This window comes from Mirounga angustirostris, unplaced genomic scaffold, assembly GCF_029215605.1.
Source record: "Mirounga angustirostris isolate CCGP_5_RB_7025 unplaced genomic scaffold, mMirAng1.0.hap1 SCAF_9, whole genome shotgun sequence".
Classification (NCBI taxonomy): Eukaryota; Metazoa; Chordata; class Mammalia; order Carnivora; family Phocidae; genus Mirounga; species Mirounga angustirostris.
This window is the reverse complement of record NW_026991717.1, coordinates 131,439,266-131,660,678: the sequence shown is the minus strand read 5'-3', so window position 1 is coordinate 131,660,678 and position 221,413 is coordinate 131,439,266. Positions and strand designations below refer to the sequence as shown.

The 221,413-nt window shown below is 40.3% G+C and overlaps 1 protein-coding gene across 3 annotated transcripts; it reads left to right on the top strand.

Moving 5' to 3' along the window:
- The first annotated feature begins 36,258 nt into the window (after positions 1 to 36,258).
- Positions 36,259 to 220,671, top strand: RPS6KA5 (ribosomal protein S6 kinase A5). Of its 3 annotated transcripts, XM_064571484.1 has the most exons (18): positions 36,265 to 36,623; positions 88,587 to 88,658; positions 110,925 to 111,143; positions 139,478 to 139,593; positions 142,567 to 142,674; positions 163,884 to 163,967; positions 166,104 to 166,207; positions 185,604 to 185,754; positions 188,778 to 188,939; positions 190,790 to 190,915; positions 191,301 to 191,434; positions 192,119 to 192,212; positions 195,956 to 196,126; positions 199,835 to 200,026; positions 209,035 to 209,194; positions 210,691 to 210,854; positions 212,100 to 215,292; positions 217,731 to 220,671. In XM_064571484.1, the coding sequence occupies exons 1-17, from the start codon at positions 36,524 to 36,526 to the stop codon at positions 212,337 to 212,339; spliced, it is 2,397 nt and encodes a 798-aa protein (XP_064427554.1). In that variant the 5' UTR covers positions 36,265 to 36,523; the 3' UTR covers positions 212,340 to 215,292; positions 217,731 to 220,671. The 3 variants fall into 3 exon arrangements, with proteins under 3 accessions (XP_064427555.1, XP_054369817.1, XP_064427554.1); XM_064571485.1 differs by lacking the exons at positions 212,100 to 215,292; positions 217,731 to 220,671 and having other exon boundaries at positions 36,259 to 36,623; positions 210,673 to 211,904; XM_054513842.2 differs by lacking the exons at positions 210,691 to 210,854; positions 212,100 to 215,292; positions 217,731 to 220,671 and adding an exon at positions 209,693 to 210,666 and having other exon boundaries at positions 36,263 to 36,623.
- Positions 220,672 to 221,413: the final 742 nt, after the last annotated feature.

The window sequence follows — 221,413 nt, the reverse complement described above, 5'->3', positions numbered from 1 at the left end:
GTGGAAAACCACGAGAGAGAAGCGTCACAGAATCCAAGAGAGAAGGGCTGGGTGTGTTGAGTGTGGAAAATAGTTGCTCAGACTTGGCATCATGGGAGCCCTTGGGAACCTTGACAAGAGCAGTCTCTGAAGCAGGGGTCTCAACAGCTGCTTTATTGACATTCATGGCCAAATAATTCTCTGCTGTGGGGGGCTGTCCTGTGCTCTGTAGATTGTTAAGCAGCATCCCTGGACTCCACCTGCTAGGGGCCAGTGGACCCCTCCCCTAAGTCGTGATGACCAAAAATGTTTCCAGACTTTGCCAAATGTCTCCTGAGGGACAAAAATGGGTCAGGTTGAGAACTACCGCTCTGTGGAGTGGTGGGAACAGAAGCTAGATTGGAGGGAGGGAGGAGAGAATGGGAGGTACAAGGGGAGAGCCAGGAATGAGGTGGGAGGCAGGGCCAAGGGGGATATCTGTTGTTGTCTTTAAGACTCATATATACGTATGAGTTATATACAGTTGTGTGTGTGTACATATATATATATATGCATATGTGTGTATGTATACATACACACATGCTTGTATACATGTGAGTTTTATTTTTACACATGTATATTATATGATTATTCTTGTTTTTGAAAGTTTAAAAACTCTCTATATACATATGAGACAGAGCGGAGAAGATCTATAGGTTGATGGCAACGATCCAGGGGAGAGTGAAAATTTGCTGAGGAGAGAGAGAGAGAGAGTAGATGTGATTATCTGGGATAGGCAAGAAGCAATAGGATCCAGACCACGGGTTGAGGGATTTGTCTCTGGAAGGAGTTGAAACACTTGCTCCAGTGTAAGAGAAGAAAGAGAAGTGTGTTGCCGAGGTAGATGTAGGAAGATGTGTACACTTGATGGTGGCAAAAGGAGGGAGTTTCCATCTGTTGGCTTCTATTTTCCCGACTAAACATGAGGCCTCGGTCAGCAGCAGAAGCTGGGATAGAGATCAGGGAGGAGGAGGGAGGAAAAGGCATAATACTTGTGCTGGAGCAAAGCAAAGCAAGCCAACAGGAGAAGACATAGTGTTGATAGCGCATTTGCAGTCTGAGACCAGGAATTTGACCTGAAGCCAGCCAATGTGGTGTGAGGATATTTTCTCCAGTAGCTTCATCTGGGCTGGTGTCAGCATAGAGCAGGTGGATGAAGCCTCTAGTGACTGGTGGCAGCTCCCCCTGGGCAGCCTTCAGGAGCCAAGCCCCAACTTTTGGTGGTTCTTCCTTTAGCAGGAGGGAAACGTACACCTTCAAGATCAAGAACCAGGGGCCACAGCACCCTCTCATCCCCAGGAGCAGATGCACAAATCTCCCAGCCCATCCCTCATCCTCTAAGTCCACACTCTGTGCATGCACCTGTGAGCATCCACCAAGCTGTAACCAAAGTCCACTGACCCTCCACGTTCTGCCAATGATGCCCCTGCTCCTCTGTAAGTCATGCCTGCCTCCCACCTCCAAGGACGCCTTCCTTTTTTTTTCTTTTAAGATTTTATTTATTTGACAGAGAGCATAAGCAGGGGGAGCAGCAGAGGCAGAGGGAGAAGCAGGCTCCCCACTGAGCAAGGAGCCTGACACGGGGCTCGATTCCAGGACCCTGGGATCATGACCTGAGCCAAAGGCAGAGACGCTTAACTGACTGAGCCACCCATGCACCCCATGGACACCTTCCTTTTGCCTACTGTTCCCAGTCCCAGAGAGAGGGACAGCAAGTCTGAGCAATGATTCCATGTAGAAATCAACATGCAAAATTCTATACCTTATGACCTGCTCATCTTCAAATGAGGCAAGTCCTCTCCTAGACATGAGGCAAAAGGAAATTCAAATGATAGAAATTTCAATTCACTCCAACACCTCCTTCTGGAATGCATCCATCTTCTCTCAGAGAGCACCCAGAATTCTGGAGTGCTGATCACTTTTTTTGGAGCCAGGAAGTCAAGTTAGAAAAACCATCTCTGGCAGCTTATTTTGACTTGACTCAAGCATGCTTCAATAAGCCAACTTTAGGATTTCTGTGGCATTTGGAACACCCCTAAAGTGTTAGGATGTTAACCCCTATCCAGGGAGTGGATGGTTTTCAAACGTCCCAGTCATATCATTGTAAGGGTATTAGAAATGTTGGCTTTCTGAGGATCTCCACGGTGTGATTGCTGACCAAGCTACTGGCAAGGGGCAGTCTAACATCATATGGGAGTTCTCAAATGCCATGAGCATCAGAATCCCCTGGAGGGCTTTCTGGGTCCCACCCCCAGACTTCTTGATTCAGTAGACCTAGGGAATTTGCATACCTAAGCTCCCAGAGGATGTTGCTTCTCCTGCTCTGGGGACCATGCTTTATAGTCACTGGCATAGTGGAAGAAGACAGGTGTTGGTTGGCATCAGATTCGAGTTTGAATCCTGGTCCCATCGAGCTATGGAAGCCTGGGCAAGTTACTTCACTGCTCACTTATAAAATGGGGATCATACTGCGCACTTTGAGAGCTTGTTTTGCAAATCAGAGAGAATCATGTCAAGTCCATGGCCCTTAGTAGGCAGTCAGTAAAGGAAAGTGGCAACTATTTTTAATCACTCTTCTAACACACCTGCACAACCCCTAGCTCTTTGGATTAGGCATTCAAGACAAACATCGACTTGGCCTCAGAAGTCGTGAGGAGGTTACTGAATTGGTAATCTCTCCACCCTCTCTTCCTCCTCTTCCGAGCATCCAGGCACCAAAATAGCCGCCCCCCCCCCCCACGCCCACCACTGCACTTCCAGGGATGACACTGCCAAGCGGAGGAGATAACTGATCACTTTCACATTTTGTAATATTTTAAGTACATTATCTTTAAAATCTAGGTCAGAATGAAAACTGAACTTGGGCTCATGAAATGTTAGAGCTGAGAAGAAACTTTAGAACCAACTAATTTTCTTGTTAAAGATGGGAGAGCTAGAGGCTAGGAAACTGAGACCCGGAGCCGGGCGGGTCGGGGTGGGGCGGGGCGGTGACCTGTGAAGGCTGCACAGCAAGTCAGGGAGCAGGTGCATCCCTGGGAGCCAGGTGTGCCGCCTGCCAGCCCTGGGCTGTCTATCACATCCTGATTCTGATTCTCAGCCTGGGGGGTGAGCATGGGGAGGGGTCATTGAAAAAAACAGCTCACTCGACCAAAAATGTTCTGCTTTCATAAATGCAATTGCAAATCCCCCAGGCTGGTGGGGAGACCCAGGAGTTCTGAGTGTGAGAGGTTGGCATCCAAAGGCAATGGTTATATTTCCTAGGGTGACAGATCACAACCTTTGAGGAAAAGGGGGGCATTTTTATGCTTATCAGTGAAGGGCATGTGTTAAAAAGAGTTTGGAAACACTGACCCTACGCCACGTCACCTCCCTGCTGAATTTTTCATTCTCTTTAGTAGGTCAGAAGGCAGCCCAGTTTCTTTGCCTTAATTCTTTTAAAACTATTTCCTGCACACAGATTACTTCTGCTCGTTTTCATCTTCCCTCATCTTCCTTTAACATTACCCCCCAAATGCAGAGAGACCTTGCTTGGTGCCTAGTGAAGAACAGACATCTTTCACTTTGACTTACCTTATAAAAATGAAAAGGTTAAAGAACTATTTGCATTAATTTTTCTCTTATTCCATTATTTTCCGCTGTTCAGAAGCCTCTTATCTGCCAAGCACTCTTTAACTGCTGTGGTGGTTCAAAGACAACCCTTTGCTGTCAGTCAGCAATTATGTGCTGAGCATGCCTCCCACCTGCTGGCCACCGAGCCCCACGCATGATTCGATGATCAACAAGATGGAAGCTGTCCCTGCTCTTGAGAGTGTCCAGGCTGCCTTCTAGGGAATGATGTCTTTCCAGCAAAAGGGCAGGCATGGCCAGCATGAGCCAGGTGGGATGTTGGAGCGGGCTCACATAAGCTTGTAGGAGGTGATCGTTAAATTTTCAGGGATTTCGTGAGCCACTGGTTAAACACAGCCATTATTTAAAATTAAGTTACATAAACGTACAACTAAGTAAATTGAAGATAAATGTGCAGACTCAAAACTCATCCCAAAGGTGATGGAAACACACTCCAAGGGGATACGCACTCAAAAGTCATCCCTTCCCAATCATTTTCCGAGGTTATTTACATCTATATGGTAGAAGGGTTACCTAATGGTACCCTGCTAGGCATTTCCCAACTCTGCTTCAGCCGTCAGGCGGGTAGCTTGACATTGGCCAAGGGATTGTCCCCCCCTACAGAGCTGGTTATTAGACATGTTAGTAGCACGCTGCTGCATACCAAAGACATAGAAGAACCAAATGAATAACTAAGAACATTTGGAGGGGGTGGCTCTAATGGGTCTTTGAATGCTAAGTAGAGAGAAATAGGGTGAGGGCAATGGTGGGTAAATCTGTCTACATACCTGTCTTGAGGGGATTGTCAATGTTGAATTGTCTTTGGAGGGAAAGATGAGGCTATTTGTTTCAACCATAGTTTTATTGAGATGTAATCCATATACTTATGGGAGTTGCCTATTCGAAGTGCACAACTCAATGACTTCTTAGTATATTCATAGTTGTGCAACCATCACCAAAATTAACTTTAGAACATTTTCGTCACCCTGAAGAGAAACCCTGGTACCTATTAGGAGACACACCCCATTTCACCCCCAACTCCCCTCCCTACCCACAGTCTTAGGCAACCACTAATCTGCTTTCTGCCTTTAGAGATTTAAGGTGGTTTTTTTTAATTTTTTTTTTAAAGATGTTATTTATTTATTTATTAGAGAGGAAGCGAGAGAGAAACAGCGTGAGAGGGGAGAGGGGAGAGGGTCAGAGGGAGAAGCAGGCTCCCCGCTAAGCCGGAAGCCCGATGTGGGGCTCTATCCCAGGACTCCGGGATCATGACCTGAGCCGAAGGCAGACGCTTAACCATCTGAGCCACCCAGGCGCCCAAGGTGGTTTTTTTTAAAAAAGCTGACACAGAAACCAGAAATTGTATGAGTTAATCTTGGAGAGTATGTCATGGGTTGCATGCCCTGTGCCAGTCAGTAATTTACCCAGTTTCCCCAGTGCGAACTTGACAAAATGGCCTCCTGACTGTTGCTGACCCACCCTCCTCCCAGTGGGCCAACTGGCTTCCCTGGGAAGAAGCAAGGAGGAAAAGTTGATAGAGGTGAGCTGGGTTGCCATTCGAGCTGGCCCCAGGCTGAAGGTGCAAGCTGCAATCGTGATAGTTGAGGAATTCGGAGAAGCAAGCCAGGGGGCTATGCACCGCAGCAGTGGCCCGATGTGACTGTAGACCCAGAGCCTTCCAAGGACAGACAAGCCTCTCTGGAGAACTGCGGTGTGGTCAGTCTCCAGGCATTTCTGAGAAAGCCCAAAGCGTTTGGGCTCCACAATTGACTTGGTGGCCCCAGGAGGAATGGAAAGAGTCTCACTCCCCAGTTTTCAACAGTGCATTGCTCCACTGGTTCAAGTGGCCACTTGGGCAGTATAACTTGAGGGCATGATGAAGACCTCACCTATCTCAAAATAAATGCCCACCTCCAGCCAACAATAGTGCCTGAAGTCCCTGACATTCCTCTGAGTTACACCATCATCCCCAGAGGCTACAGGTAAGATTCTTGTGATGTGGGCTTGGGTCAGGTGGTCCAGGCCAGCAAGATGTTATCTTGGGGAGCAGGGACTGGATCCTGCATGCAGTGGGACATTGAGATGTGAGGTTTGGATTGAGGTGGTGAGCAGTAGTGATTATTCTAGATTGTAAAGATAAGAGGGTGTATTTGGGGAAAAGGTAGACCCAGATGAGAAACTGTGGAGGGTAGGGTGGGCCATTAAAGAGTACCACTGAAGAGATATAGAAAGGAGAGGATCCCAACATTTGAGGAAAAATCTGGGGTGTTTGCTCCATCCCACCTGGTTCCTTCAGCCACCATCTTCTCTCTGCTCTTTGCACAGTCTTCTTCCTCTCCTCCCATCCCATACAACAGATAATTGCAAGTCTTTGTTCTTTGCCTCTGATCTCCAGCTGTTGCCACATATCTGAACTGAATAAAGCATCTCTTTTGAAGTGCACAAAAGGAATTGATTGTGTTTTTTTTTTTTTTTTTAAGAGGCTGTACTCCGTTAGGAGAAAAACACTCCGTTGGAAAAGAAAAGAACATGGAGTGCATCGAATGTTCACTTTCCTTCCCGTGCAAAGATGTAGCAGGGAGCACACTCTTACTGGCCACTTGCCTTGCTGGGGCGGGAGGTGAGATCAACAAGAGCAGGCTGGAAGGAGAGCTGCACCCTGTGAGGATCCTGAGAACAGCCCCGCTCCTTCCTGGGCTCTTGGAGGCTCTTTGGGCAGGGGTGGGTTAATTTCTTACCAATAGTGACTATTTTTGTGATCCCAAAGCGCTCCCACCTGTGTCTACTGGCTCCACAAGTGCTCTTTCTGAAGGGTCACCCTATCTCTGGGATCCTGTCTCCACGTGGGCTGTTGTGCTATTTTTGTGTGTTTTGTTGTCATTGCTGTAAATTGTGGTAAAATGCACATAACATAAAATTTGCCACTTTTAAAGTGTATGCTTCAGTGGCATTAAGTGTACGCACAGTGTTGTGAAACCACTAACTAGCTCTATCTACTTCCAGAATGTTCCATCACTCCAAAGGGAAGCCTCATACCCATTGAGCAGTTACTTCCCACTTCCCCGCCTCCTCACAGCTCCTGGCGACTGCTAATCTGCTTCCTCTCCCTATGGATTTACCTATTCTGGACATTTCATATGAAGAGAGTCATACAATATGTGGCCTTTTGTGTCTGGCTTCCTTCATTTAGCATAATACTTCGAAGTTTGTTCACGTTGTAGTATGAATTAGCCCTTCATTCCTTTTTTTATGGCTAAATAATATTCTCTTGCATGGATAGACCACATTTTACGTATCTGTTGTTGCTGTTCTGCATCTTATCTACCCAAACGCAAAGCTTGGCTCCTTCCTCCATTTCCACAATGACCCCCACTCACCGTTTCCTCCTGGGAATAGTGATGCTTCATAGCATCCTGGGAGGGTTAAATCATACATAACAAATAAAGTGACCCAAAGCACTCAGCAAACAGTGCTCAATAATACATCATTAGGAGTATATGAATTTCTCCTAACCCCTTTTTCTGTTGTATCTATCCATTTGTTTTACAAAATAGCTTAAATGCCATCAGGATTTGACAGCAGAGAGGGAAGATGCCTGGATTAAGTACCTCCAGTCATCGTGTTGAATGCATCCCCCAGTGGTCCCCAGTTTGGGGATCATGAAGCCTTGGGGGTCTCTACTACACAGTTACGGCAAGGAGTTCCTGAACCAAGTCTGCAGCAAACATTCTCCAGTGCCCGGTGGCTGTTCTTAGTGTCCTGCGCACACAGGCGTGACTCTTTCTCACGTGTGGGTAGTCGCTGTCGGGATAAATAAAAGCAAAGTCCTCCAAAGCCTTCATCATCATGTGCTTCCTCAGTCCAGCAAATACTCAGACTACCACTCGTCTCAGGTGGAGGTCTTCAACTTTGAAAAGATTAGAAGCCACCAGCACACAATGACACTGAAAGAAACGAAGTATTTCTGCTCAGTCTGGATATTAAACCACTCACAGGAGTTGACTGAACATCAACAACGAGTTTGGTACTCTCCTAAGCACCATGGTGGGGGAGTAGGAATATGAATAAGCAGAGGGTAGTTTCTGTCCTGCACACTCTGAAACTGAGAAGACCAGATCCACTGGTCAGTGCACTAGAAAATGTGTCTGCACCAGATTGCAGGGATGGAAAAAGGCATTTTCCTCTACCCTTTCAGGTTCTTGGCTGAGACACCCCCAGCAACGAGAGAGAGATTAACAGGAAAACAAACAAACAAATTTAATTTAATTTAATTTGTATGTACTGGAGCCCCAAAGATAAGAGACCCAAAAAAGTGACCAAAGCAGATAGCTTCTACACCTTTTAGACAAACAGTAAGTTTGTGAAGAGTTGACAAGAACAACAAGTTTGGGTTTGGTGTAGTAAGTTAACGAAGAAGTAACAGGTTTGTTTGTACAGCCTTCTCGGCCCTGAATTCCCTATCTCTGGCGATAAGGATGCTTTCTACCCTCCAGGTGCAGAGAGAATACACTTTGCCTGGGGAATTTATTTTCTGCTTTCAGGGGGACAGAGGAAAGTCAGAGGGTCCTTTCTACACTGGCTGTTTCCTAAGTAACTTTAATTCAAAATAATTAATATGCCAGAGTGGCACACCTTGGGGCAGCCTGCCCTGAACCCCATCAAAATCAGCTGTTAAATTAGCCACGTGGATAATAAACAAGATCAGTGGGGGCTGAAATGCTCAGGAAAGGCTTTAAGGAAGAGTCTGATTTAAAGGACAGGAAAAGTTTGAAAGGGACAGGGAGCTCTACGCCAGGGAGAGAGAGGAATGAGTAAGGAGTATGGGAGGCTAGGTATTGGCTTGCCTGGAGTCCAGGGTCTGATTTGGGAGACATGGTCAGTCCCTATGATGAGGAGGCCAGAGGTCAGAGCCCCAGAGTTGCAAAGGTGATGGATGGGCAGCCAAAAGGCTTGATGTTGTAGTGCAGTAGATGGTTGAATGAAAGGTGTGTCCCAGTCAACTCAGCCTGGCTGGAGCAGGAGAGCCTGGAGCCAGGGATAGGTTCAGGGGAGTCAGGGACCTTTATTCCAGGCTGCAATTATTACAGACACGCCACCAGGGATGAAACAGGGGTCTGTACTCACAGTGGTCTCCTATGGCAGCAACCGGGTGTGTTTGCCCTCTATACAAACCCTCTTCTGCTCTGATGTGCAAATTTGAATTGCCCAGACAGGCTATGGACTTTTGCCTAGTTGCCAGAATTTTTGCATTATTTCAAGGTTCAGGGAAAGGCCTATGCCCCCTGGGAATGGACAACTGGACTGGAAATTTGCCATGCTGGTTTTATAGATATCTTCCCCATCTCGACACTCCTAGAAGCTACAGCCCTTCACGTGGCAAAGTCCATGCAGGCCACACCTTTCTCCCATTCTTGTTGAGGGCAAAGGGTGGAAGACCAAGAGGGAGGGATGTTTCGAGAAGCCAGAGTACTGGTGGATTTACACCCGGGGAGGCAGCCTCTGGGGGCTAACTCTTGATAGTCCCTGATGGCTCATCCCAAGTGACCCTGGGGGATGGACTGTCACCACCCTCAGTGTGCACATTTCCTGGGATTTGGACCAGAACAGCATAGAGGAAACAGCCTGGCTCCATGGGAAGCTGTGGGCATCTCCCTCTTCCTACTGGTCCTGAGAGCTGATCTGTGTGATTCCTCAAATGGCATCAGAGGAGTTTGGGGGATCAGGGGCGGGGCTGGGTCATTGCACCCCATGGCCATCAGTGGACTCTCTTTCTTACCATCAACAAGCTCCTGCCGGTGGCTCCTAGTTTCCTAACTAGGACTGGCTTCCCCCAGAGCCTGGGCAGGAGACAATGCCCAACCCTCAGGAACTCCTTGTTGTCCTCAGCTCAGATGAGGAGGGCTGCTCATGGTCAAAGTAACCTGGGAGGCGAGGTCTGAAAAAAGTCCCAGGCAGGTGGTAGCTCAGAGGGCAGTGACGTCTGCAACAGGAGGGCAGAGCCCGTGGGGACAGCATTGCTGCCATTCAACAGGTTCCCTTCCCCTCTCCTTTTCTGAGTTGAGGACACCGGGGTGCATGGAGAGTGTGTGATCTTTACTGAGATCCACAGCTAGGACGGGGACCAGTCTAGTTCCTGATCTGTGGAGTTCTCCCCACAAGAACCCCATGCGGTCTTGGAACAAGGCTCGGACACGGTGCTTTCCTCTGTGTGCTCTCGTGACAGTGTGGCCAGGCAGAGGGGAGGGAGGAAAAGCTAGCTGAGCACATCTGGGCAGCTGCCGGCTCCATACCTACCCTGTCAGGTATCCCCTCCATGTTCACGGCCCCGCCCGGTACACCTTGATGCTGGCGGGACTGATCTCCCCCATCACTGTGTTAGGGAACCTGGACTGGATCGCCCGAGGGAAGAACCAAGTGGCATCCAGAGATCTTGGAGGATAGGAGGTTTATTTAACACCGGCAGGCCCAGAGGAGAGTGGTCTCCAAAGGTCTGAGCCCCGAGCACAAAGGGGGCAATTTATACACTTCTACTTCCGCATACTGGGCACTTTTGGCGCCTGCGTGAAGCGGGGCAGGGAGAAGAACCTGGAAGAGCCCCGGGGCAAGGACTGGGACTCAGTGGCTTGGTGGGTCATTTTAGGACACAGATTTTCCTTATCAACTGTCTTTGTGGGTTATAGGGAGGGTCTGTCCCAGGTTACATCTATTGTCCCAGAATAATTACTACTAGTGACCTCTTTCATTCTTAAAATGTCCTGGTTTGGACAACACATTACTTGGTCATCCTAGTTAGGAGGAACAGACTTACATAATGCACACAAAGCAGCTTAAGCAAAGGAAGGTTCTGTGGTCACATCCACAGGACAATCAGATACAGTGGGACCCGGCGACTTGCACCCCACATGACTCCTCGCTGTCCGTCCTTTCTGCTTTTCTCCACTCTGCGGCTTTGGTACGTTTTGTCTCTGCACCACCATCCTTATCTTTGTGACAGAGCTGCCCCAGCCTGTGAGTTGCACATTGGACAGCTTCTGTCATCCAAGAGACATTGCCTTTCTCCACTGCAAGTGCACAACTACCCCAAGGAAGGGGCTTATGGCCACACTGTAGGCAGGAGGGCCAGGGGGCTGCAGAATGTCATGGCTCTCCAGGGAACAGAGACAACGAAGGAAGAGGCAGTTTTTAGAAGGGGAGAGGGGTGTAGAATGGACAATCCCTTCCGCATCCAACACAGTCAACATCACGTAGTTATTGGGTGACCCCTGTGGCATTTATCTGACTACTTGGCTGTTATTGACATACCAGGGAGGAGTCCTATTCCTTCTCGATCCCCACAGAGAGTCCTGGAGCAAGAGAGGGAGGGGCTTCCTTGCTCAAGGGCAGGATTCCCAGGGAATAGATGCCGGTTCTCAGAATGCATGTGGGTTTAGGCTGGGAGTTCCCTGCCCCTGAGGTTGTGTGTGTGTGTGTGTGTGTGTGTGTCTGTCTGTCTGTCTGTCTTCACAGGACCTGAGGCACTGAGGGTTGAGGTCTGCTGTGGCCCATAGCATCGCCCGCTGAGGGTGACCCTACGGAAAGGAGGCCTCTTCCCTTCCCCTCTCCGTGACTAAGGGCCACATCTCTATCCTCGAAGCACTTTCTGTCCTGGATGAGTTCTGCCCCGGGCTCCCATGGGTCAGCAGAGGCACTGCTGGAAGCAGCAATAACAGTGTAGAACACAACCCCAGGGGCTCCTCAGCTTTTCTGACTTTCTCTCCAGGATCCAGAGTCACTAGGATGCCCTCATGGACTGAAGAGGGCCCTGGGATTGTGGGATTTATAGAGGCGCCCCCAAGAAGGGAGGAATGCATTCTCAAAACAATGGCATGGGGGCTCAGAAGCACATTCAAACTGCCATTTTATTGGAGCACCTGGCTGGCTCAGTCGGTAGAGCATGTGACTCTTGATCTCAGGGTTGTCAGTTCAAGCCCCACGTGGGCAGAGAGCTTACTTAAAAAAAAGAGAGAGAGAGTATAAACTGTCATTTTATTAAGCACCCCCTGGAGGGGCATTCGACTGGCTCAGTCAGTAGAGCATGTGACTCTTAATCTTGGAGTTGTGAGTTCAAGCCCCACATTGGGTGCGGGGCCTACTTAAAAAAAAAAAAGTACCCCCTGAAGAGGTGAAGCTGAGCATAATGCTCTGAACTGTTATTTATTTCACTTTTCATGTATCTTTTTTTTTTTTTAAGATTTTCTTTTAAAGATTTTACTTATTTGAGAGAGAGAGAAAGCACCAGCTGAGGGAGTGGGAGAAGCCGACTCCCCCCCCTAGCAGGGAGCCCGATGCAGAGCTCGATCCCAGGACCCTGGGATCATGACCCAAGCCAAAGGCAGACGCTTAACGATTGAGCCACCCAGGCGCCCCTTCATGTATCTTTTACCGTAAATTCCTTGAGGGCAGGGTCTCTGTTTTCTACTTCATTTTCACCCGGGAGCTGGGAACAGCACTACTTGGCACATACACTGAATTCTCAGTAATTTCAGTAATTACTTGCAGTTCCCAATGGGGCCCTGTTCTGCCTGGCTTCTGGCTTGCCTAGAACATCTTCTTCTGGCCCTTTGCCTGCCTAACCCCTCCTTGTCCTTAGAGACCCCATTCAGATGTCCCCTCTGTAAGACACCTCCTCCAGTTCCCAGGCTGGGCGAGTCGCTCCTCCCGTGGGCTGTCTCATGGCACAGTCACCATACTGCACGATTGGGGCTGGTTGTGGGTCTGTCACCCCCAGCGGACAGGGTGCTTCTGGAGTGCAACACAATTCCTGGCACACAGTAGGGGACCAACACATCTTTTTCGAATGGACAAAGATGATTTTGTAAGCAATGTTTGATGCTAGGCACAGGTCAGATGAATAACACATTGGCAGAGTCCCTTGAACTTCTTCGGGGATTGACTTTCTCACTCTGTGGTGAGGAAACCAGGGGACAAGATCAGTTTACATTAACATTGTGGCAAATTGCTAGACTCCATCTGTGTCTCTGACTTTCAAAGGTGGGTCCTGGGAACTGCCCCTGCTTTGGACCCTGGGATCAGTCCTGTCCTCAGTCAGGGGGAATTTAAGGAAGCATAGGTTCTTTCTTTATTTAAAAATGTTTACTGAGTGTTATGGACCGAATGTTTGCACAAATTCTCCTGCCTTCCTCCCCCCACCCCATACACTGAAGATGGAGCTCTGGGGAAGGAATTAGGTCTAGATGAGCTCATGTGAGTAGGACCCTGGTCTGATGGGATTAGTGTCCTTATGAGAGACACCAGAGAGCTTGCACTCTCTCTTTCTCTACCATGTAAGGACATAGCAAGAAGGTGGACACCACCAGCCAGGAAGAGAGTTCCTACCCAAACCTGACCATGCTGGCATGCTGACCTCAGACTTCTAGCCTCCAGAACTATGAGAATATAAAATTCTGTTGTTAAAGCCACTCAGTCCATGGTAATTTGTTATGGCGGCCTGAGCTGACTAAGTAAGATACTGACTGACTGCCTTGCCTTCAAGGACGACCCAATCTGATGGGGAAACTGAACAAATACAAAATAATTACCCATCAGAGCTGTGGACACAGTGTTACGGAGCTTAGGGAGTGGGCAGTTAGTTCTGCTGAGGAAGAAGAAAAATATGTGGGCAGGCATCACAGAAGTGCCCTTTGAACTGGTCCACCAAGAGAAGCACGAGCTTCCTAAGCACAGATCCAGAGGGAGCACCCATGTGGGTAAAGGCAGGGCAGAGGGCTGAGATTTCACAACGTCTTTAGGAGGCAGAGCAATCGACAGCTTCCGTAACTTGGAAAACCACACCCTAGTCTCCTTGATAAACACAGAATCTCAGGCCCTCCCCTAACAACATTTGATTAAAAAAAAAAAAAGTAAATATTGTTAGTATAGAACAAAGCAAAGCTAGGGCGAGAAAACACAGCTTTGCTTTCAGTCTGCACATCCCCATCCTTACTCCCACCTCCAATTCCAATGTAGCTGCCCGGGGATGCTCCTCCCTGCCACTGGACAGCACAGTGATTTGCACGGAGAGGCAGTGAAGGTAGGGCTTATAAATGGGGAAGCACAAGGAACACTTGGTGGCAAGGTGGGATGGAGACTGAGGCAGAGAGAGCAGTTAGGACCATTACCATTGTCTTAAAGGCTGAACATTAGTGCTGGTGTTAGGGAGGACGGAGAGGAAGAGAGGAGCTCAAGATGGGTGATGGAGGAGAGAACCGTTCCAACGTGGAATTGAGTAGATGTGGGGCTAGCAGGAGCTCAGGGCCTCGATCCAGAGAGTACGACTCACTCATCTGACAATATGCACCACGAGTCCTACTGTGCGCCAGAGAGGGTGCTGAGCACGGGGCATTCAGCAAAGACCAGCACAAGGAATCCTCCAATTTCCACGGAACTTGCATTCTAGAAGGGGGAAGATGGGCAGCAAACAAGCAAATAAATACATGAACAAGGCCATCTGGTTAGCAGTCGATGCTGGGAAGACAATATAGTGGGGTGAAGAGATGGGGGTGAGGCAATGCTTTAGCAGAGAGCTGTGGGAAGATCCGGAGGCAGCATATTGAGGGCTCCAGGGCAGGAACACATATTTCTTACATATTAAAAAAAAATTTTTTTTAAAAGAATGAACATTGCTGGTATCCTGTTCTTAAGCTGACATAGAAGCAAGGAGACATACCCATTCCCCGGGAAAGAACTTCATGGAGCATAATCCCCTTCACCTTCTCTTCTTGCTTGCCCATGACTGGACATCTGGAGACTCACTCTTTGTTGGGTCTTTCCCTCTTTGTTCTATAAGAGTGAGGTAGACCACAACCCCCAGTGTGGCAGAGGTGTAAATGTGCTCAGAGCAGGCCCACAAATGAGGCTCCCCTATGTTGTTCCCAACGTACAGATTTAGGGTTGAAAATAGGGGCAGGGCACACAGTGCCTGCTGATCTTTCTGAACAAAGTATGCATACCTGTATCTCCAACAAAGTTAACCAAAAGCCTGTGTTGGGGTTGATGGAGTCTATACCAAGCATGATCTTCACTGGAAGTCCTTAAGTCTGCCTTAAACTGGTTTCCAACAACTGAAGGGAAGACGGGTGATTAACTGGCACCATCAAACCTCTAAGATCGGGCCTCAATCTTATAGAATACCAGAGTTCCATGTTGAGGGCTGAGAAATGTTGAATTACAGGAATCACAACCTCAACAGGTCAACTGTAGGCCATATGCTCAAAAGAATTGCTGGTCTCCCTGACACTGAGACCTAAGAAACATTTCCCCTCCTAAAGGGTGTGATGAGGTGCACTTGGTTCTCAAGTGACCACAATAACGAGTTCTATGTGGCTGTTTTTTAGAAGGTCCCTAAAGTGCAAGGCCAAGAGCAACTGGTAGAAGCAAAGCAGTTTAGTCAGAATGGTGATTGGGAACATTGCATGGGCCACACCTGGGTCATGTACCTCTTTCATGCGAAGAGGGTTGCCTGTCTCACATTTCATCTTGGAATTCCTCTCAAATACGAAACGGTGTTTGCATGCTGGCAGTCAAACTGACGAGTACCCTTTACATGCTCTTTCTAGCACAATTTCCCTCTTCTCCGCTTCTCCAAATCCTACCCAGCTGTGGTACGCTGAATAATGAACCCCAAAGATGTCCACGATCTAATTGCTGTAACCTGTAACTACGTCATTCCCTCACCTAAAGGGAACTTTGAAGATGAGATTAAGTTAAGAATCTTGAGATGGGGAGATAATCCCCGATTTTCTGGGCGGGCCCAATGTAATCACAGGGTCCTTATAAGAAGGAGGCATGAGGGTCAGAGAGAAGAGGGGAGATGGGACAACAGGGATAAAGCTTCGATGGATAGTCTTTGAAGACTGGAGGAAGGGACCATGGGCCAAGGAATGCAGATGGCCTTTAGCATCTGGAAAGGACAAGGAAAAGATTCGCCCTTAGAGCCTCCAGAAGGAACAGAGCTTTGCCAACATCCTGACTGGAGCCCCTAAGCCCCATCTCAGACTTCTGACTTCTGGAACTGTAAGATAATAAATGTGTGTTGTTTTAAGTAACAAAACACGTGGCAATGTATTACAACAACAAAAGGAAACTGACACACCGGCTAAAATCTTCTAACTTTTGGAAAAGTTATGTAGGCCCAGACCTGAGGACTGTTCTAGTTTATGAATGCCTCTTACTTGCTATTTAGTCATTTGAAAGTTAATACTATATAGCTATGGGATATGCCTCCTGTTTTCTTTTTGAACATTTCCCTTGGCTTAGTTGACAAGGCATTTGCAGAACAGAGAGCAGGGCTTTACCCATCATGGTGTTTTCTAAGTAAATGCTTTTGAATAAGTGAATGAAAAATAAATGATATTTTCCCTAGACTTCTTTATATTTCTCAGAAGAATGAACACTGCACAAAGCACATAAAAGGTACTCCTATAGCTGTTGATCCTTTTCTGAAAATTTAAAGTATGCCTACATTTTCACCGGGACACCCCCCCACCTTTTGTACTGGTTTCACATTTATAGTTGAAGCCTTTTTATATGAGTTTGGGGCTGGTTGGATAAAATGGGGGAAACCATTTAAAATGGCAACACTTTCTCTAAACATTTCTTTTAACTTAAAACATATAAACATGTAAACATTCACCAAATTTTGATGGGTTGACCAAGGACTTGGAGTATGTGCTAATAGGAGTTCCTTCTAGTCACTTTTGTTTAAATAACATACAAACCTCATTTGTGATTTCCAGTTTTGGTCTCTATAAAATGGTATGATGTTCCTTAAAAAGTTAAACATAAAATCATCTATTTCCAAGTGTATGAAAGAATTGAAAGCAGGGTAAGCCATCTGTACACCTATGTGCATAACAGCATTGTTCACGATAGTCAAAAGGGGGAAACAACCTAAATGTTTATCAACAGATAAGTTGGATAAACAAAATGTGTGGTATATACACCCAATGGAACACCACTTGGCGATAAAAACAGAATGAAAATTTGTTGGATGGCCCTTGAAAACATCATGCTAAAGTGAAATAAGCCAGTAACAGAAGGGAGATTATCATATGATTCCACTTATATGAAGTCCCCAGAAGAGACAAATTCATAAAGATAGAAAGTAGAGGTTACCAGTGGTGGGGGAGGGGGACATGGGAGGTTATTGCAGAGTGGGTACGGAGTTTACGTTGGGGATGATGAAATGTTTTGGGTACAGATAGTGGTGATGTTATTCCAACATGGTGAATGGGGTTAAGCCACGGAACAGCACGCTTACAAATGGTTACAAGGTTACAATGATACATGTTATGTTTACCACAACTTTTAAAAGTCGTAAAAAAACCTTTGAACCTCTTCTCTGAAACTATTCTAGTGCAATAATATGAAATGCGGGCTTTTTTTTTTTTTTTTTTTTTTTTTTGCAGAAGCCTCTTCACCACAATGTTGTTTCTAGTTATAAAATATTCTACAGAACTTAAAAGTTTATTACCTGGTGATTTGTTAGGATACTAATATATATCCACATTATGGACAACCATTAGAAATCACGCTCACGGAGAGATTTTACTGAATGTTAGTTTTATGAACATTATATTATAATATAATGTTACAATTTAAAAAAAAGGCAGGGTATACTACTGTGCTTCGTATGCTTTCCAGGTATGTTAAAAATAAAAAACCTAGGGGCGTCTGGCGTGCTCAGTTGGTGGAGCGTGTGACTCTTGATCTCAGGGTTGTGAGTTTGAGCCCCACGCTGGGTGTAGAGATCACTTAAAAAAAATAAAATCTTTTAAAAAATTAAAAAAAAATTTAAAAACCTAGGATAAAAATATTAGGAGAAAGTATCCCAAAACAGTAGCAGAGGTTGCCCCTACCTGTGTGGGGAGAAGGTTACTTTCCCCCATTTCTTTATTACTTCCCTGTGTTCTCCAGTTTTCTTCAGAAAACATGTATTACTTTTAAAGACCAAAAACCAAAACCCAAAAATGTCCCAAACCCCAAATCTTCAGTGCGGCATATTTGTTGCTTCTTTGAGGCTTGCCACATCCTCCCGGGTATAAGACTATCTTCTTTTCTGACAACTGCTACTTTAATCCTTGTTGTTGAGGTCAATCTAGCATTTTCACAAAGAGGCACAGGCTTGTCCACAGAAACGCACGCAGACGAAAGAGTCAGTGAATGAATGAGTGAAAAGACAGAGAAAGAAAAGGACTCTAAGGAGGAGACCAGCTGGGGCGGGGAGGGGTGTTTCATTCTCCCCCAGTGTAACCTCACCATGAAAAATTAGGTTCTAAAACCACCAGTTTCCGTTTTCAGGATAAAAGCAGATGACCAAGGCCCTTGAAAGTAAATGTAAGGTCAAGGTGTTAAGTTCAGTTTCTGAGGGGAGTGCAATTTAATTGCTCCCTAGCATACCATCCAAAGTAGCTTTTATTGACGTTGAACGTGCCTTTAAAAATAATTAAAACAAAATAGCTTCTTCTTTTTTCTTTAAAAAAAGCCTGCCAGTGTGTATTGCACCAGAAAGACCCGGTAAGCAGGGTCTGTTGATCAGGATGTTATTAAAAAGAAATTTATGTTACTCGGCCAACAGTGATTTCTCAGCTCCTGCGGAGTTGCCGTGGCCGCATGGCTTGGCATGTGACCCCCTCCCCGCCTGCAGCCTCATGACTCTGCATTTGCAGTTCCCGGTACTTGCTGGGCTGTGTTGTGCCTTTTTGTTTTTGTTCTTACTGCTCTGTCTGCCTGGAATGCCTTCTCCATCCCTTGCCCGCACCCACGCATCTTCCAGTACTTAACCCTACCATGGCCATCCCTGTGAGGTTTCCCCTCCCCGCCCCTCCTAGTGGGCTTGAGCCTCTCACCCCTTTTCACCTCCACTAGGTTCCTATCAGAACCCCCAAGACACTATTGCACAAACTCGTCCCCGCGTCGGTCTCCTCTTGCTGTGAGCTTCCTGAGTGGAGGCCTGCTTGGGATTCAGGTTTATAACTCCTGTTAAGTAGCCTGCGCATACAGAAAGCTTCGCCTCGGGAAGGACTGTTGAATGAATGAGAAAACCACCCAATTGCTTCTTTGGTGGTGTCGAGAACTGACTTAAAAGGGGATATTACAAGATGCATTTGGTCAGGAGGAAGGGGCAGCCCTGACTCCATTTTTCTGTTCCCACGTTGGCTAGCTCCAAAGTCAGGCCATCCTGTCTCTGAGACTCAATGAATTGCCTCCTAATTCGTCCCCCTGTCACCTGCCTCTGTGCCCTGACAAGCCACCCTAATCGCCCGTGGTCCATTCCGTGCACACCCCAGGGGTGATGAGAGAGATCACGTGAGCATGCCCCGGAGAACAATTTAGGACTTTGATTATCATCCCCTCGTTTTAAACTCTTCTTTGTTGTGCACAAATGATAATACAATGTTTGTACCATTATTAATAACTTATTGTTTCAGGGATTGTTCTAAGCACTTTACATCTATTCACTAATTTAATTCTTACAACTACCCAATAAAATAGATACTATTTTTATCCCTATTTTTCAGAGGCAGAAACTGAAGCACAAGGGCTAGGAAATTTGTCTAATGTCATAAAGCTAGTAAGGGGCAGGTCTGGGATATGAACTCAGGCAATTTGACTTGCTAGCTCTAACTATATTCTTAGCCCTGACTATGCTGTTTATAGACATTAGTAATATAGTATGCAACAAATATTAAATAATATGTACATACAGGATATGCATGCTCCAACTTTTTATTGGTGAGAGCGTATGCAATAAAATAATTATACCCCGTGACTTTTTTTTTAAGATTTTATTTATTTATTTGACAGAGAGACATAGTCAGAGAGGGAACACAAGCAGGCGGAGTGGGAGAGGGAGAAGCAGGTTTCCCACAGAGCAGGGAGCCCGATGCGGGGCTCGATCTCAGGCCCCCGGGATCACGACCCGAGCCGAAGGCAGACGCTTAACAACTGAGCCACCCAGGCACCCCACTCCAGGACTTTTTTCAATCACTGATTATGCCAGAGGTTGGCAACATTTTTCTGTAAAGGGCCAGATAGTAAATATTTTAGGCTGTAGGCCAAGAGGCAAAATCAAGAACATTATATAGAGAATCAAATAACAAATTTTCACACATTTTTATTGAAGTCAAAATATAATAATAATTGAATATTTTATCGTATCAGTCTACCAATGAGAAGAATGGAATTATTTTCTATAGGGTAATACTTGACCTAAGTGGGGTTCAAAATTCATCAGGTCAATGGTGAATGCTCACCTGTAAAAACCGTTCTTAACTCGTGGCCCAAAAACAGTGAGCAGATTCTGCCTACAGGCCACATGTGGCCCATCCCTCTGCCACTGTTGCCCAAATTAGTGCAACCTCCTCCACAATATAGCCCCAAGGATCTTTCCAGCTTTGACTGTTGCTGTTCCCCTGATGATTTTTTTCCATCCAACTGGATTACTGGTGTTCCTCGGACGTTCTCTGGTTTCTACTGAAAGGCCTCGTGGTCCAGTAGAACAAGCAGAAGTGAAGAAGACCTGAGTTCAAATCTGGATTCTGTCACTTTACAGCTCTATGCCTTTGAGCAGGTGATTTAACCTCTCAGTGCCTCAGTTTTCTCATCTGTATGTAACCTGGTTTTAAAGCCTCAACATATTGTGGGTAAAGATGGAGTCACCAGTTTTCCTGGTATTCATCCCCACCTTCTCATTTAGGGTCCTTGGTCCCTGTTGAAGCCTCCCTCATGACTTCTAGGGGTCCCACCTCTACAAGCCCATGCCTGTTGGGCACCACCATTGTCCAGCCAAGGCACCATGGACTCTGCTGGTGCCCTGGGTCCAGACCCCAACAATGATACCAGAGCGATATGGTGGGTCATCTGGATGACTTGGGAGGGAGGTTGCCTTGTCCTGTCTATAGTTCACTGTTAGAGGGGCGCCAGAGCAATCTACTTATGGCCCAATATTTAAGAGTTTCTGGTAAAATAATCCTTCCATGTCAGCCTCCACTCTATAGAATTCTCCTGGAGCCTGAGCCAGGAGAAGCCTCAAAGGCCCAGTCCAGAGACTAACGTCAGAACCACCCTATTTCTCCAATGACCCTGACATTCTTATCAGAGAAATCTCTCTGTGCCTGGCTGGACTGCTTTTTCTCCTGGGATGTTCACTTTCGAAGGCTTTCTAGCTCCTCTGAAAATGGTCTTCTGTTGAGCTTATCCAACCCATTCACCTGGACTTGAGGTAACACCCCTCCCCTCCAAACATTACATGTCCCAGGGTGAAGAATAACAGCAATGACTTAATTGCAACTTACTTTTGCATTAAATAACAGCTTAGAATAAGCATAGAGAGCTCCATTTCCGCTAATACACACTGCTGAGTTCCTCTTAGATCTTTCATTCCATGTCCCGGTGACCTGGCTCCTCTCACTCCAGACGACATCGCTGATGGTCGCAGTGTCCCCACATGCAGCCTTCTCAGAAAATGTCTTCTAATGGCTTCCAGGGGGGCGGTTCCCAGATGCAAGTGCGCACAGGTTATGCAGGGTCTATAGCATCCATTTCCCCTCAAAGGCTCCAGATGTGTCTGCCTGGGGTGAACAGCATCCCCTCTGACAGGCGCAGCCCTCACCTGTCTGTAGGCTGCAGATACTTACCAGCACTGCACAGCTGTGCTGCATTATTTAAAGTCACGATTCCGTGTGGTCTCAGCTGGCTTGTACTGGATGGAAGTGGATGTTCCCAGCCTGCTTCGGACCGGTCCCGCAGAACTGCATCTGTATTGCTACCATTCCCCTGTAGGAACCACTGTGCAAATATACTTTGAATAGCTGCCTAATCCTTCATCATAAAAATATGTTTTATTTAACCATTGTCTTATTGTTAAGCAAATATGTTGTTTTCAAATGGTTTGCTCTTGTAAAAATTGCTTCAGTGAACATATTCGTGCCTGAATCTTTGTTTCATTCAATATGAAATATACACAATAAAGATGAAACTGAATGACAGAGCAGATACTGTTTGAGTCTTGGTCATAATCTCCCAACCAAAAGAAATTTAGAAGTCCCTGCTCTCCTGATGGCTGGGTTGACTTAGAACTCAGTGTGGCCACACCACAATTCTCTGTCCGTTTCCCAAAGACTGTAAATGTAAAAGGGATTCTTTGGGAGGAAGGAGACCAGCACATAAACAGAGTTCTTGAAAACTTAAGGAGGATCCACGTGTTCTAGAAATGCTCTTTGCACGTCGTCATTTGGATATGGAGAGTCAGCGTATTCCAAGGACTTCCGATGACAGGCTCACTTTCTTTTCCAAAGTATCTTGTTATTTCAAGTGTCTTGTTATTTAAAGAAGTTTAATTGAATAAAATAAACTGCAGTCCATTGCATCAGATGGGATGACATCAACCCTGAAATGACTGGAAATTTCATCACTGAGTAACCTTGGGATATTTCTGAGATTTGTTTCCTGCCCCCACCTGGTACAATCCAAATGCATGCTTTATTTCTCCAGCAGAGGTGAGAGTCTGTTTGCAATCACAATACCGCCACTTTGCACATTATCTCAGTTGATTCTCGGAACAATACTCTGAAGTACAAACAGCTATTTTTATTATCTCAGTTTAATAGTGGCAGAAGCTCAATGATGTTAAAATGTTTCTGGTCCATTTCCCAGTTTCCAGGCAGGCCTCTGGCTAAAAACCGCCCCTTGTCACCAGAGCGGAGCAGCTACTCAAGCACTAAATCACTCCTGGGGTTTCTTTTTTTTTTATTTTATTTTATTTTATTTTATTTTATTTTATTTTATTTTATTTTATTTTATTTGTTTGTTTAGAAAGAGAGTGCAAGCAGGGGGAGGGGCAGAGGGAGAGAGAATCTCAAGCAGACTCCTCGTCGAGTGTGGAGCCCAACATGGGGCTCAATCTCAAGACCCCGACATCATCACCTGAGCTGAAACCAAGAGTCTAACACTCAACTGACTGTGCCACCCAGGTGCCCCAGAGCTTCACTCTTAATTAAGAATGGACAACGAAGAATCTCCAGATACTTCAGGAAAAGACTCCATAATAAAAGAGAGAAACTAAAATAATCAGAAAAAAAACGGGTGTTAGCCGAAACTACTGTGGTCCTTATTTCACAGGACATGTAAATCAAACCATCACACTGTATGCCTTAAACTTATACAGTGATTATTTCTCAATAAAACCGGAACAAAAGTAAAAGTAAACAGGAAAAACACAACAACCTTGGAGGAAACAATTATTGGAGGAAGAGAACCCAAATCAAAGCAAACTGAACTAAAAATCTCTAATTAATATATTCAGAAAGACTCATGAAGCTATTCATCCATAAAAGAAGAACAGAATGCTATGACAAAGAACAAACAAGACAAGTTCCTATAAATTAAAAATATGCCTATTAAAGTTATAAAAGAATCAGTAGAGAGTGTGAACGTTAAATTATGGTACTCTCTCTGAAAGTAGAACCAAAAGACAGAGATTTTTTAAAAAGGTAAGAGGGGCACCTGGGTGGCTCAGTAGGGTAAGCGTCTGCCTTCGGCTCAGGTCATCATCCCGGGGTCCTGGGCTCGAGCCCCATGTCTGGCTCCCTGCTCAGCAGAGAACCTTCTCCCTCTCCCGTGGCCCCTCCTTCCTGCTCATGCTTTCTCTCTCTCATTCTCTCTAATAAATAAATAAATAAATAAAATCTTTAAAGAATTATAAATAGGCAAGAAAGAAGACATATAAAATAAATACAGGAGGTCCAATATCCAATTAATAGTAGATTCAGAAAGAGAGAGCAGAGAAAACCAAGGAAGAGGACAGTAGCAAAGAAACACGACAGAGTAATTTTTCAACACTGAAGCCCATACATCTTTAGACAGAAAAGGCCCACTGATTGGTAAACACAGAGTTTGAAAAAAAAAAGATCCACTTAGTCACATAATCTGATTTTAAACATCAAAGTTAAAGAGAACAATGGAAGCTTCCCCCAAAATAAAAAGTTCATCTACAAAGGAGTGAAAGTAAAACAGATATCTCATGGGCAACCCTGGATACTAGAAGGCAAAGTGTAGGGCGCCTGGGTGGCTCAGATGGTTAAGCGTCTGCCTTCGGCTCAGGTCATGATCTCAGGGTCCTGGGATCGAGTCCCGCATCGGGCTCCCTGCTCCTTGGGAGCCTGCTTCTCCCTCTGCCTCTCTCTCTCTCTGTCTCTCATGAATAAATAAATAAAATTAAAAAAAAAAAAAAAAAAAAAAAGAAGGCAAAGTGTAATGCCTTCAGTATTCTATAGGAAAATGATTTTCAACCTCTAATGTCATACTCAGCCAAACTATCATCCAAGTATGAATGCAGAATAAAGATCTTTTGGGACAAACAGGAATCAGAAAATTGACTTCTTGCACACCATTTCTTAGGAAGATACATGAAAATGTGCTGTAGCAAAACAAAGGCATAATCTAAGAAGTAGGAAGATGTGGATCTTGGAAAGTCTGGAATTGACCCAGGAAAACCATCAAGGGAAATTCCATCATGTCAGCTATACAGCAGGAGGATGGTGGGCCTCAGACGGGAGGGTTTAAAAACGCCACAGAATACCTGATTGGATGAAGAAGCTGGGGGAATACAGAGCAGTAATAAAGGAAAATGCCACAAGATAAAGACAAATGGAAAATCCAAAGGAACAAAAAGTTGTACCATGGAAAGAAGAGCAATCTTCATGAACATTTTGCCTCTTCAGAACACAATATTTAAAAAGCCACAACAATGTAAATGCTGTATAAATGATTTTCATTTTTTATGATCAGTTTATGGGAGAGTTAGCTATCAAGAAGATAATGTAAATATTCTTTATCCTTAAAATTGTATATGGCAGAGATTGAGAGGTAGACACAAACGAGAAGTGTAGTGTTACCTTCATCTTTTTTGTGAGCAGTCAGGAGATAACTGCCCTTAGTTGATGGAATAAGAAATCAAAGTATATTAATGTAACACAGGAAACCTATAAAAAACAAAATTATGTAACCTTATAAAGAGGAGAGAGGGCGTTGGTGAAAATGCATTAAATCCTCATTTATCATGTAAGGAGGAAACTAGATAAGGTATAAAACAAATCAAGCAATAGTGATAAAAGCAAATTACTTAAAGCTATAGAGGTGACACCAGAAGAAATACCTAAAAGAGATAAAAATGATTGTTTCTGAGGACTGGGAGAAAGAGGAGGTGGGGCAGAAATATGTTCACTATGCTTGTGTATTCAGTCCTGCACCATGTTGCTGTCCTATTCACCACTCACCCATTCCCACCCTGTCTCCTTCATCTCTAGCTTTCTGGCCCTATCTTGTCTCTTTGTTCATTTAGAACCTTTGTTTGTTTGATTGGTTGGTTGGTTGGTTGGTTGGTTTAAAAAGTCAACTAGTACAAAAGGCATAACCTGACTCCAAGTCTCCACGAACATCTGATCCCCAGCTAGAGTCTTCCAGCTGTCAACACAAAATGGTCCATTTTTTCACAGAGTATGTGGGAACATCTGGGGATGTTCTGAGCTCTGCAGATAGAGGAATAAGGACCTGCAAAGGGTGAGGATGGCACAGGCAAGATGAGGTAATGCTGATGATGATGATTCCGATTCTGTGTGTCTGGTGTGAAGAAAAAAATGTTTACTACCTTTTTTTAGTTTTCTATGCTGTGTAACAAATGACCGCAACCTTAAGCAGCTTAAAACAACATCCATTTAGTATTTCACAGTTCTGTAGGTCAGGACTTGCCAGATCAAATGGGGTCCCTGCTTAGGGTTTCCCAAAGTTGCAGCTGAGGTGTAGGCCAGGTGGGGCTCCTATCTGGGGGCGCTGGCAAAGAATCTACTTCCTAGTTTATTCAGGGCAGTGGCTGAATTTAGGTTCTTGTGGTAGGGCCGAGGGCCTTGTTTTCTTGTTGGTTTTTGACAAAGGGTTGCTCTTAGCTCCTAGAGGCTGCTCTCAGGTCCTTTCTATGGGGCCCCCTTCATTTTAAAGCCAGCACCAGAATATCTCTCTTGAATGGGAGACTTTTTACACTTCTAATCTCTGTGACTTTGGCTGCCAGGTAGAGAAAACTCTCAGCTTTTCAAGTGCTCACATGATTAGGTTGGGCCCCCCCAGATCATCCCAATCTTAAAGTCAACTAATTAGTAACTTTAATGACATCTATAATGACCTTTTGCTGTAGAACATGACATAATTACAGGAGCAATACCAGAGGACAAAGGTCACAGGGGCCATTTTATCATTCTACCACACTACTCCGAAAATGACTGTTATTTTTATATATGATGTACTTTATGATAAAAATAACATAGAAAAGTACAAAGAGGAAGTTTAAAAAAAAAAAACATGCCCCACATCTCACCAGAAATAGCCATCAACATTTGGAATGTATCATCTCAACAGGTCCTTGTGCATACAACCCCAACAAAAAGATCAATATACAGCAGTGGGATTTTTCTTTGCAAATGACTTTTATTTTTTATTTTATTTTATTTTTTTAAGATTTTATTTATTTATTTCACAGAGAGACACAGCAAGAGAGGGAACACAAGCAGGGGGAGTGGGACTCGATCCCAGGACCCTGGGATCGTGACCTGAGCTGAAGGCAGACGCTTAATGACTGAGCCACCCAGGGGCCCCTGACTTTTATTTTTTTTACAGATTTTATTTTTAAGTAATCTCTACAACCAACGTGTGTAATCTCGAACTCACAACCCTGAGATCAAGAGTCACACGCTCTACCAACTGAGTCAGCCAGGTGCCCCTGCAAATTACTTTTAAGTAAAATGATCAAAATTAATCTTACAGAAAAAGAAACAGAAGTAAAACAGAAGTTGCTGAACTTGAGCTAAATGTTTCTATACCACAAAAAATCTTACAAGATCCCCTTTGAAGATAAGAAAAGCTAATATAAAAATCATCAAGAAGTTGGAATCATGCTTGCTTAAAAAAGCTGTAGTGATTATTTCCCTGCTGTTAAAGATGAGTAAATGTACATCCTTCCAGGTCCTCCCACTGCAACTTTTCCCTCACTTCCCAATTTTTGTTAGGTATATAATTATTTTTAAAGTGTAAGCGTTTGCAGTATTTACATCTTGTTCTTTTTTTTTTTTTAAAGATTTTATTTATTTATTTGAGAGAGAGAATGAGATAGAGAGAGCATGAGGGGGGGAGGGTCAGAGGGAGAAGCAGACTCCCTGCTGAGCAGGGAGCCCGATGCGGGACTCGATCCTGGGACTCCAGGATCATGACCTGAGCCGAAGGCAGTCGCTTAACCAACTGAGCCACCCAGGTGCCCACATCTTGTTCTTTAACCATAAATTCCACAGCTGTTTCGTCTTAATTCTGTATTTAAAACAATTCAGAACTCATCTTCGGTACTTTTTAAAAAAAAATCCTTAATTCTCCTCTTGATTTCTTTTGGTTCATCCCTTGGTTGACTGGATTTCACTAAAAAGGACGTTTTTCAAGAATGTGGCAACCCTGAGTTCTTTCATGTTCGAGAATGACTGCCAATAGCCTTTATACTTAATAGACAACTTGGCAGTATATAAAATTCATGAATCACATCTTCATGCCCCTAACGTTTTTAGAGCTTGCTTTATTGTCATTTAATATTAGGTGCGGCTTTTGATTTTTTTTAATCTGGTATATTTTATTATTGATCACTCTGAACAAATTTTACCTTGACACAGTGCGTGCTTTCTGCCTGCTGACTCAATCTTTTTTTTTTTTTTTTTTTTTTTTTTAAAGATTTTATTTATTTATTTGACAGAGAGAGACATAGTGAGAGCAGGAACACAAGCAGGGGGAGTGGGAGAGGGAGAAGCAGGTTTCCCGCGGAGCAGGGAGCCCGATGTGGGACTCGATCCCAGGACCCTGGGATCATGACCTGAGCCGAAGGCAGACGCTTAACGACTGAGCCACCCAGGCGCCCCTGCTGACTCAATCTTCATTTCAGTTAAGTTCCTTCTGTTCCATGTGTTCCAGGTGCTACTTCAGGCATGACAGTTGCTCATTCATGTACTAGGTCTCCATTGTTTATTTTCCATAGCTATCGCATTTTTATAATTTTTAATATTTCTTTATTATTTTCCATATTGTTCCATTATGTTTTTTACTTGTGTTCATTCTATTTTTGGTTGATTTTTTTTAAGGATTTTATTTATGTATTTACTTATTTAGAGAGAGAGTGTGCACAAGCGGGGGAGAGGCAGAGGGAGAGAGAGAATCCCAAGCAGATTCCGAGCTGAGCGCAGAGCCCGACATGGGGCTTTGTTCCATGGCCCTGAGATCATGACCTGAGCCAGAATCAAGAGTCGGATGGTTCAGCCGACTGAACCATCCAGGAGCCCCCATATTTGGTTGATTCCAAAGTGGCTTTCCTCTCTTTACTTTCTTGAGCTCTGCCACTCAGTTTCATCATCTTTTGTTGCTATATAATTCTTTATTTGTACCCCTGAACCTCCTCTTTGAGATTTTTTTCTGTAATTTTGTAATTTCCCCACTGAGATGGGGCATTCTTCTTCTTCCTCTTCTTTTTTTAACATTTTTAAATTTACTTTAGTGGGGGAGAGGCAGAGGGAGAAGGAGACTCTCAAGCAGACTCCATGCTGAGTGCGGCGCCCGACGCAGGGCTCGATCTCATGACCCTGAGATCATGACCTGAGCTGAAACCAAGAGTCGGACGTTTAACTGACTGCCACCCAGGTGCCCCAGGGCATTCTCTGTTAAAGAATTACATGGAAGGGGTGGAAGAAGAATGTTGAGGTACTTGGCAGCTTTCTTTGGTGTGTTTCCAAATCTGTTAATTTCTTCTCCATGAGAGAAAGTCTCTTGGATTCTCAGGTTTGGGCCTGGAAGAGGTTACTGAGGCCCCCAGCACAGCCCTCTCTGTCTAAAGCTCTCTGGGTTATAACCTAGCAATTACCTCTCCATCCCTTACCCTATCACCTCCAGAAGACTCCTTTGGCGAAGAGGCCAGGTCACAGACAATAGAAAAAAAATGAGCATCTGCCTGGCTTCTCCTTGGCATTGACCTTCCCTGCTGTCATCCTAGTTCTTTGCTACAACACTACCTGTTTCTCCTGTGAGGTCCTTGGATCTTGTTACTCAGATCTAAATTTCAGTTATTTGGGTACTGTTTCGATAATTTTTGCTTCATCTGCATATCACCTCTATTATAATCAAGGTTCTTCTTTGAATCAATTCCTAATTTTTACTTATTTAAGAAGGGGGCATATCACTATCAGAAATGAAAAGCCAGGGGCGCCTGGGTGGCTCAGTTGTTAAGCATCTGCCTTCAGCTCAGGTCATGATCCCGAGGTCCTGGGATCGAGCCCTGCATCGGGCTCCCTGCTCAGCGGGGAGTCTGCTTCTTCCTTTTCCTCTGCCCCTCCCCCTGCTTGTGCTCTCTCTCAAATAAATAAATAAAATCTTAAAAAAAAAAAAAAGAAATGAAAAGTCAGTACCGTTTGTGACAAATAGGAGGTAACTATGAAATGCAACTAAAACAACACGATGCTGGTATGTTTTAGCCAGACACGGGTGTCTGCGGGAAGCCGAGTCTGAGGGCCACATATTCCTGGTTAGAAAGAGAAATTACTACAAACTAGAAATAAGTTAAAGGCTATCGGCACCAAACCGAGACTTTCTTTTCTAAATGAATCACTTTTTCATTATGTTATTTGATGTAATTAAATGACTGTCCGTGTGCCACCTAAACTTGTTTCCTGTTTCCCCCGTCATACAAGGCCCCCTGGCCTTTGAGAAACCCCACTCTAATTCAAGGATCAGTGACTCAGTCCCTTGGGCCTGTGACACCAGCTTCGAAGAAAAGGTGTTTCCTGCTCAAGGCTGGAGGCAGTGTAGGTTGGCTCTCCGCATTTCACCAATTTCAGTCCCGATTTTACAATATTTGGCAGGCAAACTTCATGGCTTGTGGTTTGAGGTTTTGAGTTTCCTTGTTTCATTAAAAAATGGGGCTTTTTCTTTGTTTTCACTTTGTTTTGTTTTTTGTGGCTTCCAGCAGGCTTTGAGGGTGGAGGGAGTGCTGGGGAGGTGGGGGGTAAAAATATCTTGACTACCACTGGATACGTCTGTGAGGTGCATTCCTCTGAAGTCGCTCCTGCTGTGCACCAGTTGGCACAGGTCCACAAACCAGAGCGCAGACCAGATCTTCCAGCTCAGCCCAGCACTCCACGTCTGCCACATTCCAGGATTTCTAAGCTCCCATCTGGGATGCCAGAAGGTAGAGTGCCCAACTGTCTTGATGCGGCTGCCCCCTCACCGAACTTTCTTGCCGTTTGCGGACTCCAGGTGTGTGTGCCTTCCCAACATCCTTGCTGACAACAGTGGCCATATGTCAACTTCAGCAGTGGATGGGTGTCTCCCGAGAGTATGAACCTTACACCCCCTAACTGTCGGTCTCTGTATCCCGCAGCGAGTCCCTTACAAGTTACTGGATCTCTAGCGCACAGAGAAGGTTCTGACCAGGTCAGAAACAGACTCAAGATGTTGATCATGTCACTTTTGACTTTTTTGAAAGAAGTTCTTTCTTCTCTGAGTGTATATCTGAGTGTTTTGATAGAGTCAGTTGGGGGTGGGGGGGTAAGACGTGGTAAGTCTCTGGTGTTCCCTAAATCTTATAAATCCAAAGGTGAGGAGCTTCTTGCTCACACTGCATGAATAATGAGGTCACTAAGCCCTAATGGCTCACACCAAGTAAGGTTCTTCCCAACTTTGCTTCCACCCTTCCCCCCTGCCACGCTAAGGACAAGGGAGCTTCCCAACTTTGCTTCCACCCTTCCCCCCCATGCTAAGGACAAGGGAGGCCAGGGCATGGTGCCACAGACACAGGCCGACAAGATAAAGGGGTAAGCAGGGGCCCCATTCTGGCACCAGGAACCAGCAAGCCTGGCGAAAGGCAGTTTCTAAGGGGAACAAACATATTTTCAAGCTTTTTCTCTATGACTCTTCTGGGCCTTAGCAGAAACGGATGTTCTCCTGGACACCTTCCCTTTCCCAGCCTCTTCACAAACAGGTCTGCCCCTACTACTTGTCCATCTCTCAGGGTTAGAGGGAACAGTGATGTTTTCCTTAATTCCAGCAGCTACATCCAGACCTTCATTAACCATCTCATGTGCCTTCAACAACTTTTCCTCCTTGGATTCCAAGCCATCCTGTCACTGTCAGCTAAGCCCCTCCCACCCATTTTATTTGGTGTGTTCAACCACTGATTTGTCATTTTTCTTCCTACACTATCTAGCACCATCGCTACCTATGAACAGTTGTTATTGTTTCAAAACTCCAGCGTGCTCTTATTTACCTCCCTCTACTCTAATGGTCGTGCATTAGAGTTGTACATTACAAAATTGGTTCTACCTAACAATCACTTGAGGAACTTTAAAAAACATCCCAAAGTTTAGGCCTATTCTAGAAGCTTGGATACTGAGATGAGATGACCAAGTTATCCCCAAGTCTACAAGGTAATCCCTGCCCACTTCCAGCCCCTCCTCCCTCTCACGTACTTTCCCAATACTTATTAATTACAATGGGAAAAATAACACCTTTAGAGTAATCTGGGAAATGCCACCTTAACCAAATGTTCAAGGATAACATCACAAGTAATGAGAATATAAACTTCTTGTACCCCTGATATGGTGAATTGACAACGAGCACATCACCTCTGTTACTCTTGCCAAAAATGTGTTACTTCAAATTTAATCATAACAAAACATCGGACAAACTCAAATCAAAGGGCATTCTTCAAAATACTTGACCAGTGCTTTTCAAAAGAGTTAAGGTCATGAAAGACAAGGAAAGACCAAGGAACTGCCAAGGACTGGAGGAAACTAAGGAGCCATGACAACTACATGTAATGGAGGATCCTGAATTGGATACGGGCACAGAGAAAGGACATAGTTGTGTTCCAATAAAACTTTATTTATGGACATTGAAATTTAAATTTCACATAATTTTCATGTGCCATGGAATATTCTTCTCTTAATTCTTTCCCAACCATTAAAAAAATTAAATCATTTTTTATGGAAAAAGTTGTGAAATCAGTAGAATCTACGATTTAGTAATGTTGTACCAATATTAATTTCTCAGCATTATTGATTGAACTGTGGTGTGTGACATTAACATTAGAGGAAGCTAAGTGAAGGGTATGTGGAAACTCTGTATTGTTTTTGCAACTCTTCTGAAATTTAAAAATTTTTTGAAAATAAAAAGGAAAAAAAACCACAACAAAAAACCTCTCTGGGCCCCTCCAGCTAAGGCCTTCCTTCTCTATTTTCCTTCAGGGGAAAATTCCTTGAAAAATATGTCCACACACACTATTTCTACCCCTCCACTTCCCCTTTGCTCTACCAAAACCACTCTGGACACTGTCACCAATGGCACCCAAGTTGGCAAATTCATGGGATCTTTCCAGACCTCATCTTATGTGACCTTGCAGGGCATGTGACTCAGCTGACCACTACCTACTTCTTGAAACACTTCAGCTTCCAAAACACAAAACTCTGTGGGTTTTCTTCCTATACCTGCAGCTTTACCTTCTCATTACAACATCTCAATGTTGAAATTCCTTAGCTTCAGTCCTTGGGTCTTCTTTTCTTCCTTCTATACATTTTTGCCCCAGGCAATCTTATTCATATCTCTGGCCTCAAATACCATCTATCTGCCAGCGATTCCTAAATTTATATCTCTATGTTAGACCTCTCTGCAGAGCTCCAGACTCATATATCCACATAGCTACTTAATATTGGCTTGGATGTCCCAAAATCTTCACTCTGATAATGTGCTCTTCCTTTGACTTACCCGTCTCATTAAATGATACCACCATCCTCTTCCATCTACCTAGTTGCTCATGCTAAAAAACTTCAGTGTCATTTCAGGTGCCCCCTTTTCCTCACCCAGCAAATCCAATCCTTTATGATGCCCAAAATACATATCCAGAAACATTCCACTCCTTACCATATCTACTGCAGCCATTGCCATCTTTTGCCCATACTACAGTGATAACCTCCCAACTGATCTCCCTGTATCCTCTCTTGCTTCCTCTAGCCTAAGCTCCAAACACTAACTGCAGTGGCCTTTTGAAAATAATATTCCAGGGGCGCCTGGGTGGCTCAGATGGTTAAGCGTCTGCCTTCGGCTCAGGTCATGATCCCAGGGTCCTGGGATCGAGTCCCGCATCGGGCTCCCTGCTCCTTGGGAGCCTGCTTCTCCCTCTGCCTCTCTCTCTCTCTGTCTCTCATGAATAAATAAATAAAATCTTTAAAAAAAAAAAGAAAATAATATTCCATTATATCATTCTCCTGTTTATATTCCTTCCATTGCTTCAGACTTCACACAGAAAAAACTCCAAAAATATTAATAAGGCCTTCCATACACTTCATGATTGTGTCTCTGCCTCCCTCCCTGACCTCACCTCTTGCTCACTGTGTTATGGCCCCATGGGCTTTCTCTCAACCCCTAACATACATAGACACTTTGCCTGCCTCAGGACTTGGCATCTGCATCTTCCTAAAATTTTCTCCCCCACCCTTCCTCCTCCAATAATTCCCTTGTGAAATAGGGTAGGCTAGATTTTTCTTTGGTAGCAAACAACCCCAACATCTTGGTAGCTTATACCTGAGGTTTATTTATTGTTCACATCACAGTCTGATGTAGGTCAGGGTGGCTCTTCTTCCGGTGGCACCCCCATATTCAAAACATGGCCTTTGTAGTCGCTGTGGGAAGAGAAGAAAGGGTAAGTGACTATGCAGGGGGTTCTCTGGCCAGGCCTGGAAATGGCTCATACCATGTCTGCCCACACGCCATTGGCCAGATCACAGTCACATGACCCTCACCTAACTGCAAAGGGGGAAAAAAAGTAGTTTTCCTGTGTGTCCAGGAAGAGGAAATGAGATTGGTGAGCAGCAGACCAGTTCCTGCCACATCCTGGTTAAAACCTACTCATCTTTAAAGAATCAGCTTAAATAATACTTCCTTATTAAGGCCTTCAGGTTCCTCCAACCTAAATCAGCCCCCCCAATTATATTTTATTGTAGCAGCCTTTTGTTTTCCTTTACAACATGATCACTACGGAAAATATACGTTTCTTTATGTGATTACTTAATATTTATTTCCATTTCTAGACTGTAGGCTCTATGAGAGCAAGGATTACATCTGTTTTGCTTCCACTGTGTTGCTAGTGTCTTTCACAATACTTGCTATATAGCTGGTGCAAAAGTTGTTGAGTGAACAAATGAACAATTGCATGCAGTCATTCCCTGGTTCCAAATAGCACAGTACTTATGCAGGAGAAAAGCAAGTGAGTCGACAGTCATGGTTTAGTGGGATAAATGTTCCAGACAGGTAAGCCTAGGTTGCTCAGGCAACCTGGAGGGGTTGTCAAGCCTTCTCTGCTTTCTCTTCGATGGCAGTCTAATCTAGGAGTCTGCAAACTATGGCCTGCAGGCAAAATCTGGTTACTGCTTGCTTTTTATAGCCCAAGAGCTAAGAATGGCTTTTATATTTTTAAATGGTTGAAAAGAATTACAAGGTGAAGAATATACTTTATTATATGAAAATTATGTGAAATTTAACTGCAATGTCCATAAATAAAGATTTATTGGAACATAGCCATACCCATTAGTTTACTTATTGTCTATGGCTGCTTTCACACTACAATAGCAGAATTGAGTAGCTGTGAAAGAGACCACTTGGCCTGCAAAGCCTAAAATATTTATTGCTTGATCCTTTACAGAGAGTGTTTGCTGATTTTGACCTAATCCATGCTTAGTTTAAAAGGTCACTTCTATGTGAAATACATCCAAATGCCCATCTTTAATCTTCCCCCTTTCCCATTCTCAGGTCCACTGCCAGAAATTAGGCCCCCATAAATTCTGTGAAAATCAAAAAAAGGAAACCTCACCAAAGTGGAGCCAGGAGGCGAGAAGGGGGAGCCTACTATTCCACAGCAATTAGGGGGAAAAATTGGCAATTACCGACTCCAATAGGTGAATAGACAAGAGGAAAGAATCCTCCCTTATAGCCTCCAACAGGGAAAGATGTACATTGCCTCTCCTACATGAAAGTGACTACCCATGCAACTCAGCCAATGAGAAACCACCATCCTCCTGAACTCTTGCTTTTCTCCAATGAACTTTCCTTCAAAACAACCCCTGCCAACTTCCTCCTTCTCCATTAAAAAACATTCCTCTCCTTTGATTATTGGAGTTGCCTATAGTTTTACCACAGCTTGTGCATCCCAAGTTGTAATTCTTTGCTATTCCTGAATAAACTCTTTTTGCTGGTAAAATAAATGGCTATTTTCGTTTCCAGGTTAACAGTTCTATCTTTGCAACAGTATTCTTGCCCTGTTATCTTTCTCCTCTCCTAAGTCCATCCTTCTCACTGTAACTGAAGCTAACTTCCAAAAGAACAGCTTTGATATTGTAACTACTCTTTGGGACTCCCCAACCTGTACTAAATAAAACCTGCACTGTTTAGTATGGTAGTCAATGTTCTCCATTGTCTGACAGCACCTTACCTTTTTAGCTCTCTCTTAGGTCATACTTCCATCCAGTCTTACCAATCATTTAACCCACCCTTGCCTTCTCTACCTCTAAGCTGATGCTCACAGTTACCATTTCTGCATGAAATGTCTGCTGCTGATATTTCTCTTACCCATCCTTTAAGTTGGTTATCTCAAATTCCCCCCTGCCCTAGAAGCCTTCCCCAGTTCCCCTACGGAGAATAATTATTGCCATCTATGTCATTCTCTGTTTGTATGACAGTTTTTTTTTTCTTCCAAATTCTGCTTTATATTTCCTGTGTATATACAAATTGTTTCTCACGTTTGTATTGAAAGCTGTTTAGGGGCAGGAATTATATTGTATTTTATTAATCTCTGTATCCACTTGGTGCCTTGTATGTATCTTGTACAAAATGGAAATACCTATCCTTTGCAAACGTCCTCATGGCGAGCTGGGATTGTGAATTTTTGCAATGTCTAAGAACTACCTGCACTTACGCACAAATTCCACTTAACTGGTATAGAGCACACTAGCTCAAGTAACACCTTCCGAAGACACGCCGTCTTCCAGCTGGGCACACCTCTGCGGATCGCCCGCTGGGACCCTCAGATATCCGCAAACACGTGTGTGAGATGAGCTTCCCTTCAGGCCCCTCCTCTGTTCCACGGTGATTGGCGGACCAAACATTCCAATCAGCCATCCCCGCCTCTTTCAGCAATAGCCAATCACTGACTCCGAGTCCTCCTGACTACTAGACACTGTTTACTAACAGATCGAAGCTGGGGAATAAGGGGTGTGACCGTTCTGGGGAGGTCAGGGAAGGGAACGTCCTGAATGCGCGTGCGCACCAGCGGAATGGGCGGGGCAGAATCTCAGTTCTCACCAATCGGAGTGATAGCGTTTCTCCCTCTCCTGCCTCCCCGCCAAGCAACAACAATTCGAGGAGCGGGGCGGGGCGGCTCCCGAAGCGTCAGAGAGGACTGCCCAATGAGAGCCGGCGTTGACAGATGCGCGCGCCCTGTGCCCAATAAGCGATAGCGGCTAGAATGGCTCCTCTACCTTGCTGGCTGTGGGCGGAGCGGCCCGAAGGAGGAGGCGGCGGAGCAGGGGGCGGTTTGGTTGCGCGGTACTAGCGGTGCCCGCCGAAGGGGGAGGAGGCGGAGGAGCGAACCGTGCGGCCAGAGCGGGAAAGAGACTCGTCGCTGCGTCCGAGTTCTGGAGCTGCCGCACCCCGGCTCCTGGGGCTGCGGCGGGACCTCTGAGGGGCCGGGCGTCCGCTGTCTCCCGGATCCCCGCGTAGGACCCCGCGGGATCGGAAAAGGGAGAAGATGGAGGAGGGCGGCAGCGGCGGCGGCGCCGCGGGGACCAGCGGGGACGGCGGCGCCGGGGGAGAGCAGCTCCTCACTGTCAAGCACGAGCTGCGGACGGGTGAGCGACCCCGCCCTCTGGCGGCCGGGCCCGGCGCGGGGGCGCGCCCCGAGGGCATGCGGGCGCCCGCGCGGGCCGGGGGCGCGGGGCCGGGCAGTGGGCGCGGGGGGCGGGGCCTCGCGGGCGGGGCTGAAGCCGGGGGGTCCCAGGCGGTGGGGGCGCACCCGGGGGGCGCGGACCGAAAGTTTTCCCCAGCCCGGGAATGCGCTGCGGGCGCGGGGCGTTGGGGCCCGCGAAGCGGCGGACAGCTGCCTGTTGGCACTAGTCTCTGAGGATGTCTTCGCGCCCCCGTCCCGCACAGGTGACTGATCTGTCACTGCATTCTGTCCGGGGCGAGAGGTGCGCCTTCCTCCGTGTGGGGTGAACGACGCTTTGTTTTGGAGCCTGACTCGCTTCTCCTCCACTCCTCTGCTTCCCTAGAGGTGGTCCCGGTGGGGGTTTGTGGAACCATCCCCTGAGGTGCCGGGGTCCTGTACGAGCTCAAGGGGTGGCTGTCCCCAGGGCTTTTCATGAGTCCGGACTGTAGTGAGGCAGAGAGGGATCGCGGGCTCAGGGTCTGAGCGCTTTTATTTGCAGTTATCATGAAATGCTAGACTTGGCCTTGAATTCTTTCAGAGGTCTCTTGAGAAGAAGGCTCTGTAAATGTAAAGCTCTAAGTCAAAGCGATTAAACCAGTCCGCTTAGGCGCTCACGTTCTAATGTTCTAACGTTTAGATCACTAGAGTTGCTCCAAGCTTTATACTTGTTAGATTACTTTATTCGTTGTGTGGGTCCGAGTTGTTCATTTTGGAAAATGTTTATTTGGACTAATCAGTACAGTTTGGGTTTAGATTTGTGGAGCCCAGTCTGGTATGAGAGATATTTTTTCATTTCTGGACAATACATTTTAATACATTTAAAGAGTTCGTTATTACTATTCAATGTTCGTGTGAGCATTTATTAAGGTTTATGATTCAGCTTCTTTGGCATATAGAGATACTCTTTTATTATGTAGACACAGAGCTTATGCAGCGGATTTCAGGTGTATGCCAAGTACACCTTGTTACCATTTTGAACAGATTGTAAAGTTAGATCTGTCACCTGTTCTTTTTGTTTTTATTACTAATGAGATGGCTGGTTAGCATTCCACAGAGTGCCAGTGTGGTGATTTAATTTAAGAGGGTTGTCAAATGCATGTTTACTCATTTCAACATTTTTTTTTTTTGTCGTTGTGAATTTCTTAGGTATCTTGAACTAGTTACCCCATAATCTTTTTTTTGAGTTCCTAACATAATCTGTGTGGGTTTGGTTGGTTTGATTTTTCTCTCTTCATTTAGTAGACAACTTACGTTTTCAAAAGGCCATTAAATCATTTTTTTTTCAGTAAACATTTATTCAGTATTAATATCTGATTTGTGCCAGGCTCAATGTCAGGTGGTCTTTGATGTGGAGATTTTGTCTTTTTTAAAAATCTTATGTAACAATTCACTGATTTATATAGGTAGAATTATGCTGTATCACAAAAGCTATTTGAAGTCATATGCTCCTCAGCCACTGACCATGGTGCAACAAGCAGCTTTTTGCTAAATGACCAGAGAGCAACCTACTTGTTATTAGTAGTCAACCAATTGCTCAGTTTCTGGGTTTTGCAAACAATGCTAGTTTTGTAGAAAGCAATGAGTACTGCTTTACTTCTCCTTCCTGGCTAACCATGTGAATCATCACCTTCAAGTTTGCGTTTTAGAAATTTTTCTGATAGATGGTGAGATTATACTGAATTCATTAGTACTGTTAACTGTCAAAGGAAATGAACAGTCATTTTGATTTATTACTGAACATTGGAGCAACTGACTGGATATAGTGGTCAAAAGTACTATTAAAATATAGCTTGAAAGATTTGCTCATCTTCAGCCAACTGCACTCTTGTCAGCACATGATGTTATAATAGGCACCAAAGTAATTTGATCTCTTGTGGTCCTTTGTTTCTCAAAATGTGGACAAACATTATAGCCATATCAAGTCAGCAGTTGGTGATTGCCCATATGTGCCCAACACTGTATTGTGTGCTCTAGGATGAATGAAAAGCCAATGAAAGCCACATGGAAAGTGTTCCAGTTGTGTAGATTGCATGGCATGGTATACTCGGACATAGAATTGGAAGACTTCATTCTAAATCCTAGCTCTGCCACTTACTTGCCGTGTAGACTTGGGCAAGTCACTTCACTCTTTCAGACTCATACCTCTCGACTACAAAATGTGAGAGTTGAATGCGAGCCTGTTCAAAGAGTGCGAAGCAGTTTGCTTGGCACACGTGAGGTGCTCAGGAGTTGTTGGTTGCATGTAAAGTCTGAAAATCACTCCATGGTGGTACCTTTTCTTAAAGTGTGCAGACTAGCCCCATGTAACTTAGAAAACAAATCACTCATTTGGTGCTTAGCCTATGTCACATTGCTGGCTGTCATCTTTTACTGTGTATGTCTTGCCTTCTGAAGTAGAACTCCCCATGATCCCTGCTACTGCTTAGCAGCCTATGTGTATATCTTCAGTAACATCTAACACACTGTAATAATCGGTGTACTTGTCTGTGCTAGACTGTAGGGTTCTTGAGGGCAGACACCATGTCCTTGATCCATTTTCAGCCCCTGGCGTATGGTAGGTACTCAGATATTTGTTGCATGAATTCATTGAATTGATGAAAATGCATGACCAAGCAACAAGCAGTGGTTTATCGTGTTTCCCAGTATCTTGTAAATGTTAGGTGGTTGATAAATTGGGGACATTAATTATAAAAACTGAAGAATGAAGAGTAAAGGATTGATCACATCAGTTAAACATATATTTCTTGACACTTTCTGTTTTCTAGACTAAATGGTGCTGATGATACCAAAAATGACTAAGCAAATATCTTGCCCCGTGATAGTAGGGCAGGAAGCCATGTGAGCCAGTAATTAGGATATATTGCCGTAAGTATAATAATAGAGAGATATAGAGTATAAAGGTAGCAAAAAAGAGGTTAGGACTTTTAGTTTTCAAATAATCAAATCTCTGTTGAACAACAGCAAAGAGAGAGAGAAAGAGGGGGGTATTATAGGAAGGATATTGGATTATCTTACCCATTCATTTATTTCATAAATATTTCATTATCTCTTAAGTACTGAGTGCTGTTGTACATGGTGGGGTCACAAGACAGATACATTCTTCCACTGGAAGGGCAGGGTTGCATCAGGAATCCTTGGAACCAGAGACATATGTTCTGTACTCCCTCCATCTTGAATCTTTTCTTATTTCCATGTGATGGGCTTCATCCTTCTCCACTGCCATCTACTTTTTCCCACATGGGAAAGAACATGGCTGCTGACAGACCCCAAGTTTTACATCGTACAGCTTTAGGTGTTGGAGAGATACTGCCTTTTCCACAGCTTCAGGTATAGAAATTTCTATCTGGCTTTGGTCAGATGCCTACTTTCAGATTATCAGTTAAGGCCAGGGAATGGGATCATGATTTACTAACATGACAGCTACTACAGTGAACATGTGGATGGGGGTGAAACCAAACTCTTAGGAGAGGAAGGGTTGCTGGGAAGACATTTCCTTAGATGTCCTTCATCAGGAGAGAGAGCCTAACACTGAAGAGAGGGTCAAGGAAGGAGTATTAATTATATATTGCTGTGTAACAAATTACCCCAAAACTTAGTGGCTTAAAGCAACATGATTTCTGTGGGTCAGGAATTCAGGAGATGCTTAGCTTGATGGTTCTGACTCAGGATCTCTCGTGAGACTGCAGTCGCCTGAAGATTTACTTGTCTGGGGCTGGAGATTCTCCCCTTCTAGGACAGCTCACTCTCGTGTTGTTGGCAGGATGCTTCATTTCCTCCCATGGGGACCTCTCTATACAGCTGCTTGAATGTCCTCATGACGTGACAGCTGGCTCCCCCAGAACAAGTGATTGGAGAGAATGAGCAAGGTAGATGCAGCAATGTTTGTTTTTTTATTTTAATTTTTAAAAAAGATTTTGTTTGTTTATTTGGGAGAGAGAGAGAGAGCATGAGAGGGGAGAGGGTTGGAGGGAGAAGCAGACTCCCCGCTTCTCCAGGATCATGACCTGAGCTGAAGGCAGTGACTTAACTGAGCCACCCAGGCGCCGTGCAGCAATGTTTATTAAGCAGAGTTTTTGAGATATAATTCACATAAAATCCACTTGTTTTAATTGTACAATTTAGTGAATTTTTAGTGTATTTATAGAGTTATACAACCATCACCACAATCTAATTTTAGAGTGTTTCCATCACCCTAAAAAGAAACGTCTTGCCCATTTATATCAGCCACTCCACATTTTCACCACTCATCCCCAGCATTAGGCAACTGCTAGTTCTTTCTGTCTCTGTACATTTGCCTAGGGACATTTCATATAATAGAATTTTACATATGTAACCTGAACATAGTGTTTTCAAGATTCATCCATGTTACAGCATGTATCTTCACTTCATTTTTTTTAAATTGACAATACTATTCCATTGTATGGATATGCCATATTTTGTTTATCTCTTCATTAGTTGACTGACATTTGGGTTGTTTTCACCTTTTGGCTATTGTGAATAATGCTGCTATGTACATTTGTGTACAAGTTTCTTGTGTGGATCTGTGTTTTTGTTTCTTTTGGGTACATTCCAAGAGTAAAATTACTGGATCACATGGTAAGTCTGTGTTTAACTTTGTAACTTTTCCAAAGTGGCTGTACCCCCCAGTCGCAATGTACAAGAGCTCCAGTTTCTCTACATGCTTGTTAACATTCGTTACTATCTTTTTGCTTGTAGCCATCCTAGTGAGTATGAGATGGTATCTCACTGTGGTTTTGATTTGTGTTCCCCTAATGACTAATGACGTTAAGCGTTTTTTTGTGTGCTTATTAGCCATTTGTGTATGTTTGGAGAAATGTCTGTTCAGATCCTTTGCCCATTTTTAATTGGTTAATTTGTCTTTTTATTATTGAAATGTGAATCTTTATGTATTCTACATATAAGTCTCTTACCAGATATGTGACTTGCAAATATTTTCTCCCATAAAGTGAGTTTTTTTGCTTTTTTGTTTTTGTTTTTGTTTTTTTGATGGTATCCTTACAGGCACAAAAGTCTTTAATTTTGATGAAGTCCAGTTTATCTCTTTTCTTTCGTTTCTTGTGCTTTTGGTGTTGTATCTAAGAAATCATTGACTAACCCAGCGTTAAGAAGGTTTATGCCTGTTTTCTTCTAAGAGTTTTATGGTCTGAGCTGTTACATTTAGGTTTTTGATCCATTTGTTCAAAGACTATTCTTTCCCCATTTTATTGTCTTGGCACCCTTGTCAAAAATCAAATGACCGTAGATATATGGATTTATTTCTAGACTGTCTAGCCTTATGCCAGCACCACACTGTGTTGACTACTGTAACCTTTTAGTAAGTTTTGAAGTTTGGAAGCGTGAGTCCTCCAATCTTATTTTTCTTTTTTCCAAATGGTTTTGGCTATTCTGGGTCTCTTGAATTACCATAGGAATTTTAGGATTAGCTTCTCAGTTTCTGCAAAGAAGCCAACTGGCATTCTGGTAGGGATCACATTGAACCTGTAGGTCAGTTTTGGGAGTATTGCCATTTTAGCATATTAAGTCTTCTGATCCAGGAACATGAAATGTTTTTTCATTTACTTAGATCATTTCTTTTAACAACATTTTATAGTTTTCTTTTCTTTTCTTTTTTTTAAAGATTTTATTTATTTATTTGAGAGAGAGACTGTACATAAGCAGGGGGAGAAGCAGACTATCCAGGACCTGGAAGGCAGATGCTTAAGAGACTGAGCCACTCAGGCGCCCAACATTTTGTAGTGTTCAAAGTATAAGTTTGTATTTCTTTTGTTAACTTTATTCCTAAATATTTTATTGTAAAAGGATTTTTTTTTACTTTAATTTCTGGATTGTTCATTGTAAATATATAGAGATATAATTTATTTCTGTATGTTATCTTGTATCCTGCAACCTTACTGAATTAGTTTATTCGTTCCAATAGTTTTTAGTGGATGTCTTAGGATTTTCTACTTAAAAGAAACTTACAAGTTTTCTACTTATAAGATCTGCAAATAGAATAAGATTTTCGGGCGCCTGGGTGGCTCAGTTGGTTAAGCGACTGCCTTCGGCTCAGGTCATGATCCTGGAGTCCCGGGATCGAGTCCCGCATCGGGCTCCCTGCTCGGCAGGGGGTCTGCTTCTCCCTCTGCCCTCTTCCTTCTCGTGCTCTCTGTCTCTCGTTCTCTCTCTCTCAAATAAATAGATAGAATCTTTAAAAAAAAAAAAAAGAATAAGATTTTCTTCCTTTTCAATGTGCATGTCTTCTATTTAATTTTTTTGCTTGATTGCCCTGGCTGGAACCTTTAGTACAATGTTCAGTAGAACTGGTGAGAGCACACATCCTTGCCTTGTTCCTGATCTTAGAGGGGAGGATTTAGTCTTTTACCATTAAATATGAGGTTAGCTGTGGGTTTTTCATAGATGCCCTGTATCAAGTTGAGGAATTTCTCTTTTTTTCCTAGTCTATTTGGGTGTTTTTATCATGAAAAGGCATTGGGTTTTGTCAAATGCTTATTTTGCATCGATGCAGATGATCATGTGGTGTTTGTTTTTTGTTTTATTGATGTGGTGTATTACATTAATTAATTTGGAGATGTTAAGCCAATCTTGCATTCCTGGGATAAATCTCAGTCCTCAGTCCTTAAGTCAAGAGGGATTCAAGTATGTTTTGTATTTGCAGTCTACTGGGGAGAAAACCTTCTCAGGTGGCAAGTCTCCTGTCCTATCAGACCCAACATTAATCTCTACTCCATAGCAAGAATCTTGAAACCTCAGCTTCCTGGAGACATAAGTGGTTTGGTGGGCAGGATTGAATTCTTCCTGTGAAAAAGAAGCTGATGCTTGGTGAAAACTCTAGGGAAAAAATCTAACATAATAACATCATGTGTTGACTGAAACTTCGCAATTAAATACACTGTTGAAGGAAGTCAGTCCCAGAATGCAGTGAGAGGGAGGGGTTGTCACAGTTATTTCCTTTGAGCTCCCATAATGATTTACAGATCTCTTTATGCACCTCAAAGGTGTGAGCACTCCTACATTCCTCTGGTTTGTCAGGGAAGATGAATAGAGTCTAAAATAGAATCTTTCCCTCATTATGTTTGTCCCTAGCGGTGTCCCTTTGGGTTCAGCTGTAGCTGTTTCTCCAAAAATCAAGTAACCTGCCTGGACTTTATACCTTCCTAAAGTACTGAATGAGCTGGCTATCTCACTTTTTTTTTTTTTTTTAATATTCAGTAGGCATTCTCCCCTGTGACTTCAAGAGAGAAGGGAAGTAAAGTTCCCAATTTTTAGTACAGTACTTGGTATTGCAGTTACTTTACTTCACACTCAAGTTTTTGTGTAGGTGTGCTTCTTTTTATAACCAATGTGTTCCTGACAAAAAAATTGTGTAAATAATATTTTTGTATATCACATTATTTGGAATACAGAAGGTGAACTTGCTACTTAAAAGGCTTCTGTGATTAACTCTTGAATTAAAACTTTTTTTATTAAGTTCCCTACTGGTAGCTTTACTGTTACCATATAGGTTTGGCCTTGCATTGCTGTTTTCTGTTTTCTGACACCATCCTTACAATTTAGGTAGCTGCAAATAGATAAATGATGGAGTCTTGTGTGGTAGGCTGAATAAAGATACCCACACCCCTCAAGATGTCCGTGTCCTAACCTGAAACCTGTGAATATGTTTCGTTGCGTGGCAAAGAGACCTTGCAGATGTGATTGAGTTAAGTCTCTTGAGATGAGATTATCCTAGATGATCCAAGTGGGCCCCATGTAATCACAGGGTCCTTATAAGAGGGAGACAGGAGGGTCAGACTCAGAGAGGGGGATGTGAGATGACAGCAGAGGGAGAGAAGGGGATGTGGCAGTGGAAACAGAGCCTGGATCGATGCCATTGCTGGAAGGGGGCCATGAGCCAAGGAGTGCGGGCAGCTTCTGGAAGCTGCCAATTAGATATTTCTCTAGTGTCCCCAAAGAGTGCAGCTCAGCTATCACCTTGATTTTAGCTCTGTAAGATCCAGTTTCAGAATTCTGATCTCCAGGCCTGCAAGAAGACAAATGTGGGTTGTTAATAAACCATGAAGTTTATGTTGATTTTTTTTTTTTACAGCAATAATAGGAAACTAATAAATCGTGCTTAAGATTGGATGAGGCAAGAGATCATTTTGCCCCAGGCCTGGGTAACTGGGTATGATAACAATGTGGAGCACTCAGTTATTTAAGCAACTATTTTAGTAGAGACTGGTAACAAGTGTTCTTAGTAGAAGTAGAATGGTGTCCTCTCTAAGGAATCCCCAGGAAGACATTCCTTTCTGATCTTAGTACCAACCAACCGTAGCTAAGCTGCTTTTGACCAGCTGTTCTGTTTTCCATAGGAATGCTGTGAAGTGGGTCCCTCTTTTATCAAATTGGGGCTAGAAAGCTTCACAGCTCAAGCCTGTATCACATAAAATTGTGGTCTGGCATGCATCTTAAGCCTCTTTCTAATATCATTTTATGTCTCTAATCTTTCTTCTTTTTCTTTCTTCGTTCTTATGCTTTAGTTAATCCAAATAATTTGTCTTGAACCTTTTCTGGACCATGGGAGGAATTAAATGCAGTTATATACAAAAAGTATAAACCCAATATGGACAATATGGGAAGATATTTGACTTTCTATTCAGTGTTTTGCTTCTTAAATAAAATCTTTGTCATATGGTGTTCTTGCTATTTTTATATTTCCCCTAAAAGAAAATAAGTGAGGTCTTTGATTAACTAATAGCACTTTTGATTTTTTTTTAAAATGATAAAATGAGAGAAATAATGAGAAATCAATAAGATAGAGGCATACTTTTATATTTTTATTTTTTATTTTTTTAAAAGATTTTATTTATTTATTTGACAGACACAGTGAGACAGGGAACACAAGCAGGGGGAGTGGGAGAGGGAGAAGCAGGCTTCCCGCGGAGCAGGGAGCCGGATGTAGGGCTCGATCCCAGGACCCTGGGATCATAACCTGAGCCGAAGGCAGACTCTTAACGACTGAGCCACCCAGGCGCCCCGAGGCATACTTTTAAAAACGAATTCTATTGGCAGAAGGGTGGAGAGCATACACAGGGCTGTCTTTGTACCAGGTGGTTATTTACATTGGTGGAATATCCCTTCGTTAGCTAGAAAATTCAGTCAACTGAAGCACTCTGTCCTCTAACTGCATCAATGCTGGGGTGAAATTATGTTTTTCCTAAAGGAAAAACTATTCAAAATATGCAGTAAGGATAATGTTGCACCTCATATCTAAATATGTTGTTTCCTTAAGAGGGCATGAATGCTGAATCCTAGCAGATTTGCCCTGACACTTTCCCATGAACTTGCCCCGTTTGTCCTTTATATTTACATCATTTGTTTGGTAAGGAAGCATCATAATTATGGCTAGATTAAGATAAATCTAATGGCCCACACATTTACAAATAACCTCATAATCTTGACCTAATTTTGCCATGTATAAGTTGGGCAAAATAGGCACAGTTTTATTCATCCATTAAAGATTGTTGAATTCCTGCTATGTTTCTGGCACCGTACCAGATGCTGGGTTTTCGCAAGGAACAAATTAGGTATGGCTCCCACCCTCACTGAGCTGTATCTAAGAGAAAGACCTTAAATACATAATCATACAACCAACTCTGTGTTTGCAATTGTGAAAAACTCTGTGAAGAAGTACAGGGCTCTGTGAGACAGTCTAATTGGGTGGCCTGGCATCATGTTAGGGGTGAGGAAAGGCTTCTTTGAAATGGTAGCATTCAAGCTGAGGCCCTGGCTATCACTGGGTGCTGAGTGGAGGAAGTGACACAGATGGTCCTAGTGTGGGAAATGGCTTGACACACTGGAAGACAGGCCTCTGTGGCTCCTGCATCATATCCAAGCAGGTGAGTCACAGGAAATGAGGCTGCAGAGGTAGCCAGGGCCACTTTGTGAGGCATTTGAAGGTTATGATAAGGTGTTCAGGTATTATCCTGAGTGCAGTGTGAGGTCATGAAGGATTTTTCCAAGACGAGTTTTGCACTCTAAGAAATGGCTCCCACTGCTGTGAGGGATTGAATGGTCAGGAGAATTGTGAGAAGGTAAACCAGTTAAGAGCTGTTGCAGAAGTTCAGATGGGACATACAATTTGGGGTAGGGAACAGATTAAGAATTGTGAATATGTTTGAGATGTATTTAGGAGATAGAATCAGCAGAACTTGGTGTGATATTGATGGGGGTTTTCCGGCTGGAACAAATATATGTTTGAAGGTGTTTTTTGTTCAACTGGTGTATTAATTTTCTATTGCTGCATAACAAATTACCACAGATTTAGGGGGTGTAATAGCACCCATTTATTAGCTCACAGTTTGGTGGGTTAAAAGTCCTCCCAGCATGGCTGAAGTCAAGGTGGTAGCCACACTGTTCTTATCTGGAGGCTCTGGATAAAAATCCACTTCCAGGCTCATTCTTGTAGTTGGCAGATTTTAGTTCCTCTAGTTGTTGGCCTGAGGTCCTGGTTTCGTTGCTGGCTGGCAGCCGGGGGCCCCTGTCAGCTTGTAGAAGCCATCTGCATTCTTTTTCCTTTGGCCCTTCCATCTTTAGGCAATGGAAATTCAAGCGCTTCCATGCTTGGACTCTCTGACTTCTAGATCCTCTTCTCTAGGCTGTGTCATTAGGTCAGGCCTACCTAGATAATCTTCTTATCATGACGTCAATGATTTGGGACCTTAGTTATATCTATAAAAATCCCTTGATTGCAAGAGTGATATCATATTCATTCACTCAAGGGGAGGAGATCATGAAAAGGGTCATGGGGGGCTCATCTTAGAATGCTGCCTTAGAACTCACAGATGGTGAACCAGGAATGAGGCATATGGGGTGGGCAGAAAAGATAGGACCCAGTTTTATGTGGATCAAAGCAAGTTTGAGATGCCTTTGCTATATTCTGATGAACATATATGGTGATAGTAATCAAGGATAATGGAAGCTTGCCTTGTGCCACCTAGTAGGTGCTATCGCCAACTCATTGAATCCAACAACAACCTTATGAAGTGAGTATTATTATTATTGCAGTTTTATAGATGGGGAAACTGAGTCTTCGAGAGGTTCCATGACTTGTTCAGGGTTACCCAGGAAGTAAGTACAAGAACTAATTTTGAAATACAGGCAATCTGGCCCAAGGCCCATCTAAACCACCGTGTGTTACTTCATTACTGGGGTATGGGTCTGAAGCTTGGAAAAGATGTCTGTGCTGCAGGGAATGATCCTAGCATCACTGGCATTTAGCTGACATGGAAAGCCCAGGTGGGAGTGAGATTATCTTAGGAGAGATTGTAGAATGCAGAAAGGAAAAGGACTCAGAACTGAGCTCCGAGAAACTCTAACATTTAGAGGATGGGTAGAAAAGGAGTTGCTGCAAAGGGGCACTGAGGGAACACCCAGAAGGAAAGCTAGGAGAGAAACCAGGAGTGCTGTGGCTTGTGGAAGCCCAGGAGACATGGTGCTTCCGGGCATGTGTCAGATCCGACTGGTCAGCTTCCCACCTTACCTGGAGCAACTGTGGTGGTGAGTTGGTGGGATAAGCCAGAAATGGAACAGGATGAGGAATGGGTGCAAGTGAAAACAACTTTGAGAAACTTGGTTCTGGAGGAGATTAAAGAGAGAGACTTAGCCGGAGAGAAATGGGGGGTTCGAGGTGGGTATTTTTTGTTGTTTTAAGATGAATGGTGCTAGAACATGCTAGATACCACTAATCTGAATCCACTACAGAGAGAGATTGAAACTACACCAGCGAGGGTGGATGGGTGACGGCAGCAAGGTCCCTGAGAGGAAGGGGGACATGAAATGAGGGCAGAGATTGGCCTCTGATAAGAGAAGGCCACTATTTCTAGTATAATAAAAGGGAAGAGGGAGAGGATACAGGTGCCTTTGTAGATTTGGTGGCAGGAAGATACGGGAGTTTTGAGCCCGTGTATTTTTTTTCTCCTCTGTGAATTGTGAAGCAAAGGCAATTCTTTATTCAAGAAGAGAAAAATCACTTCATTGTTTTAAAAAATTGTTATTCTGGTCTTTTAAAAATTCTTAGATATAGAAAAACATGCAGAAAGTTAACACAATGTACACGCTATAAGATGAGAGTTTACGGAATGTTGTAGAACAGCTTACAGAAAGGAGGTTTTCAGGCAGAGCCATTGAAATGCTTCTGTGCTTTCACAGAGGTCAGTTCTCTGAACATGTTCTCTGGATCATGCCAAAATTCTTAGTAAGCATAATGTTCTTTTTCTTCTTTTTGAAGTGTTTTATATTTAGTTCAGTTCTTCTAAGTTAAATTTATTTGGTACACGTATTGGAAAAAAAGGCTGTTTGTTACTGCTTTACAAGCATTTGTTTTCCTCTTGACTCAGTTTTCACATTGGCCCAATCATGTCATTCCAAAATCAGTTGGATAAGTAAACACTGCTGTTTTATACCCCAAAAGTACAGTGAGTCTTCAAGGTAAGTGACCCTGGCAATAAGAGAAAAGTGGGCAGCATTGTTTTAAAGTACACAGATATTAAATATAACTTTGTTCTGCCTTCAGCAGAATGCTGTCCAGAGACATGGTTTGAGGCCCAACCACAAATCTAAACAGCTTCAGAATAGCTTACCACCTGGCAGTTAAAAAGAACCTGATGTGCTAGCTGTTTAGCGTATTTTCCAGCCCCAGTACATTCCCTGCAGTTGGGCTCATTGGACCCTGCAGATGGGGGTTAAAGTTCTAGAATTCGAAGCTATGTGTGTGCTGTCGATATGGTGCTGGACACCCCCTAGGTTAGAGCTTATCTGATAAATGATTTTAGAAATCATTTATTCCCCCCAGACAAAAAGAAAAAAGAACTAAAATAGCAGAGGAAGATTTGTTTCTCACTGCATACAATTGTCACCTTTTGACTGAAACTAAAATTAATCCAAGAAGCTTATGTTTTTGTAATGTTGAGTAAGAAAAGACAAGATTTCATAAGAAAAGTTATTTTATAACTTTATTAGGTTGGTCTCAGCAAATTAGATGCTAAATACATATTTCCTAGTTGGTGTATTAAAAATAAATCCAAGCATATTAAATAAAGAGGATTGAGTCAGATTGTGCTCTCACACCTCTTTTTGCAATCTTCCACTTCCTCAGAGAGCTTACTCCATTCCCCCCACCTTTCCCTCATCTTCAAACTCTCCTTCCCACGAACACATTTGAATCGTCTTGTTAAAAAAAAAAATCTTTGGTGGCCCTCTAGTTTTTGCTGTCGTTCTCTTTTCCACCCGTTTTTGAGAGAGCAGTTTATACAGCTGTTTCTACTTCTTTATCTCCCATTCAGTCTTTGATGTGCTGTAACATCAGGCTTCCATCTCAGTCTGCCTGGCATAACGGTTCCCTCTAAAGTCCCTGAGGTCTCCCTATTTTCCTGATCCAGTGGAAACGTCTCTGGTTGACTTAACCTCTTTCAGAGCAGTTGGTACTCAAGTGTTGGTACTGTCTTCTGTTTACCCAGGGACACCGTGCCCTTCCTCCTGGTTCTTCTCTTTCGCTAGCTGTCCCATCTCCGTCCCCCATCTCCCTGGCCTCCATCTCTCTGCATGGCTCGTAAATGTTGATAATCCTCTGTCATCCCTCTTGTAAATGTACATGCTCTTCCTGGGAACTCCAACATCATCATGGCTTGAACTACTATCCAAGTCTGTTTTCAGCTTAGCTCTCTTCATTGAGTTTCTGATCAGTTACTTCCAACTGCCTGCTGAGCATAAAACATGTGGGTAGCCCACAGGTCCCTTACACTCTCAAGCTGAGTAATGCTTCTTCCTCCAGCTTTTCATATTATATTTAGTGGCACTGTCATTCTCCATCCTGCGAGGACCCTAGCTAGAAACATCCTGGACCTCCTCCTCTACCTCACATTCTCCCTGCCTACCCATTCGCTCTCCGCATTCTGTCCGTTTATAACTCTGAAATACGTCCTTTATCTGTTTCTTGCTCACCCATTACCATTATCACAGTCTTTATATCAGTGTCTAACCTAATGGTAATAATTATCATTTTTTGAGCTTTATGTGTTAGGAGATCTGCCAAGCATTTTGCGCGTCTCACTGACTTCTCCCAGCACACCTGTGGTTAGCGTTGTCTCTGACAATTGTTGGTGCACAGGCCCCTATCCTGTCTGCCTCACTCCAGAGTCCTGCTGGGGCCAACGATTCTGTGTGGGCTTCAGCTCACTAACTCACTTCAGTTTGACGGTGTCTGATTTCAGGTACACATCCCGCACATTTTTCACTTTCTGACCCAGGATTTGGACTCCTGCTCTAAGCTTTAGGATCCTAGGGGGAGCTGGCTCAACAAAGCACAAGTGCATATCCCGGAAGTGTACAGAGTGAATGGCCCACTGGGGCAGGCTTCCGCGTTGGGGGATGGAAGCTGATAATAAATGCTTCTCTGTAGTGACCTGAGGGTGGAAAATTTTGAGGGGCATTCCATACATTCCTCAAAAGGTCCAGATTAGATTGAGTCGATTAATGCATCCTTGTATGGGCTTTTCCATCAGTATTACATAGACGGTTTAACTCCCATACCTGTGTGAGGTCAAACGCTTATATAAGTTCCTTATTCTATATCGTTCATGGTAGGTCTTCTTCTGTGTACCCTCGACAAGTGTTTAGGGCCAAAGTCAGCACCCTCATATGGGAAGAATAGGACCCTGAGATCTGTGATGGGAACATCTGGGTGGATGAGCCTGACAGTTTTGGACCCCTGAATTTCCCTGATCCTCTGGACAGGCAGAACTAATGCCTTGTTAGAACAGCCTTCCCTTGTTTGGAGACCATGCAAAGATCTGGCTGAGGTTCATGCCTCCCCAAATGATGCTTATCCTCTTTGGAATCTGCTCTCCCCTCTACACCTCCTGCCTCTAGAACAACTAGATGCAATCCTAGCATAATGTAATCAGGGATATCCTTGTTCTGGGAGGAAATACTCAGACAAATAATCCCAGGACCTAGCTAATATGTACCAATAGGAACAGAGGAGTATGTTGGGGACTGGATCTTGAAGGTATGGGGCCAGGAGTGGTAGAATAATGAGGCTGGATGGGGGAGATTTTATTAACATGGGAGCACTATTCATAACTCAGGATTTAATATCCTACTAACCTGGTCCTAATATACTGCAGGGATATTTTCTTGAATCTTGGACATGAATATGACCTACAGTAAATTAGATAAATATGCAAGAATGGCTTTGGCAGAGTATCAAGGTCAGAAGTCTTCAAGAAGAAAGAATATTAGAAGGGATTTATTTTATGGGGCTAGAGAACATACTATCTGATCATGTTCCTTAGGCAGGTCCAAAGAAAACACTTAACAAGGTAATACAGAATGCCCTGGCAAGGGGAAACAGGCTGGGCTTGATAGGAGATGCTTCCATGGAACTAGGTTCCCTAGTGTCCATAGAAATGATAGGATTCTGGAATAACAGAGGCTGGATGGTGGCACTTAATCAGGAGCAAGGTGGATGTAATTATCGTAATGGGCCGGAGTGGCATTTGGTGGGTGCTCTGACCCACAGACATCTGTGGCAATGGCTATTAGATCATGGGACCACAAATGATGGACAATAAACCAGGATGTTAACTTGATTAAGATCTTCATCTCGGAGGGATCTGAGCCTTCATTTGCCTTGTCCTTGGACTGTGGTTGCTCCAAATGCATCTTCAGCATTATTTATCAGGCACAGAGCAACAACAAACACCCTCAGGAATTCCTTGAGTTCAAGATAAGCTCCTCCCTGTCACCATTACCTAGGAGCAATGCTAGCTCCTCCTTGAAAGACTCTGTGACCAATTAATTTTTTTCCAGCTTTATTTGAGATTTAATTGACATATAACGTTGTATAAGTTTAAGGTGCACAATGGGATGATTTGATGCACATGTATTCAGTGACCCAGATGGAAGGGAATTTGAGCTATACTCTATCCATTGGGTCTGAAGCACCACCTCACATCATTTTCCAACTCTTTCATGCAGGCTTTGACTCACTGTGCTCTGACAGTGGCTTATCTCAAGTATGCTTACTGCCCATCTTTTCCTTTCTGCTCCAGGGCTTCTCGAAGGCCACCTAGCAGGAGATAGAGGTAGGAGGGTTCAGAGGCTTGTTCAGCCTGGAAGTGCCTGCAAGTGAATGCTCCTCCTAGGGCAACCCTTAACTAGAGGGAGCAGACACCAATGGAGAAATGCTCTCCTTGTCTTTGCACAGACAATTCTAACAGCTTTCTAATCATTTTCAGAGAGTTTGGCAAGACTGAGTTCCAGTTGCTCACAGCAATGACGATCTCAGTAGGGTGCCCTCATATTGGCTCATGCTCCTTTCTGGCTTCACCCTCCGTGGTCCTTTACTTCTGCCAATTAAACTGTCTCTATACAAGTCCTTTTGTGATGCTCTGCTTTTGGGAGAAACCCAGGTTCAGACAAGTACAATTGTTATTTGTGTGTATATATGTGTGTGTGTGTGCATGTGTCTGTCTGTCTGCTTACCTATCCATCCATCATCCATCCATCCATCCAACCAACCAACCAACCACAAATTACAAATAGGAGGCTTAGAGTGGTAGAAATAATCGCTTGGTGCAGCCTTAGTAACTGGTAGAGATTGAGTGCATCTGAAGCCAAAAACGTGCTCTTCTTCCTTGATTATACTGCCTCCCCACCTTTGAAGATGAAATCAATAGACCTTAGCTTGTCCTTCGAAGTCCTTTGTGATCTGGCCCTACCTGCCTGTCCATAGGGGTTGTTCATAGTTCACCAGTCTGCAAGTTGTAATGTGAACATGCTCATTCCTTTGCCAATAAATTTCTTTCCTTTCCCTGTGTTTTATTGTGGGGAGATGCACCCCTCACAGTCTATTTGGAAGAAATGTACTTTTTCTGTTTCTTTTCTAAGTTCAACTCTTGTTGCATTTCTTTTTTCGGTTGTTGTTTGTTTGCTCATTTCTGTTCTTAGTTTTTGTATTTCTGTTTCAGGATTTTTTTTCATATCACAAATGCTTGTTTGAAGATTTTAAATTGAGTTTGGAATGTTGTGCTACCATTTTCTTCAGCTTTGTGGCTTTTCAAAAGGAGGGGGAGGGATTTATCAGCTGAAATGTTTTTATTAGCATTTTCTGATTGTCATAGTAGTCTTTCTGTGTCTGTGACCTGCTTTTTTTGTGTATCTATCTGTTCATTCCCTACTTGAAGAGTTCAGTAGCACCCTCCTCTGTGCACTTTCTTTTATGGGTGGTGTTGGGGGTGGGGTGGGGGCATGTCTTGTTTCTCTTTCATTTCTGTGGCATCCTTAATTCTTTTCTTACTCTCTTCTTTCTCTTCACTTCTATATTCCCAAGGGTACATCTCCTTCTACCTGGTTTGTCCTCTGAAGCTGTGCTTCTCCAAGTCTGCCATTTCTGTCCAATCCCTTCTTTCCTAGCTAGTGCTTTAAAGTACAAGTCCTGGCGTACGTGTATAGTCTTTTGGCTTTTATTTTGGATGCTTTTGGAGCATGATTTTTTTCTTGCTTTGTCTAAGTCCTTGGTGCTTCTCTATTCTTTTCAATGTCTCTTAGGTGTCCCTCCCTGTCTCCAAACCTCCAGACTTGGCTGTGGGGGTGGTAGGAGCTCGGTTGGAATTTGGTCTGTTTTTCTATTACAGGTCATTGGAAGGTTGTTGTATTCCCCTCCCTTTTTAAAAAGATTTTACTTATTTATTTGAGATAGAGGGAGAGAGAGAGAGAGAGAGAGGGAGAGAGTGCATGCGAGCACAGGAGCGGGGGCGGGGAGGGGCGGCGGGATAGAGGGAGAGGGAGAAGCAGGCTCCCCGCTGATCAGGGAGCCAATGGGGCTTGGTTCCAGGACTCATCAGGACCTGAGCTGAAGGCAGATGCTTAACTGACTGAGCCACCCAGGCACCCCAGGTTGTGGTATTCCTTAAGCCTGCTGAAGGCATGGGTCATATGTGGTTTTATTTCCTCTCTTTGTTGGTTTTATGGTAGTTTTTTTTGGAGGGTGAACAGGAAGATTTGAAATCAGGCAGCCTTTATCATTTCCCTTACCCAAAGTTTCTCTGTACTTTGAAATACTCAGCTCAGACTTTACATTCTTCTCTTCTTTGAAGTCTTCCCTATAGTTTTCCAGTTTCCATGCTCAGATATTTGCTGCTACTTTGTGTTCCTAACTACTTTTACTTCTAATAATTACATTTTTTGTATTGCATTGTAATTATATATTTGTTTCCACTTCCCCCATCAAATTGTGAATGTCTCTAAACCAGCAAACCACATTTCTTTGTTGTGTTACCATAGTACTTACCCACTAAATAGATTAATTTACTTAAAGCAGAATAGAAGCAATCAGTTGATGTGTGCCACCTCTATCAGCTGTGAATAATGTGAATATTTAAAAATCATATTGATCTTCAGTTTTAAAATTTGAATGTACCATTTAAAATTTTTGAACTGTACCATTTTAAGTAGAAAATCTGAATAATGATCAACTTTGTATTATAATACCACTAAAGTTTAAGATAACAAATGTACCGCTTTCTCCCATAGAGTTTCTAATGTTAATTGATGAATTCAAAAAAATTGCAGTGACTTTCATATATATCTTTTCTTACCTCTAAGATTGTTGACTAGTTAAAACTCTAGAATCTAAAAATGATTCATGGTTTGTTCTTTTTTTTTTAAACATTATTTGTGAAAACGTTCTGCAAAATTAATGTTTTTAATGGATTGTTTTAATGTATAAGTGTCTTTCTACCACTTTCTATGTAAGACATATTTTATGTGCTACATGGCTAAAATTCCATACTTAGAAAAAAGACAAACTTGGGTTCTTAAATACACAATGCTCAATTTGTCTGATTAACTTTGGGTGTAGGTATGCCAGAATCCCATCCTGTGGTCAGTTACTGCTACTTTTTAGCATCTTGCCGATATCTAGCCTGTGCTTTTTCTGTAACTGGTTTTAAAATGAAGAATTTCACAATAAAGAATTTAAGGAAACTGGATATGTGAAAATTCAGGCCCTTTACATAATAATTATTAAATATTCTGTTGATAGAATTTTGTCTTTTTTATACCCAACTTTTTATAAACATGTTTTTTAAAAGAGAGCAGTTTCTTCTCAGACCAAGTGGACCCATGTAATCCATTTGTTACTCACAATATTCCATTTGGTATTGTAGGCCAAGATTATTAGACACAAAAATTAGACAAAATTTTGGAAGATTAAGTAAGAGATATATAAAACTTTATTGTAGTTTATGGGATGAAAAAGACGGACTTCATTCAGAATTCCCTGCAGAAGGATATTGTTATAAATAGCAGGCATTAGTCAACATTGTACTGCATTGATTTACTGATGTACAGATCAGAAGGGAAATTTGTTTCTGTAAATGAATTTGTTCAGAAAATAGATTTGTTAGTTTTCCATATTCTGAAATTAATAAGGAAAAAGAGAAAAGGGAACAGAAGGGACAGTTGTCTGATATTTGTGTGCCGTAAGTAATAGGCATTCTTTTCAATATTTTTTTTATTGAAAGATCATTTTCTTAGTTTTACTATTTGTGGGAAAAATTTTGAACTCTACCATTCTGTATTTTGACTATTTTTGCTCTACTCCGAAGAAATACTAAGTAAGCCACATGAAGCTAGGATTGTGGAGTAATTTCTTTGGAAACACTTTAATTTTAGGTGGACATGACAAGAAGACATTTGACCCTACTATTTTTATCAGTGTCACTGGTGAGCCATTCAGAAGATTGGAATAAACCACTTTTTTGAGACAGTGCGTGAGATTTACTGTACCGTAATCGGTTGTGATTGCTGTTTTTAGTAGTATAATTCAGGCAGGTGCTTTACGTATGCATTCTCATTAATTCCTCAAGTGCCCTGTGTGGTAAGTGCTGTTACTGTCTTTGTGGTACAGAAGATGAGACTAAGGTTAAGGGCTTTCTTTGCTTGAGTTTACATAGGTTGCAAGTGGCAAAACTGGCTGTGAATACAGATAATTTTGGACTCTAGAAACAGCTCTACCTAGCATTTTTTTTTTTCCATGACTGATTTTTCACCCTGCCTCAGAAGCACATACCTTGATTTATTCATTTATTTATTTTCAAGTTGGAGGTGGTACAAGGTCTGTGGTGGTGAGGAGTGAGGGTGGCAAGCCAAGGAAGAAAAGCTGTTTTTGTATCTTTAGAAATTTGTCAATTCTCATTACTTTAGTGTTTTGTTTTGTTTTGTTTTGTTTAAGAAGTCACTTTTAAAAGCATGTATCTTTTCTGATAGCTGTAACGAATGAACACCCATAAACCTACCAACTAGCATTATATAATCTTAATATTTTGTGATGTTGAGCTAATATCTGTTTTTCAGGAAACAAAGCATTGCTAATTCAGTTGAAGCCTCTGTACCCCTCCTTGATCCCATTCTTCTCTTTGTCCTCCTTTTCAGAAGTAACCACTATCCTGAATTTAGTTTTTGTCATCCCAATTAATGCTTTTATACTTCTGTAGCGTAGGTATATGTCCATAAATTACAGTACATAATGATGTTTTACATGTCTTTCTCTTTACATAAATGACATTATGTTATATACATATCTTTATTACCCATAGGTGTGTCCTTATTACCTATATTATCCACATCCTTCCTTGCTAACATTGTAAGTGAGAGTTGTTTGTATGGACATTTTATAACTTTTTAAAATTTATTTTCACTGCTGTATGGTATTCACCTGTATGATTATATAATAATTTCTTTATCTGTTGTCCTGTTGATGGACATTTAGGTTTTTAATTTTTTGCTGTCATGAAATAATATTGACTGTTGCATATGTCTTCACATACATATGTGCAAGAGTTCATCTATGGCATATACCTTGGAATGGAATCACTGAGTTGTAGGTATGCACACCTTCAACTTTATTCGTATTGCTAAATTGCCTTTGAAATTGATGTTATCAGTTCATATCTCTACCAGTATGACAGGAATTAATTTTACTTTATTTGCCAGCTCTTGATATTACCAGGTTTTTAATTTTTATCAATTTGATGGAAGTAAGGTAATCTCTCTTTTTGAACTAGCAATTCCCTGAAATTGATAGGTTTAATAGGTTTATTGACCATTTGGTTTTCCTCTTTTGTGAAATTGTTGGTTCTTGTTACGTGCCCCCTTTTTTAAAAACTGGGTTTTCTGTTGGATTGTTTGTCTTTGTGTAAAAGTAGTTCTTTATGCTGCATGCCTTGAGGTTACATGCCTTGTATCCCTAACTTTCTTTTTTATTTCTTCCAAGTTTTTATTTAAATTCCAGTTAGGTTTTTTTTTTTTTTTAAGATTTTATTTATTTATTTGTCAGAGAGAGAGAGGGAGAGAGCACAAGCAGGAGGAGCAGCAGACCGAGGGAGAAGCAGGCTCCCCGCTGAGCAAGGAGCCCGACGTGGGGCTCCATCCCAGGACCCTGGGATCATGACCTGAGCCGAAGGCTGACGCTTAACTGACTGAGCCACCCAGGGTCCCCTAAATTCCAGTTAGTTAACATACAGTGTAGTATTAGTTCTGATGAGTATGTAAGTAATGAATCACTAAATCCTACAAATGAAACTGATACCCTTTCTTAACAGAGTTTTCTGGATATAATTTAACCTTTTCTTTTTTAAAATGACTATGAAAAACATTGATTATGCTGTGTTTTGATAGCAGTGCTGAAGATGTGTGAGACTGTTGGTGTTCCCATACTCAGGTGGTCCTAGACTGCGGTGCTTTTTAGAACTATTTTGTTTACTTTTTATAGTATTTCCTTTTTTCTTCCTTTGTTTCTTGTTTCCATTCTCCATGATGCTTGCCCTGGATTTCATTGCTGCTTCTCTGCTGTCTGATTTTAGATAAAATTATCTGGGTGAAGCTCTAAGGATTAATGTTGTCTTTTGTGAAGTGAATGTGCTTTCCACAAATCTTGGAGGCCTGTTTTTCTCAGTTGGGGGCTTGTATTTGAACTCTGGGTGTTGAATTTGCTGAACCTCCAAATTAGTGTGAACACTGCTACCTTATCAGTAGCGATGATAAGCTTTTGAGATTGGCATGTATTGTTGTAAACCAACATAAAAGTTATCTTTAAAATTCTAAGTTACAACTTTTTTGTAACTTTTTTTTGGGGGGGTTTCTGAGTGTTGCTAGATACAGTAAAGTCACTTTTTTTCTTTTGGGTTTCTGAGTGTTGCTAGATACAGTAAAAAAATCTTTCTGATTTTATGTGTTTGGCTGGGACCCTCCAACTCTGCTTAACAATGCTTGTTGAATTTTTATGTTCAACAGACTTTTCTGTATGTTTTGTTTTGGGCCACATGGTGTCATATGGCCATCCTTCTGCAAGGGAGGCTGTGAAATTGAGTATTTAGCTTCCTGACCTCTCTAGACAAGGAAGGAGGTGGTGGAGACCAGTGTTGTTAGGTGGACCAACGTGTAGTGTCTGCCATAAAGAGTGCTCAACAAAATAATCCATGTAGATACTTAGTCACATAGCTGGCCGGTTAGCTCAGTTGGTTAGAGCGTGGTGCTGATACTTAGTCACAGCACTACAAGGCTTACACTGAAGCAAAATCAGTCCCTGACCCTCCTGACCTTCCATTCTCAGTTTGTACTCTCTTCTAATATTGCCTACCAATTAAATTGCCTACCAATTTAAAAGCTCTTGAGTCCTCAAACGTAGACCTTTATTTCTTTGCCCATCTACAATAATGGAGTTACATTACAATTTTGGTTGAATCCATATTCAACCCTTAGTAAATAGCTAAATATTCATTGCTGAGCTAAATGTTTCATGTTTTTGTTTCCTTCATTACATAAAAATTTTTTTCCTAGAGTTAAATTACCCCAATCTTTTCATTTATTTAATTTTCTCTGAGACTCTGAGTGTTACCACATGTTTTTAACAGCTCTGTAAAATACTTTTCAATATGATTTTCTGTAGATGTGATGATCCATGAGCTCTACTTTTTTCTTGATGACATTCCTTCTGGAACCTTCTGTCTTTTTTTCATCAGGATTTGTTGCCCTCTCTACAACTTCATAATTGTCATCATGGGACTTTACTTCATTATCGTCTTGGGAATGATGCACTTACTCCTGTTTTTTGAATTATAGATTTGATAATTTCTTCCTCTTGGTTCTTTTATTCACACTTTCTAGAATTCTTTTAGATTATTTTGTAACATTCTTATTTTTCTCCCCTGTTGTTCATCTTCTTCCATTTTTTACTTTACTTTTGGCCTATTTCTTTTACTTTATCATCCAGATCTTCAAGGCATTTTTTTTCAGATATTAAACATTTCTAAACACTTACTTTTCACTTTATTCTCCTTTTTTTTTTTTTTTTTTTTAAGTAGGCTCCATGCCTAGCACGGAGACCAGTGTGGGGCTTGAACTCACAATCTTGAGATCAAGACCTGAGCTGAGATCAAGGGTCGGCTGCCTAACTGACTGAGCCACCCAAGGGCCCCTCCTTTTTTTTTTTTTTTTTAAGACTTTTATTTTTAAGTAATCTCTACACCCAGCGTGGGGCTCGAACTTAAAACCCCATGATCAAGAGTTGCATGCTCTACAGACTGGGCCAGCCAGGCACCCCATCAGTTTATTCCTTTTAAATTGTACCCCATTTGTGTTAAAATATATTTCTTTTTTTTTTTTTTTTTTTTAAAGATTTTATTTATTTGACAGAGAGAGACAGGGAGAGCAGGAACACAAGCAGGGGGAGTGGGAGAGGGAGAAGCAGGCTTCCCGCTGAGCAGGGAGCCCGATGTGGGACTCGATCCCAGGACCCTGGGATCATGACCTGAGCTGAAGGCAGATGCTTAACGACTGAGCCACCCAGGCGCCCCATAAAATATATTTCTTTAAGGATATGAATTATACTTTCTATAAAGCTTTATTTTTCTTGTACCTTGCATTACCACTCTTTCTTCTGATTTCCCTTTTTTCTTGTTTATTTTGATGTCTTATATGTTAGGTATTTTCCTCAATTACTTTGTGATCCTTGACTGGTAACCTGAGTGAGACACTAAAACACTGGTTAGAAACTTTGTGTGAGGGATACTTCCCTTGCTAGTTGGAGGCTTATACAGTAGAGCTTTTGTATTGGGAACTCCACATGTCAGTATCAGTATGGCTTTTACTCAAGATTGTCCATTTCTCCCAAGAAGGGTCGTTCAGACTATTATTTGGGGAGCACTAGGCTGGTCCTCTGCTTTTGGAGCGAGCAGGGGATATGTGGACTTCTATTTAATTTTTTGTTTTTGGTCTCCTGCCTCATCCTTGTCCCTTGCTATATCTGATAACCCCAGATCTGGTTCTTTTCATCCCCAAATTAATCCTGTGTCATGTGAGTGTGGGGACCTGTGGAGTAAAATTCCTTGAAGGGCTTTCAGCCATTTTCCCTGTTTTCATGTTTCATTTCCCTCCTCCCAGTCAGTCCATGGTTACCTATGCCTCCATATCCCAAGCTTTGTTGGGGTCCCCAGAGGTAGTTTAGCTTGCTCAGGCATTTTGACTTGACCTTTCTCCCTTCTCCTGAGTCATTGACCGTTCTTTTTTTTTTTTTTTTTTTTTAAGATTTTATTTATTTATTTGAGAGAGAGAAAGAGAACATGAGCCAGGGAGATTGGCAGAGGGAGAGAAGCAGACTCCCTGCTGAGCAGGGAGCCGGATGCGGGGCTTGATCCCAGGACCCTGAAATCAGGACCTGAGCTGAAGTCAGACACTTAACTGACTGAGCCACCCAGGCGCCCCACGATTCTTTCAAATGTTTTCTATCCTCAAGCCTTGTAGCTCAGGATTATAGAATTCTTTGGGTATTATTAATTGTGGAGTGTGTTTCTGTTTCTTGTTTACCTTGTTTGGGAGCAGTTTTTTGGAAAGACTAGGATATAGAAAGGTCTTTCCCGTCTTGAGATTAGAAGTCAGTAAATGATTTCATTTCAGTGACTTATAGCCACAGTTAACCTGTTGCGCGCTTACTATATATATGTGGCATGAGTGTGTGCCTGCATTAGCTTATTTAATCTGTACAGTATCTGGTTTGGCCAGAAACTGAGTTTACTAAGAATTTTGAATATTTTAGCTCTTTCCATCCCACAGCAAAATTTTACAAGGCTGGTACTATTAGTATTCTCATTTTACAATGGAGGATACAGAGATACAGAGAGAGGTTAAGCAACTTGTCTGAGAATGCATCGCTAGGAAATGGAGTGTGGGTTCTAACCTACACAGTGAGGCTCTAAGCCTCTACTGTTCTAGAATGCTATGTGTAATTAGAAGTGGTTAAATGTTTGTAGAACAAATGTTTCAAAGTATACCCGGGGTTTTAATTTTTTAATTAGGATGAAATTTTTATAGGTATGCTTTTGCTTAACTGTTGCCCAGTTACTACCCTTTTTGTTAATATGAAATCTTAATATCTTTTCTCCGTTTTTTTTGGCAGACAATTTCAGTATCATAAATAAGGGCAGCTGAGTAAAGTAGAAAGCCCTTTTTATTTTATATTTTAATTTTTTAAAAAGATTTATTTATTTTAGAGAGAGAGAGTGTGGGGAGGGGGGTGCGGTAGAGGGAGAGGGAGAGAGAGATTCCAAGCAGACTCCCTGCTGAGTGTGGAGCCCCACACGAAGCTCAGTCCCACGACCGCGAGATCCTGATCTGAGCCAAAATCAAGAGTTGGGTGCTTAACTGACTGAGCCATCCAGGTGCCTCTGGAAAGCCCTTTTTAAAAGCTAGTATGTTTCTCATCTTCGTTTTAGTAGCTGTTGAAATGGAAGGCAATAATAAAGCAAATAATAGGAAAGCAAAATGTAATTTTTTATGTTACTTCCCACAAGGAGTCTGTGGGTATTCAATTTTTAATTATTGTAATATTCCTTTAAAGTTCCCTTTTGCAGGTACATAGCAAAGAAAGAAAAAATCTTTTTCTCTGGTTAATCTTCCTTTACCATGGATGTCCTTGACTTATAAAAAATGTTTATGCTTATCAACTTACTATTGTCGAGATATTATAGATACTTTAGAACTTGCCTGTTTATCTTCCTGATATATAGCCCAAATTAAGAACTACTATAAATCCAAAATTAAATACTTTCCTCTGTGTTTACTACCCTTACAGCTATGCTGATATATTTAAGTTAAACAGGTAGTTAATAACATCTAAATCTATATGTAGGTAAACATCTCTGGGCATATAAATGTAAGCCTATGTGTGCATATATTAGTGATTCCCTTTATTAAAAATTATGTAATTCTCTCCAGAAGGGTATCATGGATACACTTATCTTCCATAATTTAATGTTGGCAATAGGCTTTAACTTTGGTAATAGCTAAATTTGTTTAATGGAAATTCTGATTAAAGCTTTTTAGTTGCCATCATTTGGCCAACTAAAATATTACATGTATTTGACAGGCTTATTTGGATTTACTGCATGTCATTTGAATTTCATTAGATCATGATTTCTTTGGTTTTAGTATTAAGAGTCAATCTAGTTTTCACATGCTAAGAAGTACATTTTCTTATTGCTGTTAACAGAATTATTTAGGCATATTTTAGGTTTAAGATGCAGTTTCTATTGCAGGGATTTCTGGTTCTACTGGCCCAAGACAGGTCTATTTGTAGCTGAGTGGAGTCATGTGACTAGTTCAGCCCAATGAAATTGATCAGAGGTCACATATAAGACGTCAGGCCTTGTGCCTTTAATTGCCAGTATGACGCCTGTCAGAATGGCTAAAATTTAACAGCACATGAAACAACAGATGTTGGCAAGGATGTGGAGAAAGGGGAACCCTCTTACACTGTTGGTGGGAATGCAAACTGGTGCAGCCACTCTGGAAAACAGGATGGAGGTTCCTCAAAAAGTTAAAAATAGAACTATCCATCACATCACATGCCCTTTCAGTTTTTCCTCCATTCCCCTATGATCCTCTGTGCTGTTTCTTACATTCCTCATATGAGTGAAACCATACAATAATTATCTTTCTCTGACTTACTTTGCTCAGCATAATACCCTCCAGTTCCACCCATGTCAATGTAAATAGTAAAATTTCATCCTTTTTGATGGTTTAGTAATATTCTGGTGTGTGTGTGTGTGTGTGTGTGTGTGTGTGTGTGTACACACCACATCTTCTTTATCCATTCATCTGTCTGTGGACATCTGGGCTCTTCCCATAGTTTGGCTATTGTGGACATTGCTGCTATAGACATTGGGGTGCAGGTGCCCCTTTCGATCACTACATTTGTATCTTTGGAGTAAATACACAGTAGTGCAATTGCTGGGTTGTAGGGAGGCTCTATTTTTAACTTCTTGAGGAAGCTCCATACTGTTTTCCAGAGTGGCTGCACCAGCTTACATTCTCACTAACAGTATAAGAGGGTTCCCCTTTCTCTACATCCTTGCCAACATTTGTTATTTCCTGACTTGTTAATTTTAGCCATTCTGACTGGTGTGAGGTGGTATCTCATTGTGGTTTTGATTTGTATTTCCCTGATGCCAAGTGATGTGGAACATTTTTTCATGTGTCTATTAGCCATTTGTATGTCTTCTTTGGAGAAATGTCTGTTCATGTCTTCTGCCCATTTATTGAGTGGGTTATTTGTTTCTTGGGTGTTGAGTTTGATAAGTTCTTTATAGATCTTGGATACTAGCCCTTTGTCTGATATGTCTTTTGCAAATATCATCTCCCATTCTGTAGGTCGCCTTTTAGTTTTGTTCACTGTTTCCTTTTCTGTGCTAAAGCTTTTTATCTTGATGAAGTCCCAATAGTTCATTTTTGCCTTTGCTTCCCTTGCCTTTGGAGACGTGTCTAGCAAGAAGTTGCTGCAGCCAAGGTCAAAGGGGTTGCTGCCTGTGTTCTCTAGGATTTTGATGGATTCCTGTCTCACATTTAGGTCTTTCATCCATTTTGAGCTTATCTTTGTGTTTGGTGTAAGAAAATGCTCCAGTTCCATTCTTCTACATGTGGTTGTCCATTTTTGCCAACACCATTTGTTGAAGAGACTGTCTTTTTTCCATTGGATATTCTTTTCCTGCTTTGTCAAAGATTAGTTGGCCAGAGTTGAGAGTCCATTTCTGGGTTCTCTGTTCTATTCCATTGATCTATATGTTTGTTTTTGTGTCAGTACCATACTGTCTTGATGATTACAGCTTTGTAATAGAGCTTGAAGTCCAAAATTGTGATGCCACCAGCTTTGGTTTTCTTTTTCAACCTTTCTTTGGCTATTTGGGGTCCTTTCTGGTTCCATACAAATTTTAGGATTATTTGTTCCAGTTCTGTGAAAAATGTTGATGGTATTTTGATGGGGAGTGCATTGAATGTGTAGATTGCTCTGGGTAGTACAGACATTTTAACAATATTTGTTCTTCCAATCAATCAATGAGCATGGTATATTTTTCCATTTCTTTGTGTCTTCCTCAATTTCTCGGGTAAGTGTTCTGTAGTTTTTTTAGAGTATAGATCCTTCACCTCTTTGGTTAGGTTTATTCCTTGGTATCTTATGGTTTTTGGTGCAATTGTAAATAGGATTGATTCCTTAATTTCTCTTTCTCCTGTCTCATTGTTAGTGTATAGAAATGGAACTGAATTCTGTGCATTGATTTTATATCCTGCCATGTTGCTGAATTTCTGTATGAGTTCTAGCAATTTTGGAGTGGAGTCTTTTGGGTTTTCCACATAAAGTATCACGTTACCTGCAAAGAGTGCGAGTTTGACTTCTTCTTTGCCAATTTGAATGCGTGTGATGTGATGAGCACTGGGTGTTATATGCAGCTGATGAATAACAGAACTCTACATCTTAAATTAATGATGTACTATATGTTGGCTAATTGAATTTAAATAAAAAAAAATAGAACCACCCTAGGACCCAGCAATTGCACTATGAGATATTTACCCAAAGGATACAAAAATACAGATTCAAAGGGGTATATGCATCCCGATGTTTATATAGCAGCATTATTAACAATAGCCAATGTGGGGAGAGAGCCCAGGTGTCCATTGACTGATGAATGGATAAAGAAGATGTACACACACACGCACACACACACAATGGAATACTACTCAGCCATCAAAAAGAATGAAATCTTGCCATTTACAACAATGTGGATGGAGCTAGAGGGAATTATGCTAAGTGAAATAAGTCATTCAGAGAAAGACAGATACCATATGATTTCACTTATATGTAGAATTTAAGAAACAAAACAGATGAACATAGAAAGGGGACAGAACAAAAGAGAGAGAGGGAAACAAACCATAAGAGACTCTTAACTATAGAGAACACACTGAGGGTTGCTGGAGGGGAGGTGGGTAGAGGATGGGTTAAATGGGTGATGGGGATTAAGGAGGGCTCTTGTTGGGGTGCGTCCTGGGTATTGTATGTAAGTGATAAATCACTAAATTCTACTCCTGAAACCAATATTACACTATATGTTAACTAACTAGAATTTAAATAAAAATTTGAAAAAAATTTGCCAGTATGACACCCTTCAAAGCTTTTTATTCCCACTGCTTTAGCAACTGACAGTACTCTAGATGGTGGCTTCTCTGTGATCCTAGTTACTGGAGTAAAGAAGACATGAAACAGAACCCCTAGGTAAACCACAGTGCACATGAAGAATGAATGAGAAGTAAACTTGTTTTGAGCCACTGAAATTTTGGGGTAATACATTACTGTAATGTAATTTAGATGATTCTCAGTGATAAAACCTCCTATAGGGAAAATCTTGTATGAAGGCATTTGGAATTTTTTAAGACTATAATGCTGCAAAGAATCCACCATTTTTTTTTTTTAACAGAAAAAGGATACTGATATTTAGCTTTCAATTGAGGGCCAGGTGGGGATGGGTTGGAAGGTTTTTAACTTTTGGAGCACTTCTAAGAGACTCCCAGACCAAGCTGGAAACTTCCTAGTTGCCTTGAAGATTTTTGGGGGGTGGGAGAAGAGAGGACTTCAGAAATGACACTTTAACCATGAGCAAGGATAGATCTTTTAGATTTAGAGGATAATGACAGTTGCCTGATTCCAAATCTCCACATACATTGCTGCCCCCCCCAAAACTCATAATATTAAATAGAAGAACCATGAGAGATGATGGACTCTGAAAAACAAACTGAGGGTTCTAGAGGGGAGGGTGGTGGGAGGATGGGTTAGCCTGGTGATGGGTATTAAAGAGGGCATGTTCTGCATGGAGCACTGGGTGTTATGTGCAAATAATGAATCATGGAACACTACATCTAAAACTAATGATGTAATGTATGGTGATTAACATAATATAATAAAAAAATGCCAAAAAAAAAAAAAGTCTGTTATAAGAAGAAAAAAAAAAAAGATAAAACTACCTATGACCCGTATCATCAGCTTTGCTGGAAGATAGGGAATACCATACTCTTCAGATTACATCTAAGTAGGGAAGGAAAAACCATACCAAATTCTGGCAGAACCCTTGCTACAGAAGTCCTGCGGGTCATAGAATGGGAGAGGGAAGTCTTAAGAGAGTCTTTGAAAAAGAAGAGAGAAGCACAGAAAACTGAGGCAAAACACAGGCAAAGATCACCCTCAGAAAGAGAGTGTCAACAGTATGTTGGAAAATACTGATTCCCAACCCTGGGACTTAGTAGCTCACAGCTTTGGCCAAGGAAAGGGCAAACAGGAGGAGGATCAGAAGTGGCAATGTTAAAGAAGAATTGCTTCTAGAGCAGAATAACTAAGGAAGGTGTGAGCATCTTGGGAATGTGGCCAGTGAAGGGAAAGAAAGAAAAGGAGAAAATTACAGACCTTGCAGAAACAAGATAACTTACCCACTAATGCTTTCCTGTCACCCATTAAACAAAGTGAACCCCACTAAACTGATAGGCTCCTTTTATACCACTAGGAACCCTGTAGACCAAAGACCTAAAAATAGAAGAAAAAAAAAGAAAATGCAAAGCTGTTATAAAAAGAAAATAGAAAATGCAAATCAAACATTCCAGCTAATACTGGATTTAGTCTCCCCTAAATGCAGCTGTTATGCAAAAGAAACATAGGAATACAATACTCCCAACTGAATAAATATCCTTAGAAAAGCACTAGGTGATGTTGAAGAACACCTTAAATCAGATATTCAAAAACTAAACAAGAAATGGACAAAACAAAACCCTCCAAAAATTCAGCAATGAGAGTTGATCAGATTAGGAAAAAAAGAAAAGAAAAGAAAAGAAAAAACAATTATATTGGAATGAAGACTAAATAACAAAGACCCAAAGGAAGAATAGATTCCAATGAAAATGAATAAGGGGCATTGGAGAAAAGCTGTGAGACATATCATACATACAGTAGTAATACTATCAGACTTTAAAGATTAAACAAATTCTCAGAGCTTTGGGCCAAAAGATCAAATAAATTACACAATGGTAGAATAATTAGCTGACACCAGACTTCTCAAAAACAACATACACAGCAGGGCAACCCTGGAGTGACTTAAAAAAAAAAATGCAACTTAAGGAAAGGAAATGCAAACCAAGGATTATACTCAGCCAGTTGCCTTCAGGATTGAGGCTATAGAAAAAGGTTTTTTTTGTTTTGTTTTGTTTTGTTTTTTTAAAGATTTTATTTATTTATTTGACAGAGACAGAGATAGCGAGAGCAGGAACACAAGCAGCGGGAGTGGGAGAGGGAGAGCAGGCTTCCCGCCGAGGAGGGAACCCGATGTGGGACTCGATCCCAGGACCCTGGGATCATGACCTGAGCCGAAGGCAGACGCTTAACGACTGAGCCACCCAGGCGCCCGAAAAAGTTTTGAGTATGCAAGAACTCAGAGAATATCCTACACAAGTGGTCTTCCTGAGGAATCTGCTAGACAGTGAGTTCCATCCAAAGAGACTGGGGAAAAGGACTGTTGATGAGCTGGTAATATTTATTTATAGAGCTGGGACTAAAACAAGATGGGGCCGCACATAAAAGAACAGCATATAAACCTTAAATTACATTGTGTATATAACTCTTCGTAATTTGTATTGCATAAAAACACTTAGGACATAAGTATGTGTACATGTTTGTTCCCAATTTTAGATTTGATTTCAGTTTTACTTGAGGTCACAGCAAAAATCTAGTTTTTCACGATGAAACATCCAGAAGCAGAACTAAGAAACCATGCAAATCATGTAAACATTCTCAAATTTAAGCATTTATTTCCAAGCTAAAAAGATGGTTGGAAAGGGATGTTAGGACCTGCCTCTTCAGATCGTTCAGCCTCTTTCTCTGCTTCAGCTTCCCCACCATGTATCCTCTAGTTGCTGACATTCGGATATTTCTTGGAAGTATAGAGGGAGGTGAGCACCAGTTACTTGATGGGAAGTGGCTTAGCGATGGCCTGGCAGACTATCTAGAAACATGGACATTATTGGTGTACTTCACATTCCATTGGTTCAATGTTATAATATTTGGGTTTCATCATTCAGAGTTAGATCATTACTCTTGTACTCATCATGATCTTATTTTTCTGGGTGAGTTGGCCATATGCTTTTTGGTTCATTTCATATGACTTAAACCAGTAAATAAGTTTAAGGTCAAATGATTTCATATACAGATCATTTTCTACATTAGAAAATTATAAGCAAATAGGTTACACCAACTGAATGAGGCATCTCTTACAGTATTTTGAAACATACATACTACATGTGTATACAGTATAAGTCCGTGTACAACATAAGCCCATACACAGCATAAGTATTTATGTACGGAAGACCTAAATATATATAAAATGGCATAAATATACATATCCTAGCTCTGTTCATGAAAAGGCCTAGAAGGCAAGATCTCCCAGTAGCAGTGAGCACACCTGGCACCCAGATCTTGGCTCCTAATACCATTTACCCTTAAAAGGAATCAAGGCTACTTGTAAGAGGAAGCAAAGAAATGCTAAAAAGGAAGGAAGGAAGAAAATAAATGAAGGGGTCATGTCAGGACACAAGCCAGCTTGAAGATGCTTCCACAGACCAAATCTGGGTCATTTTCTGCAGAAAAATATTAAGGACAGGAATGAATTTTAGGCCACTTAAAAAATGGTCATCCATGAATACTCTGATGATAGGAAGAAGGGAGGACTCTTTTCTTTTTTTTTTTTTAAGATTTTTTTATCTATTAGAGAGAGAGAATGAGAGAGAGAGCACATGAGAGAGGGGAGGGTCAGAGGGAGAAGCAGACTCCCTGCTGAGCAGGGAGCCCGATGCGGGACTCAATCCAGGACTCCAGGATCATGACCTGAGCCGAAGGCAGTCGCTCAACCATCTGAGCCACCCAGGCGCCTGGGAGGACTCTTCTTAAAGTACAGTGCTAACTGATAAACATAGAAGGGGTGGAAGAGGTGGAAAATTATTATTACAAAAATTATTATTAAAATATTATTAAAATTATCATTAGTTATTGTTGTTATTATTTGTTAAAGATTTTATTATTTTGTAACCATATAGTAAAGATTGGTTTAGGTGAGAATCATCAGTGGATGCTAAGTCTAGGTGTAAGAGTTTGATGAGGAACAGGATGTCTTAGTGGCCCTATAGTGTCTCTCCACAGATTGCTTATTGCAGGAGGAAGATCAGTACCTATATAATCGAGAAACTGGACCACCTTGACTGGGTGATCAAAACTAACATCACCAGGGTGCCTGGCTGGCTTAGCAGGTAGAGCATGTGACTCTTGATCTCGAGCCCCATGTTGGGTGTGTAGCCTACTTAAAATAAGAAATAAAATAAGTAAATAAAAAATAAATCAATAAAACTAACGTCACCAATATGGGACAGACAAACATTGTATGCTTCTGGTTGTAATACCCTGAGAAGCACATATCACTTAAGTAGTACTCGAGCTGGCATGCACAACCTGAGTCATGAGCAGACTTCAGTCAAACAGAATTCTGCTTAAACAGCAATAATGATCTCTATGCTTCAAAAACATCAGTTGTAAAATACCAAGCTTGAGGAAGTCTTCCAGATTAAACAAGACTAAAGGGACATGACAAAATAAATGCAATATGTGATTGCATACTGGATTTTATACTCAAGGAGAAAGTGCTATTAAAGGATGTGTTAGTTGAGGTTCTCCAGAAAAACAGAACCACAGAGAGAGAGAGAGAGAGAGAGAGAGAGAGTGTGTGTGTGTAAAAAAAGATTTATTATAAAGAATGGGCTCATGTGATTCTGGAGGCTAGCAAATCCAAAATCTGCAAAGGTGGGCCAGCAGGCTGGAGACAGGAGAGGTGATGATCCAATTCTCTTCTGAAGGCAGTGTGCTGGAGAATTCTCTTCCTCAGGACAGACTGGTCTCTTTGTTCTATTTAGCCTTTCAACTGATCATATGAGGCCCACCCACATTGTGGAAGACAATCTGCTTTACTTAAAGTCCATAGATTTAAGTGCTATTCAAAAACACCATCACAGAAACACCCAGAATAATGCTTGACTATTTGACCAAATATCCATATGCCATCTCCTTAAATCATACTTAACCTCCAAGTAAAGAGAAAAACAAGGTGAAACTTGCAGCTAACATGATACAGCTATCCTGTGTACAACAGAAAACACACTAACCATTTTTGCAGAAGAGGATTCACAGTTCTTGAGTGATGTTTACTTTTCTTCTTGATATCCATCCTGTAAATTAAATACTATGATGTAAAGTCAATACATGATATGTTACATGATAAGGGAATAAGGAGAGAGAACAAAGATATTTGTTTTATGCAAGTGCACGCGCGAACGCACACACTAATAACAAAATAAGGAAGAAATACCCGTGACAATTGCAGTCTTCATTTCTGTAACTCATCACATGGTGCCTTCACAGTCCTTGAGGAATATCCCAGAAAGGAGCTGTGGTGTTATAACCATCCGCTTCCACGTGTTGGCTGCATGTTGTGTAGAACCATCTGTACCCAGGCCTGGGTCTTGTCTTTTCTATCTACTGATCTTAGGGACCTCCCCATGAGGCCATAGGTGCAGGCTGGGAGAGCACAGGTAGAGTGGCAGGAGTGGAGACCACGGGCATTTGCGCCACTTGTTCACATTGTTTGCTTTCGGGGCCTGCTCAGCCCCAATCTCATGTGTACCACTTCCATTTGATGATGGAGGCTTGTGTACACACCTGACTTTATGGAAGACAATCTGCTTTACTCAAAGTCTACTAATGAAATATTAGTCTTATCCAAAGAAACACCCTCGTAGAAAAACCCAGAATAATGTTTGACCACATATCTGGGCACCATATAGTCCAGCCAAGCTGACACGTAAAATTAACAATCACAAAGAAGATCAGACAGTTGACAAATCAGGGTAGGGACCATAGATTAAAGTATTTTATCAATATTAAATCTTTGAATTTGCTAACTATACTGAGGTTACTTAAAAGCATTTTTAGAAGTGCCAAAATATTAAGGGACAAAGATGCATGATATGTGCAAACTACTCTGAATAGATCAGAAAAAATAAGTCATGTATGAAAGTGTGTGTGTACGTGTGAGTGTACGAATAAGAGAAGTGTGGCAGAACGTTAAAAATGGGTAATTCTGAATATGAGAGTTGTCCATTGGCAACTTTAGATTTTGAAATCATTTTAAAATAAGAAAAAAAATTTAAGTGACCAGGGAGCACTATCATAGTGTTTAAGAGGCACAAAAGCTCTGTGACTTGTTATATGGCAACACCATTGTGCTCATACCCTTGTCATAAAATCAGAGGTGTTAATTGCTGGACATGGTTTCAGGGGAATGGGTTACACACTTCCTGTCTGAAATAAGAAAAGGAGGGGATAACAGAGGAGCACAGTCCTGTAGAGCTCTAGTGCCCCAGAGTCCTTCCAGAGCACTCCTTGACCTTTTCTTCTGAATTGCGGATTTGGGGGTCAGAGGATGGTAGTCTGGAAACTAGAAAAAGGAAAGGGTGTTGATAAAGTTCTTTCTCACAATAGAATCAGGCTTAGAGGTGACAATAGAATTGCAGTGGAAAAACGAGGTTGTAGCTTCGGAGGGACAAAGTGCTGCTGTATTTTCTTACATCAAATTGAAATCTGACTCTTGGGAATATTACTTTGGACTGTTTGAAAACTGCTTTACATCTTGCATGGAAGGTACAATTTAAAATACGTCAACAAATACCAAAATAATTTCTGTGGCACTTGGGAATCTGGAGTGTTTACCTTGCTGTAATGGTTTCAGTTTTTATCATGTGTAAGTTATCTAATGCTTTGCTTGCCAAAATACTGCAGCATGACTCCCACTGCAAATGAAGGTAGACCTTCAGAATAAGGCAAGCCATGCGGAGTGTCAGTAGTGTGGCTCTGTTCTTTGTCTATCCAGATTCAGGTTCAGAGCATGGTTGTCTTTAAACTGTCAGCTAATGGGGCGCCTGGGTGGCTCAGTTGGTTAAGCGACTGCCTTCGGCTCAGGTCATGATCCTGGAGTCCCGGGATCGAGTCCCGCATCGGGCTCCCTGCTCGGTAGGGAGTCTGCTTCTCCCTCTGACCCTCCCCCCTCTCATGTGCTCTCTCTCATTCTCTCTCAAATAAATAAATAAAATCTTTTAAAAAAATAAAAAATAAATAAACTGTCAGCTAATGATGGATAAATTAACACTAAGTGATAAACTAATACTGAGGAAGCTTACCTGTGAAAATAAATCTCCTAAAAACTTTGACGCAATCCTTTTGATGTGCTATATTGTTCCCTAAATTGTCCTTTTCTTCACATTTTTGTGTGTATTAATCTCAGTCATAGGACCTGGCCAGGAAATGAAGTATTCAAGTTGATGGTTCTTGTAAAGCTGTATGTTTTATAATAATTGTGAGTTTTCAAATAATCTACTATCATAAAATTCTTTACTGTCCACTGGTCATCTTCTTTTGGAAATCCCACAGACATTTCACATACATTTAGTTCACAAAGTTTATGTTCACCAAGTCTGTATACACCCCCACACACATCTGCTTATTAAATAATATGTTATCAAATCACATGCAATTATAGCAAGGACAGAAAAACTTGTAACATTTAAGAATAATGCATTAATAAATGATCTATTTTTATAAAATTGAAGAACAAGTTGCTTGGATGATGTAGTGTAAGATGTACCAAAAATGTGTGCATTTTGAAAAATAAGTTAGAAGCTTTATATGGCTGTTAGAAAATATGTGGCTTTTCTAAAAAGTAAGCATTACCTTTGACAAACAGATATGGGTGCAAAACAATAACCAAGTAAACATCAAGAAAATTCTTGTTGAATCTGAAAATCTCTTCTTTATAACATTCATGTTTAAAAAATACTGTCATGGGAAAAAACCCAAAAAACAAAAAAAACCTTTCATGGTTCTTTATAGCTCTCATATTTTTGTTTCGAAGTATAATTCACATACAGTAGCATTCACTCTTCTTGGCATACAGTTCTGAGTTTTAACAAATGGATACAGTTCATGTACAACATTTTGAAAATTGATCTTTTCTTTTGCTGCAAGTACTTTATGATTTCATGGTCATTTAAGGATTATCATTTTTTAAAAGATTTTATTTATTTATTTGAAAGAGTGAGCGAGAGAGAGAACACGAGCAGGGATGGAGGAAGAAGGAGAAGCAGATGCCCGATGCGGGGCTCGATCCCAGGACCCTGGGATGATGACCTGAGCCGAAGGCAGCCGCTTAACCGACTGAGCCACCCAGGCGCCCCAAGGATTATCATTTTGAATTGAAGAGACTGTACTACAGCTATTCAGAATTTCATGATTTTAGTGATTTCCAATGTTTTCACCCTGTGCCTAGTAGTATTAATAAATATTAAGGAATTCAGTTTTTCTTTTCTTTTCCTAATTTCAGTGCCTTAGTGTAGCCTTTATCGTTTCTGGCCTCCACCATTGTTATCAACCTGTGCATTGGTTTTGCTGTCTTCGTGTGAATTCCTTTCTAACTCAGTTTCCATGCGCTGCTGCCCTCAGGTACAGAAATGGTTATCTTAATCCTCTGCATAAAATCTTCCCTTGGCTCCTCTTGCCTTTAGAATAAAATACATACCTTTCCCAGTCAGAGTCTTTGTGAATTGGGAGTGTTGCCGTGTCTTCTCTCTTCTCGCCCTCTCCTTCTCTTGCATTTGCCTGCCTGTGCTAATTGCACATTCCCAGATATGCCATGTTCTGGGTCATCTTGGTGCTTTTGTGTGTTTTCTTCTGACGAGCGGGCTTTTTTTTTTTTTTTCCATCCGTGCCTAACTTCCCCAAACCTTCAGATGTGGTAAGATGCCCTCCTGGTACTCTCGGCCTCATAGCTCTCTGGTAGTGCTGTACCATGGGTTTCTTCACTCGCCTGCGGGCCTCCTCTGGACCCCGCGCGGCTTGGTATCAGGGAGTATGTCTGTGATTGGCACAAAGTTGGATTCAAGTAGGCATGTAGCATATTTGTTCAGTTACTAGACTGTGTAGTTATATGTAGAGTATGATGGCTGCATAAAACCTACGATAGAGGTAGGGAGAAGAAAAATGTCTTATCCCAGCAGTGGGCCCCAGAATTCCTTGTATAGCGGGAGCCGCCCTGGGGGCATTGCCTTGATATCAAGCCCACTTAGGGATGTGAGTGTGGATGTTAGCGAGGGCTGAGAGGTCAGGAGTGGAGGAAGCCGCTTGACAGGACACAAGGGAACCGATTTGTTGGTTTTGCTCCTAAGAGGGAAGGAGAGACAGAGAAAAGGAGGAAAGTGAGGAATTGGTGAGATAAAGACCCCCTCCCTCAAGGCTGGAAGATGGTGAGAAATTTGGACCGTTCCTACTTCCAGTTCCCCTTTTCGTTGCCATGTGTGGCAGCCCTCTGCCTTTCTCCGGAAATCTTCACTGAAGTCTCTTCTACCCAAGAATGTTTTTTGCCCGTGTTCGGGTTTTATTACTGTCTTTTCTAGAACTCAGAGAAGGACCCACTGTTGTGTCTGGATTGGTGTGGTGTGGAACAGAGGTGGTGCCTGAGGAGCTCAGAGGGAGCTGAGGATATCAGCTCTCCTGGGAATTGTTAGAAGCCTGGGGGCAGGGCGAGGCTCTGGACTAGCACAGGCCATGGCTCTGCCAATTTGAGTCCCTTTCGTCTATAGCTGGCAAACCCCAGTGAGTAACTAGGATACATACACGAGAAAAGACTGGAGATGAATGTACAAAAGGAGAGTAGCTCGTATTAGGATGGTGGGTTTATAATCGCCCCTGCCTCTGAGACTTTCTCTGTTACAGGTCATGATAGAAGAAAAGTTTTAAAAAGAGGAAAATGGCTACAGTATTGTGCTGTGGTCTTATTCACACCAGTACTTGGAAATTAGAGGTTAATGTTGATTTCTTTAATGTTGAAGGTGCTAGAAAGGGGAAGGTGAAACTAATCACTGAAGAATAGGGAATTTGAGCCAGGACTGAAACTCCTTTCTTTACCAAAAACGGGAACTTTTTTATGAACTTGTTAGGCTTTGTTCCCCGCCCCTAATTTATTTTTTAATTGATGAGAATGTCTCAGAGAGGAAGGTAAACCTGGAAAGTGCCTGAAAGTTGGACAGCGTTTTTGTAGACAAGAATGTGGTGTTTAAGTTTTCTAAGCTGATGTTCTGTAGATCACAGATTTATAATAAATTGTGGTTTAATTATTTCATCGGTTTCAGCTGCAACAAGCTCTTCCCTACTTCCTACTACACTCACAGCTGAATCTCACAATGCTGCTTTCTCTAATCGTTCTCCTTTTCTTCCGAGATGAAAACAGTCACAAAACCATTGACAAGGTGACAGTACAGTGCTGCAGTATCTTAATGAGGTATTTCTTGGTAGTGACAAACAGGGTTCAGTGCTGGATCATTTTGTCAATTGCATTTCCTCTTCGTGCTCTGATTTCATGCATATAGTTATGATTACAATCTCAAAAGACTGATCTATCAACCCAAATGACATCTTACCACTTTAGAGTGGGACATATAAGCAACAACATGAAACACTTGCATTTGCTTGACTAGTGCATTTTTTCATTTGGGGGTGAGGGTCTCGAGTTAAAATTGGGTTGCTGGTGAGTATGGACTTAGAAAAAAGAGAGTTGGCCATGTGCTCTACGAGTGAAAGGCTTAGGAGCACAGGAAGGCCATCTCCAGGATAGGGGTGTTGCTTCCTAGGGGACCTGATGTTTGAAGCTGGTAATCAGATTGTCCCTTGGAAAGTGCTAGAAACACATTACCCAACTTGGCATTCTGTTTTTTAGTTTTCGTTTTTTCCAGTCTATCTTTTGTTGTCCATTCTTTAAATATTTTTGTTCTTTTGATTAGCATAGTTCAAGTTCTGTGCTGCTTATGCTGATTTTTATCTCCTGAGGTGACTTTTTGTAGATCTCATTTCTTTTTTTTTTTTTTAAGATTTTATTTATTCATTTGACAGAGAGAGACACAGTGAGAGAGGGAACACAAGCAGGGGGAGTGGGAGAGGGAGAAGCAGGCTCCCCGCTGAGCAGGGAGCCCGATGCGGGGCTCGATCCCAGGACCCTGGGATCATGACCTGAGCCGAAGGCAGTCGCCCAACGACTGAGCCACCCAGGCGCCCCTGTAGATCTCATTTCAACCCCCTGTACATTTTAGCCAAGCTGGTTTCTGAGGCATTTTACTCTTACTTCTGTGCACTGCTTCCCTTCGGAGACCATTTGTGTCCAGTAGAAAGGCTATATATAATCTTTTTTTCCATCCTTTACATATCCTTATTCTTCAGTCTTTTAATCCTTCTCTCTAACCCTTTCTGTCCTGGACCCCATTACTTATCACTTCTGACCTTCTCTCTCATCTGACTGTTAAGTTGGAAAAATATTTCCTATGATTTTTTTCCCCATTTTCATTCTATTCCTTCCTTTCCTATCGTTAAATAGAATTATCTGTATCCATTGTTTTTAAGGATGTTTTGTTTATCTGTCTCCATCCATAACCCTGACCTCCCAGCCTAGACTTGAGGATAAAACCTATGACTCAGGAACAGCCAAATGGAAGAGATTCTTAGAGCAAGGTATTGGTAGTGGGGGCGCAGGAGGGGAATGTGGAACTTCCATGCCCTCTCAGGGAGCACCACTATCCCAGCCCCTCTGTGTGTATACCAACCTGAGCCTCTCAGCCACCATCCCAGCCCCTCTGTGTGTGCACCAACCTGAGCCTCAGCCACCATCCCAGCCCCTCTGTGTGTGCACCAGCCTGAGCCTCTCAGAACCATTGTTCAGGGGTTTTTCTGGAGGTTTCTTGATCTAGGCATGACTGGTTAAATCATTGGCCATTGGTGATTAACTTAATCCCTAGCCCCTCTCCCTTCCTGGGAGGAGGCAGAGGGTAGGGTGGCTGAAAGTCCTAGGTCTTTCTAGCAGCCAGCCCCCCATCCTGAAGCTATCTGGGCCCCCTTAGCCCCCAGTCATCTCAGCATACAAAGGACACTCTTACCATTCTGGAGTGTCCTAAGCTTCAAGGAGCTGTGTGCTGGGAACCTGGACAAAGACCAGATGTGTATTTCCCATTGTACCATGTTTGACTTCATTGGTAATCCGGGTTTTTGGGGGGCATTCTTTCTTTGGATTTTATACACTGTTCATTTTTTCGCCTTTTCTCTGGCTCTTTTCTTCCTGCATCCTCACTCCTGGTCTTCATTAAGACTTGCCCTTCTTTCTCTGTGGTCTCCCGAGGGCTTTCTTCTTAAAGCATTTGCTCTTCTAATAACTTTTTTTTCTCCTCTACCCTTCTAATTCCCTGGGACCCCTGTAACAAAAGACAGATTAACAAGAGAAAAGCATACACATTTATGTAACAAGTTTTATGTGACATGGGAAACTTCATAAGGAAATGAAGACCCAGGAGACGTAAACTTAGCATTTTCATGTTAGGTTTGATGGCGTGGAAGGTCGTAGAACAGGGGTGTGAGAGGGCAAATGTATGAGGTAAGTGGAGTAACCTGGGAGAAACTTAGCAAGGCCTGTTTGTTCGGATTCCTGCCTGTGTCCCATCTCCAGAAATAGGGATGCTCCTTTCTCTGGGTCTAGCGAGGGTGCCTCTTGCAGGGAAGTTTTATGACTTGCTTCAGGGGGAGGTCAGAAACTCCTTCCCTGAACCTGCTGTTGATTTTCAGATTCCTTCAGTTTAAAATATTTAATATGCCAAGGTGCTGTGTTTGGCAGGTAGCATGTTCTAAAACCCCATCAGCATGCTGTCTCTGCCAAACTTCAGTTCCTTGTCTAGAACTGTCTACACAGCAGGCTTTTTGGGATCCTCTGCCATCACTCCCAAATCAGTGTTGAAACCCCAAAACTTCCCCTTTCAACCTTCCCTTTCAACTTCCCCTTTCAATAAAATTCATCAGTAACACTACCATTTACCAGACTTTCATTTCTTGTACTTTTTAAAAAAGATTTATTTATTTGAGTGAGAGAGAGAGAGAGAGAGAGAGCACGCACATGTGAGCGGGAGGAGAGGGAGAGGGTGAGAAGTAGACTCCACGCCGTGCGGGGAGCTTATCCCAGGACGCTGAGATCACGACCTGAGCTGAAATCAAGAATTGGACGCTTACTGAGCCACCCAAGGGACCTCATTTCTTATACTTTAGATATGGGGCCAATGGGGGCGAAAAAAGAAACACAGTTCAATTTATTTATCTTTGAAAGTGGGGGCCCTGTCCTGTTTGCTTTTGTGGTCTCAGCACCCAAGTTAGGTGTTCAGCAAGTGTTTTTTGAACTGGATATTGCAGTGATTCTTAGGCTCGTTCTTTCCTTTTTATGCTAGTTTCTACTCAGACCAGATTCTTGTTAGCACACATCTAGCTGATTGCATTAACCTCTCCCCCTTTTAGCTTCAGTCTTTCTTTGCTGCTATCCATATGGCACACCATTGCCAAAGTAATTTTCTAAAAACCTTACTTTCATCTTGTCAAGAGCCATTGCTGCTTATGGAGTCAACTCAAACTAATTAGTCTGGCTTTCTAGGTTTTGAATCAGCTAGTTTTGTGTCCTTATTTGATGTAGCACTTTTACTGTTTTTCCCACATAAGCCCATCATAGCTAATTAGGACCATCCTCTTATTCTGTGCTAGGAAAGTACTTATTCCAACTTATGCTTTTTTTTTTTTTTTTTAAAGATTTTATTTATTTGACAGAGACACACAGCGAGAGCAGGAACACAAGCAGGGGGAGTGGGAGAGGGAGACGCAGGCTTCCCGCTGAGCAGGGAGCCCGATGCGGGGGCTCGATCCCAGGACCCTGGGATCATGACCTGAGCCGAAGGCAGACGGTTAATGACTGAGCCACCCAGGCGCCCCTCCAACTTATGCTTTTGCTCCAGATACTCTTCTAGCCCAGAGGCCCTAGCTTTTCTCACATTTTCAAATCCTTTGTTTCTTTAAGACCTGACAGCTGGCTCAGGTGTCCCTAGGTACCCAGTGAGTATTTGTTAAATGAGTAAATGAGAACTTCTATTCTCAATGAGCATTTTTAAGTAGTTTCACGTGATAATGATATTCCCCTTATTGCCCATAGACTCCATAATCCTTTCTAATAAATTACATTTCTTGTAGCTTGTTGCAAGCTTAATAAATGATTAATCCATTGAATAAAATCTGGCATATGAGTACCTCCCTCATATGCTAACAACTTACTTGAAATGGCTTCAGAGGTATTATTCCTCTTCTTTATTCTACTTTAATTGTAAAAGTGCTTTAAATTTAGCCTTTTCTTAGCTTTAATACAAGTGAATTATTGGATCTAATCAAATGATTTCGGCACATGCTCTGAGCAATTACATTTGTGCAGCTTAGCAGAAACTATGGCAACAGAATGAAAAATGTGTTTTTCCTGATTGTTTTCCTCCATAAAATTGGGAAGTTCTGACTTAAACATATCAACTTAAAAGAAATGGTCATAGATAGTCTGCATTACAAATTACATTTGATAGTAGAATTGCCTAGAAAGTTGGGTTAAGAAGCCAGTTATCATTCATAGGTTTATGGCTCAAATCCTGGAAGAATATGCCAAGGAAATAATAATAGTAATCTTTGGTGGGGATAAGGGAGGTCTACTTTAAGCCTATTTATATTTATATCTATTTTTTTAAAGCCACAAACCAGGATTATTTTATAATAATAGTAGAACAAGCAACAAAGCTATTTAAATTTGGGAGAAAAGACAATTACTTGGTCTTTCTAAATTTCTTATTTAAAAAATTACATCGGCCATATTTTTCTACAGGGCACATAACCATATTATTATTTGAGGAGCCAAAGGAATCCAGTTGTAGTGTAAAAAAACCAAGTACTTTATATTCATTGTAAGACAAGATTTTTCCTTTAAGAGCTATTAATAATTCAGACTTTTCTAAAGAGAATCTGTTAAACATTGAAATTCATTTGAGTTTTGGCAAACATTTTTAGAAGATCCATTGACTTCTTCTAAAAGAATTTGTGAAATTCAGCTTTAAAAGTGATTTCCTAACCAGGAAGAACGCATTATAGGATAATAACACCAATGAAGAAGTAAAGGATTTTCAATGGGGTAGTTTCTAATATATTAATAAGAAAAAAATTGGTGACAACTGCTTTATGAAAGCATTGCAACTGTTCACACCTATCTTTTCTAAATGAATAAACTGAGCAATGCATTAATGTAAAAAACTATAAATGCTTTTGATGAGAGGAGACTGTCTAAGCTGATTAACTGTAGAGATAGGCCTAATGTAGACCTTGAAAAGTTTAGAAATATTTTCTTTGTTTTAATCCAGGCTTACTAATATTTAACAACTCAAGAGGTGTAGGCATCACAAGAGTTGCCAGATATCAACAACTGGCCTGGTAGTACTATTATGTACCGACTAAATAGCTCTAGTCTAAGTTTGTTGATATTCTTTGGTTATTTTACATATTTGTGAAGAGTTTTCATGAGGCACTGTTTCGGTGGAAAGGAGTTAATCCTTTTAGTTGGAAATTAGGAGCTGAGGGTAAGGTTTTGGTGCCAAGTCATTATAGCCAGAAATCTAGAAATGCCCAAACTCTGCCCAGCCAATATGCTCTTCCCCCTGGAGTCCTGAGTCTGCAAGATACAGTAGCCCGTGGGACTCAGAGTGCCACATTAATAAAGGCTGTGCAAACTTCTAGCACATTAGTGTAGAATTCTCCTTAAAAGTGCCTTGGTGCAAGTAGTTCAGGTTTAAGGCCTAAGTCAGGACTCCTGCTTCCCTCCCAGCCTCATCTAATCACCATTTTGAGACCAGCATATTGAGGTGTGTGAGTTAGAAGGTTGGAGGGGAGAACAAACTGGTAAGTGAACCTCTGAATCTGCTTTGTTGACTGCTGAATACAATTGTCCCCCCGCCTTAGCCACGGGAGAAACGTTCCAAGACTCTCAGCAGATGCCTGAACCCACACATAGTACCAAACCTCCTATATACTATGCATTTTCCTATACATACATACATACCTATAATAAAATTTAATTTATAAATTAAGCACAATAAGAGATCAACAACACTAATAATCAGGACAGTTAAACAATATAATTAAATAAACAAAATAATTAAAAGTTGTGTGAATATTGTCTCTCTCTCAGACTATCTTACTGTACTGAACTTCCCCTTCTCGTGATGATGTGTGAGATAATAAAATGCTTTCGTGATGAGCTGAAGTAAGGTGAATGATGCAGGCACTGTAACATAGTGTGACCTTCTGAGGATGCATCACAAGGAGGATCCTCTGCCCCCCTGGCCAGTGGTGAACTGCCCGTAACTGAAGCCCTGGGTAACTGAACCTGCAGGAGGTGAAGCTGCGGCTAAGGAGGGACTGCTGTATAGTAAAAGGAAAGTGAAAGAGAATGGCCATTGGGCCCCCATGGCTCAGGCCAGGCCAAGAGTTTGAGGCAGTAACACAGACCCTGGGTGGAGACTTATTTTAACACAGGGACCCCACCTACAGCTAACTGTGCCCAGTCAGGATTTTGGGCTCTTGAATAATTAGGTTAGTAACGTCTCTTACCTACAGGGAGAACTAGACAGGGGGTGGGCAGAGGCTCACCTGACACAGGAAAAGGAGCTCCTGCAACCACAATAAAGTGTCATTTATTTTTACATATGAGGGAAAACAATGGACAAGTCCTGTCTGTCAGTTGTAAAGGCTTATTTCTGGTACAGTCTGGCCCCAGGCATGGAATACCTTCTCACCATCTGATCAGCGTACATTTTGGACTTCACTAAGGCATGTAATGACTCAGAAATGCAGATTTCTGTAATTGGCTAATGTTTACTTCACCTCCAGGGTGAAATACAAAATGTAAATATTTTAAGTCTTGTTCTAATAAATGGTGGTGGTGTTGCTGGGAAGTTTGAGCTCTTGATCTGAGGTTAACAATTTAACTAAGAGAAATGTAGTTTATTTTTAGACTTTCATGTTCAAAGGCTTCTACTTATAATAACAAGTAATAGCATAGAAATGAGAACCATTTAGATACCTAGACTCACATGTTCGAATATGTGCTTGTCAGTGCTTAGGATTCTATATAGTATCCCATTTACCATTTGTTTTTATGTGTTTTGTTGTTAACACAATGAAAAAGATCTTTATAACTAATAAGTTCTCCCCATGCCTAAATATTGATAGAGCTTTCTATTGATCTGCTTCCATATGTCTGATTACTTACTTTGCCTAACAGATGTAATGTAAAAGAGTTATATGGATATTAAGTTCAAGACCCCTGAGATGGCTTATATCAAATCACCTTTTTAGTTTTATTTTACTCTTTGAAGTTAACTTGCTAGGGCAGTAAAGTAGAAACTTTATAATTGCAGGGGAAGAGAACCTTTCCCTTCTTTTCTTTTAGGTTCTTTGGCTGGCCTAATAATTAAATTGACATAACACAAATTAACAGAGAAAAAACATTTAATTTTGTATGTATAGGAGCCTATACAAATATGAGGCTCAAAGAAGTCACCAAAGCAGGTAGCTTTGTGAAAAATTGGTAAGACTGAAGGGTTTGGGTTTGAGATAGTAAATTAATGAGGAAGTAACAAAGTTTGTTTATATAGCTTTCTGGGCCCCAAATCCCCTATTTCTGGTAATAAGGATGCCTTCTACCCTCCTGGTACAGGGAGGGTACCTTTCAAATGAGAGACTTATTTCCTTGCTTTCGGCAGGGGGGGCAGAGGAGATCAGTGTCCTCCTTTCTCAGGCTGTTTCTTAAGTAACTTTATTTCAAAAGAATCAACATGCCAAAGTGGCATATTTGGGGGTGGCATATTCTGCTTCCCTTTATCCTGTTGACTGTATGAAGGAAGACTTTTGTTTCTCGTAATTTCAGAAAAGACCCCCTCCTGGAGAATTCCTCTGCAGAAAACAACTGTAAAACCTGGATTTAATATAAAAAGCAAGTGAACAGAAGCAGATAGGCTCTACTCGGGAGTACACAGAGGAGAGAAGGAAGGAAGCTATAAGAAGTAAATTTGCCTTTTCACTGATTTTAGCTTCAGGCTAAGTACAGTCTGTACTCTGGAGACTCTGGTGGAAAAACAATAGTCTCTCTGGCCAGGGTGACTAGAACTGAAACCAGAGAGCCCTGATCACTGAAGATAGTAGAGAAATCCCAGAAGAAGAGCCAGAGGAGGGGGAGTCCTTTGTGAGCACACATCTCTTGCCTCTGAGCCATGCATGAGTACAATGGACTTGGAACAGCTCAGCTGAAGACAAAAAATCTGAACTGGACTGGAGCTGCCTCCTAAGAAAAAGAGTTTACAGTTTAGGCCAACCCAAGATATTTGCCAGCTGAGCAAAACAACTCTCACTGGAGAAAAAAATAATTTCATAGTCTTCACAAATTAACATTTCTACAAGCCATACTTACCCCATATATGGAGAATCAAGAAAATGGAACATATCTGAAGAGGAAGAAAATCAGCTGAGTCCTACCCTGAGATGAATGAGATATTGGCAGTAGCAGACAAGATTTTTAAAGCAGCTGTTATAATATCCTCAGTGAAATAAAATGTCATGCTCTCAGTGAATAACAAAACAAATTCTATCAGATAAATAGAAACAATGGGAAAGAACCAAATGGAAGTTCTAGAATAAAAAGATACAATATTTGAAATAATTCAGTAGATGGATTTAACAGTTGAATAGAGGTGCAGAAGGAAAAGTACGTGAACTTGAAGACAGAGCAATAGAAATTAATTTGAAGAACAGAGAGAAAACATATTGGAGCAAAAAATGAACAGTCTCAGAGGCCTTTTAGGTTGAATTAAACAATCCAGCATGCACGGAAATGGAATCTCAGAGGATAGAGAGAATAGGATAGAAAAAATTTCTTGAAAAGTTAAAGCAGAAATTCCCCAAATTTGATGAAAAACAGAAACCCACAGATTCAAGATACTCAGTGAATACATACCAGGCTGACTGAACCCAAAGAAGTCCACATTGAGACACATCATGGCAAAACTTTGGAAAGCCAAATGTTGAAAGCAATAAGAGAAAAATGATAACATTTCTAATAGAGGAGTAATGATCCATTTAATGACTGACTTCACCTCGGAAACCACGGAAGCCAAAAGAGAGTGGAAGAACATGTTTAAAGTGCCGGAAGAAAAGAAAAAAGCCTGTCCTCCCGGTGTTCCTTATCAAAGGAAAATACCCTTCAGAAATGAAGAGGATTCCAGAATTAGTTAGTGGTGGCAGTGGCACAACCGTAAGTAGACTAAAAACCATGGACGTGTACCCTTTAAAAGGGTGAGTCTTAGGGAATGTACCTCAGTGAAAAAATTTAAATGAAGGCAAAGGCTTTTTCAGATAAAAGAAAACTCAAGGAATTCTGCACTACAAGAAATGTCAAAGGAAGTTCTTCAAGGCTGAGGGAAACTTATACCTGATGGAATTTTGGATCTTTGGAAAAGATAAAAAAAAGATCATCAAAAATGAGAAATATCTACAGAAAAGGGAAAGCCTCTGTCTTTCCTCTTATTTTCTTTATTAAATCATATTATATAAGTTGTGCATATATAGCATATATCGAAGATATTAACTCCATTTAATATGTATCTGTAGTCCATGAAGAATGATAGCAAAGTTTCTATATTTTTAGGGAAATGGTACAGTATTAATTATAAGAGGACTGTGAGTAATTAAAGATGTATACTGTAATCCTTAGGGCAACAACTACACTAATAACGCAAAGAAGTAGAGCTAAAATGCCAATGTGAAAATTGAAGTGAAATTCTAAAAAGCATTTAAGTGGTATCTTTTGTTGTTGTTGTTGTTGTTTTAAGTCAGGAAAGTAGAAACATGGGAACAAACAATAGAAAAGACAAGGGACACCTGGCTGGCTTGGTTGGAAGAGCATGCGACTCAGTCATAGGGTCATGTGTTCGAGCCCCTCATTGGGTGTAGAGATTTATTAAATAAATAAAACTTTAAAAAAGAAAAGAGAAAAAAACAAATTGGAAACAAATAATAAAATAAAATGGTTGACCCAAATCCAACCATCTCAACAATTACATTAAATTGTTAATAGATTAAGTTCAATGGGTATAGAGTTTGTTTGCAAAATGTAAAAAGTTCCAGAGATCTGTTGTAAACATAGTACATATAATTAGCACCACTGTATTATATACTTAAACATGGCTGGGGAGGGGGGGCGGGCGCCTGGGTGGCTCAGTCGTTAGGCATCTGCCTTCGGCTTGGGTCATGGTCCTGGTGTCCTGGGATTGAGCCCCACCTCGGGCTCTCTACTCAGCGGGAAGCCTGCTTCCCCCTCTCCCACTCCCCCTGCTTGTGTTCCCTTTCTCGCTATCTATCTCTCTATCAAATAAATAAACAAAATCTTTAAAAGAAAAAAAATGGCTAAGGTGGGAAATTTTATGTTATGTGGTTTTGACCACAATTTTAAAAAATTTTAACTATGAATTTAGTTAAACTTTGGAAGGACACTGAAATCACTTATTGCCCTGAAACTTTTAATTCCAGAAGTTCCTAGTTGGGTCTGATTTTCTTGAAGTTGTAGGCCCAGAGCGTTGTTTACGTACAAACGCTTATAATAATGTTTATGGCCTATAGCAAGCTCTGTATGAATTTAACTCACTGAATCCTCATCACAACCCTATGAGGTAGGTATTATTCTATTTTCTGCCATTTTATTATGGACATTTTCATATATACAGAGAATTTGGAAGAATGACATGTTGAACACTCTTACACTATCTAGATTCTGTAATAAACATTTTATCTGTTTTTCTTTATCACATATCTATCCATACCTATATTCATCCATTAATCCATCTTATTTTTTTTTAATGCATTTCAAAGCAAATTGCAGACATCAGTATGCTTTGAGGGTAGGTATTTTTATTATCCTCATTTTACACTAGAGGCGACCTGAGACAAAGAAAAGCTAAGTAATTTGTTTAAGGTCACATGGCTTTTAAGTGGTAAAACTAGGATTTGGGCCAAGCCTGACGTTAACCACATCTACAGAATGCTGGTTCACATAATATTAATAGGTATTACCATAAAAAATAATTTGGGGATCCAATAAATCTGACAAATACGTATCTCAGTTTTGAAGATTCACATACAGATTTTCATCTGTGAAGTTCAGCAGTAAAGAAACCCGATTAACTTTGTTTAAGCCAACCATTTCAAGTTTTTTTTTACTTGAAAGCATGTTTTCCTCCCAAATATAACATCTGTTAACATCTTGTAGGATAGGACCAGAATCAAAGGAATATACTTGGGGAAATACTCCTTCATATGATATCCTAATTTTGTTTATTTAGGATAGAATATGTTTTTAAAGAGTTTATACTTTGAAACAAATTTTAGAGCTGGCAGAGATCTTAGAGTTAATTGAGACCAGTGCTTTCATTTCAGAGATGAGGGAACAGAGACACAGGGTAGTTAAATGACTAATGCAGGCTAAATCATGTGCCTAGGTGCAGGTGCTTAGTGGCAGGTGCTTAGTGGCAGAAATGGGAGTAGAGGGGCGCCTGGGTGGCTCAGTCAGTTGAGCGTCTGACTCTTGATTTTGGCTCAGGTCATAATCTCAGGGTTGCGAGATTGAGCCCCACATTGGGCTCTGCGCTCAGCACGGGCTTGAGATCCTCTCCCTCTGCCCCTCCTTCTGCTCGTGCTCTCTCTCTAAGATAAACAAATAAAATAAATCTTTTTTTAAAAAAAAAGAGGGGCGCCTGGGTGGCTCAGTCGGTTAAGTGGCTGCCTTCAGCTCAGGTCACGATCCCAGGGTCCTGGGATCGAGTTCCGCATCGGGCTCCCTGCTCGGCAGGGAGCCTGCTTCTCCCTCTCCCTCTGCCTGCCTCTCTGCCTACTTGTGCTCTCTATCTCTCTGTCAAATAAATAAATAAAATTTTTAAAAAAACAAAAAGAAAGAAAGAAAGAAATGGGAGTAGAACCCAGCTTAGATGCTGGGGATGATATTTAGTGGACACTCAATACATATTTGTTAACTAATGATTATGTTGTCTAAATCTGTCCAGTTTTCTTTGTACTGCATATCTAGCTATATATTGGAATTTGTGTTTATTTTCAGATTATCTTGATCAGTAGTGAGTCTATTAACACTTTATTTTTATGTTAACTTCAGGTACAAATGATATAGCTACTAAATTCTAAAAAGTTTGCCTGTAATATATGACATACAGAAAATTGCACAAAACATAGTTCCTGTAGTTAACAAATAATTATAAAGTGAACCCTGGCTTAACCACCCAGGTCAAGTAATAAAACATTGCTGGTATTTCAGAAGCCCCCATGGGCCCCCTCCTGTTACTGATCCCCTTAATTATTTCTTTTTTCTCTTTCTTTTTTTAGCTAATTTAACAGGACATGCAGAGAAGGTGGGGATTGAAAATTTTGAGCTCCTCAAGGTCCTAGGAACTGGAGGTAAGTCTTAAAAAATTTTTTCTAAGCCAAAAAAAAAGTGTTTGTTATTCTTATGACAAAGGACTCATATTCTTAATATGGAAATCAGTTAAAAATTTAAAAGCATAAGAAATCCAATAGGAGAACTGTCAAAGAACACGAACAAATGATTCATAGAAGAAATACAAAAGGGAAAATTTGGAAGAATTGGCAAAGATTTAGGAAAACCAGTTTCTTTTACCCTGCTGTTGGGAATGTAAATTAGTTCAGTCTTTACATAGGACACAATACTAAAATCACTAACATTTATAGAGAGCTTGTGACTTGCCAAGTACTCTGTGAAATACTTTATACTGATTTAACTCATTCAGTCCTCATTCCACTTTATTCATATCCAGTGGTCATCATGTTTAATAATGAAAAACCCAAGACCCTTCAGAAACCTTGTCAATATGAGTTTGGTTAAATGGAACATGGATCTTTATGTTCTATAATCTATACAATTGGAATGAAATGGTCTGTATTTAACATTTTTGAAAGTTCTCCATACTGTAATAAGCTTTAAAAAAAAGGCTACAGCAGAGAATGTACACTATACCATGTCTGTGAAATAAAAAATGGTATGAATCAATGTTTCCATGTACACTTGACCCTTGAACAATACAGAGGGTCACGGGCACCAATACCCTGCACTCTTGGAAATCTGTGGGTAACTTTTGATTCCCCCAGAACTTAACTACTAATAGCGTCCTGTTGACTGGGAGCCTTCCCGATAACATAAACAGTCGATTAACACATATTTTGTATGTTGTATGTATTCTATACTGTATTCGTACAATAAAGAAAGCTAGAGAAAAGAAAATGTTATTAAGAAATAGTAAGAAGTAGAAAATATATTTGCAGTCCTGTACTGTATTTATCCAAAAAATTCCATGTACAAGTGGACTCGTGCAGTTCAAACCTATGTTGTTCCAGGGCCAACAGTCTATGTGTATATATGAAATTCTCTGGAATATGCACCAAAATGGTAACAGTCTCAGGTGTTAGGCTTTTCGATGATCTTGGCTTTCTTCTGTGCCTCCTGAGTTTTTGCTACTGCTGTAATGTATGTATGTATGTATGTATGTATTTATTTATTTTTTTTGCTACTGCTGTTCTTGCTGCTCAAGAGTCAGGGCCTCCTGGGCGTATGGCCCATGTAGTTGTAGCCACCCCCACACTCAGAAGAGCCCCATGTTAGGTGTAATGCTCTGCTGTCACTGTTCTGAGATGCTAAATGATTCGTGAACAAGGCACCCCACACTTTGATTTGGCAGCAGGCCCACCAGTTACGTAGCTGGTCTTGCCAGGAGTGCACCTCCTCTCCTCTGCTCTCCCTCTGGAATATGTTGTTGTTCTGCAGTTACACCGCAGGGAGAACTTGAGACTCTTCTTTTTCTTTTCTTTTCTTTTTTTTTTTTTTTTTTAAGATTTTATTTATTTGATAGAGAGAGACACAGCGAGAGAGGGAACACAAGCAGGGGGAGCGGGAGCGGGAGAAGCAGGCTTCCTGCCGAGCAGGGAGCCCGATGCGGGGCTCGATCCCAGGACTCTGGGATCATGACCTGAGCCGAAGGCAGACGCTTAAGGACTGAGCCACCCAGGTGCCCCGAGACTCTTATTTTTCATCCTCCAGGTAGAAGTGAAAAGGAGGATTTTAATTCCTTTTTTTTTTTGTCCCCCCCATCCTCAGCAGGTCTATTGTCTCTTTCCTGGAAGTCGGGAGACAGCCTCAAAGGATAGACCATTCTTCTTCCCCACTAGAGTTTAGCTTCACACTCTCAGGGGCCTGTATACCTTCCTGGATTCCCAGCCCCTGACAGGAGGGATTGCTGCTGTTCATATGAGCGTATCCGCCCATACTTTCCGAAGGGCCACGCCTTCTAGCAGGAGAAAATCCTTTCTCCTGGGCTTCCAAAATCAGTCCCAGGCACTGCCCTCCCATACTCATGCATATGTAATTTGTCTTTAGGTCATTTGGTGTTGAGCCTTCACGCCTAGGGCCTTGCCATGCAAGCTCTTCATAATTTTCCTGAGTAGTTTAGCATATTGTGTAAGAGCCACCTTCTACAGCTGCCAGCGAATAAACCCTATGATTTATTTTCATCAACTAAGTGTCTTATTGTCAGGAAGAGTATCGTATAATTGTCAGCTTGGGAGATTTTACTGTGCATTCTCTCCTTCAGATCATTTGTAAAGATGTATTTTTAAAGCAAACTAGCCTCACCCTACCATATCCCTAAGAAATCATGCTTTCAGAATACCAAAATCATGTCTTTTATCCTTACGTTTGCTTCCTCTTTCAAAGGCAGTATCAACTCAAAGGAGAAAAGGGGTCACAATTGTACGGTGACTGGATTTCCTTGGAAATAGTGCTTGTGCCGTTTTGTTGAAGGGTTTTCAGGTCAATTTATGTTATAGCCACAGAATTTGTTTTATCTGCATCGTTTTTATTCTGATAGCCCTATTGCAGTGTAATCACATGCCTTATTATTCATCCGTTTAAAGTGTACAAATCAGTGGTTTTAGTATATTTACAGAGTTGTGCAACCATTACCACAACCAATTTTAGAACATTTTCCTTACCTCAAAAAGAAACTGTGAACCCTTTATTACCTTCCAAGATCACCATCCTCCCAGCTCTAAACAACCGCTAACCTATTTTCTCTATCTTTTTATTGGCCTATTCTGGATATTTCATGTAATTGAATCATGTAATTGGTGGTCTTTTGTGTCTGGCTTCTCTCACTTAACATAACGTTTTCTAGATTCATCCATGTTGTAGCATGGATCACTGCTTCTTTCCTTTTTATGGCTTAATAATATCCCACTGTATGGATATACCACATTTTGTTTATCCATTTATCAGTTGCTGGGTTGTTTCTCCCTTTTAGCTATTGTGAACAATGCTGCTCTGAGTGTTCACATATGAGTTTTTGGGTGAACATAAGTTTTAATTTCTCTTGGGTATATATTAGTAGTGAATTGCCATTTCAGATGATAATTCTATGTTTAACTTCTTGAGGAACTACTAGACTTTTTCTCTCTCTTTTTTTTAAAGATTTTATTTATTTATTTGACAGAGAGATACACAGCGAGAGAGAGAACACAAGCAGGGGGAGTGGGAGAGGGAGAAGCAGGCTTCCCACGGAGCAGGGAGCCCAATGTGGGGGCTCGATCCCAGGACCCTGGGACCCTTCAAGCCGAAGGCAGACGTTTAACGACTGAGCCACCCAGGCGCCCCACTATAGACTTTTTCTAAGGTGGCCACACCACTTTACATTCCCACCAGCAGTGTGTGAGGGTTGCAGTATCTCTACATCCTTACCAACATTGTAGCTGTTCTTTTAGAAGATAAGTTATACAAACCAGACTAAGATCATGTTTTATTCCAGATATCATCAAAACCAAAAAACTTTTATTTAATATTATTAGATAACTTCTCTGAAGCAAAATAGACATGGAATCTACAAATCTTCTCAAGCCACTGTTAAAATGTGATATTAATTAATTTTCATCACTGAATTTTATAGCATGTAACAAAACCCATGAAACTAATTCTGTTCCTTGATCTGTCAATTTTATATTTGGCAGTATATTCCAAATACATAAGTAGAAACAGAAAGGCAGTGTATGTTCTCTTTCTGATAAGATGACAGCTTGCATATCCTGAAAAATCCCCCTCATTTTTAAACTCCTAAAGTGCTGGATAAAATGCCTCTAAAGAAAGTCTACTCGATGGTATAGGTCAGCTGGTAAGAATAAGGAAAATCCTTGGAATCCAATAAGAAAGTGGGAGCAGGAATCTAGAGAATGCATAAGCTCCCTGAAGGCAGAGGTTATTCTGGGGAAATCTACCAGTAAATTGTGAGCTAGTTCTTTGGATTTCCCATTTTTATGCTTGGTATGAGAGATATCATCTAAGGCTCCCAAGAGGTAGAGAAGACTACTGCTTAGAAAAAGACTAAGTAAGAAAATGCAGCCTGCAAAGGGAGCCGCAGAGGAAATTTTTCTGCCTCAGCATTGGCTCTGGGTGAAGAGAATTAAAAAAATAAACAAAAGCCTTCCCTGAGCATTCACAACAAAAGCCAGGCATTGTGCAGGTTTGCAGCTTGAATTTGTACACATTTGTATGATCCCAAAGAACAAAAAATAGGTAAGAATTTAGTTTACAGTAGTACCGAGTTGGTAGTATTCCCAGGTGCCTAGGAAAAGCAAATGTAAGTCCTCTTTGAAAGAATGAACTGTTACCTAGACCATAAAGAAGTACTGAAGGAAGTTTTATAGACATGATCTTAATTGTGAATGATCACAAGCATCCAAGAAGCAAGTCACCAGACTGTTGGAATTATTAGGTATGAAATATGATATATATGTTTATATGGTTTTTAAAATTAGAACATTGATGGTAATATTCAGGAAAAAAGACATACTACAAAATGACTAGGCAGATTTGAAAGAGAACCAATAGTACTTCTAGAAGTGAAAAATAATTCAAATTATAAATTCAGTAGATGGTTTACTAGCAGATGAGATGTAGCTAAAGAGAATTAGCAAATTGAGAGATGGATTTGAGGAAAATATGCAGAATATAAAATGGGAGAAAAATGAGATGGCATTTATAAGAGAGAGATGAAGACGTAGAGGACAGAGAGAAGGTACAAATTTGTCTAATCAGAATCCCAGAAGGAGCTAATAGAGGAGGGGTTGTAGCTGAGAATTTACTAAGATTGACTGAAAATATGAATTCACAGATTGAAGAAACAGAACAATTTACAAGTAGACAGACAAATGGAAAGTTTTACATGATACATCATAGAGAAGGGGATGAGCACCAGAGACAGAGAGATATCCTAAAAGCAGCCAGAGTGAAAAGACTTATTTATGAAGGAAGAACAGTGATCAGACAAACAGATGCCTTTTTAGCAGCAACCATGAAAGCCTTGGAAGAGAAGAAGAATACCTGCAGAATGCCCAGAGAAAATAACTGTCAATTTAGAATTCTATACCCAACAAAACTATTTTTGAGACACACAGAAGCTGAGTGTGTTTTCCACCAACACATCCTCACTAGAAGAATTTCTAACAGATCTCCATGTAGGGACAAGGAAAGTAATCTCAGGAGAGTTTCTGAGATGCAAAAAGGTTTGGTGGGTAAAGAAAATCTAAAAAACCATAGTTGTAATGTTGAAATCGTGGGGTTAAAAAAAGGAAACTGAATTATTGGACAAAAATATCATACAGTTTGGGAGGTGATAGGAATTAGTGTTCTGAGGTACTATTCCTCAAACTTTAATCTCCTCACAAATCTTGAAAGGTGTGAATTTCCAAACCAATTGAAAAAAGAATAGAAAACCTTAGTATCCTATAACCGTTACAGAAACTGGTAAGTAAAAATCTTCTTGTTAGGACAGCACTTGGTAGAGTTTTAAGAATGAGTTCTGCCAAACATTCAAGACATAGATAATTCTAATCTTCCACAAACTCTTTCAGAGACTAGAAAAAGTGGGATTCTTCTTTCCAGTTCATTGCATGAGGCTAGTATAACTTTGATTCCAAAAACCACTAAGAGAATATGAAGAAGAAAAATTAGAGGCCAGTTCCGAACATGTAAGATTTTTAATATCAAATTTATAAAATCAAACCTGGTGTATACTTTCTTTCAACACAATTAATACTTTGTCCTGTTATCTACCTCAGCTTTTTGAGTGGCAGTGTATGATCGCAGGTCCTTAAGACAGGTTTGCAAAGGTGAGGAAAGAGATTGTTAGTAATGTTTTACCTTGGCATTTTCATTTCATGCTTTTTCACTGTCATATTATTGGTCTATTGTTAGCTGTGGGTACTGCTTTTCCTTTTGTCAGCTGACAGTGTGCTTGCTCTTATGAGAACATGGAATAACTAAGATGTCATTGTAGGTATTTAAAATCACATTTTTGATGACTAAATGGAGTAGGTGGAAACTTTTCTTATGAATATAATAAATCTCAATTTTTATTCAAAAATTTCACCACTAATCTTTCAGTTTCATTACCTTTTTAAGATAATTTTTTCCAGCACTACTTAGAATAATAGAAAAGCCTCATCAGATGTCTTTATGTGTCATGCCAGGTTTTCTTTGGAAGTGAAACTGAAAATTCTTCTGATGAATTAATTTTTATGTATTTTGAACTATATAAAATGCTGTTCATCCAATATCTTGAAGACTTTGTGGAATATTATAATATCAAAGATTTGCTTTTTGATCTCATACTTAAATGCAAGTAATATTCATTTAAAAATCTCTCTTTTGGGGCACCTTGGTGGCTCAGTCGGTTGAGCATTAGACTCTTGATTTCAGCTCAAGTCATGGTCTCAGGGTCATGGAATCGAGCCCCACATCGGACTCCATGCTCAATGCAGAGTCTGCTTTATCCCTCTCCCTCTGCTCCTCCTCCCACTCGCGTGCATGCTCTCTCTCTCTCTCTCTCAAATAAATAAATAAATAAAATCTTTAAAAATAAATAAAGTAAAAATAAAAATCTCTCTTTTACTCAGACTTTGATTTATTTCTCTTTTCAGCTATCTTGTTTCTGTTGGTCTGTCACTGATCTGTTGATCAGTTTCCTAAGATAGAAACTTGGAAGGAATTTTTTATTTTTTTCTCTTTTTATTTCTTGTTTCTCACAAAATCCTGTAATTTTTCCTTCAAAATGACCCTTGGATTGACCTTTTCTGTTCCTAGTGCTGTCACTCGTATTACCTTGTACATGGATTGTTGTTAGGGTTTTCCTAACTGTTCTGCCTTTCTGCAAGTTCTCTCTTCCATTTTATGCATTTTACATATATTCTGTTATAAATGGTATGCGTCCTCATTAAAATTCAACATTATTATACTATTCTCCTATTTAGAACTTATAGTGCCTTTTTTTCCCCAGTTAATTAATTCAAATCCAAATCCTTGTCTTGCTCTCAGGCTTAGCTTTGTTTTCTCTTGTCTTTTTTTTTGTCCATTTACCCTGATATTCCATCTACTTTCTAGTCTGGTTAATTTTCTTTTTTTTTTTCTTTTTTTTTTTTTAAAGATTTTATTTATTTATTTGAGACAGAGAGAATGAGAGAGAGAGAGAGAGCACATGAGAGGGGGGAGGGTCAGAGGCAGAAGCAGGCTCTCTGCCGAGCAGGGAGCCTGATGCGGGACTCGATCCAGGGACTCCAGGATCATGACCTGAGCCGAAGGCAGTCGCTTAACCAACTGAGCCACCCAGGCGCCCTGGTTAATTTTCTTTTACTCCCCTACAATGATGCATCCTTTTTCCCATATTCTGATGCTCTGTCTTGTTCCCATTATCCTAGTGCTCTTCTTCTCTTCTGCCTGTCTAAATACTGCTCAGATTGATTCATTCTCTGAATTGGGGCACTGAAAGTCCTTTGCCGAGAACACAGCAATGAGTGGTTCTCTGAATTTTCCTTCATATATGCTATTTTTCTTTTAGATTGTAAGCTCTTGGGATCATCTCTCTATATTTGTCTATCTCTGTTGCCCTGCCCCGTCTCCATAGCTTATAACAGTATAAAGCATAATAATTAGTTTAATAGTATATATATTTCATACTCTTATCTCTAGCATTATTTTTGAGATTGATACTTCCAAGTCCAGGAAATAGCTTTGGTTCATCTTCTAGAATTACACTTGCCCCTTGAAAAATGTGGGGGATGGGTGCACATAGTTGAAAACCCAGGTATAACTTTTGAACCCCCAGAAACTTAACTACTAATACCCTCTTGTTGACTGGAAGCCTTACTGATAATGTAAATGATCAATTAACACATATTTTGTGTGTTATATGTATCATGTACTGTGTATTTAACAATAAAGTGAGCTAGAGGAAATGTTAAGAAAATCATATGAGAGAAAATACATTTACAGTATTGTACTGTATTTAAAAAAATTCATTTATAGGGGCGCCTGGGTGGCTCAGTTGGTTAAGCGACTGCCTTCGGCTCAAGTCATGATCCTGGAGTCCCTGGATCGAGTCCCGCATCAGGCTCCCTGCTCGGCGGGGAGTCTGCTTCTCCCTCTGACCCTCTTCCCTCTCATGCTCTCTGTCTCTCATTCTCTCTGTCTCAAATAAATAAATAAAATCTTTAAAAAAAAAAAAAATTCATTTATAAGTGGACCGTTGTAGTTCAAACCCATGTTCAAGAATCAACTGTTATCTTGTTTCGTGATGAAATTTTGGATTGTTTGTGAGAATACTGATTCTGTTTTTATTTCTCTCCTTTTCTGCTGCTTTACTTTTAACCATTTGCTTTCTCTAAGACATGTGTCCAATATAGGTGAAGAAAGTCTTTAAGTGTACCCATTGTGTGCCTTAGTATTTCTGATGCTTAGTGGAGCATGATGGTCTTAGCTAAAAGACTTCAATATTCTCTTTGGATTTTCTTTGTTCATTATACATGATCCTGTACTTTGGAGATCTTTTGTCATTATGCCAAAAAAAATAAATAAATAAAATTTGCCATATAACCAACCATAAAGGGTGCAGCTGAGTTGATTTCATCTTCCAGTTTTGGTGCATTCATAATTGTGAAGTACTTGGGTATCCAGGATGCCATTACAAGATTCAGGTTTGAATCTTGATGTTATCATCACCTACTTGAGTTCCTTGGGTAAATCCCTTGAGCTCTGAGAGCCTAAGTCCCTATTGACATAAATCAATAATACCTATCTCACAATGTTGTTATAGGATTAATAAAAGAATGGATATGAATTGCCAATTGCTAGATAACCATCAGTTGTGGTTATTTATTGAATAGGAAACTCTACTGTAAAGCTGTACCCTAAATTAGAAAAACAAAATTATTTAGGACTTCTTCATAGGGATAATTAGTTTTTTCATATAGTCACTCACTCTGTTAGCATATCTGGGAGTAATTTCGACTGAAGTTATTTTTTATTTTTTTAGAGAGAGAACGCATGTGTACATGAGTGGGTGGGATTGGGGGGAGGGGCAGAGGGAGAGGGAGAATCTTAAGCAGGCTCCATGCCTCGCATCAGGGTTTGATCTCACGACCCTGAGATCACAACCTAAGCCGAAATCAAGAGTTGGTCGCTTAACTGATTGAACCACCCAGCTGCCCCTCTGAACACCCTTTTTGTACTTTAGGTTGACAATCTTATGTTATAATATACAGAAAATGAGTAATAAAATATTTAGATTGCCTGACACATAGTAAATGCTGTAAAAACGTCAGCTATTTATGTAACTGAAAGGGAAAGAAGCCGAGCTTCTAAATGAGCTAATATAATGCATTACCAAGGCGTCAGATTAGCTTGATATGTAAGTGAATGTTATTTCTTAACAAATATTTTATTGTAAAGCCTAAAATATGTCCAGCAAGAGGGAAATACGACCACCACAAATCTCCCAGGTTTCAGCTGATTCTTCCTCTTCTGTTCTCCACACTGTAGCTGGAGTGGTCCATCTTAAGTACAAAATTAGACCTGTCACTTCTCTTTTTACAACTTTCAGTTCAGGGGCGCCGGGGTGGCTCAGTCGTTAAGCATCTGCCTTAGGCTCAGGTCATGATCCCAGGGTCCTGGGATTGAGCCCACCTTGGGCTCCCTGCTCAGCGGGAAGCCTGCTTCTCCCTCTCCCACTCCCCCTGCTTGTGTTCCCTTTCTCTCTGTCAAATAAATAAAATCTTAAAAAAAAAACAACTTTCAGTTCATTCCCATTGCATTCGGGATTCATTCATTCACATGTATTTATCAAGAGGCAAGTACTGTTTTGGGTGCTGGGGATAGAGTAGTGAGTATTAAAAAAAAAAAGATACATTACATACAGACTTGCAAGTTGAATAATAAGGATCTGGTCTTCATTTAATATAGAATTATTCCTGGGCTTATGAAACCTTGGAATGAGTACTGGCAGAGTATAGGAATTCACAGTGCCTTGCCACCACGAACGTCTGACGAGCAACAAACATTTGTGCCTACCTCAGTCCCTGGTGCCCTTATAAGAAGGTCACTTTTTCCTTGCCATGTGGATTTTTTTTTTTCCTGACATCTAATCAATAGCAGATCTTGCAAGCTGTTCCATGAAAACACTTATTTATCCAGTAGAGAGACTTACCTTTTGGTTGCTTACCTCAGTCTTAAAGTGCCATCTTTGAAATGGTGACTCTGGTAGTTCTTTACTCATTGTCCCAGACTCAGTGAAAATCATCCCTGATGGGACAGCCTTTTCTATTTTTATTTTTAATTTTTACTGCAGGGTTTTCAGAAACACATTTTATTTATTAAAGGAGTCATTTCTATTTCTCTTGGGTAATTTGCCACTAGAGGGTGCTAGAAATTGCACCAGGCAACTTTTTGGTGAAATGATAGAGGGGGAAAACTTTGGTTGAAATCATGCAGAAGACTGTTTTATGAAGTATGATGACATAGTCATCATTTGTCATTTTATTCTCTTAAGTGTTTGGAAAGTATCCCTGTTAAAATACAGTACTTTTCAAGGCATGTATTCATGAAATTGTCAAAATTGTTATTCAAAAAAGTTTTTATCTGTATCTGTATATACCCACTAGGCCTTATGCTTCAGTGTAAACCTATGGTGTTTATGAAAATTTGAGAGGTTAAATGTTTGTAGTGTTTTATGCCATAATCATAAAATGATTCCATATGAAGATGTTGGTTGACATTGTCTCCCTAGGGTAAATACAATTTGATTTATTACTGATGCTGTCCTAGGTCATGTTTGCTAGAAGCAGAGCCCAGGACAGGGATTTAGGTGCATGTGATTTATTGCCTGAGAGGAATGCTCAGAGCATTCCTCTCAGGAGAGAGTGAGGAAAGCAGAAGGAGCGGGGGAAGAACCTAAGCAGCATGTGGTCTAAGCTGGGGTCTAGATTCAGCCTGAGCCCATGGGAAGTTTTGGCGCCAAAGGGATGAGGCAAGCCTTTGTACCTATGGTAGTCATTGACTGTGGGCTGCTTGGGTGGGGGCGGGGTAGGGAATGGTGGAATGTGCCCTCCCAGGTGAGACTGTGACTTCTGTCTACCTTAGGTCTTTCTCCAGAGGCAGAAGGAGGCAACTGTGGGCCTGTGGCTGGGATTTGGGTACCCTGGCCTATAAAAGTGTGATCTGGCAGAGCACCATTCACGTCTGCTACAGATGGTCATTAACACCGGTCATTAAGACCTAACTGTGTAGCTAGGGAAATGGCTTGTTTATTGAGATATAAAGAGAATAATTTATGAATGTGCTTCTTAGTTGTTCTTACTTACTTGTTTTTGTGTATTTTTCTTTTAGTGAGATTCTCGGGTAATCACATCCATGGGTAGTCATTTCCAAGTCTAGACCTCACAGTTGGACATGGTTTCCTTTGTTACTTTTTCTTCTTTCCTGTTGGACCAGAATCTTTGGTTTTCAAGTCATTTGGCACCAGGGGTCAGAAATGGCCTGTGGTTTAAATGGGTCATCCATACGGAGGTAGTCAGGAGTTGGCCATAGCCACTTCCATGTATGCAGTTATGAGCTGGTTTAATGCACGGAGTGTCTCAGTGCTTTCTCTGAATACACAGTACTGATCTAGAAGATCATTATACAATTAGTCTTTAATTACTCAAACTAATGGAATATGCATAAATGATACCCCCAGATAGTTAATCCTGTGACTATTTTTACTTTCAACCTTTGTACATACTAAGTCTTTTTTCGACGCTATCACCATTCATGAGAAAATGTACTGATTTGTGTTCCTGATTCAGCTGTACTACTGTTTCTGACCATTGAAGGAGTTAAGCAAATGGGTGAAATGGCCCTGGTTAATTTAAAAACTATAATTGGGTTAAATCTAGAATGCTGACGCTTTTTTTATATCTCATCTAGATCCTCTTTATTATGTATCTTCTAGAAGATATAAATGTTTGTGCCCTGAACAAATGGCCTACCTGGTGTTTTTTATAAAAATTACTGCTTATGATTTCGTATGCTTTCACTATGTCTCTTTTGCTTTTTAACAAATATTTATTTAATCATGTTTTGGATTCATAGCTTTTCCTTACATGCTAGAAGAATAATCTATTTTAGTCAGTCTACCTTCATTAATTTTAGAAATTTTGGGTGTTTTTTATTTTACAAATGAAAACAGTGGCCAATTTAAAAAAATAGTTGTGTTAAATAGCTCAAATTCTCCTTTTTTTCTTTTAAAATTATATTGAAATACTTAGTTTTATAGGTATGTATTTTTTTAATATTTGGAATTGAGTGTACAATTAAGATATCTGTTATATAAGAGAATTTAGTAAACAATACTTATTTCATAAATATGAAAATCAAGTGCATCTTATTTTTAATGTGTTTTGAAATTTACCTACTTTCAAAAAGAGATTGAAGGGCATTTTCAAAGATAGATAAAAAAGAGAGAACCTAAAAAAAAGAAGAAGAAGACGACCGAGCAAAAGCCAGATAAAAGGGAAGTGAAGTAGAGGTCACAGACATCTGGGGTGAGACAGGCGTTGTAACTGAGTCTTACATTTACCTCTGAGGTAACTGAGAGGCAGGGATAAAGGGAAAACTCTGTGACTTGCATGATTTTCTTTTTCTTTCTTTTTTCTCTTTTTTCTTTTTTTAAGATTTTATTTATTTGAGAGAGAGAGAACAGGAACAGGGGGAGGGGCAGAGGAGAGGGAGAAGCAGACTCCCCACTGAGCCAGGAGCCTGACATGGGACTCAATCCTAGGACCCTGAGATCATGACCTGAGCCCAAGGCAGATGCTTAACCAGCTGAGCCACCCAGGCGCCCCATAATTTTCCTTTTAAAGGCAAGGCATATAAATTCATCTAGAACAGTGGCTTTCAAGCTCTTCTGATTATTACCCATAGGACGAAATAGGCACATTTTGTATTGCAACTCAGTATGTGTATTTATGTTATGCATATAGACGTATAAACACACACACACTTTTTTCCACTAACACTTACATAGTGTTTGTTATCTGCCAGGATGCTTATATTAATTTATTTAATCCCCACACCTTATAATGTAGGAACTATTACTATCCCTAGTGAGGAAATTGAGGCACTGTTATCTTTTTTTTATTATTATTATTTTAGAGAGAAAGAGAAAGAGCACAAGCGGGGGGAGGAGGAGAGAGAGAGGGAGAGAGAATCTCAAGCTGACTCCCCGCTGAGCACGGAGCCTGCCATGAGGCTCAATCTCACAAGCATGACCTGAGCGGAAACCAAGGGTCAGATGCCCAACTGGCTGAGTCACCCAAGCACCAGAGACACTGTTATCTTAACTGTTTTACCCAAGGTCATATAGTTACTAAATAACATATCTAGGGCTCAAACTCAGGCAGTCTGTGTATTAACCATTGCTCTGTACTACCCTCTTTTCCCCTCCTATGTGGTCAGATTTGTTTACATTCATATATACATACACGTGCACATGCATATATAAAGAGAAAACACAGGTTCCATGAAATACTTGTAGTATATTTGGTTCTCTCTTAGTTTTTTAGAATGCTGTTTGAACCCATTAAATTGATACCATCATCCACTAGTGGGTCACGGCCCACTGTTTGGAAAAAACCTGTTCAGACAGACTTGTGACAAGCACTTAAGTTATTGAATGGTTCTTATATCGTGAACATTAAATCATATCATGAGAATAGCATCTTTGACAAAAGAGGTGGCGGTATTATTGAAAACACATCATTGTATTTTAGGTAGTCTCTTTAGAAAGTGATACACATAAGATTAAACTGTACTGTACTGATGTGTTTCTGAGTAGAACTCAGCTGCTACTGTGGTCCAAGTGAGGTGCTTTCTATTGCTCTGTCCACATAGGGTACATTTTGGAGAATTACTGAGATGGACAGTGTTTCTTTTTATTTTTTTTATTTTTAGAGGGGGAAGGGGCAGAGGGAGAGAATCTTAAGCAGGCTCCACTCCCAGCACCTGAGCCTGACATAGGGCTCGATCTCACGACCCTGAGATCGTGACCTGAGCCAAAACCAAGATTTGGATGTTTAACCGAATGAGGTACCCAGGCACCCCAGTAATGTTTCTTTTTAATTCTAAGGTCTAATTAATCAGATGTTTCAGATGAATCTTTAGAAGTACCAAATTGTGGTTAGTCAGTTTCACTGTTGCACTGAGAGTGTGTGTTTTTTGTGGATGATTGTGCCGCACTAAACACTGAAATGAAGCTAATTCTCTGAGATTGATGATGGCAGTTTTAGGGGGGCTTCATATGTACCACTCTAGCATTACTCATCGTGTACATTCGACTCGCCTATTGACAAGGATACCAGTTTTCAAGAGCAGGACAAGTGAAATTCAGAATTCCACGAGTATATTTCTTGCTTGGTTCCATTTCTGACATTGCTGTCTTGGGGTGAATGAAGTTCCACAGGGGAAGAAGGAGGGAAGGCATGTGGCCTGCTGGTCAGTGCCCAGGACATATCACATGTGGAAAGACAGAAATCTTTCCCCAGGTTAAATTATATACGAGAAAGGGATATGGCTAGGCATTGTAATTCATTCTTAAGTGGTTGTGGCAGATTACAAAACAGTGGCCATATATGGATGTCATTATGTTAGGACATTTTTCTGCTCTAGAATGGTGGCATCTAAGTTTCCTGAGTTCACTTTCACCAGGGAATGTTGCCAGGAATCATATTTAATACCCAAATTAAAAGGGATTGCTTCAGGGCACCTGGGTGGCTCAGATGGTTAAGCGTCTGCCTTCGGCTCAGGTCATGATCCCTGGGTCCTGGGGTAGAGTCCCACATCAGGCTCCCTGCTCAGCGGGGAGCCTGCTTCTCCCTCTGCCTCTCTCTCTCTCTTTGTCTCTTATGAATAAATAAATAAAATCTTAAAAAAAAGGGGGGGATTGCTTCATGAAAGCTCATTGTTCCTTCCCCAGAGGGAAGGAGCTGGCTGGGTATGGCTCTGTGTTGCAGATCTGCATTACTGGTTTCTTTCATTAAAGACAGCTTCAACTTCAGATCAAAATTACTACCTGAGAAGAAGGTATTTGGCTATATACCATAGAGCTCGTTTTTTGGTCTAATCCTTTGCACTAACTTGTTTGTTCATTTGTTTTTCACGTGCTCAGTATTATTTGAGTTTCCATGATGTGGCAGCTCAGGTTACTTGCTAATGATACAGAATGAGTAAAATCAGACAGTGTATGATTTTGTTGAATTTACAGTCCAGTGGAACTTAGACAATGAAGCATTCATACAAATAAATGAAAAGTCATGTTTCTGATCATCCCTGTGACAAAGAATGTGTGGTGTCATGAGAACATAAAATCAGAGGAATTGTGCTAGTCTAGGAAGTCAGAAAAGGTTGGCTGTCTGAAGGAGTCCGGTAATGAGGTGGTAAGAAGGTGGAGAGAGGAAGGTAGAAGCTAGAGAATTTAATTATATTAAGGATTCTCCCAATCGTAAGGGCAGTTGGAAATCAACTGATTTGAGCCAGAAGGGTTATATTTTTATCAACAGTTCAGATGACATCACAAAAGCTGTGTTTACCAGGTTGAGGATGGAAGTAAGCTGGGAGGCATAGTGGTTGATAGCCAGGTCACCCTTGAACAAGATTCCATTAATCTGGAAGGAGGAGAGAGGGATGGGTTCCAGCAGTGATGAACATGATCCTCTCTCATATGACATGATTGGTACTTGTGGTTAATCAAAAGAAGTTGGTTAAAGTGGAGAATCACTTTAAAAGGATATATAAATACTCTGAACATACTATTTTCACTTAAAAAAGATAAATATCTATTCACTTACCATCTTTATTTGTAGGCACAGGACCTTTTCTTTGAGAATAATTTCTTAAACAATAATTTATTTTGTATAAACTACACTTGTAGTGCAACATCTAAAATTAAGTTTCGGATTCTTTAAAGTGGAGTGAGAACCAGACGCATTTGAAGTACTCTGAGTACAAAATCCTTCTAGATTTCCACAATTTTCCCCCAAGCCTTTTATAGTGTTCCACCCACACCTAGCTTTTCAGCAGCTCTTTTTTTTAAAGTGTCTTGCTTTTATGTAGTTCTTCCACAGTACTCAACCTCATTTTTCTCTTTTCTTTCACATTTACATTTTAGTGGTTTATGTAATATATGGTTAAATTACATAATAACAGTAGCATCTACAATAGGAGTCAATGGGTGAGGCCACGAGTATCCGTGAGTGGTAGGAAGCAGACGGCTGAGCTGCCGGGAGACAGAAGCGCACGGGTGAACCAGCCAGCCCCAGGCATTCAGTGTGCAGCAGTGTGTTGGACAGAGGAGGGGAGGGCTCAGTCGTCTAAATGGAAGTCATTAAGAATTTCTACCATATATTTTTTTAAAGGCTATGGTTCAAGTACAGTAGTTTCGGCTACAAGTTCGGTATGAACCCAAAGTGTAACGTGGCTGATAAGCAGTGTGTACAATGTAAACAGTTTTAGATAGCATTAGGAAAAGTTTGAGTGACAGGAAACAGTGCTCTCCCAGTGATTGAGCCATTTGGATCCCAGCGAGAGCAGGATGTCCCAGGTGAGCACTGTAATGCAAACTCAATAAACCAGAGACCGGCTAGAACAAGGGTCCTTAACCTCTTCCTCCAGAATAATGCATGTAAACATACGTAATTTTACATGACTTTGATCTTAGGGCATTGTAAAGTGATTGCTGTTTTAGACTATAAAAATACTTTTTTACCAAATTGTGAGCTCATTATCATTTTAATGCAAGGAGTAAATGCTACTTCCTAAAACTTTTTAATGAATTCACATGTTACAAATAAAGTGAAAAGATCAGTTTAATTATGGTCAAAATACATTTCAGCAAGAAGGCTGCTTTGTTTAGCTTGAAAAAGTAGTTGAAATTGTGCGGTGGCTTTTGATATGGCAGCATGAATGTCATCTTGTTTTAAAACTGTCAGTCAGTTTTAACTTTTCTTTATTATGACAACAAGTGCTAAAAACCTGGTTCATAATGGTAATTGTGGCAAGTGGAATAAGATTCCTACATTGGAAAAGCAAACTAAGACCTACTCCACGGAGCTAGACGTTTCGCCATGATTCTTGGTTTTAGTTCCTTTTACATTATTTGCTTTATCCTCAAGCTGTTGAGATTATTGTCAACAAGGTTTGCCAACATTGTGCTGTCTGTGTCAGCTAGGATAGAATTCTAAATCCACATTTCAGTTTGGACAGAAGTAACCTTCTTAAGATATCTGTAGTTTTCCTCTGAGCTGTAGAAATCTTTTTCCAGCTTTGGCGAAGTTTACTTACGTGTCTTGATCCAGTTCTCGGCTCCAAAAATGGCTGCTTGGCTAGACAAGCATGCAGGTCTTCAGCAGAACCCAAAATGATGTCTGTAGGGCCTAGAATTGAAGGATTTATTCCACTCATATGATCACAGGTGTCTATCAAGCTAAGTCAGGAATGAATCCTTCTTATCATGGATTCTTATAATTGACTTTCCCTCAGTCTCAAAGTAAGGAGAACTTCTACCCTCCGTCGAGTGCTGTGAGACTGGTCCTCTGGAAAACCAGTGAACTCCATGCCCTCTTTCGCTCGTATCACTTGGCCGGGTATCTTGAGAAGGCCGTTGTGCTGCTGAAATCAGTAAGATTCACAGCAGTACACAAGACTTCCGTGAGGATTGCTGATAAAGCATTTGAGGCCATTGCATGTCGGTGTGGACATAGAGAGTCACACTAAAGCAGGAAGCTCAGGCTCTTAAGTAGAAAAGCCAGATGTGTTGCCAAACATCCATTTTAGGGGCTCTGTCTGAGCAGGAAGTACTATTGTTTATTTTTTACGGCCAAAAGAGTTTTCGCCATTGGTAACCTTTCCAGTTTGCAAAAGATGCTTTCAAAATGGGAATTCTTTAGGGCGCCTGGGTGGCTCAGTTGGTTAAGCGACTGCCTTCGGCTCAGGTCATGATCCTGGAGTCCCGGGATCGAGTCCCGCATCGGGCTCCCTGCTCGGCGGGGAGTCTGCTTCTCCCTCTGACTCTCCTCCCTCTCATGCTCTCTCTATCTCATTCTCTCTCTCAAATAAATAAATAAAATCTTTAAAAAAAAAAAAAGGGAATTCTTTAATGATGTCAGCACACACCTAACGAACGAAAGCCAGGAGCTGGCCGCACTGGAAGGCAGGCAGCCATTCATCTGGCTACAAATGGGAAGGATCTAATACTGCCATCACTTCCAGTTTTAGTGGCCCCGCTTAAAGTACTGGAAAACATGAGGATGGTTCTGGAGTGGAGGGTGCTGTTCAGCGCAAGGACTATTTGACTTTCTCCCTCTGTGCTAAGCTGCAAACCAGCTTACCCAGGGAGGCTGGCTTGTGTAAAGTCTCGCCAACAATGACTGTGTTCTCTTCCCCCTTGCAGTGTGATAAGCAGCCTTGTGGGTCCTTCAAAACCAAGGCCGTTTGGAGGCAACTGTGTTTTCGTTAGGCAGCCTACTTATAAGACCCTGTTGGTCTGGAATATTTGTTATTTGGAATGTTACAAGGCCCTTCTCAAATGTTGTTGACAAAAGCATCTTTGGCACTTACTAAGTGATAAAAGTACTGACTGTAGCTTTAGTTAATCCTGGCAATTACAAAAGTAAAAACAAGATTTGTAAGCTTTATCACACTTTTTCCCCTGACATTTTTTGATAGATGAGAAAGTAATTGTATTGGCAGGATATATGTAGACTTTAGCTTATGTTATTGGCAAGCTTCTGGATATCATCACATGGCAAAGAAGATGACTGTTTATTTATTTGACAAATAGTTTATAATGTAGCACTAGGATGATTTTATATTATTTGACACATCCATTATCATCCTATGCTATCTCATATTTATGTGGAGAGCGTAATATGACATATTTTGAAAGTAACAGGAAAGAAATCAAAGAAAAAGTGTTTATAACTCACAGAGCACATCAGTGGAACCTCCTAGTGGTGAGAAGTCTCAAAATCATTTACTTTAAGATCGGTTTGAGGAATAAGGACATTCTGCGTAGGTGAGATGGCATGATAGTGTTTTTAAATATTAAAAAAAAAATTATAGAAGAAGGGTAATATTCTTTTTTGTAAGTCCAGAGGGTGTAGAAGGACCAACAGATAAATATTATTAAAAAAGGCTTGTTTCCACTCAATATAGGGAACATTTTCTAATATTTCCATCTCCCCTCTCCATCAATAAAATGGGCCACTTTGTAAGACTTTCTCCTCTTAGAAGTTAATAGCACTGTGTCCATTCCACCAATAAAACACCAGTTATCACTTCTGCTTAATGTCTGACTCCTTTATTTGCCTGTGAAGTCATTCACTGAAGGGAGGCAGATGGAGCATAGCTCAGAGTGTGGGCACAGGGCTAAGTGGGCAAGTATGTTCTTTTTTTTTTTTTTTTTAAGATTTTTATTTATTTATTTGACAGAGAGAGAGATAGCGAGAGCAGGAACACAAGCAGGGGGAGTGGGAGAGGGAGAAGCAGGCTTCCTGCCGAGCAGGGAGCCCGAAGTGGGACTCGATCCCAGGACCCTGGGATCATGACCTGAGCTGAAGGCAGACGCTTAACGACTGAGCCACCCAGGCGCCCGTGGGCAAGTATGTTCTATGCTTCAGTTTCTCCATCTGTGAAATGGAGGTAGTCCTCCTCATCTACTTACAGGGATTCTATAAGAATGGAATGAGCTAATGTACCTCCAAAGCACCTGACAAGTACTCAGATGTCCAGTGCTAACACCCTGCATGGGTCAACACTTACGCTGCAAGACTAGCTACGAATAAGCCGAACAGCCATCTTCCAGCGATGATGGAAGATTTTCTTTGTTGGAGAGCTTGTATGGGTAACATAATTTCTAAGGAACATTCTGGAGCTGGGAATCTCAGAGAACAGGAATTCAGGGCAGGTGCTGTGTGTGTGTAGGGAACACAAAAGCCCCGTACTTGTAGAGGACTTCATTTTCTCCCAAGTTTATGTCATGGCTGACTCTGTGGACGATACAGCACATTTCATTAGAATATTTTCTAGCTTCTTTTCAGTGCTTCTGAATAGATTAGCTTTTTTCATTTTTATACTTCAGGTTAATTTGTTAGGTTCTGAAAGTTGTCATTTTCTTCTTTTGGTTCACTTTTACCTCACTAAAATCTCAGTCTATACTTTATTTGCAATGAGATAAGACACAAACCTTTTGTGAACTTTCTCTGTATTCCAGAATGTGTTCAGTTTATTTATGGTAGTGATTTTACTAAAACCCAGAGCATCCGATTTCTAGTATTTGTGAAGAATCGTTTTTTAAAATTCATTTTCGGTAGAAAATGTGGTTCCCTGAAGCTTGAATCAGTTCTGCCACTTCTTACCCAAGTCTTTTGGCTGGTTCCTTACGTTCCTTGAACCCATTTCCTCATCTGTGAAATGGAATTACTGAAAGTACCACCTTCATTGGCTGTTCTGAGGATTAAGTGAACCAATATGTGGAATATGTTTAGCACAGAGCCTGGCATAGACAAGTTCCTTAGGAAGTGTTGGTTTTCCTCCTCCTCAGGAGTATCGCAGCCTTTCACTGATCCGTATGTCTGTGTATATCATCTGTTGGTACTAATTTACTTCCCGAAGGACTGACCTGAATAACACAGAGGGTACAAGCTTAAAGCTTAAAGCTCTCTCACACTAGTGAGTTTATCCGAACAGAATTATGTGCTCAGTACGGTGAAGGTGTGGGCAGAGGGCAGGGAAGCACTGGTCTGGGTCAGAACTCAGACTGGCTCCAGAATGGTCTGACTAAAGTCTTGAACTTCAAAAGTGGGACTGGGTTACCCATCCCAGGAGGTGTTTTAAAAGGGAAGAGAATTTACACACTGTAGAGATGAATTGGGGACCTACCCCTTCCCTGTCACAGTGGTGTTTCTGCCTTTCCTCCACCCTCCTCTTTGTACCCCTTCCCGCCCTCTCCCCCTTTCTCTAAGGAAATTGATGCAGATACCTGCTGTACCTGCTCTGCCCAAGGTGCACCGTGCTCCTTCCAGTGCCCCCACTTGGGGGAGTGGCGCTACACTAACAGGATGGGCCCAGCTGAGCCCTCAGGGAAGATTTGGCGAGGCTGACCCACTGAGCCATGACTTACTGCCTGGAGGTGTAAAGGGGCTTCTGTCAGGATTGCTGACAATTTAGGGCATTCTAATGTTTTTTTAAATCTGAAGATCTCTTTTGTTTTTAAATGTCAGCTTCTGTTCCTTTAGATTTTTCAGTAAGTATAGAGGGATACTTGAGGTGCTTGATTTAAATGTATGAGATTCTTATTAAGAACTGTTTTCAGGGCGCCTGGGTGGCTCAGTTGGTTAGACGACTGCCTTCGGCTCGGGTCATGATCTGGAGTCCCGGGATCGAGTCCCGCATCGGGCTCCCTGCTCAGCCGGGGGTCTGCTTCTCCCTCTGACCCTCTTCCCTCTCTTGCTATCTGTCTCTCATTCTCTCTCTCTCAAATAAATAAATAAAATCTTAAAAAAAAAAACCAAAAAACAACTTTTCATTTGTTTACATCAGCAGCAACACCTGGAGATCTTATCTGATGTCTGAAATGTCCCAGTTGTTCCAGAATTGGATTGTGGTTAATTGACCATAATAACAGCTAGTTTCCTACAGCTAAAAATATTGAGAAAATGCCAGTAAAATATAACTTTGTCAGCAGTGGTTGGATATGTAAATACCAAGGTTTAGACCTAGAAATATACTTGGCATACAATTGAAGAAATGTATGAAAGAACTAATTTTTAAAGATTTTATTTATTTGAGAGAGAGAGAGCACGAGCTGGGTGGGGGGACAAAGAGGGCGAAGCAGGAGCCCGGCATGGAGCCCCATCCCAGGACCCTGGGATCATGACCTGAGCCGAAGGCAGACGCTTAACCGACTGAGCCACCCAGGTGCCCTTTAAAGATTTTATTTATTTATTTGAGAGAGAGAGAATGAGAGAGAGCACATGAGAGGGGGGAGGGTCAGAGGGAGAAGCAGACTCCCCGCCAAGTAGGGAGCCCGATGCGGGACTCGATCCCGGGACTCCAGGATCATGACCTGAGCCGAAGGCAGACGCTTAACCGACTGAGCCACCCAGGCGCCCCCATGAAAGAACTGTTTGGAACAGCAATGAACAACAAAGAATGTTTGTTTGTTGTGTGTTGTAACTTGCAACTTCCAATGAATTGCCATTATGTGGGGTATTTTAATTGTTTTTATTTTTTCTTCTCATTTTCAGCTTATGGAAAAGTATTTCTGGTTCGTAAAATCAGCGGTCACGACGCTGGCAAGCTGTACGCCATGAAAGTCTTGAAAAAGGCCACAATAGTGCAAAAGGCCAAAACCACAGAGCACACAAGGACGGAGCGGCAAGTCCTGGAGCACATCAGGCAGTCACCGTTCTTGGTGACCTTGCACTATGCTTTCCAGACAGAAACCAAACTTCATCTCATTTTAGGTAAGTGTCCATCGTTGGTAGACTTCTAACAAGAACACTTTCTCTTGGGTCTTGAGTTGCAATGAACTCAAAGGGCAACATACTGCAGACTTAGAAGAAATGAAATGTTTTGACCTTCATTCTTCTCTTTGTGGTGGCAATTCCTGGCACACCCTGAACTGCTCTGGATTTGGGACCGCCCAACCTGAAGGAATTTATATTCTTCTATTCCACATTCCTTTATTAATCTTAAGAAATACTGGGGTCATTAGGAGTGTCTGCTTCCCTGGGCAGTGTGCTTCCACTTAAATGTGAGCAGCTGAATGGGGAAGTGGGCCACAGTTTCTGCTTTAGGAGTTCTCAGGAACATCCAGGTTTGGGTGGACAAAGGGATATTTATGGAAATCACTAACTGGCAAAAATAAAAAAGAAGGTCTTCTATTCTTGGAGATGCTTTGCTTTTCTGGTGATAAGCATGCACATAAAGGAGATGCCCACCAGTCAGTCAACAGATCACTCCCATTTCTACCCATAGGCACTTTCTGAATCCTTTCCTTTCCCAAATAGAGTTGGACCATCATATATGAACTTTGAAAACGTCCTCTGTTACGTGTTGTCTGATTGCTTTGCAGAAGAGTTGCACCATTTTCTGTTCCTACTAATAGTAAATGGTAGTACTGCTAATATTGCAGTCTGTCATCATTGACTGTTTCATTTGTTACAGTTTTAGTCCCATTCTTGTGATAATTTGCATTTACCTATTACCGTCTTCTGGTTATCGAACCGTTCTGAGGATTAGATGAGCTAGAATTTCACACAGCGCTCTGTAGGCATTAGCTATTTCTTGAGTGCCTATCGTACACCAGCACTATGCTGAGTATTATCCCTGGTGATCACTAACCCTTACAGCAGTGCTGGTCCAGTCCCCCATTAGTGATGTTGAAGGTTCTAGAAGCTGTATTTCCTGAAGTTACACGGCATGTGTAAACTTGAGAATGCAGGTTGGAACTTAGGTCTGACTCACTTCAAACCTGCCAAACAGTGCTGCCTATATTCTTTGATTACTGGTAGTACAAACAGGTTCTTAAATATATGGGGTAATTTGTTGAGTGCATTTTGGAAATTATACTTTTGTTAATGATGCCTAAAATTGCATTCACTTTTTGAGTCATGAAGTTACACTTCAGGCTCAGTTTGCAATGCTTAGCATCAACTAACAATCCTAAATCTCTTATATAGAGAGGCCACACCCTCCCCTGCTCTGTCACAGTCCCCATTAATGTCATCGTCTGCCTGATGTTCCTACAAGTCAGTATCATTTGGCTCTTCTTTCTGCCTCCTATGTGTATCTGCTCAGCTATGTTATTTACTCATTCTTTTTTTTTTTTAAAGATTTTATTTATTTATTTGAGAGAGAGAGAGCATGAGAGGGGGGAGGGTCAAGAGGGTCAGAGGGAGAAGCAGACTCCCTGCCGAGCAGGGAGCCCGTTGCGGGATTCGATCCAGGGACTCCAGGATCATGACCTGAGCCGAAGGCAGTCGCTTAACCAACTGAGCCACCCAGGCGCCCTATTTACTCATTCTTAAATATGTATTCCTGGAGTATTTTTACCTAGTTGTCAGGGGACAGAGCATTTTGATACAATGGTTTCAACTATTCCAGCAGCAGAACTCTTACCCCAAGTGAAAACAAACGTTCAAATGGAAAACAAACAGAAATGAATACCACTACCTGAATCTAAGCTCAAGGGCACCAAGCCCTACCAGTTTATTTCTGTCCCTGCCCTATAAGAATTTCCAGGGAAGCTTTAGCAAGTCCATAAAGACTGGTTGAGGAATAATTACCTTGTTTAAGCTTCTCCCTTTACAGTGAACCAGCTCATAAAAGTTAAATCATGTGCCTAAGATCATACAAGTGGGATATAAGCCAGAAGTAACAAGAACGCATCCTCCTAGACCACCCCATCACATGGCAGCTCTTCTCATGCCCTCTCCTCGCTCTTCTTCAAATTCTCTCATCATAACTGTACTCAATCTTTTTTTGTTTGTTTTTACTGCTTATTGTAAATAGTGTAGTTTTTGTAAACCATGTTTTTAATTTCAAAGTAGAGGAATGGAATATTTTGTATTGGATTAAAAAAACAATAATGTTTAGTAGGGTTGCTTTTTAGCTGTTGGTTCTCCATTAATTTTGCTCTTTGTTGGTGGCCCATAAATAAACAAATGCAGAACAAAACAGGAAAACTGGTTTCTCACACCAGCTCAAGAGTAGAATGTGGACTAGAATAGCACCTCGGCTCCCTCATGAGTGAAGCAGTGCATTTGGAAAGCATGCCCTCTGCTTTATCTCTGCATAGATATATTTAACATAATTTCTCTTTGTGCGTGTTTATAGTTGTTATTTGACTTTCAAGACAAAACTTTTCAGAATCTTAGAACAAGACTTTATTATGAACTCTCTTTATGGTTCTGTTTGCAGTGCTTAGGATGCGCAGTAGGTCAGTTTTCCAAACACCGTGCTGTACGCGTAGCCCTTATTTTGCCATAACAAAATACCACACACTGGGGGCTGAAACAACATTTATTTCCTCACGGTTCTGGTGGCTGGAAGGCCCCGATTGAGGGGCCGGCAGTGTTGGTGTCCTCTGAGGGCCATAAGGAAGTACATGCTCCAGGCCTCTCTCCCTGGCTGGCACATGGCCTCCCTCTTGCTGCCTCTTCACATGGCCCTCCCTCTGTGCATCACACCCCGGTGGGGCTTTTTGAGTTCAGTCATCCTCTAAGAAGGATACCAGTCAGACTGGATTAGGGCCCACCCTGATGACCTCATTTTATAAAAGTAACTTAATTACCTTTAAAGACCCAGTCTTCATATACAGTCACATTCTGAGGTACTGGGGGTTAGGGCTTCAATATATTAATTTGGGGCCGGGGTGGGGGCACAATTCAGCCCATAACTATCCCTAAAGTTTATTGATTAACTGACTTTATCCAGTTTTGTGTACTATTTGAGGTTAATAGCAAGAATTTTCATGTGGAGCTCTTCAGGGACCCAGCTGACCTTTTTGTCTGAAGAATAAGTAAACATTATAGATCTTTTTAAAAAAGATATTTTTTAAAACTATTTATTACTACAAAAGCACATATATGCAAAATATGGAAAAGCAAAAACAAAAACATTTTCACTACCCAGAGTTTACCTCATTATGTAGCAATTGGTTATTACTTAATATATATCCTTCTGGATCTTTTAGTTCATGTGTCTGCCTGCATGTAATGTTTTATCAAATGAGGTTGTCTTGTACCTACAGTTTGTAACCAGTGTTTTTTTTTTTCAGTTAATGATGTCTGCCTTTCCTGGTTAATAAACTTTCATTTCATTTAATACCCAATGGTACCAGTTATTTATTGCTCATAATAAACCACTCTACAGTTTAGTTGCTTAAAACAATGATTTATTTTCTCATAATTTTGTGGGTTGGCTGGGCGGATCTCTGCTGGTTTGGCCTGGGCTTGCTCATGCGGTACTCAGCGAGCTGGAGAGTTGGCTGGGCTTGAAGTGCCAAGGTGGTTTTGTTCTCATGTCTGAAAGTTGGTGTTGGCTGTTGTCTGGGGCACCTCTCATCCTCCAGTGCAGTAGGTCAGCTTCTTCATAGCATGGCAGCCTCAGGAAAGCTCATGAAAGGCTGCCAAGAGGGCAAAGGTAGAGGGTGCAAGGCCTCCCAAGGCTAGGCTCTGGAACTCCTAGAGTCTCGCCTCTAACACAAGACCAGCCCAGATTCAGTGGTAGAGAAATAGACTTCACTGGTTTGTTTTTTTTTTAATTAAGGTATAATAGACATATAGCATTATATTAGTCTTAGGTATATAATGTAATGATTTGATATTTGTATATATTGCAAAATGATTAAGTAAATCTAGTAAATCTGATTAATGTCCCTCATCACACATAGTTACAGAATTTTGTTGTTGTGATGAGAACTTTGAAGATTTAACCTCTTAGTTTCAAATATGCAATACAGTGTTATTAACTATAGTTGCCATGCTGAACATTACATCTTCATGACATACTTATTTTTTTTCTGACTTACTTACCTTATAACTGAAAGTTTGTACCTTTTGACTCGCTTCACCCATGTTGCCTACCTCCCCCCACCTCTGTCTCTGGCCAACCACCTAACTGTTGTTCTCTATACTTATTAGCTTGGTTTGTTTGTTTGTTTTTTGTTTCTTTTTAGAGATTCCACATATAGGTAAGATCATATGATATTCGTCTTTGTCTTATTAATTTCACTTAGTGTAGTGTCCTCAAGGATCCATCCATGTTGTCACAAATGACTTTTTTATGACTTAATAATACTCCATTGTGTATATACGTACCACATTTTCTTTATCCATTCATCGTTGATGGACACTTAGGTTGTTTCTATATCTTGGCTATTGTAAATAACGCTGCAGTGAACATGGGGGTGCATGTATCTTCTTGAGTCAGTGTTTCCGTTTTCTTCAGGTAAATACCCAGAAGTAGAGTTGTTGGATCATGTGGTACTTCTATTTTTGATTTTTTTTAAAGATTTTATTTTTAAGTTAGCTCTGCACCCAGCGTGGGGCCCAAACTCACAACCCCAAGATCAAGAGCTGCATGCTGTACTGAATGAGCCCACCACACGCCCCTCTATTTTCTTTTTTTTTTTTTTTTAAAGATTTTATTTATTTATTTGACAGCGAGAGACAGAGAGAGAGAGGGAACACAAGCAGGGGGAGTGGGAGAGGGAGAGCAGGCTTCCCGCCAAGCAGGGAGCCCGATGCGGGACTCGATCCCAGGACCCTGGGATCATGACCTGAGCCGAAGGCAGACACTTAACAACTGAGCCATTCAGGCGCCCTCTATTTTTAAGTTTTTGAGGAACCTCCCTACTGTCTTCTACAGTGGCTGCACCAGTTTGCATTCCCACCAATAGCACACGAAGGTTCCCTTTTCTCCACATCCTTGCCAAAGACTTCACTTCCTGATGAGGAAACTACAAGTAATTTGTGGCCGTCTACCACACAGGTCCATGTTCACTTTTCACTAATTGTCATATAGTATCCATCATAGCTGATTTGTCCAAACCATGATCCAGTCCAGGAACATGCACTTGGTTGTTATGTCTTTGACATTTCTTAATCTGGAGCATTCCCTTTTTTGTATTGGTCTAAGAAAATATCTTGTAGTATCTGTTAGCTCATCCCTCTCTCTACCGAATTCCAGTAGTTGGGAAGCTAGATCTCATCTTGATAGATTGACATTAAATGTTTTAGCTGGAGTAAATCATAGGTGATATTTCATGTTTCATATTGTGTCACGTCAGGAGAAACATATTATCTGGTTGTTAGTAATGCTGAGACTGAATTACAGAGCTGACAGTCTGCTCACTTTATAACAGGGCTATGTTTTTTCCTTAGAAGTGCAAATAACTTGTGTGATGTTTTGACATTTTATGGTTTTAACAATTAACACTTGATAATTACTTGCTTACACCAACTATTTTTTTTAAGATTTTGTTTGTTTATTTGACAGAGAAACAGTGAGAGAGGGAAAACAAGCAGGGGGAGTGGGAGAGGGAGAAGCAGGCTCCCCGCAGAGCAGGCAGCCCAATGCGGGGCTCGATCCCAGGACTCTGGGATCATGACCTGAGCCGAAGGCAGACGCTTATCCACTGAGCCACCCAGGCGCCCCTTAAACCAACTATTTAATTATGAGTTGCAAAATGGTGATTTTCTAAATCTGTCATTTCTTCTGTATTTATTGGCTGGCATTCTTTTGTCAAGTACAGCCTTTTTTTGTCATTCCTTGGTTACCCTGAGATACAGTTTCTAATGGAAAGGCAAGAGTCATTCCCTTACCTGTCAGTATTCAAAGTAAGAAGTTAAAAATCTAGCTCAAATGGGGTTGTATTTCAGGGTCCCTGATACCAACTCCTGTCAGTCATAACCAGAGGTAGCTTGCTGTGCTTATTGTTCTGACCGTTGTTTTGTTTTTTTTTTTTCCACTTAGTGTATCCTAGAGCTCATGCTGCACAAGTTCATAAAGATCATCTTGTTCTTTTTTATCGCTTTGTAGTATGCAGTTCTGTTCCATTGTGTGCGTGACCAATTCTCTACTAGAAACGGGAGGGCTGTTTCTAACCTTTTACTTTGTTGCTTCGGGTATAACTTGCACATTTCATTTCCCACTTGCATAGGAAAAAACTGTACTTGATTCCTGGAAGGAGATTACTAGATCTGTATTTTGCGTTTATCCTTCCATAGGAGTTGTAGCATTTTACACTCCCGCCAGTGTATTGGAGTGCCGTTTCTCCAGAGTATCGTCACACTTGCAGGTATTTACCTGTCTCATAGATGAGGAGCGGCAGCTCTGTGTAGAACTAATGTGCATTCTTCTTCTTAGAGTGAACATCTTTGCTTATGTTTTAAAGGTCATTTTGTTTTCCTGAGAATTACTTATTTGCACCCTTTGGCCATTTTCTCCTTAATTTTCGAGGAGCTCTTAGAGAGAATAACCATTTGCAATATGCATTGTAAAAACTTCCCTGCTTTCCATTTTTCTCTTGACTTTATGATGTTTTTACCATGTAAAACATTTAAATTTACATGTAGTGCAGCTTATTTTAAAGCAATGTTTATGGCTTATGGATTTTCAGTCATAAGCCATAAAAGATCTTCTCAACTTTGAGGTTATAAAGGAATTCACCAATGTCTTTTCCAGTGCTTGTATAGTTTTATTTTTGCAGAGTATTTTGATACATGGGAACATAAAATAGTATCCATCCTCATCTTTTTCAAATGGCTCCTAGTTTTCCCAGCACCATTTAGTAAAAAGTCCAAGTTTACACTGACTTGAGGCTCTGCCTTTCCCATATTTTAAATTCTCATATATATATTAGGGTCTGTTTCTTGATTCTTTGTTGTGTTTGGTTTGTTGAATCGTCTGCCATAATCATGCTATTTTAGTTTATCAGAGTTCTACAGTGTGCTTTAATACCTGGCAAGGCTAGTCCCCTTTATCTTCTATTGCTCTTATTTTTCAGAATCATTTGGAGGCCCATCATGTTTGTTTATTTTTTAACAAGAACTTTAAAATCAAATTGTCTAGTTCTGGGGCAGGGTGAGCTTGTTAGGGTTGTTTTCATTGGGATTGTTTTGATTTGATTTGATTTGATTTTTTTGAGAGAGAGAGAGGGAGAGACGGTGTGCAAGGCGAGGTGGGCAGAGGGAGAGGGAGAGAGAGAATCTTAAGCAGGCTCCACGCCCAGCACAGAGTCCAACGTGGGGCTCAATCTCACGACCCTGAGATCACAACCTAGCTGAAACCAAGAGTCCAATACTTAACCGAGTGCACCACCCAGGTGCCCCTCCCTAAATTTTTTAAGATTTAAAATAATCCCAGGGCACCTGGGTGGCTCAGTTGGTTAAGCATTGGACTCTTGGTTTCGGCTCAGGTCGTGATCTCAGGATCGTGAGATCGAGCCCTGCATTGGGCTCTACGCTCAGCACAGAGTCTACTTGAGAATCTCTCTCCCTCTGCCCCTCCCACTCATGCTCTCTCTTTCTCAAATAAATAAATAAATCTTTAAAAAAATTTAGGGAGAATTGATACTTTTATGATACTGGTTATTCCTGTTTCAAGAACATGGTAAATCTCATTTGTTGAAATCTACTTCTGAGAACTTTGGGAGTATTTTGTCATTTTCCTCCTACCCAAATTTCTTAAGTTATTCTTAGATATTCTGTCATGTGTTGCTGTTGTACACGGGGTCTTCTCTTCCACCGTATCTTCTAGCTGAGAGCTGACAGTCTTTGTACATTAATTTTATACCCTGCTGTCTCACTGCATTTTCTCACCCTCCCGCAGCACTTGTGTCCCGCCCTGTTCTTTCTCAGCCTGCCCACAGCATGCTGCTTGGTCTTGTCTCTCAGTTTTGCTGAAGGAACAGGTTATGGAGGTTTATAATCATTCTTGCTGTTCTTTAGGACATTTTGGGGGCACATCTAGGTTGCTACCACACTCCTCCTAGGATTTGTGGCTCACGGGGGATTTCTTGACCAGTTTCATTCCCTTGGGATAACATTTGCCTGATTGGCACAAGCTTCTCCAAATGATAAGATTATTATAATGTCAGTATTATCTTGACAGATACTTACTTTGACATTTGCCGGCTATGGAGTATAGTATTCCTCTCAGAACTTGAGTATGTACTACTGTTTCCTACAACACCCTTTCTTAAGTTGCCATTGCCTTCCATTCATTTCTGTTGTTTCTCCGGTCTTCTACCTCAGAGCTTAGGCGCTTAGACTTGTCGGTTGTAATTTGTTGACTGATCCTATAAACCCGTCTGTTATAAGTCACATTTCTGGTTGTTTTTTTTTTTTTTAATTCTACATCATTAATATCTTCTTAGGCTCTGTTGTGGTTTATATCTAATGGCATCATATAGATTTATTGGATTTTCTCCTTTATATTTTTTTAGGCTTTCCAAATCTTATAACATGCAGATGATACTTCCTTTTAATAACTTTTTTTGTACCTCTCTCTGTATGGTTACAACAAGAAATATACAAATATTTCCATCTGTTTTCTCTCTCTCTCTCTCTCTGTCTGTTAAAATTCGTATTCATTTTAACTAACAGCGGGAGGGACTTCTATGTGGAAAATGATCTATAAAAACAATTTTTCTTTTGGTGTTCTCTGATCTGTTAGTGGCAATTTTGTAAAAACACCAGCTGATTTATGACTGTGTAAACTACCAGATTTATCAGTAGAATTAAGACACTAAAGAAGACAGTGAAGAAGCAAATCACAAAGGGTTTTACAAAGGTGATGCCAAGGAGCATTGTTCACAACAAATGCCACCCCAGCCTTGTAGACAGTTCTGTCACTGTGAGTCATCCTTTGAATATGAATTAAAGGTATTTAAAACATTAAAGTTTTGCTTTTGAGTATTAATGTCTCTTAAAATTTACAACATGAGGATGTTGCTGAGATGGTAAGAGTTGGAGTGGATCATGATACATTGCAGTCAGTGATACGTAGCAAAACAGACAGTAACTGAGGGGGTTTCCTTGCTTTGAAGTAAATATGACTGATTCATACAACACTGATAGAGATGTCTTAGAACTTTATCATGATTTTGATAAGCTGGAACACATTCGCAAGGAGGTGCTATTAGAATGTTGAGCTAAAATCAAAAGAAAGAAAAAGTAAGATGACTTTGGCATGACGTTAAAAAGAAATTATTTTCAGGTGTGTGTGGTACATCATGTTAAGACTGTACTTGAGATACAAGACAAGACAAGGCACAGTCGAGAGATTTGGGTGGTCTGGAGGAGGAAGAGTAGATGGAAATGAGAACCAGAAGTGTAGGAGTTAATGTATTTGAGGCCAGTCTGAAGGAAGAGAAAAATTTGTAGGAAAAAAAAATAAAGAAGGCCAAGTAATAGTGTGTGGTAGGAGTAGGAGGGAAGGGCAGACTATGGGACTAAAAACAGTTAGCTCTTTGGAATTTGCTACCATAAGAGGAAACATGAGAGAGAAATGCTAAATAAGACAATTTGAGATTAAAAAGATTAGAGGGATGCCTGGGTGCCTCAATCAGTTAAACATCCAACTCTTGATTTCAGCTCGGGTCATGATCTCAGGGTCTTGGGATGGAGCGCCACATTGGGTTCTACGCTGGGCGTGGAGTCTGCTTAAGATTTTCTCTCCCTCTCCCTGGGCCCCTCCCACTCGTTCTCCCTCTTTCTAAAAATAAAAAAATAAATCTTTAAAAAAAAAGGTTAGATGACAGAGGTCAGAGTATTCCTGGAAATAAGTAGGTCTTGAATGAAAGCAGAACTAAAGGATCTTTCTTTGAAAGGAGATGTAGGATTTCACCCTTCTTTTTGTCTGTTCATTCAGCTTCCCCTCCTGCCAGCTGATTTCCATGAGATTGCATAAACAAAACATAGCCTTGAGAAGTTAGCCCAGCTCTTTCCATGGTTATCTCTTTTGCATCCCCAATGGAAAGTAGTGCTGTGTAGGTCATTTCTGTAATCTTCAGAAGCATTTGAAGACTCATCAAACTCAGTATCTTGAGTGGATTTCAGTTTCTCCACCTGTTAATAGAAGCATGTAAACTAAGAACAGTGGAGAGTTTTCTGGGTTCAACAGTAAGTGAAGTCAGATGTGCAGAGGTCTTGAGTTACTGAAACTGTCCTCCACCAGCTAACAATATATGTTCCTTCTCAATGAAGTGAATTTGTTCCATGTTCTTAATTCTCTTATAGCATGACTTCACAACAGTGATGCTTATGGTGTGAACAGAAGAAGTTATTGCAAATACTTAGAAGTGACTTTGAATACCTATTTTTTGTTTTGAAATGAAAATAAATAATATGTATATAGAAAGTAATAATTGTGATTGAGAGCAGATGCTGTTTACTTTCATGTTAATTCCTTAAGATATATTTTCCCAGTCTTACTGAGATACAGTTGGCATATAACGTTATATTAGTTCAAGATGGACACGTAATGATTTGATATATTTGTATGTTACAAAATGATTACCATAGTGAGTTTAGTTAACACCCGTCACCTCACAGTTATAAATTCTTTTTTTTGTGATGAGAAATTTTGAGATCTACTCTCTCAGCAACTTTCAAGTATACAATACAGTATTGTTAATGAGAGCCCCATAATATACTATCTGAACTATTTGGATAATTTTCTGTCTTAGGGGATTACTGGAATCCTGGAAATTTTGTGGGGATCTTCAGTTCAAGTTCTTAAGATTAATTCATTGTTTTAAAAAATAAATTTACTAATTTTTAAAGGCTACTTCTCTCTCTTCCAATCTCTACCCACCTTCCTATACACACAGAGAAGACAGACAGGCACACACACACACACACACAGTGTGTTATTCTAAATCCAAGAAGGAAATGTGATTGAGGATGGGGTAGGCTTACAATAACAAAATGAAATCTACTTAGTCTTATTAAGTATCTGTAAATTGTCATTGAAATAAGACATAAATTGCATCCCTTATATGAAAAAATTTGACCTAAATTAAAGGAACATCATTCTAGTAAAATAGAGAAAAAGATTCTTATTTTATTATTTTTGAGAGAGAGAGAGAGTGTGTGTGTGTGAGCATGGAGAGGGGAGGGAGAGGGAGAGAGAGAATCCCAAGCAGACTGCACGGCCAACATGGAGCCTGACGTGGGGCTCGATCTCACAACCCTGGAATTATGATCTGGGCTGAAACTGTAACCAACTGAGCCACCCAGGCACCCTGAGAAAAAGATTTTTAAAAAAGGAACTATAAAGAATCTGGCATTGCTATTTTTAATCATTTTCTACAAGGACATATCAATGCATTACAGTACTAGAATTGCTGCACATTGGTAGAAGTCTTTAGCACTGTAACTTGTTACTTCTCTAGACAAACTTCACCCGAACTTTTGGGTGAAGGCTTTTTTTTCCACAGTCCATGGGCCTAATATTGAGCCACTTTAGAAGCATAGGTGCCCTTTGAGGACTCTAAAGTAGAATACATGATGGCTCATATGAGAGATGATAGGTGCCTTCACATTCTTCAAGTTCACTGTGTAGATTGCCTGGAGGATTCTTTGATCCCAAAGTACAAGAGGTGAACTGCATCAAGATACTGTCAATTCTAAAACTCTTCATTCATGCCACAAACATTTGCCTGCTTCCTGTGGGCCTGGTGCTTGGAAATAGTAGCAAACCACCTAGACAAGATTCTAGTCCTCAGGGCCTTGTAATCTGAAAGGGGTACAGACATTAAATAATTTAGTACACAATTAAGTAATTAGTTGAAGTGAGTAGTTGGAAGGAAATACAGAGGGCATTAATAAGGGCATGTAATGAAAATATCTAGGTCTAGTCAGGGTTGTCAGGGAAGACCTTCCCAGAGAAGTGACATTTTAAGTGTAATTTAAGAGGAAGAATAGAAGGTAGATGAGCAACAGGAGGGGATAGGGAAGAACGTTGCAGGCACAGGGCTCCACCTAGCACGAATGATAGCCCGAGACCAGAAGGAGCCATAGAGGGCTACCAGAAGGCCAATGTGAATGCAGTGGAAAGAGTACTCTGCAGCGTGGTTGTGAGGTCAGATCCTGCAGGGCTTTTAAATCTTGGGAGTCGGATGGACTTGTGTGAACTTGAGCAAGTCCCTTGGTTACAGGCATGATCTATAACTTACTAATGTCTCTATTAGCCTTTTCTGCATAACAGACTAGGCCAAATTAAGTGGCTTTCACACAGCTGTTTTGGGGGAACTCTGGGCTCGGCCCACAGGGATGGTTCTCACTTTGCTCTCCTTGAAATCTTTCTCTTGGTTTGCAGAGGGCAGCTGAGTAATAAATTTGTATTATTTAGAGCCACCAGGTCTGTAGTAATTTGTTAAAGCAGCAAAAGGAAGCCAAAAGAGGGTAAGTAAGGAGAGTCAGATACCCACATAGAAACTCTATAAGACGTTTTTCCATGAAAGGAAGAAGAAAGAGAAGATGGGACATGCAAGATTTAGGGAGAATGGTAGCGTGTTTTAAAATGGGAGAGATTTTGTGGTTTTGAATTTTCACATTATTTGTGTGATTTCTGAGTTATTTTTATGCTTCTTAGAGACACAGCATCAGAGTGCTCATCTGGCACTCTAACTACTATCACATAAAAATCTTTAAAAGCAAGTTAATTGCACTTGAATAAAAATCAGATCTCTCTGCAGCTTTAAAACTTGATGATTGCACTAAAATATCAATTCTATAAGAACATTTCTCTTTAGTTTAATACTGACTAAAACTAATTGTACCCTACTAGTACTTTATGGTAATATATATGTTAAACATTTACAAGCCTTGAAATTATGCTTACATTGAGAAAGTAGACATCCAGACACCATAAATTTGAATTTTATGTTTTAAATCATTACAATTAAACTTGGCATTATTTTGGTAATTGGTCTCTGTAAATAATAACAGTGGTTAATAGTCACCATGCCATAAGTGCTTACTGTATCTCTGGCCAGGTTTAACTCTCGATAGCTCATTGAATCCTTATGACAATATTATGTGGAGTTTATAGTCACATTTTACAGGTGTAGAATATGAGCCATTAAACATAAAAAGATCCATTTGGCAAATACAAAAGAATTAAGATAGAATCATTTTTATCTTACGTTGGCTTAAATCTCTGCTTTTTAAAATAATTTTTAAAAATTTGCATATGGTTAACATAGTTTCGGGTGTACAACGTAGTGATTCAACTTTTCTATGCATTATGCTATCTCACCACGAGTGTAGCTACTAGCTACTGTCTGTTACCATGCAACAGACCATTAACTCTATTCTCTGTGCTATTATGCTTTTTGTCCCCATGACTTACTCATTTCATAACAGGAACCCTATTGATCCATTTTGCCCATCTCCCCACCCCCTTCCCTCTGGCAACCATCAGGTCTCTGTATTTATTAATCTGATTCTGCTTTTTGTTTGTTTATTCATTTGTTTTGTTTTTTAGATTCCACATATGAGTGAAATCTGGTGGTATTTGTCTTTCTCAGTTTGACTTATTTCACTTACTCTAATACCCTCTAGGTCCATCCATGTTGTAGCAAATAGGAAGAGATCATTCCTTTTAATGGCTGAGTAATAGTCCATTATGTAAATATACTACATCTTCCTTGTCCATTTGTCTATCAGTGGACACTTAGGCTGCTTCCATATCTTGGCTCTTATAAATAATGCTGCAATAAATGTAGGTGTGTTTTCATATTCTTTGGGTAAATACCCAGGAGTAGAAATACTGGATCATGATATTTTTATTTTTAATTTTTTGAGGAACCTCCACACTGTTTTCCACAGTGGCTGCACCAGTTTGCATTTCCACCCACAGTGCACGAGGGTTCCTCTTTTTCCACATCCTTACCACCACTGATTATCTTTTGTTTTTTTGATTCTAGCCATTCTGACACGTGTAAGGTGATATCTGATTATGGTTTTGATTTGTATTTCTTTGAAGATTAGTGATGTTGAGTACCTTTTCATGTGTCTGTTGCCCCCCTCTGGATGTTTTCTTTGGAAAAACATCTGTTCAGGTTCTCTGCCCATTTTTTTAATCTGACTGGTTTTTGGTGTTGAGTTGTATAAGTTCGTTATATATTTTTTATATTGACCCCTTGACATATCATTTTCATATAAAAGCTTCTTTTAGTTTACTCAAGGAACCAGCAGTCAATACAAGCATCATTTATGGTATTCCATTGTGTGGACCATGAAATATATCAAGTCCCTCTGCTGCACACTCAGATTTTCTTCCCCTCTTCTTTATTTTGCATTGAAAAATTTCTGTATCTTGGAAATGCCTATCAGATTGGTAACAATTTAAACATAATGATAATATCAAGAGTTGGTGAGACCTTGGCTTTTTAAGGCATTCATTCACTGTTGGTGGGGAATGTAAGTGACTCTAAGGCTTTTTGAGGAAAATACTTCTAAAATATTGTCAGCAATTATGATAATTTAATAGTAAGTATGTTACAACTTAGCAATCTATTTCTATGAATCTGTCCTACTAATCTATTCCTGCCCAGACAAATGTAGACCAACGAACATAGAGAAGGTATGGTGGAATTAGAAAATCATCATTGGATTCTAGATGGCTAGGTGATAGTTGGATGAGGAATACAATATTTCTACACAGTCTCAATTCATTTCCCCACGATTTACCAGTTAATTATAAAAGGCAACAGTATCTTTACTATGGAGAAACCTGGCAAACACCACACTAATGATATGATCAAAATTAACACCCAGTATTGGGAGAACTAGCATCACATGCTCCCTGATATTTTCTAAGACAGGTAACATCATTTCATTGATATGTCTTCCAAGAATGCATAACCTGCATCTAATCATGAGAAAACATCAGGAAAAAAAATGAAATTGAGGGTTTGAAGTTCACAAGGTAACTGAACTATCCTCTTCATAGATGTCAAGATCAAGTAAGAAAGACTAAAGGTCCAGACTAAAGACCTATATCTCCAGTGCATTGTGTGATCATAAACTAGATCCTGGACTGGAAACAAAAGTAGCTAGAGAGAACATTAGTGGGACAAATGACAAAATTTGAATAGAGTGTGCGTTAGATAATAGTGGGGTTTTTTTTTAAGATTTTATTTATTTATTTTTTAAAGATTTTACTTATTTATTTGACAGAGAGAGACACAGCAAGAGAGGGAACACAAGCAGGGGGAGTAGGAGAGGGAGAATCAGGGAACCCAAGGCGGGGCTCGATCCCAGGACCCTGGGATCATGACCTGACGCTTAAGCAGATGCTTAATGACTGAGCCACCCAGGCACCCCTTAAGATTTTATTTTTAAGTAATCTCCACACCCAACGTCGGGCTCAAACTCACAACCCTGAGATAAAGAGTCACATGTTTTACCGACTGAGCCAGCCAGGCACCCCTAGATAATGGTGTTTTTATCATAAAGTTTCTGATCTTGATAATTGTGCTATGGTTCTATGAAAAGGTATTCCCCCCACCCCCCTTAGGAGATGCACACTGAAGGATTTAGGGGTAGGAGCATGATGTCTCCAACGTATTCTCAGGAAGAGTATGAACATATATAAAAACTAGAGAGAGAGAATACTAAAGCAAATGAAGCAAGTGTAAACAATTGGTGAATTTGCATAATGGTTATGTGAGGATTCCTTGTACTGTTCTTGCAAATATTTTTGTAAGTTTGAAATTATATCAAGGTAAGTTTCAAAATAAATAGATAAAACCCACAGGTAAGGCATTATGACCTAGGAAAACTTTTTAAATCGGGCCCAGATGTAATGACAGTTCTTACCAGTCTTCCTTGACTAAAGATGATGCCAAATTTCATTTCACTGTTCCATATAATGTAAGCCTGTGGAACAAGATCAGAGTATAACTCCAAAATGGTGTTATTCAAGTTTGTAGCTCTCTTCTGCTCTGACTTTGTCCAAAGCCATTATAGTATATCCAGAAAGATGTATCGATTACATGTATGGCCTTTGTATGTATTATTTCTCACAACTGAATATTTGATGAGATTTGGACTGCAGACAATTTGAGGTTCTAATCTCTGGCAAGAACCTAGACAGTAGCTCTTCTGTGTTGCCAAATTCAGATTCCTCTGCTTTAACAGGCAGGCGGACTAAGGTGATGACCTCTTAGGAAAAATTAAGGCGTCTTCCACAAGGTTGGGGGTATTCCTGTAGGCAAGGCCAAGTACCCCTCCCCTTTTTTAAAGAAAACAGCCCACAGTCCATTCCTACAAGATAATAAATTAACTCTCTTAAATTATGTGCCATAAATGTGTCAGTGATAATTTTAGCTTGGCACATTCTCAAAAAAGGTTGAAACTCATTGTTTACTGTGCCTATTAAAAAAAACCAAAAACATCTCAGGGGTGCCTGGGTGGTTCAGTGGGTTAACCATCTGCCTTCGGCTCAGGTTATGATATCAGGGTCCTGGGAATAAAGCCCTAAGTCAGCCTCCTTGCTCAGCAGGGAGTCTGTTTCTCCCTCTGCCCCTTCCCCTGCTCATTCTCTCTCTCTCAAATAAATAAAATCTTTAAAAAAAAAAAAACAAAAAAACCCTCAGTATAGCCACCCTAGAATGTCTGCTTCTGGGTATTGTGACATTCAGATGAGCCCTCCAAAACTTAATTGTGAAAACTGTAAGCTAGCAAAATTATATGACCAAATATATAGAATTATTGGCTCTAAGCCATTTACATATTTGAAGGACAGAGCAGTTGATCTTAACGCAGTTTTTTGGACAGTAATTGGCAAGACCAACGGCATGATGAGGCCGCTCCTAGTAAGTGATAGTAAAACCATATTTGGAAGGGGTAAAGGGCAATTCTAATATGGCATAAAAAAATCACTCTTTGGAGTCAGACTGCCCATGTTCATAATCCCTGTTCTCCCACTCACAGGATATGCAACTCTGGATAATTTGTTTAGCTTCACTATTCTCTAGAGAGTACCTGTTTTCTCTGGGGATTATACTATTAGAATAGTATCTAAGAGCACTGTTTATGAGGGTCATATTCATTGCCATATCTAAGTGGAACAGGCACTTAGAAGGTATCCAGCATCTCTGGTTGTTATTACTTCTTTGTCTGGTCTCAAAAGTAGCGGGCTGTGTTAAGATACAAATTTTAAAGGAGAACAGCCAAAACCCTGTTTTATGTCACTGAATTCCTACCTGTCAGTAGTCCTTTCCTGCTTCCTGACTTATGGGTTGTTGAGATGCTGCGTCCGTACAAACAGCAGGAGCCAGGAATGTTCACTGAGTCAGGGCCACGTGGTCCATTTTTGTCATATGTCCAGAGAGGCAAAAAAGACTCGGGAATATCAGTAAAAAACAGAACATTCTCGTGCTGTTTCTGACAGTTTCCCTGTCATAAAGAGACTAAAAACAGTTCGCATTGGCTTAAAAAAAACAAAAACAAAAAGCCAGACTTCATGTTTGCAAAGAAATTGGCAGAACCTTAAGAAATCTAATTTCTAGAAATCTAATGAATCCATAATTTATACAGAAAAGTTATTACTCAGGGTAGACAAGTTGGCATGGACCAAGAGCCCACCAAGCAGGTGGACCTGAAATAATTCTAGTAATAGTCCGCATGCAGGGGCTTTATTCAGTGTGAGCTTTTTAGTAAGTCTTTTAGGTGAAGAAATGTAATTTATTGCTCAATAGGAAAGGGATGGGGTGGGGATGGGGTTCCTTGAATTATAAAGCTGAGAAGACTCTTCCTTTCAGATGTCTCTAAGGATCTGGGTTTTCACAATGTCACCGACCACATCTATGCCATTACTAACTGTCCCAGAATGTGCCTGCATTCCTGAGTCTGGTGTTCTTGTTCAAAAGAGTACAAATTTTATAATTCAACTCATATTTAGCAATAGCCCTATGGCCTTTTCTAAATTTTGTTTTATTGTTGTCTCACTGCCTGGCTAAGTTGTTTTTCCTTAGGCACACCAGCCCCAGCCTTATCCTAATAGATTTGCTAGAGCTCTTGATAAACACACAGGTGTTAAGACACCAGAAATGCGGTCCCAGCACATCCTCAGGAGTCAGAGATCTTGTTGAAAATGAAAACCCCTTGCTCCATTTCACTTTTTAAAGCTCTGAACCTCACCAGTCCAAGTCTAAACGCAAATAAGCCCCAGGAGAGTGAAGACAGGCCAGGGGAGAAGTGGTGGGATGTGAGCTCGGTGCCGTGGGGAAGCCAGAAGTGGGTGTGCGTGCTGTAACCTGTAACCATCAGGTTGACGGTGCTCGCGGGCTGTAGGCCGCTACTCTCTGCTGTTGCCCACGTGCCAGCAGCCGGCACTCACTGCTTTGTTCGTAAATAGACTTGAGAGGAACTTTTCCTTTCCAATTTTAATGCTGTTTTTAGGGGTGATGTTCCTTAAACTTTGATTTTTTGTTATTTTTTTTGGCTTACAACTTCCTGGAGAATCTGATAAAAGCTGTGGACCCTCTCTTCTCAAGAGAATGCACAGATTCTTACATATGCTTGAAAACAATTGTGGATAATTTCAAGGGATGTATGTGAAGTGCTTTCAGGGTGGTTCAGGAAACCTCCTCTTCATGCTCTAAATCCGTCATAAGAATTCCTCTCCCTCAAAGGGTTCCAGAAGGGCTCTTTTGTACCTCTTAACAATCTCAGGAGATATAATTGAGGGTAATGATCATGATAATGGTAACTACCCTTTATTGAGCTTTTACTATTTGTCAGACACGGTGCATGCCTCATGTCCAGAAACGAACTTTGGATCATCCTCTCCAAACCTATTCTTCCAGCAACCTTCCCCATCTCCAGGTAACACCAACTCCATCTCTTCAGGTGCTCAGGTGGGGCTGGATCCGTACCCCCACCACCGCTGTCATCTTCCTCCTAGCCACCATCCGCACTCACCTTCCTCTTTCGCAGGTGGTCTCCTTATTTCCACCTTTGCTCTTCTCAGAACAGAAGCCAGAGCCATTGATCCTAGGAAATTGCAAGTCTTATCATGCCACTATTCTACTCAGAATCCTTTAAAAGCTTCCTGTTTCATTCAGAGGAAAAGATGAGATCCTTCCAATGGCCAGCTCAGCTCCAGAGGCCACAGTTCACTTAGATCACAATACGTTGTGCAGTGCATAACATACAGAGCAGCCCAGTAATGGTCTGCAAGACCTTGCACGAGCTACCCCACCCCCCTAGCTCAGTTACTTCTGTGACCATGTCCCTTCTCCTACTTTTTCCTCATTCACTGTGGTCTAGCCATGTTAGCTTCTTTCCTGATCCTTAGATACACCAGGCCCTCTCCTGCCTGAGGGTCTTTGCACTTGTTACTTATGCCAGGAACAGTCTTTCCCCAAATATCTGCTTAGTTCATGTCTCCATTTTCTTAAATTCTTTGCTCAAAAGAATTTAAGACCACTGACCACTCTTATTAAAATACAGTCCTCATCTCTATCCTGGCATTTCCTTTCTACCTTTATCTGTGCTACTTTTTCCATAGTAACCATCATCTTCCAAAATATTCATGGTATCTAATTTACTTATGTTTCTCTCTTCCCACTGGAATGCAGCCTTCATTAGGATGGAGATTATTATCTGTTTAGTTCAGTATATATGTGCAGTATCTAGAAAAGTGATTGATACATAATAAGGTCTCAAAGTCTGTTGAATGAAATGAACAAACTGTAGGAAAATATATTGTTCACCTTTTATAAATATGGTTTTAGATTCAGAGATTAAGCAACTTGCTCAAAGTCACATAATCGATGATTCCCGGTATAGCTAGGATTTTTGGATTTTCTGACACTCAAGACCTGTGTTCTTAAATACCAAAAAATATTTCTTTCCAAGGATGTGTAAAATAAGAGGTCAAAATGTAGTTCAGAAGATGCAGTCTTACAAGGCCAAAGAGTCAGAAGTTGGAGTTTAGGGCTAACAGAATGGCTGCAAATTGGTGGAGGAGAGGCACCCTGCCAGGAAGGGAACACGGGTGAGGTGGTTCAGAAACCTGTGTGTGTGGACCGACTTCCTAGCATTGATTGCAGGGGGCGAGAACTTCAGTGGCCCAGACAAGAGCTGGAAGGCTGAAAGCTGAATAAAGATTCCAGCAGCTCCAACCTCAGGGGAGACAGTTTAGAGTTAAATTTCTCCCAAGGTACAGGGACTTGGTAAACTCAGAAGACTTTCATGAAAATTCCAGAAGAGCTATGCCGTAAGAGTAAGAATCACACTCCCAGAATCAGAACTAAATGATGATAGTGAATTTTAACCCATTGAATAAAATAAACCCATGAGTCCCTTCAGATATAAATAAATAAATAAAATGATGTAGGTTGGAATAGTTACATGGTTTCAAAGTACCTCTCCAAAATTACTTGCTAATTACAAAGGTGAAATAGATAACTTCATGGTAGAGAAGCTAAGGAGACACTGCCTTAATCAGATGATCAAAATGAAAATCATTAATATTAGGATGAATTAATGGGCTAACAGAATGGCTGCAAATTGGTGGAGGAGAGGCACCCTGCCAAGAAGGGAACCACCTGAGATGATTCAATGGCAAGTGAGGAGCTACATGGACCTGCATTCCAGGGAAACAAACATAACTAGTAAAAGTTATTTAAAATAAAAAAAATTTTTTTAAATCTCTGGAGGTTGGCCTGTGGGTGGGCATTCAGCAATTGAAGAAACATTTATTCAAGAAAATCTAAATGTCAGTAAAAACAGAAAAAGTGGGTGGCTCTTGGGCCTTGACCTTCTGCCCTCCCTGACGCTGTATGACAAAAGCTCCTATTTGGGTGGGTGTGGCCAAGAAGTTGGGGCCTTCTCTCCCCTCACCTCCCAGTTAAGAATATAGTATCTCATCAGGAGGTTGCAGGACACTGGTATTTCTCATTCACCCAGCTCTGTGTTACAGAGGCTAAATTCCTGGCAAATGTGGCTGAGAGGTTGGGAGCTCCCTTCCTCCACCCGGCCCCCACTCATAGGGCAGAAGTTTTATTCCAGGCTTGGAAGGTTGAGAATACAGAGTTCTGATGCCCTTACCCCACCTCATTTACAGGGTGAAGATTCTGTGCTGGTAGAGGCAAGCTGAGAAGGCCAGAGACTAGTGCCTTCATGCAGCACCTTGTTAGTAAAGCAGGGGTGTCACTCTGAGAGAAGTGGGCCACTGTCTTCACCCCCAGCTCCAGAGCAGTGGATCAGAGATTTCCCTAGAGGGAGAGGTGTAGTTCATAAGCACAGAGCTCTGAAGTTCTTACCAAAAGAACTGACTTTATTTGAAGCAAAGTATGTGGGAAGTTCAAGCCTAAGGATGTTTTTGAGGGAGAAAAATGGAGATTTTGGTGGTAAGCAATTAAGAGGAGCCTTGGTAGCTCCATTAGAGCAACGAAGTAAACTGTTGGAGTACTGGAGAGTACGAGGGAAATAGTCAATTATGAAGAACACTCTTGGGGTCAGAACAAATCTCAAACACTGGCCTCAAAAACTAACCCTACAAAGGAGCCTGAATTTATTGACTCAGACTGTGGAGTACTTTATGCCCCAGGGCATTATTGAAAATAATAGCTCAATCAGCCAGCAATTAGGGGAGCCTAACAACTGGGTGTAATACCAACAGAGGTAGACAGCTTACCAGGTCAGGAAAAGAGAGTAAAAAAGAGCCCTGCCAAACCACTGTGTGAATGCCGAAGGTTGTGCCCTCTAAGGAGCAGCATCAGAGATTTCTTACAGATAAAACAAACCATACAAAAATACCCAAGTTATTTAATAAATAAAGAAAAATAATAATAAAACAAGCCTCTGGTGGGGGTAGGGAGTTGGAATCAGATAACTTGAGTCCACAAGAAAAAAAAAGGAAGAGAACCAAAAATATAAATAAGAAGGCTAATATGCTAATTGTCAATATATACTTGTTCTCCTCTCAGCTTCTTTGAAAGACATAAAATATATAAAATAATAATATATATTGATGGCTTTGTAACATGTAGTTGTATAACAATTGTATAACACATATTATTGTATGTATATAACAGTAATAGCATAAAAAGGAGAGAGAATGAGCTGTATAGGAGTAATATATATATATATATATATATACACACACATATATATGTATATAATATATATCACTGAAATTAAATTGATATAAATCTGAAGCTGTTTTTGTTGTTAATGTTAGTAAGCCATAGAGCAACCACCAATAACTAAAAAAAAAAAGTGAAATTCATTGAAGGAATTAAAATATCACACTAGAAAATATTCACTTAGTGAAACAAAAAGTAGTAAAGGAGGAATAGAGAAAAAAACTATATAAAATATATAGAAAACAAAAAAGTAAAACAGCAGGCAGAAATCCAACTATACCAATAATAACATTAAATGTAAATAGACTAGACCATATAATCAAAAGGTAGAGATTGTCAGATGGGGGAAAAAGATTCAGTGTTACGCTGTTTATAGGAGATACAGTGTAGATTCAAAGACCAAATAGATTAAAGAAGAAAGACGGAAAAAGATAAATCACACAAATAGCAACCATAAGAAAGCAGGAGTGGCTTACTAATATCAGACAAATAGACTTAAAAAATGTTACCAGAGATTAAAAGGGGACACCTCATAATGATAAAAGGACCAATTCATCAGAAAGACATAACAGTTATAAACAAATGTGTGCTTAACAACATAGACCCAAAATACATGAAGGAAAACTGACAGAAATGAAGGGAGAAATAGACAAGTCAACAATAATACTCCACTTCAATAATGTACAAGATTAGGCAAAAGAGCAGCAAGGAAACAGAAGATAAACCACCTAGATATAACAGACATCTGTAGAACTCTCTCCAAACAACACAGCTGAATACATATTTTTCTCAAGTGCACAAGGAACATTCTTTAGGATAGACCTAGGCTGTTCAAAAAAAAAAAACAAAACACCTCAATAAGTTAAAAAAGATTAAAATCATACAAAGTATGTTCTCTGACCACAATGTAATGAAATTCAAAATCAGTAACAGAAATTTGGGATAACCACAACTGTGAAATTTAACAACATACTCTTATATAACCAATGTGTCAAAGAGAAATCAGAAAATACTTTGAGATGAGAGAAAATGAATACACTACATATCAAATCCTATGAGATACAACTAAAGCAGTGCTTAGTGGGAAATGTATAGCTGAATTGTCTAAATTTAAAAAGAAAAAAAATGTATTTCTTTGTAAGAAGAAAAAAATGTTGAAAAGAACTCAAACCAGTAACTTAATCTTCCACCTTAACGCAGTGGAAGAAGAAGAGCAAACTAACCCCAAAGGAAGCAGATACAAGGAAAATAATAAAGATTAGACCAGAAATTAATCAAATAGAGAATGTGCCAACAATAAAATGAATGAAACCAAAAGATAATTCATTGAAAAGATAAACAAAATCGACAAACCTTTAGTTAGACTGACGAAGGAAAATGGAATAAGACTCAAATTAGTAAAATTAGGAATAGAAGAAGGGACATTAATTCTGATAACAGAATTTAAAAAGGTCATAAGAGAAAACCATGAACAAATATGCCAAAAATTAGGTAAGTTAGATGAAATAAATTCCTAGAAAGGCACAAACTATTAGAATCGACTGGAGGAAATACAACATCCGAATAGATCTTTAACAAGTAAGGAGATTGAAGGAGGAGGAGGGGGAGGAATAGTAGTAATAAACTAACCACAATGAAAAGCCCAGACCCGGATGGCTTCCGTAATGATGCTACTAAACATTTTTTTAAGTATTTTTTTTTTTTATTTGAGAGAGAGAGAGATCGTGAGCATGGGAAGGGTAGAGGGAGAAGAAGACGCCCCGCTGAGCAGGGAGCCTGATGCGGGGCTCAATCCCAGGATGCTGGGATCATGACCTGAGCTGAAGGCAGACGCTTAAACAGCTGAGCCACCCAGGCATCCACTACCAAACATTTAAAGAGGAATTAATACCAGTCTTCATAAATGTCCAAAATATAGAAGAGGAAGAAACACTTCCCAACTAATTTTATGAGGCCAGTATTATCCCAATATCAAAACCAGACAAAAATATCAAGATAAAACAAGAAAACTATAGACCAATATCTCTTATGAATAAAAACACAAAAATCCTCAACAACATACTCTCAAACTGAATCTAGCAACAAATTAAAAAGATCATATACCGTGGCCAAGTGGGATTTATCCCAGGAATCCAAGGGCAAGTGAAAATCAATTAATATACCTTATCAGTCATGAATAAGGGACAGAAACCATATTATCATCTTGGTGGACATAGAAGAAGCATTTGACAAAATTAAACACTCCATGATAAAAACACTCCAAAAAGTAGGAATAGTGAACTTCCTGAAAATCAGAAGCCTAAAAATCAAGAGCCTTTTTCCCCCCTAAAATCAGAAACTGAGGCAAGAATATCCACTTTCACCCCTTTATTCAACATTGTAGGCAAGAAAAGAACATAAAAGATCTTCACACTAGAAAGGAAGAAAAAAACCTGTGTTTACAGATGACATGATAGAAAATCCTAAGGAATCCACTAAAAGGCTATTCAAACAAATGAACAAGTTCATCACAGTTGCAGGAGGTAACTGCATTTGATGTGACCTTGTAAATAGAAAATCCCAAGGAATCCACTAAAAAGCTATTCAAACAAATGAACAAGTTCACAGTTGCAGGAGGCAACTGAGGTCATTTGTATGACCAACATACAAATTCTGTACACCTGCACTGAAAAATCTGAAAATGAATTTTAAAAAACAATCCATTTACATTATAATAAAAACACTTAGGAATAAATTTAGCATTAAAGAAGTGTAAACCTGACACTCTGAAAACTACAAAATGTTGTTGAAGGAAGTGAGAGACCTAAAGAAATAAAAAGATCCCATGTTTATGGGTTGAAAGACATAATATTATTAAGATGGCAATACTCCCCAAACTGATCCACAGATTCAACACAACCTCTCTCAAAATTCTAGCTTATTTCTTTGTAGAAATCGACAAAGTGATCCTAAAATTCATAGGGAGGTCAAGAAACCTTAGAATAGCTATATAACAATTTTGAAAAGGAAGAATTAAGTTTGGTAAGACTCAGCACTTGCCAATTTTAAACTACAAAGCTACAGTAATCAAAGTGTGGCGCTGGAATAAAGATGGACATATAAATAATAGAATGGAACTGAGTGTCAGAAATAAACCCTCACAGTCCATTTACAGTCAGTTGATCTTTCAACGAGGGTGCCAATGAGGAAGGAATAGTCTTTTTAATTCATGGTACTGGGACAACTAGATAGCCAATTTCATATGGACTTGTATGCAATTGCAATTGGACCCATACCTCACATCATATACAGAATTAATTCAAAATGGATCAAAGATGAAAAGTGAGAGCTAAAACTATAACTTTCTTAGAGGAAGACGGGTAAATCTTTGTGACCTTGGTTTTGGCAATGGTTTCTTAAATATGATATAAAAAGCACAAGTAGCTAAAGAAAAAACAAATAAATTAGGATTTCTGGGAGGATGGAGTGGTGAAAATGTTTTAAAATTCAATGTGGTGATAGTTGCATAACTCTGAATATACTAGAAACCATTGATTTTTATGCTTCAGATGGGTGAATTTCATTGTATGTGAATTATATTTTACATAAGAAAGAAAATCAAAAGAGGCAAAAAAAACTTACAGACCCTTCACTAAAGAAGATATTAAAATGTCTAATAAGCCATGGAAAGATACTAAATATCATTATTATTCAGGAAAATGCAAGTTAAAACCATAATGAGACACCACTACACACTGAACAGAAAAACTAAAATTATAATGACTGAGAGTACCAAATGCTTACCTTATAGAAATTCCCACTGACATCATATCCCAGCCACTGATCTAGAGTACCTGCCCCGTAGAGACACGCCAGGTATACCACTTGGCAGCTTCTGTATCTGCTTTACAGCTGTGAACACCTGACTGCTGGATAGAGTTGGCTGTTGACCTTGTGAAGTATGCAACCACATACCTACGAATAAAACATGTTTATTGTATGAAAGTCAGGTCTTCATCTTTGGCTCTTGGTCTCTTCCAAAAGTAGGAAGTAGGTTACTTGATGTTTTAGGTTTTTTGGGTTTTTTTTTTAGATTTTTAGTTACTTTTTTGTCTTCCCAATAAATGAAAAATAAAACACTGTCTGAGTTCCAGGCAACAACAATCCATAGTAGTTACTATTCCCATTGTGTGGACAAAAAAACTGCAGCTGAGAGAGACTTCATTTGCTCAAGGCAGGACACAGTGAAACCATTGTCTAATCCAGGTCTGTGAGTTACTAAGGCCAGGTCCTGTGGACTAAGAGAAGAGTACATGGGATTCTTTTTATGACACACTTGCCTTTGAGTTTCAGGGTGATTTTTTTCAGTCACTGTAAAGAATTTGTGTTTAATTAATAATATATCTATTGAGTGCTTACTGTATGTGCGTACTTTGTTTGTAGAGGTGAATATATTGATTTGGACTTTAAAAAGTTCAGGGTGTAGCAGAGAAAGCAACTGTGCAAATAAACATTTTCAATACAGCAAGATAATTGCAGTGGTAGAAGTCTTTAATAAGTACAGTGGCTAACAAAAAAGGAAGTGATCAACTCTGCTGGAGTGATTATTGAAGATGAGAAAATTGCATAGGACATACAAGGATGGGTAGGAGTTTGTCAGTTGGTCAGCTGACCTGTGGGTGTTTATTTCTGTGTCATGACTAACTGTGGAAACCATTTATGCATAAACATCAGCATTAGATTTAAGCAAATAACTACTTAAAGGTAGAAAAAATTCATTGTTAGTTGGCAGGAATGCTGTGTTCCTTTACACCTTTTTAATAATTAGCTTTGTGTTAAGATATAATTAAAACCTCTTAGCAAAATACAGAAGCCGTAGAGGAGGCAATGCTTTTTACTGGTAAACGCTTCGTAAAATACATTGCAAAGCAACCAGCTATTAGAGCTCTTTCATTCTGTTGCATCTGCTTTTTGGAATTTAAAGTTAAACAGACAAGATGAAACAAATTTGCAAGTTTATGAAGATTCTGCTTTGTTCTTTTTTCAAACTGTGCTGAACTTGACAAACGAATATACTCGGGATACATGCTTTTCAAGTTTTTAGGAGGAAAGCTTTAAACTACATCTGTGACTGTTTTCAGGGTCTATACTGTGTGTTAAGGTCGCAGTGGTTAGTTTCTAATGAAACTACGATCAGTTTATCAATAAATGTCTTATTAGAGCTAATTATGAACACAATTATGTTATTGCTTTTATTATTATTGAGCTCCCTATGTATGTCTCAATGTAGCCTGGTTGTTTTTTTTTTTTTTTAAAGATTTATTTATTTGAGAGAGAGAGAGAGTGTGTGTGTGCACGAGTGGGGGGAGGAGAAGAGGGAGAGGGAGAGAGAAAATCTCAAGCAGATTCCCCACTGAGCATGGAACCTGACGTGGGGCTTGATCCCACAACCCCAAAATCACGACCTGAGCCGAAACCAAGAGTCCGATCGATGCCCAACCAACTGAGCTACCAGGCACTCCTCACTGTAGCCTGTTTTGTCTCTCATTTCATTATTCCTCTGGGGATAAATAGGGCAAATTGAGAGGGAAATAGGAATATTTCAGTTTCAGGTGTTTGACTCAGCCACATTATGCCACTTTTTCTTTTGGGCTGCGTGGATCAATAATGGTACCTGCTACCTAATATACATTTTTTGAAAGGGTGCATAGAAAATTCTAGAAAATGGAGAACCTGCTTAGAAATAGCAACTGGCAGCTATTACAAAGGAAAGGCTGGGATTTTTGTTTGTGTTTTGGTTTGTTCTGTTCATTTTTTATCTTAGTTATTGCAGTGGCTGATGTTTTGCTACTTCATAGCAGGTTAAGTATTATACAGTGACAGCAGAGGTTTCTAATACACTGCATTTGGGAGAATGTATTTAAATACATGCAGATGTCATGTAATAGCTTTAATGGCAATAATCTATGCAAATCCATTTGATTGCAGGGTAGGATAGTCATTATCTTAGGCAACTGTATTACTATGTAAATTTAGTAATATGTTCCAGAGGAAACTGTATACTATACACAAAGAATTGTGCAAAAATAGTATATTAAAATCAGTGCCTTCTGGTTAATCCAAAATGATTAAGAGGGAAAACTACCTTAAGTTTATGAATACGAGTCAAAGAAAGAAAAAAATATATTTCATTTTTAGATTATATAAATGGTGGAGAACTTTTTACTCATCTTTCTCAAAGAGAGCGTTTCACAGAGCACGAGGTGCGGATCTATGTTGGAGAGATCGTGCTTGCCCTCGAACATCTCCACAAGGTAAGATGCTCAATCGTTGGGAGTTCTTTTTTTGAAAAATCTGTTAATTGAGGTAATGCTGGAGCTAAAAGAGCTAATGTTTTAAAACGTCACTGTCTTCGTGGAGATTGTAAAAGCACACTTACACACTATTGCCAATTTTCTCAATTCTGTAGTCCCCTTTTTAAAAATCTACTTTTTTTTTTTTTTGTAGTTCCTGTGATACAGATTAAAAAGGTAGAACCCGAGCAGTTCTTTGGTTTTATTCATGAAAAATCCTAATGCTCATTACAAAGTATCATTAGAATAAAAGCTTTTCATTCTTAAGATAAGCTTTAAAATGAAACCACAAGTCATAATATATATTTCCTTAATTGTGACTCACTCCATTGCAGACTCTGCCTGTGTGTCTGCAGGGTATATTTCCTGATTAGGTCGGAGAATATGAGTTATTTGAAAGAAGTGCCTGCCATGGTATCCAGCTACCCCACTCTCCCACTCTGGTTTGCCTTTGCCTGTGTCCCTGAGGCCCTCTTGCGCTCCCTCTCCCTCCCTCCTCCTCCACAGCCTCCCTATAGCGTGAACTCAGTTGCTAAAAACTTTTAAGTGGAATTCATGTCTGTGATGCTGTTTGAACTCTATTAAAATCAGTTTGAAATTTTAAAAAACATATATTATTTCATATACTGTTAATCTTGATCCAAGAAATTTTGAACAAAGTTTTTTGAACTTAATGAGGAAGCATTATTATAGAAGCAGTCACTGTGTAGACTAGGCGTGTATATATTTCCTTAGAAACAGAAAGCACTTGAGCAATTTTCATCAAAGTATGTGAGACCACGAGACCAGCGTGACTTGAGTCCCTACATTAGGATGAAACAAGTACATACGAGCCACTGTTCATCATCATGAATTCAGACCTGCACTGGATTAGAGATGAACAGAGATTAAAGTGGTGATTATGGGGCATAGACAAGGGTGGAGAGAGATGAAGGGAAAAGGCAAGGAAGAGGGAGGACTTTTTTAAGGGGCAGGGAGACTGGGATTACAAGATGGAGGCAATGGACAGGAGGGTCTGTGAGAAAAGATGGCGAGAAGATGCAAGCACGGAAGGCAGGGACCAGGAACAGGGGATATCTAGCTAGAGCAGAGCGCAGACTGGTCAGGCAGGGGCTGACAGTCAGAGTAGGAATCCTAAGAGGAGTGGATGACCAATGCATAAGAACAAGGGGGAGGCAGGGCTGCAATGCTTGGAGAGAAAGAACAAAGGAGCAGGAAGGGAGCTGACGCCTCCCTGCGGTGAGGGGACAGACACCCCGTTCCTTTGGGTAGAGTTGTCATGTGGTGGCCAGCTTTTGCCTGAGTACCTCTGTGGGATATAAAGTAGTTAGGACATCTTCATACATGAACCAAATTGGGCCCAGGAATGGGCTGAAAATATCTTTGAGTTTCATGCTTAGGGGTACTAGATGTAAGTTTTTATAATATAAAAGTGGTGGTGGAAATCACCATAAATACCAGAGTAAAAACAAAACAAATACAAAATTCCAATAGGTAAGCTAAACTCACTCTTTGTGTGAAAGCTTTAATTCCACTAATTCTCTTTATTAAAGGAAAATCCACGAACATCTGTTATTATTAAAACAGGGTAATCAGAACCACAGAAGTAGAGAACATGATGAATACTGGATATACGTGTAATTGATATGGAGTGAAAGTAATACAGCAAATCAGACCTCAGCTAAGTTTCTCTTAATCTTACTACCCTAAAAAGATAAATACAAAGAGATACAACATAAGAGATATTAAGCCCGTAACATTAACCTTGATACAGCTGCTAACATTGAGTTTCCTGGGAAGAGACAAAAATGGAAGTTTACTTGGAAGTGATGAGGTAAAGCAGATAGTAAATGATTTATTTCTAAAATTGCTTCCAAAGAGTTTCTTTGGAAAAAAAAAAAAAAGGTCATACTGGTTGTTAGATGCTTGTGAGGCTTTAAGTCAAATTTATGTTCAATAGATTACAGATACCATCCTTTCTTTCCTGTAGAACACTGAAGTTCTGGAGGAAAATTGCCTTGCATTTTTCCTTGGTAATTTGTTGTTTCAATTTGAGGAAGTTATTACAAATCTGCTTTTTCATATAGTTAGTGTTGTGGAAAGCAGTGTTTCTGAGTTTAAAAACATTTAATTCAGGCTGACATAACATGAAATGTGCAGTGCACATCTATCAAGAACTTCTTGTGTGATTTGTATAGATTTATTTAGCTGAATAAATAGCTGGAGTGTTTTACTATAAAACTTACATGCAAAACAAAATGGAAGGATATATAAATATCTAATTGACCTATTTCATTTATTTAGAACTAATGATCAACTAAAATTAACCTATGATCTTCAGCCTCTTTGTTTAGGAGCCTATTACTCAACAAGTCTTTATTAATTATCTATTTGACACTGTACAAGATACTACTAGACAAATGCATGAAAAGTGAAAAACAGAGTTAGTGTATGGTTATATCGAGACAAGCGGGAAATGCCTAGAAAATACCAGTTATTTTTAGGTAAGTACAGTGTACTCTTAGGTAAGTGAAAGAATAAAAACAAAGACGTGACCAGTGTGGGATCTGGTTAGTCAGAAAGGTCTCTGAATCCTTTAGGAAGTGATAGACATGAATTGACTAAACGTATCAGAAGAAGATCATCGGCAGTGAGGATTAAATACATCCAGAAGATAGAACGGAGTTGACAGTAGTCAACGGAGAGATCCCACAGAAGCTGGTCCAGCAGGAATGGATCTTCATTACACAGGGAGCCCAGCAGATGAACCTGAGATGGACGAATTCACACTGGCCCTAGCCAGTGACTAAGAGCCATTATAGCATCCTGAACAGGAGAATCCTTTTTTGGTTTGTTTTTAAGGTAGATAAAGACTTTCCTAATTCATTTTTTGGAAATTGTTATTTGAAAATGTGTGTTTGTTTGTTTTTACAGTTGGGAATTATATACCGTGACATTAAGCTTGAGAACATTCTACTTGATTCTAATGGCCACGTGGTGCTGACAGATTTTGGTCTGAGTAAGGAGTTTGTGGCTGAAGAAGTGAGTATTACATTTTAATTTGAAGTTAGTAACAACGGAATGTAAACAATGATAAAAAAATGAGTTACAGAATAAGCATTTATCAGGAGAGTACCATATGGATTATGGATTTTTGTGCAGGTTTGCCTAGAGGAACATCTTGACATGAATGACTGTAAAGATTTTTAGCTTAAAATTACCATCTTGTTAGAATTGCAGTAAACCTTTGATGTTTATATCAGCACTCCCCAGTTTAAAACTAAACTGTGCATTTAACTTTCCCTATAAAATATAACTGAAAAATGTAAATAAGCCTTTGGGCCCTTGAGGAGAATTATGCCTTAGTTGGTAACCAATCTAGAATTACAAAACAAAGGACATAGAGTTTACATTGTATTTACAAAGTAGTACATGTCCTGATGTCCCTTTGAATTCACTTGACAAAAATGACAAGGATCTACTAGATCAACTTCTTTAATAACCTTGCTGTTTTTGCTCATACAAACTAAAATGTAATAGATAATGTGCAGATTTTAAATATGGAGGACTTTGCATTTTCAGTATTGATTAGTACTTGTTTACTATTACAGATGCATTTAATGACATTTTAAAATGTACATCTACTATTCTAATTTAAATACTACTTACGTAGCAGTTGTAATAAAAATTATATTTTTATACTACTGGTTATGCAAGATAACGAGGTAAATTTGAATGCTAGCTCATTTTTATCTAAGAAAGTATTGGGTATAGGATACAGAATTACAGTGAAATTTTTGTAGTGAAGGACTTTGTGGTTGTAAAACACATCATTCTCGAGTTCCACATCAGGTGTGTCTGTTTCTGATTGTTTGCTTTTTGTAATATTGCCAAAGCAGTCCTAGGTGAATTCCATAAGTGCTGAAATTATAGAACTAAAGATCCTAGTTTTTTATCGTATCCATATTCGTTCAGTTCACTTACTTAATAAATATTTATTGACCATCTCTACTATGCTTGGTACTAGATAATGCAATGATGAAGAAGGTGGAAATGGTTTCTGCCTTCATGAAGTTGTGGTTATAATTATATTGATTATCTCTGATGGAAAATTCATAGTTATCAAATAGATGAGTTTTTGAGGAATTTACTTCAGAGTCTGATTTTTAAAACTCTTTCTCCTTTGTAAAACTTTTCATGGCAACTTCAGTAAAATGTGACAGGTTAAATATGTTTACCATTGCTTCCTCATTAAACCCCCTACACAAAAGTAAGGGAGTAAAATAGGCATGTACTCAAAAGAGAAGGAAGAAAATAGCAACCAAATTTTGGAAGATGGACAGCAGGAACTCTAGTTGTAACTGACGTAGCATTCCCGGTCCCAGTTGAATCCTAAGCTAGTAATGTGAGAAACCCCAAAACAAGCTAATTTGCACTTCTGGCTCCCAGACAGGGTCAGGAATTGGGGGCACCAGGTGTCCCTCAAAGTAGGAGCATGGGTGATATGGTTGCAAGTCTGTACAAGAAACAGGGAGCCCCCTCCAATCTGCCGTCTACCTGATTCACCTAGGCAACCATGCTTTCTTTATCTTGAGGGAGGACTGAAAGGGTTAACTAGAAAGACTGGATTCAGGGATGATGGACTGAAGGTGAGGACACAACAAGGGAACTAGTGGTTGAAGTGAAAAATGACACAGGGAGTCATGGACCTCCCATGGCCTCTTTCTGCCTCTTCATCCTGAGAACATGGCTTCCTGGACAGGAGTTTAGAGGATTCCTCCCTGAGAAACTGAGAACAGAAACTCGGCGGATGCTGTCAGGTGGTGGTGTTGCCAGGGAACTAGCCCAGCCAGATCTTTCTACAGAGATGTCTGTGACTTGACAAGCCCAGTACATCCCGCAGATCCATATTTGTGATGAAGTCACCGTTCTTTTTCTATTTTGATTTCACTATATTTCAATGCAAATAGTTTCTTGTGTCTGTATTCCAATGTGATTATGGTTTCCTCTGTCATACTGTGCATTCAAAAACACTGTTTTGAGAAGGGGTCTGTGGCCTTCAACAGATGGCCAAAGGATCCTTGGCATGTTAAGCATGCCGGCATAGAGAGATTTGGTGATCGCCTTCTCCTCTCTCCATGGAACCGTCCGTGTATTTGCTCATTCACTCCATCAGTACTTGTTGAGGGCCTTTTCCATACTAGACATTAGGCTAGGTTCTGGTAAGACACCAATGAAAAGAATCACTTAGTGACTCCTGTATTTATGGGTACGTGTAGCTGATCGTTTGGCAGACTTTGGCTCTGGGAAACAGCAAAAATAAACAAAAATCAAACATGGATCAGAGTTGCTGAGTTTTAATACAGAAATACAAATTAATCAGAAATGCCATGTGACTAAGTCAGCTAGGTCCCTCCTCACAAGAGAGACCTGTGTGTTCTGTTAATCATGCCAACAGCTCCTCGGCAAGGGAACAAAGGGAGTTCTTGTCGGATACCATGGGTTTTGAACACTTAGTTGTTTAGGTACAAAAATGAAATATTGGGTGGGGGCGGGTACCTGCGTGGCTCAGTCGGTTAAGCGTCCAGCTCTTGGTTTGGCTCAGGCCGTGATCTCAGGGTCATGAGATTGAGCCCCGTGTTGGGCCCCACACTCAACACAGAGTCTGCTTGAGATTCTCTCCTTCTGCCTCTCCCCCTGCTCTCCCTCAAATAAATACATAAATAAAATCTTTTTAAAAAATGAAATATTGGGACTCAATCTGAAGTGGAGAAATAATTTATAGATTTTCTTATTATTCACTGAATACAACCTAGCTGCATTTAATACAGTTGGTGTGTTAAGGTCTGTGTCATTAAGCTTTCCACTTTCATCTCTTCCCCTCAGACCACCAGCTCATTCTTCCTCTTCCCATAGAGGACATACTGTCACACTAGGCTTCAGGTTTAACTCTCAGGGCTGGGATAGGAACTACCCCTCTCTGAGAGCCCTACAACAGGATCTAGTGGTTCTTTGCTCCCCTGATGCCACTCAGCACCTGTTCAGCAAGTTTCCCTGCCTCGACTCTTTCCACCTTAAAAATATTCCCACCAAACAATTTCTGTTTTGATTAGCTAGCATTCCTTTTTGGTTTTACATGTCACCCTGACTCCTTTATATCAAAATACCATCTTTCTTGGAATGAGTTTCTTTTTTGTCCATCCCTATTCTACCTCGTTGGTTTTCAGTTTAAAGTCTAGTTTAAGGAATTCCCTTGGTTTCCAGTGTATACAGAAAGATTCTATAACTCCAGCTCCAACTGACCTCTCTCCTCTTCTACCTCTTCCTCTTGGACCCTTTTATCACCATTTAAGCATGCCTAGTCTCTCCCATTTTAAAATTTTAAAGATGGATGGATGGATGGATGGATGGATGGATGGATGGATGGATAGATGGATGGATGGACGGACGGACGGATGGACTGACTAATAGATAAACAGAATCTATCTCAGAATTCCATATTCCTTTCCAACTCTTGTGCTCTTGTTGTCTGTCAGTATTTGTCTACACACTCTCTTTACTTATCCACATGTCACTCCTTAATCTGCTCCAGTTTGGCTTGCACACCTACTGACGAACTGTAAGCCTTCTTGTCAAGATCACTATTGACCTCAGTTTTAGATACTTTTTAGTCCTTTCTTACTTGACTACCTAGTAATGTTGAACTGGATATTGCCTCTCTCCTTGGCTCCTGTGACACCACGCTCCCCTGGCTTTCCTTCTATCTGTCACTGTCTTTTGCAGGCTCTTCGTCTTCTACCCAAGGGTTCCTCACAGTTCAGTACTAAGTACTCTTCTCTCTTTGTGCTCTCCTCTCTACCTTTATGCTGGTGATTCCTAAAAATATATGGCAACCCTGACCTCTCTTCTGAGCTCCAGATCCAAACATGCTTGTAATGTATTTCCATGTGATGCTCTCATAGACTCCTTGAGCTCAACATTTCCAAAACTGAACTAATCTTCCCCGGACCAAATATGCTTCTCTTTCAATATATTGCAGTTTTGTGTGTTACAAATTCTGCCCTCATTGGGTCTGGGAAATTTATTTCTATTAATATAGTCACATTATCCTATATTAATATGGACTATATTAATCTGAAAATAGATCATTTTTATCTATTTTCTAAGAAAAAGGGGAAAATTACTTAAAACCCATGCAGAGTGTCAGGGACTTTCAAACCCTTAAGGGTAATTTAGCAAAAAATATTCTGGAATATTAACTGATATTGCATAAGTGTGATTAATAAATGTTTATATCTATATCTATGTATAAAATACATATACTTTTAAAATAACAGTTTACGTTTCTGCTTATGGTGTAATATTCATCTCTCTGTGTATTTGTTAATTGAATAATTGAGCAAATATTAATTGAGTACTATATATCAGGTATTGTACTTACACCCTAGAAATATAGTGGTGAACATAACAAATTCCTTGTCCTAATGAGCCTATATTCTAGAGGTATTTGTCAAATATGCATTAATTAATTATTTCTAGATTATAGTTTGCTAAACTGGATTGTATACAGGATAAAATTGGTTTATTTTAGAAACTTTTAAAATCTTTTATATGATAATGAACACTTTCCAAATTTGATACTTTTCATGTGTTCTTTTCTCAATCATAGAATTTGATAAATCCCTTGAGATTCTGAGAATAAAAGAAGACATTTCTAAATATCTGCAGGCTAGTCTATGTCCTTCATAGGATCTCTTGAGTGTGCAATTCAAACATTTGTTGAGTTCCTACTGTGAGTCAGACAGTGCTGGTTTTGGGTATATGATTCTAACACTGAAGACTTTAAAGACATTTATTTTTGAAGAGTGTCTGTTTTTACCTGTTTATAAACAAATAATGTGAAAATGATACATTAATGTCCTATTAGTTACCCTATACTTACATATGGCATATACATTCTGTGTTTTCATAATTTCACACTGAACATTTAAAAATATCACAACAGATTATTAATGTGAATCTACAGGTAGCTAAATAAAACTAGCAGAAAAATAATGTCCCAACATTTAAAATAGAAGTAGCTAAACTAATTATAACATACTGCCATGGTAGCTATACTTTAAAGGAAAGGCCTATGGATTAGTGACTCTTTTCTCTTTCCAGAAAATAGAAAAGTGCACCTTTGCTTAGTTAAGAGAATGTTGTTCATTAATTTTTGAACATATAAGTGGCCTTTGTGTATAGTGGATAGAACATGTATTGAAGGAAGAGGATCTTTTTCAGGTCTCCCCTCTGTAGCTGTGTGACGTTGGGCAAGCAAGCCCTGGTCATTAGCCCTTCTCAGGTTTAGTTTCTTCATCGGTAAAATAATAGCTGTCATATCTAATTTATAGGATCATCATATCACACAATGAGTTGATGCTCATGAAATTATATTCTACAGTGTGAAGCAGTAAGTAAATATCAGTTTCTATGTGTAAGACATACTGTTCAAATTTTAGATTACTGTGAACAAAACTAAAATATACAAATGAGAATCTTAAATTACTCTCCCTTTTCTGAATTGTAGGAAAGTTTTAAATTATGCCTTTAGTAAATGCCTAGTTAATAATGTCATTTGCAGTATTCTGCTGCTGTGACATATATATCTCAAGATGCCTAGGTGAGCTTCAGGATCCATAAAGAGCATGTTTGCTTTAGGAATCAGATAACCCTACTCTTTCAGGAAGCTTTTTAGTTACTTCTGTCCCCTTCCTCAATTGATTCGCAGTGATATATGTTGACAATTCTTTTCACGTGCATATCCTCCTAAAGAATGTATTAGGTTGGGACACCTGGGTGGCTCAGTCGGTTAAGCGGCTGCCTTCGGCCCAGGTCATGATCCCAGGGTCCTGGGATCGAGTCCCACATCGGGCTCCTTGCTCAGCAGGGAGCCTGCTGCTCCCCCTGCTTGTGTTCACTCACGCGCTCTCTCTCTCTCTAATAAATAAATAAAATCTTTTTAAAAAATGTATTAGGTCTCTGTAAATAAGTCCTATCAGTCATTCACCCAAATCAGTGACTCTGGGATAATTTTAGTTATTTTAGGGTAAACGTTGAGAGGAAGTGTTGGGAAAACAGGAGATCTAGGGGCGCCTGGGTAGCTCAGTCGTTAAGTGTCTGCCTTCGGCTCAGGTCATGATCCCAGGGTTCTGGGATCGGCCCCGCATCGGGCTCCCCGCTCAGTGGGAAGCCTGCTTCACCCTCTCCCACTCCCCCTGCTTGTGTTCCCTCTCTCGCTATGTCTCTCTCTGTCAAATAAATAAAATCTTTAAAAAAAAACAACAAAACAGGAGATCTAGAAACCAGTCAGAGCATTTTTCCATTGCCCCAATCTTTCTTCTACTTAAACAGTATTACAATATACAGATGCTAGCACATTAGTTTTAGCCATGTTTGTAAAGTTCTTCTGCCAGATATTGGAGTGGATCCCTTACATTTGGTCAGGAGGAGGGGAAGGAGATAGACAGGGCTTTGCCCTCAGATGTCTACCTCACAGATTCCTTTATAACTTTTCTTACAGTAGAAATTATTGGCTCCGGTAAGATTTATTGTAATACTCTTTCTAATTTTAAGACAAGTTCAATGCACAAGCTCAGAGGGTAGGTTTAATGTAAATGACATCACAGACCAGGCAGGGACAGCTTTTGAGTGGAGATTCTTTTCACAGAAACTTCTATAATATATATTCCATTTGTTCAAATCAGGTTAAATATATGTAATTTTTATTTACTTGTAAATTATATTTAGCAGTCACATTATTCTATATTAATATGGACCGTATTAATCTGAAAATAGATCATTTTTATCTATTTTCTAAGAAAAAGGGGAAAATTACTTAAAACCCATGCAGAGTGTCAGGGACTTTCAAACCCTTAAGGGGAATTTAGCAAAAAATATTCTGGAATATTAACTGATATTGCATAAGTGTGATTAATAAATGTTTATACCTTCCAAATCTCTTTCTAATTTTTTATGTTATGAAATATATAAATATAATAAAATATTAAAAATGATAGAATCTCTGCACCCACTATTCACATATACAATTATAAACATTTTGCATTTTTTCCCACTCATTCAGCAAATATCAATTAAATGTCTTCTGTGATCCAGGCACTCTTCTATCTGGTATTGAAATCTAGCAATGAACAAAATAGAAAAAAATCTTTCCTCTAGACAGGGAGGCAGCCAATAACAAGTAAATGAGTAAAATATATATGAAATATGTTAGATATTGGGAAGTTACAAGAAGACAAATACACTAGGAAAAAGGGATAGGGAGTTTTAGGGTGAGAAATCGTTGCACTTTTTTTTTTTAAAAGAGGGGGTGGGAGAGGCAGAGGGAGAGAATCTCAAGCAGACTCTGTGTTGAGCGCAGGGCCCAACACAGGGCTCGACCTCACAACCCTGAGATCATGACCTGAGCTGAAATCAAGAGTCAGACACTTAACAGACTGAGCCACCCAGACACCCAAAAAAGTTGCACTTTTAAATGAGGTTCAGGGATGGTCTTGCTGAGAAGATGACAGTTGAATAGAGACATGAAGGAAGTGAGAGTGTGAGCCATATCAGTATCTTAGGAAAGAGATTTTTAGGCAGAGAGATCAGCTGGTGTGAAAGATCCAAGGTGGGAATATGCCTGGGCTGTTTGTGGAACAATGAGGAATACAGTGTACATGTATAGAGTGAGTGAGGCTCAGAGTAGCAGGAAGTAAGGGCGTGGAGGTGCATGCAGGGCACTGAAGACTGTTGTAAGGACTGTGACTTCTTTTAGTGAAATGGAGGACATTGGAAAGTTTGGAGTAGAGGAGTGAGATAATCTGACTTATTTTAGAAAAGTAATTTTGTTTGCCAAGTATGAAATTCTTTTGGTGGGACAAGTCTGGAGACATGGAGACCAGTTAGGAAACTGTTGCACTAATCCTAGCAAGAGATGGTAATGCTTTAGACCGTGGAGTGGCAGAGTAAGTTGTAGTAAGTAGTCAGATTTTAGATATATTTTGACATTAGGGATAATGAAATTTCTTGATGGGTTGGACGTGGGATGTGAGAGAGCAAGAGGAATCAGGGGATCCCTAAGGTTGTTGGCCAGAGTGGCCGAAAAGATGAAGTTGCTATCAACTAACATGGCGTGGGCTTCTGATGGAAAGATTTCGGGTAGGTAGAAGAGTGCATTTGAGCAGCTTGAATTTGAGATGACTATTAGACTTACAGAGATGTCTAGTGGGCAGTAGGAGATTTGAGTCTGGAGTTTGCGGGAGAAGTCTCATGTAGAGATATAAATATGGAATTTGCCAGTATATAAGTAATATTTAAAATCATGAAAATGAAGGAGAGGGGCGCCTGGGTGGCTCAGTCAGTTAAGCGTCTACCTCCAGCTCAGGTCATGATCCTGGGGTCCTGGGATTGAGCCCCTGCATCGGACTCCCTGCTCAGTGGGGAGTCTGCTTCTCCCTCTCAATCTCCCTCCCTGCTCTCTCTCTCTCTCAAATAAATAAATAAAATATTTTTAAAAATTGGAGGAGAATATCAACAGAGTAAGTACAGATAGGAAAGAAAAAGGGACAAAGCTCTGAACCCCAGGCTACTCTGACACTGAGAGTAAAAAGAGGAGGAGGCGCCAGCAAAGGAGACTGGGAAAAAGGGACTGGGAAACTGGAAGAAAATAGGCAAGTGTGTTGTCTTGGGAGCCAAGTGAAGAAATGTTTCTAGGATGAACGCGATCAACTATGTCAAATACTGTTTAGGACAAATTAGGACAAATAAGGTGAGGACTGGAGATTGAGCATTGGCTCAATCTAAATCTCAGGAGAGAGAGAACGGGAATAGACATATTGTCCTCCACAACCTAAGGCTCTTGGGGTTTTCTGTAAACAGGAATAGTGACATCGTGTGGGGAGGACAGCAGAGGATGGAGTGGGGTCAAGAGAGGTCTTTTTATTTTAAGGTGGGAGAAATGGCAGACATCATATGCTGGTTGACACATTCCTGGAAAGGAAGTGGAGGTCAATAGAATAATGATAGAAGGGAGAGGATTGCTGGAACACTGACCTTGGGAGGGATAAACTCAGTGCGTAAGTGGGGAAGCTGCCCTCAGCCAGTGGCCTGGTCAGTTCATCCTTAGGGAAAGAGAAGGGTGAGTTCCTGGGCCCAGATGCACATGGCTGTCAAGAAGTGGTAATGGGAGCTTATGGAATGTCTTTTCTGATTGCTTCTATGTTCTCACTGAAAGTGAGGAAGGAAAAGGAGACATGGGAGTTTGAGGAGAGAGGAGAAGATATAAAATAAGTAGCCACATCTGTGGGAGAGTGAATGGATTAGGAAATGAGTGTGTTTGCTGGACAGCATTGAAGGCCTACTTGAGGCTCATGGTCATGGATTTAAAGTGAAACTGGTCAGCCTGATTCTATGTTTTGCTCCAACCACATTTAGCTTAACAAGCGCAGGCAAAGAGTAGATGGTGTGTTGAATTTAATCTTGTTTTAGTACCCCTACTTCATATGTATATATCCATAAACTATATACACTGTTAGCTTATGTTCCTAAAATGTACATAAATGGCATATCATATTGCAAAGTATTTTATTTGACTTATTTTTGAAATTTATCTAAGTTGATAAATATGAATCTGTTTCATTAATTTAGCTTCTGTATAATATTCTTTTAAATGAATTATCTAGTTTACTTCTCCATTCTCCTACTGAGATACATTTAGGTCTCTGTGTTTTCTTAGTGTTGCAATTTTTTTCCGATATTATTGGTTTTCTGCAGTTCTTTAAATATTCTAGGTACCCATAATTTGTAATTATATACTTTATTTCTTTTCCAAGTCTTTCACTTGTCTTTAATGGTATTTTTGCCATCATCAGATTTGACATTTTAATAAAATCAAATTTACTAATCTTTTCGTATTTACATTAGATTATTTTTAAAATTTTAATTGTAAAATACACATAAAAATTATCATCTAAACTATTTTTAAGGGTACATCAGTAGTATTAACTATATTCACAGTATTGTACAACAGGCCTCTAGAAATGTTTTATCTTGAAAAACTCAACTCTATACCCATTGAACAACAACTCCCCAGTTTTCCCTCCTCCTAGCTCCTGGCAACCACCATTCTATTTTGTTTCTGTGAGTTTGACTACTTTAGATACCTAACATAAGTAGAATCATACAGTATTTATCTTTTTGACTGGCTTACTTCAGTTAACATAATGTCTTCAAGGTTTATTAGTGTTGTAGTACGTGATGGGATTGCCTTCTTTTTTAAGGCTAAGTAATATTATAATATATGTATATATCATACTTTGTTTATCCATTCATCCACTAATGGACATTTGGGTTGCTTCCCCATATTGGCTATTGAGAATAATGCTGCCATTGAACATAGGTATACAAATATCTCTTTGAGTTAATGCTTTCAAGTTCTTTTGGATATATATCCAGAAGTAGAATTGCTGGATCATATGATTATATTATTTATTTTCCCCCGTGATAATTTTATTTTTAATTTTTTTTGAGGAACATCCGTATTGTGTCCCATAGAGGCTGCACCGTTTTACATTCCCACCAACAATGTGCAAGCATTCCAGTGTCTCCACATCCTCACCTATACTTAATATTTCTGCCCTTTTGATAGCAGTCCTCGTAACGAGTGTGAGGTGATACCTCATTATAGCTTTTATTTGCATTTCTCTCATGATTAGTGGTGTTGCACATCTTCTCATGTGCTTGTTGGTCTCTTGTTTATCATCTTTGGAAGAATGTCTGTTGAAATTCTTTGCCTAGTTTTTAATCAGGTTATTTGCTTTTTTCTTGTTGAGTTGTAGTTCTTAATATATTCTGGATATTAACCACTTATCAGATGTGAGATTTGTTAATTTTCTCTCCTGTTCTGTAGGTTGCCTTTTCACTTTGTTTCCTTTGATGCAAGGAAGTTTTTAATTTTGATATTGTCCCATTTGTCAGCTTTTAAGCCAGCGTTGGTGATATAGTGGTGAGCATAGCTGCCTTCCATTTGTCAGCTTTTGTTGCTTGTGCTTTTGGTATCATATCCAAGAAATAATTGCTAAATCCAGTGTCATGAAACTTTCCCTCTGCTTTTTCTTCTAGGAGCCTTATAGTTTTAGGTCTTACATTTAGGTCTTTAGTCCATTTTGAGTTAACTTTTGTATTGGTATAAAGTAAGGGTCCGACTTCATTCTTTTGCGTGCAGCTGTCCACATTTTTCCCAGCATCACATGTTAAGGAGACCATCCTTTGCTCATCATGCAGTCTTGACACCCTTGTTGAAGACCATTTGACTGAATGCACTGTAAGGTTTATTTCTGGGCTCTCTATTTTTTTCCATTGCTCTGTATGCCTGTCTTAATTCCACTACCAAGATGTATTGTTTACTGTAGCTTTGTAATATATTTTGAAATCAGGAAGTGTGACACTGCCAACTTTGTTCTTCTTTCCCAAGATTGTTTGGCTATTCAGGGTCCCTAGAGATTTCGTATCAATTTTAATATATTTTTTTATTTTTGCAAAAAAATGCCATTGGGATTTTGAAAGGAATTACATTGACTCTCTAGATTACTCTGGGTAGTATGGACATTTTCAAATATTATGTCTTCTAATCAACAAGCAGGTGATATCTTTCCTTTTATTTCTCTCTTCCTTAATTCCTTTCACAATATTTTATCATGTTCATTGTCAGGTCTTTTGACTTCTTGGTTAAATTAATTCCTAAGCATTTTATTATTCTTGATCCTACTTTAAATGGGATCTTTTCCCCTTAATTTTTTTTGGATTGTTCATTGTTAGTGTAAAGAAATATAACTGATTTTTGTATGTTGATCTTGTATCCTGTAACTTTGCTGTATGTGCTTATTCTAACAGTTTTTTGTGTGGACTCTTTAGGGTTTTCTTCATATAAGATTATATAATCTACAAGCAGAGATAATTTTATTTCCTCCTTTCAGATTTGGATATCTTTTTTTTTTGGCCTAACTGCTCTGGCTAGGACTTCTAGTGCTATATTGAATAGAAGTGGTAAGAGCAGCCTTACCTTGTTCCTGATTTTAGAGGAAAAGCTTTCAGTTTTTGACCATTGAGTGTCATGTTTACTGTAGGCTTTTCATATGTGGCCTTTACTATGTGGAGGTATTTTCTTTCTATTCCTTCTTTGTTGTTGAGTGTTTTTATCATGAAAGGGCGTTGAAGTTTGTCAAATGCTTTTTCTGCATCAATTGAAGTGATCATGTTGTTTTTGTTCTTCATTCTGTTAATATGGTGTTTTACACTGATGATTGACTTTCAAGTCTTGAACCATCCTTGCATTCCAGGAATAAGCCTCACTCAGTCATGTCACATAAACCTTTCAATGTGCTGTTGAATTTGGTTTGCTAGTATTTAATTGGGATTTTTGTATCAGTCTTCATCAGAAATATACGGCTGTAGGTTTCTTGCAGTATCTCTTGCTGACTTTGGTATCAGAGTAATGCTGGCCTTATCCAATGAGTTTGGAAGTGTTCTCTTCAGTTTTTTGGAAAATTGAGGAGGATTGGTCTTACTACTTCTTTAAATGTTTTTTTAGAATTTTCCTGTAAGCCATTTGGTCCTGAGCTTTTCTGGGAGGAGGTTTTTGATTGTTGATTCACTCTCCTTACTGATTATGTGTCTGTTCAGACTTCCTATTTCTTCATGATTCAGTCTTGATATATTGTATGTTTCTAGGAGTTTATCCATTCTAGATTATCTAGTTTTTGGTGTATAATTGTTCATAGTAGCTTCTTCTAATGTCTTCTCTTTCATTTCTGATTTTATTTATTTGAATCTTCTCTCTCTTTTTTTTAATCTAGCTAAGATTTTGGCAGTCTTGTTGATATTTTCAAAAAACCAACTCTTATTTTGTTAAATTTTTTTCTACTCTAGGTTTCATTTATTTCTGGTCTACTTATTTCTTTCCTGCTGCTAACTTTTGGTTTAGTTTGTTCTTTTTCCAGTTCCTTGAGGTATAAAATTGGGTTGTCAATTTCCTTGAATTTTTTAAAACAAAATCTCTTTTTATCTCAATGCAGTAAGATATTTGCTTTTCTTTTAAAAATTGGCACAATAAAATTTTTAATTACTAGGAATTAATTTTTTTTAAAGATTTTATTTATTTATTTGACAGAGAGAGACACAGCGAGAGAGGGAACACAAGCAAGGGGAGTGGGAGAGGGAGAAGCAGGCTTCCTGCGGAGCAGGGAGCCCGATGCAGGGCTCGATCCCAGGACCTTGGGATCATGACCTGAACCAAAGGCAGACACTTAACGACTGAGCCATCCAGGCACCCCGGAATTAATTTTTGTATATAAAACAAAGTGGGGATCTTATTTTATCTCTTTTTATAGATTAACCCAGCTGACTAAACTATCATCGAATAGTCAGTTAATCTTTTCCCTACTGATTTGAAAGGTAACTTCTGTCATATGCCAAATTCTTGTACATGCCTTGGAGTCTATTTCTATTGCTATTTCTCTTCATTCAATTCCATTTGTCTGGATGCTTCTCTCTAAGTCAAAATAAAAAATCTTAAAGGCTATGAATTTGTAGTAAGTCTTGAATCTGGAGAGGTGAGATCTTTCTCCTCTTCACTTTTATCCTACCATTCTCTCCTCCTTTCGTCTGACTCTTCACTGTATTCTCTATTCTTGATCTTTCGTTCCTCCATGTGAATTAATGGAATTGAATTTATAAATTAATCTGGAAATAACTGTGATCTTTGGATACTGAATCTTCCTATCAGCTAATTAGCATAAATGAATATTCATGCTTTCCCATTTATTTAGTTATCTTTTATTTCCTTCAATAAGTAATGCTTTATACTTATATTATTAGATTTATTTCCATTAACTTTGTAATTTTTATTCCTGTCTACAAAAATTAGAATATTTATGGTTTTTTGGGCAACACATAAGAATGTTGCTGATCTTGTAGATAGCAATGTTGCTGAATTCATGTTCCACTACAGATTCACTTGGATTTTTTATGTAAACGACTATATTAAGAGAAAAAATCTGAACCACCTTGTCACTAATGATGGCTTTATATCTTTGTGATTCTCATTATTTTTACTTTGTATGTGTTTGTGGGTGGATGGTTTGGTTTGGCTTTATTCTGTCTACTTTTATTTGTGTGTACTCTTGCTTTTTACTTTAAGGCTACATGTCTTGGGTTTTACAATTTAGTATGGTATTTACTCTAGGTTTTTGATAGATGAATTATATTCTTAGTTTCTAGTTGTTTACTGATATAAATTCTTATGGTTTTTCTCTTTGGTCACCTACTGTTGTGAGTTATATTAATAGAATTTGTTGTTGAATGTTAAACCATCTTTCAATTCTTGGAACAAACTTTACTTTCTGTTTTGTTGTTGTTGTTTTATACTTTACTGGATTTTGTTTGCTGATATTTTATTTAGGACTTTATTGTCAAGTTGACCTGTAATTTTCTTTTCTAATATTACATTTGTCTGATTTTGGTTTCGAACTTATACTAACATCATGAAATGAATTTAGAATCATGTATGTAGATAGAAATCCTATTCCTCTGAATATTTCCTCTTAATGCACCTCTATAACTATCAATCAGGGTGTATATTTTTTTTCCCACCTCCTAAGTGAGTGTGAGTAGCTTTTCAAATACTTATTTAATTCTTTAAAAATATTTATAATAATATTTAGGTTTTCAGTTTCTTCTTGAGTCAATTTTGGTAAGTTATGTTTTTATAGAAAATGTTAATATTTTTTCTTTTTAAGTTCTTTGGCATCACGTTCATAGAATTCATTTATTTTTGAATAATATGAGTGTAGTAATATTTCCTTTTAAATTATTAATATTATTGATCTGTAATTTTCCTCTCTTTTTCTCTTTGTCAGTGTGCTAGAAATTTGCCTATTAGTCTTTTCCAAGAAACAGCTTTTGTCAAGCTTCTCATTTTTTCCATTTCTTTGCTGATGTTCCTTTATTACTTTGTTTCTTTTACTTTTTGAGTTTTTCTTTCATATGCTTTTTCTAAACTTTTGAGTTGGACCTCCAGCTCACTAACACTTAATCTTTTCATTTTTAATAAAACTGAATTTTAAGAACAGCTTTAGCTATATCTCACAAGTTCTGATATATGGCATGTTTACTGTTACTCTAATAGTCTCATATTCATAGTGTTTTTTCTTTGGGCCATGAATTATTTAGAAATAGGTTTTTAGGTTTTCAAATATATTGATTTTTTGGTTATCTGTTTGTAAATGAGTTCTAATTTTATTGCTTTCTGTTTGGAGAACAAACTATATATGATCTTATTTCTGTGGAATTTGAGATTTGCTTTGTAACCTAGTACATGGTTAATTTCTGTTAATATGACATGTATGCCTGAGAAGAATGTGTATTCTCTGCTATAAAAGTTTTTTGTATTCTCATAACATCATGCAAATCTTTGATAGCTTCACTAATTATTTTCCTGCTTGATTGGTCAGTTATAAAAGAGATATGTTGAAATGCCCATTACAGTTGTGGTTTTGTCCATTTCTTCTTGAAGAGCTCTCCATTCTTGCTTTATATAGTTTAAGGCTTTTCAAAAAATATTGAGGGTATTCAGGTTTGGAATAGTATTATTTCCCTAGTGAAATGTTCCTTTTATTATTATGTGATAACTCTACTGAATTTTAATAATCCTTTTTGCCTTAAAGTTTATTTTCCTGCTTTTAATAAAAGTACTCCAGCTTTCTATTGGTTAGTGCTGGTCTGTTATATCTTCTTTTTCCATCTCTTTACTTTCAATATTTCTTTGTCATTATGTTTTAGGTGTGCCTTTTGTAAATAACATATAGCTGGATTTTGTTTTTGATCCAGAGAGTTTCTATCTTTTAACTGGTGAGTTAAATCTGTATATTATGATTACTGATATATTTTTACTTATTTCTCTTATCTTGCTATGTGTTTCTCTTTATCACAATTTCTCTTTGCTTTTCCCTCTCCTTTCCTATTTAGATTATTAGGATTTCTTTATTTCATTTCTCCGTAATGGTCTAGAAGTTATATATACTCTATTTCTATTCTTTTAGTGGTTATTACCTTGAAATTTTTAACTTATATACTGACTTAACAATTATGTCTGTAATTGTCATGACCACTACAAGAACATGGAATGTTTTAACTTCAATTATCCATCTCATTTTCTGTGTTATTGTTACTTATTATTTGGTCCCACGTTGTGTTATATTTCCCAAATTAATCATTATTCTATAATTTTCATTTTATAAATTCAGTACTTGTTCAGGATTTTCTCACATTTACCGGTTTTCTCTGTTCACTATTGCTTCTTAGAACTTAACTCTTTTCTTGTGAGTTCAGTTTATTTCTGAAGTGCCTCCTTTAGATGTCTTTTTAACAATGCTTAATGAATAGTAAACTCCCTTTGTCTTAAAATCCCTTTATTTTGGATTGCATATTCATTGTTAATTTAGCTATCATAGATATATCTGGTTATGGAGTGGTTTATCTTTTTATTTTAAAATAAAACATGCAAAAACAAAAAATAAATGTACAGATTAGGGGTTATTATAAGGCAAACACTTATAACCATCACTCACGTTAAGAAATAAGAATTTGCCACTCATGGGTATATTTTTATTTAGTTTGCTTGGGACTTTTGCAGTATTTTCTCAAATATATCTTCTAGTTTGCAGATTCTCTCTTTAGTTGTGTCTACTCTGTTTAATCAGCCTGTTTTTTATTACTGTATTTTTTTCATTTATATAGTTCTATTTGCTTTTTCTTATCTTTCTAATCTTTTCTGTACTGATATGTTGTTTTATGGATATTGTCCTTCATGTCTTTCATCTTTTACAACATACTAATCTTTTATAGATTGTTGTTCTAGTATTTCAAGTAATCCTTCTGTTTGGTTTGAGGAGTCCAGTTCACATATTTAGAAATTTTGAGACTCAAGGGCTTTCTGTATGTGAACCCTGATCCAGCTAGGTTGTGGAAATTTCTCTGGTTCTGTCATGTGTTCCAGAGTAGCACCATGTTGACCAGATTTTCTCACTTCCCCATACCATGGAGGACAAGAATAAATTCAGGCCCTAAATCTACAAGAGGCACAAGCCTCGGGATTTGATTTCACAAGGGCAATATTTATGTGTTTGTTTTCTAAGCTAAGGCCCTCCCTTTGTGCGGCTGCAGCATAGGTCGTATGCCTACCTCACTGGTTTTCTGCACCCTCTTCATGGCTGGCATCTAGGGATTCCCCTTTCTTTCTTGTGAACACAGTCATAGATGATTAGCAGTACAATATTTACTTCTTTTATTTTATTTATTTATTTATTTTAAAGATTTTATTTATTTATTTGAGAGAGAGAATGAGAGACAGAGAGCACGAGAGGGAAGAGGGTCAGAGGGAGAAGCAGACCCCCCGCTGAGCAGGGAGCCCGATGCGGGACTCGATCCCGGGACTCCAGGATCATGACCTGAGCCAAAGGCAGTCGCTTAACCAACTGAGCCACCCAGGCGCCCAATATTTACTTCTTTTAAAAAATCAAACATTTCTAGATACTTGTGAGGAGATTTGTCAAAATTAGGATGGGAAAAAACACAAGAGGGAGAAACTTCTCATTGGTAAATTTATATTTAACTTACAAATTTATCATAAACAAGTAAGATCAGAATAAAACATTAGCAAATGAAAGCTAGGGATGATTTAACCTAGTATTTATTGAGAAATGCCTAAGAGTTTGGATTCTCCCTTAGAAGGAAACCAGTTTTTTGTCCAGTGCTATCTGATCTTTTTCTCTAAGGAACAGTGAAACCTCCTTGATCAGCTGATTACTTAAGCACAAGAATACTCTGTATTATCTGCCAGGATGGTACACACACACTGCTTTTACCATTTTTACATTCAAGTAAATTCTCATTCACAATCTTTTAACTCTGTGCTAGCTTTAATCAGTAATGTTGCTTATAAAATAGTGTGGACTTAAATGCTACATAGGTTGATTGCCTTTTCTCCTTGAGAGGAATATTACCATAAAAATACTTTGAACAAATAATAAACAACAGAATTTAGCTCTGTTATCCTAGCCTTTTTATATCATAGTTCATAAAATATTACCTAGAAATATTTCCTGCCCCCACTACTGACCTTCCCCTGTCATACCTCATCAGTTTATCTTCTTGGTAGAATTATTTGAAAGGCATTTAGTTTACACTCCCAATAACATGCCTAGGCAGATAAACACAAATTGAAAAGTAAATTAGGGATATGTTTACAAATAAAAGATAAAACTCTTAGGAAGTCAAGGCTGATACACCATAAGTTAAAACCCAGAGGGAGCAACACTTCCACTGAGAAAGAGGAAGCAGATACAGAATTGCAGGAGGCTAAAATGGCAATGTTTTAAAATAACAGAGAAACTTAAGAAATGCTTTCTTCACTATTATTTCTCAGTGACTGGAATTTCCCAACACTTAGGCTTTAATTTTTCTGTCTCCTGGAATTTCAATCAGATAGATAATTATTATATTAATGTAGATACTACCTACTCCCTTCCACCACCACCACCCCCCAAAAATACATAAAACAAGCACAAAACAGAGAACCTAAAGTGAATTAAAAAGGAGCTCAAAAATCACACAGAGAAGGTAGACAATACCTCTTTGGGCACTTAATGTGGTTCTGAGCTTCCCCTCCGTTGAGACAATCCAGAACTGAGCTGCCATAGTTCTCATTGTCAGAGAAAGGAAGACATGGGAAGTAGTGGTGACTGTCAAACCTTTGTGGCACTTAATAAGATCTATGTGTTTCATATCCTCTTTACACTAAACTTATGAATATCTAGTGTTTTGAAGAAGAGAGTGCATATTTTCTTGATCCTCAGCTTGTTAAGTTTAATCATTGTCTCATACTTAGAAGGAAATGTGTCTAATTTCAAAATGGTTTGACATGGAGCTGCCTGTAAATGGAAGTGAACGTTTATATTTGCTAAAAAGACTAGTTTTCTAAATAAATAAAAACTAGAGAAGCAATCAGTCAAAACTCATTATCTTTTTTTTTTTTTTTTAAGGTTTTATTTATTTATTTGACAGAGATAGCGAGAGCAGGAACACAAGCAGGGGGAGTGGGAGAGGGAGAAGCAGGCTTCCTGCCGAGCAGGGAGCCTGATGCGGGGCTCGATCCCAGGACCCCGGGATCATGACCTGAGCCGAAGGCAGGCACTTAACCAACTGAGCCACCCAGGCGCCCCAAAACTCATTATCTTTTTACTCCTAAACCAGTTTGGAGAATTATTTTTTTCTTTTAGTATATCTAAACCTGATTTAGGATATAATGTTTTAAAGGTATCTTTTAAGATGAGATCAAATCATAAACACTCTTAGTAATTTTCATGTTTCTTTATGCCAGCTACACAGTGATTTTGGCTTATCCAAAAAAAGGCTATTGCATAATAAATAGTATATTAACTAAAAACACTGGTTTTATGAAGTTTGGGGTTTTTTTAAAAAGTAATTTTGTACTATTTCTTTTTTAATAATTCGGTAAACGGATGAATGCTTCCTAACACATTTTTCCTAAGCATGTCTAACAAAGTTAAAAATTATTCATTAACTTTTTATGCAGATATTAAATGGAATCAATTTTATTTAGCTTTAATTTTTCTAGTAGTTTAATACAAAATTAGCATTTGGTACTGAAATGATTAAGCAGAGAGATAATATTTGATATATGGTTTTTATTAGCTAGTCAATAACGTTGTTCTGCCAGGTAACAAAAAAGAAAATTTTCTGCAGATATAAGCATAAGTAAATTATTTCTTTTAGTTTCTGGGGATGTGATCTTTCAGCAAATGTAGCACATAAAAAGAAAGAAATGAATCTTAAACCGTATTAATTATATGACATATAATATATGTATATTATGATTAAGTAGTTTAAATACACTTTTACCAAAGTGTTTAAATAAATTCATTATATTTATTGTCTCTGTGCTTAACTTCCCCTAATAAAGTAAAGGACTTCTACTAATTCATTCTATAACATTGCTAGAGTAGTGTTCTTTACTTTTAAAATTGGTAAATAAGAGGAATGCTTATTTTTCTTAAAACCTTGATAGTGGAAGAAGAGTAAAGTGTAAATTGAAGTTTCCTTTAAAGTAATTTTGTAAAGGGGCTCCTGGGTGGCTCAGTTGGTTAAGCAACTGCCTTCGGCTCAGGTCATGATCCTGGAGTCCTGGGATCGAGTCCCGCATCGGACTCCCTGCTCAGCGGGGAGTCTGCTTCTCCCTCTGATCCTCCCCCCTCATGCTCTCTGTCTCCCATTCTCTCTCTCAGATAAATAAATAAAAAATCTTTAAAAAAAAAAAGTAATTTTGTAAAATATTTTAATGGCTCCGAAGTGCCTTAAAAAGTTTCAGATACAGCCGTAAGAATGTATCTTGTCAAAGAGGAATTCTTTTTTCCCTATTTAATATATCTGTATAATAATTTAGATATTTACTCTCCTTTGTTTCATTGGAATGTCATAAGACACAATTGATCATTAAATCTAGACCTTTTTAAAGCTCTACAAAAGAGAAACAACTGTCTTTAAGAGACAATCCTTTTATAAAATAAAAACAATTTTGCGCATCATTACTGAACATATGATTGGCAGTGCCAAACCTAAACCAAATAAGGTGGGAAAAAATATTTTTCGTCGTTTTTCATCTTTGGGCTCCCTATTCTCCTTCTTAGAATTTGGTCTCTTTTTCCCCTTAAGGTTTCCCAGTGTTTTCCCAATCTTGCCTATCTGGAAATAAAGTACTGAAGTATTAGACAGTTCTTGTTACCCTACTAGGACTACTTGAAGTTTTACAAAAAGAATGGTACAAGAAACCAATAATGGAAATATACATACATACTGCAAAAAGGAAGAGTGGATGGATGGATGGATGGGTGTGTGGATGGATGGGTGGATAGATGGGAAGGTTTCAAGCAAAGGAAGTCTTTGGACAGGACATGCACCCAGGACTCACTATGTAGTGATGATCTGACCTGGTGAGAAGGGGGGAGTCTGTCAAATAGATTCTACCACTACTTTTCTACTGTGGTGTATCTCAACCACTAACATGTAATCCTGACTTTTTTTTTTATCATTTGTCTGGTTTGAAATCAAATGCCTTTTTGTTTGTTTGACTGTTTAAGGCTGAAAGAGCATATTCCTTTTGTGGGACTATTGAATACATGGCACCGGATATTGTCAGAGGGGGAGATTCAGGACATGACAAGGTATGTTCTAGACTTCCTTATATCTCCATAAAATGTTTAATAAGAACCCTAGTTAATAACTCGGGTCCAGTCTCTTCATCAGAGCCCTCTTTCTGGTATTGTCTTACCTTCATTGTTTTCTCTCCTTTGCTTTGAATACATGAACAAATTATGATATCTAGAGTTTTAGAGGAAGAAGATAGACTTTGTTGATTATCTCTTCAACAGAAATAAGCATTGTAACAATCCTTGGAGAAAGAAAAAAATCCTGCATTCAAGATAGTCCAGGTTTGTTTTCCTTAAGCCCTCTAAAAACCTCACTTCCCTTTGTGCAAAGTAAAGATTGTAGAGGAAGCATCTTAAGCAGTTTTGTTATAAAATCTAGGTCACATATTTTTTCTTCCTGTATTAAAGGGTAAGATTTCTTTGGTGCCATCTTAATGCTTTTGCTGTATTAATAATTTTCTCCAAATAAGGAATTTTGACTATTTTTTTGTTCCTCATCGTCCCTTCTCCCTCATCCCCTTTCAAAATCCCACATATTCAGTCCAAATATCTTAAGTGTGGAGAATCTTTGGTCTCCTTACTAATAACTAATCATATACTTAAAGCCTGTTCTTCAAGTTGGTATGGTATTGGTTTCAGGCCATATGATTAGGAATCTGATTGTTGATCTGTATCATCTCAACAGCTGGTTTTAAATCCAACAGCAAAACATTCTGAGGGTCCTGACTCCGGTGGCAGTAAAACGGCTTGTATAAATAAAATAATTGAATTGCTGGTTTCATTTACTGCATGGTATTCTTTGAAACTGTTGTCCTCAACAGTTTAATAGGAATTTATAACTGTTAAAATTTGAAAATTACCTTCTACGACCTAATGTAACCAATTTTTAAGGATGAAAACCTTATAGAACCTCCAAGAATTCCTGTATACCTGAGTCTGGAATATAGCTAGTCAATAAATACTCTTTCCTGTTCGTGGAACACCTTGATGACTTTGAGGTAATTAAATGTGACAATATATGCAAAGCGCTTATCAGTGTACCTGGCTCCACACTGTTCCTTTTATGATTGCAGACAGCCTGATCATGTTTTATATGTCATCATTATGTATTTTCTTTAAAATAGCTCTAGGTCCATAAATTTTGCATCATCTCTCTGAAATCTTTGCCCTGAAATTTGGAAGCAGGGTTAAAAATTTTAGCATCCAGTTAATATCTCTTGGTATAAGCTTGTGTATTCAACAAATACTGAAATTTTGATTTGCCTAATTATAAAAGAACTAATGTCAGGGTTCTTTAAACTCTGCTCTCAGTTCAGGTAACTGCATTTATAAGTTGGTTTCCAATTTAGATCTCATTTTATTTTATATTATTTAAGTATCTTCATGTTTCCCACAATTGAAGACTCAAATAAATGAAGATGTATGTGATAGGTCCTATAAGAAGAATTGAAAATTTAGGTGGTTATGAAATATGGTATCATTAGATGGGATTTTTTCATTTTTGTTCTTTGAGTTCAAGGAATTTCATAATACTTATTGGAGCTAAATAATTAATAAAAATGCTGAATGTTCCTTTTCTTTTTTCCCCCATAATAAGTCTAAAGAGTTTACTTAAAATTTTTAAAATTTGGAGTGCCTGGGTGGCTCAGTTGGTTAAGCGACTGCCTTCAGCTCAGATCATAATCCCAGAGTCCCAGGATTGAGTCCCGGATCAGGCTGCCCACTCAGTGGGGAGTCTGCTTCTCCTTCTGACCCTCCCCGATCTCGTGCTCTCTCTCTCCCTTTCTCTGTCTCTCTCTCTCACTATCAAATAAATAAAATCTTTAAAAAATAATAGTAAAATAAAATTGAAAAAAAATTTTTTTAATTAACCAAAATAAAACCATTACTTAATGATTTAGGAAATAATGAAAGCACTTTTAGCCCCTTGATTGACTATCACTGTGTTTAAATTCTATTCTGAGAATACCCGGATATTTGTTCTCTAAATGTCTTTCTTGCAAGTGTTTAATTTAATACTTCTTACACAGAAAGCTATATACAAAATCTTCTTGTTAAAATATTTTTCAAATATATAGTTTTATTCTGTTCATTCTCCTTTCTTATAAAATATATATTCATATTCTATAAAATGATATTATTGTTTTATAGGCAGTTGACTGGTGGAGTTTAGGTGTTCTAATGTATGAATTACTAACTGGAGCATCTCCTTTCACTGTCGATGGGGAGAAGAATTCCCAAGCTGAGATATCTAGGTAAGACTTAACAAAATAAAATAAATGTATTGTTTTCTGAAAGAAACTTATCAAATTTCTGAAATTAAGGCTGATAGAAAAGATAATCTTTTAAATGAGGGTAGACAAAATAATGTTCAAGTGGTAAACTTCTATTTATATTCATATAGAATGTAGATATATAACATTTATATTTCTTTATATTTTATGTGCCCACTTAGATCTTAAGTCTCAAAAGGATAGTGTCAAATTTTTTATGCGATCCAAAGCACTTCATATATTATCTTAATCTAGCACATCATATATTGAGAAGTGTATTTGTTGGACATTTTTTCCCTACTGTATCCCGAATGTAATTTCTTTGCAAATAAAGAAAAAGTAGTGATATTTTCAACTCACGGATATATAGGCTCAATAGAAACAAATACCATAAAATCACCCTCCTGTAGGTTACCAGAGTAGCTTATTCTATTCTTTTCTTCATAGCTGCTGTCACAATTGCAGTGTTTCATATGTGTTCATAGTTACTTGAGTAACGTCTGTCTGTCCCACTAGATTGTAAGCTCTGTGAGAGCAAGGCGCATGTCTGGCTTTGACCTTCAGGATTGTATGCTCATGTGCCAGGACAGTGCTTACTGTGCAGAATTCAGTAAATATTTTTGGAATGAAATGGATTAATGAACAAATAAACGAATGGTGATAAAACATTATACTAATTACTAGTTATGTTTTTGTCCTATTTTTACTTGAATTTTATAACTTTGAGAACAGATATGACATTAAAAATTAAAAATTGAGACTTCCACCAAGATGGAATAACAGGGACCGGATTTACTTTCCTGCCTGAAACAATTTTTAAAATGGGCAAAATATATGAAACAGCACTATCGAAGACATGAGCATCTAGCAGTGAAGGACAGTGAACACAGAGAGACGGAAAATAAACGAGGTGAGCCCTCTGATCGCCCAGCTTACTGCCTTGAGAGAGTATCCAGGCTGCAACACAGGGAGGGGAGGCCCAGGCAGAGTTGAGGAGATGGAACTGAGTCCAGGAGGACCACGCAGCTAGAGTTTGCAGGGCAGAGTCAGAGGGACGTCCAGAGACTTGCAGAAGGTACCCCTTGGGTATTCAGTGAAGTATTGATAAGCACTCGTGTGTGAGGGAGCTACTCAGTATAGTTCAGATGTGATTTCTCTCTAAACTGATCTATAGATTCATCACAGTCACAATCCCAGCAGGCTGTTTTGGGGGTTTTTTTGTTTTGTTTTCTTTTGTTTTTCTGTAGAAGTTGACAACCTAAAATTCATAGAGGTATGTAGAGGACATAGAATTGCCAAATCACCTTTGAAAAAGTAGACCAAAGTTGATTTCAGGGCTTATAAGCTACACTAATTAGAACACTGTGGTGTTCATATTGAGATACACAAATCATCAATGAACTAGATTAGGAAGTCCGGAAACGAAACCACACAGATATAGACCATTGTTTCTGGGTTTTTTTGTTTTGTTTTGTTTTGTTTTTTTACAAAGGTGCAAAGTCAGTTTGGTGGAGAAAAGATAGTCTTTTCAACAAATGCTAGAACCATTGGCTATCATATGGGGGGAGAATGAACTTCAATAAATACTTTGCACTTTATAGAAAAATTAAAAATAGATCATAGACCTAAATGTAAAATCTAAAACTACAACATTTCTGGAAGAAAACATAAAGGAAAATCTTTGTGACCTTGGGTTAGGCAAAGATTTCTTAGATAGGACACAAAAAGTGCAATCCATAAAAGAAAACACTGATAAATTGGACTTCATCAAAATTAAATACGTGTGCTCTTTGAAGGAAACCAAGAGAGTGGAAAGACAAGCCAGAGTGGGAGAAAATGACAAATCCTTCATCTGATAGATGACTGGTATCCAGAGTACATAAGGAACTCTCAAAACTCAAGGTGAATAAAAGCCCTCCATTTTGAAAAATGGGCAAAAGATTTTAACAGTTCACCAGAGAAGATCTATGAGCGGCAAATAAGCAGGTGAAAAGATGACCAATATCATTGGTCTTTAGGGAAATGCAGACTAAACCACGGTGAGGTGCCATTGTGTGCTCACTGGAGTGGCTACCAATGAAGAGTCGAATTGTAGCAGGGTTCTCTGGAGGAACAAAACCATTATGATTATGGAGGCTGAGAAGTCCCAGGATCTGCCGTCTGCAAGCTGGAGACCCAGTCCTGAAGATAAGAGGAGCCTGTGGGTGTAAATCCCAGTCCAGTGGCAGAAGACCAGCTTCCTATGTTAAGCAGGCAGGCAGCAAGGGGCTGAATCCTCTCTTCCTCTGCTTTTTTTTTTTTTTTTTTTTGTCTACTCAGGCCCTCAAGGGATTGGTTGCTGTCCACCCACCCTGGGGAGAGGATTCTACTTTACTGAGCCCACCAATTCAGATGCTAATTTCATTGAGAATACCCTCACAGATACACCCAAAGCAATGTTAAATTTGGGCAACCTGTAGCCCAGTCAAGTGACACTTTGGATTAACCATCACAAGTCCATCCCTGTCAGTTTGGCAGCCATGCACATCTCCTTAAACTGAACTTAATCTCCCAATAAAGACAATAACGAGGTCATAATTCCACCAAACGTGATACAGCTATCCTACATACAATGGAAAACACACTAACCCCTTATATAAAATCCTTAACTGATGTTCGCTCTTCTTGAAATCCCATAACTTAGATACTATGATAAAAATTAACAGTACTTAAATGTCATGATATAAAGTCAATGCATCTTGTCTTACATGATAAAGGAATAAGAGAGGAAAGACAACAAAGACATATTGTAACATATATATTAAAATGATTTATGCACACGTATTCCTACACAGATATACTCATAACAAGAGGAGGAAGTACAGCGATTTTTGTAATGGTTATGGGGTCATAGGTGGTATTTATGACTACTTTCTTCCACTACCAACTCTGTATTCCCCTCGTCTTCACCAGGTATCTTGTGGGATGACCCAGACAGTCAATCCTGAAGAAGCTGGGCCTTTAGTACTTCTGCCTAGATTGGGTTGTTATAGTTTTCAATTGACCTTAATCACAGGGCATGGTAATACTAATAGATACCCTAAGGGATCTCCTGTATTTCAGACACTCTTCCTTACTTTCATTGTGGAGTAGTAGTCCAATTTCCCCTTGGTAGTGAGGATCGATCACACCAGCCAGCATGAGAACTCCCTTCTTTGCTGTTGATTTAGAGGCACAAGGAGCCCAAAGTAGCTGGGTGGCTGTCTTAATTTCCAACTCAATGGAATCATTCATTGTGTGTCTCTTGGTGGAAGCATTCCTTTTCCTAGAACTAAGACCTCTAGGCTAACAGAGCATAAAGTCAGGGGAACAGGAGGCAAACATTTTGCTAGTGAGTCACTTGGGAGTACTCGTGAGTGGTGCCATTCCCAGTTCCACCCCATGATTTCTGGGTCCATGAATCCTGGTAGGGGAGAAACTGCACCATATATTGGATGTGGATTCAGAGCATTTACAGCCTTCTGGAGAACCTTGCTAGAGCCCTGAGACATATTGTCACCTAGCTCACACTGTAACTGTGTCTTCAAAAAGCCATTCCACCGTCCTATCACACCAGTTCCTTCAAGATGGTAGAGAACTTGGTAAGCCCAGTGAATTCCATGAGCGTGGGCCCACTGTACACTTCTTTTGCTATGAAGTGAGTTACTTGATTAGAAGCCATGCTTCGTAGAATACCATGACAGTGCTTAAAGCATTTTGTAAGTCCACAGATGGTTGTTTTGGCAGAAGCACTGCATGCAGGGAAAGTAAATCTGTATCTAGAGTAAGCATCTGTTCCAGGTAGGATGAAACATTGCCCCTTCCGTAATGGAAGCAGTCCCATGTAATCAACCTGCCACCATGTAACCAGCTGACCACCTTGGGCATTGGTGCCATATTGGGCACTCAGTGTTGGTCTCTGCTGTGGGCAGATTGGGTGCTCAGCAGGAGTCATAGCCAGGTCAGCCTTGGTGAGAAGTCCATGCTGATCGGCCCGCACATAACCTCCTTCCTTACCACACAGCCACTATGTTCATGGCCCACTGTGCGATGATAGGGTTGACTGGAGAAAGAGACTGACTGGTATCTACAGAAGAGATCATCCTATTCACTTGATTATTAAAATCCTCCCTGCTGAGGTCACCCTTTGGTGAGCATTCACGTGGGACAGAAATACCTCCACATTTTTTCTCCCCATTCAGAGAGGTTTACCATGTACCTCTTACTCATATATCTATGTCAACCAGACTTCCTTGTCACCAATATTCTTTTTTTTTCTTTCTTTCCTTTTTTTTTTAAATTAACATAATGTATTATTTGTTTCAGGGGTACAGGTCTGTGATTCATCAGTCTTACACATTTCACAGTGCTCACCATAGCACATACCCTCCCCAAAGTCCATCACCCAGCCACCCCATCCCTCCCACCCCCCACCACTCCAGCAACCCTCAGTTTGTTTCCTGAAATTAAGAGTCTCTTATGGTTTGTCTCCCTCTCTGGTTTCGTCTTGTTTCATTTTTCCCTCCCTTTCCCTATGAGCCTCTGTCTTGTTTCTCAAATTCCTCATATCAGTGAAATCATATGATAATTGTCTTTCTCTGATTGACTTATTTCGCTTAGCATAATACCCTCTAGTTCCATCCATGTCATTGCAAATGGCAAGATTTCATTTTTTTGATGGCTGAAAAATATTCCATTGTGTGTATATGTGTGTATATATATAGATAGATAGATATAGATATATAGATATACACACACCACATCTTCTTTATCCATTCATCTGTTGATGGACATCTAGGCTTTTTCCATAGTTTGGCTATTATGGACATTGCTCCTATAAACATTGGGGTGCAAATGTCCCTTCAGATCACTACATTTGTATCTTTGGGGTAAATACCCGGTAGTGCAATTGCTGAGTCATAGGGTAGCTCTATTTTCAACTTTTTGAGGAAGCTCCATACTGTTTTCCAGAGTGGCTGCACCAGCTTGCATTCCCACCAACAGTGTAGGAGGGTTCCCCTTTCTCTGCATCCTCACCAATATCTGTCTTTTCCTGACTTGTTAATTTTAGCCATTCTCACTGGTGTGAGGTGGTATCTCACTGAGGTTTTGATTTGTATTTTCCTGATGCTGAGTGATGTTGAGCAATATTCTAATCTTACTTCTTCCAAGTCCCTGACCATCCAGCCAAACCATTGGCCACTGCCTATTAGTCAGTATAAAATTGCACATCTGGCCATTTCTCCTTCCAAGCAAAATGAACATCCAGGTCACTGCTCCAAGTCCTGCCTGCTGGGAAGATTTCCCTTCACCGTGTTCTTCAGGGATGTGCCAGAAAGGAGCTATCGTGCTGCAGTTGTCCACTTTAGGATGGTGCCTGCATATCATACAGAACTATCTGTAAACAAGGCCTGAGTCTTCTCTTCCTTTGTCAGCTATCGTAGGGAACCACCCATGAGGGCATAGATGCAGGCTGGGAGAGAGACGGCGTTGTAGTGGGAGCAGGGAGGGTGGGCATCTGGGTCGCTGGTTCATGTAACTTGTGCCTTCAGGACCTGCTCAGGCTCCATCTCGTGTCTACTACCTCCACTTGATGAGGGAGTGCTGCTGATGGATCAGATAATACCCCATGTATGATGGGCATCTCAGGTCTCATGGAACTTGGGGCCCATGGTTAAGTGTTCAGTCTCTATTTTGGCCCAGTAGCAGACCAAGAGCTGTTTCTCAAAAGGGAAGTAGTTATCTGCAGAAGATGACAGGATTTTGCTCCAAAATCCTATGAGTTTGTACTGCAGTTCACCTCCAGGGGCCTGCCAGAGGTTCTAAAAGCGTCCCTGTCTCCCACTGACACCTCAGGCACTATTGAATCTGCTGGAACATATGGCCCGAGGGGCAGAGCAGCTTGAACAACAGCCTGGACCTGTTGCAGAGCTTTCATTTGTTCTGGGTCCCACTCAGCAGCAGCTTCTCAGGTCACTTGGAAAATAGGCTGGAGTCCTACTCCCAAATGAGGAATATGTTACCTCCAAGATCCAAAGAGGCCCACTAGGCATCGTCCCTCTTTTTCAGTTGTAGGAGGGGTCAGATGCAACAACTTATCCTTCACCTTGGAAATAGTATCTTGACATGCCCCATACTACTGGACCTCCTAGAAGTCACTAGCCTAGAAGGTCCCTAAATTTTAGTTCGATTTATTTTCATACAGCTGTTTTCCCAATCAGTCTAGAGTAGTTACTACTTCTTGCTCACCAGGCCCAATCAGCATAAGGTCATCAATATAACAGATCATGTGTGATATGGAAGAGAAAGGTGATCAGGAGCCTCAAAAACCAAATTAGGACGTAGGGCTGGAGGGCTGATGTACCCCTGAGGTAGGACAGTAAGGGTGCATTGCTGGCCTTGCTAGCTGAAAGCAGCTCCTTCTGGTGGGCCTTACAGACAGTGATGGAGAAAAAGGCATATGCCAGATGAATAGCTGCGTACCGGGGTGTGTGTGTGAATTTGCTCAAGCACCGAAACCACATTTGGTACAGCACTGCAGTTGAAGTCCGCCACCTGGTTAAATTGACAATACTCCAGTGTCCTCTCCAAGATCCATCCGTCTTCTGCAAGGGGGTGGTTGGGGATCACCCGTCCTACGTCTTTCAAGGCTCTGATGGTGGCACTAATCTGTGCAATCCCCCAGGAATGCTATATTACTTTTGGTTTTATGATTTCCCTAGGTAGAGGCAGTTCTGATGGCTTCTATTTTGCCTTTTCCGCTATAATTGCCTTGCCTCCACAGGCCAGGGAACCAATGTGGGGATCGTGCCAGCAGCTAAATCTGTCTCTTCCGATTATGCATTCTGGAACTGGGGAAATAACCACAGGATGGCGTCAGGGACCCACTGAAGCCACCACGAGATGGAGCTGAAACTCTACTGGTCACCTGACCTCCATAAGCCCCTACTCTGGTGCGCCACTGTGATGTTTGGGGTCTCCTGGAATTAGTGTCAGTTCAGAACCAGAGTCTGGTAGTCCCCAGAAAGTCTGGTTATTTCCTTTTCGCCAATAAACAGTTCCTCTGATAAAAAGCTATAGGCCCCTTCGGGGAAGGCTGGGAGAAAGATTCAGAGTATAAATTTTCAGGGTCCTTCCTGAAGGCGACCCACCTTCCCCTTCATTCAAGAGGTTCTGGGGTATGTAAACCGGCTCAAGTGTGGGAATCGATTGAGGGGCCATTGACTGGGGGAGGGCAGAGGAGACGACAAAGGGACACCAGGAACCTTTGGAGGGTGGTTGGGTATATTCCTTTCTTTGGTTGTGGCAATGATTTCACAGGTGTATACATACGTCAGAACTTAACAAAGCGTACACTTTGTGTGTGGGAAGTTTACTGTGCATCAGTTTTACTTTAATAAAACTGTTAAATTTTTCTAAACATACCTAGTACAGGACAGATTAGGAAGGAAATAATTTCTCACTATTCCAGTTTATTTAATTCCAAAGTGATCAGTAATATTTCTTGTTAAAGTCATTAACTTAAAAGTTTTTAATATGGGGCGCCTGGGTGGCTCAGTTGGTTAAGCGACTGCCTTCGGCTCAGGTCATGATCCTGGAGTCCCGGGATCGAGTCCCACATCGGGCTCCCTGCTCAGCAGGGAGTCTGCTTCTCCCTCTGACCCTTCTCCCTCTCATGCTCTCTGTCTCTCATTCTCTCTCTCTCAAATAAATAAATAAAATCTTAAAAAAAATTTTTTTTTTAAATATGACTTTGCTTAGTTTAAATGGGCCTCTTTACAGTTTGAAAATGCCTCAGAATTATAGGAAACCTCGGTCATGGTCTTGAGCATCTGGGTCCCTTTGCAAGGTCATATCTGTCATGGTGACAGGTGCAAAGGGCAGCCTTAATCTGACAGCATTAAATAGTGCCTCCTCTGACTGATTCCCCGCTCTCTGGGTCCACGTCCACAAGCAGTCTGCTTACAGTTTTTCTTTCCTTCATAGGACTGCCTGCAGGGAGGTAATATATTGCTGGTTATGATGGCAGGAGTATTCTAAACCAAGTGATGTTCAAATTTAAATTGCTTTTATTGCCTTTAGAGCAATCATTTGGCATTCTGGTTTTAGAAAGAGAAAGAGCCTGAATCAGGGTGTCTAAAATCTTGAAACTAGAACATATTTTTCAAGAACTTAAATAGGATTCTTGCCATTTAACCAATTAATTATCCATTTTGTCGTGTTGTTAATAATTTTCTTTAAAGCTTAGTGTTAACCTATGATTGCACGGTTTTTGGTTGTTACTGAAATTTGTAACAGTGTAATAATTAAATTATCCTACACCAGCTTTTCCTTCCAAGGTAGTCATTCTGATTGTCTTTCCCGGTGTAAAGTCTTTCATAGTCTGTTCTTTTAAAAATATGCACCATTGAAAATATATACAATGGGATATTATTCAGCCATAAAAGAGGATGAGATTTTTACCATTTGTGACAACATGGATGGACCTAGAGGGTATTATGCTATGTGAAATAAGTCAAACAGAGAAAGACAAATATCATATAATTTCATTATATGTGGAATCTGAAAAGCTAAACAAACGAACAAAGCAGACCCATAAATACAAAAAACAAACTGGTGGTTGTGGGGGCATATAGAATGAGCAAAACAGGTGAAGGGAATTGGGAGATCCAGGCTTCCTGTGACAGAATGAATATGTCATGGGGATAAAAGGTACAGCGCAGGGAATATGGTCAGTGGTGCTGTGATCCTGTGTGGTGACACAGGGTAGCCACACTTGGGATGAGCAGAGCACAGCATACAGACTTGCTCAATTCACTATGCCGCACACCCCAAACTAATGTAACGTTGTGTCAACTCTCCTGCCATTAAAAAAAAAAAAGAACATAAATTTAAAAAGTGAAAAAGAAATGTACCGTTCTAATAAATGTATCATTATCTTGTCCCCTGTCTTAATTAGCCAAGGGCTTTTTTCATCACTGAATTCTTCTTCATGTTTGTGATCTTCCCTGAACGCTGCATACTTTCTAGAGCTTTTACTTGAGCTGCTTCAGAATAACATCTTATCCAAGTTATCTACCTGCCTGTAACTGTTAGGTAGCCTAAAACCAGAATAAGAATGTTTCTCTGGTATATCAAATCTTAAAATACAGTAAGAATTTAGAAGGAGAGGAAAACTTTCTCCCTGCTGTAAGAATCCCTTCAACGGGGTCCCGGTGGTCCCCTCCCTTCTGTGTGAGTGCCATCAATGAGCGGATGGCCCAGTCATGTAAAGTACTTTCAGGGAAGCCCCTTCCATTATTGAACAACTTCTCTTGTATAAAATCCTGCTTCCTTAACATAAGCTGAAATCCACTTCCTCTAACCTCTGCATGTCGATGCTGGTCCCATCCTCCAATGGACATATACGAGTTCTGTTGTTTCTTCCAGACATTGCTTTAGGGATTTGAAGATAGTTTTATTAACGATAAAGCTTTTGTTAGCTTTTCTGAGTGTGTGTCTTATTTTTATTTCATGTACATAGCATGTGCTTTTCTTACTTGTGTGTCTCCCACTAGCTTTTATTCCCTTTCTGTGTAGAACCCCTTCTTTTAGGCTCTGGGTTACTGCTGCGTGCAAAGGTGTCCACCCCACCTCTAGTATCTCTTGTCGGTTCTTCTGGCTGCCCCTCGTCCTTCACTGGCCTGGGGCTTTGAATCCTGTGTCCTCACCTGAGAATCAGGATACAGAGGGTCTGTGTGCAGTTCTTCCGTCCTCTCTGATAGCATTGTGCCTCATTTTCTCTTGACTTTGAAATGTCGAAAATATTTGCCATGAGGTGTTCATCTGGCATTTCACAATCCGTCAGTAAAATATGCTTTGTTAATGTGTCTCATTGTACTATTAGAAGCATAATGTTATATAAATTCAGGTCTCAGTGTTATCAAAATAATAATAATATTTGCTGTACAGTTTCGGTCGGCGGTTAGCAAAACTACGACCCGCAGGTCAGCTCCCTTCTGAGGCCTGTTTCTGTGTGGCCTGTGAGTTCTGAATGGTTTTTACCTTGGATATTATGTTCTTGAGTGGTTGAAAAAGTCAAAAGATGAACAGTATTTTCTGACACGTGAATATGATATGGAATTTGAGTTTCACTGTCCATCAGTAAAATTGTGCTAGGACACAGCCATGCTCCTTCATTGGAGGATCATCCCCGGCTGCTTTGGGGACCACTGCAGCGAAGGTAAAGAGTTGCCCCAGAGACTGCATAGCTTTCAAAGCCTACAGTATTTATTGTCTGGCCTTCTATTGCTTATTCCTTATCCAGTGCTAAGTAACAAACTGCCTCAAAACTCGGTGGCTTAAAACAACATTCATTAACTGTCTCAGAGTTTCCGTGGATGAGGAATCTGGACACAGCTTAGCTAAACCTTCTACTTCCGGGTCACTCACAGGCTGCAGGTGGAGTGCTGGCCGGGCTGTAGTTCTCTCAAGACTCACCTGGGAAAAGGTCTGCTTCCAAGCACATGTGTTTGTTGGCAAGATTCGGTTCCTCTGGGCCATTGGACAGAGGGCCCCCATTCTTGGCTGGCTGTCAGCCAAAGACCACCCTTCAGTGCCTCACCAAGTGGGCCTCTCTGACTTGGCCGCTTGCTTCCTCAAAGCATGCGGGCAGGAAGGGAATGGAGAGGGTCTCCAGGAGGCTGGACTGTTTTGTAACCTAATTGTGAAAGTGGTGTCCTGTCACCTTTACACACAGTATTGTTTATAAGAAAGTCACTAGGTCAGGGGCGCCTGGGTGGCTCAGTCGGTTAAGCATCCACCTCTTGGTTTCGCCTCAGGCTGTGGTCTCAAGGTTGTAAGACGGAGCCTGGAGTGGGCTCCGTACTCAGAGTGGAGTCTGCTTGATTCTCTCTCTGCTCGAAATTCTCTCTCTGCTCCTCCCGCTCATGCTCTCTTTCTCTCTAAAATAATAAATAAATAAATCTTAAAAAAAAAAGAAAAAGAAGTCACTGGGTCCTGCGCATACCTGAAAGGAAGAAATAACGTGAGGGGATTACGGTGACTATAAGGAGACCGTGATCGTTGGAGACAGTCTTAGAAGTCTGCCTGCCATGGGTCCTTACAAAAAGTTTGCTGACCTCTGGGTTAGGTAACTGACTTATTAATTGTCCTCCCAAGGAGTGTCTCTCTTTAGGTAATTACTATAGTACATTGATTTTGTGTGTCATACTATAGTCTTCTAAAGCAAAATTAAATTAGTAATTCTGTTGGATTCTTTTATTCTATCCATGTTGATTAGTCATTAACACCTTGAATTAACTCATTTGTATTTTTTAAAATTGTCTACTTATAGATGTCTTGCTTTTAGAGTTATGCATGGAATAACTATAACAACCATCATTATTTCTTACCCTGTTTTAAGAGATCATTTCCCCCCCCTTGGCTTTCATATCTTTCTTACATTTTTATGATAAAATCCTTAATCAGCATATTTTATAAAGCCTTCTTGATTCCCAATGTGCTATTCATTTTTTCTTTTCTTCCTCATTTTACGTATTTGTGTACCCATTAGCAGCATCTGTGTTTCTGGAGGTTTTTTCCACTAGTTACCCCCAAATCCGTTAATGTTCCTCACAATAGATTTCATCTACACATTCTTCCACATGACCCAGTTGCAGCAGCTGCAAGGTAGAGTCCAGTGATGGGAGGGGTGTAGCAAGGAGAGGAGCAGGGTGGAAATGACCCTGCCCTTGGTACTCATATTTCTCAGCTTTCTATCTTACTTCCTTTCAGCATCCTTTAGCTCGGTTTACTCCTGCTTCCCTTGCATAACATGTGGGAATGGAGCTGAATCATACTGTATCATTAATTTGCCCTCTGAAGCACTCTCGAGGGGGTTAGAGGGTTTAGAGCCCTGAATAAGACGTAGGAATAATCCTTCCAGCCATGGGGAGGGCCCATCAGAGGCACTATCAGAATGGTTAACATTTGGGGTGCTTCTCCTCAGTCTGTCATGCTCCCCCTGAGACCTGGCCTTCTGTTGTTCCTGCGAGGCTCTGTGTAGGCACTTCACTGCACCCTCTGATTACCACCTCAGCCATTTCTCCTCTGGTCCCATCAACCTGAAGTCGAAAAGGTCAGCCTCGTCTGTACTGGGAGAGGCTGTGGAGGTAGCCTTCTGCATTCATGACTCAGTCATTTAGTTGCATCTGGAGTAATCGTACTGTTCTTTATGGGCTCGTGGTTCTCTCTGGCCTCCTCAGAAGGACCTCATCCTTTTGGAGGATAATCATGGCTCTGTACTCTAGCTCTTTGCTCTGACTCTGGCTCTTTTCCATTTAGCAATCTCTTTGAAATTCTTTGCATTTCACTCCTCTCTTAGCTCCATATTGCCTTAGTTTATTGTCACATGCAGTCTCTTGGTCCCAGGGAACCCCCGAAGTATGGTTCTCCACCCTCTCCCATCCCTTTCATCTTGCCCATTAAGGAAAGGTGCTTTATTTTTTTTTTTTAAGATTTTATTTATTTGTCAGAGAGTGAGAGAGAGCACAAGCAGGGGGAGTGGCAGGCAGAGGGAGAGGGAGAAGCAGGCTCTCCACTGAGCAGGGACCCCCATGTGGGGCTGGATCCCAGGATGCTGGGATCATGACCTGAACCAAAGGCAGACGCCCAACCGACTGAGCCACCCAGGCGTCCCCAGGAAAGGTGCTCTAACAGAATAGTTGAGTGGGTGAAGTAAAAGCTTCCTGAGCACTGTCTGGGTCACAGAAAAGAGCAGAAGGGAAGAGGTACAGGGATGAGATCTGCCTACAAAAACCACAGTCAGTGTAGTGGGGTCCCAGCTTTCGCCCAGACTGCACCCACCCTGTGATTTAGACATGTTCAGCCATGTCTGACAAACCGGTCTGGTAGACCCACTAGGCGTACTCGAGTGCAAAGGGGAGGAGGCCAGCCAGAGCAGCTCGGTTCCCAGAGGCCTTAGCCATTGGGCTGGGGGGCAAGGCTAGGTCATAGTCATATCCATCACTTTTAGGGAGAAGATGCTGTATGTTGAAAAGAAAAGAAAGCTCTCTTACCAAAATCTTTACAAGCTCATGCACACATCTTTACTTCCCGGAACCGCCCAAGGAACAGAAATGTTCTCTCTTGTGCTCCAGAAGCCATGGCAGGAGTGAGCGCCCCTCGGGTAGTTTGTGAGGCAAAAGAAGGAAAAGAGATGCTAAGATGTGAGAGTGAAGCAGAGTATTGCTCACATTAGACGTGCCCTGGGGGCTCCCATCAGTTACTGGCTGAGAGTTTGAGCAGAGTTACAGATTTTGCAGGAGTCGGTGGAGAATCTCATTTGATGATCCTTACTGGCAAGGTCTAGGGAAATACGGGGTAGGTGGATCAAGGCAAAATGCAGTGACAGCCAAAGGGAAGTGTCCCCTCTGGGCATCCACTGTCTCAGACCAGGCACACTCCTGGGGACGAGCCGCACAGAGGGCGAGGCTCACCCGGGCACAGCTGTGCGCCAGCCTCCGTCTGTGCCGAGAAGTCACACACCTCGTGTCCTGGAATCCTTACAGCCCTGGAGGACAGGTAGCTGTGTATGCTTGCCTTACAGACGAAGAAACTGAGCTTATCTTGCCTCAGGACTCAGAGCTACAGGAGCTGGGCCTGGGGTCAAGTACAGAGTGACTCCTGGATAGTTGCTTCTTGCTCTCCCAGGGCGCACACTTGACTCTGTCCTGCTGTTTTCTATTCTAGTGGGGCGGGTGCTTATTGCAGGTAAGTGATGAGAAATGCTGGCCTGCAGACAAGAGGGGGACTGATGAGTAACTTTTACCTCTGAAGGCAGAAGAGAGATATACAGGCAGACTTCTCGTCCTATAAAAACTTTCATACTGTCTGGGAAGATTGGGAATAAATAGATGACAATTCTTAATACCAGGGAGTTTTGAAAACTAGTGGAGTGTTAAGATGCATGTTAATTAAGATGCTATGGAAGTACAGAGGCAGCACGGACCCGTGGGGACTGGGAGTGTGAAGGAAGCAGCCATTCAGGATGGGGAGACTGCACGGGCCGGGCTGGAAGGACCCACAAGCTTTGTGGAGGCTGACGGTAGAAAAGAGGGCCTTTCCGATGGTGGGAAATACCCACAGGGGCCTGCTCATGGGAGCTTCAAGACTTCCTGGCCTTCTTGCCAGGCTTGCGTGCTGTTCTCTGTGGGTTTGTGATCCTATAAATGAAGTTCATTTTATTGCTCCTATTCTAAAAATAATGTTCACTCTAGTGTGAAGTGTGCATATAGTGTAAAATGTGCGTAATAACCCCCAGAGACAAACACTGCTGATATTTTGATATATTGTGCTTATACTAGAAATACAATTTCCTATTTTCCAGTTTTTGCTTAAAGATTTTCGCATTCTCCAATTACAGGCTCTCTGTAAACATAATTTTGCAATGGCTATATAACATAACCATTGAATAGATATACCACAGTATTCTTAACTATTTAGAGTAAGTGAAGTGGGCTGGAAACTCCTCCTAACTCAGGCAGGCATATGAGTAATCCTGTAACTCTGGGACCACATGGGAACCAGGAAGTGAGAATCAACAATATTAAGTTATGAAATAGGAAATTTGGAATGGAGGGCAAGTAGAAATACACAACCCAAGAGAAGGCATGCCATCTGTGAAAATGCAGAAATGTTATCTGCAGGCCTCTGTTGAAACTGAGGAAGAAAGATCCTGAGTGAGCAAGGTATCATGAATGGAAAACAATCAGACATTTATTCATTCAGGAAATATTTGTTGAGGGCTTGCTGAGTGCTAAGCAGTTCTCTAGGCCCCAGGAGAAAAGCAATGAACAAAATTGCTTTTTTTTTTTAATTTTTACGATTTTATTTATTTGTCAGAGAGAGCTTGCGAGCACAAGCAGGGGGAGCGGTAGGCAGAGGGAGAAGCAGGTTCCCCTCTGAGCAAGGAGCCTGATGCAGGACTCGATCCCAGGGCCCCGGGATTGTGACCCGAGCCGAAGGCAGACGCCCAACCAACTGAGCCACCCAGGCGTCCTGAAAATTGCTTTTTTTAAAAACACGAGTCCCCATTCCCTCAGAGCTTACATTTTAGTTGTGAGAGATAATTAATTGACAAATATATAATAGTCTTTAGATTCCATGAAGCAAAAAGAAAGGAGAGGGATGAAAAGGATGGGTATTTTGTCAGGATGGTTAGAGAAAGATGCTCTGATAAGGTGACAGTTGAGCAGAGACCCTATTGGAGGGACAAGTGAGCATTGCCCATCACCCTAATACCATTGTTGAGACAGTTCCTTATTGATATGTTTTAGTAAACATATGAAACACATGTGATGTTTCATAGGCTCACTGTTTCCACCACATTTTATTATGAAAATGTTATTTCTGTTTGAGTGGATACACACCTACCTGCTTCCACCATGATTCTACCGTGACTATTTGACCATCCTTACTTGTTCTGTGTCTACCATCCATCCAACTTGTTCCCCATCATAGTTTTAGTTTTAGTCTTGGTGTTCACACCCTTTAATCCATATATTCTTAAGCTAATCAGTTGTGAATTTCTTTGACCACAGAGGGTTTTCAGAAACATAACGTTCATGACTAGAACGAGATTGTATATTCATTTTTATATTACAGATTTAATTTTATTTAATTTTTCTTTTTTCATGTAATTCCTCAATCCATTTGGAGTTTATTTCGGGTTGTGGTATAAGGCATAGGTCTTGCTTTGTTTCAGGATTTCCCAAATAGCTGGTTTCCCCAACACATTTGTCAAACAATGTGGCATTTCCGATGTTGGCTGGTCCCTTTTCAAAAACAATGTAAGTTTGTGTATGTGCCTGGATATTTTTCAAGTTGTCTCTTCTGTTCATTTGATTTGGCTGTTGATTTATTTTGCTAGCACCTCAGTTTTACAGTTTTGTCTTATAATACTTTTTAACGTGTAGTTAACATGTAGAATCCTTCCCAATTATTTTATTTTTCAAAATCTTCTTAGCTGTGTTATTTGCTTATTCTTGGAAAAAAATATTAAAATCATCTATGTTCTAAAACACCTGCTTAAAATTTTAATTGGTATGTATATTTCTTGCTTTATTTGAAAGGAATCTTGCCTCATCTTTAAAACAGGGATAATACTAGCTGCCTTTGGTAGGATTATTGTATGGATTAAATGATAACAAACACAAGAAGTGTTTACCATGATGTATCAACTCAGGGCCTGTTGTGATTTTACAGAGAGCTCTAAGGTTTATTTGGGCCCTGCTCCATGGCAGTTCTTCTGGAGTTTCCCAGATTCCCTTTGAATCTAAAAAGAAAGAGCTCTGGGCTACTACCAGTTCAGAAATCAAGCACATTTGAAGGTAAAGGGGAAGCACACCTGAGCTATGTCTCCCTGCTCTTCTTGCAGGGTGTTCTGGGATGGTCACGACTAGCACTGGCTAGAACCAGCATCCTCCACCCACATCCCCAGTTTCTGGTTTCTGCAGTGCACATTCTGTGCAACTGTATTAGTCTAGGCTTTGGATTGGCATTCATGCTCACAGGTCACAGTGGGCTGGAATCTGGCACCAGTTTTACTTAGCTTTCGAAGATACAGGTCAGGAAACAAGAGCATGAGCATGACAGCATCAAACACCTCTTCGTCAGCGGTCCTTCCCACCACCTCCGCCTGGCTTCCCAGCCCACAGAAGACACACTCAGCCATTAGTGGTGAGACCAAGTGGGTGGGTGTAAACCACCCCAGCATGGGAAGCTCAGCACAGGAACTGTATCTTAAAACTCCCCCGTGCACAGCTTCCAGGCGCCCTCCCCCACCAGCCCCCGCCCAAGGACACCCTTGGGGTAAGAGATAACACCCAGAAGTTTGTGTTCTCTGAGTTTTAAATAGTCCTGTCTGCTCACACCCCTCAGGGGTAACTTCGCAATAACCGGGCACAGCTGTCATTTCACATTTATCTTGGCCCAGTACGTTTCAAGGAAACAGTATAAGAGGAAGGTAAATCCCAGATCATCTTCCGATGGAGAAAAGATTTAAGCCTGCTGGGCGCTTTCTCCTCACCACCCCACCCACTCCATTTCTGGTCCTCTTCCTGGCCCTACAGTTCTCTGCAGGATTAGGCTTCAGAACCTCTCCACGCACTAAGCAAACCTTGTGCCAGTCTGTGTACCGAGACAAGAAGCCTAAGAAGTGTTCCTGCTGTGGTATCTCCTTCTGCGGGGCCCCTATTCCCTCCTGCGAGTTGGGAGGATGCTCGCCATTGCCTGCTGGACCTCCCACCACTGCTTCTGGCCGTGTTAGCTTCTCTCCACAAAGGGAAGTTCCAGGGCCATCACCGGCGATTCTTCGTGTTCCCTCGTCAGCCCTGTTCTCAGAAATCCCTTCACATTTCCACTCCGTGTCTTCCCATCCCTGCCTCGTCCCCATCTAAAACTCTAGTGCCCGGCACCTGGCGCCTGCCACACACCTCCTTCGCTCACTGATGCTGTTTGTGTGCCCAGACCGCCACCCCAAGTTGTACACGGGGTCTCTTTCTGCCCCTCTTTCCAGTTTGGCATCTTGGTGGGGCCGCCCTGTTCTCTCTACATCTCTCCTTTTGTGGATGAACCCGCCACGGCTGACCTGACCGACTGTTGCTTTCCCTGGTGCCCGGTGCGGAGCAGACTTCCAGTAAAGGCCAACGACTCGGGTGTAAGAAGTAACAGACATGCAGGATCGCCACCTTCAGACGGTGGCGGCTGAAGTGCTTCGTTCCCTAGCTCGAGTCAGCAGAAGCGGAGGTCAGCAACGGCGTGTCTGTTGCCCGATCCTTTTACACAAGAAGGTCCTGCCTGCAAAAAGTACATTCAAGGTGGAGAAAATGGAAAAGTCTGTACTTATTTTTCCCTAAGAAACACGGTGGCCAGTGTCTCTGTCGGATATGCCTGGGCCTGATCTGAGGAGAGGATCGTCTCTAACGCTGAAAACCCTGCCGAGCAGTGAGCCATGGGCGTGTACTAAAGAATCAAAAAGAAAAAAGAGTACTGCTTATTTTTTCCCTTGTTCTGCCAGCGTTTTCTCGCGTCCCCAGGGTGGAGTGCAAGAAGTCGGATTAGATTTGAAATGAACTACACTGCTGGAATTTTCAGTCCAAAGCCACTGATCCTTTCCCTGATTCTTGGTGGCGACTGGCTGAGGTTTTCTCCTGCTCTAGCAGGAGGGGGTCTAACGGTAGCGCACGTAGGTCAAGCACTTGCTACGTTCCAAGGGCAATGCCAAGCCCTGTTCGTCATATTTTCACCCATGTAAGCACCACCATACCCACTTCAGGTTAAGGAAACCGTGGTATTAAGGAGGTTAATCAACTATCTCAGAGTCACACAGCCAGTACTCCACAGAGCCAGTTTGAATTCTGGCTGGCCCCAGAGTCCATGTTCTTACCCGGCTATGCTGTCTCTTACAAACGTGTTATCTGATTCTGTTCCATAATGGTTATTAATATTTTAATACACACCAGGCTATCATTTTGCAAATCCAAATAAAGGAATAACTATTTATCTCCATGTATACCATGTTAAGCTTCTTAATTTCAATCTGTCCCCTTCATTATCCCTTCTCATTATTGATCTTCCTTTTAACAGGGGCAAAAGGTACATTTGGTTGGATTGATTTCTTCCATGACCTTAGAATAAATTCAAATATTTCATCAAGAACCTTGATTATCTTGTTTACCTTCCGTAATAAATAGTAGATGTTATCTTTGAGTTCCTTATAGGGCTCACCTGCCTGTTTTATAGTAGCAGATAATGAAGCAGATGCTTCCATCCCACGAAAAGCCCCAGGTCTGGTGCTCGTGTTCAGATATTAGGAGTGGAGCCATGTCCAAGTGGCTCTGACTCTCCGTCTTGGCCTGCCTCCCCTCGCCCTTCCTGCTGGGCCCTGTGTTCACTGGCACACAGGGAAGGAGAAGAGAGGCAGGTATGGTTGGAGTTGCTTTTGTCCTTTCCAATCTGAGGGCTGGATTGACTTCCCTGAGTTTATTGGGAGTTGTTTCCGTTGGGAACTCTTTCATCAGAATCAAGTCCACAGATGGGAGGTCCCAAGCCTTCATATATTTTTTTCCAATTAAGTATTTGGGATGGTGGCTTCCCACTAGGAGTGCCTTATACTGAAAAATGATCCAACACTTTCTGTTTCTGCTTTTTTAAGTTTCAGAAATTTGATTTCATGGTATCTCGTTTTAAATACTCTTGCTCCGGTTTTCACGTATAGCTCAATTTCAAAGTGTGTTGCACAATACTTGTTTTGCTAAGAATACTGTCACTATAACCTCATCCTCTGGTTGTTTTAATAGCAAGTTTTATCTGCCTACAGGAGAATATTAAAAAGTGAGCCTCCATATCCTCAAGAAATGAGTGCTTTAGCTAAAGACCTAATTCAGCGTCTTTTGATGAAAGATCCCAAGAAAAGATTGGGATGTGGCCCACGTGATGCGGATGAAATCAAAGAACATCTCTTTTTTCAGGTGAAATATATTGAACAGATGGTTTCGTATGCCCTACTATTTGCAGGGTGCTTGGTATTCTTGGTGAAATGAGTGAACGGGGTCCCTTTTGGGGATCTTTGCTCCCTATTTTCACATACATTGCACCTTTTTTTAAAATGACAGGGACCCTGGAAAAATCCAAAGATCAAAATTCTACTTGGAGACACCTAAATGGTCTTTTTCTCCCTAAATGAAGTAAGAGTGGGGAGGACCATAAAGGCATTCAGTCTTCCATAAGCTTATTGGTTCCAGTTTTGAGTACTGGTTTCTATTTACGATTTTAAAATTTAGGCATCTGGACCAAAGAGGCTTTTATTTTTTACTTTTCTCTCAGTTCATGAGCCATTCCTGCCAGTGTGTTCCACCTTTTAGACAACGATTTCATTTTTCCTTCTTTCCTCAGGAGCTATCTCAGACAATTAAAAATCTACCTATTTCTCAGTTGTGTATCTGCAACATAGAATTAATTATTCTTTTTTTTTTTTTTTGCCTATCCTTAAAAAGCCTAATGAGGCCATTCTACAGAGCACCAATACATCTGCTCAACTTAGTTTGCTCAATTTATTAACAACAACAACAACAAAAAAAAAACAAAGAAGAAAAACCTCCAAAATTATAGATAACTGGGGGGAAAAAAAGTTAAGTTGGCCAACTTGGCTAGTTATTTCAATCTAAGCGGTCAACCTGGCACACCATAACCTCAGTTTTTAAAACCCTGCACTTATGACTTTTTTTTTTTAAGAGAGAGAGGGGGAACACACGATGCGCAAGCAGGGGATGGGGTGTAGGAGGGGCAGAGGGAGATGGAGAGAGAGAATCCCAAGCAGGCTTCAAGCTCAGTGCTCAGCGCAGAATCCAGCTAGGGGCTCCATCTCAGGACCCTGAGATCATGACCCGAGTTAAATCAAGAGTTGGATGTTTAACCAGCTGAGCCACCCACGTACCCTATGAACTTAGGACTTTTAAATAATTTTATCACCTCAACAAACATGACCTCTAGGTATTCATGGTCTAAAGGGACCATCCAAGTTTTATTTTTATTCTGCAAACTGAGTTTTTACAGTATTATCACCAAAACAAATGAAAATAGCATAACAAAACAAAGAAAAAGCTCTGCCTAGAGTAACCTTTTTGTCATCTATTGTTTTTTAAATATAGAGAAACAAATAATGGCTGAGAATAAGAATTACCTCTCTATTTCTATACTCAAAAAAATAACATCAGTCTCTCAGTCGTAACCCATTTAAAAATATATTATTATATATCTTTTGGAAGTTCAGTAACAGAAATACATTTAGAATAAAATTAACTTCTCAGTGTGTGCATTTCATAAATTAGCATGGCTTACAAAGATTAATATTTGAACAAACTATTTCAAATATGTTTTTGAGAAATCTGGCTCAAAATTTAACAATAAGTTAAGATTTAAGAAAGTACTCAAGCAAAATGCCTCAGTCATATTTCCCTAGGATCTTTTTCTGTGTGGTTCCCTATATTTGTGAATATTACAGTATGTCTTTCATATTAGAGAAATTTTTCTTTTCTATAGTTTGGAATAGTAATTTTAGGTTATTTAATTGCCTTGCTTTTTAAATAACAAGGACACTTGAGGAAAGACCAGACTCCAACTTGTAAAGACCTAAATGGAGAGAAGGTGGAGAGGAGCATAATAGCATTCAATTTTCTACATACCAAATGTTCTCCTGCTAACAACATATTCCTTTAAATTACCCCTTTACTCTGGAAGTTTCTTTTAATGTGTGTATAAATAGCCAAGCACAAATCATATGCTTGTAATGGAAAACATTATAGCCACACAGAGGACAGAACACTAACTAGAAAATCAAGAGACTGACCCTTCCACTGGCTAATGTTTAAGTGAGAAAGGTTAGTTCTTACTTCCAGCCTTCAATTTCTATCTGGATCAAGTAAAGGAGATGAGCTAAATGATCTCTAAATCCCACTCTAACTGAAAAATATGAAGATCTGTAATCTAATGATTTTTTTCTACATTGCCTCCACAAGAGGGCATAATAAAAACATTTATGTTAGTTGATTAAACTTAGCCAATGTCATCAACCATCTCTGAAATCAGAATGCATCTTAACAATGGACATTGTAACCATTCTAGTTGGTGATGCCTTTTCTTTCGTAATGGTACATAAAATAGTGGTTTATCTCACTATAAGTGATGACATCTTAGATTTGAGGAAATATGTTAATAGGATAGCTGTAGGATTCAATTCAGTAAGGAGTATCTGAGGTTGTTTTAAGTGACAGAAGGAGCACAAAGAAAATAGAGCACAGAGTTGAATTTGAATAAGATAAAACAGCACTTTATCAGGCAGTAAGCGACTGGCATGGGGGGAAAGAAGCAGTATTTAAAAAGCTAGAATACAGTTAAATGCAAAAAAGATGATCACATCAGTATGACAGTATCATTTATACTTAGAGACATAAACAAGTGCATGATTTATAGTGTGTTTATTTTCTAATCTGTCCCGATGACCAGGAGGGAAACCAAGTATAGGCCGAGAGCCACTTTAACACTGCCTCTAGAAAATAGGGATATTCCTTTAGAGTTAATACTCATATCCATAGAGCATTGAAAAGCCCTTTATTACAGTTCAGTTTTGTTTTGTTCTGGCCTCACACCTTTCTCAGGAGGGTCAGGACAAAAGTAATTTTTCTGTTATGCCTAACGGTGGACTAGGATATCCTGGTGTCCCCCCAGAGGACACTGCAAGACCCCACAGTGATGGAAGGCCATCTCATCTTTAGGACAGAGCATTGGCTGGAGCCATCAACTGCAGTCAGAAAATGTGCTTGTGCTTGGGGAAAAAAAAAAACACAACATTTTTAATTATTGGTTTGAAATATGTGCTCTTTCCCTATCAACCAATTAAAACCCTAATCTGTCTTTGTTATTCTTAGACAGTTCTCAGAAAATACTTCAACTTTGTTGGTTTCAACTTTGTACCAATTTTCTTTCTCTGTTTTAGAAAATAAATTGGGATGATTTAGCTGCCAAAAAAGTGCTCGCGCCATTTAAGCCAGTCATCCGAGACGAATTAGATGTGAGTAACTTTGCAGAAGAGTTCACGGAGATGGACCCCACCTACTCGCCCGCAGCACTGCCCCAGAGCTCCGAGAGGCTGTTTCAGGTAATCTCCAGGAGCATGCTCATGCACAGAGGCCACATGTGCTCTGGAAAAAAGATTAATTTTCCCATATGAAAAGTGTTCTTGGCATCTAAAAAACAAGATTCTCTAATCTCTTCAAAATTATCAAATATAGAGATACTGCCCATTATTAACTGAAGCTTAGGGTCTGTGAAATAGTAGATATTACTTATGTGGTTTTTTTTTATATAAAGTGGTGCTGATTTCTTACTTGAAATTTTATTTCTGTTCAGGCTCTCTTATAGAAAAATACAATACTACTTTATTTTACCTCTATCCATATAAAATTTTCTTCAGTTCATAAAAAGTGTTACCTGATTCTTTCTCCTCAGTGAGTAATCTAAACTGCTTTCTAACTCCTGAAGATTTGGAAAAGATTTAATACTTAGAAAAAGATCTTCCTCAGACTTGCAATACTCTAACTTTTTTTTTTTTTAAAGATTTTTTTAAATTTATTTATTTGACAGAGAGATAGCACAAGTAGGCAGAGCGGCAGGCAGAGGGACAGGGAGAAGCAGGCTCTTGCTGAGCAGGGAGCCCGATGCGGGGCTCGACCCCAGGAGCCTGGGATCATGACCTGAGCCGAAGGCAGACGCTTAACCGACTGAGCCACCCAGGCGCCCCATCAATACTAACTTTTAAATGGCATCAGATCTTCCCTTCTTGACCCTCGTTAAGTGTCCCATTGGTAGGGCTTAAACTGGTCACCTGGGCTGTGTCTCTGGACCTTAAAGACCCTAACATCTAGCACATGACTGGGCACAGAGTAGATATCTAAAAAATGTTCTTCAAACTGATGAATGTTCCAGCTTGAACAGATTAATCATCTATCACTATACCACTTTTGGTTCAGCACATCATTCTGACGTTTGATTTTATTTCTTTCCCAAAACTCAATTTAAAATTTTTAGTCTAAGGAAGGATAATGAGCCAAATAATTGCTAAATTAGAAACAAACTGTAGCCTTTGGAATAACAATAAACAAGAGCCCTTGGACTACTTTGTTTAATACCTTAAACTCTACCCTTTCGAGAAGTTAGTTGTATTTGTAAGCGAACTTTTATCAGCAATGCAAAAGAATTACAGCTGTGATCTCCTCCAGTCCCATCCATGTTGATGTAAAAGTTGGGTATTCATCCTTTCTGATGGGACTGGAGGAGATTATGCTAAGTGAAATAAATCAAGCAGAGAAAGTCAATTATCATATGGTTTCACTTATTTGTGGAACATAAGGAATAGCATGGAGGACATTAGGAGAAGGAAGGGGAAAATGAAGGGGGGGAAATCGGAGGGAGAGACGAACCATGAGAGACTATGGACTCTGAGAAACAAACTGAGGGTTTTAGAGGGGAGGGAGGTGGGGGGATGGGTTAGCCTGGTGATGGGTATTAAGGAGGGCACGTTCTGCATGGAGCACTGGGTGTTATACGCAAACAATCGTGGATCACTACATCAAAAAACTAATGATGTATTATATGGTGACTAACATAACATAATAAAATAAAATAAAATTTAAAAAGTAAATAAATAAATAAAAGAATTACAGTTGTGAGTCAGATATTGGGGGTGGAATAGGAAAGGTTTTTCTGCCTTTACTTTTGAATTGGTTTAATTCTACCAGAAGATGGCATTCTCTCCTTTTCTGAAAAGCATTTTTCTATTGATTTGAAATAACCTTGCATTTTAGATTACAAATAAAATGAGATTCATCTTAACACATATTTGAATGTTTTTCAGTCTCTTTTCTTGATTTTAGAAAAAAATTATTACAGTCTGTGCTAACGTGGGAAATTGCAAATCCTCATTCTTTACTCTTCCTTTTCTTTTTTTAGGGCTATTCCTTTGTTGCTCCTTCTATTCTGTTCAAACGTAATGCAGCTGTAATAGATCCTTTTCAATTTCACATGGGAGTTGAACGTCCTGGAGTGACAAATGTTGCCAGGAGCGCAATGATGAAGGTATAGACGTGGTTAATTAAATGACACAGTTATCATTTAAATACCAACACTAATTAACATTGTCAAGGCCGGTGAACATAAGAGACTTGCCGTTTGACTAAGATGCAGTTTTAGGAAATGAATAAGTGGAAATAGCAATATTTGCCCTAGAGAATTAGTCACATCAATTTCAATGAACTCCTTTTTACAACGATAGCCAATTATATGTCTTAAAAAGTTATATAGATGAAAGTAGAAATGAGCTAAAAGTAAGATGAATCTTAGAAGATTCTAAATGTATCCAATGCATATTTATTAACATAAATAATGTTCTTTTCTACAATGTTATTTATTCCTCTGCATTCCTAGTATTTTCTTAAGTTAAATGACGTTGGTTTCTTATCAGGACTCCCCATTCTATCAGCACTATGACCTGGATCTGAAGGACAAGCCACTGGGAGAGGGAAGTTTTTCAATTTGTCGAAAGTGCATACACAAAAAAAGTAACCAAGCCTTTGCAGTCAAAATAATCAGCAAAAGGTAGGACTGTGTCTGGCATTCTTCTGTGTGGATTCATCCCAGTCAATGAATTCTGTAAATTAGGATTTTTATTTTAAAATCAATGGTTTCTTGTAAGGCTTTTCACCCATGGGTTTAGCCATTCAGCTCATTAGCTGATCCATTATCCTTCTGACTCTACTGGATGTTTGCTGTTAAAGTAATCCATCTGAGACATAAATCATAGGGTGACAGGCTTTCGAGGTTCCTGCGAGAACATTTTCTGTTGCAGTGGCAATTATGTGCTCAGCAGCTGTTGCTGTTCCTAATAGTTATAGATTTGAAATACTTTTTTTTTTTTTTTTTCTGAAATGACTTAGCAATTTGCTGGTAGCTTTGCGAACCAGCTCATCGTTTCGGTAACTCATTATTACCTCCATGATTATGTATTCCTATTACCAAAATGTCAGGCAAGTCAGGCATCCATTTCTTCATAGGATTGGCTCTCTTCTGACTCAGAAATAATCATCGTCTCAGGAATAACGCATTACTTGTTCTGGTGGGTAGGATGACTCACTACTGTCATAGAGACCTCATTTTGATACTTTGACAGTTACATTCTGAATGCACTGTCAATAAACACAAAATTCGGGTTGGGACAATTGGGACATAAAAACTTGGTGAAGAGGGGTATGTACATGGGGGCTAACCGCTCTCATCTTGCAGGATGGAAGCCAATACTCAGAAAGAAATCACAGCTCTGAAGCTCTGTGAAGGACACCCCAATATCGTGAAGCTGCATGAAATTTTTCACGATCAGGTATTTGACACAATTTTTCTGTGCATTCTGATTCACATAGAGGGTTCTACTTTTTACCAGTCTTGTTGGTGCTGCGGGATCAGAGTCAGGGATGTGGGAGAATACCCAGCCCCTAGAGAAGGCAGAGAAACTTCTTACCCCTCCCCCAAACCGATGCATCCTTTCACGTCTGCTCTTCTCCCTCAACAGTGGGCACATAGGACGTGGACGGAGGAGAGAGGGGCAGGGGCCGGTGGCGCTGTCACAAGCTGCACTCTGCTTGTCACCCGTTCAGCTGCTGCCCACCGTAGCTGAATCACCGGATAGTTCTCAGTAGTCCGTTACTTATCAGCCTTCAACCTTCTCTTCACTTCCGGATAGAACTTAGACAGTTGTAAGCCTAATTAGTGCAAGCTGAAGAAGAGAGGCGACGCAGAAGGGCAAAGCTGCTCCTCTCATCTTACTCCAGGGGACCAGGTCACGCTGCCCCCTCCTCTCCCGGTCCTGCTTTCCAACAGGGACCGAGTGCAGAAGCGTGTAACTCTGCACGTGGCAGGATTGCCACTGTGTCAGGTCCATGCCTCTTCCCCTCCCCTCCGCTGCCACCTTCCATTACAGTTACCTTTCCCCCTGGGACTGGGTGAGATGACACGCTCCTATTAAGACAACATGCTAAGCACAAGAGCCAAACCCAGTCCTGGATGCGGCTTACCCTAAGTTTAACAAAGAAGAAACAGACTCAGAAGGGTCATGAGACTTGTCTGTGGTCACACCGCAAGGCCGTGAGCGTCTCGTTGGGAAGACCTGGGCTCCCGTCCTGGGCTGTCTCCATGTGCTGCCGTAACACCACGTCCTGGGTAGGCCATGGCCCAGTGCTCTACCATACGGGAAGTTCCCAGGGTACCACGGCAGTGATGTCTTAACCACAATAACCTTGCCCTTTATTATTGCATACCTCACCGGGCCAGGTACCGTCCCAGATTCCACATGTGTTATTCAGTCCTTATAGTAACACCATGGGGTGAGAAAATGGAAACTCACAGAAGTTAAATAACAGGGTCTCACAGTTCGTAAGTGGTAATGCTGGGCTCTAGACCCGAGCAGTCCAACTTCAGAACTCTGCTGCCTCAGGGGAGGCAGAAACATGGAGAGAGCACCCAAAAATGACATTGTCCTCCACTTGCTCTGTGGTTCTCATAGTCAGAAAAGGAGTATCTTTGAAGTGAGGGCTTCGGGGAGCGACTCTCCATGCTCCTCCAATTGCCACCATGTCATCGGGCTACCCAACTCCAGTAGAAGTAATGAGTCCCCCATCCACTGGAGGTGCTTAAAAAGAGCCTGGACATTCTCCTGTTGAAGATGATTCACATGATCATCAAGGGATTGGAGGATGACATTTGACAGTGCCCTCTGGTTTGGGGCTTGTGCCCAGCTACGTCCCCGCAGAGACATTCAGTCTCTTATGTTCAGGCGAGATCAGATCTCAGGAACTGCATCCCTAATTTTGTACTTACGCCACAGGATCAATTTATTATTTGTTATTTTTATATTAAAGAGTTACTGAAGGGCGCCTGAATGGCTCAGTCAGTTAAGCGTCCAACTCTTGGTTTCGGCTCAGGTCATCATCTCAGGGTTGTGAGATCGAGCCCTGAATCAGGCTCCACACTGGGCATGGAGCGTGCTTAAGATACTCTCTCTTCTCCCTCTGCCGTTCTCCCCGAGCGGTCTCAAAAAAAAAAGTACTGACTAAGTTGTGTCATGATATAATCCTATATATACTAGTACAAATATATGAAGATATATTATCATTCTGCTATTGATATCTTGGGTGATTTTCTCCGTATAGATGACATAGTTGCCCTGATCACCCCCAGGTGCACATAATCTTCTCTTCAACTCATGGGTGAAATCGATGAGGGTGGGTCTTCAGCCTCCGACTCAGTGTACCGGGAGCTGTATTTGTTTCCTCTTGCTGCTGTAACAAATTACCACAAACCTAAGCAGTACCAATTTATAATCGTACGGTCTGGAGATGAGAAGTTCAAAATCAGTCTCCCTGGTGTAAAGTCCGGGTGTCAGCAGGGCTGGTTCCTTCTGGAGACTCTAAGGGACAGTCCATTTGCTTGCCTTTTTTTTAGCTTCTGGAGACTGCTCACGTTCCTTGGCTCGTGAACCTTCTTTATATCGCTCCAGTCTCTTGTTTCCATAGTCCCATCCCATACTGTTGCTCTGGTGGATAATTTAGACACTCTTCCCATCTCAAGATCCTTAATTACATCTGCAAAGTCCCTTTACCATATCAGGTAACATCCACACGTTCTGGGGATTTGGATACGGGCGTCTTCGGAGGACCATTATCCAACTGTCTCATATATATTTTCTCACTGTTACCTGTTTTATCAGTAAGGGTCCTAAAGCTCATAGATGTTAAGTAGCATCCCCAGGGTCATAAGTAAGTAGCAGAAGTGCCATTCCGATCCAGGTTTGACTCTAAAACCTACCTTTTAAACCACTTACAGGTATTGCCCTCCCATTTTTTTTTTTTTAAAGATTTTATTTATTTATTTGAGAGAGAGAATGAGATAGAGAGAGCATGAGAGGCGGAGGGTCAGAGGGAGAAGCAGACTCCCCGCCGAGCAGGGAGCCCGATGCGGGACCCGATCCAGGGACTCCAGGATCATGACCTGAGCCGAAGGCAGTCGCTTAACCAACTGAGCCACCCAGGCGCCCTGCCCTCCCATTTTTTTAAAAAGCTCATTGGCATATGCTTGTAGCCGACCTTCAACTTTGACCGTTTCTGTTGTATGTAGAAACTCAAATTAGCTTGATCTCTGGTAGCCTGGAAGCAATTCTCTTATTAAAAAGGTTCACCTTTTAAAATTTGCCCAATATGTACAGGATAATTACCTTTTTTATGAAGCTTTTTTTTTCTGGATTTTGCTAATTCAGAAGGAAGCTTATTTGTTCAATGATGTTGGTTCTGTAATACATAGCACCTGAATCTCTTGATTGGGTATCTTTTTAAACTACATGTTTGTGTTCATTTGAGAGCTGATACAATTCCTTTGCTTTTTGATTGCTCCTATGTTACTTTCTTTATGGACATGTATGCAAGGCATAGTAAATAAATAATTTTAAAACTATTTAATTAAGATAATGCCATTGGTATCCAAAGCAGTTATTAAAAAAAAAAACACACACAAAAACAATAAAACACCACGTTGAGCTCTGGGTATTTGCCGTGGATATTAATAAGGAACCCTGAAACTAATCCGTTGAGCTCTCACAGGAGGTTCAGAGTGCCTTCATGAAACAGCACCTTTTTTAAAAGATGTATTTGCCATTCCGTGGGTGGGTCAGGTCTCCTGTGGGCAGTTGCCCATATACTCTGTCATTAATCTTCTCTATTATTTAAAGCAGACGATTTCACATTATTATCAGCACTAGGTCACACTTTAAAAAAGAAAGATCTGTAAACTTGACAAGAGAGGGTTGGAATGGAATTCAAATGAAAGAATTAGTCAAGGAAGGGATATATAAAGATTTCACTGCAGCACTTGAAATTTTCCATGACCAAAATAGAATTCTGAAAAAGCCACGTTATCCTTCAATTCTTTCCTCTCCATCATTAAGACTTGCTGTTGATTATTTTAACAAGGGATTATCTAAATTTATTGGCAATAGTTAATAGTCCAGGAATGTTTCATCTGTAAATACACTTCTCTTCATGAAAGCCCTCCGCGTTCTTCTTTTTTCCTTTCTAGCTTCACACGTTTCTGGTGATGGAACTTCTGAACGGGGGAGAGCTGTTTGAACGCATTAAGAAAAAGAAACACTTCAGTGAGACTGAAGCCAGCTGCATCATGCGGAAGCTCGTTTCGGCCGTGAGCCACATGCATGATGTGGGCGTGGTGCACAGGGACCTGAAGCCTGAGGTATCACGTGACGTGCTCCCTCCCGTCACTCAGTCTAACCTTCTTAGTACCAAACACCCCCACGGCCGGGTGGGCTTTTCTTGTTTCGTTGTTCAGGGCTTTCTGCTAAATAGATACTTGCAGAGATCCCGTTTCTTGGATTCTCTTTCTCTTCTATTTTAGTCTAAAATAAATTTGTCTTTTTTTTTCTTTTTTTTTTTTTTTGCCAACAGATCATCTTGAGGTTATATTTGTAAGTGTGAGAGCCTTTTATGGAAGAAATACTTTATGCAACAGTTGTGGGCTAAAAATAGCAATGGAAATTTTTGTAGCAGAAAATAATATCCTTTCTATATGTGTATCATTTTAGAGGTTTTTTTTTTAAATAATGTATTGTGAAAGCTTATTTTCCATTTTTGTCATCAAATTGATTAGCTCATGAATAGGAATGTATATAATTCTGTTCTAAATATTTAAACATGAAGAATTGTCTTGGTTTAATTAGTTGTACCATCCCTGTATGTGCTTCTCTTTGCTCATGTATTATATTTATAGAATTGTGTAGCAATGCAGAAGCAGCCCCTTTTTATATATTTCTTCTTTCAAAAGGTTTATAGAAAAGATTCTAGCTCTAGAATATCCCTTTTTAGTATCAAAAATATGAAAATTCCCCCTTTAGGAAATCATCAAAATAATAATGAAAATTAAAAAACAAAACCCAATAATTTATAAAAGCATAACAATGACTCATCCTTTACCATATGCAAAATTACACATATTTCCTCTTTAAAATAGAACTTCATTTTTAATTACCATGTGATTATAATGCATTGTCAAAATTTTTTTAAATAATAATTTACTTGGAGTTTATTTTTTGTGTTAAACCACAAAAGAATATGTCTCTAAAAGTACCATTTTTTGCCTGTTTAAGTATCTTGGATCATTGGTAGGAAGAGGATGTTTTAAAAATGGAATTCTTTATTTTTTTTAAGATTTTATTTATTTATGAGAGAGAGAGAGCACAAGAAGGCAGAGGGGCAGAGGGAAAGGGAGAAGCAGACTCCCCGCTGAGCAGGGAGCCCGATGCGGGGCTCGATCCCAGGACCCTAAGATCATGACCTGAGCCGAAGGCAGATGCTTAACTGACTGAGCCACCCAGGCGCTCCTAAAAATGGAATTTTGTGCATCCAAATATAATTGATTCTAAAGCATGTAAACTTCTGTCTGTGGACTTCCTGTTACTGTTATTCATATTACTAGTAATTAGTCAAAAGTGAGTTGTGTTTTATGAACTTGCCACTATGGTCGCTCCCCCTCTTCTTCCTTCATCCGCGTTCTCACTCTCCTACAGAACACCCACTGAAAATATGGTGCTCTGTACATCAGAGATTAGTGATCTATTTTTAAATGTGAAAGCACACCACTTAAATGTTTTCTTGATAGACAAGGAACAAGCATGTAATTTTTTTAATTGAAAAGATCTGTTCCATGACTGTATAGAATTCATTTTCACATGTTTTATTCTTTGATAACTGGCCATCTGTCATCCCATGAGTCTCAAATGAGGCAACTGTCCTCTCCAACAGAATTTAAATTTGCCTTCCTATTTTACTGATAAAAAAGATACTTATGTTGCTTAATTCTTCTTATTTGTTACAAACCTTTTCTTTCAAATAATCATTTGAAATGAAGAATTGTCAGATTATTTAGGACATTCTACTATAGTTATAGCCCTAAATCAAAATAAACTTTGGAGAGATGAAAATGTGCCTTTGTACTAACATCTTCATAATAAAATAACTTTCACTTGGACTTTTAAATGGCAGAGTATATTATTTCCAGACTAAAAGTTTAATTCCTTTTCCATTGATGTCATATTTTAAGATCTGATTATATATCTTTTGATTTATATTTACGTGGCCCTGGCTTTCTGCTTAGGCAAAATCCTAAATTCTAGGTCAGCAGCAGACAAATTTAGAAGCTGGCTAACATTCCTGGTGGGCTGCTTTGTACTTTTCAAACTGGACCCCATACTCTTGAAAGATTAAGAAAAACTACATCAAATTAGTTTCAGGTGGGACTTGAGATGAAGCTGAAAGGCCCTTGCTTCCTGCCACCCCTCCCCATGCACACCCAACTCCACTCGGAGAGTAGAGTCTCCTTCATTTCAAGAACGGTGGCTAAGGGAGTCCTCTGCCAGCCTTAATATAGAGTAAACTGAAGTCATTTCCAAAGGCTCAGCAGGCTCAGTGAAGCCGGGGGCCAGGGGTGCTTTTCACGCCTCTGCACATAGCGCAGTGCTTGGCCACAGAGGGGCTCAGCAGTCGTTTGCTGAGAGACTTCTCCCGAGTGCAAGCGCGTGGACCCCAGCTCTGACTTAGTGGTGGTGAACCCTACATTCAATCACGTCCACATTTTAATTCCATCACAAATTCAGGATCAAGCATTGTATAATAGAACATTTAAGAAAACTTTTAAATATTTTTGCTTTTCTTTCCTCCCACTTTATTCATTTTTAACTTTTGAATGGAAGGTGTAGAAGATTTTTCTTCTTGGTATGAATGAAGCCTTCTGCGATGTCTTTTATTTTAGCTGGAATAATAGTAACAAAGCAAATGATGTTGCAGATCTGAGGAATAATTTAATAAACATAAAGACACATAACAGGTTTTGTCAGGATGTCTGAAGACAATATAATTGGAGTCACTTACTGTGGGTACTAGCTTGATAGACTAATAAAAGTGATGACTGTGCATCAGACAGCATTTATTAAATGTGTGATAAACACAAAAACAATACAGTAAAGCCTTAGTGACCGAGAAGGCTTGGCAGATGAGGGATTCAAGAGAACAGTGTTTTCTGAATAACTGAGGGATATTATCCATTAAGCATCAAAAAATGTTTAAATATTAATTGTTTTAGAGAAAATATTTCTGAAATGTAATGTATGTCTTTACCATGTCTTCTTTCTTTCTTTCTTTCTTTTTTGAAGTTTTTTTTTATTTATTCAAGTAATCTTTACACCCAACGTGGGGCTTAAACTCACAATCCCAAGATTAAGAGTCACATGCTCTTCCAACCGAGCCAACCAGGAGCCCCTACCGTGTCTTTTTAATAGGATATACTAGAGACAGCTATTTTATTTATGACTATTCAATGGACAGATGTTTACCAAAGCACCTACTATATGAGTGCACCAGGTTTTAGGAATAGAGTCATAAATAAGGGGGACACATAGTCCCTGCCATTAGGGAATTATGGCCTAATGGGGGAAGAAGACTTTGAATTTCTAATACCAAGATGCTAAGTACCAGAAAGAAAAAATATGCTAGCAGAAAATAGAAAAAGTCCTAACTTCAGTTTGGTGGCACATGAGGGTGGTATCTCCAAACGAGGAGTAGGTGCACATGAGCCACGTCAGAAAGGAGGTTGATGGAGGAGGTAGAGGGCAAATACCATGAGAGAGAAAAATGTAGACAAAGACTCTGACGTGGGAAGAGGCGTGGTACAGTCGAAAAGTGTTTCACAGGACATCATTACAATTGAAATAATATAAAAAAGCGTAAGGCAGAGAACAATAGTACGCTGACATCCAGCTCCCAGACCCTCCCCATCAGATCTCTCTCTGCATTTGAATCCAGTATCATCGTATAGCTAGATACATAAATGGCATCCCCAAGTCCCAGGACATTATCACGAGAGACTAACTGAAGTGTTTGTATCTTGCAGAATTTATTGTTCACTGATGAAAATGACAATTTGGAAATTAAAGTAATCGATTTTGGGTTTGCACGCTTAAAGCCACCTGATAACCAGCCTCTCAAGACGCCCTGCTTCACCCTGCACTATGCGGCCCCCGAGCTCTTGAATCATAATGGCTACGATGAGTCCTGTGACCTCTGGAGCCTGGGCGTCATTTTGGTGAGTTCATTTCCCTAGGGCCATTAAACCTAGTCGGTTTCTGGATGGCCTCTTACCTGTCCCTCTCTCTCTCTGCTGTTTTTCTTCAAGTTGTGGGGAAAATTGGCAGATTGGTGTACAACCAATGAAAGTTCTGACCCAAGACTATTTCCCTTTTTTTTTTTTTTGACATCCAAATGTCCAACAGACACATGAAAAAGTGCTCAACGTTGCTCGGCATCAGGGAAATCCAAATCAAAACCTCAGTGAGATACCACCTCACACGAGTCAGAATGATTATTTCCCTTTTTCAAAATTTACGTTGGAGACAACATAGGAGCTTTTATTTTGGTTTATTTTGAAATATTGAAGGCACTATGTTTTATGTGCATAAGAGTTTATATAGTTGTTTTTTTTTTTAAGAAGCAATAGTATATTTTCAAAAGATACGTTTTTATTTCGGTTTATTTTGAAATATTGAAGGCACTGCGTTTTATGTGCATAGGAGTTCATATAGTTTTTTTTTTTAAAGAAGCAATTTTCAAAAGATAGGCATATTGGATATAATGTGAAAATAGCAAACTGACTTATTAATAGGAAAACATTAAAAAATACATTCTGGGGCACCTGGGTGGCTCAGATGGTTAAGCGTCTGCCTTCGGCTCAGGTCATGATCCCAGGGTCCTGGGATCGAGTCCCACATCGGGCTCCCTGCTCCTTGGGAGCCTGCTTCTCCCTCTGCCTCTCTCTCTCTGTCTCTCATGAATAAATAAATAAAATCTTTAAAAAAAAAATACATTCTGTGAGATTTTCAGATGAAAAATGTAATTAAAGAAGATAATTTAGGATAAATTAACAAATTAATAGATAAAGAGAGAAATATTTATAGTAACTTGTAGTAATCATGGTAAGCATGCTTTTCACAAAATGTCCTTGGCTGTGGTGATCAGAAACAGAACATTAAGCTAGAAAAATCTTGGCATGTTTCTTCTCAAAATAGCTTGACTTTTTCTGCATGTAATTTGTAATGCATAATCTTTGAGAGAAAATTTCAGACAAATACAGAAAGATTTTAAGGAACAAGTGAAATCACTCATAATCTCATTGTGTGGAGATGATGTGCTCAAGCTCCCCCGCTCCCTAACCGCACCCCCCGCCGCCTTCCGCCACCATGTTATGTGTGTTTTCTGTCAGCTATGTGGGATTTTTAACAAATGAGATTATATTACACATGTGGTTTGGGCCTCCAGAGTACATTTAACCATTTCTTTACTAATGAGCAGTTAGTGTTTTCCAGTGTTTCACTAATTACAAACTACGCAAATGAATTTTTTTTTTTACATATGTGGCTGAATTTGTCTCATTATTTCCTTGGAGTAGACTCCTACAAGAAGGGCATGCACATCTTTATTTTGACATATATGCCTGGATTTCCTTCTAGAAGGTTTAACAGATCATGCATGTTCTCATCAACTGTATGCAAATACATCATATACTATCGATTTCAATCTTAAATTATTTCCTACTGTTGTTGTAATTTGCATACATTTCTTTGATGAATATTCAGTTTTGAGCATCTTTTCATGTATTTGGACATTCATATTTTCTTTTTTATGAATTGCTGTTTATGAGCTTTGCCCATTTTCCTGTGGGGAAATTTTTCTTATTTTAAAGCTCTGTGAAGAATTTTAATCCTTTGTCTGCCAATGACAAAAAATCGATATTTTTTTCTGATTTGGTTATTTGAAAACTTTGTTTATAGTAATATGGGACTTTCTTTTGGGTTTTAGGGCGGTTTAATGGAGAATTTTTTTATTTCTATGTAGTAAGATGTCAGTCTTTCCCTTATGATATGTGGCTTTGATGTCAGATTATCCCTCCACCCCTACCCCAACCCAAGATGATAAAAACATTCTCCTAAATTTTCCTCTAGAATTATATTTTATTTTTATACTTAAATCTGTACTCCATCTGGGATTTATTTTGGTGTCAGCTTGTTTTCCCCCAGTGGCTAGCCAGTTGTCTCTACAGGATGGTTCTTCTTTTATTTTTAAGTTTTATATGGTCTTCATTTCAGCAATTTTAAGTCATCATTTATAATTTTCAAACTAAAATTAAATATTAATGAATACGATCTTTTAAATAAAAATAAACAACTAACTTCTATAGATTGGAGAGTTTCGTGTTAAGGACTTAAACCTATTCCATATTCATTAGCATTCTCCTAAAAAATTAGTCTAAGTCAAAAGGAGCTTTCCAACTTTAGTAGTAATATAAAATTACCCCTTGTAAAAGAGCCTTTACTTTAAATATAGGTCAGTTATAATCATCACCCTCTTTAAGGTTTTAAAAGACAGTCTTAGACACGCGGACAGGTATTTTCAAGCTTCTGAACGCCGTATCTGTGGAAATAACTTTGTGTAATGGCATGGATATGGAAGCCATGCTTCTCTCTCGAGCTACTTGTCAAGTTGTTAAGACAAGCGGGGGACAAAGAACCGCTTAAGTGATAGCACAGAAGTACAACCACAATATCCAGACTGTGGGAAGTTCTACAGGAGAAATAACCCAGTTTTTCCTGTGACAAAAAAGATAGCCCGAGAACCTATAAACTAAAAGACGCTTCTGAAGCAATATTTACACTTACTTGAATTCTGATTCAAGCAAATTCTAATTTCAATCCTATTTATTAAATTCAAACTCTAAGTCATACAGATGTAATTGTAATAGATATATACAATGTATGTGACACAGTTGCAAAAATCTGAATATTGATTGGATACTGAATGATATAAAGGAATTACTGCTGATTTCTTTTAGGTGTCATCATGGTGTTGTGGTTGTGGTTTTTAAAAAATCTTTGCCTTTTAGAGATACACAATGAAATACAGACGAAGAACAAAGTTAGCACGTGCATTAAACGGTGCTAAAACAGAGTGCTTTGCAAACTTTCCCACATGAATGAATGCATACCTCCAGAAGATCTAGATACAAAGCCTCAGTTATTCCATAGCAAGCACAAAGTTTATTTGGAGTCTCTGATTTGTCTTAGAAATCTATGGCCTTTTGCGGCCCCTGGCTGGCTCAGTTGGTGGAGCGTGCAACTCTTGATCTCAGGGTTGTGAGTTCGAGCCCCACATTGGGTGTAGAGATTACTTAAAAATAAAATCTTAAAAAAAAAAAAAAGAAATGGAAATCAATGGGCTTTTTGTGTGTTGTATCTAATAAACATGACTGTGGCTATTATAATATGAAAATAATTTACATTACCCCCGTTGAGTAAAACAAATACTCCAGGAAGCTGCATCATGTAGTCTCATATGGCTTGACTACAACCCAGTCTGCCTCGTGGATATGCAGTCCCTGTCAGAAACATACAGGACTTTAATTAAAATAGAGCTTACCCAGTGTCTTAGCTTGGTCCTGCCATAACAAAACGCCACCAATTAGGTGGCTTGAACAACAGAAATTTATTTTCTCACAGGCTGGAGAGGCTGGAAAGTCCAATACCAAGATGCCAACAGTGTTAAGGTCTGGTGAGGATTTTCCCCTTGGGTTGTAAACAGCCACCTGCTGTCTGTATCCTCACATGGCCTTTCCTCAGTGAGTGTGCCTGGAGAGAGAGCATGAGTGAGCAAGCTCTCTGCTGTTTCTTTTTATAAGGACACTAATCCCATTGGGTCAGGACCCCGCCCTTATGACTGCGTGTAACTTTAATTAACCTTCATAAAGGCCCCTGTCTCTAAATATAGTCACATTGGGAGTTGGGTCTTCAACATACGAATTTTTTTTAAAGATTTACTTATTTATTAGAGAGAGAGAGACTGTGCATGTGCACTTGTGAGCAGGCAGAGGGGCAGAGGAAGAAAGAGAGAGAATCTCAAGCAGACTCCCCACTGAGGGAACCTGAAGCAGGGCTTGATCTCATGACCCTGAGATCATGACCTGAGCCGAAATCAAGAGTCAGACGCTTAACCAACTAAGCCACCCAAGTGCCCCAACATATGAATTTTGGAGGCAAGCAAGCATTCAGTCCCTAAAACAAAGTATTTATGTAGGATAGGATTATGTGCCACCCAATGGGTATATATAATTCCACTTAAAACATAATTCCTCCAAGTGTTTTATTTAGGAGACTTTATTGTTTTACTTTTTTCTCAAAATTTCATTTTGGAAATTTCAGACCTAGAAAAAATTTGAGAGAATAATACTGTAGAACATCTAACATTTTGCCACATTTCCTTTTTCTTTCTCTCGAATTCTGTCTTGTGTGCACACTCTCCGTGTGTGTGTGTGTGTGTGTGTGTAGGTACATATATATGTGTGGTCACGCAAATATATAGATATATCTTTATGTATGTAAATACTTGTTTGCCACACCATTTGCAAACAATTTGCCTGCACAAAATTATTTTTAACACAAGTTGATTGCTGGATAATCAACTAAAATTGTAAGATCCTGGAGTTAAGAGGAGCCTAAAGTTTATTTCTACCTCTTCTAGAGCAGGGATCTTTTCTACAAGGTCCCTGATCACCGGTCTCCTTTAAATACTTCTAAAGATGGAGAATTAGTTTTTCTGCCCAATAGCCTGTTGCATTATTACACATCAGAAAGCAAGAAAACTGTATTTATAAAGGTTACATTTTTATATTTAGCTACATTCATATCCTTTAGGAATTAGGGTAGGATTAAGAAATGGAATGTATTTTGGAAAACTGTTTGGCAGTATCTACTGAACATACACAGACCAAATGACCCAGCAGTTCATCCTCAGGAATAAACCCAAGAGAAATTGTATTTTTATGTTCCAAAAGATGTGTATAAGAAAAAAAAAAAAATATATATATATATATACATATATATATCATGTTTCAAAAATATCCCAAACTGTAAACAAATCAAATGTTCATCAACAATAGAAAGGTATTCTAATCTGGGCTACGTAGAAAGCAGAACCTGAAGCTAAAGTATGTTTCATCATGTTCCTAAGGAGCATAATCCCAGGAGAAAGAAGAAAGCGGAGGAAGAGCAATTGCAGAGCATGCACACGTGGCTTGCTACCTGTTGTATAGTGCAGCTGATCACTTGAGTTCATGAACCAAGACCTCTAAAGAAGCAAACTGCAAGTTTGCAGGGTCCGAAACATGAATTTTTTAAGTGGGCCATGTACCCATAAAATCTAGATATGGGGGCAGTGCCTGGGTGGCTCAGTCAGTTAAGTGTCCGACTCTTGATTTTGGTTCTGGTCATGATCTCAGGGTCGTGAGATCGAGCCCTGCATGGGGCTCCACGCTGGGCATGGAGCCTGCTTACGATTCTCTCCCTCCCCCTCTGCTCCCCCAGTTGCGGTTTCTCTCCCCCCCCTTCTCTTTCTCTAAAAAAAGAATCTAGGTATGGGGGACCCAGCACCAGCTGATGGTTCAATACAATGCTCAAGGACAGAGCTCCAACCCCACAGGGTATTGTCCTGAGCAGGTGCCTTCACTGAGTTTTTCGTGTTCTAATAGACCATCTATCAAGCCAACCCAATTTCCTTTCTTGCTCCATCAGTTGGTCATCGGGAACCCCTCCTCAGTGAGGCCATTGGCTTGAGTTAAGAAGTGTTGATGCAGCAGAGATAGGTAACGTACACCCGTGGATGTAACTTACTCCTGCCTTCTGGACCTCCTAGGGCTGGTTCTAAGTGTGCCATGTCCATAGTACATGGGGTTGCTGCTGCGACTTCATGAGTCAGCACAACTGCTCATCCTAGCACACGATGCACTGCTCTTGGTATCCCTTCTGTGGGCACGCAAGGTCTACTAGGAACCAGGAGCATCCAGGAGCTCTTTTTCAGAGTAGTTCTCTGCCACAGAAGGCAAGAACCCCACCCCAGAATCCTTCACGTCTGCTCTGCGACTCTCCTCGTGCACTTGCCAGAGACTCTGCACAGCATTCTTACCTTTCACAGATACCTCTACCGCAGTCGAGTCAGCCAGATCCTAGGGCCTCGGTAGCAGGGTGGTTGTGTTACAGCTGGGACTTGCTGCGGAATCCTCTTTACTCCGGGCCCCACTTAAAACTGGTAGCCTCCGCAGTCACTTGATAAACGGATTGGAGCAGTATTCTCGAGAAGAGCGATATATGCCGTCACCAAAATCCCAAGAAGCCCACTAAGTCCTGTGCCTCTTTCTCAGTGGTACAAGGTACAGCAATTTGTCTTTCAGGGGCAAGTCTCTATGCCCCTAACCATGGGAGCTCTAAAACGTTCTTACCAGTGTGACAGTTCCCTGAATGTTCGTCCAGTCTGTCTCCCATCCTCTGGTGTTCATGTGCTTAGAAGGCATTTAGGATACGCTAGTTCCTGCTCACCAGGTCTCCCTTCGTGAAGACATCACTACAGAGGGCCAGCATGGGGTTCTTGAGAATGTCGAGATGGTCGAGGGCCTAACAGACTGTATTATAACAGAGTGGGAGAGTTCGGACAGCTCTCAGACAAGACAGTGAAGGCTGTCCTTGCCACATAAGGACTTACTGCTTTGATCTTTCCTATTGACAGAAATCAAGAAGAATCTAATGGCCAGATCAGTAGGTGCTTATCAATGCCAGCACCATATTGACTTGTACCACATTCAGCGTGGCAGCTGATCCCGGCTGGTCCATTTTAGCCAGGGCCCTCAGTTCCTTTGGTGTGGACACTCTTCCCTGTTCTCCTAAATTCTTCCTCCCCAGGGACCGCACTCCTTGATGTGGTTGTGTATTAGCTTTTGCTTTAGACTCTGCTCTGTGGGGAACCCGGGCTAAGATAGTTGGTGCCAGCAGTGATCTAGAAAGTGGACCTTTAGGAAGGGACTTTAAAGTTGCGTGGCTCGCTGTTCTGATTCCCCCACTTTGCATCAGGAATGCGGTCCCTGCTGCCTCCCAACCAGAGAAAGAGGAGGCAGGGAAAACAGAGTGAGGTTGGGTGTCCCACCGAGCTGGCTAATGCTCTTACCAAATGCAGTGGGTTGCTCAGTCCTGTTACATTTATTATAAAGCTGAAGAAACAGTCTAAGAGAGCTTAACAAATTTGCCCAACTAGTAACTAAACAGCTAGAAAACAGAAGCTGGTAAGTAAAAAAGCAGGAAGCCAGGTGTGTCTGACTCAAAAGCTCATGTTCCCCTCCCGCCGTGTGTCTTGTCTGTGGAGTAACATGGCAGATGGCGGAGGCCCTGGTCACACCTCGCGGAAAGTTACACCGTGCAGGGGGGGGATGGTTGCCAGCTCGAAAGAAAAATGGCCTTCTAAGGAGCCCGAGCAGCTGGAGCGCCGTCAGGGGGGCCGAGGAGCTGTGGGTGCGGAACGCGGGGCGGGAACCCCGGGGACCTCCGAGGCTGAGCCGGGCGGGCGGGCGGGCGGGCGAGGGCGGAGCCTGCAAGGTGCCGGGGCCGCGTCGGGACGTCTGCGCAGGGAGACGCCGGGGAAAAGCTGTAGGCTGCTGAGCGTCACTGTGCGGGGAGGGTAAAGGAGACGAGACTGAGGGAGGTGCTTGGTTTTCTTAAATAGCTGTCGTTGGTCTTCGGGCGTCTTCGCAGTTCCCTCCTTACAACAGATGTCTTCGCGTCAGCGTGCTCCGAGTCAGTGCCCGGGGTCTCTTCTCCTCTTCTCCTCGGCGCCTTCGGTTTTCACGCCCTCCATCCTGGCGAGCCCAGCTCTGTCCTCTCAGGCACGGCGTTTCCGTACAGGAAGTCCGAGTCCGCCGGAGCCTCCTGGTCTCTGCTCTCCTCAGAGGAGCCACGTTTCTTCCCTCTTTCTGGCGCCTCACTCCTTCGTGTTCAGTCCTCCCCGCCCAGGGTTTGTGGGCTGCCCACCTAGTTGGATCTCCTGCTGTCCCCTCTTAATGTCCTTTTTATTGTCCGGTCTGGGAGCGTCCATGTTTTCTGAGGGCCGGTGCGTCATGACGGAGCCTGCTTGTCACACACGTGGCCGCAAAAGAGAAATGGCCGAGTCCTTCCAGGTCCCTGGGACTTCTCGCTGGGTGCCCACCTCCTCCTGAGGGCTGGGCTTGGAACGGAGACCCTCCTCTGTGTGCCTTCGTGAATAACTGCCGTGGTGGGCGGGCTCCTACTGAGAGCGCCAGCCCCTGCTCGCTGTGCGGTGCTTCCGGGGGCTCTGCGCTCGGACACTGTCGCTTCACCCCGCCGTTCATGGCCGGGTGTCACCTCCGCGGGCCCGTAAGTCTCTCAGCGAGCAGAGAGAAAACCCTGCAAGAACTCTGAAGTCTATATTCAGTCTCTGCTGCAAAGACGAGCCCTACTTAGCTTCTCAGTTTTTCTGTTGACTTTTTAAAGGGCAAAAACCTTAAACATAAATTTTCAAACACATGGCCACAGTGAAAACAGGTGGTTGTAGAGAATTCAATTTAACGCCACGATGAGAAAAATAAAATTAAAGTTGGTCATTGGTCTTCGGGCCATGTTTGAAGCCCTGGGCGCCTGGGTGGCTCAGTCGGTTGGGCGACTGCCTTCGGCTCAGGTCGTGATCCCGGAGTCCCGGGATCGAGTCCCGCGTCGGGCTCCCTGCTCGGCGGGGAGTCTGCTTCTCCCTCTGACCCTCCCCCCTCTCGTGTGCTCTCTCTCATTCTCTCTCAAATAAATAAATAAAATCTTAAAAAAAAAAAAATGTTTGAAGCCCTTAACCACAGTTAATGTCCTGAGGAAAGGATGTATGGAACTGAATAGAAAAAAAAAAGTTATTGAAAGGTTCTGCTCTCTCTCAACTTTCTGTTAATATTAGTACTATCTTTTCTGAAGTAGTTGGAGTATCCTTGTTTTGTTCTTCTTGCTCTTTAAATTTTGATCTAATAAGCTGTCTCACTTTATTTACAAGGCTTTGAAATGTGTTTGTTGCTTCAGTGATAGAAGTCTACATAATCTTTTAAACCCAATAATGCTGGTCGTAGTATTTGGTAAATTATGCTGATGAAGTTAGTAATGAAATGACTAGCATGGCTTTGACAGTGACTTTGGCAGACATTCTGTTTTGTTCCTTTTTTTTTTTTCTTGATAGTATACAATGTTGTCAGGGCAAGTTCCATTCCAATCTCATGACAAAAGTTTGACATGTACCAGTGCGGTGGAAATCATGAAGAAAATTAAAAAGGGAGATTTCTCCTTTGAAGGAGAAGCCTGGAAGAATGTATCCCAAGAAGCTAAAGATTTGATCCAAGGTAAGACTCTAATGAAACTTTATATCGTGTATAATGTGTGGTGATTGAAGTGGAATCCTACCCATTCACATATATCTGTTAATTACTCAAGAAATTCACGTGTGTTCTAGAAGGTGTCCAGGTTGCTCTACTGAGCCTTATTTTCTTCTTCACTATCCCTTAGTAATCTTATCCACATCTGCAGGGTCCACAGCATCTCAATCTAACACCTCCAAAGTGCACTGACACTGTTTTACTATCCTTTCCCCCAAAATATGCCCCTCCCATCCCCCTCTTGCACTGCCAGGCAGCCAGAATGGGCGTCACCATCCGCCCCCCACCTTGCTCGCCTTCCACAGCCAGCCACCCAGTCCTGCAGTTCAGCGTCCGGCCTCACCACCCCCTCGTCCCCATTCACGTGGCCGCCCTCAGTTCCCGCCGTCCCTTCTGTCCTGAGAGCCCACAGCCCCTTTCAGTTCGTCTCACTGCCTCTGCCTTTACCTGTCCGGTATCAATCAGCAGAGCGACCTTCCTCATATCCAGATGTGATCGTGCCCCTCTTCTGCTAGAAGTCCTTCAGAGAGGCCCCCGTTAGCTTCAGGTCAGACTGCCGTACGGGAGCATTTGAAATCCAGAGCCTTTCAGGACCTGGCCCTGCCTGCGCAGGCCTCCTGCTACCCTCACGCTGCCTTTGAATTCTTCAAATGTGCCAGCGCTCAGATTCCCGCATGATGCCACGCTTGCTCTTTCCAGTCCTGGGGCACCCCTCTTCATCCAGCCCACTTGTCTTCATCCTCCAGGACTCAGCTTCTGGAAGCCTTCCAGGGTGACTACACTGCGGTCAGAGCCGTGCCCTTGGGTCGCCGACACACTATGGGTGGGGATGTTGCTATTGTGCTTGTCTCCTCATGCTGTCAGAGCTCGTTTTTGTCTGTGTATCTCCCCATAGCTCCTCTTTGGGTCTCCATCTCCACATCTCTAGTGCCTTACTGCACCCGCTGGCTTGTACAAGGTGTTGGTACATGAATGAAGTACATCTAGGCATTCCCCGTTCCTGTGGAGCTTCCCAGTCTTTGTGTTGGGTGCCAATTTCCTCCTGATTGAGAAGCCAGTTAGCCTGCAGTAGACGTAGGCTATTGTGGGCCTTGTCATTAACATTCAGGATTTACTAGGGGATTGAAATGTATATGAAAATGTAATGACCTTGGTAGAAGGTTGACGCCTTATTGAAACCATTGTGTCATGTGAACCTAACTGAGATTTATGTTTGAAACAAATCATAAAATAAAAATGTCTTGGGGCGCCTGGGTGGCTCAGTCATTAAGCGTCTGCCTTCGGCTCAGGTCATGATCACAGGGTCCTGGGATGGAGCCCCGCATCGGGCTCCCAGCTCAGCGCGAAGCCTGCTTCCCCCTCTCCCACTCCCCCTGCTTGTGTTCCCTCTCTCGCTGTGTCTCTCTCTGTCAAATAAATAAATAAAATCTTAAAAAAAAAAAAAGTCTTAATTATTCCCATAGGACTCCTCACAGTCGATCCAAATAAAAGGCTTAAAATGTCAGGCTTGAGATACAACGAATGGCTTCAAGATGGTAGTCAGCTGTCCTCAAATCCTCTGATGACTCCGGACATTCTAGGATCTTCGGGAGCTGCTGTGCAAACCTGTGTGAAAGCAACCTTCCACGTAAGGCCCTGCGCTCTGCACGTGGCAGGCGGGTTTGAAAAGGAATCAGATGTGTTTACTCCGTAACTTCTGAGACGCACTCTTAGTAGTACATTTAAAAGAATGTGTTATTTTCATTCTAGGTGTGTTTTTATAAATCTCTCCATGATATAAACACATTTATTAAAGCAGAAGGTATGTGGGGGACCGAGTCACTGCTAACCCACAAAATACTTACTTGACATTTTGGATGAGTTTGTGAGTGAGGCAGTAGTTTGATATTTGAAGAGTTGAAATTTTCAGTAGATAATGAATACAATATGCATGATATTGGAACTTTTATCTCTCAAAGAGCCTCACTCACTTTCTCTAAAAGCTGTACGTAAACGTTAGGAACTAAGGCACGTGTCCCAAGTCCGTTCACTCCCTCAGCAGCCATTTATGCATTACATATCCTAGAGACCGTGAGGGATAGGGAATAAGAGTATGTGTGCATTTGTGCCGAGCAGATGCAAATGCTTGAAGATAATTGTATAAGGAATAGAGGAGTTAGGGAGAAGTAAATTACCTCTGAAGGGATTATCTTGAGAGAGGAAAAGGGATAGCGTTTCTTTTTCAGCTGCAGAAATGGATTAAAAATTAATGAACTCGGATATGTTGAGGTGTGAAGGGATTAACTGCAAGAGTTTGTACAGATGATCCTTCCCGGTGACATTTGATGCAAAGCTATCAAGAGTGACACCCAAACTTGAGGCTAAGAGAAGTGGGGACAGGCAGCTGTGAGGAGAAAGCCAGCCTGAGGCGGGTGGAGCTGAGCCTCTCTGTGCAGATCAAGTATCCAAGATATACCCCAATTACCCCGACCTGGAAGTGGAGAGGAGGGCCCGTAACAGATCCAGTCTGCTCTGTATGGGGTTCTGTGGGCAGAATTTTAAATCTCAGACACCAAACTAGTAAAAGTAACAGGGGTTGAGAGGTTGGTGTTTTTTATTGAAAGGTAGCACTAACTTCTTCGAAAGATTTATGAGAATCCTAACTCCTGAACAGCCTGGCTGGTTTGATTTAAACAGAGCCCTTGAGACTCTTCCCATGAGCTTCCATACCCTGACAGGAGGTGTGCAAATGGGATGGTTTTCAGGACCTTGTTCCCAGAGCAACTTGCAGCTGGGGTTGCCAACTGAAAGTTGTCTTCTGCCAGAAGTCCTAGCTTCCAAGAGAACTTGGATCCCTTGACCTTTACAGGGGCTCCCTTTCTTTCTCCCCTAGGCCTTTAACAAATACAAGAGAGAGGGGTTTTGCCTTCAAAATGTCGACAAGGCCCCTTTGGCGAAGAGAAGGAAAATGAAGAAGACCAGCACCAGTACAGAGACACGCAGTAGCTCGAGCGAAAGTTCTCACTCGTCCTCCTCTCACTCCCACGGGAAAACCACGCCCACTAAGACCCTGCAGCCCAGCAACCCCGCGGACCCCACTCACCCAGACACGCTCTTCCAGTTCTCGGACTGAGTGGTGCGGGGACGGTAGGAGTGTCACCGATGATGACCCGTCTGCACCTCGAGTGCCCTCAGCATGTGCCTGAGATGATGTCTTAACGCTTTTCAAACCGTGTCCTGTTGGTCTTCTTGGAAGCTGCCTCTTAGGGAATTTTTTCAGGAAAACCCAGTTGGTTATCCTTGTCCAAAAGCACGGGACAGAGAATGTTACTGTGAATAGAGCACCTGTTATACCGTTCAGCAGCCTGGCATGATGCCAGTGGGACTGTTGTGGAAAGAGCAAAGGTGTCTGTCTGTAAATCTAATTAGGGACTGGTTAGGTTTGAGCTGTTTACAGAATGAGTCGCAGGTTTTTCAGATGTCTGCCACCAAGAGTCACTCGTACCGTGATGATGATACCTTTTGCTTTGCCTTGTGGAGAGCGTGGGTTTTTAAGAGATTTGCACCCCCTCGAACAGTGATTTATCAGAGGAAAGGGTCTGAGGGTTTTCAAAATGATTCTGTAGTGAATTGTATGTGTGGCGTACATTTATTTCTTGAGAGAGGATTTTAACTTATTGTCTTTATTTTATGGTTACATACGATGGTAACCTATTATTATTAATCTTTTTCTAAAAAGTAAAAAAAAAAAAAAAAGTACAGGAACTTAAGGTCCCATGCTCTGTATTTGGGATCCGTCTGAGATGCATGCTAAGCTACATATGTTTTTAATTTTGCACTGCTCTTTCCTGGCGATTTGTTTTAATGGTTATTGCAAAATAGTAAGGTACAGGTCTCTGTTTTAAGTAATATTGCACTTTATGAGAGAATACGAATAAAGCAAACTATTTTGTAAAGTGCACTGTTTAAAGCATATGTACTGCATTTTGGCCGGTTTTTCCATTATCCACTTTAAATTTGTCCTTGCATCCCCCTTTCTACCTTGTATGCGCAAGCGGAATGGGCATAATCGTAAGCCACTTAGGCACCGATACGAAGAAAATCTGAAGGGAAATTCTGTGAAACACTGTGCTTCACGTTTGTACATTGTGTTGTGCTGCCACAAGGCGCACCCTCCTGTAGGCAGATGTTATGTACATAGTATTTTAGAATCATGACTATGCCTTGTCTTGAAATTTTTCTGTTAAATTTTAAATCCAGAAAGCATATTTTATAAACTTATGCAGAGCACCTTTATTGCTCCAAAGTTCTGAATTCCTACAGAAAACAAGTGCTATGTGATGAAGACATTTCACTGAAAGATTGCTGCGTTTTCAAATACGATTAATTCATTCCCTATGCAAAAAAAGAAGTGATAGGATTTGTATGTTGTATTTTCTTTTAAAGCCATCACACAAAATGTCAGGACTGAGAAAAGTGATCTTGGCTATGTTTACAAGAATCATGCTTAAAAAGATAATGCCCGACCTGTTTATTTTATCATTTTTGTTAATGATAACCTCTTGAGCATTGGTTTGGAATTTGGGCATGATATTTATTTATTCCTTTCTTGAGATGATAGCAGCATTAATTTCAACCAGTTATGAATACTTAAAATATTGCGCTCTATGTAATAGTAGTATATTTATTACTAAATCAATGTATATATTAATAGCACAGGCAAAAAAATGGCAAATATTAAAATATTTTCAAAATATTGTATTATTCTGTTCACATTTTTGTTCACAGTGGTTATTGGAAATAACTTTCTATACTTTTCAGTGGCCCAAATGGCTCCATGATTCTCATGAGTCAGTGAAAGTTTTGTACCCCTAGCTTGCAATCTTTCCTGGTCATGATGGGAAATCTTTACATGAATTATTACCAACCTGTAGCAAATTCACAGAATGTGATTCCATCCAGGTGCAGCGATTTAATAACCAAGAAAATGTCCATTTATATCTACAGTTATATTAAATAGGTTTGGAAATGTCTAAGTTAGCTCTTCAGGTCATTTGTTAAACTGTGCATCCTGGTAGGAAATACTAGTTGTAAAGTATAAACTAAAGGGACTTTGTTGCTAATGGAAAATGATCCAGAAAAATAGTTAGCATACCCTAAGGATTGTTGGGCGTCATTGACTCCCGGAGAGTGAAATTGAGGGGTTTCCTTTTCCTCTGTTCTCAGTGCCTCTTCTTCTGCAGGACCTGACAGAAAATGGAATGGGTGAAAAGGCAGGCAGAGTAACAGGAGGAAGGACAGAGAAGGCTAGTCCATCACAATGAGGCTCCCTGAATAACCCAGAACGGGCTTTTGGAAGAACCTCAAAAAACACTCAGAATGGTGCCCCCTTGTCAGGTACCTTCATCCTCACCCTGCTTACCAATGCCAGAGAGACAGCTCCGATGCTGAGTCTGCAGCACTTAGACTGTGTACAGGCTCTTCGTGGCTGGTGACTTGCACTTTGAAATTCACAAAGCTTTCACTGAGTCATAGCAGGAGTAAACTAAAAAACACTTCAAATGAAAATGTTCAGTGAAAGCACTCTTTTTTAGTATTAGGAGTAAAAAAGAAGTAGATCTATAAAAACCAAATATAGACATAAATTTATATAATATTAATTTTGGAGGTAAGGCCAAATCACCTCTCCCCTTTTTCCCTGAGTGATTTTATTTGCATGTAGTTTTCACACCATCCTAAATCCCGATGCATATATTTTATGACTACATATGGCTGGTTGAGAGTCAAGCAGGTAATAGATGAAATACATTTTAAAAGACCGGTTTCTTCTACTTCTTAGGCCAGATGCTGTGGCTGACTGAGTTAAATTAGCTATTTTGAAGTTCATGAATTCTTCCCAACTTCTATAAAACAATGAGTCCGTGAACCCCCTGGGACCGAAAATCAAGCCACCTGGAGTTAATTTCAACATGCATCTTTGTGTTGGAGTTGCAGATTCATTTGCCCAGGAAAGAACGCTTTTTAATATTTTTCTATTGCTACCGATTTCTTAAATAACTATGTAAAGGCTACATGTAAAATACAAGGTAAGTTACTTTAAGGAAGCTTGTGAGGATAACAGTAACTCTTTTTTTATAAGGGAATTTCTTTTGTATCTCACTTTACTTTTTTTTTAAAGTATACAGTTGCTTGTCTACTCATTTCCCGTGCTGCCATTTCAAACGCTGTTATTATCATATTTATGAAGGTCAGGGTACCTCAGAATGGTGGGAGTCTCTAAACTACTGGCCCCGTTTGTGCCTTCGGCCATCTGATTACTTCGAGTTTGCACGTGGTGGCCAATAATAAGAACAGGATTTGGATATTCATTTTATCACACTTGTAATATTCTTTAAGATCTAAATAAATAAGTTAAATTCTGATGTGCCACTTACACCGTATCAAAACAATTGTCTTATAGATGAATTCTCGTAACATAATGAAATACCATACAATTATTATGACTTTGGCCCCTCAGATGTCCTTCACCATGACACCCGGCTTCTGGCCTGTCATCACTTCTATCCCCTACATGAATGCCCATCTGCACTCGATACCATTGTTTGGCACTAAAAAGAATGTAGCAGGCTCTCACGAAATTCTGAATTTAAGTGCAAGTCATTCCAAAACTCCAAGAAAGGGAAAGTAATCAAAAGATAACAGAAGAAGTATGCATAAATAAATATTTTAAGTCTCATCTACTCAAAGGAAATAGCTGCTACAGCAACTTAGAGGTTTTATTCGCTGGCTGTTTAAGTGACTTCCCTCCAAAGTTGTGACATTCTTTGGGGAGAATATTTTTCTTGAGAGCAGTTATTTAAATCATGTGTGTATGAGGACAACGTGTCTTTTCAAGGGGGCAGTATTTTCCATCCTAAGAACATGGGGTTAGCCCCGTTTCACTTCTCATCTTCAGCATTTCTTTCTTCTGAGCTTTCAAGATCTCGCTTCTGAGCCCTGTTACTTGGCCACCCAGCTCTCTGTTAGGTTAACTCAGTAAATGACGGTTCCCCAAGGGCATTGTCCACCTTCTGGTTCATGAATTCGTGAATGAAGCAGGAACCAATATTTTACATTTTCCTACTAGTAGAGAGAAAAGGAGTACGAAACTGAAGTATCTCCCAATTCCATCTGTCTCGACTTGTTTGCACTCATCCAGATAGGTCCTGTTGACTGCCAGCCATTTCCTATCCACGAGGACTTCCGGCCACATGGTAAAAAGCTTGTTATTTTGCATCTAGAAGACTTGGATGAAAAACAGGATTCTTGGTAGTTACTCATCAGGCTTCATATTCCTGGCGTATTTCCGCGGGGATGGGTGGAAGGACATTTTGTGATATTTTTCTAGTTGGAGTGCTGCTTCAGTTATCAAGAGTTGAATGCTTCAGATAGGTCAAGCTGGTATTTACCACAGCAACTTCTCTGGACCATAGGCAACTGGGATAATATTCAGCTCTGTGTCATTTCCATTGCTTTACAATTTTAATTTGTATGGTTTTATAAAAGTAGTCTCCACTAAAACAGATTCCAGTTTCATCCTGGTTCCTTCCCATATGGAGGAGTTGTTATCTTTTCATTGATGTTTTAAAGCCCTATACTAAGAGGGGCACCTGGGTGGCACAGTTGATTGAACTTCCGACTCTTGGTTTCGGCTCAGGTCATGATCTCAGCTTCATGAGATTGAGCCCCGTGTTGGGCTCTGTGCTGAGCGGGGAGTCTGCTTGATATTCTCTCCCTCCACCCTGCCCTCCCCTCATGCTAGCACACTCTCTCTCTCTAAAACAAACAAACAAACAAACAAACAAAAAGCCCTATACTAAGAAAGAAGAATAAAATAGAACAAAAAAAAAAATGCCATGACTTGGAAAAGGAAATTTAAGTATGAACAGAATACTACAGATTTATTTTTCTGCTATTTCCGCTTGTAGGTAGTTGGGATAACCATTGTTTCTCTTGTTTTCTTTGTTTAAAATCCAGTTAGGTTAACGAGCTTGACATTCTTCACTGCAGTTTTATTTTTAACTTTCTGAGAGGCTGGTCACGGAAAATGTGCACTGTTGTGTTGAAAGGATGTGTGACAATTATCCTCATGAAAGACTTGGTGGCTATGTAGACATTCGATCATTTATAACAGTTTATTTTAGGTACTCTAGTGCGAGCCTATTTGCTAAAGTTATAATTACCAGTAGAAGGAGAGATTAAATGTATAATCATTCTCATTCTTTTGATGAATAAGAAGGGAAATACAAAGGTGCTACATTACACATAAAGTTAATGCTTTAGTGCTCAAGTTCTGAAAAACATCCTAAGAACTTTAGAAGAAGAGGAAACCACATTGATACATACTCAAGAATTTTTGAAAGACTGGCATTTTAATGTATAGCGGGTGTACTTCTGTCTAAACAGATATGTATCCTTGGGTTTGGAATTGCTGAAAATAATCTAAGCTGCAATAATCTATGTAACTATGTGTATTCTTCCTCAGTTTACAGAAGGACAAGAATTTGTCTTCCTAGAAAGTAAGTGGAAGATAAAAAGATGAAAAACTTTGTTTTTCTTCTGGGTGAACAATGAAGAGGCGAAGGATAGTCCCACCGTGGTTCAGCTGAATGCAGGCCACCCATCGCCATCTGTGGTGTCTTCCCTGCCTGCAGTAATTGTACTGTTTCTTGCTTTGTTTTCTGGCTTTCCAGTTGTACGACTGCATGCAGTAATGTTTCCCCACACTGATACGTCCCTCACTGCTTCTTAACATATCCAGGTATTGACTACTGTTTATAGCTTGTAATTGAGATCAGAGAAGTACTTGATTGGGGCAGAGAAGGGAGCACTGGGGATGAAAAGTATGTAGGAATAAGGAAATAAGGACACTGTGTGAGAAAGTGAGCAGCCCTACATCTCTGAGATACAAATAATTGACAGGAACATGAAGAGGGCTACTTTATAAAAATGCTATTTCAATAGCCATTTATATAAATGTCTTTAATAGTTTTGTCTGCTGGGTGGATAGGTGAACTTATTTAAGATGTCTATACAGGCTTTGTAAGGTGGTTATTTTTTTCTCGGAGGCCCATGTGATTGCTTTCTCCTCACCATTTCCCTACTCCCTCCCCAACTTATCCTGCTGCCTGCTGTCCAGACCATTGCCATTCTGTGGCCAAAGAGAGCAGTTCAAATGGAGTACTAAGACTACATATAGGTAGTGATCATATTCTTTAAAAATTTTAATGCAGTATGGCATATAAAGTGCACAGATCTTAAGCAGACAGCTCAATGAATGTTTATGTATGTATGCACCCTTAAAACCATCCCCTAGCTCAAGATGAGGCTCCCAGTCCTTACTCAGACTTAACCACTGTTCTCACTTCTGTCTCCACAGATTTGTTTGCCTGTTCTTGATCTTCCTGTAAATGGAATCATAGTCTAGTCTTTGGTGTCTGGTTTTATTTGATGATCATGATGTCTGTGAAATTCATCTACGTCATTGCACGCAGCAATGACAATAGTGTGCTCTTTTTCATTATTGTGTATTCTTCCATCAGATGAGTATATCCCAATCTATTTATCCATTCTACTGTTGATGGACATTTGGGTTGTTGATAACTTTTAGCTTTGATGTCTAAAGCTGTCATGAGCATTCCTGTGCATACCTTTTGGTGGGTATGTGCATTCATTTCTCTTGGGTTTATACTTAAGAAGGAAGCTCACTGAATCATAGGATGGATGTACATTTAGCTTAAAGGATATTGCCAAATAGTTTTCAACAGCGGTTGTACCGATTTACACTCCCACCCAACAATGTGTGAGAGTTCTGGTTGCTCTACATCCTCATCAGTCCTTGGTACCATCAGCCTTTTTAGTTTTAGCCATTCTGTCAAGTGTGTATGTCATTGTGGTGTTGGGCATTCTGACAAGTGTTGGTGTTCTACTGTGGTTTTAATGTGCATTTCTCTGAGAAGTAATGATGAGTAGAACACCCTTTTATATCTTTATTAGCCATTTGGGTATTCTCACTTGTTGAATGCCTATTCAGGTCGCTTCTTTATATTTATTAGGTTGTCTGTCTTTTCCCTATTGATTTGAAGGTTCTTTGTATCTTATTGATATGAGGTTTTGTCTGATATATTGTTATAAATCTCTTCTCTTTGTTTTGCTTTTTTTCTTTCTAATTAATGTCCTCCAATAACCAGAAAGTTCTAATTTTTATGAAGTTCAATATATTGGTTTTTTATGCTTAATGATCTTTGTGACCTGTTTCATCAGTCTTTACCCAAGGTTATTATTCTTCTAAAAGCTTTATTGTTTCACCATTCACATTATATCTGTGATCCGTCTAGCACTGATATTTGTATATGGTATGAGGTGTAGTAGTCAAAGTTCACTTATTCCATGAGTGTTCACTTGACTTAGCATAGTGTCTTGAAAATCTCAGTGCATTGCAGTTATAACTTTTATAGTCTTCCCATCTGGTAATGTAAGATCTCTAACTTTGATTTTCTTCCAGATAGTCTTGGCTACTCTTAACCCTTTGCATTTCCGTGACAGATAGTCAGTTTCCTTGGGGAGGTTATCTATTAGGGTTTCATTGGTATGGCATTGTATATATAGATCAATTTCAGGAGAATTTTATCTTCTCAATTTTGAGTTTTGCAATCCATAGACATGGTACATCTCTCTATTTACTTAGGTCTTTAATTTGTCTCAGCAAGGTTTTAAGATTTACATGGAGAGGTTAGATTTATTTTTAGATTATTGAAGTTTATATTTTATTATCTATTTTCTGTTAGTATGTAGAAATATAATTGGTTGGGGTATTTTTTAGATTTTATTTACTTATTTTGAGAGAGAGAGAGTGCATGAGCTGACGGGGGGCAAAGGCAGAGAGAGAATCTCAAGCAGACTCTATGCTGAGTGTGGAGCTGGACGTGGGGCTCGGTCTCACAACCACAAGATCATGACCTAAGCTGAAGTCAAGAGTTGGATGCTTAACTAACTGCACCACCCAGGCGCCCCTATATTTGTTTTTTTGTACTGCCTTTGCATCTAGCAACCTTACTAAATTCACTTTAATTATGCTAATTCTATAGATCCTTTTGTATTTCTTTATGTATACATTCATGTCTTCTATAAATAATGATAGTTTCATTTCTCCCTTTCCAGTTTTTCTTTTTTTTCCCTTACTGAGTCGACTAGGACTTCTAGCAGAATGTTGAATAGAAGTGGGACAGCAGACCTCTTTGACTTGTTCCTGAACTCAAAATAAGAATTCAGTATTTTACCATTCAATATGATGTTTGCTGCAAATTTTTAAAGAGATACCACTTACCAAATTAAGGGGTTTTTTATTCCTAGTTTTCTGAGAGTTTTAATTACATGATTTTTCTACCTCTATTGAGATGATCATGTAGTTTTTCACTTTTGTTCTCATATAGTGATTAATTACACTAAATGATTTTCAAATGTTGCATTCTTGGAACACACACCATTTGGTCATGATGTATTATTTTTATATATCAGTGGATTCAATGTGCTAGTATTTTGCCTAAGATTTTTGAGTTGTCTTTTATTTGGAATATCTAGTCCATTTATATTAATGTGATTGTTGAATCCTGGTCCCACAGTTAGTTTTCCATTCCTCCCATTTCCTCTTTGTTCCTCTATTTCTCCTTTTCTGCCTTTTTTTTTTTTTTAAATAAACCAAGTACTCTCTATTACCCATTTTTTTTCCTACCATGTGAGTATACTGGAGATTTTTTAAAAATTCATTTAGCAGTAAATTTAGAGGTTACAGCGTGCATCTTTGACTTACCACAGTCTACCTGAAGTTGGTACATTCCCACTTCCCAACAATACAAGAATTGTTTCACAGTGTAAATCTGTTTACCCCTCCTTCCTTCTGTGTTGTTGCCATGTGTTTTACCTCGATCTTCTATGTATGTTTTAAACATTACAACTCATTATTTTATTTATTATTATTATTACCATTATCTATTTTAAAGAATCAGTATTCAATTTTGTTTACCCACATATTTACTCTTTCTGATTTTTTTTAATTTCATCCTGCCTTTTTTTACTTCTGTCTCAGGTTGTTTTCCTTCTGCCTAGAGAATTCTCTCTCCCTCTCTTTCTTTTTTAAGATTTTATTTATTTATTTGAGAGAGAGAGCAC

Bases quoted from the DNA above. Each gene is read 5' to 3' on its own strand.
- RPS6KA5 (XM_064571484.1), top strand. From the start codon at position 36,524: ATGGAGGAGGGCGGCAGCGGCGGCGGCGCCGCGGGGACCAGCGGGGAC. The intron at 36,624-88,586 runs GTGAGCGACCCC...TTCTTTTTTTAG, and splicing joins CAAGCACGAGCTGCGGACGG to CTAATTTAACAGGACATGCA. The intron at 111,144-139,477 runs GTAAGTGTCCAT...TTTCATTTTTAG, and splicing joins CAAACTTCATCTCATTTTAG to ATTATATAAATGGTGGAGAA.